The 288,358-nt window shown below is 38.9% G+C and overlaps 10 protein-coding genes across 18 annotated transcripts in view; 7 read left to right on the plus strand and 3 right to left on the minus strand.

Moving 5' to 3' along the window:
* Positions 1–3,188: 3,188 nt before the first annotated feature.
* fig4a (FIG4 phosphoinositide 5-phosphatase a) lies at positions 3,189–78,930 on the minus strand. Of its 3 annotated transcripts, XM_084737407.1 has the most exons (23): positions 78,789–78,924; positions 74,601–74,699; positions 72,647–72,770; positions 65,881–66,037; positions 65,216–65,266; positions 64,390–64,556; positions 62,856–62,984; positions 60,822–60,922; positions 59,224–59,386; positions 52,919–53,016; positions 46,997–47,130; positions 45,938–46,054; positions 41,862–41,907; positions 41,231–41,379; positions 40,869–41,035; positions 34,333–34,471; positions 33,604–33,662; positions 32,131–32,278; positions 31,035–31,118; positions 28,886–29,084; positions 16,858–16,955; positions 12,202–12,276; positions 3,189–3,529 (listed from the first exon to the last, which is right to left on the minus strand). In XM_084737407.1, exons 1-23 carry the CDS (start codon positions 78,849–78,851, stop codon positions 3,352–3,354), a joined length of 2,745 nt encoding a protein of 914 aa, XP_084593533.1. In that variant the 5' UTR covers positions 78,852–78,924; the 3' UTR covers positions 3,189–3,351. The 3 variants fall into 3 exon arrangements, with proteins under 3 accessions (XP_084593533.1, XP_084593534.1, XP_084593535.1); XM_084737408.1 differs by lacking the exons at positions 3,189–3,529; positions 12,202–12,276; positions 16,858–16,955 and adding an exon at positions 19,288–19,699 and having other exon boundaries at positions 78,789–78,930; XM_084737409.1 differs by lacking the exons at positions 3,189–3,529; positions 12,202–12,276; positions 16,858–16,955 and adding an exon at positions 27,939–28,344 and having other exon boundaries at positions 78,789–78,926.
* Positions 78,931–79,855: 925 nt separating this feature from the next.
* Positions 79,856–93,955, plus strand: ak9 (adenylate kinase 9). The gene is made up of 37 exons (XM_084737085.1): positions 79,856–79,871; positions 80,030–80,133; positions 80,794–80,857; positions 80,935–80,987; positions 81,103–81,199; positions 81,314–81,426; positions 81,530–81,679; positions 81,811–81,933; positions 82,128–82,202; positions 82,454–82,555; positions 82,699–82,838; positions 82,929–83,251; positions 83,745–83,765; positions 83,942–84,060; positions 84,225–84,372; positions 84,476–84,572; positions 84,664–84,749; positions 84,856–84,921; positions 85,162–85,356; positions 85,652–85,788; positions 86,517–86,723; positions 86,814–87,086; positions 87,199–87,320; positions 87,845–88,064; positions 88,195–88,251; positions 88,341–88,556; positions 89,254–89,472; positions 89,613–89,829; positions 89,973–90,174; positions 90,272–90,418; positions 90,511–90,728; positions 91,045–91,241; positions 91,501–91,670; positions 92,348–92,446; positions 92,577–92,679; positions 92,782–92,896; positions 93,617–93,955. The coding sequence occupies exons 1-37, from the start codon at positions 79,856–79,858 to the stop codon at positions 93,823–93,825; spliced, it is 5,220 nt and encodes a 1,739-aa protein (XP_084593211.1). The 3' UTR covers positions 93,826–93,955.
* A 738-nt stretch (positions 93,956–94,693) lies between these two features.
* Positions 94,694–110,348, plus strand: LOC146314573 (structural maintenance of chromosomes protein 6). Its single transcript, XM_084737174.1, has 26 exons — positions 94,694–95,209; positions 96,052–96,187; positions 97,943–98,048; positions 98,211–98,347; positions 99,017–99,078; positions 99,167–99,247; positions 99,368–99,469; positions 100,250–100,369; positions 100,755–100,853; positions 101,072–101,218; positions 101,862–101,950; positions 102,044–102,208; positions 102,388–102,566; positions 102,941–103,142; positions 104,001–104,115; positions 104,421–104,581; positions 104,706–104,841; positions 105,638–105,718; positions 105,909–106,079; positions 107,040–107,177; positions 107,272–107,417; positions 107,528–107,653; positions 107,844–107,949; positions 108,212–108,364; positions 108,530–108,627; positions 109,862–110,348. Exons 1-26 carry the CDS (start codon positions 95,072–95,074, stop codon positions 109,932–109,934), a joined length of 3,267 nt encoding a protein of 1,088 aa, XP_084593300.1. The 5' UTR covers positions 94,694–95,071; the 3' UTR covers positions 109,935–110,348.
* A 168-nt stretch (positions 110,349–110,516) lies between these two features.
* Positions 110,517–115,544, plus strand: LOC146314574 (required for drug-induced death protein 1-like). 2 transcript variants are annotated; one of them, XM_084737176.1, is made up of 3 exons: positions 110,517–110,980; positions 113,398–113,408; positions 115,162–115,544. In XM_084737176.1, the coding sequence occupies exons 1-3, from the start codon at positions 110,558–110,560 to the stop codon at positions 115,199–115,201; spliced, it is 474 nt and encodes a 157-aa protein (XP_084593302.1). In that variant the 5' UTR covers positions 110,517–110,557; the 3' UTR covers positions 115,202–115,544. The 2 variants fall into 2 exon arrangements, with proteins under 2 accessions (XP_084593302.1, XP_084593301.1); XM_084737175.1 differs by lacking the exon at positions 113,398–113,408 and having other exon boundaries at positions 110,550–110,980.
* Positions 115,545–116,918: 1,374 nt separating this feature from the next.
* Positions 116,919–119,743, plus strand: tmem18 (transmembrane protein 18). Its single transcript, XM_084737412.1, has 5 exons — positions 116,919–117,081; positions 117,289–117,406; positions 118,959–119,013; positions 119,151–119,244; positions 119,345–119,743. The coding sequence occupies exons 1-5, from the start codon at positions 116,989–116,991 to the stop codon at positions 119,441–119,443; spliced, it is 459 nt and encodes a 152-aa protein (XP_084593538.1). The 5' UTR covers positions 116,919–116,988; the 3' UTR covers positions 119,444–119,743.
* A 78,690-nt stretch (positions 119,744–198,433) lies between these two features.
* alkal2a (ALK and LTK ligand 2a) lies at positions 198,434–210,647 on the plus strand. Of its 2 annotated transcripts, XM_084738135.1 has the most exons (6): positions 198,434–199,235; positions 201,149–201,571; positions 204,994–205,047; positions 205,809–205,889; positions 206,001–206,075; positions 209,742–210,647. In XM_084738135.1, exons 2-5 carry the CDS (start codon positions 201,256–201,258, stop codon positions 206,063–206,065), a joined length of 516 nt encoding a protein of 171 aa, XP_084594261.1. In that variant the 5' UTR covers positions 198,434–199,235; positions 201,149–201,255; the 3' UTR covers positions 206,066–206,075; positions 209,742–210,647. The 2 variants fall into 2 exon arrangements, with proteins under 2 accessions (XP_084594261.1, XP_084594262.1); XM_084738136.1 differs by lacking the exon at positions 198,434–199,235 and having other exon boundaries at positions 200,991–201,571.
* Positions 210,648–215,369: 4,722 nt separating this feature from the next.
* On the minus strand, positions 215,370–235,586 carry acp1 (acid phosphatase 1). 3 transcript variants are annotated; one of them, XM_084737762.1, is made up of 7 exons: positions 235,503–235,585; positions 234,174–234,247; positions 232,513–232,626; positions 232,328–232,441; positions 224,484–224,545; positions 222,560–222,665; positions 215,370–215,697 (listed from the first exon to the last, which is right to left on the minus strand). In XM_084737762.1, exons 1-7 carry the CDS (start codon positions 235,543–235,545, stop codon positions 215,620–215,622), a joined length of 591 nt encoding a protein of 196 aa, XP_084593888.1. In that variant the 5' UTR covers positions 235,546–235,585; the 3' UTR covers positions 215,370–215,619. The 3 variants fall into 3 exon arrangements, with proteins under 3 accessions (XP_084593888.1, XP_084593887.1, XP_084593886.1); XM_084737761.1 differs by lacking the exon at positions 232,513–232,626 and having other exon boundaries at positions 235,503–235,586; XM_084737760.1 differs by lacking the exon at positions 232,328–232,441.
* A 14,725-nt stretch (positions 235,587–250,311) lies between these two features.
* fam110c (family with sequence similarity 110 member C) lies at positions 250,312–251,810 on the plus strand. Its single transcript, XM_084737731.1, has one exon. The coding sequence runs from the start codon at positions 250,791–250,793 to the stop codon at positions 251,808–251,810; it is 1,020 nt and encodes a 339-aa protein (XP_084593857.1). The 5' UTR covers positions 250,312–250,790.
* An 8,917-nt stretch (positions 251,811–260,727) lies between these two features.
* On the plus strand, positions 260,728–282,819 carry fbxo25 (F-box protein 25). Of its 2 annotated transcripts, XM_084737661.1 has the most exons (11): positions 260,728–260,845; positions 262,687–262,867; positions 272,166–272,269; positions 273,784–273,833; positions 273,946–274,038; positions 274,142–274,235; positions 275,710–275,894; positions 276,234–276,416; positions 277,791–277,934; positions 280,216–280,242; positions 281,906–282,819. In XM_084737661.1, exons 2-11 carry the CDS (start codon positions 262,740–262,742, stop codon positions 281,993–281,995), a joined length of 1,098 nt encoding a protein of 365 aa, XP_084593787.1. In that variant the 5' UTR covers positions 260,728–260,845; positions 262,687–262,739; the 3' UTR covers positions 281,996–282,819. The 2 variants fall into 2 exon arrangements, with proteins under 2 accessions (XP_084593787.1, XP_084593788.1); XM_084737662.1 differs by lacking the exon at positions 280,216–280,242.
* Positions 282,820–286,335: 3,516 nt separating this feature from the next.
* Positions 286,336–288,358, minus strand: part of LOC146314580 (testis development-related protein) — a 21,135-nt gene continuing 19,112 nt past the window's right edge. For both annotated transcript variants that reach the window (XM_084738182.1, XM_084738183.1), the window contains one exon: positions 286,336–287,697. In XM_084738182.1, coding sequence (XP_084594308.1) covers positions 287,259–287,697 — 439 coding nt within the window. In that variant the 3' untranslated portion in view covers positions 286,336–287,258. The remainder of the gene's footprint in view (positions 287,698–288,358) is intronic.

Raw genomic sequence — 288,358 nt, forward strand, 5'->3', positions numbered from 1 at the left:
GTGTTTTTCTGCTAAGAGAGACAGAATTTCCTTCTTTCTAAAACCGATTCTGAAGCAAAACTTCACCATTCCATCTACACAAGGCATTTTGTAGAGGCAGTCACGTACACTAACGCAAGTAGTTTTAATATATTGTCAAATGTTCAACTTTAATCTTGAAATTTCAATTTTTTTCTTGACAGTTTGATTTTATTTGCAAAATGCAAAACTTAACAAAAAATCCTACCTCTTCAGTATTAGTTCGACTTTATTCCCAACATTTCGACTTAATTCTCAAAATGCAAAATGAAAATTATCGTCTTGCCATTTTTTTTTCTGATGCCTGACCCCAATACTCTTCTGTAAATTAATCCAGGTAAAGTGCTGAAAAAATATAGTGTGCATTTACACTGATAGATTTTTTTAGATGGAGAAAAGATCTGAACCATCCCTTTAATGTATTAGTTGGAAAAACATGTGAAGACAAAGACAGCGTCCTGGGTAACAATAAAAGCAGCCTCCCTCCGCAGTGGTCTTATCAAGCAAACAACCAACAATCCAGAAATGTAGAAGAAGCCTTCTGAGTCAGGTAAGAGCCTCCAGAGGGAGGAAAAAGGGCGACTGCAGCACAACGATCAAGAGCTGAGAGGCTCTCTTCACTTTAGGTGAGATGTGTTATTACTGGATTGTGTTGCAGATATCTGTAGTGCTACTCTGGACATCATCCAGCACTTATAAATTACAATGACAGTCCTGCAAGCTCTGAAAATGATCAGAGCCGGACAAAACACATGCTGTCTCCCCTGTTCTGCTCTGCCTTGGCTTAATTTGGTCTTAAATACAGTTGGAAGAGTTATTTGTCTTTAATTCCCCTGTCGTTCTCTCCAACACATCACATGCTGATGCCCCTCCCACCCTCGTCCTCAGGCTCACGAGGCACTGATGCAGAGACCGGTGGTCAATCAGTATGCCGACCGAACGTGTATGTGTATTATAGGAAAGGCAGTCTTCACATTTCACATTTTTCTGACACCTGTGTCTGAAAGCGGACTACTAAAAGAGTGAGTGCGAGGAGCGAGAGAAGAGAAAGTGTGATAGACAGAACATAAAGTGAACAGGGTGCACGGAGGGTGAAAAGGGAACGAGGGAGCGACAGTGGAGGAGAGCGGAGATGAGAGATGAAATAAACTACAGAGGCAGCATGAGAGGAACAATATTCAAATTTTTGGTGTGAGAGCAAAAGAGCACAGACATCAAAGCAGAGGAGAAAAACTGCAGCGTAGAAAACAGCAATCATATCTGTCACATCATGCTAATAAATAAATGTTTAATTTAGAACTACAATAATCAGCTGACAGATCAGTAATGCATTTATACAAAACACAATCAGTGTGCAGTTTTGTAAACTAAGAGTGGGGTTTGATCAAACCCACAACATCAAGGTAACAACAATGTGTTTTGTCTTGCAGGTTTAAAGGTACAGTTTTGGATTATCTGAAGTGAGGTTGTATGAGGTACTTCAGCCGCAAAAAATATTTAGCCACCTAAAAAAAAAAAAAATCAACATCCATTTAGATGTATGCTATATTCAGAATGTTTTCACAGCTTTGCCTTGACAAATAGCATTTTCTCTAAACCAACCAAACTCCATTAGCAAAATCAGTCATTTTGCTGGTCCACCACTTCCTCAGTCGGTTGGTTTGTCTGTGTTATTGTGTGACGTTGATGTATTTAAGGGTTAATTTGGATTCACCAAAGTACAAAAAATAACACAAACAAACTAACTAATAAAGGCAACGGAAGACCGGCAGCTCCTGTGTTCTGTGAGGTAAAATTACTGATTTCGCCAATGGAGTTTGGTTGATTTGGAGAGAGTGATATTTGGCTTGTATAAGAACAGGTTTGCAACAAAAAGTATTTTAGCCACTTAAACATGGGCCTTCAACAGGGGCTCCAGGACCCCTTGGGGGTCCTCAGAGTTACTGCAGGGGGTCCCCCAAATTATTGATAATAATTAATAATTTCTTTTAAAGTTTAAAAAAATATATGTCTGAAAGTAAACATTAACATGAAAAACAAGAATTTACAAAAAGCATTCAATCCAAAAATCAGTTCAAGAATCATAAAATACATTGACAAAACACTGATAAAAGGCTACCCACGAATCCTCGTGCAGTCAGGTGAGCTGGCTAACCCACTTAATAACTGTGTAGTGGTAGCTACATATTATTTCAAACATATTGGCCAGTTAGCTGTATTATTATCCCTAGTTTACAGACACTCTCGTGAGCCAAAACAAATCGTTTTCTAACTTCATGAGCAAAAGACTGACATACTGTGCGATACGTCACAAGTTAAAAGGTAACCCGTCAGGTAAAATTATGTTTTACCTTGCAAGCTAAAAGTCAGCTGTTTTTAACAGTTGAGTCTTTTTGCTTTGGAGAGAACGATATTCAGCTTACATGATGGCAATTTACCATCAGAAAACGGTGAAAGTATCTTAAAAAATAGCGCACACTTAAACTGATACTGTGGCTAAAATACTGGTACCTCTGATGCCAAATGCAATCTACTGTAGCTAATACACTTACTGTTGACAAGTACAACTTCACTGCAAAACATCCAAACTATCCCTTTAACCTAATCAAATAATGCAATGTGCAACATATGAGAAGTTTAAAAAAATAAGAAAAAAGAAGGGGAAAAAAGAAAAAGCAAAATACCTGGACATACGTTTACAGTACATGTATGACATTGTGTAAGACAGTTGTTTGAAACTGAAACCACAGCGTATATCCCAGTCATGCTTTTTAAAGAGATTTTAAAGCCTGAAATGTGCTGAAACCTGTTTAACAAAATGACAAAAAATGAAAATCAAAACTCAAAACACTTCTGAGATGGAATTCAAAGAATCAATCATCATAATCTTTGGGCCTGCCTTCATATTAGTGGTTCCAACATGTGAGATTCAAAACAATTTACATCAGTATACGTGGTCAAAATGCAAGTACATACTGTATAGTTAAATAAACTTTCTTAAAAGAGTTGCAATTAAAATAACACAAGGACTAAATAAAAAGCACCATATGGGTATCCTTTTAAGGCGAATGACAAACATAACTGGATAACATTTGAAGCTATTAAAACACAGAAATGACTTTGATTAAAAAGAAAAGAAAATCAACCCGCATCGTTAAGCCCAAATACAGGACGCTCATTCTTCATTATAGACTCCCAGCAGAAGAAGAAAATTGGATTTACAAATGCATAAAAAAGTCTCTTGTGCTGTGGTGTAGCTACAAACAAAAATGCCAAATCTTCAAGATGGGAACTTGCGCTGGATTGGTGACACTGATCCAGTTTGTCCGTGTCTCACATGTATCTGTTCTTGACGTACTCCCTGTACATCAGCATGTCGTCCCTGGACAGCCCCCTCACCTGGCCCTGACCCGTCATCACATGGCTCTCGAACTCATCGCGGCTGTCTCTGTCGACCTGCGGAGGAGAAACGGCGTAGACGCTGTCCTCCGGGAAGCAGGACACCGGCTCTCTGAGAGGGAGGGACGAACAAAAGGAGAGGGGGGGGAGAAGACAGATGGACTCAAGCATGTTCAAATAATGGATGTACCGAGGAACTAACCTCAGACAACAAACAAACCATGATGTTTAATTTTAGCATCGGGGATTAATGGTTTCTATCAATAGCTGTCACGAGATTTTTGCAAAAATGCACCAAGGACCTGAAAAATGTCTGAACACAAACGACGAGATCTCGTGCAGCTCTGCTGGAGAGAGCAGGTCATTAAGAGGACTGTTAATGGAAACAACACGTGGATGGCAGAGATGGGCGCTTTTTACAGAAGAATTACTCATACTTCCAGGGAAACTAGCATGTCTCATCATCTTAAGAGTGGATTATCAGCAGCCTGCTTGCCAGGTCATCCACTCAGGCGGCTAGTTCAACAGCAGCTGAGGCCCCGGTGAGAGGCTGCTCAGACACATGGCTGCGTTGCTAATGCACATCCTTGATTATGGCTGTGTCAAAGCCACAATAGAATTAAATTATGAACTCAGTGAGTGTCATCAAGGAGTTGTCAGCTAAGGGTTTAATGTATATTAAAGCTATGACTAGGCCTGCACACACCCGATGCAGTGACACAGGGTGAAGAGACAATCAAAGAAGAGGGCTTAAAAATATGGTTTATCACGTTTCTTTGAGTTTTTGATCATGTTTCCATCAAAATCCAGTTCAATTTTCATTTAAGAATTGTTTTTTCAATATCTTTTTGCTCTGCAACTTACATATGCTCTGTACCAGGTTCGTCTATGTTGAACAGAAAAACAAATTTGGGGTTGCTAGAAGACATGACTCAGTTTATATACAAGTTTTATTCATATTACGTTTAGTTACATTCCCTTCACATCGCAAGTTTATGAAGTCATATTCTCACTTATTCAGTGCTCTGTCTCTGTGCTGGAAACTTCCCCTCGACCTCCTCCTCCCACTGCAGTTATCGATCACCCTGCTGTGGTTTTTTTCTTTGAAGCCGTTTTCATATCGAGACATTTCTTTTTTATTTCAGTGACAGTCCGACCCTCTGGTAACGCGGCATTAACAACACTCGGTTTTCCCATTTCTTCCCTGGCAGATTTTCCTTTATGGATCTCTGAAAGCAGGATATCAAACTCTGAACTCATACAGTTCTTTTTACACTTTGATGCCATTTTCATGAATAATTCCTGACATATGGGGCAGGAAGTGCAGCCTTATATGGTATTAGTGGGGTCTCAATTTAGGAAGGGTCAATTTGGTAGTCGAGTGTCATTAAAGCTGTTCATATTTTTAGCATCATTGGGCAAAAAGTCCATAATCACCTTTAAGCACAACGTAATTCAAGTAGTCTCAGAGATAACTAGACTTCTGCACCTCCTCTTGCCTCTGTTTTCAGCCTGTGACAGGAGATTTTGGCCAATCACAGCTCATGTCAGAGAATCCAAGCACATCCCCTCAGATGGTGAAAGCCGGATTCTAAAATTTCCGCTATCTCCTTTGCCTACGACGACGTAAAGAACAAGACACGTGTGCGAACATGTCCCGGCTTCACACGGAGCTTGGGGCTCATCATGCTCGATGTCATGGCAATCGTATTGAGGAGCGGCAAAGAGGCGTGAGGAGAAACAATGGGGGATAACTTTTGAGGGGAGACAGCGGCGTGTGTTTGTGTGTGTGTGTGTGTGTTTTGTACTAGTCTCTCATCCTGCAGCTGCCTCTGAAGTCTCGGGCCCTCTGCCCTGAGGCTGTTAAGCGCCGGAGGGGCATCGCAGTGAGTGTGACCGGGGTCTTTTTGTGTGTGTTCGACTGTTGCCAACTTCAACTTCAACCCAGTGCAGAAGAAGAGAGCCGAACAAGATTATGTAATTAAAAGAGCACTAGTCACACATCAGAGAAAAAACATGTAGAAATTTGCCATTTATGGACTTTTTTTTAAATCAATACCCGACATTTTTCACCTCAGTCAAGCAGTAAAACTTTTACTTCCCTCCGGCCATGAGATTCATCCTCAGCTCTCCTCCACGTAAAAAATAGTTTGTTTTATTTTTATTTATTCAACCAATCTACTGTATATACATTTTACATTGGGGTTTTTTTGCAAGTGAGGAAAAAGGGTACAACATCTTAATCTCGCTGTGTTGTATAATGATAAATAAATCTACCTTGCACCTTGTTTCCTTTTTTTTATGTGGAAATTAGGAAAGCAGATAAATACTGGCGCTGTAGTTTTCAAAACATTTGTACCAAAACTTTCTCCTTTCACACCAAAAGGATTCTCAACACTTTTCAACATTTTTCTCCATCTGAATCAAAACTTTTCTCAGTTTGCACTAATATGCAATGCGCCCTGGCAAAACCATTTGAAGAAAACATAAAACCTACAAAGTTAAAGGTCTGCCATTAATTAGTGCATGTCTGTGCACATTTGTGGGAGAGAAACATGCACTAGAATAAATAAATTACAGTACAAAGGGAACTAGGGTGTAGTTTTAGCTAATTTCACCATTTTTTTTATATGCTAAAATGTGCATTCAACATGCATTCAGACGTGTTAATCCGGATCTTAAATTATAATTTAAGGAAGAAACAAATCTCCTCACCTCATTGATGCTTCTCAACATTCAGTATTTATTTTCTGCTTTTATCTCCACCAACTGAGTCAGCTTTGCCTGATGGGTCAACAGAGGAACTACACAGAGGGAGGTGACAGACTAAACGGCCCCTAACAGTGGTCAGAAACACGTTTTGGGTGTTGTAACAGTGTCTTAGAATAGCACTGTTGCACAACGGCCGACACACCTGCCAGACCCTGTGGACCCGACGTGAGGACAACAGAGCGACGGATGGATGGACTGATGAAAGGCCAGAGCAATGAGAGGTGAAGATATAGGCGGACGACGGGAGATTCAGACCGAACAGGGAAGAAAAGGTGGTACGTTTCCCCGCTGGCTGAGGTCTTTCCTGCACGCAAAAGCCAGTACCTGTACGTCTGCCACCTTTGTGTGACGAGTAATAACTTTCACCTCAAAAAAGGAATGTCATTTCCCCTTCAGTCAACATAAATACCAGAAAAGAGAATTACATGGTCGAAGAGTGTTCATTCTGCAGAGGCTAGAAGATACATTTGAGGCATTTAATCCAACATTTTCTCATTCAAGTCACCAGTTTTTATCTGATCATGATTGCAAGAAGACGTCCAGAGAGTTGAGTAATCAATAATGTACCTGCTGTGTCACTTTACTACTACAGGACAGCAGCACAGTCCTGACACAGACTGAAGGAACCGATATGAACATATCTGTGTAATCTCACACTCTGAGGGCCGTTTTCCACCAAAATATCTCTGGTTCCTTCAACCCGTTCACTTCAAGATCCTTGGAGCCTTGGTGCTTTTCTAATGAACCAGCCGCCTTTTCCACCGGTTTTGAGTGGAACCTTTGTAATCAGGAACATCATCAACAGATGAAGCTGCACAATGACCTGCAGAATAAGACATGCCCACTTTGGACTGTTTTTTGGTTCCAGCTGGAAACCATTTTTTTCAAGGTTCTGGATCAGTTCATTTTTGGTGGAAATCCTAAGAACGGTTCGAAATCATGTTCCAGAACAGGGATGGTTCCAAGTTGGTGGAAAAAAATGCTTAGAAATTAAAGTGCTAACTAGAACCTTAAAGGGTTCTCAAGCTTGTACTCATAGGAGAACCCTTTTTGGTTCCTGGTAGAACCTTTTCTTAAAGTTCTACCAGAAGCCCTACAAGATATAGCTAGAACCATTTGTGAAAGGTTTCAGAACCCCCCTTAAGAGAGGTTCTACAGAAAACACTTCTATGGTGTAATGGTTCTACCCAGAACCCTGTCCGTTGGTACTATCCAGAACCTTTCCACCTTCTAGAGGTGCTAACAAGAACCCACCAAAGGGGTTCTAGCAAAGAATCCTTTTTATATAAAAAAGGTTTAATCTAGAGCATGCCCAGGGGGTTCTACCAAGAACGCTTTAATATTCCAAGGGTTTTATCTAGAACTCTTCCAGGGGGTTCTGGTACTGAGATCACTTTTATATTTTGGAACAAAGAACCCTTGATGACGAGGTGCGGACTGAGAATGACAGAGTCAGTATTCTTCCATATTATAAGTCCGTGTTGCATCAAAATGATCCTGCAGCTGTAGTTTTAAGGTACAATAGTTACATAATGTGGCTTTAACTGCCCTGAATGTCCGTCTCTCTCTCTCTCCATGTTTATGTGACCTTTTCAGTGACTTTAACCTTTTCCTGCCTTTATCGTCGTCTTCAGTTTCACATGACCTTCAACCTGTCTTCCTCTCAATACTGACCTTAAGCTCCATCTGGCTGTTTGGGAAAACGTTCGGCCATGACAAAAACTCTAACTCACGGTTTTCATTAGGGCTGGGTAACATATTGATATCACATAGATATCATGACAGATTGTTGATACGGTTATATCCTGATATGGTCTGATATAGCTGTTGTCTTTTCCTGGCTTTTAAGGATGCGTTGCATTAAAGTGATCTGATTTTCTGAACTTACCAGACTGTTCTAGCTGTTCTATTATTTGCTTTTACCCACTTAAAAATAAAAATCTCAATTTTGTGTTAATATTTTGCAAAAACACCACATCATATTCTTAGTCAACATTGAGGTAAAAAATGATGATGATATCTGATTTTGCAAATTTTTATTAAAGTAGTCACTGTGCAATGAAACCGTCCCTGTCAGTATTCTACTATTATTTATCTGATGTTTGTGGATTAATATTACTGCTGCATTAATGTGTGTGTTGCATTTTGCTGCTGTTGATGTTTAAAGTTAAGCAAATGTAACTATTTTATATAATGTTTTATACGGAAATGCATCATAGTCTATGTAGATCATTATATGTTTGCACTATTTATCACCCAGGCATACTTTTCAGACACCTTGAGGTAAGATAACCATGAGTTGCAAGACTCGTGAAGGCTGGTGAAGAAATCGCTCGGACACGTGGATATGTTTTTGACCTCTCTTTACAATTTTCTTACTCTGAACAGGTATTTTTTCACCACTTTCTATTTATGCAGCCATGATGCACATAGCTAAACCTCAGTGTCTAGCTGTTTGTATTCTTAGAGCTATAGAAACAACCACTTCTGCCTCCTCACGTGCCTCTGCTGCCTCTGAGCTCTGTCTCCTTCAAAGGACTTTGCTTCAACATCTCTTCAGTGAAAAGGTTTATTTCCATGTTATATGTTCAGGCAGACCACTGCGCTTACACACACACACACACACACACAGACAACCTCCATAAAAGTACAAATACTATTTTTTCTTTCTTTCTAATAATAAAATAATGCTTTCCCTTTAATGTGTGCCAAAGTGGTGGGTAGACCAGTTTTCTGCAATGCACTAGATCAATTTGATCAATTAAAGTCTGTACAAACTGTCTGTATTGTAGTATGTTTAAAGGAGTAGTTTAAGATTTTGGGAAGTATTTATTTGCTTTCTGACAGTGGCACGAGTAGATTATTACCATTCTCATATTTGAAGTTATAACAGCAGCTGATTAACTTAGCACAAAGACTAGAAACAGCTAACCTGGCTCTGTCCAAAAGTAATAATACATGTATCAGCACCTCTAAAGCTCATTAAGTAACACATAATATCTTGACTATTCGTAACGTACAAAAACTAAAATGTAAAAGCTAAAAGACATTTTGTTTTATAGCCAAATATGGCTGCTGAAGCACCATATCTACTGTACAGACATGAGAGTGTTATCAATCTTCTCTTATAATTCTCAGCACCATAAGCCGTTTGTCTTTTACTTTAGGGCTGCAGAAAATGTCATTTTTTACATTTGAAACTTCTACTGCAGGTTTTGAATGAAGCTGCAAAAGTCACCCAGTAAACAAAACACAAAATGCAAAATCCTTGAACAAAAAATCCTCAGTTTGAAAAACGTGATTCGTCAGACTAAATGAGGAAAGAGCTTGTGTACATAGAGCATTTTTCTTGCTGGCAGAGCGCTAGGATGAAGAGAGAAGGGGACAAAATGCTGTTGTTTCTATGACTACAATATCTTAACAATTTACAAACACTTTGCTATAAACTCAGAAGTCTGTGGTTGTGTAAAACAACAACAACAACAACTGTGGACTAGGACATGATGGACACAACAGAGGAGCTAGCATGATCATAAATGACAGCAACTCAGAGAACTCTCAGCACAGGTTTTATCTTTCATTCACTTCTTTTTCTGTCTGTTATGACAGTTTCTGTCTGACACATCATTAAGCAGTCTAACATTTATCTTGAGTCCAAGTGAATGTTGCTAAATGCGCTAAATTTGAAGAAATTACATCAAGTCATTTTTGAGATGACCATTAACTTTGATCACCAAGATCTACAGGATTCATCCTTGAATCGAAGTGGACATTTGTGCCAAGTTTAAAGAAATTCCGTCGAGGCGTTCTGGAGATGTCGCATTCACAAAAATGGGATGGATGGACAACCCGAACACATGCTGTCACCAGCACAGAGGCATAAAAACCTGCACAGGATTTGTTTATTTATAACTCGAATGCCAACTCATAGCACAAACCACTGTTGTACAATGATGTGCTTTAACTTTGTAAAGCTCAAAGCTTGTAAAATCAAGTTAAAACTGAGGGTTATCTTCCATTTTACACACAGTATAAAAACTTCAGTAAGGGTTTGAGCTGTCACTTGAGAAAGCATCATGACAATAACAAAAGAAATCAGTTTAGACTTGAAATAAAATAATTGTTGATGCTCACAAAGCAGGAGAAGGATATGCAAAGTTATCACAGCATTTCTAAGTGTCAAAAATTGAAGTGAGAAGTATCATCAAGAAATTCAAAGAGAGCCACACGGTACAGAACAAGCCTGGCAGAGGTAGGAAGTGAAAGATTTCAAAGAAACTGGAAAGAAAACTAGTGAGAGATGTGTCTAAAGACCCCAGAACAACTGCCAAGACACTAGTGAATGACTTAGCCAAGTCGGGAATTGTAGTCTCAAAGAAGACAATCACCAGAGCCCTGCGCAGGAATGGACTGTGAGGTTGCAGACCAAGAAAAACTCCACTTCTGCAGAAGAGATAACCTGGAGAAAGACTGTGCATACTGGAAGCATCTCCTTTGGTCAGATGAGATGAAACTAGAGCTCTCTGGCCATAGAGATGTTGCTTATATTTGGAGAAAGAAGGGAGAGGCGTACAACCCAAATAACACCGTCCCCACAGTGAAACACGGTGAGTGTTATGCTGTGGGGATGCTTCAGTGCGTCTAGAACTGGGAATCTGGTCAAGGTGGAAGGAATCATGAAGAAAGAAGGACATATGAAGATTCTGAAAGAAAACCTCAAGCAGTCAGCAGCAAAACTGGGTCTGGGTCGTCGCTTTGTCTTCCAACACGACCCAAAACATACATCGCTCCCGGTGAAGAACTACCTTCAGAAGACCAAAGTGAACGTTGTTGACTGGCCTGCACAAAGCCAACTGAAAATCTGTGGGGTGAACTGAAGACCGAGGTCCGTGCCAGAAGACCATCAAGTCTGGAGGAGCCTGAGAGATTCGCCAAAGAAGAACGGGCTGGGATTCCTCAGGAGACGTGTCTGAGACGTGTTGAAAACTACAACAAATGGCTGCAGGCTGTTATCCAGCAAAAAGGATACACAACTGACTATTAGCATCGGGGGGGCTAATAATTTTGTTTCTGTGTGCAAAGCAAAATAATATAAGCATCCAAAATAAATCTAGGATGTTTGGAAAAGCTGTGCTGCTCTGTTTAACAGCACTTGGGAAATACTTTAAATTTCCATAGGGGGCGGGGCTAATCATTTCGTCCTCATCTGTATAAGCATATTCATGTAAATATTTAATAAATACGAAGCAAGAAGCATGAGAAGAATTAAAAGAGGCTGATATAAAGTAAACATGAGCTGCCAGTGCTCCTCTCCATCTCTTCTCTCTGATGTGATTTAATTACAACACTGGAGCCCGTTTTGATTTTGAGTCCCGGTGGTGTTGTTGCGTTTGTTGCAACATTAGTAAAACAGACATGTACAATATGTGTGACGGGGGGGCGAGAATAATGGCAAAGAGCAAGAGAGAAGGACAGATTACAAAAGAATACATATTCAGAGGGATCTTGATGACAGTTATTGTGATTGTTGTCTGTGTGCGAGAGGGAAAAAAAAAAAAAAAGCAAGACTAGGAACAAATTTTCTTCTGCGTCTATATACGGCTGCACATTGCAATCGCACGTGAAGCAGAATTTTGAGGAAAAAATATTTTCGTCTATGACCCACTGGGTCACGGCCGCAGCGAGCAGGAAGGCGTAGGGACGGACTGACGGGAAAATAGCAGGGATGAGGAGAGGTAAAGAAAGAGTGTTTGGTTATAAGAGATGAAGATTTACCAGCACACAGCTAGAAGCCTCCCTGGAGACCACTTAGTGCAAGCAACTGCGTTCACTTGTCCCAAGGCTACTGGAAACACTGAGTGGTATTTAAAAGGGTTGGATTATAACTACAAACCAACAGTACAATATAATGCTTAACATTACATGTGACTGAGGATTACTGAGTTTGGGCACATGTTTTTTTTTGTCTTTTTCTGCGTGTGTTTGGGTTAATGTGTCACATGTTTTACTTACAAGCAGATGATGTTGGCCAAGTTTATGTGTTCAGTTCTTTCCACCCTGTGCTGGCTCTCGCCCAGATGTGCAAACCTGCAGACGAAAAAAAACCACACAAAATGAAAAACGACTGCGAAATATGCACAAACTCTACAGTATATGCACATACTGAACACATATGTCTGTCTCCTTCCAGCTTCATCATGTGAAGAGCCACTAACAAAAGGTAATTGGGTAACCATGTAATTAATCTCTAATGGCTCCTTAATTTTAGTTTCACATTGTCTTTTTTTTCCCACATAAATACTCAGAGATGAGCTAAACACGTCTGTTGAAATCTCTAATGCTCAGAGCACATCATCGCCAAATCTCAAATTTCCCCACAGGTTATTTTTCTCTTGCAAAGACACAATAATATGCAATAGTTGAGAGTTCCCCTCTGGCTCTTGCTTATGATTTTTAATATTAATGCATTGATTAGCGGAGCTCTGGCTGCAGCTAACATCTTTGGAGCCATTCCAACATCCAGCCTCAATAATGAATGCCGTTTCACTCTCATTATGTGCCACTACAGTAGGAGGATATGAACAACATTCTTCATTACAATTTGGATTCCTTTTTTTTAAAGTTTGGTCCCGTCACCTGCCATCAAAGTCAGAAATACAAAAATACAAATATGACAAATTAATCTTTTTTTTTTTTTTTTTACATCTCAGCATGCATTCCTTCACAGGACTTCATTACAATCAAAGTTAAAGGGATAGTCCAGGATTTTTGAGGTGGGGTTGTACAGTATGAGGTACTTATTTATAGTCAGTGTATTACCTACAGGCAGTCAGCCAAATCATGCAGCCCTATTCTCTGGTTCTGAAACCCCCCTACAAGAGTTTGTGAAACCTTTCGGAGATGGTTCTAGCTGTAACTCATAATGTCTGGTTCCAAGCAGAACTCTCTGAGGACCCCTTTTCACCAAATTAGCTCAGGTTCTTGAAACCTTGGTGCTATCTGGTGAATCTGCCTGCATTTCCACCAGTGTTTAGTGGAACCACTGTAACCAAGGATGTCATCAACAGAGGACGCTGCAGGAAGCACAGCAACCTGCAGAAGATGACACGCCCACCTTTTCTGGTTCCAGCTGGAAACCAACCATTTAGGTTCTGAACCAGGTTATTTTATAGTGGAAATGCTCAGAACGGTTCATATTATGGTGTTTGAACCAGAACAGGAGCAGTTCTTTGTTGGTGAAAAAGGCCTATGACAGCATTCCATGTCGAACCCTTATAAAAGGTTCTACCACGAACCAAAAAGGGTTCTCCTTTGGTGACAAGCCAAAGAAACCTTTATGGTTCTAGTTAGCACCTTTAGAGTGTAGATAACTATGCGATCTTGGGTTGTTAGCTGTATAGTGAATATAAATGTTGCTTAATATCAAACATGTTACTCTTTTTGCTTCATGTAGTCCAATTTCAAATGAATGGTCCACAGTAGGGATGAACAATTCTGAAAAAAATATCTAATTGTGATTCATTTTTAACGATAGTGCAATTGTAATACGATTTTCAGTATTAGAGTAAATGATAATTTTTACATCATTATTCTCACTTTCTTTTAAAAACATAATAAAAGTCTGATTTTTGCAGCCGTCTGTAGCAAACGATGTAGAACAGCAATGAGTTGTTGATTAATTGATTAGTTGTCAACTATCAAATTACTCTGCAACTATTTTGATAATCAATTAATCAGTTTGGATCTTTTTTTTCGAAGAAAACTGTCTAAATTCTCTGATTTCAGCTCCTCAGATGTGAATATTTTCTGGTTTCTCCACTCCTCTCTGACAGTAAACTGAATATCTTTGAGTTGTGGACAAAACGAGCCATTCGAGGACGTCATCTTGGACTTTGGGGAACACCGATCAACATTTTCTGACATTTTAAGGACCAAACAGTTACAGAGTAATTGATAATGAAAATTGTCATTAGTTGCAGCCCTATGAAGACATCTTAAGTCTGTAGGCCAGCACATCTCTGCAGCATGACAGTCATTTTACAAACAAAAATTTGTTTTTTAACAATCATTGCACCTCCTGCAATGTGAAAACTGCAGTAGATCATATTGCGATTTTGTTAAAATCTTGATTAATTGCTCAGCCCTAGACCAGAGAATTATGCTTTTGTGATACACCACACTTAATGAAATTATGAACATCTGCTGAGATATAAACTGCACTTGTTAATTTACGAATGGTTAGTTATTGCTTCAAAGACAGTGTGACAGAGTGTACGCTGACTACTGAAATAAGACGCTGGGCCAGTTTTTCTCAGTCGGTTTAGGACAGCCGAGTGTGAGGAGAAAAAAAAAAGCTATTAAAGCTCCATCAAAAGCATCACACTGTATCAAACGTGCAGTTCGCAGCCAAAGAACAGATAGTTGTGTTCAGTTTCAGAGCCTGACGAAGGCTATTCACCGCAGCTCATCAACAGGGCTGAGAGGAAACGGGGAGAGAGGACACAATGAAACAGAAAGGACAGACAAAATAAAAAAAAAACCAAACTCAGCGGTGAAGGAAGTGAGAGGTGGACAAAGAGCAGTGAGGTCAGGAGTGTGATGCACACAGCGGGGCAGAGTTGACAATGCCCCTTTTATAAATGACCCTGATCACCCTGAGGGGGCTGCTGACACTCACTGCTTGTTACTCCCCCCTCTGTCTTGGGCGCCGGATGCATTGTCCATACCAATCAAAAAAAAAAAAAAAGACTTCCTCAGGACTAGTTGAAGGGGCGGAGGCAGAAAATAAGACCGGAGATCTTCAATTTGCTGGCATTTGCTTCAATGTGGCACCAAAAAAAAAACACGTTAGACATACAGAACACTGAGAGCTGAAGGCCAAACAAACAAACAGAGGCCAGCTCAAGTTGGTCGGTACGAGACACAACAAAATGCACCCAGAATTTTCTCTGTCTTATGGCATCCATCCATCATTTATTCTGTTATGTATTATGCAGCCCATATAAAACACTTTAATGCATTGAACTGTGGTGTGGATCTCAGCAACAACTACTGGATGGATTACCATGATATTCGGTGCAGATGTCCCTGTCCCCATCAGGAGGAATTGTAATCACTTTGACAATAATTTGACTTTTTAGTGCCATCATCAGTTCCAAGTTCCCATTTGCCCAATACTTTCTGAGGCCCGGGAACCGGACGAATCTGCGAGCTCATGCTTCATTTGCTCCGGCAGGTTCGTGTGGCCACTGCCCACGTTCGGACAGATTTCCATCAACTCTGGCAACGATTTATTTGATACAGGGTGGGTTTGATATGATGATTGATAGAGGAGCGTCACTGTTCCAGATTAGAAAACTCACAAGTTTCCAAAGCAACTCCCCAGGCTGATGAACCGCAGATCAAACTGTCAAACTAGGCAGCGCTGATCAAAGATGAATGGAGATTCTTTTACTGCATTTTCTATTTCCAGCTTCAAATGTTTTCAGAAACACACTTTAGTGTACTTTTGAGCTGTAATTTGAGAAAGGTTAAGACCACCAGTTTCTTTTTGTTGAACTTTTATTGCTCTAATTGGTTGTAGGCCTATTGAATTGTGCCCGTTGATAACGCCCCGTGTAAATCAAAAATAAACTGGGAGATACCAGAATAAGCCTTTGCCAAGCCCCTATGTGACTTCACATATTTAATACACTTTCACAGGGTTCTCCTTTTAAAATGTGTCAGATGGTAACTTTAAAAAGTCAGCTGGAGACAGATTTCTCAGCTGACTCAAGGAGTCAGTTGAAGTATTAGCATTAGCTTACATTAGCCAACTACACATCAATCTGTTAGCGAGGGTCCTCATTTTAGACGACAAAATCCACAGTCATCAGCTAGAAATGAGAAGCTGCTTCTGTTTACCTCTCTGTGGAAATAAAGACCTCGTGTTTCAACAATTACAGTCAATTCTGATGTCAAATCTGCCACCGTTATTACTGTAAACTGCATCTGTGCTGCAAGCTGCAAGAATGGAAAGCTTGACAGGCAGCAACAGTAACCAAGGAGGGCAGGGCTTCATTTGTCAATCAGTCTAGTGATGCCAGGTTACAACTGAAGACTACAAAACTGAAGTCATTCCCATCATCATCAGTTATACAGCTGTGTATCAGCTTGTCAGCATCGTCACTGTGAGCATGTTAGCTCACAGAGCTGGTAGCATGGCTGTAGTATCCTGTTTCTTATGACTACTGACCACAACGTTTTGATGCCATCTTTATGGGAACTAAGAAAATAAATTTATTGTCATTATTAGAACACAATATTACTCCATCTCATCATCCCTGCAAACTCTGACCTCAATAATAAAAGTATATTTTAATGTATCCTCTCTGACAGTGTCAATCTAAACCGAACATTATTATCATAGTTAAGGTCAAATTTATGGTTAATGTTGTTGTCTTGGATTACATTATATTTCACAAGTGTACGTAGTAAAGTGGCCAATGAGCATATGCTATTACAGATGTTATTATCTTTCTCAACATGTAACCTGCCCTGCTTGACAAGTCAATGTCTTAACTTGTTAAGATTGTAAAAGCCCTACACTTTGTCTCCAAACATTTTAAAATATGCGCATTAACTGTGATATCAAACAATGCATGTATGCATGCATGGTGGGTGCATCACCTTTCGTAAATGAGCATGTCGTCCTCTGCAGGAAATTCAGCCAGATTGAGTCCGTAGGGCTCCTTAACTGACTGCTGCTGCTGCTGCTGCTGGATCTCCTGAAGAGGTGAGAAGGAAAAGGTAAGAAGCTACAGGTGTCTGAGACAGAAAAACACACAATAAGGTCTTAACAAAAGCCTCACTGTGACTTTGAAATTATTGTTAAGAATAAGACAAAGAGATGAAAGTGAGTGCTGCGTGCTAACAGCCAGCTCTTTCAAACAGAAAATCAGGTCGCTGCACCTCAAAATATAAAACCATTTAGACAGGGGTCATCAGGATCGTCTGCTTCTCTACAACTGATTCCTTAATTAGGATGGCCAAAGGAGGGTAATCTAAGCATCTATGAATGTAATTTGATTGTTGGTGTCTGATGAGGTGGCTTCATGTTCGGGGACACTGCCCTCCTGGGGTTCTCGCACACGGTGTCCAAAGTTGGTAGAGACATAATCACCACCATAAACAAGAGATGATCGGTTTAAAAGAGGTCAGACGGGTTCAAGCAGGTTCTAAAAAGAGATGAGGAAGTCTGAAAAAGAGAAATCATCAGTCGAAAATAAGTGGTAGCAAACAAGCAACAAGCTGGAGGATAATGAAAATATAACCAAGAGTCTGAGGAGGAGGAGGGGCGGAGGGAAACAACTTGCTTGATCCAAAGACTGTATATTAAATAGGATTTCAACTATTTCATATACAGTCTAGCTATTTGGACTGCTGTACTCATTTTAAAATAGGCTGAAATCCTATTAAATCTCCCTCCTACCCAGACTTGAGGAGGCTCAGGCAGGCTGCAGGAACACTGCAGAAACGCCAGACGTGTGCGACACTGTCAACTGACAATACTGAACATCTACTCATTTTAAAAGATTGTTAATGATTTCTTACGACACATAAACAGGCACTTAGTCATTCAGTGATCATTCAGCATTAAATTGAACTCATTAACGTGAAACAGGCAAACAAAAACAGTTATTCCGGTCCAGAATAGAGACTTCAAAGGACACCGTGGCTGCAGCATTGGCAGAAAAGCAAATATTTCAACATGTTTCTTTAATCTTTGATGATAAGTAAAAAGGTATTTCAGAATTTCTTTTAATAAAGGTTTACCGAGAGTCACTATTAAACCAGCGATGACATTAAGTCCTGCTGTCACCTAATAAGCCTTCCTATTAAACACAAGGCTGCTGATCAAATGAAAGCTCAAAGACTCGCACGACTTGTTGAACCTTGAAACAAACTGCCGCTCTACAGCAGCAGAGTGAGGCCAATTACATTCCTGTTCGCTGAGGACAAGACGATGAGGCTCCGGTGGACACGTGCTCATCAAAACCAGTGGAGAGAGGAGTGAGAAAACCTTGTCTGCTCTGATTAAGCACAGTTTCTGTGCTCACATGCTGGTGGTAGCAGGCCAGGAATTTCGTGTCAGCAGCATGAATCCATGTTGCCTTGCGTTGTGGTGCGAGATTGCGGGGATGGTGTTAAACTGTGATTGTGACTGTTTTCTTGGCAGACATCCGATCACTTCATAGCAACTGAGCATGATGTGAACACAGCAGTGTAACACATGTACAATGAGGACAAAACACCAGAAAATTTAAATGCATACAATACAGGATTAATAAAGGATATAATAAATCCCTCTCAATCATGACCTATGGCCCACAAGAAGTGTGTGGTGGTGTAAGTTGATCTCCTCGTCTCCTCCACTTGCTTCCTCTCCTTGCGTCTTAGCCTCACCCAGAGAGGACATGAAAGAGGGATGCGAGGAAGAGACGCGAGGACAGAGGAGCCGAAACTCAGAAATGAAAAATCCTCGGTTCCTTTTAGCGTCAGTCTGAAGCGATGACAGTTATTGACGACGAGCTGATAACAGCTGTATCAACTGTCAGACTGACTGGGACAAATGTCCACAGAAATGTTTATTTAAGAACACTTGACAGCATTTTATTAGACGTGTTAAGTGTTTAAAATTGGTGATTATTAGTAGCACTCTTCCTGACGTTGATTTTAATCATTATTTAATAATTTATCATTTATATCGGCTACAGATCAGTGTTATTCGTTTACTTAGACTATTATTTACTTACATTATTGTTATCTGCACAATAAGACACACACAGCTGTGTAAAAATATGTGTTGATTTTATTGTGAAAAAAAAAAAAAAAAAAGACAAACTGCTGCTTTGTGTGACGCAACAATTGTCTGCAATGACATTAACTTATAGCATTAGATGCCGGCACATGAAAGTGCTTTACATCACATCTTATCATGTAACTGTGTTTTATTTTATTAAGTGTAGATCCTGTACATGACACTACAAAGTCAGCACCTTGCCACGGGTGTTTCCTCTGATTAGTCCATTAAAAAGTGTGCGACAGTGATTCCACAGTAATAATCTCTGAATTATCACTGTATCAGATGCCTTTTCACGCTGTGTCTACCCGTTTGCGTCACGTTTCAGAACATGTGGTGATTTCTAATACTAATAATGCTTATAATCAGTTATTTCTTCATGAGCTCTTTGTGACACCAAAGGACATAAACATCCAACAAGAATCATGAAAATGCTGCATAAACTTCTGTCAGTCAGAATTTGATTTCCCTGGGTAGGTGCTGATGATGCAGGATGACAGTCGCTGAAACCATCCGATCAACATCAGATAGATAGATTTGGCATAGGATACACCGGTGTTTCCTCGCTCTGAGCTGCTCCTGAAGCCCCCTCTCTCCTCGCTTCCCGTCTCCTCCGGGTGCATTTAAGCAGCTGGAAGATCCTTCATCATGGCGGAGGGGAAACGACTTCTGGGTTGATGGAGGAGAGACAAGACGAGGAGGCAGAAAAAGCACCCTGTATCTGTAGAGACTCTTCCTGGAGGTTCTTATTTTCTTATTACGTCACTGTCTGGGGGACATTTCTGTGAATCCACGTTGTTATTTCACGACTTTGGGAGACACGACAATTAGCAACTAGAGAAACCATTTATAGATGTATTTTTGACGAATCCGGTGAATTAGTAATTTTCTCAACAAAGATACTACTAATGTTGTTTCGTATACTTGGTATCCATGGTGATTTATCAGTCACGTGACACACTGTAACAGCCACAGGTATCATGATAAATAGTCTCTAAAAGCAAGTAAAAATTGCAATAAACAACACATGTAGAATCACAAATACTTAAGAATCAAGAGATAAGTGTATCATTCCAGCCCTACTGGCGAGCAGCACAGACTGACGGTCAGGACGCAGCTCTCAGCGACATCAGCCCCTTTATCACATTTAACATAAAGTTCAAGCATCAAAAAGATGCTAAATGCAGCTGACCTCAAGAAATGTAATGTGTGCTGATGAAGAAAGTCAACAGATCAGACACAGACTGTATAGGGAGAGAGAAACAGAGGCAGGGCGGGGCGAGCCACAGTGTGTGTGTGTGTGTGTGTGTGCAGTAACAGGGGAGTGTGTGTGTGGGGAGAAAGAAGAGGGAGGTGAGCTGATTTAAGTAGTTTGTGACTAAACAGCAATAATGTTTCAAATTAAGCAGAAATAAAATGATGAAATAAGAAATGCCCAACTATAAAGAGGGTGATATAAATGTTTTCTTCGAAATATTTTCAGTAAACAATCTAATCAGCAGTCAGTCATCTTAATTTTCTTTATTGTTAGTTAGCACATGCCTTAAACAACCTCCAGCTAAATTTAAAAGCTGACTGGTGGTAATAATAATCATTACTTTATGTATAGAGCACCTTTTAAAAGCAGACAGAATCTGAAATTGAAGTGGGCACTAAAAGACTGTGAAAATGAGACACAAGACACAGAAGTGAGAAAAATAAGAAATATGTCAAAAAGAAATAAAGGGATAGGAATGCAGAGGCATCACATGATGTTGTATTTTCATTATAAATAAAGATGGAACAAATAATAAGATGACATTACATAATGTCAATATAAATAAACACAAATAAAAGGAATAAAAGCATAAAGAAAGATTAAAATGGTTTAAACGACAACATCACATAAAAGCAGGTCTATAAAAATTAAAGATTTTAAAGATGTTACTGATTCTGCAAACCTTATCTTTCAAAGTCGAGGGGCTCTGATGGAGAGAGTACGGCCACCTTTTGATTCGAGCCTCGACTTTGGAACAACTGCAGGAGGGCCCCTCCAGGAGGGTCCGTCCAGGAGGGCCCCTCCAGGGGACCCCGCTGGAGGATCTAAGGCTGCGTACTGGCTCATATGGGGGCAACATTTCGGCTGTGTAGCCTGGGGCCAGACCAAGACGGGCTTTAAAAGTGATCAGTAAAATCTCAAAATCAATTCTAAAACGCACAGGAAGCCAATGAAGGTAAATAAGAGCCACTGAGTAATTGGTTCAATAATCACTGACTAATTGATTATCAAAACAGTCATTAGCTGCAGCTCTATAGGTCACAGCTTAAATGTTAAACTTTTACTGTCCAGCTTTTTGAATATTCTGCAAATAATCATCAGAAAATCTATTTCGTATTAATCTTTCTTTAAACCTACAAAGGAACAAGGTAAGCGTGTTATGTAACATGACTGGCCGTACAGCAGTCAGCGCCGCCATTGTTCTCTTTGACTGTTTTCTGACACCGCAGCAATACGCTCAACATAATGCATTAAATTTTCACTGTATTTGTATTGATCTGCAGGGAGGGGAGAACGAATGAGGGTGTTCCAGGACCATGTCCAAGAAACAGCAGCTGTGAACACACACACACAAACAGGCATTATGGACAATCACAAAAACACACACAGCCTCGCACAAACACGGCATAAATGGGAACACACACACACACCGACTGCAGCATATACACATTCATATGGTGTGTGAGAGCACAGACGGGTGTGTAAACACATACTTGCTTATACATACACCCACACACATTGCAAATCTACCCCTGTTCATGCAGGCGCACGTACGCTCACATTGAGGCGAATATGAAATGAGCATGTGTAATTACATGGCAAACGGCGTAATGATCTGATGTTTAAATATTTCAGCAGTTTTGTGTTGTACTGGCACCCTGGCAATCCATTCTCAGGGATAGGCTCGGAGGCAGCAACACGAGACGCACGAGAGCGAGTGTGTGCTCCAAACACGTGAGCGAGCTGTCCAGCCCGAAATATTCATGACCAGCTCATTGCTCAAGGCCCCGAGAAGACAGACCAGAGAAAACCCACGGAAAATACATCATAAATCAGGAGGGGAAAGAGACGGATGGAGCAGGACGGAGAGCCTTCGCCTCGAACTCTGAAGATCAAAACAAAGAATTACTTTATTATTTATTAATCCTCAAGGGGGAAATTAAATGTTTTCATTCCATTGTGCAGTTTACACACACGCGCGCACACACACACACAGTGCCAAAATACAGACATGCACACACCGGACCCATAAACAACTGAGGGGACAGATGCAGTTTGGAGTTTTGGTGCCTTACTCAAGAGCCCAGGAGGTGAACTGTCACCTCTAAAGTTACCTGTCCACACTCCACGTCAGGTCCGGGCTGAACTTGAACCAGCTCTCAAGCCAAGCACCCGCATACTGAGGCTGCATTCAGACCTACCCTGCTTGGTTCATTTAAAATGAACCCTGATGTGTTCGCAAGGTCAGAGCGCACACTTGCCAACTGGATTTTCTCCGGTGTCTCCTGTTTTTCATTAACTTCTCCCCGCATCCTCCCGTGAGCACAATTCTCCTGCATTTCTCTCAGTTTATGACAAATTTTCACACATTTTTCTTTTCCTTTTTTATTATCACTGCCTGTTTCTGTGCAGTGTGATTTCACTTTGAGAAATACAGTGCGAGAACCATAACGGGTTCTCCAGGTTGTCCCCATAGGACAATCCTTTTTGGTTCCTTTTAGAAACCCTTCTAAAGGTTTCACCATCTGTGAAAGGTATCACCCATAACCCCCTTCAAGAGGTTCTGTCTGAGGGTTTTATCCAGGACCTTTCAACCTTCTAACGGTTGAGCTAGAGGTTTAGCTAGAACCCATCGAGGGGATTCTACTGAGAACCCTTTTATATCACAAGAGTCACAGAGAGTATGTAGGGATGCACAATCAATCACAATATTATTGACCTCTCAATATGTATAATATCCAAGCTGCAGATACCAATTTTTTGAAAGAGGAAAATTGTGAAAAACAGTAGTATAATATTAATAATAATATTGTAGTTCTGCAGATGCTTTGGGCTAAAAATCTCATGTTTGGAACATATTCCAATGAATATCACATCATAGTTTCTTTGTCAGTAAAAATGACAATTGTGATGCAAAACCTAATTTCACAATATCACAATTTGAGTCAAAATAATCACCATATGATTTATTTTTTACCATATCGTGCAGCCATAATAATAAGGATTAAATCTTGCCATTTGACAACGTTCTTCGAGGCACCATCATGCAAACAAACTGTTTTAGATATACTACTTCTTAAATGTAAGACTGAAGCCAGGAGATGACTAGCATAGCTCAGGATAAAGACTGGGTGCAGAAACTAGGAAACTAATTTCTTATGTCACAAGAAATAGTTACTGCAATACGCTGTAAAATCTGTTGGGTTTAAATTTCTGTTTGTGCGCATATTAAACAAATGAGATATAAGGTGCAACTGTAAGAGGTGCTGCTGGGCCACTTTTTAGAGAGGTTGACAGAGCCATGCTAGCTGTTTCGTTATGCTAAGCTAAACACAAGTAAACACAAGCATCATCACAAGATAATCAAATCAAACACTTTCAAAGAATAAGCAGACAGGAACATTGTGGATGTTGCCATGAAAAATGAAGGTCTCTTCCAAAATTTCACTACAATCCATCCAAGTGTTGTTGAGACGCTGCAGAACGGCAAATGTCAACCTAAATAAAAAGTCAGGGGATCACCAAATTTGACAGTGGAAGGAATAAAACTCCTCTCACAGGGCTGCTTGGTTGTAGAATCACCAGCCAACAGAGCTCTCAAGACTGTGGCCACAAACACAGTCATCGATTGGAAATGACAATTGCGTCTCCGAACTGTGAGACTGAATTAGTCATTACGTGTGCGTATCAGGACAGGAGGGCAAAGCAAGAGCAGGAGGAGTCACCTCACTCCTGCTGTTGTCACAATGTCTGTGAAAAATGCCTGTAACCATAGTTACGTTGTGGCCTCTGCAGTAATACTTTACATACCGTTGTGGGCTCCTTGTGTACCATTAAAACATAATAAACTGAAATTCCAAGAGGATGTTGTCTTCTGGTGCATTTGAGTCATGCTGTTGACACACTAACCTACTACCTGCGCTGATTAATGTGCTCCTTTCTCGGTGCCGTGGCGTGGAATGTGGGTCAACGGATGTGAACGTGCGACCAGTCCACCTGGGGCGTGAAATAGATACACATATAGTGACGACGAATTCTGGGATTTTGTCGAACCCACTCTCTCCTCTAGATATATACGTAGCAGCATTATTGAACTATGTAGTGAGAGGCACAGTTAAGAAAGAAAAGATCCTACATTTTTCTTTTCTGTCATGAGCGAGAACATGATGATGCCAGGAGGGATATTTTGAGTCAGTTATAAGAATACTGTGATGATGAATGAGGCCGCTAGTTTGATGGCAGAGAACTTGAAACATATACGACTCTATATTTTTTTATTGATGGTGTTACGATTCTCCAAATCCAAGATTGGACATGACCATTGATTTCAAAATCACGACTCAATCGACACTTTTTTTTCCCCCTGCAATTTTAGTTTAGTTTAAGTCTGGGGACTTCCTGTGATTTCTGGTGCTTCTCTAAGGGGGCCCAGACCCTCGGCTGGAAACCAACGCTCTACATGGTAACAAGTGTGATATAACCGCTAGTAAGCAATGCTGTGTTGTCTTTGTAGTGTTTTTTTTCTTTGGATATGCGCCTGATGTAGACAGGAGTGAAGAGAAAAAAATACTTTTATACTAGATTTTGCCCTTGATTTTGATTACTGAAATTGAAAGCTAATTCAATTCAATGTGACTATGTGTTATGTAAAACACCTTGTTTTAGCTAAAACAGGCAGCTGTTTATGACTAGCTGGTAAACTTAGCGGAGCTTTTAGCTAGCCTGGGAACCAGACGAATCTGCGAGCTCATGCGTCTGGCCTCCGACGCTTTCCAGCCAACTTTAATCTGGTTGGGACATTCGCACCTGGGGAAGTTTTCATGCGAAACAACCAACATGGCTGCAAGAGGGAGGTCAGGCATCAGAGAGGCAGCGGGGGACAACATTTTAGATGGCGCTGCACTGCTAGCAAGATGGGGGAGAGCTCCTGCTGTCTGGCATGATGCAGCATTTTTACCTTTGTATGAGACAAATTTCTGAATGAAGTAACCTTAACCTTAAGTCAGAATATTTTCACACCTAACTCGGTGAATTGAGTTCTTTTTTCTTTTGAGTTGGTGGTTGTTGGAACACACAAGACTAACCGAGATGGTTTTGGTGAGTTTATTTAGTTTCTGTTGAGTTTGAATGAAGTGCGTTTTGCGATTATCTGTGGGGAAAAGTTACTGCCTCTGTCAATGGAGTCTGGTCGCTTTGAGGAGAATTATATAACAGCTGTTTTAGTTTAAACAAAATGTATCTTACTCTAACAAAATAAGATCTACCTCTGTAGGGATCCTTTCCATAAAGTTGTCAGACACTTAGAATAACAATCTGAGCCTGTCACTGGCAAAAAAAACACTTTTAATAGATGTACTGTGGCAGGAACAATTGCCCTCAATCATAACATTACGTTATAGCCCGTTTCACGGCCCATTTCACGACATTACCCAATTTGTAGTTGGTTGTTATTTTATTTAACCATTTCACTTCTTCTTCTTCCTCCACACTCTGAAACAGCTGCATGTCTGTTACCTCACACACATACGTCTCACTGTTTCTCTCTACCTGAACAGATTGTGTCTCATCTGTTAACTTTCTTCATCAGCAGTTTAATAAAATCTCTCAAAAATCAAATCACATACTGTTTTTTTCCACCCATGAGTCAGTTTTCATAGCAGCAGGAGAGCTACGTGTTGAGAGGAGTTATTGTTAATGAAATGAGCCTATTAAAACGATCAAAACCAGCATGGTGCCGAATAGGGTTGGGCGATATGTTAAAATTTTCCAACCAGCCATCGTCAGGCCATCAATTACGTCAATCAATAAGTAGACATATACATTAAACAGGAGAGTCTTTTAGTGTTTCTCTGCAGAGAACGTGGGACGATATTCGAAAACAAACTGGGTTCCAGACTAATTTGCTTTTGAGAATTGGTGATACCAGGCTAGAATTTAGCTGCTAAAGAGCCACATATTTCCCTGAGGAGTTGGTGGAGACCTAAACAGAGCTTACAGGAGAGTGAGCACTGGATTTAAGGCTTTGTCACAGCTTGCCTTACGGTTAGTCCAGGTTCGGGATGTTTTCAGTTTGCTGTAGCAACTCTCATTTACCTGAACACAGCAGTGGTGGACAGTACCTGAAGGGAAGCACTGTGACAGTCTCACTTAAATTAGCTGACTTGACTGAACAAAATCACAGATGACACCAAGAATCTTTTACAGACTATTGACAAAAGAACATTGTGACATAGATGCAAGAAGACAGACAAGAAAACATTTGTTACACAACTGATCTCTTTTCAGAACTAGAAATTAAATGAAGCACCAAAGTGTTAAGACAGGCAAGACACCTGCAGGTGACCACAAATCACCTGATGTACTAAAAGCAGACAAAATCCCACCGCACACGTCCTACATACACTCCTTAATGATACCTGGGCCTTCGGAGGAGGAGGCCATCTAAGAAGGGACCATCCTGCTACATTTCCCATGACAGCAACAAAAGTGAACACAGGAACAGGTAAGGAGTGATGTTTCTAATTAATCCAAGCAAAATCCTGGGCAGAATAATGACTGTGCGGCATATAAAGGTGCAGACACGGCCGATGGTTTCAGCAAGAGAGGTTCTTGTACAGAAGATGTTAGTTAAAAACTTTCTGAATCAAGGCATTGTCACAATTAGGGAATTACGGACGTGAGTGATTCAGCACAGGCATGTGAACGTTAACCTGCAGGGAGAGCATGTTACAAGTGCTAAAACTGCTGATGTTAGCCACACTGTGTGGCAGCTAACACTGTGATCCTGCTCTGAAAAAGAAAAAAGCAACTGTTTTCTGACCATTGCCTGCCATGGCGAACGCACACAGTCAACCACACTCCCTTCTTTGCTGTTGGTCGAGGCTGCGGCTTCTCCTGTCAAAGTTTACCAAAGTTGAACTCCACACGAAGGGAAGGTGGAAAATAGCGTCACTGTGCCTTAACTGGTCGCCTGTTCAACCATGTGCTCTCACCAAATGGCGTATGAATGACACACTAATGTTGTCTTTTTTTGCTTCATGCAGAGGCGACTGTCATTTAACGCAAAAAAAAAAGAGAAAAAGAAGTCAGATGACAAAATCTAAAGACAGATAAAGTCTGCATACAGGGGAGGTTGAAGGACAAAGAAATCTTGCAAGTTTTGCAAATCTAGGGTTCCCATCTAGACACGATCAACAAGGATGGTGAAGGTCACCTGACTACTGTTAACACGTTCATAAAATGCACCAGAATAGACAGTTTTAAAAAGCATTAAGTGACACAAAATATCTTTACGAGTGTTGTGTTATAAAGACACCATCCCATGATATCATGTTGATTCACCAATTTGGCACAAAAGTATTCAATAGTTAAGACATAAAGACCCTGTGGAGGTCAAAAATGATTTCATACATACAACTAAATATGGGTTTTGATCCACTTTAAGAAAAGCCATCTTTAGTGAGGAAAAATCATAAACATTTTATCTAAAAATTCAAAACTTGCACAAATCTCAGAAGTATAATGAAGCAAAGCATAAAGATGTATACGACGATATATTTCAGAAAAAAATATATAGATTTCAGTTTTAATATTTTACTCAAGAACACAAACAGCTCTATCACTGAAGGGAAAAAAGGGATGGTTAAAAAAAAAAACTAATTGAAAGGTTTCAGAACAAAAAGCCGGATTCTCATCTCACGTCTGAGTCATGCCATACCATTTGCTATCAAGAAGCTTATTCAGACTTCCATTTCTCGCCAGCTTTCCAAGGGCCACTTTTATAGAGAGATCAACATAATACACATACTTGTTGCCATGGCAACATGGATCAAGAACTAATGTCATACAGGGATGCATACGAAGTTGCTTTGTGCACATCATGTGTTCAGCACTGTATGTGTACAAAATTGGGTTCCTTATGGAACACTGGTCTAGTTTTCAACACAAGAGGAGTCAGTTCAACTTGGTAGAGCAACCGCAAATCCTTTACCAAGCAACATGTGGGAGCGTAGATGACAGGAGAGTGCAGAGGGGTTTGTTCTCAAGAGCACAATCGCTGAGTTAGAAATTAGAAAGGGAGAGAAAACAAAACAAAACAGAGGAATTATCACACAATTAACACAAACCCACACTGTTTAGCCCCTCGAAACCCCTGTCACTGAGGCTGATTAAGTTGACGTCTACTCTTCCGTCTGACGCAAACAGAAAAAGAATAAAATTTCTTCTAGAGGACTCCGGGGAGGTGGGGATGAGAAAACGCAATTAGGAGACATACCCAAATTGGAATGCAAAATGTTTTTGTGGTCCAAAATACAAGCAGGTGGCATCAATGCTGCCTGAACTGCCATGTCATTTCCCTGAGGTCCTTAGAGGAGATTACATATCCTCGAATCGTTAGAGGATATAATTTGATAGGCTGTTTTATTTCCTCCATATCAAACAATAAGACTCTAAAGTGACACAAATTTAGATTTTGCTTTACTTGCAGTGTTGTCAATTCCTCCTTGACATGTTTCTTATTGTATATCTCACTGTTTGCACTGTAAATGTATTTCCTTGAACATTAAATCTGGCTTTGTGGCTTTGTGTTTTCATACCTCCTGGGTGCGAGTGCTCTCTCCAGACTCTGTTAACAGTTTGATCGGGGTAGAGCGCTGAGACACGGATCCATCGTCATCGCGGTCCTCCTCTGAGTCGTCCTCTGATGTGCTGCTGATGGCCTCCTCACTCGGGGGAGGAGGCGCGCTGGCTGCAGTCTTCCTCTGGAGCAGGGTCTCCTCTTTATTGCTCTTGTTGCTGCAAACATCCACACAGATTAACATGTGCATAAACACACACACACAATGACAGGTAAGTTGGCATGCAATTAGCAGGCATATATGAAGATGGGTATTGAGTATCAGCACTAAACAGATAGTGGTATCTGACTGATCAGTTCCTGGATAAAGGATACTGCTGCCTGTCTAAGGGGAGTCACAATTTCCATATTAAATTGAAATTTGATTGAAATAAGCTTTCAGTTTCAAGAATTTAACTGAAAGGCAGAATCAGCGATTCTGCCAGTATTTGTTTTATTCCCACCCCTGCCTACTCGCAGCATTTTGCATACTGTCCGAAGAAAAAAAACAACACTTCAAAGACGACACAGTTTAGCGTAGTTTTTAAAGAAGAATTTAAAAATGAGGGACCGTCACAGATGTGACAGTGAGTCATGATGCCGTGGCCACTAAGTTAGCGCCGATAGCAATCTGGGTGGTCCTTCTCCTCTTTAGCCTGGAGGACATTAGGTCTACGATGTCCGAAAAGTCTGCGGCGTTTCTGGATGTTGCTGATATGTGACTTTCACTTTGCAGGTAGAGTCTTAACTTTCAGTTGTAAATGCGGCAACAAACTGTGTTTACTGACAATGATTTTCCAAAGTCTTCCTGAGCCCATGTAATATCCTAAATGCAATTATGTGGGTTCTCGATACAGTTTAGTGCTGCCTGAGGGGTCAAAGGTCACGGGCGTTCAACGTTGGCTTTCAGCCTCTCCCCTTAGGTGCAGAAATTTCTCTGGATTCTCTGAATCTTTTAATGACATTATGGATTGTAGATGGTGAAATCTCACCTCATCAGTGCTTGTGAACAACTGAGCCTTGTGAGGCTTCCTCTTTAATTCCCAATCCCAGTACTATCATCTGTTATCAATCAACCTGATTACCTGTGAAATATTCCAACCAGGTGTTTCATGAGCTTTCCACAACTTTCCAAGTCGTTTGCTGCCCTGTCACAACTTTTTTGGTTTTTTGCAAATCATTGCATTCTGTTTTTATTTACTTTTTTTTACACAACAATTTTTTTTTAAATTGGGGTTGTATTTTTGAGGGACAGGGAGCCCATATTTCTTCTTGTTGTATTTAATGTTGCTGGAAATATGAACAATGTGGTCTGACTGTCACTGAAGTTAAACCTTTTAAACAAGAGCATTTCCACGAATTCCTGGGATCGTATGCTTCTGTACCCTGGATGGGCAATGTCTAATTTTCAGGAAAACTACTAATCCCTAGTAGTCATATTGTAATAATTTCACCTATGCTCATGAGTTTTGGTGGAAGAATAACATCAATGGTATAAACTGGAAAATATGGTTTAGTCTGGATAGTCTAAGCTCACCCACTGCTCCTGAAAAAAAGTTACTAGAGACTTTTTAAGCTCCTGATAATGACGACTCCTGGGTGTTTCTGCTTAAAGATTCACAGGCAAGGCCAGAAAATAAGTGAAGTGACCATTTTCTTGTTTAATACAGCAGACACTGAGTGATTTTAAATTCTTATTTAGTTTTTATTGTTATTTTCATGATACTTTGTGGAAGCTAATGGGAATCCATAAAGAGAACAAGGACTAAGCATCAAAGGTAAATGGTGAAGCAGTGGAGAACATTAGAGCGGTCAGGTGGAGTGTAGTAGTGGTCACGCTGTGCTGCATTAATGTGAAAACAATTATGAGTCACACAAGGCTTCTAACCAGAGAGAAGCTCTGCATTAAGCTATTTTCTAACAGTGTGAGTGTGCAGGAGTGATTATTGCAAAAAATATATGCACACACACAGAGCTGTGCTCCAAACAAAGACATGAAAAAGGACAGAGTTGTTTTTGGTTACCTGAGAACACAGCGTCAGATAAAGCTGCGCACGAGGGCAAAGTGACATGGGAATTAAAACACCCCCCCCACCAAAAAAAACAAAACAAAAACAAAATGCACTCACCCCAGCACTGATTTTCCTGTTTCCTCTGGCTTGCGAACTGTGAACGGGCTTGGATCCACTCCTACTGTTTTGGGCATAAATTCCCTTTATGAACACAAATCAGAATGAAACCCATTAGCTGACACCCTGCAGTACCATCACAATAATAACTGATGAGTGTTTGATACTCCATTTACCAGAGGTGTTTCTCATCTCATCAACTGAATGTGGGGCGACTTGGCAGCGTCGACACAAGGATTTTCAAATTAATCTCATCAGTGTTAAAGCAATAACTTCAACACTGTAGTAAGCTTGCATCTTGCACTAGTGATGTGATTTGGAGTGGGGCTGCAACTACCGATTATTTTCATTATCGATTAATCTGTGGACCTTTTTCTCAATTAATCAATTAGTTGTTTGGTCCATAAAATGTCAGAAAATGGTGAAAAATGCCAAGGTGACGTCCTCAAATGCCTTGGTTTGTTCAGACATTCAAGACATTCAGTTTACGGTCACAGAGTAAAGAAAGCAGAAAATGTTCACGTTTGAGAAGCTGCAATCAGACAATATTAGACATTTTTTTCTTGTTGACAACAATCGATTCATCGATTAATTGTTGCAGCTCTAACTTGGAACTTGGAACCGATGACGATTTGAGCCGCACAGTTGAGGTCCCGCCCAAACACGCCGCCAACTCAATCGCGAGCAGAGCTCATCTGTCAATCATGACGTGGAAAAATGCTTTTTATAGCATCAAATAGCAAATTAAAATAAACGAAAAAGAAAAATGAAAACAGAAATGAGAACTTTGGAACTTTTGGATATTGTAGTCTGTTTTTGTTGTTTTATCTCCTTTTGCCTTGGATTTTTAAAACTGTTTAACATTATGATGTAATGTTTACTTGTGTGGCCCCAGGGGTAAGAGTAGTCACTACCTTGGTAGAGACTAATGGGGATCCAAATAAATAAATAACTACATAAAATGAGGGAAATCAGCTTTGGAAAAAAAATTATCTGACTTGTATTTTTGATGTTTTGATGTTTTAAATGTTCCATATATATATATATATATATATATATATATATATATATGTATATATGTCAATGGTGTTTTCACCTTGCAGAGTTGGTCATGGCGATGCAGAATGTGTCATCAAACGAGGTCAGTTCATATGGTTTGAAGAACTCTGTGTAGATGTCAGTACTCTCATCGAAGCGGTTCACTCTCTTCACTTTGACCTTCTTCATGGTCTCCTCACAGGGGACTGCATTCAAACAGGAGCACACAAATGGTGCAACAAGCACACACACAGAAAAAAAAAAAAAAACAAGATATTAATACACACACTTAAAGGACCAGTAAGAACGGACAATTTGGTGGCATCTGGTGGTGAGATTGCAGATCGCAACCAGCTGAATGCTGCTCGCCTCACCCTGCCCCTTCGAAGCATGTAGGAGAAAGTATGATGGCAGTAAACCTCGCAAAATGTGCTACAGGCCGTCTCTAGAGCCAGTGCTTGGTTGTCCCTTCTTGGCTACCATAGAAAGATTGCGGTTCAACATGGCGGCCTCTGTGGAAGAAGACCCATGCCCTCTGTGGATAAAAATGGCTCATTCTTACGAAAAATAATGGAAATGCAACAATTCTTATTTTCAGGTGTTTATACACTAATGAAAACATATTTCTGAATATTATATTTAATTTCTGCCCTATTCTGCCAAAAGATGCCCCTAAATCTTACACACTGACCTTTAAACTGCCATTCAGTTCCACTGTTGTTCAAATACTATTAAATACACACTGAGTTTTCATACATGTACCATACACTGTTCTGCTGCCATAAATACTCGCTAACAAGCAACATTTTCAGCTGTAAACACTCCAACAAACACACCATTTGCTCCTCTTTGAGTGATGATTGCAAAAAACTACAGTGCCCGATGGATAAAAGTATTTTTTGTGTCTTTTTTGGGGATTTGTTTGTAAAAAATAAAGAAAGTCTGCCGCCTTTGTCCTTCTTCCAATGTCATTAGAGAGATTAACCCTTGAAAATAAAAACCATGGATATATTTTCCATACCTTACGTTCCTGTGATTTTCTTTCTTAAACACTTTCCTCAAGGTGATCAATAACAGACTTGGACAATTTCTGGCTCTGAGCCTTTATGGAAATAGGTACACCATAAATTAACTGCTGTCACTTGCAACCCTGCAACTATTTTTGTTTTGTTTTTAGTGATAACTAAGGTATATAAAGTGCAGTTGCAGAAAATATATTAAAGTTTAGATATTTTTCTCTTTTTTGTTATTTTCTCGATTTATTTTGTTTAATTAGGCATATGAGAGTGGAGGGAAGAGATGGGGAATATGAGGATTTTCAGCATACTCTGTTATGCTTGCATGTTCACCTTCTGGTTCTGGTTATTGTACACTTTGGAAATAAAAAAGATGTTGGAAAAAATGCTAGCAATTGCAAGATGGGCTACTGACTCCCCTCTACTTCTCATAAAGTCACCAAGGCATTAATCTGTAGCAGATAAATCTCTGCTAGATATTATGGATATATTATTACATCACATTGAAGAGATACCTTCATCATAGGCCACAGGGAGGTAGGACAGGATCCCCTCTGACCACCACAGAGTGTAACTGGGAACAGACAAGATACAGACATGTGTTAAAACCTCCCACAAAACTCTCCACTGACTGATGTGTCTTCAGCAGCACTACACGGTCTCTCCTGGGACGTAACATAACCTAGATATGAAAATTGACTTGGCTGGACCACCTACTGTAAAACTCCTGAATACATCAGGCTTTTATTTAATATGCCCAATTTGAGTGAATGCACTCATTATGATTTAGTGTGTGATGTTCTATTTAGTTGAGTTTGAGAGAAAAAGCGCAGTGTGTGGCTGCCGAACTGAATTCAGCTCCAGCCATTCAAATTTCTCTGAATAATGGCTGACCTACCTTGGCCCATTGTGGCTGCACAAACCAGTTGCATGTAGCTGAACAACTGGGTTTACGGTTTATGTAAGCATGAAGACAATGGTAAGCAAACAACTTGCATACTAGTATCCTTCCACAAACATGCACACTCAAATGACAAGGACAGAACGACTGTGAAAACTAATGAAATACAAAAAGCAGCACTGAATCATGAGTAAGGACAGAAGAAGTGACCAGCCAAACAAAAGAGCACCTTGGACTGAAGGCAGCCACACAAATAGTATTCAAATATATATCAGTATGAATTTGGCAACTGTATTTCTATAGTTAGATGTGATTATGTTTGTGTACAAGTGTGTGTGTTTACCTGCGTCTCTCTTGGGGCAGGGCCATGGTGTTCTTCTGGTGAAGGTAAAAGTCTGTGGGCAGCTCCCACAGGTGTGGCTTGGACTCTGATGGCTGGTAGACTTGGAGAAACAGGTTGATGGCATCCTGTCGGTCAGCGTCTGGAGGAGCGAGGTGGACACAAAATAATAATACATAATACAGGTGAAAAGTAGACACAAAGGGGTGGTATTTAGTCTCTTAATTAATCATACTGTGGGTGTGTTTTGGGCGTAACATGAATGAAACCAATCAGAGCGTCATCTCCAACTCCCTTTAAGAACCAGGTGCGCCTGCCTCTGGTGGATTTGGAAAGCTGGAAAAAACGGGTATGCTGAAATGACCCACTGGTCGTGACTGCGGCACTGCAGTTAATCAGTGGGTCAAATGGGCCATTTCATAAAAATTACCACTGATTAACAGTGGATGGGCTGTGGGTGGGTGACAGTCTGAAGCAAGAGACGCTGTGTGTGTATTTATATGCAATTTGAGGTACATTAGCATGACTGTTGTGACATTACTGGATGGAAACATTACATTAATTACTGAGAGCAGCCAAATACACCAATACTGCACACATTAAAGAAATGAGGTGAAAAGCTTGCACTGCACGATGGTTTATTGATTCGGGACAAAAGAAGCTCTCCACAGAAAACAGAGGAAATCCTTTTTTAAACATCTCTGAATGAAGTTAGAACTTATCAGGAGGACGGCTGCTTTGCTCATAACAGTTTCACCATATGAACTTGTGTGTGAGACCTTTTGGATGTGTAGAAGAACACTGAAGATTAATTAACATTGGATCCTGACCAATCCTGGCGGATTTAAACAATCAGTAAAGTTACAGATGCTGTGCGTAAATGCACTCCTTCAACCCATTCAATTTCAATGTGAATATTTATTTTTATGACCTGTGGATTAACTGCAGTGCCCTCACAGCAGAGTGTATGTCCGTTGTGAATCCGCCTATGCAAACATGTCTTACTGTCTGCATAGTGCTGCCTTTAAATGTTGGGCAGTTGGTCAATGGTGCAATCATTTTCTGCTGCCTCAAGATAGCAATGCACCAGAGCACACCTTAAGACTAACACATCAATGGGCGCAAGTGCATATGCTACCTACACAATGTGGGCACTGGACAAAAAATGACAACTGCCACAGACATCTTACGGTGCAAGATAAAGCCCCAAATGTTTTTCAGCTAAATGAGCTTCATCAGGTTCATCAGCTTGGATTCTGCCACTTAAAACAACTGAACTAAATTACATATCAAACCACAGTTCTTCATAGTAAGAACTCAAGACACCCTTCACCAGCGAGTAATGAGGAGAAAAGAGCAAAGGTGCCAATTAATGAATTAGAGGCGAAGCTCAGCTTGCTCAACCATGTGCTCTCTTCACATGAACAGGAATTTTACCAGTAAAAACTCTCTGAACCACCACAAAACAGCATGTTTGGCTATGGGAGCGTGGTAAGATAATCCGTGTGAGTGTTTGTATGCTCAATGTGTGACACGTGTTTCGCATGTTGCAGTTTGGTGCCATTTAATCCATCCCCCAACTGTGAAGCCCCGTGCATGCAGCTCCGACAGTCACATTAGATAATTAGAAACTAAATTGGCTCCTATTAAAGCCTGCTACCAAGCGTTTTCTCTAAGTAATTTTTTAGCCTGAGATTCATTTGATACATCATCAGATAAGAGTTATGGATGATGTGTGAAAGTAATATACACGTGCAATGGAAGTCACTGACAGGAAGGACTGTCTCATGAGATGTCTTAGTCCGTGATTGAAATGAAATGTTAAAACTCAGGTCTGCCCAGGTTCAGCTCCCACTACCCTACGCCCAGCTTCACAGGTCTCATCAAAACAAACACAAGAGGCTGCAAAGCATATGGCAGTGTGTACTGTATGTTCATGAGTACAATATGTGTTTATGAGTCAGAGAGAAGCTGTCAGAGTTCTTGGCAGAGATGGAAAAAGCATACGTCATTCAGTGTGAACTGAAGGATGGCTGGTGTGTGTGTGTTCTCGTAAGTGTCAGAAAAATGCATCTCCAAATATATGATCAAGTGTCAAAACAAAACAAGAAACAAAGTAAGTTTCAGATTAAGAACGATACATTTGTTTCAGTCTTGTGAAAAAGCCTTGAAGGGACGGTCGTAGAGATGTCTGCCGTATTTTGAATATAATGAAACTAGATGGCACTCTGCCGTTTTCTTGTTATAAAAATTGGTTTCCAATCATCTACTTTGTATTGATAATTAGCCAACAGATAAGAGGTGTGTGTTATGCTGGTGATGTCACTGCCACCAGTGTCACCCTCGCCAATGACATAGATTTTGCTATACCGTCATTACCGTGGAAAATGTTTTAGAATATTAAAATTAACATGCTTTACTGTGACATGCAGGTAAAGGGATGTGCAGTAGGGACTGATATTCTTCACGAAAATGAGACGTTTTCTAGCTCTGAACAGAAGCGCACCTTAAGGTAACACCTCAACTACAGGAGAAATGTGGGTTCCCAACCTGACCTTTGGTGTGTTATTTCGTGGTTTTAATAACTGTTGAGGCAGAAGTACTACATCTATGTTGATCAACTTCAGAACAAACATAACCTGCGCAGCAGCTCGAACTTTGCTGCAGCTGCCAAGTTTATTGGCTGTGATCTGTCGCTGTCTGACTGAACAAACTCATGGAAGTGATATTTTACAATTCTTCATATTATAAACTAACGAAATTCAGACAGATTCCGTATTCTGCTTGCCCCCAGGGCCGACAGGTGTCAGAGTCCAGCAGAAAAACTGCACACCGCCCACATGCGATCAGATACAATTGGCCTAGTAAGTGATCACAAAGTTAAAAACCAAAGCTATAAAAGAGTTCTCCCTCATTTAAAGTGAGTTTTTGAGTTTTTCTTGGTAAGATTTTTACAGTCTTTCTTCACTGCTCTGAGAGACGTGCATTTCGCTACAGCCTACTGTTGAAGGTGAATCCATCATGTGCAGCTACTTCTACAACAGAAGTGTCCTGGATAAAGTATAAATCCAGTGTTTATAAATCCTGCTTCTGGTTTTCACTTGGAATTTTATCTGTAATTTTAAATGTGGCATTAAAAAAACGTGGCGCATTTAATGCCTCGTGTGTAGGGAGCTGGGACGATATGGACATACGTTGTTATGATATTGAGGGACAGTCAAGAGTAATCGTGTGAAAGTTATGCCTAACTTCAAGCCTGATAAATAACTAGTAGTGACTAGTAGGCTGACGTGGGACACCACATTACTTTTTGTGGAACTTCATTCTTCAGCAAGTCAGCTGGTTTTGTTGTTAAATTAAAGCCCCTCTGCTGTGCAGGTCATGTGTCTGCTGCTCTTATAGATGAATGTACTGACAGGTACACTGACTACTGTACTTATATTTATGTACTTTGGATTGTCTGCCAAATAAATGTAGTCGGGATGCCTGATCCAGCATGTACTAAGCACATTATATGTAGTAATTAACCTACATTATGAGGCAGATCTTGCGAATCCAGCTGCTTTGCGAGATAATGTCCATTTTCCCTTGTCAATAGATGTGAGTAGTCTGCTTCCTCTTAATGGGCAAGGAAGTCTTTGTTTTTTTTTTGCTCTGTAACGATGTCCAGCAAAGTGGACTCTTCTTTGTGCCACAACAGCTGAGATGGGAAGGATGCCACCATAAATCTGAGCTTTTGTGAGATGATTCATCCACGAGAGGCTCTGGACATGCGTGAGAAGTCTTATGTATGTTCTGTCAGGATGTTCCTGAAGCTCTTTATTTATTGTTTATGTTTCAGCACGGTAAAGACAGATATTTTCCATACAGGCTTTCAAAAGGATGGGACTGCCATACTGGATGTAACTTATTACAAGCACTCGAAGCCTGTCCTTTCCTTGTCAGAAAGTCTTTTTTGCTGCTGACTACATATGACCCTAGTTATCTGAAGTCCTAGATGTCAGTGCCGTTTAGGGAGCGGACGGTTGGATGATCTGGCTCTTTGCTCAGAATCAGGCATTCTGTCTTCTTGGCATCTATCATTAGACCCACTTCTTTGGCTGCTGACTCTTCTAGGGATATTAAAAGCTCTTGAGCTGAGGATATGAGTTCAGATGTCTTCTGCATAATCATAATGTCAGTCAGCCATTTTTGGCTTTGACTACAATCTTGGTTTTAATTGGACAATTAAAGGTCAATTTAATGCTTAAAATACAATTTAGGAGAGGACCTGAAATTACAGACTTTAATAGAACAACACAAGACCAGATTTAGAGTGTTTCAATTTAGTAACATCAATTTGACAGAGGGGAAGCGGCTGAAGAGTTGTGAATAACTAGCTTGTTTCACAGGACATGAAAATGCAATCATGGGTAAGTGCATGAAAATGGTTTCGGCCTGGTTAAAGGGCAGGTTGACAGCAGACACTGCCTGTCAGACTACTTGTTTGTTTCTCTTTGCCCTTAGATGTTCTCCTCTGTTGCACTGCAGAGGCAAAAGTCATCGGAGCAACAGGGCGACAGTCGTCTTGGTCAACCACTTAAAATCAAAAGACCTGATATAGGTCACGGCATTAGTGAGTGTGTAGTTCGAGGAATACTGAGTGCTTGTGCGTATGACAGACCCTTTTCATGTGTGCAGCATTATATGAGCCTCTCTCACTTGACATTTCAGTCTGAATAAACAATCTGCTACTTTCCTGGTTCTGCTCCGCAACCAACCAATGATCCCATTTTTCAAAAGGAAGTAAATGACAAGAGTCGAAAGCAAAGCAGGTCGACTTAGTAGGTCAAGGAGTGCAGCTCTATTACTCTTGGCTAAATACGCCGCACACAAACTTACTCTTCATTTCTGGGGCTACAAATGCCACTCTGATGTGGAAGTGTCACTAGTGTGTTATGAAAACAATTATGTGCACGCATGCACATTTTCATTGGCACGCTGTATCTAACTACAAACTCGGGTATCATTTGTAATTATTAAAAATCTGAATTGCTGGCATAGCAAGGCCACTTTATCAAGCACTGGCTGGCAATTAGATCCTGGTTGCAAATTGGATGAGAGAGGAAAACATAAATTCAGCCAACTTAAAAATTTCTCCAGATAATAATATCTAAAAACAGGTGTTTTCATAATATCCCCGTTGACAATAAATGTAAGAGTTTCTGTTATAAATGTTGCTCATGTCATAGAAATTGCTTTGAATGTGCTGTTTTTACTGGTATCGACTGTCCTCAGGGAGCTATGCTGGAGGTGACAGTGTGTGCTTTGCTGTGGATGTTACATCACAGGCTGGATAAAGAAAAGGTTTACACTGGTTGTACAGTATGGTTTTGTATGACCTACTGTTCAAGGTGTGCAAAGAAAATCCATGTAATGTGCTGGGTTACATAATCTACTTGCAAAATTAGAAATAATTTTAAAGATGGAGCAAGTGACCTTAAGTGGCAATATAGCACCGATCAGAGCCGAGTTTACACAACAACAACATGTTCTGTAGAATTAAAACAATAAGGTATATTAGCTCAAGGATCATGTGCTGACCACAGAGGAGGGTCATGTGTTGAGTCAGCTGTGGCTGAGCGCACCGGACACACAGTTACGCATCATGATAAAGGAGGGAAAGACACTCAGCTCATCGTTTCATTCATGTTAATGAGCCAAAAAAGATTGTACATGAGTCCCAAATCTCAAGTCCAAGTTGAGTCTCAGGTCCATCTGTGTGGTGACTTAATCCCAGCTGAGACCAAAGACTCTAAACAAGTCGGAACCTGTCGTTCCACAAAGTTCTAAAACCTGCCAGTTTATGCCAATGTGACTGGACAATCTTCCTTAAGATGATGTTCAGGATTTTTTTGTAGCTTGATATAATTTGTAGCATCAGAAAATTTAAATGAATGTAGTGAAAGTGTGTTACTACTGCATCTGCATTTTTAGCATTGATTAAACAGTGAAAACATAAAAGGTATGTGCAGAGTGAGTCTGGCTGAGTGGTGAGGGAGACAGAAAGAGACACCGTTGTGTCTAGAAGGGAATCCCAAACCCGCAAAAAATCTCGTGAGAATTATCATTTTTACCCAAACCGTGATCTTTCCCTCACCCTAACCAAATGTTTTCTGTCCTTAAACCTGCTCATATTTTAATCATAGTATTGCACATTATAAAACATTATTAGTTTGTACAAGATGCATAATGAAGAATCAATGCATACAGAGTTTTTCTCTTCTAGACACAAACAAGAGACAGCATGCAGCTGTGGGCGATTAGGCAAGTAAACACTGGTAGAAAGGAAGACAATTAATCTGAAAAATAAACGTGTAAAATGGGCTTATGTTTCTATGATGGCCTTGAACATGAGGGTTCAAGTTTCACAGTGGTGTACTGGCAAATTGGGGATGTAATATGGACATCTTTAGGGATAAAATGGATGGAAAAATTAATGAGGCACAGTGCAGGCAAAAGGAGAATGTTATGCACTTGTATGTGTCCGTGTAACACACCTGAGAAAGCATTGCTGTAGTAACGCGACAGTGTCTGCATGATGTCTTTAGAGTGCTGTGTCCAAGGAGCGATCTTGCGGTAGGTCTTGACCCTGTGGACTAGCTGGGAGCCGCCGTACTGCAGTGATAAAGTGTCTCCATGGTCCTCGTACAGCTCCTCAAACAACCTGGGCCACACACACACACACACACACACACACGCCTTTTTAAAAAAAAAAATATTACACCCAAAAGAGCAACTACTTGTCTGTAGCACAACCACTTTGGATACGATGTGACCTTTCTCTAATGGAAAATACAGTATTTTAAAAAGAAAATAAAACAAACCCTAATGCTTTACTTCATAAAGTAAGGAGATTTACCTCACACAGTCAGTATCAAACTGGAGTTTGGGCTTATCAATCATTCCCAGGGCATAAAGCTGATAGGCCAGCGCACACTTCCCCACCATGAACTGGGCGGTGTTGGTCCGATCCAGACAGTCCACGCAGTTGGTCCGCAACACGCCCGTCTACAACACCAAACACTCATGAAATTTACTAATTCAACATCATTAATCCACAGGATGCTTATGTATTTCAGAGCGTCAGACACAAACAATATTGAAAGGCAAATACTGGAATTACAGCATCAACAGCAAGCTTCTCTTCATGTATTCACCTTATGTAAGTGGCTGCAATTATATTACAGTAAACCGCTCGGATCATGTCAGGAAGATCGCTGTTGTTTGTGCGATCAAGGTCTCCATGAAATCTCATAACATCTCTCAATGAGCAGCTAAATGCACTGGCCTAGTTTGGTAGCTACAGCAATGAAAGCTGATCCTCTTTTGAATAAACATCAAAAAAGAAAAGCTGTTTCCTTGGCCGAGAAATCTCAGTACCGTGAATCGATATGTGGGTTTATTACATCCAATAACTCAAGTGATAAATTGTCAGATAAACAGAACCGTGACAGGAAAGTTACACCAAACCCGTTTGCTATGTGTCGTACCTGCGCCCGTCCGCTCGCCGTGATGTGTCCACCCACATCTCCCCACCTGAAAAAACAAGACATTTAATTCAATTTAAAGGAATAATATGCAACTTTTTCCTGAATTGCAAGTGTGTGGTGGCGTCTGTATCTGCAGAGGCCATGCTCTCTGCCTGTATTTCCTTATTTTCTCATTATTGTTGCTGTGCTCGGGACGAAAAATTTGGTATTTGACATCCTCAACAGTTAATTACCTTTTTGGTGAACAGCTCAGACAAATCCTACTGATTCTACCTTTAAAGAACAGACTACTGCAAAAATATAAAAGTATAAATCGCACATTTTAATTAGTGTTAAAGGAATAGTTTGACATTTACCGATTCAGACTGACACAAGTATAAAACGTCTGTTAGCATTGTTACAAACCACCACAAGTTCATCACTTTATTAGACTGGCAGACATAAATGTTGCACACAGGGAAACAATTTTGACAAATATTGTCTTTATTTGCGCATAATGGTAAAGTGTGAGACTGTAACACCTTCTTGTATAAAAAATGTCCATATATTACACTTCTGATTCTGAGCACTACAAAAAATCTCAGTCAATTTACAGCACCATACAAAAAATATGATCCACCCTGATCATATAGTATAACTTTGTGAAGGGTTTTTGTTCTCTGATTAGTGGTTTATAAACAAACAAATAAGACGAACAAAGGAAGTAGTGTAACAACTAAAAACTAGATTTCTTTCAGGTTAGGCCTAGGTTTTATTTCACCATTTTAAATCTACTTAATTCTCCACCTTATTTTACTGTTTACTCACAAACTACTCAAACTCGTCTCTTCCTCTCTGTCTGCAGAGGCTGTCTCTGACCTGCTGACTGTCTTTCTCAGCAGGATGCTCTATAAAGTCGCCGAAAAACACACAACTCGTGTTTTAGATTTTTTTTTCACCCGCTATCCATTTTCACAACAGCAGGTGAGCCCGGTGTTAAGGAACTTGTTAGTCTCTTCTTGAATAGCGGAGCTAACAGGTACGGGAGGTTAATTGAGGGCAGATTGTCTACTGGTTAATTGATTGTGGATGACGCTGTTCCCTCAGAGGGATTAGAAAAAAAAAAAAATCTAAATACAAATGTTAAAATGAGTCATCATATGTATTTGGTTCACCTCACACACAAACAAACAGCTCTGTCTGTCACACACAAACACACACACACACACACACACACACACACACACACACACACACACACACACTGCAAAGCTGTATCGCACCTGTGCTACAGCCATAATTTCATTAACTGCACAGACTGTCCTGCGTCAGAGCAATAAAAACAGAAGGGTTTTCTGTTTAAACAAACGCTATATTAAGCAACCCCAATTAAAAAAGAGTTGGGACGTGGTGTAAAACGTAAATAAAAACAGAATGCAATGATTTTCAAAAACGTTTCGACCTCTGTTCAGTTGAATACAGTACAGGGCATGAAATTTAACGGCCTGTTAAACCTGTATGTAACTTTCAGCATTAATGGGGTCACAGATATAACAGTTACCCATGATGCCATGGGCACTAACACAACCCATACCATCACAGATGCTGACTTTTTAAAAACATGTTGCAATTCAGAATGAGTGTTTAAACATTTAAACATTAAAATATTTTGTCTTTACACTTTATTCAATTGAATACAAGTTAAAAATAAATTACAAATCATTGCATTTTGTTTTTATTTACATTTTACACAACATCCCAACTTTTGTGGAACTGGAGTTGTATTTTCACAAATATTTATGTCCTGACAGCATCAAACTTGATATTAACTTGAAATATTTTTCATTAACACTAAAATGGTAGAATTCAATACCGTAGATAAGCAAATGTTCATGGTATAACCATCAATTTTCATATCAGAGTATACCGTGACACCAGCATACTGCAGCAACCTTAACAGGCTGATTTCTCAAAATGCTTAAAACTTATCCCCTGATCACATTCTTTAAAATACAAGCATGATGAATTTAAGGTTTTAGCACAGTCCACTTCTGGCTCGAGGTTCTGTCTTTATTTGTTCTTTTTCCTCCAATTCAACACACCACTCTCATTCATCACTTTCTTCTTAAAGTGCTTTACAAAAAAACAGCAACCGGCAAAGGTAGAATAACTCTGTGAGGAAAAACTGCTTCTTAATTGTTCGGATGGGGAGCCTTGGAGACAAATACAATAGCTGTTGAGGGGTTTAAAGCAAAGTGTATCTCATTGCGGGATGAACTCAACGACCTGACTGAGACCAGTGAGCAATCACAGTTAAAAGTATGCTTGTGATTGGACGAACACACAAAGAACCATTTGATATGGAAAAGACAAACAAATCTCTCTAATCAACTTCATTATTCACAAATGAATTCATGCATGAGGTGAAGGTTACAGGTGCTAAAATGAAAGTGCATCTACATCAACGCCTCTGAGGGATTTGGTTGTGTGTGTGTGTATATGAAAGCACATGTGTATGAGTGTGAGGTGAGAGTGTATTACAAAGAATAGTAGCTAGCAGTCGGTAATGCAAAGAGAGGGCAATAAATACTGGCCACGGTGTGGTCGTTGGGTTATGTAACAGAATGGTAATGTTGGGTGAAAAGGATTAAGACATGCAGACAATGGAGGAGCCATGCGTTAAGTACATGGACGGCAATCTACTCAGCTTGTTAGCAGAGAACTCGCAGCGACACAACTGCCATCAGGAATAATTTCCATTAAGAATTCATATCTGGGAGAGTTTCAAAATTAAGAAGTGTCGATAAATGTATGATTCTGAATATGTATGAGTAGAAAAATGGGTAATACATCCTCCCTTTGAAAAAAATAAGTCTGATATGCAAATGCAGGGAAAGACGGTGGTGCGGTCTCGCACATGGTTCCTGTCTCTCAAACTTTTTCTCACATCTCTGGTGCATAATCTGCTACTCTCTCTCACTTCGAGCCACTGCGACATCTGATTATTTAAACAGTTTTCTGGGAAAAAATTAGGGTGCTACCAAGAACCCAAAGATGTCTGTCAAAAGCAGTTCCTGAAAAAGTTTAATTTGACTCTCTGTTTTTAAGAGAAACAGCAGGTGTGGGGAAAATTTCACATCCATAAAATTGACTTTAAGAAGAACTTTGTGTCTATTCAAATTATTAACAATAGGAAATTCACTCATATAGCTATTATAATACAATCATTTAGCAATTTAATTTTGTTGTCTACCACTTCTGTTTACTTACTTCATATTCTATTTATTTTATATTTTTTTGTTTTCACTTTAATCTTCATTTTTTTCATGCCTGTTATGTTGCTTCATTGTGGTTTGCTTGTTTTGGTTAATATCTGCAAAACTGTCTGAAAACAAGTAATGAATTAACTCAGAACAGGATTCCTACTTTTCAAAAGTCAAATTCAAGTACTTTTTAAAAATTTTCAAGTTGCATTTTCAAGCTTTCCCAGCACCTTATAGCTGTGATAAATAACATATTTATATACATATATTCAAAATGATTATTTCACCAGATGTTATTGTGCTATAAACAACAAAAATTATGTTTCATGATAGCATTCTACAGGAGGGTGACAAATTAAAGGAAAACACAACACAAAGTTTCATGTTTCAAAATGTGTCACCTGTCTGTAAATAGACATGATATCTTATGCAACCCAGCCGAGACGATATCCACTTTATTTATTTTTTTTTTTTATGTAAAAAGCAAACTAAGCCAGGTAGTGATTCATTCTAAAATGAAAGTAATTGTAATTTCAGGCACTTTAAACCTTGAAAAAACTATATTAAAATCAAAGTGTCTTCAAGGGTTTCCATGAGGCCTGTCAGAAACATCCTTTCAACCATCAGTCATGACCCTCTAGAAGTGTGAGGTGGTGGCTGTATCTGCAGAGACCCTGCCCTCTGCCTGTATTTTTCATAATTTTGCTGAGATCGGGACGTTTTATTAACCTAAAAACATCGGTATTTGACACTCTGGGAATGAGACACAACAACTATCTTTCTTGTCCGCTCTGACAAATCCTACTGTGTCTGTTTAATGTTACAAAGGCTCACCTGTCATCTGGTCTGAGTGTGTGACAGTAGAAGTCGGACCGATTGATGAAGAAACCCGTTCGCTTCACCACGTTCTCTGCTATCATACTCAGACGGTCCAGAACGTTGCACAACTTACTAAGAGAAAGAGAAATGAGAAAATCATCTTAATATTTGCTCAAGAGATCAATTTTTGTGCTCCTGTAGCTGAGTTACAGTGACGATGCACAAAAAATTTTGTTTTTCATTATGTGCATATTTACTATTTTCAATGCAGCAACACAAACCAAGCAAGGTCAAAATCTGGGGATAGTTTTTTAACAGGGCTTTTACACAACAAGACAAGTGTGACATTTTATAGAGCCAGGTCATTATTCCCTATGGAGAGAGCAGCAGAGTTCTTCTGGGTGGCTGCTAACACTGCTCTAAATTTTCCACCAGGTTATTCAGCTTTTCAGTTTGAGTAAGTGTAACTCTGATCTTAAATACGCTGACCTGCAGAACACATGTACGACGGGATGCTGTAAAAAGATGTAACGATACTGAAAACTCATGAATACGATATTTATCACAACGTTAAAAAACAAAGAAAAATTACAACTTGAAAAATGTCCCTTATTAAATAATATATCTGATGTGTGCAGCAATTTTTGTTCAGATAAAATGTTTTTCCTTTTAACTTTACGTGCTTCGGCTTTTTCTGCTTTCTGATAAATGATTATGAGGCTGATATCATCTCATAGTGTGCAAATAATGTTTATGAACGATTTATACCCATGTACAATTAATTCACATTTAAATTTAAAATGCTAAAGACAAATCACTACAACTACTGTAATATCGAGCACTCATTAAATGTTTATATAGTTATGAATGCTAAGAAACTGTCAAAAGAAAATGCAAACCTCTCATCTGCTGCAAAAGTTGCATCATGTCTAATTCAAGCAAAAATAAATCCTATGTTTCATTTACTAAAATTTCAGCCCTTGTTTTTCTCACTAATGGCATTTTTGAATCTTTAAAAGTGCATGTAAAATGAAGCTAGTTTAGCTCACTACAGGGGCACATTTAACGTCACACCTCTTGGTGTAGCGGGCCATGTCCCAGGCGATGTAGTCGATGCAGTTTTCTGGCGGGAGGAACTGATTCAGGTTGATCACAGCCGGGTAGAGTTCTTCACTCAAAATCTTCTCATGTTTCCTTTTTTCTCGTTTCTGTAGCACAAACAGAGAGAAACACGTCAGTCACAGGTGCTGTGTGACTGAATCTATCACCAAGGAGCTGAGAAAATCTTTTTTAAAGGTGTTACATTTATAATAAGATTCCAGTTGCTTTAAAGGTCCCGTGGGGATCCCAGCACATACAGTCAGAGACATGTGACACACGTCCTCACACACGTCCTCTTTCATGTATTCACAAAGACCCATTCAGGTCTCGTCCTTCTCTTCTGAGTGACCTTAGATAGAGCTGCAAGAATCAATTTATAGGATCCACGCAGAGCTGAACATATGTAGTAGAAAGCACAGAGAAGAGGACAAATGCTGCACATAGATGGGGAATATAGAGGTGCAGCTCTGCAGGACATTTGTGCAAATGGGATCTTACATTGTGTGGGATTAAGGGCTGAATCCTAATAGAGTAAAAGTGCAAATTAGTGCACATTTGATGTATGTCTATGAAGACCATAATTCTTTACTGTGATCAAAATGCAGTACAGCAAATTTTAGAGTTTAAAGCATGTGGCATATGTCTGTCTTACCAGTGCTTTGTCTAAATATCACCTTTTTGTTCATTATATTTGAATAAAGTGCTTTTTTTAAAAAAAAATAAGAACACACCAAATCTATCCCAAACCACTCTACCAGTGGGGTTACTTTCCACCTGGGCTGGAAGATCTTTCAAAAATATCTAATTGTGAATATTTTCACTTATAGTGCAATAGCGATATGATTTGCAATATCACAGAGAATTATAATTTTTACATTATTATTCTCGTTTTCTTTGAAAAACAAATCAAAATGATTATGAAGTGATTTTTTTTTTTTGCTTATTTAAGACAAATGTTTACACCAAGTTTAAAGAAATTCCCTCAAGGTGTTCTTGAGATATTGCATTCCTGAGAATGGGACAGTCACTAGGTCACAGTGACCTTGAACTCTGACCCTTGACCACCAAAATCTAATCAGTTTATACTTGAGCCCAAGTAGACATTTGTACCAAATTTGAAGAACTTTCCTAAAGGCATTCTTGAGATATCATATTTAAAAAAAGGGAAGGACATAGTGACCTTTGACTACTAAAATCTGATAAGATCTATGCATGTGAAATGAAATTAGCTCCAGGCCTTTCCAGGATATTGTGTTCATGAGAATAGGACGGACAGGTCACTATTACCTTGACGTTTGATCACGAAAAGCTACTCAGGTCATACTTGAGTCCAACTGAACATTTGTGCTAAGTTTGAAGAAATTCCCTCAGGGTGTTCTTGAGATATCGTGTTCACCGGAATGGAACGGACGACAAGGTGGCCTAAAAATGTTCTTTGTGGAAAATGGGTGTGGCTTATGTCAGGACATCTCCTGCCAAAGATATTAGACACATCTGAAAAGCTGAACTGCTGCTGGCTTTATCGCTTCTGAAGTCAAGATATTTAAAGGAGCTTTCTGGTGCTTTCTCAGGTCATCAAATACTGGCTGTTTGAGAATGAGACTCAATATTCAACTCCCTCACCAACCTGTGACTGGCCAAAGTCTCCCGCCACTGACTAGACTTTCTAAACCCTGAAAACACAGACAAGAGGACAAGCAGCAGTCTGGATTTCTCTCAGACCACTTAAAGTTTATTGCAGAGCTTTTGCCAAACGACACTAAAGATAAACTGCCTACCCAAGTTTTAATTAATTGAGGGGAAAAAAACAATGCCTAACACACACAAAAAAAATCTGTTTTGTTGATAGAATGCATGCACACATTCCCAGTCTGCCACTGTGACCCGTAGTCAAACTGCCCATTAAATTATTTCTGCATGAAGTTATGCCTCCATTCACTGTGCCTCTTTGACTGATCACCCTGGGTGATAATGGGCTTGGATGCGTCATTTAGCAGCTCACATCTCCATCCACCGCATCCAGCAGGGGCAAAGCAACACAGAAACCAAACAAATAACTGATGCATCTCCTCGCTCATTCAGGCAGAGCGTGTCATACTGTCTGGCACACGCACACTCACACCTTCTAGGCACAGATGAGACACTAGAAATATACACCTCATATTCCTACAAAAGCGCACATGCGCTGTATGATCCAGCATGCAACAGTAATAAAGATTGTTGCAGATGTACAAAGATGCAGCCACAGATCTGAAATGAGAACATGAGTCCAAACAGTCACACATGCACGTGTACGTACAGGTGGGGGCTGGCAATGGACATTTTAATGGAGGGGACGAGCTCTGTAATTATTTTAATGTATAGTTTAGCGCAGTAATAGTGTTTAATGGCTTGCTTTTATGCTCAGCTAATCTTTATTCATCTTCCCTTTGCATGTTTTGGTTTTTGCTGCCATTCTGGACAGAGATTTTGATCTTAAGAGATCATCCTGATTAAATTAACATTAATAAAGTCAATATTTTACAAAAATAGCAACGTGGGGAGAGCAAAAGTTATCTCCAGCAGTCAAAACAAATGGACTCTAATTAAGTTAGCTGGCTGGAAAAGTCATTCACATGCTCAGCCATGTGCAGCCTTACTCTTCCTCATACACGCTCAGAAACACGCACCCACCCATGACAAAACCACGCAGCCATCCTGGAGTTGACACCCTGCGCGCAGACCCCAGTCACCACCATGGAGAGATGGACTGTCATGATTTCATGGTTAATTGCCAATTCCTTCCTCTTTCTGTCTTCCCTGGGATACGAGGGGAGGGGTGCGGTGTGTAAGCGGGGCGTCCCCTCCCTTACTCCCCACAGTCTCCACACATCACATGGCTGCAGCTTGTGCGGACCTCCGAGGTCTGCGATTGGTCCCTCGTCTCACGGCTCCCCTTGGGAGCGACAACGTGAGCTTGAAACCCAAGCTACAGAGTGTACGGCTGAGTGCCCGAGTCTGTGTCTGCCAAAAAGGCAATGCAAAACTGACTACAGGAGCGCTGGCTCGAATGAGAAAATGTTTACCAGCGATGCACACAGGCATAAAAAAACAAAGAGCCAGTAATTCCTGCAGCCTTTTGTTTACTTTATTCTGCAATCTTAGAAATAAGGATTCCAAGAGTTCCTCCTGAAGGGCTGAGGTTCTACCCTGCACCATATGCTTTTGCTTTTCTGAAAATAGAGTTTGTCACAGGTTCTTTGTGAGATTAAAGGTTCCACGAACCCTTTACATCCAAGAGAACCCTTTTTTTTTTTTAAGAGGAAAGCATCCCTCAAGGGTGGTTGAAATCCTTGCAGAACTTTTACCAAGAACCCCTGGGTGGGTTCTAGGTAAAACCCTTGGAATATAAGAAGGTTCTCTGTTAAACCCTTGCAATATAAAAGGTTCGTGGTAGAACCCACTTAGTGTGTTCTAGATAAAACCCTTGAAATATAAAAGAGTTCTGGGTAGAACCCCCTCAGTGTTGTCTAAATAAAGCCCTTGGAATATAAAAAGGTTCTTGGTGAAACCCCATGAGTGTGGTCTAGATGAAACACTTGAAATATAAAAGGGCTCTTGTTAGAACTTTGGAACTGTTCTCAGTAGAACCTCCTGGATGGATTCTTGTTGGCACCCTTGGAAGGCTTGACAGTTCTGGATAGAGCCTCCACAGACAGTTCTAGGTGGAACCATTATGCCACATATGCGTTCTCTGTAGCACAACTCGTAGATGGTTCTGGGTGGAACCTTTATAAAAGGTTCTATCAGGAACAACAAATGGTTCTCCTATAAGGACAAGCCGTAGAACCCTTTATGGTTCTAGTTAACACTTTTATTCCTAAGAGTGTTTTCTTTTAAGATGGCTTGAAGAATTTTATTAGTGTCAAACCTTTCAAAGCTTCATCATTGCTGTTTCTTTGGATTCATATTATAATTGCTTTTGATGACAAATGCAGACATAACAAGGGACTTGGTGCTAAAAGCCACGTGTGTGTGTCTGTGTGTGTGTGTGTGTGTGTGTGTGTGTGTGTGTGTGTGTGTGTGTGTGTGTGTGTGTGTGTGTGCAGTGATGTCTTCCCTTTCATCGGCTGCTGCGTGGCTTTTCAGAGAAATACAGAGGAGATCAATATTCAAGTTAGAATTTCAACTGCTAGTAATCACCCACCAGCAGGAAAATCTCTTGTAATTATTAAAGTCTCCACGGCAACAATTAACCCCCAATATCAATCCAGCATTTGGCCAATTACACAATCACAGCCACGTGCTATTAGATAACAACTTGTTGAGTGATTTCACTGACAGACACACAAAGAAATCTGAACAATCCACAGAAATCCACATCTTATATAATCCTCACACAAAGATGACTGTCCTCTGAGAAAAGTCCAGCATCTTACAACCCAGACCTCGTGACACCTCCATGACCTCTGTATATCTATAAGTTAGCAGCCATCTGCAGCAGAGTGCTCTCACTTGCTGTCACTCCAGTGACAATGATGAGAACAGTGTTCATGTTTTTAGACACTGATGTTTCCTTTAATACAACACAGTTTCACAGAAAACAATTCCTTTTCTTCATCTTGTATATTTTCCTCTCATCTTGTCATCTTTTCTTATTGACACCTAAAAGGACTCGTGTGTAGGATTTAGAGGTATCTGGCAGTGAGGCTGCAGATTGCAAACACCTCATCTCTCTCTACTACACCTTTTCCAAAGTCAAATTCAAACACTTTTTATGCATTTCCAAGGTGCATTTTGAAGCTTTCCCAAAACGTTACAGCTGCAGGAAATTACATATGCTCAAAATGATTAGGCCCCTATTTCATTTCTTCATTACGTTAAATCAGGTGTTATTGTGGAAGCAAGGCTCAAGCAGAGTCATCTTCATTTCATCTAAAACACTTTTTTAGGCTGCCTAAAAAGCAATTATTCAGTGAGAGTGATTTATTTTGAAAGCAATGCAATTACATTTTAAGCAGTTTCAAGTACTTTATTCGAAATCTAAGCACTTTTCAAACCTTGAAAATATTACATTAAAATTCAAACGTTGTCAAAGATTTCTTTGATAGAAGAAGCAACAATGTGAAAAAGGCAAAAGGCCCTCTCTAGTGGCAGTGTTTGGTTTATCCGCTCTGGGCTGCTGTTGAAATGTGGCAGTGCAACATGGCGTCCTCCTTGGAAGAGGACCCTTGAGCTCGGGGTCGTGATTAAACACTTTGAATATTAAATAGTTTCTGAATTAGTCTGCTAAAGATCCCTGTAAATCTTACACACAGGACCTTTAAACAAAACAGAATATAGATGGAGTTACAAATTCAATAAGACAAGGAGTGAAGGGAAGAAAAATCCTAAGCCACTGATATTAGTGACTTGTTGAGTGGGACAGCATCTATGACTGCATCAGTCGATTTCCATTAATGTAATTCCACATTTTTATTGCAGAAACTGTCCTTAATGTATTATTTAGAAGCGTCCTTGCTGCATGTCCTCTGCTAAATCGTTGCAATTCACTCTGGCATCAAGTTTTGCATGTGCAAGCTCAAAGCACTAAAATTCAATCCACAATCCACAGCCACAGCGAAATATTTCAACAATGTCAAGGCAATCAGAGACGCTCTGCAAACGTACTAAACTGTTTGTCTTAAGATTCTAATCACCCAAATGTTAATAAAAGGATCATGTATATTTTTTAATGTTTTTCAGTTTCTTGTGTCATTACATTTTGTCCATACTGCATCTATCATTTTCGACAGTCAAAATGCTAAACTCAAAAAGGTGTGTGTGTGTGTGTGTGTGTGTGTGTGTGTGTGTGTGTGTGTGTGTGTGTGTGTGTGTGTGTGTGTGAGTGTGTGTGAGTGTGAGTGTGCGTGTTACCTTGACCAGGTTGAGGATGATGATAGGCGAGCCAAACCGCTGCAGCATCTGGTCAAAATGTAGGGCGGCTACATGGGCGTATGGGTCAGCTTGGTCCACTGAAAGAAAAGTAAAAATGATGCTTAATATTTAAGACATTCAGGGAATCAGATTATTAAATAGTTAAAAATGATACATGATGATTTTTTTCTTTTCAGACTTAAAATTACGGGCTGGGCGATGTGGCATATCACAAAGTATCTTGATGTTTTTGGGCTATTCAATGATATATGATACAGATTTCGATATTGAAATTCCTCCAACTAAACAAACTATAAATTCTTAAATAAGGAAAACAAACTGTATGATGATCTTGTGAACATGATGCATTGCTGTAGATCAAATTACCCAACAGTACTTAAAGTAGCTAGAATTAGATCAATCTCAACCGTGTACAGCAGTAAGATGCAACATACACATTAATACAGCAGTGATATTTATCCAAAAACATCATAAATAATAGTAAAATAATGACAGTAGGGCTGAGAAATGTGGATAAAAAATCAAATATCACAACATGTCTGACCAAAAATCTAGACATGTATGCTGTACATGCATGCATAAATAAATAAAGAGATTTGTTTTAACTTAGAAAGGTTAGTGTCCATGCTGCCTGGGTATTTTTCAAACTGAATTTGAAAAGACAAGTTGTGGTAATTTTGCAATGATTCAAAACAAATACATTTTCTAGTCAAATAAATTTGATTTTACTTGAGAACACGTCCAATAAGCTTAAGATATAAAGTTGAACCAAGAACTCACTGAGTTCACACTGATGAACGTTACAACCAAATTCGTTTCCAACATATGTGTTCTTCAAACTATAAAAAGAGCTGCAACTCTCAAACACTGAAATTCTGAGAAGACTGCTAATATGCTGAATATGTTTCTTTATTAACATAAGTTAATGAGTTGATTGAACGCTGTGCACTACATTCACTCAACACAAACTCAAGTTAAATGACTTTGAGTTAGGAGAACTCATGTTTATATGTTCTGAAAATAAATACTGGAAACTGGTTTAATTTCAACAATGAGAAAAGATTAGTTCCTAGTTACACAAAATTCCTGCATTATTTTTTATAGTGTAAGTTTATCCATATTGTTGCAGTATTTGTAGGGATGACTCTAGGTGGTTTCACAAAATATTAACACTGAGATTTTTGATAAATAATCATAAGTAATGTAGATATAATGCAAAAATGTAAATAATACAACAGCTAGAACAGTCTGGCAAGTTCAGAAAACTACATCATTTTACTATAATCCAGCCTTTAAAACCAGAAAAACACAGGAAATTCTTCTTCTCCACAAAACACAAGCTTCTTCACTAAAATAAAAAAAAAGAGTAAAAGTAAGAAGATGAGACAACTTAGGGCCACTCTGTTTGATAAAGCCGTACACTGAGTTACTTCTGACCCCTGCTTCCGGTCTTGCTCGTTGTTCATCGTTACATACATTCACCTCCTTTTTCATTTTTCTCTTCATTTATTCTTTATTTCTACATCAAGTTTAATGCCTCCATTTGCCACTTCTGTGGAGCCACACACCTGCAGCCTGCCGTCGAATTGGACCAGTGAAGCAGCCAGACGACAGATTAGGGGAAGTAGGTCAGATCGAGCCACAGTTCATCCCACACAATAGCTCACTGGTATCTCAAAAACCACTCCACGACCATTTCATCATCATTTTGCCCTCGGCGCACGTACTCAGGCCTCCGGGTAGATGACGGTTTAAGTCAACATAAAGAGACTGACAACCTATAACATTCTTACTGTACCGTGGGAAGGGAATGTTGACAATGACGATGAGGATGAAGAAGAGTCAGCCATTTAGGTCATCTCTTTCACAACCGAGACATTTGCCCACTTCAGGCCAGTCATAAACACTTTAAATTTATATACACACTTACATAACACTCCTGTGACTTAATAGTCATGGCAGAGATGAGACCATGACCGGTTTATGGTGTGATACGGTCGCTTGTACTCTGCGAGCACAGACAGTGAGCTCAAACTGTCCTTTCTCCACGTCTCTGACCTAGATTTGTCTAATAGATGTCACTCTATTCAGCCCGCATCACAATCGGATAAATGTTACAGCTGTATTGAACGTGGGTTTTGTGTCAGTTTCACAACACTAAAGGTGGCAACAGGCTGAGAAAGCCCAGGTGAAATTTCAATTAGTCATCACCTTATGCAGACAATAGTGATGTCAATCCATTATTAGAAAACAATAAAACTAGAATCACTGCCTTGCTGTTGCATCCCACCACCAACCAATCAAGTTGCGTCATATTTACATCCATGACTGTCCAGACTCATATAGTGTATACAGTGAAGACTCTGAAGGACTTTAATAAAAGGTATTAAGTGTATTTTTGGTGGTATGGAAGTATGGAGAAACATGCTGACATGCTGAGGACTGACAAAGAGCCACACATTATGAGGTCACAGCGGCCTTGGACCTTTGACCACCAGATTCTAATCAGTTCATCCCTGAGTCCAAGTGGACATTTGTGCCTGATTTGATGAAATCCTCCAGGCATTTTTGAGATATCGCATTGATCAGAATGGGATGGATGTGAGGTTAGAGTGACCTCGATGTCTAACCTTTGAGCACCGAAATCTAATCAGTGTATCTTTGATTTTAACTTAGCATTTCTGCCAAGTTTTAAAGAAATGCTCAACTTAATGCCTCTGACCACGGCTGTCGCTGGCACAGAGGCATTAAGTTGTGTTTGATGAGGTCAGAGTGACTTTGACTTTTGACCACGAGATTCTTGAGTCAAAGCAGACATTTGTGCCACATTTCATGAAATTTCCCACCAGGCATTTTTAAGATATCCCATTCACAAGAATGGACGGATGTGAGGTTACAGTGACCTTGACCTTGGATCACCAAAATCTAATCCAAGTGGACATTTGTACTGAGAAGTTTTCTCCAGACAGTCTTGACATATCAAATTCACAGAAAAGGACAGATGGGCGGTTGGTCAACCTGAAAACATGATGCCTCCAGCCATGGCTTATCACCGGTGTGGAGGTAAAAAAAAAAAAAAAAAAATCAGAAATGTTTCCTTGTCTTATCAGCCTCTGATTGATTGCCTCACTGTATGTGTTTGAGAGCAGAGCAGGCCTGGTTCTTCACTGGAACGTCTCTGCTACACTTAATGGAATCAGACCCTTATTAGCATCACTGGTAACACCTGTTTTTACTCTACTATTAATATCAATGTGGCTTCTGTGAAAAAGGTTTATCAATGTGACAGACGTGTGTTTTGCAAAACTATACTAACTGGCTGCAACTTCATATTTACAGACAGGGGAGTGGTGTCAACCAGGACAAGTCGTGTGTCCTTTTTGTAAGTTACATAAGAGTGACACATTGGCAGAAAGGCTAATGTTGGTTGTTCAAAGTCTGTGACTCTTCTGCTGCACGCTGTCAAACTGTCTGTGTGACTGACTGCCTGTGACAGGATGGTGACTTAACTGACTTATGTAAACACTTTTTGAAATAAAACGATCCAACTAGCTGTATGAAAACAAGCTCTCCATCTACATAGATGGGAAGTAAAGACATTTTGATTGGTTAATGTACAGAGAGGAGCAACATCATAAAACCAACAAATTTAAAACATCTAGCAGTAAAGTTAAAGATTGCAACCACCTGAATACTGCTCTCCTCACCTTCCCCTTCCAAGCATGTGGGAGAAACTCTCATGCAGAGCTTGCAAAAAATGTGAAAGGCTGCACCTGAAGCCAGTGTCCGGCCTCCATGGTTGAGGACCCACACCCTAAATATAAAGGGCTCATTCCAGGGTAACAAACACACAAAGACAAAGATCCTGCTTGCTCAATCAGTGCAAGAGAGTGCAAGAGTTAAAACGACACGTTGCAGTTTTACACTGGGGGTGATATGCCAGATAATTTCTTGGCCAGATGCGTAGCTGGCAGGTGGCAGTAGAGAATTTGTTTTTAAATATATTTTGGGGGCTTTTAATTTGATAGGACAGCTGAATGAGGACAGGGAAAGGGGAGAGAGAGCTGGAGAGGTGACATGCAGCAAAGAGCTGCAGCCGGGAGTTGAACCCACGGCTGCTGCCTCACAGTCTCGGGGCACATTCCCTACCAAGTGAACCAGCAAAGGGTCCCCGAAATATTCTTTCAACAGAGACAGTGACATGTTGACACTTGAAGCTGAATTTCATTAAAACCCAATGTGAATAATTTGTTGTTCCTTTTCTTCTTCTGCTCAAATATGCATCAGTGAATAGCAAATAAGAGATCTGCAGTGAAGGCAAAGATATAATTTAAGAGAAAGTGAACCAAGTACACCAACACCAAGTGTCAAACTACATGTACACACATGGTGCAAGAACCGGACAACATTTGGAAAATGTCAGATAAGGACTGTCTTGAAGGATCAAAGTGGGAGCAGGATGATGAGGTAAGTTGATACACGGAGGGATCTTAGGGACACGCTCAGTGTCTCCATCTCACACAAGTAAATGTCATCTGAGGATGAATTAAAGGGCGAACTGGGGGGGAAAGATTATGATTTGATACAGGCATTGTACAAACGCAAGCACCAATGTGCTCCTGTGTGTACACATGCCAGAAACACACACACAGAAGTCTCTCCAATGTCATCAGTCTCAGGGACCCGATCACCTCCCTCTGGCCCTGGTTTTGTGTTTTTATCCTCCTCATAATGAGACGAGAAAATGCATACAAAGATGAGAACCAAGAGGGGGGCGTCCTGGCTTCACCTATTTCGTTTTTATTTATTTTTTATCTGCGTCCCAGTGGTTGAGAAGAATGACCTTGGAATAAAGCCACTCTTTTATTTTGATGCATTTTTTCCAATTACGTTCTTCCTCCGTCCCTATAAGGTTATTTCTGGTCCTGGACAGCTGCTAGAATGAATACATCAAGCTTCATAAACATAAATAGTTAAACACCTACTGTGGTACTGAATACCTCACCACTCAAAGAGGATATATCCGTATCTTTCATTTGTATTCTGTCTTTATGTGTAAAGGTAAAGTGGATATGAGAAAGCTGTTCCATCAAAGCCTGGACAGCTTTGCCAACTCGCTACATTTTCCATTATAAAGCAGATGTTATGCACCTTAAAGGGGTAGTTTGGATTATTTGAAGTGGGGTTGTACGAGGTACTTATTGACAGTCAGTGTATTAACTACAGTAGGTAGCAAAAGCCACACTCCCAGTTTGGAAAAACAGAAAGAATTACCAGCGCAGAAGCTGAGCAATGTACTGCTGTGGACAGGGTCAGCAAAAAAAACCCAAAAGCCACTTAAAAAAACATCTAAGATTAGACAGCAATGTCAAATCTGTTCTACTGTATGGCCCAGAAAGCAAGTGGTATCTGCCGTATCTTCAGGCCCAACAAAGTTTCAAATGAGGAGCTGTACTGCAGAGCTGGTTACAAGACATTATGATCCATGAAATAAAATGTTGCACGCTCAGAGTGGACCAGGACATGGTACCAAAGGTAGCATAAAGATGGACACCACCTGGAAAACTACAGCCTGGATGGCTGCAGGACAGTTGAGGGTGAGCTGAGGGAAATGAAACTTACATGGGGTGAGGCTAAGAAAATGGCAAAAGAGCGAGGCGAATGGTGTCAGAACACCAAAGCCTTATTTATCAATTGGGAAGACAAGGACTAAGTAAGTAAGTAAGTTAAAAAAAAAAAAAAAATCTCTATCAGTTTCTAACTTTTCAAAATGCCAAAGTCACAAAATACCACAAAAAAAACTAACAGATCATGGCAGCAGTAGATCATTAACTCCCTTGTTATGCAGCGTAATTTTATTGATTTTTCTAATGGAGTTTGGTTGGTTTGGAGAAAGCTTTATAAGCCTTTATAATGGCAGCTTCTCATCGGAAAAGGCTGTCTGACAGTAAAGAGATGAAAATATTCTAGATATAGCATACACTGTAAGGTGTTTACAGAGTTGTAAATGCACCATTAAGATAGCTGATTGTTGAGTCTTATTCCCAAGATGTCAAATACCAACATTTCAGGTTGATAAAACGTCCCATTGATGATGATTGAGATTGTTAATTTTTACATGAGTCTGTGCAGTGTTTTGGGGAAAATCCTGCATAGTTTTGACATTTCTCCTAACTCGGTGTGTGCAAATTTTTGCGAAGATAATATACAATATAACAAGAGATCGATACCTCGAACAAATTCTTCTGATAACTGACAACAAAGAACAAAGAAGGGAGTCTTACATCGTATTGGAGGTTTTGGCATCATGGTGGAAATGTCCTGGGACCAGTAGAGCGGGACTGAACCTCGCACCTGGACGTACGAGGAGTAACTTCCTGCAGCGAAAGACATGACTGAGGCGTCGTGGACGATCTGCTCGGTCTCAACCTCGTTAGCCACATCGCCCTGGAAACAACAGAAAAACACAAAGACATGACAAAAAAGCTTGAGAAGACAATCGCATATTAATCCATTATTAAATTAATTGCCATCTATTTTGATAATCGATTAATCGGTTTGAGCAATTTCAGCTTCTTAAATGTGAATATTTTCTGGTATCTTTCTTACAGTAAACTAAATACTTTTGAGTTGTGGACAAAACAAGACATTTGAGGACATTATTTGATGCTTTGGGAAAAAGTGGTTGATATTTTTCACAATTTTCTACGATTTTATGAACTAAAAAAAATAAATCAATTAATCGAGAAAACAATCAACAGATTAATTGATGATGAAAATAAGTAAGTTAAGTTAGTTGCAGCCCTAGATGGAAGCTCATGAAGTGCTCGGAAAAAATAGGAAAAGAAAATAAGTGAAATACATTATTTCATACAATAATACATACATAATACATTATTTCCTTATTAAAACGTCTAAAAATGCTAGACAAATGTTACGTATTTTGTTGAGTTGTGTGCTTTAATTATTCCAAAGGATTTTTAAAAACAAAGATATAGGTGACTGTGACTTCTCAGAAAATACAGAATACATCAGATACATCAGAGAACGAGGAAGAAAGGTGGTGAACATGATTTCTGCCTGAGACATCTGATAGATGTTCATCAGCTATGGTGGTTGTTTAACAGTGAAGACATGATCCCACGTCACTTCCCATCATCAGACTGCACCTTTTGATATTGTTTTAATGTTGGAGACACCCAGTGTGTGAAAATTGAGCATTTACTAGTCCATGACAACTGGGAAAACTCCATCTGCTGCTTAAGATCATGTCTGAAGCTTCAAAGCAGCTACTAAATGAACCTTGAGGTGAGAAAATGTTTGTACCTCAGCATGAACAAAGTGTTTTTATCAAGTAAATCCACACTTTTGGCCTACAGGCTATTTTCACAGCAGACATTTTAACATCACACAGCAGGATAACCACAAGTGTAATTAATAATAATAATAATAATTAAGAGCTGCATTCACTTTAGGTTCGCCAGCCACCATGCAGGCTGGCTCGCTTAATGATACACCCAAATGGTACAGAACCATCATTAACAATATTAATTACACCTGTGCCTTTCCTGTTATGACAAGTCAAACTGTCTGTTGTGACTGATGTGACAAATTATTAGTATTTGGCTTTGAACGCAGTGGAGGGAAGCTGCGTTGAGCTTGATCTCAGGATAGCAGTCCAAATAACAAAAAAGGAAATCTATGTTTGTTCCTCCTCTCTCCGCCCACCACACACCCACACAGACACTTGTGCATACTCAAGGAAGCGGCAGCGGGTCAAATTAACCCCCTGTGATCAACCTGAGTCATCTCAATCATCCCAGTGGCCCTCAGCCCTGCCTCCACTATCTATTCTTCCCTGTTGCCTCGGCAACCGCTGTACCTCGCAGTTGGCTCCTCTTTTGAGGAAGCGGGTCCCGGCGAATTTGCTGGAGCGCCTGGCAATGAGGGTGATGTGGACCGGTCGGCCATAGATCAGAAGCTCTGTAGTTTGTGAGTAAAGGAGGAATAACAACAACAACAATAATAATAACAATAATCATATCAACAATAATGATGACAATATACCACTGACAACATTCACACACAATCACCTGGTCGTAAAATCATTTTTGTTGTTGTTTTGTTTGGGTCGTTTGTATTTTTGTACTTGATTATACTGCTACTGAAATTCTAATATTATTTAAATCATTATTATTAATATGCTTAGTCAACTCAAAAGTACATTTAAGTAAAACAAATAAGTTTCAGTTTCATACACATAATACCAATAACAACAATAATAATAATACTAATAATTAAGAGCACTGGTATTGAGATCCAAATAAAGATATTCAAATTCAGGTATCAGAATTGAGTCAGGACAAAAAAAAAAAGTGGATCGGTGCATCTCAAAGTTAAGCGGAAAATTTTACAATGGCTGCAGGATGCCATTCAATTAGTATTATTAATATTACACAAACTAAACAAGCTTTCCAGATGTGAAAGCTCTGATTGGATTTGCATCAAAATCGACTGACAGTACTTTTCACCACTAAAGTGAAGCTCAGTTTCAGTATTAAAAAATTAACTGCAAGTACTGTACTAAACAATCCACTAAGTTATTATCTATTTCAGTAGACTAACCATTCAGTCAAAAGCTTACTTCTTTAACCTTCAGGCCACCACTGCCCACAATAGTATGAACATTTTGCAGAAAAAAATGAAGAATAATGTAAAACTTCATCTGTTTCTGCCAACATTATCTTTTTTCCTTGCCTGCTTCAGTGTGTCTTCATCTGCTACAAATTTCTGAATTTAGTCTATCGGCTGAGCCTCCACTTGTTGCACCCATCCGCCCTCTCATTCTCTCAGAAAAAAACAGCACTGAAGGCCAAATATTTTCCAGGAATTGTCTAAACTCAAAGCGCCCACACAATGTCACTGTAGCAACACACTGCCTGACAAGAGACGCAGCAGTGTTGACAGTAGCACTGACTTTAAAGTGCACCTCAGCTTATCTGCCTGCTGGAACAACAAAAGCTGGCGTAAAAATACCAAATACTTCAAAATAAATTACCGGAAAGAAAAAAAGAGTAACTTTTTGTGACCGAACGGCAAACAAGTAACATATTTTAGACTGCTTGATGTGATTTATGCAAAAGAAACTTGATGGTAAATGACTGAAACCGGAACCTAAGGCAGACTTCTACCATAATAAATCAGACCGTTCACTCAGCTTGATTCAAGCCTCTGCAGCAGTAACCCATGCATCAAAATACTGCAAAAGCTTCTAAAAAAAAACCCAGAGGAAATGATTCATGTGGAGCTTGTGTCTAGTCAAAATTTCAAAGCAAAAGCTACAGTAGCACTGAAAGGAAAGACAAACAAAAAAAAATTGCGTATCCATGTACAACATGGGATTTATCTTCAATCCAAAAAGAAAAACCATGTAGCTTATCTGATTAAATATTCACAGTGTTGCTGCTTTTCCCCCTGCAGATAACAGATGGAGAGATTATGCAAGAGCCAGTGTTTACATACCTGATAACCACTGCTTAATTGCTTTAATACTTGTTTTGCTAAAGCCCTGAAAACAAACACAAATTGCTTCGGCAGTTTTGCGGTGAATCACACACTCCGGCTCACAGTGTAATCCACGTGCTGTGATGGAGGCCACGCACAGTTCAGCAAGTGATGCTGAGGCAGAGAGATGAGGGGGAGTGCACATAGAGGATGACATTGTGAGTGATACAGCTGTGTGTGATCAATCAAATCCATCAGACCTGAAGGATGTTGTTTCCTAACAAAGTATTATACAGTTTGTTAAGCAACAAGTGGGTCACGCTCATTAAAAAAAACACATGCACAGACACAACTCTCAAACATCTCTGTAACACACAAAAAAAAAACTAACTTGACAATGCTCAAAGGATACTGGACTGGCCGCAGAAGCCGTGGATTATATACATGAGCCAGTCATGATGCACTATGTCCTTGACTCGTTCCAGCAGCTTCCCGTTCCACACGTACTTGTAGTACGGCTCGTTCTGGAGGCCGTAAACCACTGCAGCGGAAGAGTGGGAACACATAAAACCTCTGGATCATTTTACTGGGTCAGACCAAATTATCACTCAGAAAGCAACAAACTGAAAAGAGGTGACACAGGCTGTGGGGGGAAATGAAGCACATTGGTGCTGTAACTGGAATTAAGCTGTTATTGTGTTACAATACACGTCATAAATCAAAGAACACAATGGATTTTCAATCTAATTCATCAAAACATGCAAAACTCCAGCAGAACAGATAATTGATACCTCTGACTGGTCTTGTCACATTCTGGGCACCATTAGCAACAGGAAAACAACGTTTAAGTTATTATGTGAATATATGGCTTATTCTCTTAGGATGTTACTTATTAATCCATTAATTGCTGTTAAGAATTTAACCAATTCAAAATTTATTAAATGATAACATATGTTTGGTTACCATTTCCCCAGAGCTCACAGGTTGTCTCAGTTTGGTTTGGTCTGCCTTGTTAAGTCTGAAAAGTATTTGCTCTCCTTTTGACATTATATTGAGCCATTTGTTTAATGAGGTCAGGCGGACAAGAGCAGTCGTTTCGAGTGAAAGCCATTTATCTTGGCCCTCGTGGACAAAAGTGGTAGTGTTTAAACCGCTTTTACCGCAAAGTATAAGATCAAAAATAAATTTATCTGAATAAAATTCTCCTTCTGCTTCTTTTAAACTGGCTGACATACAACTCATTGTAGCTTTTGCCCATGAAAAATGTGAACACAGGGTCATTTCATTTGATTCACAGAGAATCTGAGAACTAACTAACTAATAACTAAATAAGTAATCTTCTCACCAATGCTAACCTATGTAGGTCATGTTTCATAGAACATGTGCCGTAAGATTGTTTAAATAAAACTTTAATTGAGAAAAAAGTATCTTACTCATTATTAACGATTAATGAATTATTGACTGTTAACATATTCAACTACTGGTTAAGGATAACGCACAAAAACACCACATATTCAGTCAAAATTAAACATAATTGGACCTTTTAAAGTCTGTTTTACTACATAAAGAATTATTATGCTATAAAAACGTGATTAACAGGAGAATAAAGGAGAGTATAGAAGAAGAAGTTGTAACCTGCTTACTCCCACAGCCAGATGAACTGGGAAACGCTAACAACAAAGAAAAGAGGGTTACGGTAACTGCGTTTTTTTTTTTCTCTCTCTTCATTTTCAGATTAATTAGCTGAGATTCAACGAGCTGGTGAGATTTACTGGACAGCAGCTGCACTCTACAAGTGTTTGTTTCAGTTTTATTTGGACACTGAAACTATTTTATGGACAGTTGCCGGAGTCGCTACGGTCATTAGTGGATGGTCTTACAAGGTTTCCTCCAGCCAACAGGACCAACAGCAGGAATACAGGAGCTATTGATTAACTTCCGCTCACCTTGTGTAGGCAGACCCTCATCTTCAAAGATGTCGAAGCTGTCCTGCTTGCTCTGTGTTTGCACCTCTTCCTCCTCAGAGGAAGACTCTGGTGTTGACCACAGTTCATAAGGCCTCTGCAGCAAAGTCAGGTTGTACTGCAGCGAATGACTCAGGTCATAACTGTAGCTGTAAGGTACAACAGAAATATAATTTGAAGTAAGGACAGCCTGTGCAGTCCCATAATCAATTTAAGATGTGACCAAAATACAGAAGGAAGCATAAACTATCTACACTCACGTTGCACAACTGAAAACATAGAGTGTGTTTCATGTCAGAAAAGATTGACCAAAAAATGGCAGCTTCTGTGAAACTGCATATGCATGTACAATAGGATACATAAAAAATAAAACTTGAAAGATATTTTTACTTTTTCTTTTACTTGTTGTTATGATCACACAAAAATATTTACACCTTTCCACATTTTTTACTCATGAAATCACCTCACAAAAAACTCAACAAACTGACGTGGACGATATGAAAATGTTTGCATGAACTACACTGTAAAAAATGTAAACGTACTCAAAATTTCAAGGCAGCTTCAATTCAATAGTTTTTTCCAGCTTTGAACCCAACTTAGACTCTTAAAGGGGCAGTTCACCCCATAATAAAAAAAAAAGTATTTTCCCCTGGCATGTAGTGCTATTTGTCCTAATGCTAGGACTAAACGACAGTCTGCTTGTGATCCTCAAAGCCAAGTAAAAAAGTTTTACAAACTAAGTAAAATCAGTAATTAAGTCAACTAATTTAGGTCAAACCTGTACCCATGTTTTTGAGATATGTCTCACCTGAAGTAGAAGTTACTGGAGAGGTCCACATTCTGAAAGATGCGCACATATCTAAAATAAGCAAAAACTCAGTCAAACACAAGTGGCATAAGTATCAGAAAAAAGTAATACATGTCGCAAATTTATTAGCAAGTTTTTAAGGTTTTTAAAATTATTAATCAAGTACAGTAAGTGCCAACATGATTCTGTACATCTGTGATCCATTTTTAGAATTATTAATTCTATTATTAATAATATATTCTTTAGGCATAAAAAATAATTGATATAATAAATTTATCACAGATGTTAGAAGTCAGTGACATTACAAGACATGCATTAAATCTCTCTTCCTTCATGTCGTACCCTTTTCTGCTGCTGTCGCCTTTGCGCTGATCTGATGGCATTCAATTCAGACATGTCGAAAGTATTATAGAAATGTTACTGGGTCAGACCAAGTGTCTGCCATCATGACATTTATGTAAAAGTGGTGCTTATTCAAACATATACCAACATGTTAAACACCCATCAGATTAATGCAAAAGGGTGCATGTCTGAAAGGGGCTACAGCTTATCTACAGTATTAATTTCCTTCTACGTGAAGACTATGATGTCTGTTTGAGAACAAATGTGAGAATGTGAGACAAATGGGAACTTTGCATGATTCTGTAAAGAAAACAAGACAATACCTTGCTTCATCAGGGTGTGTAACCCTGACCGAGTCATTGGGGATGTAGATCATGCTGGTGTCTTCAATTTTGTAGATGGAGTGGCCACCGATGTCGGCCATCTTTCTACGCTTGGTGATCAACACAATGTAGTAACCCTCAAGGAATCGTACAAACCCTGTCAAGAAAAAAAGAACTAATTTAAAATCTTTTAGAATAAATGAATGACATTTCTTTCAAGGACCTTTTTTCTTTCAAACCTTGCCTCTGACATAACATGGCCTATTTACATGACACTACTGAAGGTCAAAAAAAAACTTCTGTGCATGTAGATTTGTAGGTCAACCTTTCTGCTGACTGCAAATCAGCAACAGCCGTGACAATACGAACAAGTGAAAGACTTCATTTGCAGATGTGGATCATGAGCGTTAGTGTGTCATACTTCACAATATCACCTATACAGTCCGATCCATTCACTCTTACATAATTACAATCTGACCCAGAAAGCGACACGCAACATAGTCAATGATTCTGCTTTCAGCTTTAGATGGGCTATTTTCTCACCAGTGACATTGAATACATAACAGAAGGTTGTGGATGATGTTTTTTCTTAACAGCGTCAGTATTAATAGTAATATTTGCCTCAATATATTACTGCTAAAACTAACATGCTGAATTGTATCTAACAGATGCAGCTTTGTTACTGAATAAGAAGTCCTTGTACATTCGGACTATTTAGAATCAAAGATGCCCCAGAACTATTTGTGCTGGGTTGTTCCATTTTTGGGGCTTTGAAGCTTCACTGATCTGCAATAAGCATGAGTTGTATAAAGGTATTATGGTATACCAGTGTATGAACGAGTCCTGTGTAAGTTTAGCGAGCGTGGGAGAAGGCGTGTAGTGGATGAAATACTATGTACAGTGACAGAAAGTGACGGCGAATGAGCAGTCAGCGGAGAAAAAGGTGAGCGGTGAAGCTGTCAGTCTGGCAGTAAATGTACAGTTTAGTTTGGTCATTGAATAAAAGCTGCAGCTTCACAAGACCAAGCAGAGCTCCTGAGCGTGTGTCGTTTCCCACTGTGACGATCAGCTCCGCCTACGTTAAGCGAGTATCATAGTAGAGAAGGCAGGATTTGCTTATGTTTGCTTATAAACCTATCATTTTAAAGCTGCCCAATTAACCGACATTCATTATTACATGGCGTTTTAACCTCTACCAGACAAGATCTCAGGACTGGTTAGTCCTTGATGTGCCACATGTCAAAACTGAACTGGAAAAAACTGCTCTTAGCTGTCGTGTGCCTCGAGACTGGAGAAAGCTTCAGGAAACCACTAAGTTAAACGCCCATGTCTCATTGGGCACATTCAAAGATTTGTTACACGAGTTCGATGAGGGCTGTGAATGTTTTATATAGGCTTCAAGATGTCTTTTAACTGGAATTATTGCTGGTGCTTCTATTGATGGTGGGTGTTTACTTATTGATGTTTTATTGTTTTGATTTTTTTTTGTTTTTATTGTTTTATTCCTTTGTATTGTTTTATAATTCTAAATGTACTGTATGTAACCGGGGTGCCATCGAAAATGACAACTCGGTCTCAATGGGTTTCCCTGACTAAGTTCGAATAAATAAAAATAAAATAAACAGTACAGTGGAGTACAATCAAGTTGAGCTGTTTTATACATACCGTATATTCCAGTAAAATGTCAGGAAGGTATGAAAAAATAGTTACCGCCCAACCATAACACAAGAATATTCAAAGCTCCAACAGGGACAATACAAAATATCTTACTGTCCTCAATCTTAGTCATTTTTTACTTTTCATTTTTTTATTATGAGTAGTAATGAGAGATGAAGAGGGGGTGGAGACATCCAATACAGTCACTACAGCCTCTCTAATCCATTCATGTCTCCAGGACAGGAGCCCAAAAGTCAACTTCCGACCATGCAGGGAGGGTCGAGCTCAGGCCTGTCACAGCCTCGTGCTCACAGACCACATTTGTGCAGAAGAAATGCTCCCTGGCAAGGATGCTTTTTGCTGGTGGGTACTGTTCTGTGCAATCATACCCCACATGTAGACAACTGGTTATTATGTGCAGAGGTTTTTAAATGGATTAAATGCCACAGAGGGGCTCAGTTTGTTGCTCTTAATCAGTCCTTTGCCTCTTTTTCACTGCAGCTGACTCCCTCCTCCCTTCCAAAAAAAAAACAAAAAAAAAACACAAAAACCAAAGTATTCAAATAATGATTTGGACACCAATTACCATGGCAACGTATCTGGATACATAAACAAACAATTACATAAACTAGCAAACTGGCTCAAATACACGGGTCAAGATCAAAGGGAAAAATTCTGCACTGTGGTTGTCCAGTCAGTGTTGATGGTAAATATAGTCAACTGAGGCACTAAATTCCTCAGTGTGTGCTATATTAAATAAAAACAAATCTCCTCCTGCTCCTTTTTAACTGGCTAATGTCCGGGGAAATGTAAAAACAGGCTTGTTTAATTTGATTTTAAGGAGAATCCAACCCAGTGGCAGGCATTAAGAATAACTATATAGAAATAGCTGTTTCCTCGCTGATGGTCTCATTTGCTTATAAAGGTCATAGAGGCTTCAGTACAGGGAATTTATAGGGAAATTCATTCTCTCTCATCCTTGGCGTTGGGAGCAGTGGGCAGCCACTGTGCAGCGCCTGGAGACCAACTCCAGTTCTGAGACAGTGCGTTGGTCAAAGTCAGTGACAGAAGAATTAACCTAACATACGTTACATACATTTATGACGGCAGGGGAAACCAGAACACCCGGAGAAAACCCACAGAGAAAAGCCCAACACCACCTGGGATTTGAATCGAGAACCTTCTTGCTGTAAGGCAACAGTGCTAACCACCGAGCCACCGTGCTTAAAAGCAGCACTCCACCAATTTTACATGTTAAAGGTAATTCACTAGTGACAGGGAGCACTACTCCACCTGTGAAAACAGTTGTATAATGTGTTATGTAGCTCATAAGGCAGAAAACTGAAGTCCTACAAGCTGGACATCTCTCTCCAGTTCATGGGATACTACAAATGTTTAGCAGACAGCCTGCATTACAGACAGGGGGCATGGAGTTTGAAAGATGTGGGTGTTTGCCAGGGAGTGGGGGTCTAATGCCACACTCACATTATATCTAATGGATGGTAGAGACAGGGTGTATCAGCCTCTGCAGCATCGATTTTAATCTCTTCTGTCCGACTACTCAATCAGCAAAAATATAAATGCAGCACTTTTGTTTCATCTCTTATTTTTCATGAGTTGCAGGAAAATATCTGAGACATTTTCTAGAAACAAAAAAGGTTTATTTCTGTCAAATTTTTTTTAGTTAGTGAGCACTTGTCTTTTGTCACAATAATCCATCCATCTGACAGGTGTAGCATATAGACATGCTGATTATTAGGCACTAAACTATTGCTGTTTCACAAAGGTCTACAGATATCAAGATTTTTTTTCAAAACAGGGCAAAGTCACGACCCGCCCTATTATCCCCCTGATTGGCGAGACCATGCTGCCTTCTCACACCCTTAAATAACTCAAGGTTTAATCTAAATGTGTTAAGGACTATGGCTGCAAGATATTCATATTAAGAGATTATTTGGACAGATATTGCAGTTGTGGTGTGATTCACATTTAGTGGGAATGATCCTTTTTGCATCACAATTATTTTCACTGGAAAAAAAAAACTATTATCAAACAAACATGCTGCACAATATGGTAAAAAATGTTACTCAATAAAAAACTATTGTGATAATTTTGACAGAATTTTAATATGATTCATGATTAGGAGGAATGATGATATGTACAACACTATTTTTTATTTTATCTCACAAAAGCTGTTAAAATCACGATGATGTGACATTTGTTGGGGTCTGTACCAAACTAAAATATCTTCTTACATCTGGAGAAGAAGATTTGTAGTCCAGTACATCTCTGCAGCACTACAGTGTTTTATTATAATGCTGTTTTATCACACATTTTTCTGAATATTGCACTTGGCTTTATTGCAACTTCATAATATTCCGATTTGCGGTGCAGCCCTCTAAAGGAAATCTCTTTGCAGGCTCCTCTTGACTAAACCTGACTTTAGTTGAGATGAAGAGTGGTTAGTGGGCAAACATCTGAAGGATTTACACTAAGTATCAGCTGGTGTATCCACATTTGCAGATATGAGGTTTGATTGAATGCACAATGCAATCAACTAAGCATAAGAGAGCACCTTACAGTTCCACGGCCTACAATATTTTTTCACTTGTGTGGCTTTGCAGACTTCATTGTGTTTCTTCCTGTCAGAGATGGGTCAGACTGACAAAGACTGATGAAAGCGAATAAAAATATACTTAGAAGAATGGTACTCATTATATACAGTAATAAGTAATGTGCCAGGCAAAGGGTGCTCTCGGGATACACTGTATCCGACATGGCAGCATCACTCTTTTGTTCCATATAACACAGTGACTTTGGGAAATAGCAGCTTATGAACAGAGGTGGCATTAGGGCACGGTGGGGGAAAAAAGCACCTTATTTATTCAAGCAGACATCAAAGTCACAATCTGTCTGTGTCAATGTGACCGATCTATCTACAGCCCCAACGATGATGCTGAATTATCTTAGATGTGTTTCTATTATGCCCTAGAAGGGCCTTGCCGATATTACTTAACAATCGCCAGCATCTTTCTTTGCCGGATATATAAAAAAGTATACAGCTCCACACACAAACACACACGTAACCACACTAGGTCAGCCAGTCAGCCGGTCAGTCCCCCACTTTGGGATGGATGGATTACCATGTAATTCTTTACCAAGATAGTTGATACTGGGATATTGTGGTTTTAATGTAATATTGGGGAAAGGGAAAAAAAAAGATTTCACCATGTTTTGCAAAAATTACTAGGAAAACTGCATTCATACAGCACCTACTGTAGGTATAAAAATGTTAATTACTTAAATGAGGTGAGTGCTGTTAATTCATTGATAAAATATACTTGATCAGATAGTGTTTAGTGATCACAGTGACACATACAGTAAATTGTATGAGCGTCCACAAATGTTTTCGCAAATGTATGTTTCAGTAACACGCAAATTACCTACGATCAATAACCTGCCCTGCGCACAGAGAAACAGACATTATCAAGAATAAATAATGACATCGGGTCCTGATCAAATCACCGAGACAGGTTATCATGTTCTTCTGCTGTGTGTGTTAGAATGTGCGTAACAGGAAATGTAGGTCAGGACTTGAGGGCTGATCATGCAGCGCATACGTGAAACTCACAGCTCCATATAACACCAATTACTGTCCACACACAGCAACTGGGGTGCAAACGCAGGCAAAGGTTGTGTAGTACAGAGTCGACTACACATGATGTGATGAGTTACACAAACTTTGGCTTTCATATGTGGAGCAAACAGACATAACAAGTGGACCTGAGCAAAAGGAGAGTGACGTGTGTTCCATGTCTTGGGTTAACAAAAAAAAATAAACCAGCCAGACACTGATCAACAGAAAAAGATCTCAGCTAAATTATATAAGTGCATTGCAATGCATTAGGGCCTGACCAATACTGGATTTTTGGGGGCTGATGCCGATATAAATATTAGGGAGCAAAAAAAAACAGAATCGATGTGTCAGCTGATATTCTTTACACAGAATATAATATAAAGAATACATACATGAACACACATTTTTTGCAACGATCTCTCAAAAGTGGTTAAAACCTGTGACAAAGATGTGTAATAGAGGCAAAAACTTTATTGTCCAAAATGATATCAGGACAATGAAACTGTGTTTTCACCCATATTTTTAATCATTATAAATTACTATGAATTGATAAAAACATAAATAGAGCAAAACATATGTATATAAAAGATCAAATATACATGAAATGTTGCATATGAAGCTGCATTATGTACTCATATAGGTGCATATCAGACAACATATACACCGATACCGATGCAGAACAACGCTGCTGATATTTGGCCAATAGTATCAGTTGACCAATATATCGGTTGAGCTTGACACTTTCAAACAAAATTTTAAAATGGATTTTTTTACCTTTAGTTTTTTTAACTGACGGTTGTTTTATTTCTGGCTTATCCTGCAGTTGTTATGTCATTTTACTTTATTTAATCTATCTTTATTTTCCTTGGTTTCATTTATCGTTAATGTTATGATTATCTTTTTCTGAATCTTTGTTTTTTTCTTAAGCAGTTTGTGTTGCATTTTACAGTACGACAAGCAAAGACCTAGTCAGGAGAGAAGAACACATGAAAGTGTAATGAAGCAAAGTTCAAGATAAAGTTATCATCATTATTATTATTATTATCTAGTTTTAACAGGCACTGTATGTCACTATAACAGTTATTACCAACTCTGCCAAACAAAATTGTTCCAGTTTCTTTTTGCCTGACTTTTGACAAAAGGAAAGAAATAGTAATAAAAATGTGAAAAAGCTTCTTGCTGCTTCTGAATACACCACTCATAGTCATTATTTGAAACCTGAAAATTGAACATTACAAGCTTGACAAAGGTAGTAGTAGTGGTAGGGGGCTACTTTGCAGTGAATTACATTATAACGCCAGGTGTTCCTATTATTTTATGCTTTTCCATCTCCAGCACTTAATATGTAAAACCAGGTCAGTGCACACAGCTGTAGAATCGATGCCCTGGAGATGAGGTACATGTTGCTCTCAATGTGCTCCACAGTGGTTGCTGCTACACCAGTGAGGAAGAGAGTGAAGGGACTGTACTCACCCACAATCCCAAAGGCTGAGACGGCTCTGGACAGGCCAGAGGAACCCTTTTGGCCAATTTTGGTGCGGTTGCCCAGGTCCAGACGGCCAAGCAACTCCCGAACCTCTTGCTGGCTGTATACATGCTACAAACAAATTCACACAAACAGACATGTATATATATATTTACATGAATCAAGCTGTAAGCAGTTTCTGTTTCTTAATTTATGTGTAAAGTTTCCATTTTGGTTATTTTACATTGCAACAACAGGAGAAAACACGGTGTATTTCTTTCTCTGCAGAAAAGCTGCTGCTTATGAAGGACAGTTTTGGACTAATAGCTTGATTCAGAGCCAGAGAGGCTTGTACAATAGCATTCTTTTCTCTGCAATAATAAGTAAATGACTTGCAGGCCTTGTTGAATCAATTTCCACACAAGGGTTTAGATTGATCCTGAGTGAGGCAATTAATACAAAATAGATTTGCGGCTATCCAAATTCTTTCTGCAATATTGTCATGAATAAACAGTGAATTTCATTTTTAAATTATTCAGTTTTAAAGAGAAAACTCAAACAGAACAACAACCTTTGCATTTGGGTTATCTGCAAAGGAACGTTCTTCATCCACATTATAGATTTCATTCCAAAAATTCTGCACTACAGGTGCAACAAAAACATACAGCAAAGCACAGTATATGCTGCAGTATTCATGTGTCAACATTTAAGAACTGTACTTTTCCCTGTTTATACTACCTTTTCAACAACTTCAATTGCTCAACAGTCCGGAGTCTCTGTTGTTGCATTTTGTGCTTCATAATGCACCACTAATTTTCAATAGGAGACAGGTCTGGGCTGCAGGCAGGTCAGTCTAGTACCTGAACACTTTTACTATGAAACCACACTGTTGTAACACATGCAGAATGTGTAGCTGAAATGAGCAGGGACGTCTCTGACAACGGTATCATCTGGATGGCAGCTTATGTCGCTCCAAAACTTGTATGTGCTTTTCAACATTAATGGGGCCTTCACAGACGTGACAGTTACCCATGATGCCATGTGCACTAACACACCCCTACATGCCACATAACCCACTGGTAAAAATAAAATAAAGATGAGAATAGAATATGTCAAGGATGAAAATAGAATGCATGCATAAGATGGAAAATAAATACCACTTAATAATACTGATAAAAATAAAGTTAATAAGAGAGTATCTTGAATGCATAAAATCCAGTAAAATACAACTTTTCAAAAGAAGTGCAGCAGTGCAAAAGTGCGAAGCAAAATGTAAAACAGAGTCCCAGGCCTGTATCAGGAAAATGAGAACTAATTAAAGCCTAAAGTGAAAAGATTCATTTTTAGCTTCCTTTAAACGTGTCTGGCGAGCTGGCTGAAAAGCCAATTATTTAGGCTCACTGTATAATCTCCATTCATCTCAGATATATATAAAGATGTTCTGTGCAGCTTTTATTTCATTATGTGTACTGTGACAGCTCTCTTTACACATGAACTGAGAGAAAGTGAAAGCCGAGGCTGCGTCTCCAGGTTTAAACTTGCTCACCTCGACTCCTTACACACATTCTCATGCATCCACACTGTGTGTGTGAAATACTCTACTATGCCAATGAAATGAAAAACAAACCTGGTTTCATGAGGTCAGTGTAATATCAGCAGGAATGAGAGCGTGGGGTGATGGATATTTAGTCATGGATGCTTCGTAATAACAAACACATCATAATCATAATCACCCACAACCCGAGCAAACAAATCAACCCCCAACTCATAGATCCTGGTAATGAACAGTGGAGAAGAAAAGGAGGGCCGCTCAGCACTCATCAGCTAAGCTGTCATCCACAATACACTAGGGACAGGCTGAGTGATTGTACAATTTCACCCCAAGCGTGCTGTACTGTATTACATAAGCATATACATTAGCACTGTACTGACTCGGGTGGAGACTCCGGACTTTCTACTTACCTTATCGTCAATTATGACCAGGTCCCTGGGTTCTGTGCGGTCAATCTTCAGGACTCTGTGTTTGGTCTGCGCCTGATTGTTCCCAACCAAAAAATACCTCTGGAAAAAAAACATACAAGTAAAAGCATGAATGCACTTCTACTTGTGTGATTACATAATGTTTTGTGGATATTTCTTTTCAGCAGAAAGAAGCTCTCATGGATGACATTCGATCAGACTCTTTTGACAAGATTGCGAGAACGCAGTTGGACAATGTGTCTTTGCGAGGACATGTTTTCAAAAAGGACCAATGTGAAACATTTATGGGGGCAGAATATGGCAAAAATGGAACATAATATTCCTAAATACAATTACGTGAAAATAAGAATGAGCCATTTTATCTACAGAGGGTGCAGGTCCTCTTCCACAAAGACCGCCATATGCATCGCCATATTTCTACAACAGCCCGGAACAGACAAACCAAACATTGCTCTAGATGGGTCCTGTTGAATTTTGCATTTTCATGTCATGTCTCCTCCAACACCAGAGGAGTTTTAGAATTATAAAGATTATAAAGAGAATTATGTAAAAATACAAGCAAACATGGTTGAGACAACTTAAAATTTCAAGTCAACTTACTCCAATAGATTTTTGAGTTCTGAGCTCCACTCAAACTCTTACGTTTTGGAATAAAATAAAAAAAAGTTTTGCCAACCCGTAATCTTTAACTGAGATCATTTACTTTTCCTCTTCAAACAAATTTGAATCTTTGACTTTTTTTGTTTTAATATCCGCTTCTTAGCTGTACCAGAGTTACCTATGAGCTTACTTTTTTTTATCCTTGTTGTCAACCTAAAGCGATTCTTACATTCTCTGATTGTAAAAATGGGGTAGTAGCGATTAAAATATAATTAGTAACATACATTATACATTTGTCGACTAAAATATACATCATAGCCTGCGTCTATGGCTGGGCACCTTTTCCTGTAAATTTTGACGGTGGCTGGTCTTGAGTCTATGCTCGCTTTGAAAGCCAAATCCAAACAAGACAGGTCTCAGAAGAGAATACTTTTTTGGCCAAAAAGTGCCCCTTTAAGAGTAAAGGTTGCAGACCTCCGTCCTACTTAGAAGGGGAGAGTGTCACAAGGCGTTTGCAATCTTCGAGCTCACCCCTACATGGCACTAAATCCTTTACACTGGTCCTTTAAATAGACATGAAGTTATAATCAGTCAGCTTCCTACAGTATAGTCCCATTGTTGTTCTCGCTTTTTTTCCCAATAATGTGCAACATTTTCTCTGCACAATGAAACCAACAGAAACAAATGCATCAGAAGCCTGTGAAATTACACAGAAAAATAATCCAATTTCATGTAATCACATATACATAGAATATACACTGGGATTAGAGGAGCAATAGTGCATGTGTAAATGTTGGCACAGCATGTATTTGATCACAAGGCTGCATTCTAATATGTTCTTTGTTGAGATTTGTGTCTTCAAGTGACCTGGTGGCTCAGTTGGTAGAGTGCACAATCCATATACAGAGGCCAAGTGTCCTCAGCAGTGGCCATGGGTTCAATTCTGGCCTGCGGCCTTTTCTGTATGTCCTCCCCCCTCTCACTCCCCTATTTCCTTTCTGTCTAAAGGTGTCCTAACAAAAAAGACCAAAGAGTAATATTTGAAAAAAAGAAAAAAAAAGAAAAAAGATTTGCTTCTTCCTTTATAACTTTTTCTTTCCAGTCATTATTTTTCTCACACTGGGTTGTGTGATGGCTTAAGATTTTCAGTCTACTAAAGAGTGTTAAATTGGAACACCATGTATCAGTACAGTCTGAAACCATTAGAGCTAGTTTGTCCTGTTCTACACGTCCAAGTATCTGGAGCCCACTTTGTCCACAGTAGTTAGACAGTCAGTTTATCTACTGTTCAGAAAAATTGGCTGTCAGAGAATCAATAAGAAATTATGAAAACTCAACTGTGACAAATGTTTTCCTGCCTTATCACACATGCACATTTATGCAAATGTATACAAACATAATCAAACATAAACTGATTACATGCAATTAGTTTTAGCAGGAAAATGTCATTATTCTGGCTGTCTAGACAATTATGATGCAGATTCCTATGAGTAAGAAGTCTGTAGACTGGGGTCTACCTGATGTAGCAAATCATCATACAGCATTCTTTTGCTGCCATCTAGTGTTTGCTGTCAGGTAATCACAATTTTACAGCAGCTCTCCACCCTTGTGTTTACGCTCGTAAACCTTTTTAATCTTTAAATTCTAGATTAAGCACGGCTGTCTCACACCAGTACTAGGAAGGAAATTCATCACTGGAGTCCACATTTCAGCAAGAGTGATAAATCTTCAAAGCAAGTCATGGATTTTGACCGTTCGATATGGACCTCTGAATGTTGTGTCAGCAATTTACACACCAAATTTGAACGGAAAATTGAGTTCTGAAATATTAGTGGTCAACCAAGATGGGTTTTTCAATAGCCGATGCCGATATTTAAAGAGCAGAGTGGCCAACAGCTGATGTATCATTCTGACTTCAGAACAAACAAATTTAAGGCTAGTCAGTAACAGTTTTAGATTAGATTTGCTATCATTTAGGATGGGAGAAACATGTTAACATTTTGAAGAGATGGTGGTGAGCGACTGAGGAATATTAACAAACGTGTACAGGAGGATACATGAGAGTTATAGTACAGGGCTCCAAACTATTTTTTTCACCACCAAGTCTGGCTGCAGATGTATCTGCAGACATTTTTTGTTTATCAGCCATGCAGTGCAGTGCAGGCACCGACCAGTGTCAATTATCTCAAAATGCCAGATAATCGGCCTGATTAATCAGCCGACCGATTAATTGGTCTGCCCCTACAGAATAATGTCTGTCCTCCTGACTTAATAGCTGCAAGACACTTCAATCAGAGCTGGAAATGACTGTAGTATTGCTGAATAGTTCCTAACCCCAGTTTCTGCGACTCATGTGTTATTATTACATTAGAGTGTGTGGCTATAAAGCAGCTTGTTGCAGATATAGAACAGCCATGTTCAGTTACCTTTCCTTCGATCATAAAAGTATAAAAATAATCTTTTTTTCTCATCCTGTTCTTTCAATCAATACTTTGTCTCTGTACTATGTACTAATATTTAGCACCAGGCAGTGGTGGAAGAAATATTCACACCATTTACTTAAATAAAAGTACCAATGCAGCAAGATAAAGATACTCTATTCCACGTAAAATTCCTGCATGAAAAATCCTGCTTACATAAACTGTGGCTCCAACTCATTATTTGTACTGCAGTACTCATTTCTGGACACACAATTGTTACAAATTGCTCATTTAAGTAAAAGTATATAAATATTAGCAGCAAAAAGTAATAAAGTTAAAGTACTGGTTTGCCACCTTTGACTGATACATTATAATATACTGTATGTAATCATTAGATGATCAATATTGAAGCATCGGTGTGAAAGCAGCATGTTAGTGTTGTTGAGTTAGAGATTGAGCTAGTTTGAATTACTTAATATAGCTTTATATACAGGGTCACCAGATAAATCTGAGTGATCGTCAGATATTAATGGGAGAGGAAAGAAGAAAAACAAAATTTGTATTAGTCCTTGGACTTTCTTTCTAATGGTTGATTTTCGGTGATATGTTGGGTCATTTGAAAATTTACTGAAATGAAAAGTTTAGAGAGTAAAATCACTACTTGAAGCTGTTAACAACTCACAGACATCTTCAATGTGACCCCAACTACACACTTTTTTTGTACTTGTTCCTATGTCAGAAACCAAAAAGGTTGGAAACTCCTGGTTTAATCCTTAACAATGTATTTAAATTTAAAAGCTTATATTACAAATTGTGTAAACCTGCCAAATGAGTGTTGGTGGAGTACAGAGTATAATATTACCCTCTGAAATGTAGTGGAGTGGAGGTATAAAGTAGCATAAAACTGACATACTCTAGTAAAGTACATGCACCTCCAAATTCTACTTAGGTGCAGTACTTCATTAAATATAGTTCGTTACTTTCCATCAGTGGCTTCAGGGGGGTCAAAAGCAACTTTAACATGAAGGAGGTGTGATGCAATTTCAAGAGGTTTTATTTGCTACTTGCAGTTGCAACCTGTGAACGGGCTGATCAGACGTTTTCAGAAGTCATGATGACACAGTAACAGTAAATATCAAGAGCGACTTACAGCTCTGGTTTCATACAGAACCATCTTCTGGATCCCACTGATGACAGCCGCTGACTGAGGCATTTTTACTCCTGTATTCTCCCTTCACAGTCCAGATGAGATAGCAAAAGAGAGAGCTGCAAAGCGTACGAAACACAATATGTGTATCAATTACTTCAACTGAAATGAGAACCGTAGTTAATCTTGATTCTTAGAGCATCTTATTGGCACTCAGCATTTCCTCACTGTTCGAGAGACGTTACTCACCATCAATTTAGCTAGCTAGCCTGGTTAGCCACAAATCATTCCCAAGGATAATATGCATCTCCTCTAGCAGTCAAAACGACTTCTTTGAACGTTTTTTAATACATCAAACATGTCTGTAATTTGCCTAAGTATTTACGTCTACCACACAGAAGACTACAACATGAATTTGTTTTAGTCAGGTGACTGTCATGACAGACTTGAGCGGAGCAATTGCATGTCAACTGATACGGTGGCTCGCAAAGTCAAAAAGCTCGAAGGACTGAAAATGCGATTCATAATGGACGTCTTCGGTGCTTGCATTCGCCTTTATACTGACGGAAACTTGTTATAAGTGTTTATAACAACTGAGTGAACACACCTCTGACCGCAGCAAACATTCGAGCCAGAAAGTAGCAAGCGGTACTCGTTGAATGGGCTATCTATCTACAAAGTAGAAGTCGTGTCTAGAAGGGAACCCCAGACCCGTGAAAGATCTCGCGAGGTTTTTAATTTTAACCCAAACAACCAGCTGTCTCTAAATATAACCAGGTGGTTTCTGTCCCTAAACCTACCCATATCTTAAGATCGTTGTCACGCACAAAAAAACAGAACGTGGTAGAACGTGCACACAATAAATAATTAATCTCGCGAGATCGCCACTAAACTAGGGGTACCTTCCACACTCAACCGCCACTGCCAAAACCTGTTTAGTTTGTTAGCTGCTATGGTAACCATGGGCTTCTATCGTTAGGTTACGTAGAGATAGGTAACGTAGCTACGTTAGTTAATACTAGTTAACAAACGATAATAAAAGTTTAAAGAGATAAAAAATGGACAAAACAATGTCCCAGAGCAACGGTAAGTAAACTTATGTTGAAATATGACATCTCTTACCTGTGGTTAATTAACTTTTATATCGGCATTTTGATAGACGTTAACGTTAAAGGCCGAATAATTATGCTAGGTCGTCAGATATGTCTTCTGCGACGTTTAATTCTATCTGTGCTGCGATATTCAATACGTTCAAACAGAACCTTTAGCGGACAACATTATAGAAGACGGAGCTGAGAGAGAAAGTCTTCTAACCAAACCCACCTGCTTCATCATATTTGGAAGACCGGTATTTATCTCTTTTACACACACACACACACACACACACACACACACACACACACAGAGAGAGAGAGAGAGAGAGAGAGATAGAGAGAGAGAGAAAACACAATCAGAAATTGTTTCTAAAAGGCAGTGATAGAAGAAGTACTCATAGCTGTAATTAAATGTACTTACAAATGTACTTAGAGTATGACAAAAGTAGTCACTGTGTGTGTAATGTGGATATAATTGCTAACATTTCAACAACAGATCTTCCTCAGTTAAAGGTGAAGTTTGATCACACCTGTGTAATGAAATGTCCCGTCATCGTTTCCTCTTCCTCATTCACCTCTTCCAGTTATTGCCCATCAGTTGGCAAGAAAATTCAAATGAAGTGTGTTTTGTCTGTTGAGGATTATTTTTTAAAAAAGTAAACACAAGGCATCAAGCAGGTAGTAGTGTAATTTATGAAATATTATACAGGGAATTTAGTTATAAATGCTCTAAATGTTTAGACCTTAAAAATGGAGGTTTTGGCCCTCCATTCAGACTTTCTGGAAGTAAGTGGCAAAAGTCATGTAAAAAATCCGAGGTTTTAGTATCAATAAAACAGTCACATCCCTCTAACACCTTTCATGTCATATGACCCGATGACTCCATATCAACTTTGCATCAATCTTTGTCACAGGGTGTTGGAAAATCCACCTTGGCCAAAAAAATTGCAGAGTCCTGGAAGTGTATCTTAATTGATGGTAAGTACAAGTGCTGTATTTTCGTCTTTATCCTAACAGAATTCAGATCTTTCTCATCAGCTTTCGTAATATTTCAGATACAGACCTGCTTGACACACATATTAAAAATAAAACAAAGCAAGGCATAGAGGTGAGTGTCATTTTATATGTCACAGGACATAAAGCTTGACCATTTATTTGTCACGCATTTTTCATATATATGTGTTCTTTATAGCTTTTGGCTCTTTTTTTTTTGTTCTTTTTAGCTTTTGGATATCTTATCTGAGGGGAGAAGTATACCAGAAGACACAGTGCTCCAGCTGATTCTTGACAGGCTTAACTCACCAGATGTGGAGCACTATGGTAAACCATGTAGCTCCAGGTTTATTTTAACAGCTTTAGCATGGTGATCATGCATGCAAATTGTGAGCGCTGCCTCTGCTTGTACTTGACAACACCACATGTGTTGTAATTCAGGGTATGTGCTGAGCAGCCTGCCATTCATGTCAGAAGAATGTCTGAAGATTCAGGAGCAGATTGAGCTGATCAAAAACCTCAAACTAACACCTGATTTCATCATCAACATCAAGGTTTGCCCACAATATCTGAAAAAATATACGAAAAGTCCAAACATTTGTACGTCAAAGATCAGTTTGATGATGAAGTTAATGTAACACTCCATTCTTCTACCAGTGTGCAGACAAGGACCTGGTTCACAGGCTGTCAGGTCTGAAGCAGCACCCAGAGACGGGGCAGCTGTACAACAGGGAACAGTGGTGGCGTGAGGAGGTGTTTAACAAGAAGAAGTACAAGGATGAGGAAGTGGAGGATGAGGAGGAGCAGGTATGGCTTAAGAGGAAACACCTCTTGCCACCAGTTTTGCTTCTTATATTTCCTTCAGTCCCCCATTTTATTATGTTATGTTATGTTCTTTGATTTTCTGTCATACTGATCTTTTTTTTTTTTGCTTGTAGGCTGGGGAGGAGGAACTCAAAAAAGATATTATTGACCAGATGGTGTGGACACCTGAGAATTTAGTCAGAAATGCTTTAGCTAGAATCAACATGTACAAGGATACCATGCTCAGACCACTGGAGGTGAGTTACCCAGAGTTCCAAAAATACTGATATATATATAGATCTATATATAGAGAGAGAGAGGGGCATCAGTGATAAATTAAGACAGTTAAAACTGTAGTAGTAGCTTTAAATGCCCAACAAAATTAAAAACACTCTTGTTACTAAATTTAAGCTTTTCTAGAGGCAGTAATTGTGAGTTAATGTTTTGTCAGGACTACATGACAGAGCACAACATCCTCTACCTGTTGGAGCTGGACGGAAACAACACACCTGAAGAGCTGCATTCGGTAAAGACACAAGTGATCACCGGTTACATCATAACAAACAATACAATCAATAATAATTTGCATTGTCATTATACTATATCATATACTGTAGATTTTTTGTCACCACAGTAGATTTTTGACTAGCAGCCAGTGTTAGCCTAGTGTTTGCTTAAATGTGAGACAGCAGCAGGTTTTGTTAGCCAACATGTGGATGTTAAGCTATCAATGTATTCTGTGGGCTGACTTTAGTTTATTGATCATTTTGTCTTTAGTCTGTAATGTCCCGTCTTGGATCCATGGCAATAAAGCAACCCTCCATTCCAGTCCTCCTCCATCAGACTGATGATGAAGAAATTCCAGCAGACGTTGACATGGTCTGCCATTAATAATGACCATATTCGTATTTTATTTCACATTGCTATATGTGAATGCATATAAAATACTGGTATTTCGAATAACTGAATCCACCCCTACTTTAACTAGACATGTTGTGATCCTGAGTCCATCTCTTTTCTAGGAGAACCTACTGAGAGTTATGTCCTCCTGCAGGACGGTAGCCCCTAGCTTCAGGTGGAGAAGGAGCCGCTGGGGCCAAACTTGTCCTGTTGCTCTGAAGGAGGGTCAGGTAATTCCTGGCACACCTGAATTATGTGTTGGGTGAGTGATCCTTTGTGAGGAATATATCCAGTAGCTTCAAGTGAGACTGGATGAAATTGAAAACCAACTCTCATCTCAACCCCCATGTAGCTTCCAGGACAAACTGTACATCCTCTCATCTCAGGAGGCGTACCAGAAGTTCATCACAAACCCCAGATGGTACTTACTTCCACCAATGCCCAGGCCTCCTTGCAGAGTTTCCATCATTGGACCTCCACAGGGAGGAAAGAGTACTCTGTGTAAGCTTCTAGCTCAGCACTACAATGCAGTGGTGCTTGATATGGAGGCGCTGGTGAAGCCGATTCTGGCCATGGGTGAGCAGAAGAGGCTTCACGAAGTCAAAGAGGAGACAACACTGGTCGCTATAGAGAAAATCAAGATGAAGATGGAGCAGGATGGAGGACAGAATGCAGGCAAGTTGAGCTTTGTTGATGATGATGTCTTTCGGTCCTAAACTGTCATTTCATCTCCTGTTAGTGTTATTTAACTTAATCTGATTGAGACTGTGTCTGCCGTCTCAGCACTCAGTTGTAAATTTGGATTTCTCTACAGCCGTTACCAAAATCTCTAACTCAACTTGAAGTGCCCGTTGTTTTTTTTCTCCATTTTTTTGTATGTTTCAGTTTGTTTAAATGAGAAAAAACAACAGTTATGCAGTTGTTTTGATCCATGAGATCAGAAAAGTAGTGTCGGTTGCCAGGTAACAGACATAAATGTTGATAAGCCATGGATTGAGGATTTAGGGTGTCCTAACCTGAGATAAGATAGAATGAAGAAAGATGAGATAGACTCTCTCTACCATAACTTAAGCCATCAAAACACCATATACAACGATTATTTATATATTTTCGTTATTTGACTTATTGTCATAGACATTATTAATGTTATCATATTTTATTTCGTCAGATGAAACCAATGCTGTAGAAGGTAAGACATTACTCTTTTGGTCTCTCTCAACCACAAAATCATATGCACACAAACAATTTTTTTATGTCCTATACATATCATCTATGTTGTGTACCTGAGTTTTGTACATTATTGTGAGAAATTGTGTAGCGTACTGGGCAGCATATTTGGTTGCAAATATTTTCTGCTGCTCTCAGTGACAGAGGATCATCCAGAGGTACAAGCCATGGTGCTCACTGCACTAGAAGAAGCCAAACAAATGAGCATATCTCCCTTGAGTCTGTATGCTAAGGTACTGGAGACACGTATAAAAGAGGTTCGTCAAAAATCTGGAACATGGCATCTGCATTTATGCAAGTTTGTTCGTCTTAAAAATTATACTGACTGTGTTGTCTGTATGCCATTGTTCATTATCATATACAGTAAATATGATGTCAAGATTAAATCTAATAAAGAACTATTTCTATTCTGGTGTTCCAGATTGAGGAGGCTGACACTGATGCAGATGTCAGGACTGGCTGGGTGCTTGACAACTTCCCCAAAAACTTCTCCCAAATGGACACCTTACAGCAAGCTGGGATTCTGCCAGACACCCTCTTCTGTCTCACTGACAGGGATGGAAATCAGGGTACGAGACACAGAGACAATGCATCACAAACAAGTTGTTTTCTTTGAATATATAAACTTGAGTCTATACTTCAGTCCGTGTGTCACTGCAATGTGTTGAACAGTTTTAAAGAGACTTTATGAGATGAACAAGGAGAGCGTGGATGCAGCAGTCAGCAGAAGGTTGCAGGACGAACAGTCTGAGAAGGAGAAACGAGCCGTGTGAGTGCAGGTGCAATCGTACTTTGCACTTTAGTGAGTCTTAAATTTAATTTTTTATGTAGCTTTTGTGCTTAATTTCTCTCCATTTTAGAAACGAGAAGCAGCAAGAATCAGAGGTAGAGGCCCAACCTGCTGAACTGCAAACAAATCTCGAGACAGTTGATGAAGCGTCTGAAGGTACTGACTGTTTGTTTATGTAAAGCAGCTTAAATTTACAAAGTCCCCAGATCAAGTAGAATCTGACCAGCATTGTTTTTAAAGTGTGTATTAATTTTGTTTATAGAAAATCCTCAACAATCTAACACCACCAGCACTGCACCTCCTGAAATTATCAGCAAGGAAAAGGAAGGTGAGACATTTTTATTACATGCTGTTTTTCTCCAATCGAAAATTCTATTTCTATGACAAGATAAATAAAGGTTAATGCTGAAACTTTTATATCACACTGTATAGGGATTTTCACACTCTGACAACAGTTTCATTCAAATCCTGCACTCGTTTTTGTATTCACAAACTATCCTGTATGTAAGCGCCTTAAAAGCAGCATTGTGCTGACAAAGGTTTTATTCTTCTACCCGTTGTGTTCAAGCTGTAGCACAACCTGATCATTGGGAGTTTGGTTACCCAGACGGCCCGGAGATGAATGACTATAAAATGCAACTGCAACAGTCTGAGTTTGAATGGGAGCAAATGCAGTCGGCTTTAGCTGTCCCTCATTCAGTACTGGAGATTGGCGGCAAAAGCCCCGAGGACCTGCTTCAAGAGATGGTCCTTCAGATGGAGAGTGAGTATAACCCTGTCAATCATAGTCTAGAATTTTTGTGACACCACAGACCATCTTAGGCACTGAGACAAATATCTGTAATAGATGGCATGTTAACAGCAGCATTAGTTATTTTCTTTGGCATCGCTTGTATAAAGGAATTACTGTGCAATAATGAAATTAATCAGACACTCATTTTTGACAAAGGTTTTTAAACTAAAAATAGAATTGTTATGATTTCTCTAATGGGAAATTCTAGTAGATTTCATGATTGGTAAGGAAAACTCTGGATCTGGTTTGCTTGCATGATCTTAAGAGCCCTTTCAGTATGTGTCCTGGGAGCTGTCAGAGGTGGACCTGGACGAGGAGGCCGAAGATATCGAGGCCTTAGCTGAGCTGGAGAGAGTCGAGGAAGGCAGCAGTGGCAATGATGCAGCAGAGGAGGAAGAGGAAGTCAGTAAACAAACAAGTCTGTTAACTTTAACAGCTCAATCAGTGACTTTTTGTGCTTTATTTATAATCCTACACTCTGAAAAATACAAGAGCTAACTAGATAAAGGGTTCTTTGGCTTGCGACACAGGGGAATCCTTTTTGGTTCCTGGTAGAACCTTTTTCAAAGGTTCCATTTAAAACCCTAGTTCTACTTAGAACCTAACATAAAGGGTTATAGCTAGATCTGTGAGTGGTTCTACATAGAACCTTTTTATGGTGTAATGGTTCCACCCAGAACATTATCCAGAATCATTTCACCTTGTAAGGGTGCTAACAAGAGCACACCTAGAGGGTCCTACTGAGAACCTTCTCAGATTTCAAGGCTTTTTCTGTCTTGAACACACTCAGGGGGTTCTACCAAGAGCCCTTTTATAACATGGTACAAAGAATCCTTGACAAAAGAAGGATAAATGACAGTCACAAAAAAACTCTTACTTGAAAAGGGTTCCTAATGAAACTCTTAGTCATACAAATAGCCCTTGACAAACCTTTCTTCAGAAAAGGGTTCTTCAGAAGCAACTGCCTCTGGGTAGAACCTCAGCCCTTCAGACAGGACCCATTTGGAAACCTCATTTCTAGGAATACATTTATAATTAAAGAGAGTGAGGATACAGACATTTTTCCTGCTCTGTTGTCTACTAATAGTAAAAACAAAACTTTAACAGCACGTTTTTTCTCTCAATGAAAGCAGGGGGACACAGCAGCCAAGAGATCTTTGGGAGATACCCATCATTTCTGCCCCGTGGCGTTAAAAAACCATAATGTCCTGTGGCCCTGTACAGAAGAAATTGCGGCTAAGTACCGTGAGAAGATATTCTTCTTCTCAAGCGTAGAATCAAGGGACTCCTTCCTTCAAAACCCTGCACAGTTTGTCACACAGACTGAGCTTCTCAAGGTACAAGCTGATGTGAGAAGAGAAAACAGAAGTCCCAGAAAGAAAAAAACTTAAAACCCCTGACACGTTTCTTTTCTTCCTCTGTACAAGCCTCCTGCCCTGCGGATCTTTTTGCTGGGCGCCCGCGGGTCAGGCAAGACCACTCATGGCGAGTGGCTCGCCCAGCAACTTGGCATCTTCCATATTCAGTTCAGGGAACAACTCCAAATGCTCATCATGGCCAAGACAAATGAGCGGGTGCAGTGTGCTGATGAGGCAGTGTCTTCAGAGGAGTCTTCTGAAGACTTGGAGGCCTTGATAAAGACAGCCAGAGGAGAGGACGAGGAGATGGAGGATCCCTCTGCCAATATGAATGTCATGGAGGTCGGCTTCCATATACTTTCTCTGCGGCAGGATTTGCAGTTTTTGTTGCCTCAAATTATGGTGAATTATGATATTTTGAATTATTTTGCATTTGCTTTGCGTGTGTCTACAGCAGGAGGAAGTCCTGACTGATGAGGAAAAGTCCATCAAAGCCTACCTGTCTGATGGAGAGCCACTGAGTCCACAGATCCTAAATATGGTTATCAGACCATACTGGAAACAGGAACCATACATGTAGTTAAACACACTCACAAAAACCCACACCTCCTGTTCCTCATTTTACCGAACTTAAACAACAAGACATTTTGGGAAATGCACTTATTTGCTGTCTTTCTGAGAGTTAGATGAGAGGATTGATACCATTCTCATATCTGTATGTTAAATATGAAACTACTTGCTTTATGGAAAAATAGCTTAGCTTTAACTTCCTCATACAACCCCACTTCAAATAATCCAAACAATCCCTTTAAGGTAGAAAAACCCATCTACTAGCATCTCAAAGCTTAGCACTTGTCATCCTGCTTGTTTAATCCTCACAAAAACACAAAGTGTAAAAACATCAAATCTCCATTTCCAGTCTTTGTGCTAAGCTAAGTTAGCTGGCTGCTGACAGCTTTAGATTTAAGGTATTTATTTTCCATAATGTCAAAATTTTCTTTACCTACATTCATTATATATGTATTATTCTCATGTATTTATGTATATATACTTGTGCAAATATAAAGTGTTTGTTGACCCTAACATACTCTGTCTTGTAGGTCTACAGGTTTTATTTTGGAGGGCTTCCCTCACAATCCTGATGAGGTGCAGTACATGTTGCAGCAACAGCTTTTCCCAGACCTTGTGGTAATCATGGCGGTGGAAGTCTCAGATGTTCAGAAGCGTCTGTTGCCGACGTACCTGGAGAAATGGCGTGAGCGGCGCAACATGCATGAAACACAGCTGACTCTCCTTCATGATCTACGTAAGAAGAAACGGGTGAGCAAGTGACAACTAGAATAACTTTCCTGCCAACTTTACTATCAAGTATTATTCCCGCTGTCTGTCCTGACAATGACTGTAGATTGTGTGATTATCTGGCAAGATTCTAACTTTATTTTTGGTACAGGAGGAGAACATTACCAAGAGAAGAGCTGAACTGATGGCAGAGCACGGCAAAACAAAGGTAGGCAAACTGATTATGACCACTGACATCCTGTCTCCATACCTACCTAACCTACCCTTCCTCTTATCTCCGTCCCCCTAACTGATCAGTTAAGGTCTGGTGAGGATGAGGAAGATGATGAAGAGGATGAAGCTGCAGGCAACAGTGACGATACGATAGAGGCCACACTGGAGGAGGAGTTTCCTGTAGAAGAGGATAACGAAGACATGGAGAATGAGGAGACTGAAGAGGCAGCGTCTGAGAGGCTGGAGACGGAGATAGAAGAGCGTTTCCTGTCAGATGAGAACACCCTTGTTTCTGTGACGGTACAAAGACACATAAGCTAATGACAGCCATTGAAGGGATAGTTTGGATTATTTGAAGTGGGGTCATATAAGGTACTTATCAATAGTCTGTGTTTTAGCTGCAGGAGATGGCAGTTGATATGACCCCAGTTTTGGGAAGGAGCAGGAGCCTGGAGTAGGAAGCAAAGCAATATACTGCTGTGGACAGCGGTAGCACCAAAAGGGATTTTTGCCAACTAAAAAAAGGCTCACCAAATAGATTAATGTCACTTTAAGTGTATACTATATTAAGAGTATTTTCAATGTTTTATCTTGATGTCAGACAGCCTTTTCCAAAGGGAAACCACTGTTATGTTAGACAAATCACTCTCTCTAAACCATCCACTAGTGAAAACAGTAATTTTACCTCACAGAACAAAGGATTGCTGCCTCAATGGGTTACTTGTCTTATTGTGTGTCATCTGTGTTTTAAAAGGTTGGTTTGGATTCACCAAAGTCACACAATGACACAAACAAACTTACAGACAGACAAACCTACAGAAGAGCAGTAGACCGCTAACTCACTCATACTGATTTCTGAGAAAACATCATTTGACTTTATAGAGACACAGTTTGGACCTCAGAGTAAACCTAACATGACTTGATGTAATCTGTATAATGTACATTCATGTTTTGTCCTTTACTTGTGCTCAAATAGTGTGCTTTGTTTTATCATCAGGAGCTCCTGAGTGAAAAAAACATAACGAAAGTGTCAGTCAATGTATCTCGCAAGCTCCGGATTGTGCAGCATCAGCTGCTCAAGAAAATCCAGCCCCTGCTGACCAACAGGGAGTCACTCTTCCAGAAATGCCAACCCATCTCATACAGCTTGGCACAGAAGCTGCTGCTCTCCTCTTACAAACGACACAGTGCCTTTGGCTGCTGGGACCCCATAAAGGTAGGCATGGATGGCCATTACATCTTTTTGTAGCATCTGTGGGAGGAGACCATCTTTTTTGTAAGTAAAAATACTAGTAAACCTTGTCTCCTTTTTGCTGTCATGTTGATCAGCACAACATTGTTTTATGCCTTCTACAGCAATACAAAGAGAGAGATTTGATCCAGCCTCTGCAGTGGCCTCTCAACACCACATACCCCCTGATCTTCCATCACTATATCTACTTCTTTGCATCTAAGGAGAACCGCAACACATTTATGCAGCACCCCTTGAAGTACCTTAGACAGCCTAAGCCCGCCCCACACCTTCCTCTTAAAATTGCAGTTGTTGGACCACCCAAATCTGGAAAAACTACTGGTAAGACTCAAGACAGTTGAAAAATGATATAGTCAGTGTTGTTTTACCCTAACCCTAACCCTAACCCTTTTGTTTTACACTTTCTGAAACGCTTATCTCTCTCCTCTTTCATTTATTTCTCTCACTTTGCTTCATCTCTCCAGTGGCGCAGATGTTTGCTCAGAAGTACGGTTTGGCGCGGCTGTCCATTGGCGATGTTATGCGTATGGTGCTTAGTGTTCAGCAGCACACCGATCTGGCCGTCCAGATGAAAAAGCATCTCTCCCAGGGACTCGTTGTGCCCGATGAACTGGCCATTCAGTGCCTGGAGGTGGCGCTCATGAGTTCAATCTGCAGCACTCGAGGGTAAGCCGGGGGCATGTGATCCATTTATCTGTCACAAAATCGGCACATGCTGCTGAAGGGTGTTTATGAAGACAATTTTACTTGTCTGCCATTCCAGGTATGTGTTGGATGACTTTCCAAAGACACTTAAGCAGGCAGAGCTGATGGGGTCTTGCAGCATCATCCCCATGATAGTAGTTGAGCTGGAGCTGGACACAGTGGAGGTGCTGAGGAGAGGCCTTGTGGACAAGATAAAGCCCAACAAGTCAGAGAACACACATTAGTAGCAACCACAAATGCATTTTTTTCCCCCAGAAATCTTTCTTCAAAGTTGATGTTACTATCCTCCGACTGCAGGCCTCACCTGATGCATGACAGCTCCGAGATCCTCCACATCCGTAACTCCTGTTACAAGCAGGAGGTGGCGCATGTGAGGCAGTACTTCCAGCAACAACATCAGAACTGGATCCTGCTTGATGGCTTAAAGAGCAAGTGGTGGATCTGGAACAGCATCATAAAGGAGATCAGCATCAGCATGAAGTATATCCACAGCTACCTGCAAAGGACGACCAGTAGTAAGTACTAGACATGATGAGCTATGATTATGATTTATTTCAGTAAATATATTACAGATTTCTCATTACTTGCTTATTATTTGTCTCTTTTTAATTGCTTTTAGCAGTTTGCAAAAAATAACTTACAAATTCAGCTGCTGGAATAAAACACAAACAAGCAGAAACCAAAAAAAAAAAAAAAAAAGAAAGTTTTGTAAAAAGAGAAATGTTTTAAAGTATGACTAAAAATTGAGTAAATAATAAAAGTAAATCAATGTCACTCTTAAGATAACAAGTATAACTTCATCCCCTTTATGCATTTTATTTCATTTTGCAGGGCAAGCAGCCTGCATCAACAAACTGTGCATCACACCCAAGGAGCTGCAGTGTCGTCTCGGAGAGTTTGGCCACTACTGCCCTGTCTGCCTGGCTCTACATCACCACCTGGTGGACTGCTCTGAAACTACAGCCTTAACTTATTGTGCTGAGTACAGGGGATGCTACTACAAGACGTGTGGCACAGACCATTTAGAGGTCAGTGTAATGGACCTGTTCTCTGAATAGACACCTGTACGCATGCAAATGCACAAATGAATGCAGAAAGGCATTCAAGCTAAATTAAGCCGAGTACCTTTTTTAGACATTTCAAATTCTGTGCATGATATCTGTCATTATCCAATGGATTTCCTACTGTGGAATCAAAGTTATATTTATAATAGCTGATTTAACATGTAAATATATAATGTTAACTGCACATGACAGAAAAATAACATTTTTATGTTGCTCTCTACAGCGGTTTCTGTTAACTCCAGCTGAGTTTGTGACTCCTGGCTGCCCGCACACTCTCCCTCAACCTCACCTGCTGCCCAGAAAACTAACTGAGAGTCAGGTGAAAAACAGGTTCCCGCAGCAAGCTGAGATGAAGGGCTTCTGCCCGGTCACTTACCTGGATGGAAAGCAAAGGTACGCTATTATTCACCCTTATAAAGTTCAAATCAAACCTTGCCTTTACTGTGTCACACTTTACTTTTTAATGTAGAAAAAAACATCTAATCAATCTTCACTTTGATGAATAAAAGAATAACTCTGTGAGCTTCCCTTGTCCGTACTTGAATACATAAGTTTATTACAACACAAATCTGACATGTTGGTACAGCTTGTATACATGGAGACAGTTCATACCAAAAACTTAGTAGTACACATACCCCCTGAAAGTACAGCAGCAGCAGTAGCATAACATTCGCTCAGCTTTATACTGTATGTCCCACGTCATACAGAATCACATATAATCACGCCACCAGGGAGGAGACTGAACACTGTTTAGACCTTGTTTAATGGCATAACAATGCCAAAAACTAAAGGTACGATAATAACACGGTTAAAAGTCCACAATACAATTACAGTTGTCACGACACCAAAACTTTAAACTTTGATACAATACTACTACAAAAAAAGATACTCTGATGGCCTGGTAGCTTAAATAGTGGAGCTTCAACTTATCTTCACATCTGGACAAAGCCTCTTAACTTGAAGTATGCCAAGCGTGAAGGACTCCAAGCCCTCACAGGTTAGCTGTCATATCAATGCTAAAACTTAACATTCCTTGATGTCCAAAAAATTTTCACTACATTTGTCTACAGGTATGAAGTTCTGGTTCGGGGAAAGATGGAATATGCTGTGGAATACAGAGAACGGATCTATATTTTTGAGACAGAGCAGAAACAGGACAAGTTTTTAAGGTACAAATCAATCTATATATTTCAGTTTTCCACCTAGTCGTCTTTTCCTATGTTTCTGTATGATTTTGCTATGATGCAGTAAGTATTAGTCTATTGAGTGAAAGTTGGTGTTGATACATTATCTTTCCAGGACTCCTGAAACCTACTGGGACCAGAAACTGCCCAGTAAAGTTCCTCCTCTTTGTGAGCCTGTACCCCTCACCTCCCTTCCAACATTGGGCTACTTGGAACAGGTCAGACTCGCACTCAGACACATCTGAAAAACATCACAGTGTTCTGTCATGATGTTTTTTTTTTCTCTTTGCCCTGCTTTGAGTTAAGTCTGTACTTTTTAGGGTGTGGCAGTAGCAGTCATCAAGGCCATGACAGCTGTTGGGTGTCTAAAACCAAAGTATCCCTTCCTCAGTATACAAAAATCAGCACTGCTCTATGTGGCCTTCTATCTGAAAGGTAAGCCAGATGTTGAGGTTCCTTAAGTCAAAGTAGAATACCATGTGTGAATTGCTTAAATTTAAAAATGATGGTAAGGATGTTATATAGTTTTTTATTTGTCTATCTATAGTGATCTATCTCTTATCTATCTTTAGTGATATAAACCAGAATTAGAGTTTAATTAATATGGAGATGATTGCTTACCTAAATTAAAATAAATAAATAAAATTTTGATTGCAATCAACATATTGTAAGTAGAAAAGAAGGGGGAAAACATTAACTTTCAGCTGCTTTGTATTCCTTAACAAAACAGTACATTGTTAGCTCACTAGCTAAAAAAGTCCACAAAAGTAGTATTTTTTGCTAGCAAGCTATAAAAGAAAAAAAATAGCTAGTTAAAGTTTTTAAAAAGTTATATTGTTTGCTACCTAGCTGAAAAAGTTAGTATAGTAAGCATACTCATGAAAGCTTGGCAGAGAAGCTCTAATTTCTCCTCTCTTGTTACCTAAATTATCAAGAGGAATGAAAAAAATAGAAGAGGTGTCATTAAAACTCCACTGAGTTTACTGTTTTGGTGCAACAGAATTCAATTTAATCTAGTTTTAGAGTAAAACTAATCTCTGGTTTAAAGATAGGTGTAATCTTTATTTGTTTTAAGCTAGTATTGATTGTATCGACTGATTATGAATTAATCAGGTTTAAAAATTAAGCCTTGAATTGAATCTCATATTTTTACAGCTTTCAACCACAAGAGCTCCAACTTCACCAGCCAGAAGTACAAAAAGAAGCTGGCCTTGTTTGAAGAGAACTGTGCACTCATTCCCTACCTGAGCTCAACAATGAGAGGAGACTACAGGCCTCCCAGTGAACGTCCCATCGACTTTGAGTTCAAACTGAATCGGTTCCTGGCCTTGGGAGACTTGCCAGGAGCCAGCAGTGTGCCTTAGCCGTCCCTGGTCTGACTGCTGCTTTATGCTGTGTGAGGAACTGTGTGACAACAAAGTGATTTGAAAGTAACCTCCTGTAAGTTTATTTTATCAAGTGCTGCACGTAATAAAGCTTCCTTCACTGTTCTGACATACTTTTATTTTACCTATCCATTGCTACTTTATACTGTGAGTGCACCACATTTCAGAGGTAAACGTTGGACTTTATACTCATTTATTTTACACTGATATTTGCAAAAAATATGATCAAAGGAAGTGTATATGGAGGTTAGAATTGTCTTTTTTTCTTCTTCTTCTTCTGCTTATAATCTATTCCTGATTTTTATTATGTGGTTTAAATTCTGTTTCAAGGCATTGGCATAACAGTGTTCTTATTCGAAAATATGACTATATGTATTATTTATTTGTAGTTATTTATTCACGGTTATTTCACTTTATTTCTCAACAATATGTGAAGGGAAAGAAGTGCACGGAATGTTTATGCAGTTACTCTATTGAATAGATGAGCTATGTAAATTCAAATTCTGCATGGCACTTTCATATTAAATGCTACCCTCAGAATGAATGAAAATAAAAACAACAAAAAGCTTTATTTATTTTATAATTTCTATGTATGTGCATTAGGATCAGTTGTAGCCTACAACTTGTGGAGCAAAGAGCTACAGCTGCAGGGCACAGAAAAAAAAACACAACAAAAAAAAAAAAAAAAACCCGCATGACCTCGTGTATCCTCGCGAGATTTCCAGGAGAACAGTGAGCGCGAATTCGATAAGTGCTCTGGTCTGGTGGTCCTCCTCATCAGCTGTGTGTGTTGTGCGCGGCTGCTACCGCCAACTAGGTACGTACTGACTCCATAACACGTCTCACATGTCCTTACAATTACTTATAACGACTTACAGCTAAAAACAACACACACTGGTCCTGTCTGGGAAGATAGTTGTAACGATCTGTTTAGCTTTTAGCGTTAGTTAGCCGGCTAAGCTAGTTTTGTAACGTGGCTAATGTCAGTTGCTAACGTTATTGTTTTTACTGTTGTTGTTTAACCTGCGGCCACTAGTCTGTAAACAGATAATAACCTTACCCGAACTAAGAAATCCAACAAATAGCTAATAGTTTTAGCCGGAGAACTAACGTTAGCGTCACTGTTTAAAGTTAAAGTTGGAGCTTTACTCTGTGCTCGGAACAGTGGTGTGTTCTGCTGTCTTTCAGTTTCAGTTTCCCCAAAAAAGTAGGTCCGGTGCCCAAGATGTCTAAAAGGAAAAGCAATTCCGTCAGTGACAAGCCCCACAAAAAGGTCAGACCTGCGGTGGAGTCAGAAGAAGATGAAGAGGAAGATGCAGATGTAAATGATGGTGACCAGGAAAATGATCTACTCAGGAGACAGGTTTGTACTGTCACTGCCATGCTGCAAACTACAACTCTGTAGTTTTTGTTCCTGCAGAGAAACTGTATCTGTTATTCATAGCTGATTCTCTGGGATTTTTGGAAAAAGCTAAGAAACTCCCTAGATCAGTGTCTCCCAAATTTTCTGTCTGGTGTCCCACTTTTTAAAAATGACAGACCATAATTTCCCAATTCACAATAAGCCTTATTATTATTATTATTATTATTATTATTATTATTATTATATCTTGGGGATGGTTAATTTGTGCATAAATGATCATTCCTGATCATTCTTACAAGGGCTGCAAAATTAATTGAAAAATTACCGAAATTGCTATGTGGCCAACTGCAATGTCCAAATCACAGAACCTGAACCAAATCGCAATTATTAGAGAAAGGAAATGTATATATATATTGAAGTATTGCCTAAAAAGCTTGTTCTCCAGATGTGAGAAAACAATTGTAATTGCTTGGTTGGCACAGACTCCAGTACTTGTCACATCATCATGAACTTACTAGTTTTATTTTTTGTCAGTGAAAATCATAGCACACATCACAATCACAAATTCTGTGAAAATATTTGCACTACAGCTTTCTTTTACCGTATAGCGCAGCCCTAATTTTTACTGCCATTTCTGCATCACCACATATCATCTTGATGCATATTATTAAAAACATGCAACATGTGTTAAATATTTTATGTTATGTTTTTATTTCCTCTCACTGTAAGTTTTGAATTTAAACCTTTATCATAACAACATCCCATGATGTGCTACATTTGTATCATACAGTGTATACTGTTGCATGTAGTGGTGAGAAATGACATAAATAATTTGTGTTTAGTTTCAGTCTGTCAGTGAGGTGGTGAGTGATGCAGGAATAGTGGAGAGCATCACACTGAAGAACTTCATGTGCCACTCTCTCCTCGGACCCTTCACTTTTGGCTCCAACGTCAACTTCGTTGTTGGCAACAATGGAAGTGAGTGTCGCTTCCTAACCACACACACAGACACATAGACATAAGAATAAAAATCACTGCAGTATAGCGTCTAGAGTCAGTATAGAGTCTACACTATTCTACAGGGAGCTGTCAGAGTAGTAAAGTACTTGTACTGTATGTGCCATTGGGGGTGCAAATGTATGTGGTTGAAAGGTAAAAACTGCAAGAATAAGATTATCTGATGAACGTACAAGCACTGCAAGAATAATGAATACCGGAGTGTCATGATTCTCCAAATACACAATTCAATAAAGTACTCAGATCTTTGGAAACCAGGCTTACTGAGGGACTCTGCCTGTTAATATGACAATTGGTGCTCTAAATTTGCCTTAAACTAGTTGTTCTCAAACTTCTTGGGGCATGCCCCACTGCAGAACAACAAAAAAAAAAACATTTACACCACTTATTTTTCTTAATCATTAGCAATAATAGGTGAAGAAGTTAACCAAAAGAATCCAAGCTGAATTTTAGTGAGATAAAAGTGATCACAAAGGTAAGAATTTAAAAGGGGCAAACAGCTATGACTAAATGGAACGTGGATGTAAGATACAGTGTGGACTGATCAAACTGATAAAGTGCTTGCATAGAAAAATGTTTCTCTAGTTACTTTCTTCCCTCACAATATTATGGTAGTACTTTTGTAATTGTTTAATGTCATTAAATCTCAGATTAATAAGCATTGATTTGATATGGCATGATTTTACATTCATCCTAGACTCATGTTAGCGAGGCTATAAGAGATACACTGAACCAATTAGTTTGAATCGATACATATTTCAATATATTTTCAACGATACAATATATCTTATAAATTTTTAAATAGTGATCGATTCAGCTCTGTCACAATACGATACAATATGATGCAATACAAGGCAATGCAATGTGTGGATCTTTACATTTTGATTCTATGAGTGTCACATTTTGTAGAGTGCTATTAGTGGCAAAAAAAATCCTGATAGTTTAACTAAATGTAGTAACAGTAGAGACAGAGAGAAGGAGACATTACAGTGGTGTTAACATCTTATGAGTCTCATGTGTAAATGAGATACTGTAGCCTAAATGAGAATCTGGGAACAAACTTTAAAATTGTTTCAAATAGTATTTTTGCAGTAAGATGATATTCTGCTTTGTTTCATATGGAGAGTGCTGTGGTTTTGATCAGTGTGGAGGAACAGTGAAGTGTTACCTGATCTCACAGTGACATGACGTCTCTGTGGGTCAGACTCGTGGCTCTGTTCTCTGCTGTCAGACACGTTTTGCATTAATGATTTGCAGCAGCGTTTCTCATCTTTCTTATAAAACCCAAACTTATTCTACACTTGCACTTTATGAAAGTCTGGTGGTGCGACGCGGTACAATGTCACTTCTGTCGCTGTTTTCAGTGCCGTCTGAATTGTGACACCCCTACTAATTAGTCAGTGCGACTTTGGTTTCATCGAGTCCACACTGATCAACTATAAATACTCAGACACTGGTTTTGTGGTAGTGGATTTTGCTTTTCTTTTTGTGCAATATTATTTTCTTCATACTGTGTGTTTAAGACATGCTTCTCTGTGGCCATCATCATCATCACTGCTTGACTTATCAAGTCTGTAGTTTTAAGTTGTGAAAGTGCATTTATGATGAATGATGATGTTGGAGCTGTGTAATGGCTTAAACCAAAACTATGTATGCATGTAAACATAAGTCAGGCTTTAATTTGTTTTCTCTGTGTACATCCTGCTTGTGCGACAGGTGGAAAGAGCGCCGTCCTGACCGCTCTCATAGTTGCCTTGGGTGGGAACGCACAAGCCACAAACAGAGGATCATCCCTCAGGGGTTTTGTGAAAGAGGGTGAAAGGTAAACCTCGCACCACATCATGTGAGATGTACATTGTTTTTTTTTGTCATGTTCTTTGAAGACAATTTGTAGTTCCCTTAAAGGACCTCTCACCAAGGTAACTTCTGTTAAAAGTTGTATCACTTGACTCACAGTAAATGTAACGTGTTACTGTCTCCACAGTTCAGCGGATGTGTCGATCACCCTGCGTAACAAAGGAAGGGATGCTTACAAACCTGAAGTGTACGGTTCGGCCATCATTGTAGACCTGAGAATAACACGCGAGGGGTTGAGAACTTATAAACTGAAGAGCAAATCAGGTAAAGACTGTGAGGAGTTATAGATTAGAGACCACTGCTACATTGTGCTACTAAAACAATAGAACATATTTAAAAGTTTTATAAGCAGTTGACCTTATGCATAAATCGTTCATCTTAAATGGTGCGTGCAAACAGTTTCAGAACCTTTGTGGCGTTCATCAATACTTTGGTGCTTCCAGAATTTAAGAGTGCTAATTTGCAACACCCATCCCAAAAATGACTTTTATGAAAATAAGAGATGGGAATATTGAGGTAAATATATGGTAAACTGAATACAACAACATATCATAAAACTAAATAAAAACTTGAGTTCATCGAAAAATGCTAGAATTTGCTGCTTATCCATGTCGTAATGTTATAGTAAAGTGATAATCTTTGAATTGTGAACTGTCAAACTAAAAGTAAAGTAATTTGACTCCTGTCATCTTCATTTCTAAAAAAAAAAAAATCACCTGTTTCTGTTGATTGATCTGTTTATAGATCAAAGGATTAGTTGATTGATCCAAAACGAATTTGCAGATTCATCAGTTATTGTATGATTATACAATGATAATCACAGTCGCAGCAAGTCACAGGGGGAAAATAGGAAGGTATTAATTTTGCAGCATCAGTTTGGAAATGCTTGAATAATACTGAGCATTATTGATTAATGTATTTGTTCTCTTATAGGTCACATTGTCTCAAGCAAAAAGGAAGAGCTTGTGTCTATTTTGGACAATTTTAATATACAGGTATGTGCAAATCTTATGCAGTAAAATATAATATAAAGTAATAATAATATAATATATAATATAAGGGAATGAACCTTTTCACCCAAAGGTCAACAATCCTGTATCGGTTCTTACTCAAGAAATGAGCAAATACTTCCTACACTCCAAAGGAGAGGGGGACAAATACAAGGTAATTTGTTTTTTAAATGAGAAGCCTTTATCTTGTTTTTTGACTGAAAAAGGTTTTGTTGGTGACACATTGATTTTTCTTAATTTATTTATTATTGTTTTGTTTTCATTCCTCCTGCAGTTTTTTATGAAAGCTACCCAACTGGAGCAGATGAGAGAGGACTTTGTCTACATCCAAACCACCAAAAATGTCACGGAGGATAAAGTTGAACAACATAGTGAAGTAAGAATTAGTCTGTCTAACATGTTTGTATTTAAAGTGGCTTTAACTGATATTTTACATTAATCAGTCCTCTGGGATTTTGCAGGCTTTCTGCAAAAACATCAAGCATGCAGCAATGTTTTAGGTGGTTTTTGCATTGCAGGAGCAAGTAAAAAAATAGTTGCAAGGGAGAATAAAACCACACACATTAACAATATGTACAATTGGCTTTACTGAGCTTTATCTCAAGTTTCAGCTCTTTGTTTTTGTTCACTCTCACCGCTCTGATAGTGTTGTTTTCAGCTAAAGCAGATGGTGTTTTCATTTGAAAAATAATACACTATAAAAACTCACTGTGCAATACTTGTTCGGCACCAAACATTAAATGACGAGCACTGTCAACATTTAGCAGCTTAAGAACCAGAGATTTCCCTCAGGAGCTGATGGAGACCACAGTCGAGACCAGAAACTTGACTCCAAATGAAAGACAGTGTTCATTTGTAACAGTTTGAGGTGCTAAAAAGCAGCTGTCTGTTAACAAGATCACCATGTCGTGTTGCTTTGGATAAAGGCATCTGCTGAATGAAATTGCTGTGTTCACAACTTGTTTCTGCTGCCCCAAAGTGGCTTAAAAAGTTATTGCAGGTTTAACCATATTGATGCAGGATCATAATATACTGTAAAACAATTTTAAGGCTTCACTGTAGATAAAGTGTTTCACATTGTTGCTAACAGGGTTAACCAGTAAAGAGTTCCTCCTATATCCTAACCATGCTTATTATTATTATTATTATGTTGCAGTGCTTGAAAGACTTGAAGCGGAAGTACCTGGAGAAAGAGGACCGTTACAAGAGCCTGGCGTCACTTGATGAAATGCACACCAAACTGGAGGAGCTGCAGAAACAAATGGCGTGGGCTTTGGTGAGATCATTTACATCAAGCTGGGGAAAAAAAATCAGATGCACCCTCCACACCTACATTAAGAGATTTTACGGAACCAGGAACTGTTTGAATAGATCACCTGGTCTGGAACGATGATGAACTCGTATCTCTGCAGGTGGTCTGTCCTGTGTATGCTTAAATACACTATGATGCATAGGTTTTATTTTTGTTTGTTTGATTGTTTTGTTTTTGTAATCTGTTTGTGGATGTTGTTGGTTTTTGCTTTTTTGCTTCTTTACGTACTTTATTATATTTCTGTAAAAATGTATAACCTAACATGATGAATCTGATAAATGAAAGTGTTTGTGAAGTGTGTAAAAAGATAATTTATCTAAATATTATTGACTCTGACTTTATGTTTCAGGTGGCTGAGGTGGAGAAGGAGATGGAGCCGATGAAGGAGAAGCTGCAGTCAGACAAACGTGCGACACAGAAATATGATGAGAAGGTGGAGGAATGGAAGGTGAGACAGTATTCACCATAAAATCAAGAGTATAAAACACGTTATAACTTGATGTATTCTCAGCATCAGGAGTTATAACCAGTGAACTTTAGCTTTTCTTTTTTTAAGGTTTATACATGTGTTCTGTAATATAACCAATAATTATTAGTAACTGAAAGACACCCTCTTCAGTTGTCTAACCTTTAATTCCTTTGATCTGTTTACATGTAATCGTGCAGAATAAGGTGGACGAGGCTGAGAGGAAGCAAAAGCAGACCCAGGAACAGTTGGATGGGATCACGCACCAACTCCTGGAGCTCCAGACGACGTGTGCCAAGCACAAGGCCGAGGTCCAGAAACGAAATGCCGTTTTAAAGTCCAGCGAGGTCAGTGTGTTCAGACAACACGTTAGCCAGGCTGTGAGGAAGAGTGTTAGAAGTGATTTTAGGTTGTAACTGTCGGCAGAGGGAATGCAAACATGTGATGTGACCTTCTCTTAAGTTACCTCAGATATGATGTTGTATGAGGGTTTGTTTATGGTGCTGAATGGTTTCCATAGCAATAAGGTTTTCGGGTCTGCCAGCAAATTAGGTAGTTATGAATATGGAAGTAGTATATAATGTAATATGTAAGGTGTGGCTGCACGATTATGGCCAAAATAATGATCAAGATTATGTTGATCAACGTTGAGATCAGGATTATGTGTTGATTTCAGAGACAAAATATTTTTATTGCACATTTAAAGCTTCTACAAAGAACTTTCGTATTGTGTTTATTTTGACGCCACCTGTGGACAAAACCCACAACCACAAAGTGGAACATCAAAAATAAAATTATCTAAATAAAAATCTCCCTCTTCAGTGGCGGCCATTAAGAACAACTATGAAGAAACAGCTGTTCTTCTCGTGGATGGTCATTTTTTCTAACATAGGTTTTGTAGAAGCATCCATATTGAATTGCTGTTATCATTGTGATGCTTGTTTTGTAACTAACCAGTGTGTCTATCCTTCAATGATATGTGTGAGCTAGGTCACAGTCCACAGATGCAAGGCTAACCTGAGGGACCTGGAAAAGGACAAGGCCCAGCTGTCCTCCAGGATAGATGATCTCAAGCTGAGGTATGACATGTTGTTGTCGTGTCTTCTGTGCTGCATTCAACTTGAAACACATTTTTCATTCTGTGCTTCTTGTCCTTCGCTCATCCCCCCTAGCATCAGTCAGACAACGGGAGTGGAGAGTCAGGCGAGGATGAAGCGTATAGAGCAGATACAGTCTGACCTGGAAAACCTGAGGCACCGGATCTCCACCCTGGGCCAGCAGATTGACCAGTTTCAGCACGCCTGCAACGGCGCCAAAGAGGAGAAAGGAAAGATGAGGTAGGAACAAATATTGGACACCAAAGATAAATTAATCACGCATGGGGGAGCTAAAGAGCCCCCTTACACTGTGCCTGACGGTGAGTTGTGAAACTGATACAGGATAGAGCGCATTGGAATAACAGAAACAGTAACAGCTGCTACCATAATAAAAAACCGCTGTGTCCCTCTGTCCTCAGGAGAGAGCAGGAGGTGCTCCAGAGGTCCATTGACGCCAACAGAAGGAACCTGCAGACGATGGAGAGCAGTCGGTCCAATCGTCTGCGGCGCTTTGGAGAGCACATGCCTGCACTCCTCAACGCCATCCAGGAAGCTGACAAAAAAGGCCGCTTCAAACACAGACCTCGAGGACCTCTGGGTAAGACTTGGTGCCAAGTTGTGCATAAGTGAAAATACTCCTGGCTTTGACTCCTTTCTCAGCCCTTTGAATCACAAATTGTGTATAATGTATACAAAAACAGAATGCACTGATTTGCAAATCATTTTCAAATTGTATTCAGTGGAATACAGTACAAAGAAGAGATACTAAATGTTCAAACTGATTAACTTTATTGTTCTTTGAAAATATTCACTCATTCTGCATTTGATGTCTGCAACATGTTCCAAAAAAGTTATAACAGGGTCGTGTTTACCGCTGTGATAATCACATTTTCTATTATGGGAGGTGCCAAAAGGTGACATCTGTGACAAAAAAATGCACTTGCCTTCTCTTCTCATGTTTCCGTTTCACAGGTTACCTTATTAGCCTGAAGGACCCAGAGCTGGCCCTGGCTGTAGAAGTATGCCTTAAAGGCCAGCTGCAGGCCTTCACTTGCGATAATCACGAGGATGAGAGGGTGCTGCAGTCCCTCATGGCCAGAGTGTTCCCAGGCGGCCGTAGACCTGCCATCATCACCAGCAGTTTTCTCCCACATGTACATGACACAAGAAAGAAGTGAGGACAAAACCATTTGTTAAAAGTTTGTCTTAACAAGTGCTTTGCCTGAAAGGAAAGGGTATTAGGCTTTAAGCACACATATAAGCACTTTTTTTTTTGCATGCTTTTATTTTGCTAGATTAACTTGTTAGTACACATTACTTAAAAAAAACATTTTTAAACCAGATGAAGTCATGGCTTATCTTTAACTTAAGTTGCACCAAACTTCAAAAATAACTTAAAATAAGAAGGATTGAATTTACATGTCAGGTTAGTTTTTACTTTAAACCCAGATTAAGTTTAATTTTGTTGCACTGAAACTTTAAACTACAGTTTAAAATGTGATCCCACTTGAGGAGGTTTAACCTTTAAAATTGTTGCCTTTTTGAGTTGGATTGAGCAAAATAAGTTAAAGGGTGGACCAGTTTAGTTTTATGAAGTGTTCTTTAGTTGATCCATTTAAAACAGTCTGTCAGTCACCAGGCAGTCTCTGTGTTTTTCCTTACTGTGCTGTTGTCTGTTTGTTAATCTTGTTTCCCCCGTTGATTAGCACTAATCCCAGAGAGGCACTCTGATAGCATAGCTTGTGCACGTCAGTCCTCTGCAGCTGCTCCAGTTCAATTCCAGCCTGTAGTCCTTTGCTGTGTAACACCCCCCACCCCACTTTCTTCCTGCTTTCCTGTCATGTCTTCAGCTGTCTTATCTAATAAAGGCAAAAATACCCCCAAACGTATAACACATATTTTAGATTGCATTAATCTTTTTTTGTTGCAACCCAGTCTAAGGATACATTTTGTATGCAGTATCACTTTTAACCATGCATATCTGGAGACTTTTCATCAGTAGCGGTCTTGGTTCGTTTTGTCTTTGCGTCAGGGCGGTGAATCATCCTGAATACCACTCCGTGCTTCAAGAACTGGAAATTGAGGACCCAGTTGTGGCGAACTGCCTGATTGATCAGAGGGGTATAGAGAGCATTCTACTCATCAAGGTAAAGTGTCTCACATGAACATAAAAGTATAAAGAACATGAGATATATAGTTATTTATTTGAAGCTGATGTAAACTATCTACACAGACTGATGTACCTGTATATGATGCAGTATAATATAGATATATAAATACATATGGTGTAATACAATAAAACATGAATAAAACAAATGAACAATACAGCTCATATAACCTGGGTTCACATTTAGATTCTAATGGAAGTGCTTCCTTTAAAGGGAGAAACACCTTGTCAACCTCATTGTAGTGTTCAGAAGTGTTGACATGATTTTTTATTTTGCGTTTGAAGAATCGCACAGAGGCTCGGAGAGTGATGCAGGGCAGAAACCCTCCAAAGAACTGCACCCAGGCCTTCTCTAAGGAGGGAGATCAGATCTTCACTAACCGTAGTTACACTGCTGAACAAACCAGAGCCAACTACCTCTCAGGAGACGTTGAGGAGGAGATCAGGTGTGTGTGCATGTGCACTAAGACTAATTTCACCTGACAAACCAGTGTCAGTAAAGTCACTCCTGGATACTTCCTGGTGTCTCTTGGTGTTTGAAAATGACTTGTTTTCTCCCTTTTCTATCAGGCACCTGCAGAGGGAGATAGAGAACCAGACAGCTCAGGCAGGTCGCTACCAGCAACAGATGAGAAAGTTGGAAGACGACATCAGACAGAACGAAACACTGCTGAGAAAAGCCCACGTAGAGCAGAAGACGACTAAAGTAACGCTTTTTCCTTTCACAAATCAGTCTTCATCTCTTTCTGATTGCATATATATCATGAAATTATTTTATATCTAGTGATAATTCTTTATTCCTTCTGAGTATCAAACTGGGACACAAATAACTCACACTGAATGTTTTGCACAATATTTCACCCATTCTTGAGAACTGGGACAAATCATGTCCAACCAACAACAAAAAAAACAACCTTTTTTATGTCTAAACTTGCCCTGTGTCAGAAAACACCTGAGTCCCTGACAAGAATTCACAACTTCAAACAATTAATATGTGTTAAAAGCCTTCAAACTGGAAAACTAACAATACCTGCTGATAAAAAATATGTAGAAATATGTTTCATATTTTTTTTATTTAATTAATTTTATTTCTTTATTTATTTTGGGATGAAAATGTCAGCCTTTTTAAGTTGTGTCCCTGATGTCCATCAGCTCCATCAGATTTTTACAAAAACAAGATTTGTCAGGCATGTAAAGGATAAACTAAGCTAAACTTTCTGTTTTTTGACAAATTCATGAAATAATATTAAATAATAAATGGCTACTCACGACAGCTATGCTGTGAAATAAAAAAAAAAATGTTTGAACGGGTTTTCCATCTCTATTTTCCATACTTTCCATCAGAGTTAATTTCTACATTTAAATGTAAAATAAATAGATGAGTTTTCAGGTGGGGAAAAATAGATGAAATTGCTGCGCCAAAAATGGAGTTTCTGCTTTGTTATGATCTTGAAATTATTTTTTTTTTTATTTTTTTTTTTTTTTTTAATTTTTAATTCCAGGACAAGGCCACAAAGCTACAGCTGGAGCTGACAGACCTGAAAAATGTGGAAGAGCCTCAGTCAGAGGACCTCATGCCCCTGGTTTGTACAGAGTACATCAGTGCAGTACAGTATTCAGATTTAAATTAAATTGTCGTACTTTTCATTAGCGCCACATAGCAAAGAAAAAGAAATGTTTACTGAATTAAAGGCCCCAAAATTCACTTTCAAGTCTGTAATATTTTTGCAGTCAGTGAGCACAGTGACAACAGCTGTTATTGCTCTGTCGCAGGAGGAAGAGCTTCAGGAGATTGTTGCTAAGATCTCGTCCAAGCATGCCGAGCTCAACAAGGCTCGTGCTGAGATGGCTGAGCTGAAGGCCTCCTACGACGAGGCAGAGCAGGAGTACAAGCAGCACAAAGACCAGATCAACACAATCGCTGAGGAGGCTGACACAAAAAAGGTAAAAACTGTAGATTGTGTTGTATATGCTAGTGGATTCAGAGCACAGAGTGACACATTTTAGCCTCACCTTGCTGTTTAAAGTTCAGAGAGGTTGTCGGTGCAGACGTTTCCGACAGCTGCTCCTGTAAAAGCCTGTCATTAGCACCTCCTTGCTTTGTTCCCATAAATGTAAATTAATTACATTTCTATCTCCAGTGACAATTTGATACATTCCTCCAAGAAGCATTTAAGTTTGTTTTATTGTTTTATATAATATTGGCCTTTCATTATTATCTAATTATGTTTAGGTCTAAATCTAGGGTTAAATTTGAATCATAGAACGTACGACTAGGCTGGGTATAAGATTTGGGGATTATATGTTTTTTCTGTGCCAATTTTCTGACATCAGTTTTGACACAAATAAAAATACATTACACATTATGGTACAGTTACTCACTTAAAAGGAGGAAGCTGTTCAAAGACCTGGGAGCAGCTGGAGAAACTATTTTTACTCTGCACACTTCACTTAACCAGCCTAACTGAACCAACATGAAGATGGAATATCTGTATGGCACTGAAGACGGGATAAAAATAGAGGAATACTGGGAGAAAAGAGAGGCAATAGTGGATTACTTGTAGAAAGGAGGGGAAGAGAGTGGAATACTTGGAGGAACGAGGGGGAAAATAGTGGAATACTGGTGTGAGTAAAAGGGGAAAATATTTGAATACAGTGAATAAATTGGGGTGTTGGAGAGTACTGGGAAAAAGATGGTAAAATAGAGGAATATTTGGGGAGAGAAGAGGGGAAAATGACAGATTACTGGAAAAAAAAGAGGGGAAATTTGCCTAAGACACAGAAAAGAGAGAGGGAAATAGTGGAATACTGGGAGGAAAGAGGGGGAAATAGACACAGAGTGAGACCTCTTACTTTTTCTAGCCTGGGTCTGACAACCATCCACTGTGCTTTGTCCTGCTACAGGAGGAGCTGAGTAAGACTGATCAGGAGGTGATGAAGTGCAAACATCACAAGAAACACTACGACGAGAAACGCAGCGCCCACCTCCACAACATAAACAGCCTTGAGGTCAACCTGCAAAACAAGAAGGAGGAACTTGAGGTCTGCTATACAGAGAAACAGTATTGTCGTCTTCATTATTACCGTACTGAACTGAGTTTCAGACATTGACGATTTGTTTCACCCCGCCGTTCAGACATCTGTGGCCAAAGCCGCCAAAATCTGTCCCGAGCGTGTGGAGGTACGGCGGACGCCAAAGAGCCTGGACAGTGAGATCAGCCGTCTCAAGGTCAAGATCACGACCCAGCAGGAACAACAGGGAGACCGCGAGGAGGTCGTGAGGTATGTTAGTCGGACCGTAATGTAACGTGTCATCATCTCACACTTAAACATCTAAAACCTTCCTCTCTCCTGACCTTTTCCCTCTTGTCCATACCTTTTTTCACATCCAGGCAGTATCACGAGGCTCTGGAGAGCTACAAGAACATGGCACAGCAAATGAAGAACCTCAACAGCTTCATCAAAAGTCTGGACAGCGTCATGAACCAAAGACTCCAGGCTTACGCCGACCTCAGGAGGTGTGTTGTAAAATGTAAAATGACCATTTCATTTTATTAATTAAAGTTCCCTTCAAGCTAATGGGTTAACAAAATCAAAAAGAAACCTGTTGATTGTGGTTTTTGTCCTCCTGTTTTCCTTAATTTGTCATTGCTTCCCTGCCCTTTTGATTTTTGATTTTTCTGTTCTCTGCATCTCTTGGTGTCTTAGGTTCCTCTCGGCTCGATGTAAATACTACTTTGACAGCATGCTGGCGCAGAGACGCTACACTGGAAGCATGACCTTTGACCACAAGAATGAAACCCTCTCCATCTCTGTAAGAAGAACTTTTCTGTCATCAGTCAGACTAAACTTGAGCCTCATTTTCCCTTTAAAATTTTACACTGAGGTTTCACTTTGTGTAACACCTGTGGACTGTCGTTTCACCTGCTGTGTCTCGCGTGCTCCAGAGTTCAGTTTGTAAGATATTACAAGAAAGACTAAACAGTTTAGCAGCATCCGCATTGAATTCTGAATGCTCAGCAAAGCTAAGCAAAGATTTCTTGCACCGAACTGATTTATCGTCCACTCCTCTGTAGGTGCAGCCAGGTCAGGGGAACAAGGAAGACTTGAGTGACATGCGCTCCCTGTCCGGAGGCGAGCGCTCCTTCTCAACTGTCTGCTTTGTCCTCTCTCTTTGGGCCATCACAGAGGCGCCTTTCCGCTGTCTTGACGAGTTCGATGTTTACATGGTAATAAGATACGTTTTTTTATTGATGCTGCAAGTTTGTCTGGTTGTGAACGCACACTGCTTGAGTTGCAAACTAAGTTTCATAGCTTTTGACAGACATTAGAGGGAGAGGTTTGGAGTTTATACTCAATAACATGCATCTTGTTTTTTTGTTTCATCCCATCAGGACATGGTGAACAGGAGGATATCGATGGACATGATGCTGAAGGTGGCTGCTAGTCAGCGCTACAGGCAGTTCATTTTCCTCACCCCGCAGAGCATGAGGTATTCACTGATCCAACATCTTTGTTTGTATACTTGTAAATCAAAGCAGTCAGACCACCCAGATGTGATTCATTGACTTAGTTTTCTGTATATTCACATAGTAAATGAGCTGTGATGAAGTAATCTGTTCAGGAGCAAAGGCCTTGTGGTTTTAGTGTGCTGCTTAGTTTCTCTGGGAAAGAGCACAAGCCACTTAAAACCACCAGAAATCCAAATCCACAAATTGCCTTGCAACTAATTTAAGGTGTAATGTACATAATAGTACGATGTAAAAAGTATTACCCATTGATTCCACTGAGCATGTCACAGTTGTGATCTGTCCCACCCACAGCTGCTTGCAATTTTGAAAACTGGATTCCCCTTACTGTCTCTGTGTCTGAATTTCTGCCTGCTCCGTCCACGTTGTGCAGCTTGATGCATCATCTGTCAAAAAGAGATTTGGTGTGTGTGTTTGAAGTGAGAACTGTTTCTGGGATGCGCTGTTGGTGGAATTCTGTAATTCTAGGGGTTTTTTGGTTTGAATTGGGCGTGCTTATGCGCAGACATTTATTGCAGAAATTACAGTTATTTCTGTGAAGCAATCGTAAGAAAAAATTCACATCAGTTGTCCCACTCATACAAGTGCAACAAAACCGCTCTGCTCCAGCTCAGTCAAGGAACTGAAGCTTTTATATTGTTCAGACTCCTTTCACAAAATCAGCACAAGACTAGCTAGTCTACCGCTGCCTCGCTCTGCAGCAAGTAACATTAGTTCAGTTCCAAAACTAACGCATTAAACGCCAAAGTCACACAATAACATGAAGAAACGAACCGATCAAGGCAGCGGTAGAGCAGGAACTCCCATTTCTGCGAGGTAAAATGACAGGTCTATCTTTTCTGTGCAAGGAAAACACACTGAATGGCTGCATTTATCATCCTTTCTCTGGACAAGGTGAATAAACAAGGCTGCACACACACTGTGAAAATTAAATTATTTAAATTTGTTTTATGTATTTTCCATTCTCATTTATAATAGAGACTAAAATATATGTGGGGAACAATAATTTAACATTTATTCAGTGTCTTGAGGGAAAATTATACAAGAAAAGGATTATTTTGTAGTGTAGGTAATTATTTTAAATATGCTTTTTAAAAAAGGGTCTGGAAAAGTCTGGAAAACTGAAATGGAAAATATGTATTGAAGTTTGATGTCACTTATGCATTCTTCTTTTCTTTTTTTTTTTCTTTCTTCCAGTTCTCTTCCAGAGACCGAACTCATCCGCATCCTCCGTCTCAAAGATCCAGACCGTGGAGAAAACAACTCTTAGAGAAGTCAAGACAACAACCAGTAGTGTTTCCAGCTGGTAATCTAACATCCGTTGAGGTATGAGACCACTAGACGGTGTCAAGACCCTCCATCAGTCAGACACGAGGATGTGGCGTTCGCTGGGAACATGTTGTAAGAAGTTCAGCCACATTTTGCTCTTTACCTTCACTTTTGAGAAGGATTACTTCTGTCTGTTCAAAAGTAATAATAAATGTTCAATGTTTCATTTAAATTTGTTAAATGTTTTGTACAATAACACTGAATTCAAGTACCAATAAAAATGACATAAGAACTGTTAATATTGATCGGCGCTGTACAGGGAGGGAAAATATTTTTATATCCATTACCAAAATAACTGTTAAATGGCTTGAAAACCTCAATATTCATTAAACAAAAAAAATTAAGTTAAGACGTGTTGGTGTTTTCTTTTTTTTTTACCACAATGTGATTTGGCACAACACATAATCTTGATGTTTTCCTCATTATTGACTGGATAAAAGTCATTTTGATTTGGATCTGCACTGAAACAACTCTGAGACTTATTAAGGTCGGTCTTGTGAGGAGGAAGGATTTGCACCTTTAAGGGCTCCGTGCCAAATCCTGCACACAAGGCGGCCCACTGGAATGCACTTCCACTCATGCACAATAACATCTGTTGACAACATACCTGACCTCCTGAGGGAAAGTGGTACTCTTTTTTTACTACATCCCCGAGAGCTGCGGCGAGCTGACAACATGAAGCCCAAATCTCTTCCACTGAGGCTGTCCGACAGAAATCCATCAGCAGCAGAGACTCTGAACACGGGAACGGCAAAGTATCAGCGTCATGTGGACTGCACGGATCACCAGGAGGGTCCGCATCACTCCGGACGCACCGACAGCCGGACGGCCGTGGACAACAGCGGACAGAAAAATGAGAAGTGCCACAGAGAAATTCATTTCGCGTTTCTCCCAGAGAGGTACGAGCCGCTGATGGACGAGGCACAAGCCAAGGCAAAAGAAGAGAAGAAGAAAAGGAAGAAAGAACAGTACAAAAAAGTCAGGAAGGTTGGTCTCTTTCTTTGTTTTCAACATGGCTTTAATCAGCCTCAAATTTTACCAATAGATTCTTATCTACACCCTCCTCCCTGAAGAATGTCATGTGCTCAGTATGAGGACTGTTTTTGTACTCTGAGTTCTTTGTGAATGACATAATTATCCCCATTTAGTTTGTGCTTATTCTGGTTAAGAAGTAGTTTGATTTTAGGCTGATGACATTTCAGTGATTTGTGAACAGCTGTACACAAATATGCTGTTTAAATGTTTTATTTAAATTAGATCACCTTCTGGCCCAGTTAAGATAAAAAATTTGAAACTATGATCACAGAAATATTACTCTATTTGGTTATTTAATAGGAACAGCACATGAATATGTTAATGAATATCAGTATAAAAATACAGGATGTAAACATGCTGGATTTAACACATGAAGTGCTAATTTTAATCCATAGGTAAAAAAAAAACAATGTGCAAATAAAAATATACAAAACAGGTTTTAAAAAAAAGACAAAATACAATGTGCAACATGTCAAATTAGAGGTGACTTTGGTTTGCTTTAAGCCGGTGTTTGAGAAGGGTCGTAAAGGGAGGATATGTAGGGTGCAACCTTATTGCAAGAGTCATTCCAATATTTACTTTTCTTTTCTGAGAGCACAGTTTGTCCGACTGTGGTGCACCCATGTGGTCCTTCACAGTCCTGCTGAGTGGTGACCCTGCTGCCAGCGCCACTGTCAACCTATGCACAGCCTTTATACATAAAACAAGTGTATTTGAAGTATTTAACATTCACAAAACAAACACTTTTATGGCTCTCTTGAAAAGTGACGCCATGGGTTTAACTGTTGTTACATTCGCGAGTGACCAGTTGGTTAAACGATATTTGATATTTGAAAAAAATATTCACCATCAAGGCAGCATTAACTGTCAGAAACTGTCTAATTTGTTCACATTTTTGTAAATTAAACTTAACAGTGCAGCTGTATTCTCTTCCGTAACCAGCAGCAGCTCATCTTGGATCACTGCTCTGATTTCTTGGCTCACGGTGGGCCGTTCAGATTAAAGTCAGAGATTAATCTCACTGAAGAGCTTTAAAGCATCATATGTGTAAATGACATGCACAGCAGAGGAGACGGAAGAACGTCCTGACAAACACTGAAGGGGTCACAGTGTGCTGTCCACTTCCTCTCAGTCAGGGCTGGCCATGTTGATCCACCATGAGACGTTTGTAGTGAAGAAAAAATCCAATAAAGTGAAAAACATTTACAATATAAATCATTGTTTATAATCTGAGGATGATGGAAAGAGTAACACTTGTGGAGGAAGTCAGTCTGTTCAGGGAACTTGGGATCCTGGTGCCGTTTTACATCTTAACAACACACTACAATACAACAGGAATTTGCTTTTGGCCTGTGACCCAGAATTAAGTTTCAGTTTTGGCCCTCTGAAGGAAAAAAAAAAAGTTTGAGCACCCCTCTTTCAAGGGATCCAAAATGCTGCTGCCAAACCTCTGACCGAGTCCTCCAACAGGCCTCATGTTGCAAATGTTGGAGACGGTGAGGTTGTAGCTCCTAAACCTTGGAACTGTCTCCCATTGGCTCTCTGTGGTACAGTGTGGCCTCTCACTAACCCATTTTTGGCCTTTTGCATTGGCACATTTCATCCTCAACTATGGTGCAATACTTTGATTTAATTTCTCACATGACTCTCTGGAGGTCACGTTGGATCCCTGTTTTGCAGCCTTCCTCACATTGTTCAGCTCCATCATCTCTCCACAACAATGAAAACATATTTTCTGTCATTTTACAATCTGAAAAATTGGATTCACAATAACAGATGAGTAAATTTTAATATTTAATTGCTTAACATGCTTTATTTGATAATAATGATAATGTAAATGTTGCCTTGAAGTAACATAGTCCCTTCTTTTGTTTTGCATTATGCTTTTAGCTGGATGTCTGCATTTAACGTCTCTTCCTCTGCCTCTTATTTGTTTTTTGTTGTTTATTGTGAAGCATTTCACAGCTGATCCTTTCGGTTCTCAAGGTTCTGTAAAGATAAGACAAGTTCCTTTGAAAACAGTGCTCTGTTTACTGGGCAGATTTCTTTACTCACGTGTGATTGATAAGGAAATAGCTCACAAACTGTGACCTCAAACAACATCATTCCAATAAGCTTATCAGTAACCTGACATACTTACTAATATTATACATTAACAGACTTTTATTGGTCGGTCGTGTTTGGGAAATGTCACGTGTGGCAGGCAGTTTAATAACAACAGTGATCAAGCAGGATATAGTCTTTAAACAGTGTAGATACTGGTAAATATTTAGTGTGAAGTGTTTCATGCTAAGTGAATATGAACCTGTAAATACAGCGTATGTGTATGAAAACACTTGAATTAATCTGACTTTTGTCTTTTCTTGTAGTTTGATTTGGGGTAAGTTGAAATGTGAAAGCTGGCATCAATCAATCAGCCTCATTCAAATTATTCTTAAACATTTTTGATTCATGAAAAAAAAAAAACAGCAAGTTAATACCAAATCAGCTGAGTAAAAATAATGAAATTTGCCTTTATTCTACAAATCATCCTTTATAATATAATCTGCACAACATCCAATCTTCTTTTCATTAAGAACAAATGTCCAGTCTGCAGAGAATCATCATCTTTTTACTGTTTGATTTGCTTTATCAATGATTTACAAGGACATGTCGTATGGAATCTGATCCCAACCATACATATATATGTACGTGTGTCTTATGTGTGTTTATAATAAAGGTTAATCAGTTACCTGGTACTCTTGTTTACAGACAGTCATGGCCTACATTAATCTGTGAAAATATCCTGACAGGCCAATATTAATACTTGAAGTCTCAAAGTTCATTCATTTCAAGTTCAAACATTTTATGGATTTAAAAAATATTTTATTACATTGTTGATGCTGGAGGACAACTGTGTTATTAGCAACAGCCTGTTATACAAAAATAACAGACCTTTTGACCAATCAGACGTGAGTATTTAACAAATGCATGTAATAATAATTTCTAATAACTATTCATTCAGAAACTGTTAAGTTTATAAACATGAGTTGCAGCAATGTAGCGACCATCTAGATAATGTTAGACAGGTGTTAATCATTATTAAACACTTACGTATAGTATAGGAAATGTCATCATGGGTGCAACAATGAGCTGTTAGTTTGCATACTTATGATGATACAATATATAATTGATAAAATAATTATTTTAAGTCATACTTAATTTTATCATTCACTAATATTATGTAACAAGCCATATTATGCTCTTATTAGACTTTATTAGAGGGTAATTAGGGACACATTACCACAGAACTGTAAACTAAAGTAAAATCATTTGTCTGCTATTTCCCCGTTTAAAAACCCTATGTGAACCAGATCTAGACCAAAAGATCAAGTGATTTAGGATTTGTGTCCCTAATTACCCTCTATTACTGTCTAATAAAGAAGAGATTATTTCGAGTTTTTGTCTGACTTGAGAGAGTCAAGCTTCTTATGTCTTATTAGTGTACTGTAAGATTAAGTGTGACCTTATTTCATATGACACAAGCTAATGATAAAATAACAATTATAGCACAACTAACAGTAAATAATCATTTAATTGTTAGTTAATGGGAAAATAAATAAAATTACTAATAACTAAAATGTAATTAACTTTTAATTTATCATTTATTAATGATTATAAAGTGTTACCGTTACGATTAATAAATCAAACTACATTTTTACACACTGCACTGAGGAAGCAGGAATGTTTTTTCTCCATTTTTTCTCAAACATCTGACTTCCTGTATCCGCCTCAGCCGGTCAGGCCTTTCCTGTTCAGAGAGGACAGCAGACAATAGTGTTCAGGGGGCGTTTTGTTTATATTTTAGGGACACATGCAGACTGTACCTCTCCTCCTGTGGTGCTATTGTTCTAAAACACCACATCTTTTTCTTCTTCTTCTTCTTCAAATAGCTTCTGACTGATTTCATCAGTTCTTAATTCCCACATTGTTTTAACCTAATTCTGTCGAATCAGTTGTTTGTATTGGATTTTGTGTGAGAGGAAAGAATTAGGTTTGACTCAGTCCTGATCCATACTGATTTATCTTTATTACATTGGTGTTAAAGTCTACAGATTTAATGATTAATCTGCGTCTGTGTGTTTGTTTTTCAGAATGTTGGTAAAGCACTTCGCGCCACCTGGAAGTGTCTGATGCTCGGTCTGTACAATTTTGCCCTCGGCTACTCGACTCCGATCACAGTGGCGGCAACTTTTGTCCCCGACTTTCACCCCGGAAGAAACACGAGCTGAGCTGAGCTGAGCCTCGTGTTCCTCCTGCAGTTTGTTTCAAAACTGAACTGTACATACCAGTAAACCTCTGGACCAAAGACTTTTAATATGTTCATAACGTCTGTGTATTTGAAATTACATTTTTATATTTGTTTTCACAATTTGTAAACAAAATATATTATTAAGCTGTAGGTAACCACGTATTAAAGCTGTCTTTGCCAACATTATGGGCCAGTTTCACTGACAATGTTTAAGCCTAGTCCCAGACTTTATGTTGCACTTATCTTAAAATAGTCGTAGATTCAGTCTGTTCTGTATTAAACTAAAATGATTGCAAGAGGGAGGATTAGAGCAACTCCAGGACTAAATAGAAGTTTAAATTAATCCTTCAAAGAGGCTGATTTAATGTCTGTTTACTGCTGTTTGTGAAGGAACATGGACTATTTTGAATATCTAAATCAGAGGTGCCCAAACCTTTTCTCTTGGAGATCTAAAACTGAAACTCGGTTTTGGCACAAACAATGTGTAATGTGTTGTATTGTTAAGATAGACAATTGTAGATGATCATCAAGTTCCTTTAACCAACTCTCCCTGCACAAAGTTATTCTGCCCAACTACTTATTAATTAGGGATCCCACATATTCAAAGAGGGTTTTTTTTTTTAATCCAGTTAAGACCATAAGATTAGAGACAGCACCTGTGAAATTGCTTTCTGTATATATGTAATCCTTAATCCTAAATCGCATATTTTTAACCCCTAGTTTAGACACTGAAAAACTTGTGCCTTTTTCACTTGGAGAATTTTTTAATTTTTTTGCTAGTTTGTTTGTTTTTTTTTTTAATTGAGCATTAAGATGGTGTTTGCATGTGTGCAGAGGGATAATGTGGGAATGTGGCACCTGCAGCAGGACAGGAATATTTACTGTGGCTGCAGATAAAGTGAATCAGGGTGGATACCTCTTACAGGTAAGAAAGACTGAACAGTGACGTGATCATCCGTGAAGTCCCTCAGAAAATGAGGAGGCTGAAAGGACGTGAACACACACAACAAGAAACAAGCTGGACCACTGATCTGATCTGAGTATTTCTAACTGGTTTAAGAGGATTCTAGTCTAACATTTAGAGGTAGCCCAAAAGATTTTAGTGATTTTGTACATGTGTTTGATCAGTTTGAAAGGTTTTGCAAGTCATGACATTTGTGAGTTGGCATGTGATAAATGTTAATAAACTGTGCACCAAAACTTTGTCCTTTTTATTCTGATTATTTATTTAGTTATTTATTTAACGTCTTTAATGTTTCCTGTATAAACGACTATTTGCCATTAGGTCCATACTGACCATAATCTGCCTTAACTCAGTCACGCAAAGTCAAGAACACATACCTTTTCTCTCAAAAATTAAAAAAAAAAGACTTGTAAAAACAAATTTCCATTTTATCATACGAGAGTGTAAACAGTGTAAATGGAAGGTACAATTATACAAATGAGGGAAGAACAATAAAGGCGAAAATAAATATATTATTATAGAATAAAGGCAGATTAAATTCAAGACAAGCGCGTACAAAATCTCGCGAGAGTTTCGCAATTCAATGGCTCGTTTGACGCTCAGTCGCTTTTGTGACGTCATTCTAGTGCGACAGAAGTTTTTTTTTCCTTCCGTAGTCGTCTTGACTTATTTACATTAGACAGCATAGAGCAAGATTTTGTGAGGATGACGGTCCAGAAAGCTGACAATATTAGCTCTATCCCCATCGATGGATTCAGTAATTTAAGAATTACATCGATATGGACGTTTCTCATGTCTGTAAGTTACATTTTATTTCCTGACTCGAGGGGTTAGCTGGCTACGAGTTAGCTACCACGGCTAATAGATCGATTGGCTTTAATCAATCCCAGCTACGCACTTTATCCACTCATATTCCGGTTCAATTATCAGTTTAAATGACAGCTGCCCCGTGTGTGTGTGTGTGTGTGTGTGTGTGTGTGTGTGTGTGTGTTTTATTGTTCATAGGTCCAGTGGTCGGAGCCTTGGCTCATCGGGCTGTTGGTGTTTCATGTTGTGTGTTTATGTCTGACTGTGGTGACCTGCAGGTATTACAGAGCTCAGATATGTCACTTCCTGCTCATGGGTAAGTGATTAAAGCAATAAAACTACAATAACTTGCCTTAATTAAAACTGCTGTTGGATAATTATATACTTGCATACATGTGCAAGTAAAAGTTTTGATGTGTCACAAGACTGACTTACGACAAAACAGTCAACTACTAAGTTTCTACTTCTTGATACAGGTTCCTGTGACATGCCTGTATTTTAACATCTCAGGAGTATTTTAAAATTATTTACAGCATAAAAGTATATACATGAGAAAAAAGTAGGGATGCACGAGTTAAAAGTTATTTTGTTGTTGTAATAATGATGTTGGTTAAATTTGTTTCGGTCAGAGTTATGGGATATTAAAACATCCATCCTTGCATACTTCTTCTTAGTCTTTCTTACCCTCAGGTTTGTATAAATTACAGGTTATACGAACTTAGTTTTAAAATACAAAAATTAGAAATGATCAGCTGTCTTATTGGTATCAGCCATGAGAAGCAGGTAATTTTTGGTAATTGTTTTGGCTGAAACAAAAAGAAATCTTGCATTTCTAAAATGACATAAAAAGCTGTGTACAGGTTATTAAAAGGCAGCACCTTAAAAAGCATACATGTTTGTATATTTTGATTTTGATAATCGAGTAATAGGTTTGAGTCATTTTTCAAGAAGAAAAAGTCAAAAGTCTCTTTCCAGCGTGGATATTTTCTGTTTATTTACTCTTCTATGACTGAATATATTTCAGTTGCGGGCAGAACAAGACATTTGAGGACGTCATCTTTAAACATAATTCACCATTTTCTGCCCCGTTTTACAAGATATAAGATAGATCAGAGATAAACTTTGATGATCCCACAATGGGGAAATTCACACTCCATAACAGCTCAAAAGGTACAGGAAGAAAAAATCAAGTAAAAAACAGATTAAAAATATAAAAGAATAAAATTTATATACATACAGCTATTACTTAAAGACATGGAATAAATGTATTTCTGTAATGACAGATATATGGATACATATGGATAAGTGCTTGCACACATGTATAGACCAAACAACTAATTGATTGATGTAGAAAATAATTGACAGATTATCTGACAGATTTCAGAAATAAGTACTTGGAGCCCTAGTTTGTACAATCTGTGTAATGTGTCGCTTTGATCTGGAATAACAAAAAACTGCTATGTTGGTTTTGCACGTAAATCACTTTTATGCACAGTAGTATGTGTTAACTCTCTTACTTTGGTTATATATTTAATTTCTTGAAATTCTTTTAATTGTATCGCCCTGCATTACAAGCTGTTGGAAAATACAAAGTTTTGGCAGTGCCTTAGCAATAGGTTTCCACTAAAACCAGGGTTCTGTCAAGCTAATGGCTTTTTCCTCCTTAAAACTATCTTTATTATACCAGGCAATGTCTAAAATCAAGTAATTACATCTACTTATTGGTGTGTCTGTGTGTGTTACCAGTAAAGAATAAAGAAAACAGATGAACCTCAAAACCATTTAACAGTATCAGATAATCTTGTATTATTTGGATTTGTTCAATAAGATCTGTTTTCTGACATGACTGACGTTACGTCTCTCTACAGTTGGCCTGGTGTACAGTGCTGAATATCTCAATGAGCTCGCAGCCATGAACTGGAGGTAAGGCCGTTGTTCAGCAGTGTTTTATTTTGGTACTTTTGTGTGATAAATGTTGTGTGTAGCCGCTTTAAGTTGTTCCAAAACAGGACTCCTACTGTAATTAAGAAAATCTAATAAAGCTTTATTATTTTTTGCAGGTCATTTTCTAATTTCCAGTACTTTGATTCCAAGGGCATGTTCATATCTTTAGTCTATTCTATTCCTCTTCTGCTGAATACAGTCATCATTGTGGTAAGCTGTTTATCCTCATCCCTGGCACATCATATAAAATGTTTTAGGCACCTCTCAACACTGGTTCGTTCATGTGAATGTTTGTTTTGTACATCTGCAGGTGGTGTGGGTGTACAGGACCTTTTCCACTATGACTGAGCTGAAGACCCTTCAGCTCAAGCGAAAGGCCCGCAGAGAGAAGCGAGAGAAGAATGACTGATCCCTCTGCTAATGTCCAAAAATGGGCTTCATTTGGAGGAATTAAGAATCGATGTCTGCTACGCTAATCCTGAATTTTGGAGGAGGAAGGCACATTCCTTCTTGTGACTGTAAAAGGATTGTTCGTTGATGTCGGTGAGGACTGGGGGTCTGTTTCTGGTAACGGCTGGTGAAAGATGCTGCTGAACATCCTGTACACTCTGAGATTTAAAAGGACCAAAGCTACTGTTTTGTATTTAATGATGTTTTAACGTGTGTTAAAATGCAAAAAGAAAGAAAGATAAAGTGTTTTTGAATGTGATTTGACTCTTGACTTTAAGACCTGGGAATCTTGAAATACTTTAGTTAGGTAAGGCCAGAATATGAACCATGGAGAAGGAAGAAAGAACTTTGTTTTCAAGAATTTTTGTAGCAGAAGGTGTTATCCTTATTTGTGTAAGGAAGATTTCAGTGGTTTAGACATAAAGCTGTGACTGATCATTATTAATCCCTTGATTTAAGACTAGGGGAGGGTATAGTGACATGAATTGCACTAAATTACATTTTATTTCACAAGAAATCAAGCATTTTATATGTAAAATTTATTGTAATCAGTATAATCAAATTCAGCTTGTTCCAGGGAGAATAAAACCACACTCTGTTCTGAGTGATCAAAGCAGCTTTACTGAAAAGGCTCAGGAAACACAAAAACAAAAATTGTAACAAAATTTGCTTTGTTTGTAAATGAAGAAGTGTACCTGGGGGGTATTTGTCACAAGAAGAAAAATCGTTTTGGAGCTCAAACTCAGTGAAAACAGCTACACAAATTTATATAACCTAAAAGTGTACACAGCATTGATAAATGTCAATAACAATGACAAGACTTGTGTCTTTTGCAGCACCCAAAGTAGTGAAAAAATTAACAAAAATACCAAAAAATAATAAATAATAAAACACTGAGTCCATCTCAGGGTTCAGTATTGTTTTTTCTCACTTCCCTGGTCAGCAAGTAGGTCAGAAATCTATTTGCCCAAAGTTCCCTGTGCAGATTGTTTGGTGTATTAGCAGTCATTAAATAACAAAGACTACAGTTAATTGTCTGTAAGGTGTCAGAAAATAGTGAAAAATGTCCATCCCAGTTTTTTAAAGTCAAAGGTGATGCCTTTCAAAGTTTTGTTTTATCAGACTAAAATCCAAAGATATTCTGTTTAATGTGATATAAATGAAGAAAAGCAGGTTATTGTCATATTTTTTGGAGACTGAAAAACAGAATCATCCATCCTACCAATTAAAGGCATGAAAAGAGAAAGAAAACATTAAAAATGGGGAGGGGAGTTACAAGAAAATAAAGGGAAGGTGGTGTGTGAGTGAGAGCTGGACATGCTCGCCTAACTGGCTTTGTGTCGAAGACTGGCTCGAACTTGTCTGACAGCTCCCACACAGAGTGTGTGTGGGGTTTGAGGGGGAAGTGAGGTCTTATGACCTGTCATTAGGTTCAACAGGGGTGGGGTGGGGGGGGTTATAGATCTTATAACCCCATGAGGGGGGGCAGTTGTTTCAGCAGGAGCCTGAAACTGAAGCAACTAAATGGATGCTTATTATTCAGACCTCACACATCAGAATGTCTCCATAAGACCCTGAACAGAACACTGGTCCTCCTTATTGGGGTCCTGCATCATCCTGTCAGGATTTATTTCACATTAATGTGGCATTATACATGAACACTGTATATTATCCTGATTATTACATTGTTAGTTACCCTTCAAAAAAAAGGCACACATTTAAGTGACACAAAATTTTAATTTTAAAATGGTTTTATTGCTTTATTTTGAAGCAGTGACCTGCTCACTGGACATATAATGTAGCATAAAACAGGGCAAAAAATATTAATTTTGAAATGATTGTAGTGATTTAACAATGATTTTTATTGTTTGTTGAGATTATACGCTGAAACTGCTGCACAGTATGTCTGAAAAAGTCCCCTTCAGTCACTCAAATTTTAAAGAAATGTGTAATTTCAAACGAAGAGGTCAATGCTGATAATTGTAGCCTCTCTTTATAGGGATGCACCACTAGAGGGCAGTATGGATTAAAATACATGAGACATGTCCTGCTGTCCATAAGATCTATCCTTTGGGAGACTTTTTCCTCAACTCACACTTCATTTTTTTTATTCTTTAACTTTTTATCTCTGCAGAGAGCTGACGGGGCGTCTTACCTCAGCCTCACCATTGGTTTTATTATTTCTATATCACTCTTATGTTTTCCCAGATACATCTGATATATGTTGGTATGCTTTTCCTGCATTCATCTGTCAGGATCCGTCAAGTGTGGACGTGAGTGATTGGATTGCACTTATCATATGAAGTTATGTATGAGGACGGGGAGGAAAAGAAGAAAAATGATGGTGGTGAAGAGATGAAGCATTAAACGTTGCACCCTGACCTCTCTGTGGTGAACACAAGCAGGTGTCTCTCTCTAACGCACACACACTCTTGAGTCACGTCCAAATGAAAGATGAAGTATAGAAGCTCTGAGACAAGTTTGATAAGTCCAGTTTTTTCCCCTTGTCATAGGTTTAAATCTTCCCCTCTGGTTGGCGTTAAAGTTGAAGCCAAATTCACCAGTTCATATATTTCAGATATGGCCGCTTTCCTCTGGTTTGTCGTCCAGATCGGCGCGTTGCACAACATCCAGTCAGCTGCAGTCCTGTGGGTTAAAACACTCTGGATAAGAGAAAAACAACCTGTTCGAAAGATGGGTTGACCATATTGTTCAGGCCGGTGGGGAACAGTTGAGATGATAAAAACCATGAGACAACACTGGGAAGTGCATCTTAGAAGGAACTGGTTGAACCTCGTGGCAGATGAGCTTCACATTTCATATTGATACAGAACAAGTAGATGAAGTCTGAGTTGGCTCTTAGATTCAAACGCCAATTCCAAAAAAGTTGGGACGTTGTGTAAAATGTGAATGAAAACAAAATGCAGTGATTTGCAAATACTTTTCAACTTGTATTCAGTTAAAAGACACTACAAAGACAAGATATTTAATGTTCAAACTGATTAAAAACTGATTAACTTTTTTGTAAGTATGCACTCATTCTGAATTTGATGCCTGCAGCACGTTTCAAAAAAGTTGGGACAGGGGCAACAAATGACCGGGGAAGTTGTGTAATGCTCAAAAAACTTCTGGTAACAGGTCACAGTATCATGATTGGGTATTCAAGGGGCATCCTCAAAGTCTCTTTTTTTTGTCACAAGCATGGCCGTGGAGAGGTTCCCCACTTTTTGAAAAACTAAAACTAATAAAAAAATAGTTCAATAGTTGAAGAACATTGTTTCTCTACAGAAAACTGCAGGAATTTAGGAATTTCACCATCTGCAATCCATGGCATCATTTAAAGATTTAGAGAGTCCAGAGAAATCTCTGCACATAAGAGGCAAAGCTGAAAACCAACACTGAATCCCTGTGACCTTAACTGCATTAATTGTGTAAAGGACAGGACATGGACTCAGGGACACTTTGGAAAACCGTTGTCAGTAAAGACACTTTGCTGCTGCATCTACAAATGCAAGTTAAGACCACGCAAAGTGAAAGCCATATATGAACAACATCCAGACATGCTGCAGATTTCTCTGCGGCCTAAACTAATCTGAGATGGACTGACGCAAAGTGCAAAAGTGTGCTGTGATCTGACAAGTCCACTTTTCACATTGTTTTTCATCCAGATTGTTACCAGCACTAACTTCTAAAGATGCTGGAGCTGCGATGGTATGGAGGTGTTTTAATGTCCATGGCATCAACTGTCACATCTGTAAAGGCCCAATCAATGCTGGAAAGTACATACAGGTTTTGGAGGCTTTGGTAAACATGCATGCTGCAGGCATCACATTCAGAATGAGTGTATATTCACAAAAAACAGAGTTAATCAGTTTGTACATTAAATATCTTGTCTTTGCACTGTATTCAATTGAATATAAGTTGACAAGTATTTGCAAATCATTACATGCTGTCTTAATTTACGTTTTACACAACGCACCACCTTTTTTGGAATTGGTATTCGTACCAAAATGGAAAACCGACGAGTGGAAAACATGCAGCGTGTCACAGGTACTAACGAAAACGACCCCTGACCCTTGTTAAGCATATCCAGAACCTTAAAGAAGGTCAGTTGATTTAAGGTCGATCTGACATATCAGTAAATCCTAGTTGATGAAATTGCCGATATCAAACCTATTTTTATAACAGCAGCGCTTTGAGAAACATTTGGAGATTCTTGCCCAGAAACTGACAAACTTATCAAGGATGAATCATGTCAGTACATTATGGCATGTGAGATGAAATTTACACGGATTTTGTGCAGTTAAATCTTTACAGATGGAAGCATGCAGAGTTATATATTATAATATACTGTGTATTAGGAACATCTGATCTGTACAAAATATGCCAATACCTCAATAACATGGCACAAAGTCAATGGAAATGGAATATAATGTTCATTCATAATATTCAAGCATGTTTTCATTGGTATATAATCACCTGAAAATAAGAATCATTGTGTTTTTGTTACCTTGGAATGAGCCATTTATACCTGCAGATGCACAGGTCCTCTTCCACTGCCGTGTTTGTACAGCAGCTCAGAACAGACAAGCCAGACACTGACTCTAGATTCAACGTTTTGGGCAAGTTTCATGGACGCCTACAATCTTGGAAAGGGAGAGTGAGACAAACTGTTTGCAATCTGCAAGCTCACTGCTGCTAAATCCTACGCACTGGTCCTTTAAAGTTCCTTTAGTATCACCCTAGTATTATACAGTATATTGTGCATAATCTTGTTGCAGCTCTTCATTGAAGTGATAATAGTAAAATATTTTAACCCAACTATCATTGTTTTAGGTTGTGAAGACTTAATAAATCATTAGGAAGCTGCAACAACATACGTGGATGTAAACGGTGAGGTGATTTATAAACAGTTTAGAAATCATTCATCAGGGTAAAGTGGTAGCAGTGTTTTTTATGCATGTAACGTGTGCATGCATGCATGCATACATGAGTGAGTGTGTGCGTGCGTAGCTTGTCCACAGTTAATCTTGCATACTACTGGACAGATCAGCCTATTTTTGTTTTTTGTGCACATTCATGACATGATGTGGGCTGAAGAACCTCTGTGATTCACAGTTTTGGTTTTCAGGTCATGCCATTCTTATCACGATATCTCAAGAATGCCTCGAGGGAATTTCTTCAAACTTGGTACAAACCTCCACCTGGAGTCAAGGATGAACTGATTAGGTTTTGCTCGTCAAAGGTCAAAGATCACTGTGCCCTCACTAAACACATTTTTGACCTTAACTCAATAATTCATGCATTGCTTATAACAAGATCGCACACAAATATCTAACAGATAAAGTGATGAGCTGATGATATTTTATAGTTCAGCTCTCTATCAGTACTCTGTCCTCTTCTGTAAAAGTAGCCTCTAAGTGAGGACAGTGTGTTTCTCACTGGAAACTATTTACTGGAATCACACAGGTATAGTGAGAACTTCGATTTTGCCAAAAAACACACTTTCCCTGCCGCAAGTCATCACCTGCTTTCATTTGAAATCGTATTTCGGTTCGGGAAAATGTATAGTCAAGTCTGTGCAACTTTCATCTGGCATTTGTGGTAACATTGCAGTAGGTGCTTCACACTCTGTTGCCCAGCAGGGATCTGCAATCTTCTAGTTTCATGTATATCAAGCCTGACATATTTGGTGCAGCATCCTCAGGATCTCAGCGAGAAACTCTGTAGGTTTGTGCACCATGAGTTTGTTGCTGAATAAGTGAGCCGCTGCATCGAAATCTGTTTTCGGATCTCCGGGGGTGACACTGCACATGTGAAATAAGAGTTGTTTAAAGCTTTTTGTGGCTCTAGAGGGAGCTTTCTGATAAATTGCCTCAAGTGATGACAGGTTTTAACAAGGAAGAAGACAATATCTCGATATCTCTGGTGCTGCTACGTCCGTTGAGGTCATTGTTTAGAAACAGATTATTTTAAGAGATGATAAATAACGTTATTGAATTACTGCCCAGCTCTAATGTATATACAAGTCATTTTTATTCAATAGAATGTAAACTAATTTATGTAGATTTATGTGAAATGATTTATGAAAAATATTCCAACCCTTATATATGTATATATATGTTAAGTTTTTTCAACTGTATTGCAGGCGAACACCTGCACGCCACCCAAACAACTCATTCTGGCCCTGATCCACCGATCTGCCCTGAAATGAACAGAGAGTGAAGCTCCTAAATCCCAGACATCAAGACAAGAGGATTGTTTTTGACTTCTCGTGGATGTTTTCGATTTTGTTGCATGTCAGGCCAACTGCCAGACAATCCTGAAGTGCATTCTTTACTGAATATGAAAGAATATAAATAAGCAGATGTTGTATAGACCCTATGCTGCCGTGGAGTTTACATCTTGAGCACAGAAAGGAAATGAGCCTCAGTAATGGCAGTGTTTTTGCCGTCTGTCACAATGTTCTCTTTCACTGTTTCTATACAGTTTATGTTGGCTCCCGCTGAGGTTCTCAACATCTGCGGTTGTATAATCTAATGGTGAAGATGTTTGGCCAGGACTCTGTTTATTACAATGTTATGATAATTAAGAGCAGTTTTAACCACTTTTCCACAAATCTTGTACCAGTTGTGAATACGTACATCCCTGCAAAGCATTTTTCTCAACGTGACAATGGGAACGAGGTCACTCGATGATGAACCTACAAAGATTAATGACCCAAATCTGCAGCTCCTTTTCAGCTTTATGGTTGTTTTGCTTTTTTTTTTTAGCTCATTGTTTTGTTCTGTCTGGCCACAGATTTTCAGCTCCAGTTCAAGTTTCTCTGTTACCACATAGCCTGGCTGGTCAAACCCATCTCAGTACAGATGGAATGGCTGTGACAACACACCACATACAACATCGGTGCAAACATAAAGGACATAAGCGCAAAACGAAAATCAGACACAGCTCTATACACAGAAAGCTAAAGGTGCTCAGTGCAACCACGAATGGTTCTTTGGAGTGACGTGCATCAAAGAACAATCCCTAGATTGTACTCTGAAGAACTTTATCACATTTTGCACAGTATTTCTGTCAGACTTTTACATTTATGCTACATTTCCTACAAAAGCTGCTACTTTGCATAGTCTCTGATAAATGTTACTCATATTGGACATTATATATAACGTGTATTTTTGATGCTTTATATTGCATTTGTTCCTCGGTTACTTACTCATGTTCTTTCTCTTCTTTTATCTTCTCCTGATATCTTTTTTATGTCTCTTGTATTTCTATATTTTATATTGTTACTTTAAATTTTTTTTTCTATACTTCACATTTTTCTTCATGTTTACATTTCTCTCATTGTTGTGAAACTTGCTTTTAATTGTGGATATGACAATAAACGGAACCATTTTAAGAGTTCGTTACAGGCCTTAAGTGGTTCAGTGAAGAACCATCAATGGTTCTTTGAACATTTTCACCTAATACCTAATATCAGGAGCAGAGGGCAGCCACCATTGGGCTTTTTCCACTGACGCTTTTGGCCGCAACAAGCCAAACCGTACCGCGCTGAATGGCATTTCCTTTATCACTTTCAGCGCCGAGCTGAGCCCAAGATGGACCTACTCTGGAGTGGGGACAAAGCGAGACCGACCCGACTCCAAGCGTGCTGCAGTGACGTCTCGCCGACCCTCCTTTCTCCCTCTCAAACAAGTGAGTGTTGTGATACTCAGCTCGTGTGTGCAGGAGAGCAGAGAGAAAGACGTTTCTAAAAGTCTCTTTAAGTTCAGCTCTCAGTACTTTTGTAGCTTCTATGAAGTTTTGAAATGTAGTTTCTCTCCTCTGTCACTGTTTGTACTGTCCGTTTCATATTTGCATTCAGCTGCGTCAGAGTTGTGTTAGTCATGTTTCATAACAAAAGCAACTTGAGCTTCATCAAACTCGTCTTCGAGTAAAAGACACGTCTTACAGCGGGCAGCCCTGTTGTAATGGAGATGCAAACCCCTGTCATGCTGGGCTGACGTGCCGAGTCAAACTGTGTCAAACCAGGCCAGGACGGCCAGGCCATATGTAGCGCCCGCAGAGCAACACCATGTTCTATTTGACCTTTTTGATGGTGGGGGAATCAGAGCACCCAGAGGAGACCCATGAAGGCACAGGAACATGCAAATTCCACACAGAAAGGTCGAGAGAACCAGGATTCAAAAGTGTTAACCACTGTGCCTCAGTGCACTAACCTTAAAATAACTCGTGAAAAATCAAGAAACACTGAAGGCATTTATGAGCTACAGACACACTGTCATGTATACGTTGTCATACATTCGCAGCAAACAGGTTTCTGCAGGGTTAAGACTTTAAGACCTTTTAAATACCACATAACTGCCACTAAAGAACTCCAGTAAAATGGAATAAAAGCTTTACAGGTCGCAAGTCGTTCCTGATTTTAAGAGGCGCAAGACTTTTTTTCTAAAAGGAGGTCTGTATCTCATTCATTTCTATGAAGAAATTAAATGAAAAACTGTTATTTTTCAAGTTTAGATTATTATTATTATTATTATGCTAAAAATTCATCAACATCACTCAATTTACAGGAGAAAGCCATCACACACTGATAACCTGTATGTGCTATAAGTGATACAGTAGTAAATGGACTGTTTATATGACAAGTTGTTGACGCATAATTTACTAAACACATAAAATGTCCTAGCAGGCGCTTAGAACTAGATTTATTGTTTTTATACTACCTACATGGGAACAAAATTCAATAAAATGTTAGCCTGTAGCTTTGATGATTGAAAGCGGCGTCCTGCAGCAGTGTGTTTCTGCTGGTTGAGTCACGCTGTGACTGGGCATGCTCTGTAATGCAATAAAGAGAAAAGAGAGGTGGAGAGACGGGGGGAAACTGGAGTAACTGATACAGAGTGATGACTCACTCAGTGTGTGCTTATGAATGAGTCACTGTGATATACGTGATTATATAGCTAAGCCTATACGTTATTAGACATATTCTCCATACTAGTGATGTATAAAGACTGGTGCTGTATTGTACTGTTTACTGGATTAAAGTAAAATCACCAGTCATTACAATAGTTTATACTTTTATTTACATCTGTATGACATTTAAAAAAAAATCAAAATCACATACAGTGAAAATAAATTATATTAATTCAACTTTTATTAATGCGGTTTATTCTTTATCAAATATCATATACCTCCAGGACACAGACTAAAAGCCACAGAGGGCCTGAACTCGGTGACTCATGCCGAGTCTCACACTCAGTGAGTCATCGATCAACCTGGATCAATTACTACAGGACATGGTCCAGATCCAGAGAGATGATGATCACCGTCTTTCATCATCGTCCGCTTTCAGAGCAGCCACTGAAAAGTTACAAGCATTTTTATTCCAACATCACAGTAAGGATTACGAGGATTACCTCTTCTGTCTAACTCTCCTGTTAATTGGTGATTTTGTTATACACTGAATATAATAATAAACCCCTAATAATTTGTTTCATATACAAGAACTCTCTGTGCTTTATGATGCATATGAAAACAAGTCAAAATGTAATATACAAAAAAATGTAAGTATAGCTTGCTAACTGGATTTCCCTGTACCTTCTCTCAGCGGTTGGTTTCTCTAACTAACATAAGCAGTTGTTCTTATCTGTAAATGCTTATTTAAATTAGATGTCGAGTTCTTGGATGATATTGAAAAAAAAATCTCTGCACACCTGAATGTGTGACAGGTGCATCAGAGGACAATGCAACTCAAGGACAATTAGAGAAACTCATGCATGCTGTCTCACTTTCTGCTGTGTTGTAATGTGTGCACACTGTGCACTGTAGTATGTTTGTTTATTTTATAAATAATTTTGAATCATATTCAGTCTTTTTTTTCTGTAACTGTAATGGTATCCTACTTATGTCCTATTTCATGTAATCTGTTACTCCCCGAGCCTGAACACAAGACAAAGCACATTTAAAAATGTTTTTGTCTCAGTGGCAATTTAATGTAAATATTGAGGTCTTTACCAGAAAAGCTCCAGATGAAAAAAGTCTGATTTTAGGTACTCAAATAAAAGAATTGCTGGCTGGTCTCAGGGTGTGTGCTCAGGCCTGTCAGGGGTTTCTGGTTTCAAGATTAGACACCAGATTCAAGAGGTGCTATCACTTTGTGCAATAAATATTTCTCAAACCAGATGTTCAAAAACTTTTTTTTTTTTTTTAGAAGAAAATACATTTTACTGGAGCTTCCAGGCCTCCAGATGCAGAAAAGTAAAACCACGATCAATTGATACTGTGAGATTCATGTTTCAGGTGAGGTCATTACCAACGTCATACTCCTCAGGGTTCCTCCTCCTCTTACTCACCATTCCCCGTTTGTGCACATGCCGGCATTCCCACAGTGACCGGGCCCTCTCTGTTACACATATCCAATGGCATTGTGGGAAGCTGCAGATCACACTGGGAACTCTATGCCAAACCTTCCATGATGGTCCCTGACACAATTCTTACATCACCGAGACAATCGGCTTGTCCTTGACGCAGGGATCTACTGTTTAACTACAGACGGTAACAATGACTCTGCTGTCCCAGCCTTCAGCACGTCCAGCTGAGTACCATTTCCAAATGCTGATTCGAGTTACTTTAGCCAGATGTGTTAGCTTTATCTTGGAAGTTATGTAATGTACACAGAATCTTTTTACAGTCCAGAGAAAACATGTGAAAGTCAATTTAACAGCCCACAGGGTCGCCCTACTTTTTGGGCCCATCCTTTTTCAATTATCTAGAGAAAGAGGCTTCCAGGTTTCATGGAAAGACCACTGTGATTTGGTACCAAGTAAAGGGAAAACAGGAATTTGCTTGAGTGAAAAGCCCCATCTGCACCCAAATAAACAACAATTCATTATTCATTCTGTATGGGAAACTTATGCTGGATTGTACTCTTGCCTGCAGATCATTTTTCAAGTTTTGTATGTGCAGCCGACCTGCTGTGCACTAACAGACCACAACACTCTCTACATTAAGCAAGCAATAAATGTGGAGACATCACAATTAAACCCAGTTTTTATTTTTTTCTTGAATTGTAATGATAGAAAATTTATTACATAGTTAGAAACAGGTGGCCTTTTACACTCACGCCACAGATTGCATAAAGCCCCACAAATTACGCAAGGCCCCTACCTCCCTGTCCCTGACTAAAGACTTTCCTAGTCGCCCAGTTGTTGAATGTGAATTCAAGCCATTAGTCGACTGGTTGTCGTACGTTTATGATATTACTTAATTATTTAAATATATTTTTTGGGGACACAAAATCAAGTGAGGAAGTTCATGTATCTTGGGGTCTTATTCTCGAGTGAGGGGACAATGGAGCGTGAGATGGGCCGGTGAATCGGAGCAGCGTGAGCGGTATCGCATTCGCTTTACCTCACTGCGGTGACGAAAAGAGAGCTTAGCCGAAGGTGAAGCACTCAATCTACTGGTCAGCCTTTGTCCCTACTCTCACCTATAGTCCTGAAAGGTGGGTCATGACGGAAAGAACGAGATTGTGGACAAGCCGTCGCAATGTGTTTTCTCAGTATTGTGACTGGCAGCTCCCTTAGGGATAGGGTGAGAAGCTCAGTCATCCATGAAGGACTCGGAGTAGAGTCGCCACTCCTTTGTGTAGAACGGAGCCAGCCGTTTAGACATGCATTATGGATTTATTTCAACAAAACCACAGTTGGTGATTGTTTGTAACAGTGGAAAGACCGGACCAAGACAATTTTGATCTGTTTGACTTTGCGTCTGTCTGTTGAGTTTCAATGAAGTGTGTCTTATGGAGTTAATGAGGAAATAAAATTTTAGTTAATTCAAAGAGAGAAACATCAGTTTTAAGCCGCTACTATATTGATTCTGGCATCAACAACACAGTAAGATGACATAATAGTTTGGATATATGGTCTGCTTCTCTGTGTTTGGCTATAGTTCTTCCTTCATTTTGCCTTCAGCTAACACTGTGACGTAATCATGACGTTGGCCCAAATATGGTCCATAAAGTCACGGGCAAGGAAACACTAAACTACAAAGGGCAGCAGATGAGTCCAGGAACAATAATGTTATACAAAGAAATATCCAAACCAGTAAAGCCAAATAGTAAAACCAATAAATTAAAAAAAACAAAAAAACACTTAACACGAGTAGCACTTGGATCAGACACTGACGTCCTAACAGCTGAAACAGAGAACAAAGTGTCTATATACACAAAAGGGCTAATAAGGAGCAGCTGAAACTAATTAGACACACGGAAACTACAAAATAAAACAGGTAATGACTAACACAAAAACCACAAACCATGACGCAAAGTTTTGTAACAACTCTGGAATAATGCAAGATAGGAAGTAATTGGGCTGACATTGACTATTGATTAAATATTGAATTTATTTGTTCATTAAAATGAAATTATTGACTGGAATAATTATAGGCAACAGAGCTTAAATTAAGTGTTGTATTTTATTATATTCTACCACTACCAGAGAGTGGGACAAAGATGATCTTGTAAAACAAGCGTGGTTTGACAGAATTTTCACACAGAAAATGTAAATGAGGTTATAATTAGCCTATGTCAGAATCAACTGTCATATCACCACTCGTATGGCTGCTAGTGCTAGCACTGCTAATGTTAGTCACGCTGTGTGGCAGCTAATGTTAGCTGTGGCTAAGCAATGTTGTGATCCTGTTCAGTACAGAAAGATAATGCATTTAGTGAGTTGTTTTGTAGGATATTGTGTGCGTGTGTGTAATGTTCACAATGCATGATGCAAAGTGCACATAGATCAACCTCTACTATTAGCTACACAGACTATCTAATTTAAAAATGTAAAGAAAGATTTACAGGTCAGACCAATTGCTAACGGTTGCTACACACATCAACTTCTAATGTTAGCTACACAGACCAACCTCTAAGGCGGTGATGCTGGTCCCAGATTAGAAGATGTTAATGCTAGTTTACTTGAAGTTTGAGTGTGAAGCGTGAATAACATACTTAAAGTACATCTAAATGTACGTAATTGCCACTTTCAATCTAAATGTGCTTTCACACAAAACAAAGGGGACAGCTGGACAGTTATGAAATGTAACAACAAACATAAAACATTATTTGGGCTAAAATAAAAGATATTCATGATATTTAGTTATGATATTATACTTTAATATTGTGATTAGGTTACTGACTACATTTTCAGCAGGTAATTTAGTAACTGTTTAAAAATACATTTGTAATGTAACCCTCCTAATCCTGTGTGGCAATGGCAAATGGCTCGTGAATCAGATAGGAGGGCCTCTTAGTAGGATTTTGCTGAGGGCCCTAGGGAAGTCAGGACAGGCTCTCCATAGTTTAGTCCAATAACAGCTTGTGAAATTCCTATTTTTTTGCTTGTTTTTTTTCCCTGTAGATAAATGACATTAATCTCTCAGTATTTGTGCTCTGATGCATCTTCATGTCATGGCCTGGTGGTAATCACTTTATAGGCCTGTCTTACACCTAATACATCAACCAGAGTTTCCCCGTCTTTGACATGAAAACTTGATTTAATGTTCTGTTTGTAAAAGGACTCCAAACGCTGGAAATCCTGCGCCCAAAAAACAGCTGCAACAAAAGAAGTGCTGAGAGCCAAAGAAAAATCAGAGGTGATGGAGATGGAGTGACAAAGAGAACTGGAGGAAGAGGGACATATTTCAAGAGTGAAATGTTCAAAAACAGAGCAGATAAAAGAAACACGCAGCCAATGATACAGTAGGTCATTGTTCAAGAATTTAACAAGTCAAAGTTTAGATTTTACGTTCAGAGTAAGACCCTGTATTCAGTTTATCAAACAGGCAGATTGCTGTTTCCAGAGATTCTGCCAAATGTGTTAGACTCCCAACAATCGTAAAATTAATGGGTGGATACATGCAAACACTCTTACACAAACACACACAAATATCAGAGGTTTTCAAAGGAAAACAACTTCACACACAGTCCTGCCCAATCCTAAAGGAGAAGCCGAAGAGCCAAATGCATAAAAATGGAGCCTGGATGGAGGATCTGCTGAATGAAATAAGCTTATTAATGTCCATTCTCACACATATCCGTCTGTCTGGACAACGTGTACACTCCAGGGACAGTGTCTCCACTGTCACTTATGCCAATTTGGTGCTCCAGTCTGAAATGCATGAATCATAGCCCATTATTGTGATGAATTTAAGAACTTTGTCACTCAGAGTGAGATGCCTCATTTCCTCTGTGGGGCTGCCAAGACTCGTGTCAGAGAGGAAGAGGAGACAGCTTGAATCCCGCAGAATAGGAGTAGATTCCGGGGACGTGTCCCTAATAAAAAGCATGAAAGTAGCAAAAGACCTTTATTTTGACAAATCACAGTGCAACTTAGACATAACAATGCCTCGTTAGAGTCCTGCACCCGCAACCCGACGGGTGACCCGCAAAAACATTGTGGAACGGGTAAAAAATATATTTACATAAAATCCCTTCAATTTCATTTTTGTAATTCATGATTTCTTTTGGTTTCCACTAAAGTTTTTTTCTGTGTTTATGTGGCATTAGAAACTATTTAGAATATACTGTGTTCTGATTTTTGGTGCAAAATGCAACCTTTGAAAATGCATGAATGTACTGACTGCAATTTATTTTCATCAGTGTGCAGCACTGATCTTGTGTGTTGTCTTTGGTCAATATATAAATTTAATTTACTCTAATAGAATCAGTGAAAACATCAAATCCAGACTAAATCTTCAGAAAAATGGAGATGTTGAGAGTGTTTTAGATTGTAAACAGATTCGGATGGAATGAACTTTGTGTGTGCTGTATGGTGACCAAGTTGGATCTTTACAAATTATTTGAAGTTATCTAGTGTTACAATTGGTGAACCAAGTAAGAGTGGAACGCACGGAGACTCTGGAGACAGATCGGGTAAAATTACACAGTCTAAACTGGTCAAAAAGTGGGTTTGGTACCAGAAGATCAATCAGAGGAAGCAAACAAATCCAATAGGGATGAAGCAGAGACAGAATCAAACAACAGGCAATTGCTTCAAGGAGCTAAGATGAACTGGCACTGAGAGAAAACAAGACACAAACTAAATACTCAGATAACGAGACACATCTGAAGCTGATCAGGATGGGACAGACAATCAGACACAGGTGAAGCCATCAAAAAGGGAGGGAAAACGCACAGGGGCAGGAAGTGAAGTGATCTGAAACAGGAGGAGATGTGAGTTTCAAAGTAAAACAGGAAACACAACATGAATGAATGAAATAAAAAAAAAAACAACCTAAGAAACTTGAGCTGTGACATCTAGCAGAGTTTCAGGAGCAGGACCACACCTCAACCGGGCCTCTTGTCGCATAAATACCCACCTAACCCTCTCCTCCTCTTTTGCTCTTGTATTCTGCATCCCCCCCCTCATTTGTCGCCACCTGTGTCTTCCTCCCTTCCCTCCTGTCTGTAAGGTCCTGAGGGGGTCCGTCGTGCCCGGGTCCTACGGCAGATTCCCTTTCCTTAAACGCATGTTGTTGATGGCCCTTGCTAGTGACTGTACAGTTTTCAATAAAGTTTTTCATTCATTGAAAGATCTGAGGAGTTCTTTTACTCGTGTGTGAGGCTGTCTGCATTGCTTGTAGTATTTTGACAGCATGAGCCCTGCTTTCACAATCGTGCTTACGCAATCATAAAAAACTGTAACAGTGTGGAGAGGAACAAATGTTTTCATCAGTGTGCAGCACTGGCCTTGTGTGTTGTTTTTGGTTATTATATTAATGTAATTTACTCTAAAAACATAAAACCCAGACTATATCATTCAAAGAATTGAAGTGTTTCATTTTGCCAAGGATCTGAGGTGTTCTGCTACTTGTGTGTGTGGTTTTATAAAATGAGCAGCTGTGTTTGATCAGTTGATTGTAGGTGTGCTATTTTGAAAGGCAGTGATTTGAAAGGGCAAAAAAATGTGACATCATGTTAGATTTCTGTGTCTAATGCAGAGAACTGTGTTAAACGATTTGCAAAACATTGTGCACAGTATTTTGCAAAGATAAATGTGCAGATTTGAGCTCATGTTTTGCTCCTTGAGAGTCAAGTTTCACTACCTGTGTGTTATTTTTAATTTTAGTTGCAAACAGTTATGCCCCCAAGCCCACCTTTCCTCCAAAACATCTTTGACAGATTAATGTTTGAAAAGTGTGACAAAAAAGACAGATTCCTAATACCTTTCACAACATACATACTTCAGATTTTATGTTCATCCTGCTTACTGTTCACGCTATGACTCATCGGTCCTTATGGAGGGAGGGGGTGTGGTGTTGGAGGTTAGCGGTGACGTCCCAGAGTATTGTGACATAGATGCACTGTAATGTAATGCAGAAAATCACCATGAGGCCCGATGCGAGGGTTCAGTAACGCGGTGGGTGGCGAGTCACGTACTGTAGGAAACCCTGAGGTTGTGTGTCGTGTTGACTGTCGAGAAAACAGCCTGCAGTGGCCTCATCCCTTCTCTGCATACATGTTAATTAGCAACGCTGCTGACAGGTTTGCTATTTTTATAATGGATCATTTACATGCTGATCTGTTTCCTTTGCAAGTCCGGTGTGATATAAACAATATGAGATTTTAGATTAATTATATATAAACATTATTGTATTTATCTGTGTTTTGTTTGTCTTTTTGTGGTGGTTATCTGCTTTGAGACTTTTGTCCTATTTTTGAATGTGAGACATGCATGTTTGTAAGTTTGTAGGTGGATTTTATTCTTTCTGTTTGTGTGATAAAAATAAAAAAAAAAACTTTGCAAAACATTATATTGAAGCTGTGACGGTATGGATTTTTTTCTTACTGCGGTGAATAATAATGCTACTTTAATAACTACATTTTATTGGAGTTTATTGAAGCATATTGTCATTGACGTACTGGAGCTCCTTTAAGGAACAGGGCAGTACATAAGCGAGGGAGAGCAAGCAGCAGGCGAGTGACGGTGCTGTTCATAGTGGAGTAGAAACTTAAATTAAATTGGCAGTAAATGTACAGTTCAGGTTACAGTGTGTCAGTTAATAAACACTGCAGCTTCTCAAGACCAAGAAAAGTCTCATCTATTGTTGCCCAACTGCCAAAACAGTGACAGGGTCAGCCCTGAAGTAAGCTTAGCAGGAAAAGCTAAGGTTAAGCTAATGCTAACGCTAGCATTGTACCTTTACAACTTAGGCTCTTGTGCAATCATATTCCCTTCAGAAGCTTTGTAATCCAATAATGATCACAGCTTGAAGATAAATTTGGAGGCTCAGTCCTGGGATTAAGGCAATGATTAGGTTAATAAACAACTTTTCAGGTTATGGTTTTGCAAGAAAAGCTAACGTTAGCTAGTTAGTAGCTACAAGTCAGGCTAAGGACAAGAAAGAAAAGAAAGAAAATTGCCTAAAACTGGAGGTCTTTAGTCTCCCCACAGCGCTCAATCGATCAATCAGACTTCATTTAAATGGCACTTTTCTTTCAAACAAACAAACCAAATGGGACACATCGTTCTTCACACAATAAAACAATAACACCAGCCACCCACACACCCAAAGCAATGGCTTTGTAATTAAATAAAGAACTAAAAGTTCATAAAATATGTTTCTGAAAACAACACAATCTGGATCCATATTTGATCAGAACTGCCTGGTTTGACAGTTTGATCTCAGTTTTTGGCGGCTCAAAATCTGATTCTAAATCTTTTTGGGTGAGAAATGGACAATGTAGTGACATAATCTTGATCCACTGCCTAGTTTGAAGGTTTGATATGTGTTTCAGGAGCCTCTGGCCTAGCGGCCACTTGTCACATCATCTCTCGTGTTTCAGCCAAACAGTACTATAAAATATGTGTCTAAAAACATTATAAGCGAGAAATAGGCAATATAGTAACACAATCTTGATCCATATTTGATCAGTTCGACAGTTTGATCTGAGTTTCAGGATGCTCTGTTTCCAAGCAGGGCACAAAATGGTGAGCACCTAGTCACAATATTCCTCATATTACAGCTAAACAGTTCACTAATATATGTTTCTGAAAACATTTTAGGTGAGAAACAGATAATGTAGTAACATAATCTTGATCTATATTCGAACAACACGACCCACTCTGAGGTTTTTGAACTGAGTTACGGGAAACCAGACCCAAAATGGAAGCCCACTGATCAAAATATTTCTCATATTACAGCTAAACAGTACACTAAAATATGTAAATATGTATGTTAAAACATCTTAAGGCTGAAATAGGCAATGTCATAACATAATTTTGATCCATATTTGATCAGCCTAGTTTGACAGTTTGATCTGAGTTTCAGGAGCCTCCGTTGGAAACCAGACCCAACATGGCCGCCAAAACACTCATTACAATACTTCTAGTGTTACAGCCGAACAGTTCACCTAAATTATGTTTAGTGCCTAGTTTTACAGTAGTACACATAAAAACAAAACCGTTTAAAGGCAATTTACTGGTTTCAAAAAAGTTTTGAAAATAGTTTTGAAGTTTCGAAAAAGTTTTAGCAACTACTCTACATAGATAGATACAAATAATTCGTTTCCCTTCATTAGATAAATTTGAATCTTTGAGTTTTAGAAAAATTATTGAGTAAACTAATTTAAGTGAAAGTGAGTCCTGGTTAAAGTTTTAAAAACGATTTGACTTTCAGGCACCAAAATAATTATAAATTAGGTTCACAGCTCACTGTGACCATTTTTTAAAATCATTCTTTTTAATTTGTTAAATTCAAAGATTCAAATTTATCTACAGAAGAAAAGTAAATGATCTCAAATAAAGATTATAGGTCCGCAAACCTTTTAAAAAATTTATTTCAAAACCTAAGAGTTGAAGTCCGTCTCAAAACTCAAAACCTGATCGCCGACTCTCATTCCCAGGTCGTCACATATCTGCACTCTGGATTGGTGGTTTGGACGGAGCCACTCAAAATAATAAGACTCAACAATCAACCCAATGCAAAGCATCTGAATTTGACAACTTGGGAATGAAACTCAGCAATCAGCAATCTTTCTCCAGAGCTGCTCACCCCATCTTTCACAGACTGGCAAGTTTTCTGATCGCTTATCCTCACATGAAGACATTGTTGATTTAAGATAAATACATTAATATCTACTGGATCATTTTGGATTTGAAACTGCTTTACAAGTCATCTCATGTTTCACACTCTCTGTGTGACAGGAGCCAGGATTTGACAGGAAATGATTTGTTGTGTGTATGTGTTTGTGTGTAAGTATGTGTGACTCTGTCCAAACCGAATTTTTCAATACAGTGCCATTAAATTACAATTATCTGTGACACAAGCCAAAGAACACAGAAACTCTCACTAACATACTGAGAAGATGAAAAGAAATACTTCGAGTGGTTGATTGTGTTGTAAAGAGTAACATCTGGCTGAGGATGATGGAAGATGAAGAAAGAGAGGGTGGTGTGATGGAAGATTATGGCTATAGTGGGTCAGAATGTGTTTGGTTTTCTATTAAAATGTAAATTTTTTATTAACAATACGCCTTTGTTCTTTGCCTTAGTCACTGAAAAATGTCTTCTATATATCTGTCTAGACCGATGAGTCATCATCTTCATCACCAGCGCATGTCCAGGGTCCACATGTGTCACATCAGGAGGCTCCGACCAGAAAATTCTCACGTTGTGAATCAGTCTGCCATATTCGGTCCCACTGAACTTTCTGGCCAATCATGTCATGTCAGGAACTGATAGTTAATCTAATACTTTGTGCTTCTTCCTAAAATCCTGTCTCTCTTCTCTTAGATTGTGCAAAAACCCATTTGAAGATGTGAAGCAGATGCAGGGCTGGTGCAGATAGAGGGTTTGGAGCGGTCACGACCGTCATTGAAGTTGGCAGATAGGCTGCTGTGGTTAATTTTCCACAGATGTCTCTGTGATATTAAAACAGTTCAGCTTAGTTAAATACTCTACTTAAGTATAATTACTGCATTTGTCAATGGGATTAGTCCCCTTCAGCTCAAAGAGACATGACAGAAATCATGATTATTAAACAATTATTCATCGATTTGAGAACATCATAAGCATTTATTTAATTTTATAAACACGATGACTTTGATTTCCAACATAATGGAACTGAAAAACAAGAAATAAATGAAAATAAATGATGAAGTGAAAAAAAAGTCTGCTCAGTACATGCAGCTGTGTGTCCGCGCTGTAAAAAGTGTCTGCTCGTCTTCCTCCCTCTCTCTCTGCTAAAAAGAGCTGAGAAACATGTGGAATAAGTTCGTAATTTACCACAAACAGCAGTGAACAGTTTAGTTTTACCTTCACAACTCCAGGCTGCCCATCTGTTGTCTTCTATAAGTTGTTTTAAATTCAATCAACACAAGCTGAAAGCAAAATTGTCTGGAAAGGAAGAGTGTGCCGCAACAAGACAAAACACAACACACCACCACGGCATGCGGTACAATATTTTTTTTTATGATGATTATCTTGTTTTAATGATCCTGGGAAGCCAAAAGCATAACTTAAATTGAAATGCACTTAATCGCCCAGCCCTAATATGACGTAAAGCAGTGAAAGACTAAGGAAACAAGTGATTCACAATTTGTATAGGTTTAGGCACCAAAACTACTTGGTTAGGTTTAGGAAAAGATCATAGTTTGGGTTAAAATAAGTATTTTGCATTACATAGATCACATGATGTAAACTTTGCTTTAACATGGGACACAAACCCCAGCCTCCTCAGTGAAAAGTCTGTGTTGTCTGACACATCCAACCACCCCATCTCCTTCGTATACAGACATATAAGTTACTGAAAGCCTGGTGCATCTCACACAGAGAGTCGGAGAGGAATGTGACAGCATGTTGGTATTTGATGGCCTGGGAATGAAAACAAATTTTGTGCTTACATTTAAGGACACAGTTACACAGTTAAAACATCACTTCTCCCATTAATACAGAAATATGATTTGTGTATATAGTTTTATACTTAAACTTACTACTAACTTCCTGGAGGCCTTACACATTGGAATAATTTACAAGTGAACTAATTACATATATTATTATTATCTGAACACCAATGAATGCATTGGTTATCATGTCATCATGTCTACGTCATATATTGTTCTCTGTGCGCACATGGTTATAACAAGCAATGAAACAGGATTTTAGATCACTTTGGAGCAGACATGATGTCTGCAAAAGCACAAAATAAAAGTGTTTTTATTAATTTAATAGGACAAAACATCATTGCACTCATCTCACTGTTATAAATAACACTACGTACGTCATAGGAATCTGCTTTGATCCCTGTGGAAAGTGTTTGATGCACTCATTCTACGCACATATAGATGTAAAACACTTGCTTACAACTTTATCTGTCTCGATCTCTTCCATCATGTTGTCACTCCTCTTTTTACGTCCACATTTTACAATGCGTAATCTGTGGCTGTTTGAAGAAAACAAGATCAAGGCAGGAAGCTCATTCTCAACACGCTTTATCTTCTGCACCGCAGGCAGAGACTGTTGGGTGCCTGCTCTTCTTCTGCCCATAAAAGAGTAATGCACAGTGTTTTCTCATCCAGCTCTCTGTCAGCGTTGCCCTGATTCTGCTGAATTAAAGGTGAACGCTCCCCACTGATCACTGGGGATAGCCGACAGGAAACTGTCATGATGTTTGATCTTCACATGCAGATCGGGAGGACCCACTCAGAGCAGTAATGGTACACTGTAAGGAAATATGAACTTTGCATCAGTAAAAAAAACTAAAACTTTTTACTGAGCCTGAGTCTAAAAAATTATGGAGGGAAATCTTATGCAGAATGAAATATGGAAAATGAGGACAATGGAGAAACATGTAAAAACGTACAATAAGGCTTCATAACGATAGTCCACAAGCCAATGGGTGACATCACGTTTGGTCCACACTTGCTCAGTTCTCATGGGTCGAGCTAACATGACACGCTGGACAGTTTGTTACACAGAACCATTTGTGAAGCCTTCCATAAGAACTGTTTGGAAAAGGGCGGGCACTTTTGTAAAAACACTCGGCAGGTGATTGGATGAGCCATCTGTCACGTATAACACCGGCTGACTTAAACTGATCAGATCAACTTACCGAACCAAAGCTGGCAGGAAAAAGAGTGAAAACATCTTTTCCATCTCCAGTTCTGATATAACTTATGCCATCACAGTATCTTCGCTAAGCTCTTCAGGAGCTGCCATTTGGTCGACACAAGTCGTTTCCATGGACGCTTCTCACTGTCGGTGCACCTAAAACCACACCCACAGCTGACAGTAGTCCCTCCAAGGATGCTGATTGGCTCGCACCACCTCTGGTGTGGACACAAACAGAAAGCTTGGAGCCTGGCAGGATGGATTCTCACGTGATCTTGCAAATCCAGTTGCCTCGCAACCTGAAGGTTGGACCACAGCCCTCTTTGAATTCAACCTCAGCTACATACCGGTAAAGTTTCATGACCGCATCTTGCCCCACTGTGACGCTATTGTGTTGACAAACTCTGTCCACAGACATATATACACTTAAAACCGCTGCGTTCCCACTGCACTGGGAGTCTCCAGGACCACATTCTGCCATAATGACTCACACTCACACAACGATACACAAGGTGAAAACAATATGAAGTTAAAACAAGTCCCTGTTTCATGACAAATTATGCATCAGCATGACAGCAGCGTTCGATCAAAGGCATGATCAAGGTCTTAAGACTTTAATGACCACATATGAGGTGGTTAACCTGCTTGGAGCAGTTTGTATGTAGCAGTATAGGGCCTGGTAATCATTAGCTAAGTAGAGAAGCACTTCCCAGTCATTCACCACTGAATTTAAGACTGTTTTCCCAGAATGGTTTTATGGTTTATGGCCTTATTTACCCGTTTCCATGTTTTTATGAAATGCTAATGGGCTTTAGATTACAGCTACATATTTTACAGATTAAACAAACTGGACATAACATGACATTAGAGGGCATTAGAGGTGCTGGTAGGCAGGTTTGTTGATCATAGTCAGGCTTGCTGATCCCTTCTGTTTCCAGTCTTATGATTGGCTCAGCTAACTGGCTTTTGTTCCCAGCTACATACCAACCATACAGTCATGAGAGAGGTATCAATCAGAGATGGTGTCAGTATCAGAATATCTTGCCTTGAAGCTTTGAAATGTTTTTTATTTTTATTTTTGTTTGTTTGTTCTGTTTGTTTTTGTCTGTCCCAGCAAGTTTTGTCACTGTCTTCATCATTGTTGTCATACTCTCATATTGTTGTAACACCACCGCTGTATTTGTTTGTCCACCATTAAAAATGTAGAAAAAAAAGATAAAAACACAAATAGAATGAAAACAAAGTGTATCAAATTTGAATTAAAGCCATAATATGTAATATTTCTGCATCAAATGTCAATGTCAATCATTGATAGATTATCTTCTCAATGAATCAATTAGTTGTTTGGTCGATAAAATGATGTCTTCAAATGTCAAGAAAGCAAAGAAAGCAGAAAATATTTACATTCATGAAGCTGAAGTGAGAGATTGTACTTTTTTTCCTTAAAAAATAACTCAAAACAATTAATTGATTATCAAAATAGATACTGATTAATTTAATAATAAGCATTTTCTTTTCATTGTTACATTTATTAGTTTGTCCAGCTGCTCATTCCTTTGTTGTATGCAATTTATTGATTAAATATATTTATTAAATACAAAAAAAAAGGGGAAATTTCCACCCAGTGATAGAGACCATGATAATGAATTGCCAACTGTATGCACATTGTGCATGGTAGTATATTGTTTTTTATTTTAAAATTGTGATCCTACTAATAATCCCAATTTTTACTAATTGTATCTGTAATCTGATTATTGTAATGGAATACAGTTACCTTTTCTTGTATCCAGATTACTTAATCTCATTGTAATCCATTGCTCCCTAACTCTATCTGATCAGATCTGCCATGTGTCGCCACAGATGACGGTTGCAGCAACAACACATGGAGCTGCTGTACCATTTGTCTTGATCTCTGACTATAATAACGTCACTCAAGGCCCAGACAAATGAATTGCTGAACATAACGTCTGCTTCAGTAAAATATGCTGGATTTACCACATAAAACTTTACCAGGCACCTGACAGCGTACCTGGATGGTGAATCATTTTCTAAATTCATGTTAAAGTTAAAAGTGCCTTTGGACAGTTAGCAAACAGTTCAGCGTCAGCTATCTAATGTTAGCATGCTTGCTTGATTAAATTGGCATTTGCTGTGTTTGTTTGAGTGCTTCTTTGCCATGACTGCAATAAAATTTTATCCTCTCCAGCTTTGAACGAGGAATGATGGCGTCTTCTTGGTGTTTTCCCGCTCTGTCATTAACTTTTATATGTCTCAGTTTACCTATGGTGCTCTCTGTACTGTTTTGTGACTGATATCAGGTGATTTGGTTTTACCTTCTCCCTCCTGTCTGGTGGCTCATGAACAGCTGCATGTTCCTCTACTCTGCTCTTCATTGTACTGTTACAGTGCGTAACCTTCGTCTCCTCTTCCTCGCTGCAGTTTTTTTTTCAAAATGGTGGTTATAGGGAAAAGTGAGCCAAACACTGTCAAGTTTTTGAAGAATAAGATGGTATTTAAATTATTATTATTATTATATGTTTTGCCCCTCAGAATGCTTTCATTGAATGTCTGTTTCATTGTCTTTGCACAGAGGACAACATAAGCAAAAATCGCTGTTCTTACCCCACTCTCCCCTATAATTATGCACTGCTCTAAACAGACCAAATGGATGGCCTGCAGCAGATGACAGAATACTCACTACAACCATAAAAGACTTGAGACTTGACTTAAACTTGCAAAAAATGACATCTTGTGGGCATCTCTGGTATCAGTCTCTTCAAACTGTCCCTTTAAGATTTAGTCCCTTCTGAAAACTATTCCAAGTGGCTGGACTAAAAGCCCAAACACACTAAAATCGTCTGGGCAGACAGAAATTTAATGTGTGCACACACATACCAGTAAAAAGAGACAGCAGAGGCGAAAGAGGCAGACAGGAAGCAGACTGCTAAGATTTGAAATTGAAACAAGTCCATTATTTCAGAGTTTGTCCATAAAAGTTTGGAGAACTTGTTGAGCTGTTCATGTTCATATACAGACTGTGTGGCAGGTGTAAAGATCAAAAACAGAAATACAAAAATCAGGAACATAAGGGCATAAACAGCCTCCCAGATGGACATCTTCACTATTAACCATTAATGCTTTTTTTTTTTTTTAAGAGGACCTATTATACTAATTTCAAGCTCTGTATTTTCATTCTAGGGTTCCACTAGAGTAGCTCTGCCTGATTCACAGTTCAATAACATCCCTATTTATCTTGTATTGGTCCTTTTTGCAGCCCCTCCGTTCACCCATCTGAAACAAGATGACTTAGCTCCTGTCTCATTAAGCCCCTCCTGGTGCTGGCCGAGTGGCAGGATCCACTGCCATATGGGCACTGACGAGATAGACACCACCAAGCAGAGTGTTTGCTGCCAGCCCTCAGTGATTAAAGTTCAAAAACACAACTTAATTCACCGATTTGGGGGAAACTGGGTTATATTTCAGGGAGACAATATTTTCTGGTCTTCCTTTTGATGTCCTCCGGCTGCTCTGCCTCAACTTTCAGCGATGCCACAGAGTTTTCTGATCGCCACATGTTTTACCTGTTGTTTGTGGTTAGCCACTTTAGCCACTAGCTGGCTGGTTAGCTCAGAGATTGGTCTGGGTTATATGAGACTGTAGCACCCTTAGGGCTTCTTTGCACTGTCTTAGCATGGACAATAGTGATATGGGGCAAAGGATGTGATTAATTTTCACAAATGAGACAAGAATGACTGGATTGGATTGGACTGTTTTAGCTGATTACACAAGTGCACAACTTTATATCTTTAGTCACTAATTTTGGTGAAACTGGATTATAATTTATGGAGATAATATTTCTGTTTTTCTCTCTCATGTCCTCCGGCTGGTCTGCCTCAGCTCTCAGTGATTTATGGAGTTTCTTGATGGACAAAGTTTAGCTGTTGTTAATGGTTAGCTACCTCAGCTGCTACACGCTAGTTAGCTCAGTTAGCCCACATGCAGCTCTGCCCAGGCTGGGCGAGCACGGCTAACTAGCAGTAGCAGTTAGCTACTTTAGCAACAGTAAATTCTGTAAATCACAATGTTGGCCAGCTGCAGTCCCTCAGAGAAAAAAACGAAATAATCTGCAACTTCTTCACAACTGAAAAAGCACTTTCTGAGCCAGATACTGAACACAGGCATAATTCTCAGCTGAGCAGTTTAGAGACAGGTGTGCCTGGAGAAATTACCTTTTAAAGGAATCCATGTGTCAACATTAGCCCGTCACGTCAAGTCGGTGAAAGCAGAAAAAACATTGGAAATGTTGCTTTTAAAGCAATCTTTGAGTACTTTGCTCACAAGGATAACTTCTTTTCTTTTTTGGAGGGTAACCGCCCAACCCCCATTTGTCCCTCCTCCCCAGTGTCTGACCGAAGATTTCACCCTTGCCTCAGATCTGAGAAAGTGCTCCCATCCCATAATGCCTCTTGATCAATCTCTCCCAATCAGTCATGCTGTTTATTATCTTTCCTCTCCAGGTTAACCCCAGTTGGAGCCAGCCATATTCAAAAATACACCAGGCTTACACTTTGGCCAGTTTGCCCGTCCATCAGACAGACATCAGACGGACATTACTCACTTATGTAGACAGTCACACCCACGTGTCTCGGGAATGTCTGGGCACAGACGTCTCAGGCCTCTGAGAGGTGACACCGTGTTTCCTTCTATCCTTGTCATTAATTCGTAATTGTTCCAATCTCCTCCGCTCGAATTTTAGATACAAAATGATGAAGCATCAAGAAGTCTGACAAGCAATTCTTGCAAACTTTGGTCTGAAAATAATCTTTAAGTCCTGTCTTTCCCTCCGCTGACGCCCCTTTTGCGTCACCGGCCGTGTTTGCTGAGGTTTCCGAGACTTTCTCTTCCTGATGTTTCCCCTGCAAAGACATTTCTGTCACCGAGGGTAATTTCCCACTACATGACAAAACGTTGTATGCAAACACCCACAACACCTCCTGAAAGCACAAAAGGGTGTTCACCCACTGTAGACGGAGATGAAAGGAGAGATGAAAGAGGGATATTGGGACCTCAAAGGCCACAGAGAAAATACCAGGACCTTTTTTAGGTCTAAGGAAATATCCAATGACGTGTTAGGATGAGATACTGTCTCCCTCCTCGAAAAATGTATTTACCATTTATCAGCCCCCTGCCTGGGACTCATATATTGCATCTGATGTTCTTTGTCATCAAGTCAAAGCAAAACATTGGTTGTGCTTTACCCACCCAGATGCTATAATAGAATTTCCAACATAATAGCATTTGTGGGAAAACGGAGGCCGTAACTTTCTTTCCAAATTCAAACGAATGAACGCAGATGGAATGATGTCATTGCTAATGTGATAAGCCAAAGAGGTTGTCTTAAGTGACGGCATATGATGACTCAGACAAACAAAAACTAGTTAGAAAGAAACACAACAACCCAAAGATTCATTATCATCATCAAATCTATCTGTCTATAAAGACATAACTGTGTTTGAGCAGCTCTGGTTCTTGGTATTACCATGTCACTTTGCCCTCTATTAGTCATGTATTATTGAGGAATCAAACAGGCTTAAGAGCTTGCTGCTCATTTAATTTCATTTAATCATCCTCCATACCACAGCCTCTACAGTATGCATTACAGTGCTGTGTATGTGCATTTTGTTAACCTGTACTTTAACCTATATGAATTATTGATAAGTATTTTCTGTGCTGTGCTGGGTTCAAGCCACAGAGGACTCAACGTTTTATGGTAAGATCGCAGTTCATGCATATGTTCTGTTAAACAATATATAAAGCATACAGTCATTAACCTGACTCAGACACTGTACTTTAGGTTATTCCCAAACTTAGGAATGCCACGGCCTAAACTGATATCTGAAAACCTTCTGGGGCCCACAATCCTTTACACACACAACTCTGATTAACACACAAGACAAACTGTACCAATGACGAGCAACATCTGTTAAACTAGGTCAGTTAAAGGAAGAATAATGCATAACTTAAATCCCATGACTTTAAATTAATTATATCTTTTACAGTAAACTTTGAAATTGAAACTTAGAAAGGATTTATTGAATTTCATGGCTCTGGGACGAAGAAAAGGAGTTTGATTTCTCACGGTTTCAACAACTGGAGGCATGAATTGATTTGTTTAAAATGATGCAGACCGAACTAGACATGTATCTGTTGATTAAAGGGATAGTTCACCTGAAAATGAAAATTCATAAATGACAACTTTCAGGTGTACTTGGCATGTTGGGGTTTTAGGACACACCAGCTGTTCAAAAACTGTTCACCGTTTACTTCACTCCAGTAGCGTTTGTGAGCTAAAAAACTAAATCTGACTTTGAATCGGTGTGAGGTTGAGTAGATAATGGGCTTGTTCGAGATGAAGTGTGCCTCGCCTGAAGAGTAAACAAGATCAGGTGGACGCAGCACGAGGTGGAGACAAAAGGCTGCAGTCAAGTCGGACAGTGTCTAGCAGACTTCAGAAAATACCCAGGCAGAGACATTAACATCCTGTTAGATCACCTGTAGGTTACCTGTAGTTTGCAGACCACATTCATAGCTAAAGGATAACCTGCTCCATGATCGCTGATTGAAGCTGAAATAGAAGAGATCCACCTTCTGTTACATGGGCACTTTGATATCTGATATCTGCTTGTTGACAGACTAAAACTTCATTGCACAAAGGAAGCATTAAATATTACAGTTACACAGAAAAGTAGTGTTTTAAACAACACGTGGTGTTTGTTGTCAAAATTAAGAGCCAATCAGAGCCTGTCAGCTCATCAATCAGGTGACAGCCAGGCGTTTGCAGTCGGTGGAGAGCAACTGCGGCGCCTGGCTGGCTCTAAAACCTGCAGCTGCCTTGATTTTGTCAGAGCAAGTCGGGATCAAGTCAGACACAAATCTAACCGGCACACATTGCGCGGTGATCGCCAGTGATCGTTTCTGTGCAGGCCTGGCTCATCACCTACTGACTGAATTTCCATGTCGGGGTGAACTATCCTTTTAAAGATGCAATATGTAGTATTTGTCCCCTTCAAATAGCTGCATCGGTCTGCAGTCTGGTCTCTTCTCTCCCTCTCCCTGGAAGACCCAGCACCTCAGCAGCATGACACTGACGTGAAGTTTTCTTTTGCTCCTTCCACCACACACACATCGATGCACTGATCCTCACACGTTCTGTTGATTTGTTTGCGTTCTTCTTAAATAAATTAAGTTCTTTTTCCTGCCACCTTGTGTCTGTCTCCCTCATTGTCGCAGCCGTTGAGCCAGGCTCTGACAGAGCATCCAAAAACGAGTCTAGCAGCCCAAACAGCAAATTGGAGCCAAAATAGGTAAAATAGCTTAAATCCCTATTTAATATACAGTCTATGGTTGAAGTGAGTCACTTCTGCCAGACCCTGTGAACATATTACTGAATTTAATCATTATAAACATCTACTCTTGTAAAAGATTATTAATGATTTCTTATGACTCATAAACACTAACTCACTACTAACTTGGGAAACATTTGGCATTATTATGAACTCTAATAAATGTGAAACAGGCAAACTAAAACATTTATTCCCACCCACACGTGCAGGTACAGAGCACTGAGGTGCAGATGGGCTTGATTTGGGAAAAGCCAAATCCCCGAGTGTGCGCTGTTGTCTTTCATTATACGCTGTTACAGTGTGCTGTTTGTTTTCTGATGTGTCCAATGCTGTGGAAGGGCCCCCTGGGAACAATAAAGTCCATAAAATACTGTCTACTTGTGACTCTTCATCACAGACAACAGCGTGCTCACAACATGAGCTGTGCTGGTTTTTCCCTCCCAGCTTGTTTCATTTGAAGAATATTCAGAGGCCCAAAGAGGAGAAATTACCCCTATTTCACCGGGAAAAAGCAGAAATTGAAGAAAAGTAGGAGAACAATTTAAATCATGTTGTATTACGGAGTTATTTTCTGCGTCTTATTTCTTCTTATGATGTCTGACATTTTCTACTGTGGCAGGAAACCGCAGCACGTTGAGTGATTGATTCATACTGTAGTATGAACAGTACGAATTTGGTTTTCTCTGCAGCTGTAAATAATTTTGGATTTCATACTGATAAGCACATTTGAAATGCTGAGGTTCATTCTTGACAGAGGAATGAATGATTGAATGAATATTTTATTTTGTGTCGAGTCATTCTCATGAATCACCCCTCCACGGGATTATTCAGACACATTAACAACAAACAAAACATTCCAGCATGCAAATCCATCGTCACCACAATACATCAACAGCATCCAAGCCTAAACATAAACATCATGCCAACATAAATTATTTATCACAATACGAACACACAAGCATGGTCCCATAAACACAAAACAGCCAAACAATTTACATTTGAATTGGTTCATAAACTAATAATCAATAGTCCATATTAAAATTAATTAAATTCTGAGGCATTTATCTGTTGGATGTTACTTTTCTCAGACTCAACTCAGCTCCACTTTATTTGTATTGCACCTTTCATACAAACACGCAGCCCAACGTGCCTCACATAGCAAAATTAAAACAAAAGACAGGAAATGAATAAAACCAAGCAAGGAATTGTAAAATACAAATAAATAAAAATAAAATTTAAAAAATGGAAGAATAAAATTACAACAATACAACAATAAAATTAAATTTATTAGAATAAAGTAAAAGGCACACGGAGATAAAAAATAATATATAAAAAAGTAATGATTGAGGTTAGAAGACCAAGATTATAACATTACTCCCAAATTAACAGTTAAAAGCCAAAATAAAAACATAGACAGGGCTTGCTGATCTAATGTCCAAGGGCAAAGAGTTCCACAGTTTAGGGGCATAAAAACAGAAGTACGTTTGTGGGACACATGAGGAACATTTAAAAAGAAAAGCAGTGGAGGACCTCAGTGATCCGACTGGAACGTAAAATGAAATAAGATCTCTGACATATGGAGGAGCAAAGTCATTCAAAACTTTATAAACCAGTAAAAGAACTTTAAAATCAATTCTAAAAGTGACGGGTTGCCAGTGAAGGGTTTTAAGAAGTGGAGTAATGTGCCTGATTTTCTTGGTTTTGGTTAAAACTGTGGCTGCAGCATTTTGCACGAGCTGCAGTGTCTTTAATTGAAGTTTTTGGGTAATGCCAGTAAAAAGCGAATGGCAGTAGTATAAACGGCTAGATATAAAAGTATGGGTGAGAATTTCTGAATCCTTCTGAGTTAAAAGTTGTCTTATTTTAGCCACATTTCTAAGATTAAGAAAATGAAGTTTTAATTACGTTGTTGAAATGTTTTTCTCTTTCTGCGTTTGGTCCATCACTGTGATCACTGTGATCATTTGGTGAGACAGAAATGTGCAGTTGTGTGTCGTCAGCATAAAAATGGCAATTAACACATAAGAGTGAAACCAGGCTAGTACACGGTCACCCATTTATCTAGTACTTTGTGATCAATTGTATTGATTGCCGCGCTGAGGTCTAAGAGTAGAAGAACAGCCACACTGTTTGCATCAACAATAATTCTTAAGTCATTTACAACTTTCAGTAGTGCTGTCTCAGTGCTGTGATTTGCTCGATAACAAGACTGGAGCTTTTCTAAAATGCAAGGTCTGATGAGGTGCAGTTACTGTCATGACTATTGATTAAATATCCGTGGATATATTTTTAATTGGTTAAATTCTTAACGGCAATTAATCGATTGATGATTAATCATAAACATCCTTACCCCAAACCTGCCGCCGCAGCGTTTTGTTTTGTTTTTTTGTCCACATGTCGTTGTTCTCATTGGCCTGTTTGTGATCAGATCACCTGATTGGCTACTAAAATACAGATGAAAGCTTTGGATATTAATTAAAATTGCACTCAGTACTCAACTATGATTTTAAAAATAACTAAGTAGAATATATCTTGTAATACATACATCAAGTAAAAGTACAGATTCAAAAAGGTACTTATAAAAGTACAAGTACCCCCCAAAAAACTATTTGTAATTCGTTACTTCCACTCCTGGTCATCGCTGACTTTTGAGAAAATTGTACTTAACATGTTTTTTAAACGTGGCGACTGCAGAAACAGCAGAGCTGATGCAGATGCTGCAGCCAGCAGCTCCTTCAAACCTTGTTTTTTTTCAGCTTTATTGCTACCTTATTGTTAAGCGTTAGCTAACGACCATCATAAAAGGTCTGCATTTTTCATTAACATGTCGTTCAGCTTATTAGACTAGATCATTTGTCGGTCATTAAAATGGACTACCAGCGAAATGGAGGTGATATTATTTGAGAGTTTTTTTTTTAGTTCCCTTCTGGTTGTGATTAAGTGAAGTAAGAGAGTAAGTGGGACGTGACACAGTCCTCTATCAGTGCTGCTTCGGCTCCTGTCCATTACTATCTCCTTTCACTTCATACAACTTCCCTTTATCTCTCCAAGTCTGAAAAATGTGAGCATACATCTCTCAAACAAGCTAAATGTTTATTGTGATGACTGTGAAACATGTGACTGCTGGCCGTGGAGAGCGAGACTATCAGGCAACGAGCTGTCAGACAGACAGTTCGTCTATGTGACAGGACACCGTCTTTGTCCTCCCTGTCCATAGCCTGCTCTCGCCCGGGCCTCTGATGTATGGTCACAGAGTGACTCCGCTTATCTGCAGGACAGGAGGAGGAAACAGACTTGAGGAATGAGCCAAGTGGAAAAGGAAATCTAGGGGAGAAGGGAGGAAAAGCTGAGAGGAAAGTGCATGAAACAAAAGAAAAAAGAAAGGCTCAGTCTGACATTTATTGAACTGAATTTGAAATTCAACAGTGCAGAGACATTCACTTTTCCGCTGCCTTGTAAAAAGGTCCTTCATGTTGTTTCATGGCTCAAAAAGACAAACAAATATTGAATTTAAAGTGAAGTAAATATTGCCCCAAAATTCTGCTTTAGTCGGTTGGGAATTTATAAGTAATTTGAGGAGCTGTTTCATCATTTACAGTAAAATCCTTACTGCAAACTGCATCTGCTCATGAGTTAGATCACCAGACTTTGACCTTTAAAGTGTGACCATGCAGCTTTTGAAAGAAGACATTACGTAATTGCAAGTAAACAGAACCAGAGCTACGCATAATACAGGCTGTGAACTTATAGGCCAAAATTAATGTTTATTAAAGTTTGCCATCATTCAGCACGCACTCTGATAAACAGTAAAAACATTTAAATCAGTGCTCAGTGTCACTATTTTCCAAGCCAGTGTGGCTGTCTTCAGAGCCGTGGACTCTAATCGTATGACGTCAGCGCTTTCATCATGCAGATGTGGGCGTGGCTTCATCTAAACTGGGTTGGAAAAAACGATAGACGTGGCCGGGTGCAGTGACTTCCTGGAGTCTTGTTGTCGCTCTGAGGTTGCCAGGTAACCAGTGGGGGCAGAAAAGTCCCCCAAACACATTTGCTAATGCTAGCTGGCAACTTCTGCTGGCTTGCTTTTTAACAATGGCTGAAGCAAATTAAAGTATTCTGAATATATACTGTCTCTGAAGCCAGGACCACGAGTGTTACGTGAAAATTGATTCAGGAAAACACTCCCGTTGGCTCCCATTGGTTCACATTAACCAAAAAATAAATAAATAAATAAATAAAAATATGGAACTACAAAAAACTACAAAATATAGAATTAAATGGAATTATGTTGTAAGCAAAAAATGTGAAACAAGGCTCAACACACTGTCTTATTGTCTGTTGTTATTAAATCTTTGATTGCAAGTGCAGAGGACAGTCTGCATGAGTCTTTTTGCTTTTTATTGTCGACCCGTAGTTTTCTCCTGCAAAACTACAAAAGAGCAAAAGGTTCTTGGTCTTTGTTTTGCACATATAATCTCAACCATTTTTAATAAAAATGAAAATAAAGAAAAAAAAAAGTCAGAGAAATGAAAAGTGTGTCCAAACTTTTGACTGGTAGTCAGTAATTAATAATAAAGCTGTTATGTCTTAGTAATGATTTATGTTATTTAAATTTATCATTACAAAGTGCCCTCTAAATCAGGTTTATGGATCACACACTCAAGTATCTCCACAACCTGAATCCACGTAATTAAATAATACAAAATAAGTAGAAAGGTGGATGTGTAAAGATTTAAAAGCACCGACGCGTGCTGGAGAAGATCCTGAGGACCACGAAGGCGTGATAGGAGAGGAGAACACAAAGAGCAGACAGTGAGATATCAGTAGGGCTGGGTGTTGGTACAGGTATCAAGTATCAATATCCAGCCCTCCCTGTCTGCTCTTTGTTTTCTCAAAACCTTTAAAGACATTTGTAGTGTTGCAGGTGAATTTGCAACACTGCCATTTTTAATAAATTATCCTACCTGGCATATTGTGTGTGTGTTTTTTTTAAGATGTTCACCTCGATCCTCCCTGACGCCCTCTCCTCCAGTCTTCAGGTCCAGGCAGCAGGAGTCCGGAGCCACTTCACCTCACCGGTCTCTGCTTTGCACCTCTTCACCACCACCACCAGTGTCTAGACCCCGGGGGGTTCTCTTCTCTACAGCTTCATCACCCCCATTTATATATGTGCATATTGTTTCACCTCATTGGGGTCTAACCGCCAAAGACTTTTCATGTTTCATATCTCATGCACATGTCTATAAAACATTTTCTTTTACTCTTAGTCTTTCCTGATTGAAATAACAATGCAGTGGTTTTCCACGCAGAAAAACGTGTGCAAAAAATACATTTAAAATGGTTTTATTATTTAAAAATGAATTAATTGCTCTTCCAGAGTCTATGAACTGAACTGTATCCATAGCAACGGCCTTCATTCGTAAATAACAGACCTTTGGATGCTGTAACTGACCAATAATAATAGAATATTTAAAGCTGTGGTAGGAAACATTTTTTGGCATCACTGAGCAATTATTCTCAACCCCTCTGCAGCAGCAATCCAGCAGAAATCCACAGACAGGCCAATGTTTGTGTTTTAAACTTTTGGGATTAAAAAGTGGATTTACCTTAACGTTTGATTGTAAACCTGTATGCAGCAGCAACAGTTTTGTTGAGTTTTACTTTGTTTCTGCCTAAAGAGTTTAAATTAAATGTGTTTTACGGAGTTAACAAGGCAATTAAAGCTCATCTTGCATTAATAAGCAAATTATTATTTCCGTTCGTGAGTTTATTTTGTTTAGTTGTTGTTTAGTTGATCTCTTTTAACCATAGCTCTCTTCATTTTTTTTTTTTGGACTGGTATTGTCAGCTGGTATGTGATAACACTTCAATTTAGAACAATTACTGCTTCAATTCTAGCACCAACAACACAGGCAGATGACATTTTAGCTTGGTTATGTGACCTACTACTCTGTTTGACTCCTCAAGTTTTTCCGTCATTTTGCATAATGATGTCGGTCCAAAAAGTATTGTATAAGTACTGTATTCTGTCATTCAACACAACAGACACTGTATAAATAACACCAGTGATATATTTGCGTTTCAGGCAATGCATTTTTTATTTCTTCCTTGTTGCATTGCATTATTCATCCTCTCATAACAGTTGCCATTTACCTGACTTCCTGAAGTGAAATGTTTACGTTCTTCCTTTTTTTAAACATGTTCATCGATAAATAATGAGGCGTTTCATCGGGATTGCACCAGCGGGGACTCCATGTCACACTGCAGTATTTTATTTTTATAACTTTTCTGATGTCAACTAGTGAAAAGACATGACAGGCGATGAGGACGAGGATAAACAGAGAAAACCTAGACTCTCAAGAGACTAACACAAGAACAGTTAGGTGGCCTTATATACATATATTTACTCCCCGTGACATTTTGAGCATCCAAATTATCAGTGTGGGATCTGTGCACAAAACAGTACGCTCAAAAAAGAAGTTCTGATAGTGTACCTGCACTTTAACAGTCCCACAGTGCTATGAGCTGCATTGATAAATGTGAAAATTAAAGACAACACCACAGCTGTTGGTAATAATGGGAAATAATAATAATTTAAAAAAAAGTAATGATCATTTGTAAATGTCTAAAATCTCAGTTTACTGCTTCCTATACTGGACAATCACTGGAATATTAAACGAGTGAACCTGATTTTGGATACAGTGTATACTTCACTCAGAATCAAGCAGTATTCAAAGGTCCATTAACAGTATTTTCAGATACACTGTATTTTAAAGGGTGACTTATTTTCTACTATTTTGAAATTGTTTTGGCGTCTGAGGGCCCCATTCAGATAATCTATAGTGCGTTGTGCGTGTGAATTTAGGGCGTGTCCATCTCCACTCTGATATTTAAAAGCTGCATATGCTGGGCGCGAAGAAAGGCAAACAGAAAAAGACAACAGAGGTCTATTTCTGCAGTGATCCTTTCTGTAATGTCGTCACACACTTATAATGATAATCTGAGCCTGTCAGTGACAAAAACAAGGATTTTTAGTGGATTTACTTTGATTGAGCGCAATTGCCCAAAAGGATTATGTTGTAGCTTAGTTTTGCTTTTGCTAGCTGCACAAAAGCTGCATCCAATTAAATGGATGAAAACAGAAATAAGATCCATAAACCAAAGTAAGGCGATTGTATTTTATAGACACAGTACATGTCAAAACAAAGAAAACATTACAGCTCTTAAAATCCCATTATATTTGAGCTCCTATTTGCACATGTTGAAACGAACCCGCTTGTTGATTGTTTTGACTAATACATAAAATAACAGATTGCAGTGATTCTGAAAGAGAGCAGGAGCCCGAGTAACAAAGAATGCTTGATTTGCAGATGCTTTAATACTCCTGCAGCTCAGGCCTGCACAGTCGGAGAGAAAGAAAATGTTAATGCGCGTCTATGCTTTCACTGTGATGCATGTGCATTGATTTATAATGTAAGGAGAGACAAACTGTCCAACCCCATTACCCTTAAATGTCAATCTAAGGCATGGACATGTAAGGCACGACAGTTTCAGTAAAGGCAGCCCGGAAAGCCGTTCATTGAATAAATATGGAAAATAAAGTGCACGCATTAAAATTCATAGCAGAAGAAAATGATCTCAACATGTGGATGGGCCCAGTTTTGGCGAGCGTTTGTTTCCGATTCCGAGGTGTCTGTGTCTCTGTTACGATGTTGGACAAAGCGTGAATGTAGCCATGTGACTACAGCCGTCAGTGCCCCTCTATTTGACCGTGATGCCTTATAAATTTTGACAAGCCTTTAGGCAGATGTGCTGACGTTGTTTTGACCGCGTATGTGCATGTGTCTGTACCAGTATTATTCTTCTTTTACTGGCCAGTGTCACAGTATAATCTATCAGCATCAGAAACAATGAAAATACATCACTTCCACTTTTGTCTTCCAAGGCAGAGTCAGTTAAAGATCACTGTTGCTTTCTTTACTTTGCCATTGTGGTTTGCGTTGCTCAATGTCTGGCTTTAGTTTACTAATGTTGGTGTTGCTGAAGAGGCCGTTAGCTTAAACAAAGAGGCGGTGGTTAGTCAGTGTCAGAGGTCAGGCATTCAGCTCAATGCATCGAGACACTTCACCATGTTTGAGCCACATCTTGACCACGGTACTACACACTTTGACCTCGCCGCCACGCAGCTCTATACAGTATAGCAGGCGGGACATGAGCCAAATCAACATCTCAAATATGATTTCTCTTGTTTTAGGAAGTTCTTATCTGATGTACGACCCCAATTTTTTTTTAAAAAAAGTTGGAATGCTGTGTAAAGAGTTAATAACACAGAATGCAATGATTTGCAAAAAGTTTTCAACCTAAATTCAATTGAATACTGATTAACTTTATTATTTTGTGTAAATATTCACTCATTATGAATTTGATGCCTGTAACGTGTTTTTAAAAAAAGTTGGGAAAGAGTCATGTCACCTTTTCTTTAAGAACACTCAGTAAGTGTTTGGGAACTGAGGACACTAATTGTTGAAGTTTTGAACGTGATTTTTTTTTCCTCCCATTCTTACTGGAAACATGACTTCAGGTGCTAAACAGTCCAGGATCTCTGTTGTTGAATTTTTTGCTTCATAATGCACCGCTTGTTTTCAACAGGAGACGGGTCTGGACTGCAGGCGGGTCAGTCTAGTACCTGAATTCTTTCATTGTGAAGCCACATTGTTGCAACACGTGCAGAATGTGTCTTGGCGTTGTCTTGCTGAAATAAGCAGGGACGTCTCTGAAAAAGATGTTGCTGAGTCTTATCACCTGTTGAATTATCCAAACTGGTGTTTTGTGAGCGTTCCACAAGTTTCCCGGTCTTTTGTCGCTCCTGTCCAAACTCTTTTGAAACATGTTGCAGCTAACAAATTCAACACATTATTAGAGACAATAAAGTATCAATTTGAACACTAAATGTCTTGTCTTTGTACTGTATTCATGTGGATACAAGTTGAAAAAGTATTTGCAAATCATTATATTTTGATTTATGTTTTACACAATGTTCCAACTTGTTAGGAATAGGGATTGTGTGTTCAAGTGTTAATCTTTCTGTTAATTAATCTCTTTTAATTAGTTATTTGATGTCATACAAAGGGCGTTTATGGCATAATTTACAGTTGAGCCCTGCTTCCAACTGAGTCAACCAGCTGTGTGGGCAGGACCTCAACAGCACGACTCCATCTCCAATCACCAGTGCAAGTTGGAAGGACTCGCATCTGAGATATTGTGGCTTAATTTTTGTCCAGCAGGAGGAAGTGGAGGAGTGTCAGCCCTGGTCGTGTCACTAGTTTTCCTGTGTTTAACCTCGTCCTCTGTTTCCCCTCACCCTCTCCCTGTCTGTCTCTCTGTGTGTCTGTGTTGTGGATGTGCCAACTCCCTCACTCTCCTGTGTTCCTGGTTACATTCATTCACCCCACCTGCTGCTCATCTGAGAACCATTCAGTAATTAACCCTGCAGTATAAAAACACTGGCTCTCCTCTCCGGTCTTCGTCAGATTGCTGTGTTAACCATTGTGGATTAAAGCCTGGCTACCTGCTTGTCCTTCTTCCACGCTCCCAGCCAGCTGAACCCCTCAAACCTTGTTTTGCTTACCTGCCATCAACCCACTCACTCTGGACTCCATCCTCTGGCTTTTCCTCCACATATGGATTCATTATCCTGGCAATAAAACCGCTTTTACCACTTTAGCTGTGTTCTGGGTGTAAGTTCACCTTGTTCACTGAATGCCAGAACCTGCCCGTTTTAAGCAAAGTGCAAAAGTGCAAGATATACAAAGCAACAAACCGCAGACCATAAAACATTTTACTGCATAATACATCCATTTGTTCTTGACTGTACAGTCTTCAAAGAAACTCAGGGAGAGAAAGATGGCAGAAATCAAGCCGGGAAAGACATACAAGCGCTCAAAACATACATTGCATATCTCCACTGGCTGCTTTAATGGGCATGTTATAGAATCGGACCAGAACAGGACTGAAACCTGGCCACGGATGAGGTATTTACGCCTCACACCCACATGTCAGCACTCAAGTCCCCCGCCGTGGTCTTCCACTCCTGTTGTTGGTGGTGCTGGATCCTGGCGCTTGCTGTTACCGCCGCCGCTTGCAAACCTCTGGACACTCTCACACATGTCATTATAGTGGTTGAAATACAAAATATCATATCTTGTATCTCCTCTCCAACTCTTAACATTTCCATTCCACACCATGCGAGCGTCCTGCTCCAAGAGTTTTAATGGGCGCCTCAGGATTTGGATTTGGACTTTTACTACTCCAGTTTCAGAATATTTTAGAGGGCTTATAGGATCAGAGTTCCCTGAGCGAAATTTCTCTGGCAAACTTTATATTTTAGTATGAATATTTTGCTTGCTTATCAATGCATTCAGTACTGTGCGGACGTTCCAAAAAGCACAGTGAAATGCAAGGGAGTGTGGGAAATGCAACATGAAGGTATTTAAAGAGGTGGTAAAAGTACACATTCTGTACTTAAGCAGAAGTACAGATACTTGCATAGAAAAAGACTCTGGTAAAAGTAGAAGTACTGATTCAAACTCAAGAAAAAGTGAAAAAATACAGGCTCTGAAATGTACTCGAAGTATACTGTAGTAAAACAGCAGCCCTTTGAAGAACATTTCTACCAGTTGTTTCTGTGCAAAGCAAACTGAACCTCATCTTTTCTCGAGTCTCTCTCTCCCTTTGTTTTGTCTTTTATGCAATTTTTGTCTTGTTACATCTTTCATAACATTGTTGTCTTTCGTCATTTCTGTCTTGTTACATTGTTTTAATCTTGTTACATACTTTTCTTTGTTACACTGTTTTCATCACATTACGTTTCATGTTTTTATCCTGTTACATTTCATCATGTTGCATCATTTTTGTTTCATTACATTGTTTTAATCCTTTTACGTATTGTTTATGGTTTTTGTTTTGTTGTCAGTTTCATCGTATTATGTCTTGTTATGATGTTTTTGTCTTGTTACATCTTGTATTTAGTTTTCATCTTAAGTCAGTTCGTCTTGTTGCGTATTGTTACATTATTGTCATTTTGTTATTACATCTTCTAAGTTCCGTCTTGTTGCGTTGTTTTAGTCTTGTTACATCATTTTTGTCTTTTAACATTACTTTTGTCCTTTATGTAATTTTCATCTCACTATGTCCTTTACAAAGTTGTTGTTGTCTTATGTAATTTTTGTCTTATTGCATAGTTTTTCTTGTTACGTACATTTTCATTTTGTTACAGTGTTTTCATCATATTATATCTTATTATGTTGTCTTTGTCTTGTTATGTCTTGTAGGTAGTTTTCTTGTTATGTCTTTTACATTTCGTCTTGTAGCATCATTTTAATTCTGTTATGTCATTTTTCTCTCGTTACATTTTGTACGTCTACAACTGTAATAACTAAAACAAACTTTGTATGGCAACAAATGTCAATCAATGCAATTAATGCAAGGCATCTGACATTATGGTAGCTAGAGAAGTTTTGCTTATGTACTCTAACTGCAGTGAGAATCTAACTAGCTACTATCTGGCAACATAAAATAGGCCGACCACTGTTGACAAAGTTCACACAACATCAGCCAATTCATTAAAATGACGGAAATTTATCAACTTTATCACAGTTGTGCATGGGAAACACTGTGTCTGGAATTATTGGTTGCGTCAAGATACAGGTTGTCTACGTCTTTTCTGATTACAAAAGAAGTTTAATGAGCATGAATGAAATGCAATTTAAATTGAGCCGAAGCCAGCCCACTCACTGAATCTCACCTCAAAGAAGATCTCAAGACTCAGCAGTGGTGACTCAGTGATTTGCATCATCACAGAGGCCCACTGGATTTCTTCGTGAAAATTTCTTCTCGCACTGAATCTGCGCCACCGTGCACCGAAGAAGAGGGTGACACAGGAACGGATTTTCACTCCTGCCCCTTCCCACTCAATTCCCGTCCCAGTCCCAGAAGAACCATTCTGGTTTCATCCCGTTCCCAGCAATCCACAGTCCACACGTGTTCATTTGGCTGCAACCAGCCACCAGAGCAGACAGAGGAGGGAAAAAAAAGAAAATTATAATTATAAATAAATAAAGAAAATAGCCTTTAGAACCATTGACTTTTTTTCTTCTCCTGTCCCAGTCCTGTGATGAATATTGAAACTGACTGTGCGGGAATCCCACAGGAATCCTGTCTCTCTTGGAATTCCCGAAAAAACACCAGCCTCTACACTGAAGCTACTGTGTGTTTACCTCTCTGTATTGCAACAGTTACTTATACTGTAGTTTTTATGGAGGTATTTTTTCAGAAACTGTTGTAATATTATACTTTCTTGTTTGCAAATTGATCATGCATGTTTTTGTTGAGTGCACTCGTTTTGAGGACAGTCTTGCAAAACAAGCTGTTACTTTCCCAGAGAAAGCCAACACATCCAACACAGGCACTATCATGTGTTTACACTGGCATGTTTTAAAGTGTTATTACTTTAGATTGAAATTCAGACAGCGCAATATATCACTTTATGGTGTCACATTCATAATACGGCGATCTCAGATTACCCTGTGGTGTGCAGTGGACGGTTTACACTCAGTTCAAACAACCGAGGCGGAAACAAATTTTGAGAATAACTCGCAGATCTGATTTCAGCAAAGCAGAAATAGAAGCCTACGCGCTTTTAACAGGCACAACATTTGGCTCAAACCTTTTTAAATCATTGTAGTGGCAGTTGCTCTTGCGTAAGAGCACATAACTTGTGGTAAAATATCGAAACTCTGTTTCAGGGTAAGAAAAATGTGAAGATGCCTTTGTTTCAGAGCACAATTTCACATCACCTCCTCTGCAACTAAAGTAAATATAGACAAATAGTCCCTGTTACTCCCTAAAATTCCTGTATGTAATTGCACGTCTTTGGTCGACTCCCTTGTATAATTATTTTGTCTTAAGTATGTCTCGATTCAGCCTTTCAAGTGCAAAGTGGAACACCTACACCACAGCGATGTCCTTTGATACCGAGGAGGAGACGGGGGCTGGGAGAGGGGCTAAATTTATGAGGTGACTTGTATCTCATGAATCTTCTTGATAGAGAGAGAAGAAACCTCCCACTCTCTACACCATGTGCACCCTTTACATGACTCCCTGTGTGACAACTTTAACCCTTTAAGAGGCAAAAAAAAATGTATTGGTAAAATTGTGGCTTATAGCAATGTTTTTAGTTGTTGTTGTTTTGGTTTTTTTTTTACCAAACTGGTGGATGACTGAAAATGTGATTGTCTTGCTGGAGTAACGTTTTAAGTGTAAATGTCCTGTTGGTGATTTTGGAACTATTTATAGAATAATACAGGGTTATTGTGCAGTGCAAGCCTATAATACATGATATATTAACATTTGACCCAAAAAATCAAACCATAGATTAGTAATTTCCCCTCATATGTATCAAATTAAAGTGAAAGACTTGTAATTGTGAATATTTTGCACGCTCTGTGGTTTTTACTGTTTTGTAACAGCATGCTGTATGTACAGGGTTACTGTCCCTTGTGGATGATCTGTTTTTTCGAGTATCGTGACGCTAATCTTGGAATTGATCTCAAAGTCAAATTGTGGTGTCTTGACCACACTAGTGTGGACACACAACCCTCATCAACCAAGAAGAGGAAAACAAAACCAGCTTTTTATTTAAGTTACAATGTGCAGCTTTTTGGGTCACTTGTGGGTCTCACAATTGTTTGTAAATTTTCTACCCACACATGTCGTTACGGCCGTGGCCAAGCCGCAGATTAATCCCCCAGTGTCCAGCGCTCCCCGTCAGTCCGTCTCTCCATGTCTGTGCGTTAGCGTTGCTTCCCCGTCTCACTCTCCTGGCGTCTGGCACCCCGATCACCCGCACATCTGCCTTCAATGAGCTCATCAACCTGCAGTTTATCAAATCCAGTTCTTCATCCATTCTTTGCCAGAACATTGTTTCAGTTCGTGTGGTAGACTCAACTTAACAGACTACTTAAAGTCCTCAATTTGAAAATGAGTTGTTTCCGTGTTTTTTTTATGCTGATACTCACTGTTTTCCCCGTGCCTTAGGATCACTACCTCACTGATCACTGCTTGCTTGCCTCACAAAAAAAAAAAAGAACTGTCTTTCTTGCGAACACGCCCCATCGTTTCTGCTTCACTCCAGCCACCCTCGCCTTGCTCCAGTCCACCTGCACCGGCGCGTCCTCCACCACCTCTCTTCCCCCCCCCCGCATTATCTGGACATAGTTCCCCCATCTCTATCTTCAAATCCCGCAATAAATCCCAATCCTATTAAGCAACTTCTGTGTCTTGATCCCACTGCTTTGATCATAACGCATGTCTGAGGATGCACGCCAAAAGCACAGCGGTAAAATATACGTTGCGTTCAGTAGACTTGTAAATCAAATTTACTTGCTCAAAGTGGAGATAACTGTAACAACTTATTTCAGTCTATTCCTGGAGAACATTGCAGCTATAAAACTATAAAATAAAGCCTTTTACTGGTATGAGACCAGTGTTCAGCGGTGATGCATTACTCAGTAATATAACTCTCCAAATAACTCTGACTTACCGAGTTACTTTTTGACCTTGGTAGGCCAATCTTATGATGATGTGTCTGTTTTGCAGGTCAGGGAAGGTGACATCTGCTGAAAAGCTGTCAAAAGCAAAGCTAAATGCCGGACGAGTGAGAGGTCAGACTTTGCACAGATGGAAGTATTGTCATTACTTTAAGTTTGTTTGGCTCCTCGAGAGAGAATATGCAGCCATGGAATCTAATGTAAAGGTAGACTTTGTTTCCACCACTGCCAACATCTGGACAGCTAAAAACAACAACAGTTCACTGGATCTGGGTTTCAACAACGGAGAACAACAAGGCCGCCAACCAGGTACAAAAGTAAATGTAACCACTTACTTTTGATACAGAGTGATAAGTAAGTAAAGTACCATTATTAATCTAATTACTCTTTAAATGAGTAAAACGTAAAAAGTAACTTTATACACTTACTGAGAAACTTGCCCAACGTTGCATAAGACCAAAGGTGGTGAATGCAAGCCAATGGAAACAGAACAGAAATTATGAAATTGTGCAGGTTGAATACTTCCTGTAAAAGGCTCAGTGACAGTTGTGCAATAAAGGAAATGCATTCAACATGTTAGATAACAGGTTGCACACAGGCAGACAGGAGTGCTGGCCATTAACCATGAACTCAGATCACTGAAGAAAACTGAAAGCCTGAGCTCTTACACGTTGTAGACTGAACGAACTGGCACTGGATGTGAGGACACCAGGGGACTGTACTACGAAGCAGGTTCAGCACACCCAGGGTATTTTTATGTGGTCTGGCTCGACTAAACCTAACAAAGACCTTCAAAGATAAGCGGTCCACCTACAGTTTCCCAATCTAAACATGAGCTCGTTCACATAAACATGGCGGCGTTTGCAGCATCTGACCAATCGCATGATGGACACGACTACTGATGGCACACCAGCATATTTTCTAAATGAAGAGCAAACTATAACATTAAACAAATAATAAAGAAGACGATCATAATCCAGACTGAAAGAGACACTCCTGCAGCTGCCACATGCAGGAAAGACAGCTGGCAAAAGAAAAAAAATCACAGACTTTGTGAATAATAAGGATAATATATTTATTCTATAGAGCACTTTTCAGGATCCTCAAAGACACTTTATATAAGTTAAAATGATCAAAGAAAACAAACACTAAAATATTTGCAACACACAACCTTAATCACACATTAAAAACAGGTCAAGGCGTAAATTAATAGTCTTCTCAGTAAGTCTCCCAGACATTTTGTGTGCTCGCATCTGGGTGTTTTCAGCAAGTGCCTGATGTTTTCAGCTGGAAAAAAAAACAATCAGAACACAGAGCATCATAATATCACTGCTACATCATTAGAGCACGAGTGGATCTGACTGTAATTAAGTTTGTGTATTCAATTAAATTAATGTGCTGCTTAGACATGTGGTGTGTGAGGAAGTTTTAATCTCATTCTTTCAGCTGCACCTGGCGGTGTCAAACCAATTTGAAAGAGAAATATATAATTTTAATTTTAATTAATTTACACATCTGTCTGTTATTTGATCTGCAGACAGATGATCAAATGTATTACATCAAATACATGAACGTGACTCTCTGCTTTACATGGACAGACTTGGAGCAAATAAAAGGCAAATATGAAAACGTAAGTCAAAATGGTCAGAAGGCTGACTTTCGTATCTTATTAAGTACAACACGTTCAAGGTTTTAGGTCTTTAGTCATTGTTCTAGGATGAAATCGGTGTATAAATGCACAATGAAAAAGAAGAATGAAGAAAAACACTTTTCCTTCCCCCAAGCACTGCGCACCAAGCTCCACAGGATCTTTGTGATGCCCTGTACCGTTTAATTAAGTGATTTGATCGGTAGCAGGTGGAGCTTTATCCATTTTGATCTCTAAATCTGGAAGATAACCTGCTTCAGAGCAGGTTAGGCATTCAGGATAAGTTACTATGGCGATGTACTCCGGTAAGGTGTGAACCTCCATCATAGGACAGGAAACCCAGAGGAACTCCTGAATGTAACTTCAATAACCAGAATTCCTGCTTCGTAGCACAGACCCCAGGGGTAGATGTGCTGATGCACTGATGAGATCCAGGTGAGCAGACTGAGAGCGTTGATGAACCAATCGTTGCCAGGTGTGGAAGGGGCAGGAGACCAGACGGGGAAAACTACCCCCACAACACAAACGCAGACAAAGACACGAGAAACAAGGAGACAGAAGGAGGAAGGAGAGAGAGGAAACACTGAGAGATAAAAGGAAGCGATGCTGTGGCCATGGCAGAGGTGGTGGATGGGAAATATGGCGCATCTTCCCATTAAGAGAGACACTGTGTGCACATTTACAGATGAGGCACAGCAGCGCAACCTCATTTATTATTTAACTCTGTTTTCTCTGTCCTGTCAAATGTACAACTGCAGTTTGTTGTTTTGCTGCTTAAATAAAAAATTTGCTTTAGCGTATAAGATGACTGAAAGCAGCCCCTCTAAACGTTTAAAGTAAATTGTTAAAGAAAACACTTGTATATCAATACAACACACAATAAAGAAATCACCTGGAAAGTTCACACTGTCCAACAGGATTTAGTCCATCTACGCATCACTATCATAGAGCTCTGAGAGGCCATAAAGTTTTGGGTTGTAATTTTCAGATCAGCAAAATGATCATGAATCATGATCATCACAAGAAGCTCCAAAAAAAAAAAAAAAAAAAAACAAATCCTGGCCATCAAAGTAATTTGTGACTTTGAATAGTATTTGTTTCCTGTGCTGTGGTCTGGGGGAAACCTGCAGGATATTAGGAAACTGAGTTCAATAAAAACATTACATGCACATATAAAAGTTTATGAATGTGTAATTATGTTTTTCAGCGGTCGAAATATTTTGTGCGTGTGTGAAAAAGTTTTTGTCCAAAAGATTTGTAGTTGTAGAAATGTTTTGTGTATTTGAAATTGCAATTGTGCAGAAATGCTTTCAAATTAAAGTTTTCACAAAGTGTTTGTGACAGACACTCAAATTTCCCATCTGTTTTTGTGACCCTGAAGTTTAAAAAGCTACGAGGCACGATTAACGAGTACAAATTTTGGCCCTGACTTTACGCCTGTTTGGCTCTATATCCCTAGATGTTAGAAAATTAGTGGCCCTCTAAATGGTTAAATAGTTACCAGCTTCCTTTGTGTTTTTAGTGTTTTCTTTTGTTTTATTAAATCTAAACCACATATTGTAACTGTTTCACCATGAATGCCTCATAACTTTAGACACACTGGTTCCCCACCACACGCTACAACTATTTATTTATTTTTTCGCCACTACTCCTCAAACAGCCTGCGTCCTGCGACTGTAGGCTGAGGCCAATCGGGCCACTGACATGGAGGGAGAAAGCATAAAGAAAGAGAAAGCTTTAAATCTTACCTGACCTCATTAAAACTATGAAAAGTAAATTTACTACTTGAAAATGTGCTGGAGTATGTTATCTAAAGGGAACGGCTGAGGAGTTGCTGCGATGGCGTTGAGCCCTGAGCTGAAAGAGGAGCTGTCAGTTCACTGACAGGAGGTACGCAATAAACAAATATGCACTAAGCCTTCAGAACAAATCACGTGTTTATGTTGGCTTGTGTTTGTGATTCCTGAATTATTTTTTTTTTTTATCTGTTCTTGTTAGTTTCCTAATGTATGTACTTAAAAGTGTCCGAGCTGCACCAGCATACCTATATTTAACACAATAGTTTGAAGCTGTCTGGATTCTTTATGGCTTCCACCTCTGGCCCTTTTTACAGCTGCTTGCATCTTGATATTTAACATCGAGCTGAATAATGCTAGTTGACAACTGTAGGTGTATTTTGTCCCAGATGACGTGTTTAAATTCCTGGAAATTCATGCCCTCACATTTCACATCCTCTGATGATATAGGCCAGTATGATTTTTGAATAATGATCTGCCCGTTTTTCCACATAAAACCACAGAAACTTTCAAAATTTTACTGCTTTGACGTTATTATAGCGCAGGTGATGAAAGCTCACTGTGGGTGTAGGTGCACAGGTATGCAGCGAACTGTGCTTCCAATAAAAATAAGGGTTGGTCTTTGACATTTTAACCTCAACAATTGTGAAACTGCACTGATAGATTTCATAATGATTTAAAATCAGAAAAAAAATGAATTCAAGAGTTACACCAATAGTATTGAAAAAAGAATTAGTACAAGGAAAATCCATATATAAATCCCTATAGAAAGTACAACACAATAATTACTCTAGTAAATATATACATACACTCTTAGAAATAAGGGTTCCAAAAGGGTGCATGAGCCCCCTGCATGAAGGGCTGAGATTCTACCCAGAACCATTTGTTTCTAAGGACCCCTTATCATCCAAAGAACCATTTTTTCTGGGTGGAACCCAGAGAGAGGACTTTAGATGACACCCTAATGTGAAAAGGTTTTTCGGTTTAGTCTCCAGGATGGGTTCTTGTTTGTACCCTTAGAAGGTAGGGTGACAGTAGCTAATGGGGATCTAATAAATAAACAAACAAATAAACAAACCCTAATGTAAAAAGGTTCTCGGTAGAATCTCCTGGGTGGGTTCTTGTTAGTACTCTTAGAAGGTGGATAGGTTCTGGGTAGAACCCAGGGAGGATTCTAGATGAAATCCTTGGAAGAGGAATGTAAAAAGGTTCTTGGTAGACTCACCTGGGTGGGTTCTGGCTAAAACTCTTGAATATAAAAAGGTTCTTAGTGGAGACCCCTGGGTGGTTCTTTTTTGCACCCTTAGAACGCAGGTAGGTTCTCCCTGAGAAAGGGATTTAGATGACACCTTTGGAAAAGGAATATAAAAAAGTTCTCCGTAGACTGTCTAACCTTTAGAACATGAAGGGGTTCCTAATAGAACTTGATAACCATAATTATAAAAAAATGTACTCAATTTGTCAAAAGACCCGAATCACAAGACAAATGAACACTTGAACAATTAAGTTATTTGTTTATCTTCTGTCTTGGACAACAATGGTCTTCTGTCCGCTGATGAGTCCAGACAGATTTTTCTGGCTTCTGTGAAAAAACAATTGTACATCATCATAATAATAATGATGTCCTTTAACCATCTGTCCTCATTCCTCCTTTCCCTTATCTTGTTCTCAATCACGGCTCCTTATTTTGCGCCTTCTCCCTCAATATTTTTCCCTTTTCCCATTTGTTGTTTTATGGTCTCTCCTCAGATTTTTTCTTCACTTCACTTGGCTAATTCTTTATTTCTTTTTCTCTGCAAATATTAAAAGGAGTCAGTTTTGATTTGTCCAGCTCAGCAGCAGATATGCAGATGTCGGTGCAAAGAGGCCTCGAGCGCCTGAAAATCAGAGACAAAGAGATATGCAAACAACGTTTCTTTTTTTTTTTTTTTTTTTGGCAAACTCTTGTATGCATGATTTTGTGACTGTTTTAGGGAGAATGATTCGTGTGTGTTTTTTCAGTTCTTTTGTGTGCACACATTGTGTTTGTGAGTACGCGCCAGGCCACAGACGATATCCTGTTTCATGTGTGAGGTCAGGTTATCTCTGGCATCAGGAGGAGCAGATGTAACGGGAATACAGCAACACACTGGCCATGAGACGAGGGGCGAGATTGGTACCCATGAAATGAAAAGAAAAGAGGATGATCATAACAAGATAATAGACTTACAGTGTAACTGATACACCACAAAACTTCCAAGAATAAACATTCAAATGAAAAAGGATCAATAACTTCTCAGGAATTAGGGCTTACTGTGAAGTCAGTTTTTTTTTCCAGATTAATAAGTGAATGGGACTTCCTGTTTGTGGACCACAATACTGCCATCAATCAATTTGCTGGTCAATCAACCTCTGATTAAATATATAGTGCTAACATATAAACTTTGTGTATGAAACTGTCAATCCTGCAAAGGGACATATTTCTGCAAATGTGCAATTTAAACAGTTTATGCAAACCCCAATTCCAAAAGTGTTTGGTTGTTGTGTAAAATGTGAATAAAAACAGAATGTGGTCATTTGCAATCCTTTTCTACCTCTATTCAGCTGAATACAGCACAAAAAGACAAGATATTTAATGTCCACACTGGTAATCTTTATTGTTTTTGTAAATATACACTCCAAAATAGTGGGAACCCCCATACCATTATACATGCTGCTTTTGATGTTTGCGCTGGTAACAATCTGGATGGTCCTTTTAAACATGGATGATACTGATATATACAGGTATATAAGGCTTGGATTTTGTATTGTAGAGTCTTAACTTTAATTTGCAGATGCAGCAACAGACTATGATCACTGACAACAGTTTTCTGTGTTCTCAAGCACATTTAGTAACATCCTTTATACAATCATGTTGATTTTTAATGCAGTTTTGCAGAGAGGTCAAAGGTCACGGGCATTCAAACATGCAGAGATTTCTCCACAATCTTTTAATGATATTACGGACTGTAAATGGTGAGACGTTGAGTTGTTCTTAAAGCGTATTTGCCCAACCTCACCCAATCCAATGCTTCTGAACAACTGAGCCTCTCAAGGATGTCCCTTTCACATCACCTTTCATGTCCCTTCCACAACTTGTCCAGTCTTTTTTTTTTTGGAACATGCTGCAGGAATCATCTTAAGGATAAGTGTATATTTGAATAAAATGATAAAGTTCCTCAGTTTGAACATTAAATATCTTGTTTTTGTACTGTATTTACTCAGTGTCCCAACTTTTTCAGAATCGGGGTTGTATATTGCATTGTGCATCTTAACTCACCACATTTACAATGTTATATATATTAAACTATATAGAAAAGGTTGACTGATGCACATTTAAGGTGTGTCCAGCCTCTTTTTTCTATTGGCATTTTTGTTTAACGTTGCTAAACTAGCTTTGTAGTAAACCTGTCTGATCCTTCTTGTGGTGGCCCACTGCACTGTGTTGTTTCGAGAAGATTTACTGCAATCCTGTAATCTCTGTAAAATACTGTAACCCCTCACCAACTTCACTTACAGCTTATTTTGGACCCAAACCAGGAGAGCCACCACTGAAATGGTCAGTGAAACGTTACAGAAACAGAAACAGAGAAACAGTGAAACAGAGGCCAGAACTACAAAAATGTGACCCAGGTTATAAAAAAAATATTTCACCATTGAATTTTCCTTTCATAGCCGAGAGCCCACGCAGATCTGGATTATCAATATAAGGCTGAACAAATATCGTGATGGTCAGTTTGTCACGTTTTATATAAAGTAAACGCTCAGACATGAGGTTAATACGTGACCATAGTATCATATTATGTTATAAGCAGCACAATCAGGAAGCATTGGGTTTTCATCAGCGGTAATTTAACTCGACACCAGTGCGGCTCAAATTGAACTTCCACGTTTCATTTAAAGCCACAAATGTCAACTTCATTTTGGTGCAAGAGGAAAAGTCGGGGCATAACCGAAATATATTTAGGATTAATCTCCTGGGGACCTTGGATATCTGCACGAAATTTCAAGGAAATCCATTTGTTCATCCAACAGTTGTTGAGAAATTCCAATAAAAACACAGATATCAACCTCATGGTCAAATGGAAATAGACAACTTTTTGTCATTATGAAGTAAATGTTGATTGCACAGTGTAATGGCCACAAAATAATGATGCCATCCATGTTTAGTCTGGTTTCCCTTAAAGCCTTGTTTTCACTATGTGCAACGGCCTTCCAGCCCGATGCTTCCAAGGAAAATGATGTCTCCATTATAGGCTGACTAAATTAACAAACTCATGCTTTTTCTCTTAATGTTTTCCATTCCTCTCGCCACCGGTTTGTGCGAAACAACAATGTCGGTCAAGCTGTTATTACTATGCAATGCATGTCATTACAAACGCTTAAGCCTGTTACAAAATTAAATATAAAATTGTGGCAATTTCGGTGTATCTCTTCAGTGAACACGCTTCTTTCTGCAGTCTTTTCCAAAGTAAGTGTGTTTCCCCTGTACTGCTTCCTGTCGCAGCGCCCTCTGCAGTTGAAGTGTGGGTTATGGTCAAGCAAAGCAGGGTGAGGAAAGGGGAAACATATCCATAGGTTAACATTTGCCACATCTGCACAATAATACCCCTTGGAAAGCACTGGGGGGCTAAAAAGTTTTCTTCTTCCACTCTAAAGGAGCAATATGTTGCAATTGCTGGGCTTGAGTGTCACAGACACGGCAGGTAAATCAGAAATATATTTGAGAGACAGACTAACGCATTGTTGGTTTTGGGCTTTTCATGGGTTTTATTGCCATATAGAAAATTATAGATTATTGACTCATCCTTCAAAGTGAGATACTTCAAAAGTGAAAGTCTTATCACTGGTAAATATTTTCATTCTTTATATTACTCAGCGCTTATCAACAAAGACCTGTATGGCACCTTTAACTGAGGTCATGAATACAGTCCAGACACAGGCAAATAATCTACAAATAGCTAATAAATCGGCCAAATGTAAGTGGGCCAGCCCTGCGCATTTCAGCAAAAACCCTTTGTGGAAGTGGCTGCTCACAAAGAACTTGCTGCTTTTTCTAATCCCTCCATCAGGGTCACATGCAGGCCTGACTGTATAGAGTGTCAGAGGATTATCACATCAGCCTGATCTGGAAAAATAATGTCTGGACTGTTTTAGTGTTTCTTCAGTCGGCTTAATTAGTCAGGCCTGGTGGTTCAGATAAGGACAATGTCTGGCGTCTCATCATCAGAGCAAAAAAAGTTGAGGAATATCTTTCTTGATCAGATTTTAGTAAAAAACCTTCATGTACACGTGAAGTACAAATAATTTCATCTAGGAATCATGCAGTCATAGATAATGGTATAAGTACTACAGTTCTTCCAAGGAACTGGCTCCCAGTCGATGTCTGCAGCCACAGTAACTGATCCATGTCTGAGTGCATTTTCCGTACAGCGATGGTGAGGCCTTTTCTTGAGAACACACTGCTGTCAAAGCAAGAGTCCTCTAGGAATTACTTATTATCTCTGATCTAAAAACAAATCTAATACTAAATGCATTCCTTTGAGGGTATTCAATTGTGTTTCTATTTAGAAATGATTCCCGTGCTTCTTATCTCTCACATCTTTCACTTTCATTTTCAATGCTCAACCTATGCGGATGCATGCTGACAAGACAAGAAACCACACTTTCCAGTGTAATCCAATACAAAACCATACCATTTATTCTCCTTGGGGAAATTCCATTTACAAGGCTCTCACTCTCTCAAACATTTACAAACACTGAGCTGACACAACCTAATTTCTCTCTTTCATTTTCTCTCTCTCTCTCTCTAAAACTTTTACATCCCATGGCAGCAGCGATGCTGAATGGTCACAGGCCTGCAGGAAAAGTGTGTGAGTATCAGCTGTTCCCAGGGAGAACGACATGTGAGAAGAGCTCCTTTGCCTTCAAACTCAGAGTGTGAGCTCAGCAGCTGAACCCAGTATAGGTTTTCAACCACGCTGCAGGCCCAGCTGTTGTGTTGACTTTCAGGGGATGTTGATCACATGACGAGCTGAGGTAAAACTCCAACAACATTTGTGGTAAACAACTTTATTTTCAGACCAATTCATCTTGGCTTTTGGCCTTCAACAGGGTCATCATGAAAAACATAATGAACTAGAAGAGTGCAATCAGTAGAGTGCAGATCCCCACCAGGCAACAGGTGGTGAAGCACCTACTGCAATGCTGCCACAACAGCCAGATTCAACCAGCAGAGATTTGTAAAGTTCTGCCAACATTATGACGCCTGCATACATGGTCTCTAGCTGAAATAAGATTTCAAACTGAAGCAGATGTTGATCACTTCTATGAAGAGTGAGACCTCAGTTGTCAAAGTTTGTATAAAATAAAGCAGTCAAAAAATAGAATTTACTGCCTCACTGTTATACATCTCCACCAACACCAACAGTTACAGTTTTACATCCATGTCTGTCCAGACTCTTGCAGTGTATGCAGTGAAGGTTTTGAACAAATTTAATGTGGAACTTACCACTGTGTTGACTCATCTATGAGTCCGAGTGGACGCTTGCACCAAGTTTGAAGAATTCTCTCAAGGCGTCCTCGAGATATCACCAGAGTGGGAGGACCTGAAAACAAAATGCCTGTGGCCACAGCTGTTGCTGGCATGGAGCCAATAATAAAGTTTTTTAATTTTTTTTTTTCAAGAACTCTAAATCACAAAGGTCACACCGAGTAGACCGGCCAGAGATCGTAACCGCCCGTTTTTCAGCATGACTGGCCTTGACCTTTGATGCGTCTCCTCAAACACTTCCTCATCCAGACTCGCTTAACTTCTCCAACTGCAAAGTTTTACGACAGAAAACTGTTGCACCGCGTCTGTCTCCAATTTGATTACATCGGCTTCAATATGACATCATATGAAGTCACGTTTCTTATGAGATCTCTGGTACATAATCTTAATATAATAATACAACAAGGCCTGGCTGTAATCTAGAGCACTTTTGGAGTAAATAGCCTCTTTTATTATGAACATCCAATTTAATTTTTCATTAAAGTAAATTACAAAGAAGTTTGTGAATTCTGGCTATTATAGTTCTTGGAAAGACTGGGCCAAAATGGGAACTGACAGGTCGAAAAGAAAATTAATAATAGTAATATATGTCTTTGTGTATAGCCAAAAAGAATAGAGATGAATTGTGATGTTTTCGTTGAAATGTCTTGCAAGAGGAATATATTTTCCCACGTGGACATTGTACCATATAGGTAACCGTTTTTTTTTTATTTGCACTCAATAAAATTGTACATGTTTATGCTTTTTCTATTGGTAGGGTGGCTAACAGGATCAGATGATGATGCATGACTAATCATGTGTGGATACCAAAGAAGAGAGGGCACACTGCATGAGTAAACTGCTGAGATCAGGTTCTGCTGTCAGGATGACCTCAACATCATGGGATTCATTTCACTTCCAAAGCGCTGCGTATTACATCAGCTTTCTGGTCTTTCTGTCATCTCTTCGATTCTCTGAAATAAGTAAACATGGTAAATCTGCAGTCGCGGAAATTGGAGCATTCTGCCTAAACAAACAAATTCCACAGCGTTGTCTCATTTGTTTTTCCAGATTCTGCCACTAAACCAACAATCGGCCGCAACTTTCACTCATCACGCCTTTGCTGTTTTGCATCCTTCCATTTCATACAGATGTGGGAGGCACTTCAAAGCTGGCTGAACGCAGGGCGCAAAAGCAATCAGCCATCTGTATTAATAGCGTGCTTTAAACATTCCATATCATATCTGCAGGCTCGAGGAGAGCTCCAGCACCTGGTGTTCAGCCCAAGGATCGCACACAGGCACTCAGTGGGATAATAATCTGATAATAGGAAACACACATAAAGAGTTATTATGCACAAACAGGCAAAAGAAAATCACTGGATGATCAAAAGAAAAAGGCAGCCAACAGAGAGAAGAGACGGAACATACTGGATCGGGTGGAGATAATTTCCTTGTCCTTAATGTTTTTGTTTTGGAGTTGGCGGAGAGAACATGAGATCAAGGACTTAACTAATAAAAAGTAATTGTTTTGGCAAGAGGCCTGTATGCATCAAGTCTTAACTGCTTGAATCAGTGATTTTATTTGCTAGTTAAGAATTTCTGAAAATGCGTGACTTGCCTGATAAATTAATGTTTATTTCAAAGCTTCTACTATTTTAAAGCTACTACGAAGAAGTTTGAGCTGGTTATGGAAACATCTCAATTTAATACTTTGGATGCTCCTTGAAATCAGGCAGTTTCCCAGGCAAAGGTGCAGTGAGTAGTACATTAAATAAAAATCAACTCCTGCCTCTTTTTAATTAGTTAGATTATTTTATTTTTGACATTAAATTCGATGGTCATGGTGGTCAAAACACGTCCACTTTTGCGCTGAGGGGATCCTAAAAATTAACATATGAACGTTCCTTGAAGTAGCTTTAAACCTATAATCTGTAACTTTCAGCATAATATATGTGAAGATTCTCAGTCGAGGCCACCACCTGTTCATGCTGTGCAACCATGACTGCAACATGGAGAAAACTCTATTATGAAATTTGCAGATGACAGCACCTCCATCATGGGCCGATGAGATGAAACAACCTACTCCTGAATGTCAACAAAACCAAGGAGCTCGAGTGTTGATTTGTGGAGAAAGGGGGCAAAGATGCAGAGAAACTCTCGTGGAAGTCACTCCAAGAAAACTTAAGAAGGCAAATTCTTGTACCAGGTTCTTGTGAAAACCTGCAGAGGAGCAATGGAAAGCATTCAGACTGGAAACCTCGCAAACTGGCATCATGGGATGTGCACGGTCCAGCACAGGAAAACTCTACAGTGGGTCATTAAGACCGCCAAGAACATCATTGGTATTCATCTACTGAGCATGAGCGGCATCGAGGAGGTGAGGCGCCCCTGCAGAATCCAAAGGACGTTTTTTTTTTTTTTTTTTTTTTCCTTTTCAACACAGATGAACCTAACACATGGCATATCAAAGTAGCCCTGCAGGAAACAGGAAAGGAGAAAGTCCACAGAGTGCAGAGATGGGACAAAGGAAGGGTCAGTGAGCTAGCTGGCAAGCTTGGAGAGCTTTTTCCCGTCTTCACTAACTTTTTATTTGATGAAATGATGCGCACAGGAGGACATAAGCAGTTCAGTACAGACGAAATAGAAAGAGGCACGGAGAGCTAATGACACTTACTAACACTAGCATGCTCGCCAGGTATGGTGGTTTACCACTAAGCTCTATGAGTAATCAAGGAAACTAAATAAATTAGTGGTGTTCAGGAAAATAAAAGTTAACTACTTACCTTGCAAGTAGTCACTAACATCAATAAGCTTATAGAAAGAGATTTTGTGAAGACACGTTTTTGGAATGAGGCCTCTGCTAAGTTTATTTTATTTTCTGTCATCAGTGTATTGATTTATCGTTCTAATTCTCTGCCTTATTGTTTCCTCACGGTGATAACCAGCTTCTCAGCACACATTAAACAGAATGAATAATGCGTTGAGTGACCTTCTTCCCGAAAACAGGCTAATCAACAGCTGCCAAAAGAAATATTTTATTCTTTCTGATGACAGGGACGAGTGTGGTCTCAGTTATATCGTCATGTTGCCTCTGTGGGAGGACAGCTCTTTGACCACAGATGATTTCAATATTTCACAAATGGGATTGAGAAACCGGTTGTGCACATTTAAACGGAGTTGATCACAAATAAGAAAATCTGCCACAAGCTTGCACGACATTTTCTCAACCTTACAGATACGAGTAAACACACAGATTTAAATGAAACCGCCCTATACCTCATCTTATCATATATGTTTACACCGTTTTTGTGGTGTTTTATGCTCAAACTGGGCTGATGGGACTTCTCAGAACCATCTCAGCTACCACATGCAACTATGCTGGAAAATGTCCATATTGGCAGCGGGACTGATGAGCGATCACAAACATTTTGCTTGGACAGAAGAAATCGTGACCTGTTGTGCCTGCTTGACCTTTTCAGGCAAGACCATAAAGAGAATTAATCAGTCTAAAAGGCATCTGGAAACTGCCACAAAAAACATAATCAAAATCTTATCTCCACTATTACCAAAAGAATCAGACGTAAGAGGGAACCAGAACATGAAATGCTGTGTTAAATCTTCCATAATTGACACTAAACAGATACTGTTTAGCTGTTTAGCTGCCCAAAAGTACAGAGATTAAGCTCTTTATTCTGCTTTTGTGTGCGATTTCAGCTCCACTGGCCGAAAGGTTGAAGCCACAGACTCAAGTCACATGAAGAAACACAGATTGTACTTTGAGGAACAATGAGTGTTTCAATAAAGACCTGCACTGATTATGGTTATACGATAAAATGCATGTCTTATTCTATCTTTTATTTCAAGTCAGTCCCACCAATCAAAGAGGGGGATATCATGCTCCAATATAAATTGTCACGTCCAGACAAAACCAGATAAATAGATAGCTTTTAATAGGTAGAAATATTTAGTTTTGTCACAATTATACTTAATGCGCCAGATGTGAAGAAATGTCCATTAAACCCCTTCATCCTCCCTTTACGTGGAGGAACACGATCATCACCATCATGTTACTAATGCAGAGGACGGAGCTCTGAATTCTTGTAGGTCATTAAGCTAACACACAAGACGGAACCCAAATGACTCAACATCCCTTAATAATATTAGGGTGGGGAAACTGAAAATGTGTGAGTGTGTGTGAGAAAGAGATTTGTTTTCATGTGTGCATAATTTACTTTTGGCAATACAGCAACCTTGACATTCGTGCAACTATTTGAACTTGAATTGGAGAGAGACAGAGGACTAGAGGAAACTGGATTTATGTCAGATCTTCATCTTGTTGTCTTCAACTGAAGTCAGCTTATGACTTTGAGTTAAAGGGTAATTCCAGTCTGTTTAATCCTGGGCTCTATTTTTTTTTTTTTTTTACACATTTTGGGGTCTTAATGACCAACAGATACTAGTCAAAGATTTGAATAATCAGTTGGAGACCCCTCGGTTGACTGAGAAGGTCTTTTCTTCCCTTTTGTAGTCATTGCACATCACAGTAGCAGATGATGTAAAACAGATAGAAGCTTATACGATGCACAGGGAGAACATTTCAATGAGGAGTTATAAATAGGGGAGATCATAGTTTTATATTAGCCAGGAGATTTATTTTGAATAAATCCTTGTGACATGCACCGGTAGTAAACTGATGAGAGAAGGTGAAACATGTTGGTAAATAAGTTTAACTTCTGCTGCATCGTTGTACACAAAGCAATGCAACAGCATGGGACTGTAAAGGCTGTAAACTTTACAAACTTTCTTAATCGCCACTGACTACAAAATTCACTGTGACTGAAGTGGAGAAGAGTGACAGAAATGAAGCGCAGGTGATGCACTGCAGCAGCTACTTCACCAGAGCGCACCGCAAAGTGCACAAGGCAGATTACGCTCGCTCGTTTGCTTGTTTTGCTTGCTGTTTTTGTCTGACGACATTATGGAAAGTGATAGCCGCAGTGAAAGACCTTTTTTCGAAAGAAGAAGATACATGTTGTTAAACCAGAAGCAGCTGTTTTATTGTTCTTGCCAAACTTACAAAACTAATTTTAACATCACCGTTGTCAGCTTCGTTCAAACTTGACAGTAACAAGTAAAGAAACAAGAAAGTAAAACTCACCAAAACATCTTGGTTCATTTTTCCATTGTTCCAACAATCACCAACTCTGGTCTGGTCCAAATAAACCCTTAATTCATTTCATGAAGGCGCACAGGGTGTGCAAGGCAGGTGTCAGAGTGACTGGAGTGATGTCAGCAGGAGGAAAGAAGCTCTGCGGTGTGCTGATTTTATACCTGAACTATAATTTCAGGTATTCATTTTCTGTAGGCTGAAACATGAATTTCGTGACGTGCACTGGACTGAAAAAAAAGAACGAATCGGCCATTATTCAGAGACCCTAATAGATACAAGAAGTTTTTGTCAATTGGTCCACGAGATGGCGCAGCTCCACACATCGCCCAATTCCAGGAGGAGGATGATGATGTGACGGAGCAGCTCTCTCACTGTGGGCAGTACACACACACAGACACACACACACACACACACGCACACACTCTCACTACATAGTCCCTGCTCCCTTCCCTGTTTTCAATAAGTAATTAAAAAAAACTCGCAGTTATCTCTCTTTCCTTCTCCATTTCCATAGCACTTTCAGTTCCACTTCCATTTAGACATACATTCACACAGTCTTTGTGTCACTTACCATGTGAAAGTGTGTCGCACATTCATCCCACTGTCTGAGTTCGGTTGGCAAAACAGGGGCGTCTGTTCTCGCACATTTTCATGCTAATGTGACCTGCATAGTTACGTTTCCTGTTTGTAAAGTTAATTTTTGTTGCAAATAACTTCTGCAGGAACATTAATGAACATACAGACAATTTTGGCTTTATATATATTTGAAGTTTAAGAGGCTGTAAATGGTGTATCTGATCAAAAAATGTATTTTGTATGTGACTACTAAGCTCGGTGGGAGGCACAACTGGTTCAAAAGGTGCTGCTCTAGGTTACAGAGAAGGTAACATCTACTTGACCTCCAGATTGTGTGCTGGAATCTTTTTTTTTCTTTGAAATGTATTTGAGTTATTGACATTTTGAAATCTTGTAAACAATATTTTTTCGCCTTTTTTTGAAACAGAAGTGAGAGTCCAGCCGATTGCCTCAGTTAGCAATGAAAGTGGGTGAAAGTGGGTGCAATGGCTCCAACAAAATCCCTGGAGGAAAATGTTTCCGTCAAACTATGTCCACTAAGCAGTGATGGCCTGAAGGAAGGTCGCTGGTTCAGTCCCTTGCCCTGCAGAATAAATCTGGCAAATCTGCTAAATCTGGATAACTTTGGTGGGGAAATTGAAAGGCAATGCTTGCCCCTCCCTCATTACCACCACTGAGGTGCCCTTGAGCAAGTCACTTAACCCCAGCTGCTCCAGTGGAGCTGCTCAGTGGCCGGCAGATAAGACTGTGGTCGTACTGGGTGGCTTCCAGCTGTGAATATGTGAATGTGTGACTGTCATCAGAGCATTCCTGCAAAAGAGAGCACTGGCCTCTGTGAACCTACCCTGAATAAATAAAGGTAAAAAAAAAAAACTAACACTGCTTGTTTTTTACCACAGACATTGTGAAAACATGTCTGACAACATTACGGAAATATTCCCCCCAGAGATAGACTTGTTTCTTTTAACTTGAAGATCCTTTTTGTTTAACCAGAAACAGCTGTTGTATAGTTCTGTTCAGAGCCACCGGACTCTACCGGACTACGTGATGAAAACAGTCATTTTACCTCACGGACCACAGGTGTTGCTGCTCTGTTGCTGCCTAGTTTCTTTCTGCTATCGTGTGACTTTTAGGGGTTTTAAAGGGTTATAGCAGCTCTAAACTAAAATATTAAAACACCAAATGCAAACAAACTTCGAGGCAGAGCTGGACAAGCAGCTCCCCTATTCTGCAAGGTTAAATTGTTGTTTTTGTCAGTGGAGTCTGGCCAAGTCACCCTTTTGTTTTGGTCTGAGATCCTGGTGCTCTAGTGCAACATCTAGTGGCAGTGAATGTCATACATAGAACCTTTAAATAGTAATGATGGAACATATTGTTGTCATAAATGTATAAGAAACACTGCTCATATCTTTTGGAAAATGGAGCTCCACTGCATTTTTTTTTTTCAACATCCCCGTAGAGCAGTGTGGTTTTTGGATTACTCGACTCTCATGCCACTGTTTACACGCGTAATTTAAGCCCCAACTCACAGCAGCCAGGGTGCTGGTGATACACCAGAAGCCGTTTTTGGCCAAAAATACCAGAGAAAGAATAACTTGTGTACTTTAACAGCAGTTACAACAGTAAGACAGATCATTCATGTGTTGAAATTTGTGGCTTTACAGAAACAGGGAAATGAAGGCTAATTTCAGTGTTATGTCAGCTACAGTAGCCATTATCCAGGGAGAGAGGCACTGTAGAGGCTTTTTCCACTGACCGCGTCCAGATATAGATGGACTTTGGATGTAAACATTATGTATGAGCTGTGGAGAGTTGGACTGATTAACCATACTTGCCAACCCTCCTATTTTTCCCAGGAGACTCCCATTTACGCTGGATGGAAAAAAAAATTTTGGTTAAATTTTTGAGGGGGCTTTTATGCCTCTAATTGATAGGACAGCTGAAGACACGACAGGAAACGGGAAGGGAGAGCCGGGGAGCGACACGCAGCAAAGGGCCGCGGGCAGGAGCTGAACCCACGGCCGCTGCAGAGGAGCCACAACCCCCCACCAACTGAGCTATCCAGGCGCCCCACACACCGGATGGACAAATTACTGCATATTCTTTCCTGAGAATTAAAAGTGAAATGAACATAACAGTGCCTTTCTTTTCATTTCATTATTTAAAAGTCACCATAATGCAGGAAACAGTGTCTGAAATTGAAATTTTTTGGTATCAAAATCCTCCCAGTTTTGCAGGTCTCAAAGTTGGCAAGTGTGATATTTACACCTTTTCAACACAACATCTGGCAAGAATGCATCTCACCACCCGAGGTGGTTTGAGTAATCCATCTTGAATGCTTCTCAGATGCATCAGACTTTTTTTCTTTTCTTTTTTTCCCTTTTTCTATATTCAATAGCCATTGGTGAAACGATACTCCGTCCGCAGTACTAGGGAGAGCTGCCTGCTAAAATCCACATACAACAACACAACCGCGTTTCCAAGAAGACAAGAAAACACATCTGATAACATTGGGTCAATATAAACAAGTTTTTTGGGGGTTTTTTTGTTTTTTTTTCTTCTAAATTGTTCCAGTGTGTATGTGCCAAGCACAGACTGTGGGGGTTTTTTCCGTGCTGAAAGGAGCCCTGCTGCTTTTCCAAAAACTGTTTATTTACTGCTTGTTAACATCAACTTGAGCTGCATCCGACTGTGTGATATTGAGTGCTGTAGACTTTTGGCAGGCAGTCATGTCTTGCAAAAATCTCAGACAAAATAAGTTGTGTTTCTTGATGTTCAGTTTCATTCAAACAACACAGAAAGAAGGTCGAACACATGCGACCTCCATGTGTTGCTCTGTAACTCTGGCATTAAGGTGCACGTGCACATCTTTACTTCCTACACATGCACAGTGCTTGGAAGGCTGCAGATCTGTTTGTTCCAGTGCTTTTGATTTTTTTCACAACCAAACAAAAATCAAAGTGTTTTTCTTTGATGGAAAAATGTTTAGAAGTTATCTTCTGGTGTGTAAGAGATATTCTGAGACATTTTACTCTCGTCTTCTATTTATATGCCCGATGTTCTGATGTCAGTCTTTATGATCGTGAGTCTGCAGTTTTATTTTGAAAATTAACCGCATCCTTCCTACCTTTTCTTCCTGCCCATTCGATCTGCTCTGGGCTAACTGACATGACATCCATCAAAAATAGACTTGGCACGTATTTGAGGCGGAGCAGAGCAGAAAGCCACTTCTGGGACGCGCCAAGGCTGTGATCAACTCCGGATGACATGGCGCAGCCATAACCACGCCCGGTGGAATGTAGCTGCTAGTATTAAACTTAGTCTCTGTAAAGAAAAAAGGGAATTTTTCTTCTAAACACATCATACATGTTAGAAAATAGTTGCTACACACATGTGGAAACACTAAGTAGTACTGAATTATGAATTATGGAGTTAGACCTGTTGACCTGACTAGACCTGCTGTTCACGATGTCTGTGTTCAGGATTTTCTGGGTGGACCTGACACATGACTCGGTGACGTGACGGATCTATGGTCCCCAAAGACCATAAGCCTCAAGAACAGACACACAAACGACATCTCCTCCCCCTCACCTCACCGTCCCCGATGGTCAGTTACGAACGTTTCTCCTGGACTCTCTCAGTCCAGATCAGCCCAGCAGTTCACATCAGTTCACTTACAGAAAAAAAAAAAATACCATCCCGTCACCGTCCCCTGGCTCTGGTGGCGCAAACATGTGTGGACATGTCCAGATAAAGCTGCTAGACAGAGCGTCCATGTTTCAGGTTGTTTTCAGGTTGTAGTGGTGTCTGACATTGAGCCAGCAGAGCAGACTTGCCCTCAGCGTTTCAGAGCGGAGAAAACCGCTCATTGTTTCATGATTTTGAGACCTAATTTTACATTCTTAGTGATTTGTTTCGGCTAGGTGGTCAAGAACAAATGTGTGATTTGAGTGTGAGTGTGAGTTTGTCACACCGCGGAAACATTTGTTGTTCCTTTAATGAGCTTTAACATCCCTGCTTGTGTCAACATACGATGATAAAATCTGTTTTTTGTTTGTATTTAATTATCTCCTCCATTGATCTAAATGCAGATTTAGATTTGGATTCAGTTACACAAACCAGAGCAGAGTTTGTGCCTGAAGTTACTGCTTGAAATTCCCAAATAATAGGTCTGTAATAGCAGGGAGAGCACATGTGTATTTAATGACATTAACAATGCCTGTACTGCCCTGTTTACCAGTTCACCAGTACAATTTCAAAGGAATGGTTTCACACCTAGGATATTACTGCTCTGACAAATTAAAGTTTACTGCACAATGTATATTTATTGACGTCACAGAGCATAACAGAACATTAAATGCTTTATTGTTCAGTGCAGTATGGAAGCTATCGCATTTGTTCAAGTGTTTGTTTTTTTTTCCTTTTATTTGAGACCTGAATGACAAAGTACAGAGAAAATGAATTCTGTCACAAATATTAGTCAGAGGTTTGCTGGCTGACTCCTGTTCACTCTGGCTCGTAGTTGATTTCGTGTAATCATGCATGGCTGCGACACAGAGTAGCAAAACAAAGAAAAAAAAAATTCTTGTCCTCCCAGCAAGAGTCAGACATACAAATTGACTGAGTAATACTTAATCTCCAACTCCTTGTCAACAGACAATAAAAATGTCAAATTATCCTAAAGGATGCTCTCCAACAGCTCACGGCGACTCTGTGCCAAAGGTCTCCGGTGTTAATTGCACGCCTGCAAATTACAAAATTACAAACTGCGCTGACAACTATAGAATCATTCCTGAGCTGTGAGCTAGTCCTCTCTGATGCAGAGGAAGTAATAGTTCCCACGTTGCAATTAAATAATCATCAATCATGCTGACTCCATGTTACTGTCAACCTTGTGTGTGGATTCGGATATTGTTTTAGTCTTTTTACACGATATGCATGTTTCCGTCCTTGATTATGCGAGACGCACCGAATGGGCTGCTTAAACTGAGGCGCAGTCGTGTTTGCAGGACTTGACCTGAATTGCCCCTCCAATAGCATAACTGAACATGTGTTTTGCTAGTTGCAGTAAGTAAGGAGAGGCAGCCAGATGGAGATTGCACAAGCTGTGCCGACCACAACCCAGTTGCCATTAAACCCTCATAATGACAATACAACAGACCCGCTGAAGACAAAGTGTTAAAGATTAGTTGCCCTCTTAGTTTAACTTCACCCTCTAATAGCAAGCATGTGGGTCAAAATACTAGGTACTGTCTTTGGACTTGTGCATGTGCAATTAACCTGGATTTAATTACTTTTTATGGGAACATCCAGTTTCCCTGTATGACCTACATATCCTCGTAGTGTTAGTCACCGTTCACCATTAATTATTTCACTGTGCATCACAGAAACCCCAAGTTCATGCAGGTTTGTTCACACCAGGTTACATTTTCAAACGCCACAACATTTTTCTTTTTAACAGAAACCCTTACAACCAGTGTACGGTGCAGTATAGTTGTGGGTTTTCAGCTCTCTTTCAGCTCTGCTGGGTTTTAAAAGTTACTTCCACAAGACATTTTATCACAGCATATCCAAATACCCCACTCCTTTTCTGTCAGATGCCACATGTAAAATACTTTTCTTAAAGCAATCAGTCATGAATAGGCTTTTTTAAAAATGGCAATAATGGATCAAAATTAGGTGTAATACAGGTTTGAGAAATGACAGATTACATGTGAAGGGATTACATAATTTGGATACATAAGAGGTAACTGTATTCCATTTCAGACAAAAAAGATGTAATCACATTACAGCTACATTTAGTAAAAAGTAGGATTATTACGATGTTATAATACATTTTAAAATTAAAAAACTAAATACTACCATACACGGTGCGCATATATTGCAACACTTCACAAATCTCACAACACCACTCTGGTCTCAGTGAAAACAGCTGATCTCACAGTCAATTCGTTATCATGGCCTCTCATGATTCACTGGGTGGAAATTTCAACACTATTTTTTGTCTTTAAATCATAAAATAGGAACAATATCACAGTACAGTGACAGTTCAGCTGTGAAAATCCTGTCATCATACAAGAGCTCAACATCTAATTTAATGGAATGTTTACAGGTCAGACCAACCGCTAACGTTAGCCACGCAGACCAACCACAGCTGCTAACGTTAGCCACGCAGACCAACCACAACCGCTAACGTTAGCCACGCAGACCAACCACAGCTGCTAATGTTAGCCACGCAGACCAACCACAACTGCTAACGTTAGCTACAGCTCTCTTTCAGTTCAGCTGGGTTTTATAAATTACCTTAATGAAACACTTTATCCCAGTTTTTGCACAGAAAAACTTTTTTATTGCTTGTCTAAATGCCAGACAGTCAGATGTAAAATGTTTTTGTTAAAGAAAAAAATGTAAAGGCTATTTTTCTGATAATAATAATAATAATGGCTAAAATTAGGTGTCATCCAGGCTTGGGGAGTTTGGAACATTTATCAGGATTACATAGTTTAGATACAAAAAAAGGCTAAAGGTTAGCTAACTAATGTTAACTAACGTTAGGAGCACATATGATATCAAAAAGGAGAGCGAAGACCATTGCCATTGTTGTTCTGGTGGAAATATGACCGCTAACATGTTAGCAAACCACAGTAACAGCTCCCTGCCCTGCCCAAAAAATTCAGTGAGGCTACTGAAAGTTTAAAAATAAACTGTCCCACATTAAAACTTATGCACAAAAAAACATATAATAAAACTCACAAGTAAACATTTACACAATGTTTCTTATAAACTACTTGGTGGAAATACTACTTTTTGTTAGTAATTATGTAATTTAGATACAAAAAAGGGCTAAAGGTTAGCTAACTAATGTTAGCTGCACAGCTGCAAAGACCAACCACTAAAGTTAGCTACACACAAATACAGTTAGTTAAGTAAGTGTCAATGCTACTACTACTACTACGAGTACTGAAAAATATTTTGGGACTGTAGATGGTGATTCTGGTGACTATGGTGTGTGAAAACACAACTCCCAGAATAAGTTAAATGTGAGGAATTACTGCCTTTAAACATCTAAACGTGCATTTGCACATAACAAAGGAAGAAACCGCTTTACAAACAATTAACAAACCTAACAACAAACATAAATAAATACTGACCATGTTTTTTAACAGGTCTTTAAAGTAACCCTCCTAACCCTGGTGTAATCTGAAAGGCGTTGTGTTTTCTGGGAAATCCACAGAGGATTATCATCTGTACAGTTCCCCTCATTTCTGTGGAGCTTATTAGCTACGTTCAGCTCGTTGTTGAGAATTTCCAGGCCACAAACTTTAGTCTACTGTTTTGGGTCACCTTCACCATTCTCATAGTGAAGTTTTTGGCAGGAAGCATGAAGCTGTTTTCAGCAAACAACCTCTAAAAGCCCTTTTAACTGTCCAGAACCAACTTGCAGACGGACACAGTTAACTGGCTAAAAATCCCAACATTAGCAGCTAAAGAGCAAGATATTTTCCTCAGAGGCACACATGGGATATAAAAGGAAAATGAATATTGGATTTACAATTTCAAGGTAGCCAGCAGCGTGATTCCAAATGAGTCCCAGTGTTCTGGTCTGTAAATAAACAAGTGTTTGCTAACATGTTATGTTAGCTAACATGTTAGCAAACCACAGTCATAGCTGCTTTCCCCTGCCAAAAATCAATTATTGGAGGTTTAAATATATATTTGCCCACATTAAAACCCAGGATTTTATTAATTGAATGGGGTGAAACTGGATTATGTTTTATTGAGAAAATGCTTTTTCCTGCGATATCCTCCGGCCACTCAGCTTCAACTCTGGATCCAAGTTTCTGCTAACTTAGCTGCTGTTAGCGGGCGACAGTTCCACTCAGCTCTGTGGAGTTTATTGGCCAGATTCAGTTAATTGTTGAGTATTTCCAGGCCACAAAGCTTTAATCTACTGTTTTGGTTCAATTTCATCACTCCTAAAGTGTTTTGGCAACAGCAGAAAGCTTCTAAAAGCCTGTTCAGAACCAACTGGCAGACAGACAGAGTTAACGACTAACTAAAGATCCCAGTATTTTAGCAGTTTAACAGCATAATATTTTTTTCAGGAACACAGATGAGATCAAAAATGAGAGTGAATACTGTTCCAACTTGATTCTAATGTTGTTCTGTCAGAAATCTGATAGCTAACACGGTAGCAAACCACAGTAACAGCTCCCTGCCGTCCCACAAAGGCTACTGAAAGTCTAAAAGTAAATAAACAAATGCTCTGAAACACCTAATAATATAATAACATTTACAAGTAAATATTTGCATAATTTTTTGGGTCAATAGCTGCAACTGTTTAGCAATGTTGGGTAGTAATTACTCAATATAATACTGTAGTATTATTACTTTTCTAGCAATGAGTAGTGTAAGGGATTACAATTTCCAAAACTGTTTAAATTACAGCCTACCGAGGTCAAAGTAGAATTACTATCTTATGACCTGTATATGTGGCAGGCCATGTCAGGTCATGCCGGCCGCTAGCCAATAAGCTAAACAAAGAATGGAGGATGAGGAAGAGAGTCATACTTTCCACAGGTGGAAGTATTGTCATTATTTGTTTGTTTGGCTCCACCAAAGAGGATATGTGGTGATGAAATCTAATTTTAAGGCTAAACAAACTCCAGCAAAACATCAGCTTTGTTTCCACCATAACCAACATCTGGATGATTAACAACAAAGACTTTCTGGGTGTTCACTGAATGAGCAATTCAACCTGAGTGCTAAAAGGCCGTCAACAAGGCACCACTGTAATTAAGTAGTTATGTAAGGATTAATGCAATTTATTACATTCGATGCCAAGTAATGAGTAATCTTCAATCTTACAATCCAGGTTTGCAAGACATTCAAGTACATAAATCATATTTACATGAACACCTAATAATATAGATATGACTCAAATAATCGCGTTAAGCCTTATTAAAATAAAGCTTGTCTCCCTTCTATTGTTCTCCCTTTCATTTTACTGTAAGTAATTATGAACATTTGATCAAGTAATGTGACAGACACACATTTATCTTTGAAAATCAGCTCCTGATAGTCTTTGCTGTAGTCCACTGGAGATGGCAATTTCCATTAAAGCAGGTCAGGTCACTGTGAAATTAGATTCCTAATCCATTTTGACCACATTCCCCTAATTATTTCCATTTACTTTTTTTTTGAAAAGGTTAGTCTATTATTATTTTTACTAAACTTTTACTAAAAAGTAACTCATGACACTAACTTGCCCAACACTGCTGTTCCAAGGTTAAATGCTTTAGTCATCACCTCGTCCATTCACAGCTGCTGTATTTAAGATCTGAATTACATATTTGAATGATTCCTAAGATCACACACCTTTGTTTAAATTGATTTTCTCTATAAACTCACTCTTGGGTTGCTGCATGCAGGATCAAAAGGGGTTGTCAGTGGTTCATTCACGGCTGAACACCTGGTTGGGTTAAGAGGCTTTTTAAAATGTGCTTTTAATCTAGGGCTGTGCGATTTGGTAAAAAAAAAAAAAAAAAAAAAAAAAGTGCATTTCTTTCATCCGGAGAGAAAGATTTTTAGGGCTGGTCATCTGAGCAGCACTACAGTACCTCATTATAATGTTGTTTTCTCAAAGATTTGAACATTGCACTTGGTCAAATTGTGATTTTAATTAATTTTACGGCCCTAGTTTAATGACATTTTACAAATTTGGGGCAAAACGAGTCACATTTCATGTAGTTTTAAGTTAAAAAAAATATATAAACAAGAAACTCTGTGACTGACTTCCTAAGTGAGGCATGAAGTTACATCATCGGTTGGTCTAGTGATGGAGTTTCACCATTGGTCGCTGCTCTTCTACAATTAATGGAGAGAAGAAGCCCCCCCACTTCTGGCGGGCTACCATGGGAACTTACTATACTGGGTAAAACTGGCAGCAAGGCTGAGCCATAATGCCCTGTCTATTTCTATTATACGTCTATGGTCCGCCTCCTGTGTAAATCATGGACGCCGCCACTTCCTGTATCTGTTTCAAATTAAAAGCCCCCCTAGCGTTTCATACTGTCTAGAGCTACAGCCGAAGACTTGACCTGTCTTATTTGCTCATATTTTTTTGATGCAGACCATGTGCTTAAGTTACCCCACCACAAGCCTGCCCACCACCATGTCTGATGTGTTCCCACATCACAGGGAAGTGATTTATAATGTTCACATTCTTCCTTTCACTCACACATTCAGACATGTACAATATTTGCACAGGCACACCCACACAGATTGCTGAAAAGATGTCTTATTCTAACTTTTACACATCCAGCGAGGGCTGCTGATTCAGGCGGCTTCTCCTCATTTTAGTTTTATTCTCATCCTGGTGCCGAGTGTTTTCATATCGTCTCCATTCTGCAGTGCTGATGGGGATATTTTTATCTAAACTTATGGTCTTTTGGGCCCGTTTTACCTTAAGCACTTGGAGCTGCATTTGATGTATGGCTTAAGTGAATAAAGTCTTGTTTGATTTGATTTGAGGAATGCATTTCTTTTGTGCCAGATTTGCAACCAAAAACCTGCAATTTTGCAATCAGGAAACATTAACTAATGTTTCTTTTTGACAAAATGAGACTTCACAATTTCACAAATATTAAAAACACTTTGTCATAGTCGTAGTCATAAAAAGAAGACTAATTTAAAACGCCTGTGTAGAAGCAGAATGCCTTTAATAATTTGTTCCATACTCCATTAGATGCCTTTCAAATTGGCGAATGAACATTGCATGAGTCTAGACCTTCCAAACCACCCACTCCAACACTGAGTTAACAATTCAGTCTAATATCAGTGTAAGATGACTGCAGAGGTCTCTAGATTCAGATCCTAACAGGTTTTAAGCATTTTAACAGACCATCACAGAGTTTAAGGACTGATGTTTTGTTTGATGGCTGGTCTAGAAGTGAGATCTTACTGCCAATGCAGACAGGAAACGTTCCAGTTTAATTTCTTCTGTTTTATGCACACATCACTATAAAAGTTGAACTAATCCTGAATGTTCCAGTTCCAGCCTCCTCTGACATTAGAGGTGACCTATAATGCTTTTCCTCGTTTTCTGTCATATAAATAATGTTACACTGTTGGATATTTTTATTGAACATGGCCAAACTTTTAAATGATATATAAACATATGTAGAAGTAATTCCTGTAAGCAAAACACTCAGGTTTCAGACTGCTCTGAATGCAACGTTCCCAACGTTATTCTGCTTTCAACAACTTGATGCAACCGGCTGATGTTTGCACATTGTGTATTTCTTTATGGTCATCTGCTCCAGGCAAAGCACAGCGTACACAGCATGCCCACCCACTCAAACTGTCTTAACTCGTCCTCTCTGCTCAGGATTATTTGTGTGTTCAGTACGTCTCATCGCTGTGAATGAAAGTTACATATTTTCTGTAGCTGTCCTGCAGCTGCTCTACTCTCTGTGGTTTACAGAGGTTCTGATGTACAGGTATCTTTACTTGTTTTTAATGTAGCTAACCGCTACTGCTAGTTAGCCGTGCCCTCCGCCAGTGTCTGAGCTCCAAGTCTGGACAGAATCCGCTTCATGAAGGCTACCTAGCAGTTAGCAGCTAAAGTAGCTAACTGCTAACAACAAGTAAACCTTTGTCCATCAGGAGACTCCATAAATCTCTAAAAGTTCAGGCAGAGCAGCCGGAGGACCACAAAATATTCTCTGTGCTTGTGTGCAATAATCAATCCCCAGAAATGCTCTGCCCTATCTGCTTTCATTATATCATTTTTACAATTTTTGTCTTGTCTCATTTGCGGTCTGATAAACAGTAAATTAAAAACGTTCAGTGCTCTATATCGCTGTTGCCATTTTCCATGGTAAGATGGTGCTCTGAGTACTGAGGTTGCTGTAGTCTCACACAGTCAGACTGATCTCTGAGCTAACTAGCCAACGAGTGGTTAAAGTGGCCGCTAACAACACGGAAATCTGTCTGGAAACCAGAAAACTCTGTGGCGTAAATCACTGAAAGTTGAGGCAGAGCAGCCGGAGGACATCACATGCAGAATAAAAGGTTTTTTGTGTGTGGTCAGGGCTTACATGCACTGGGTGCTTCCCATAGGTTCTGCCCCCTCTTCCTTAAAGAGACAGGAGCTAAAAAGGCTTGTTTCAGATAGCGGGTGAATAGAATAGGGTTGTTTAAAGGGCCAGTATAAGCCTCAAGTGATGTCACTTGAGTCAGCATCTGTTGTTCAACTTGATGCTGGGCACACGTCACTCTTCATAGGAACGACTGCTCCCATTCAATGCATGATACTCATTGTACTTTACTCACGAACAGAGCACTCAGTTGGTGAAGTCAGCAGTACATCATCCCACCATCTTAGCAGGTTTATTAAGCTGTCAAGATCACTTCCTTCTCTCTGCAGCGGTTTGCTAACTACACATGTCCCCCCCAACCACAGCTGTATCCAGCCATAAGCTCTGTTTCCTCATGGGTGGCTTACATGTCCATATTCCATACATGTGCTGACAGACTAAACTAATACACAACAAAGCAATGGACAGTCTACACTGAGCTCAAGGTATATTGACGTAAAAGCCAACCATCTGCTGAAAATATGAGAGGAGAGAAAGATGAAGAAGCTGTGAAAGATAAAATGAGACATGCAGGATCTATTTTATCTATTATGCGGATTGCCTCTAATCAGAAACACATGTAGAGAAAGTCTTGCATGGATACCAGTGGTAGGACAGCAATAAGTCATTTTTGGGTGGGGAAATAAGTGTAGGTGCTCCATTTCATGCCTAAAATAAGATGGAAAAGAACCAGCTTGTAAAATTGGCTTTTGTTGAGATTAAAGGGATAGTTCGGATTATTTGAAGGAGGTTGTATGAGGTTTTTTTTATCCAGATTCAGTGTATTACCTACAGTAGATAGCAGTTGGCACACCCCCAGTTTGGAGAAGCCAGGAGGACTACCAGTATGGAATCACAGCAATGCAGTGCTATGGACAGGGAAAGCAGCAAAAAACATATTTTTGCCATGTAAAAAAAGTCAGATTGTAAAAAATCAAGATCAGTTTAAGTGTGTGCTATATTTAGAATATTTTCAACACCTTACCTTGCCATCAGACAGCCTTTTCTGACTGGAAAAACTGCCCTTATACAAGCCAAATATCGCTCCTTCCAAGCCAACCAAACTCCATTGGAAAAAAAATTTTACCTCACAGAACAGGGGAGTTGCTGATCTTCCACTGCCTCATTTTGTAAGTTTATGTGTATTATTGTGGGACTTCTGTGAATCTGAACTAACTTTTCAAAACACCAAAGTCAAACAATAACATGAACAAACTAATTGATCGAGGCAGCGATAAACAAGCAACTCCTGTGTACTGTGAGGTAAAATTACTGATTTTTCCAATGGAGTTTGGTGGGTTTGGATAGAGTGATATTTGGCTAATATAACAGCAGTTTCCCATGTGGAAAGGCTGTCTGACGGCAAATTAAAGTGGTGAAAATATTCTAAAAATAGCATGCACTTAAACCAACAACCAAATGTACCTTTTTTTAAGTGGCTAAAATATGTTTTGCTGCTGGCCCTGTCCACAGCAGTGCATCGCTACACAAGGACTCATGCTGCTTGCAACACATTTCCTATTTTCACACAATTTCAGATGTGTTGTTTTTAAGCCAGGATTTTATCCGTCAGTTTCTAAAAGCTGGAGCCATCAGCAGTGTCAGTTTACATGACCCACACAGAGGAAAATATGTTCAACATCCCTGATTAAAGAGGTGCGTCCATTTGCTATGACTGACATCAGAGAAGACCTCTTGTCAACTCTTTGACAAAGTTGAGAAAGTGTCCTAGAATAACACATTGAGGAAGTGAAATTCTCAACTTGGACCAGAAATTCAGGAAGAAAGAGACACGTTCATGGAAAAATGACCACATCCTCCTCGAAGAGCTTAATTGAAATGTCTTTCAGAGGAAAAATATCACGGAGGGCTCAGGAGGGAAAGGAGAACGAACCGATCAGTGTGTTGAAACCAGTGACCACCACACTGCATCTGTGAGGTTTACCACATGTGGTTTACTAAAAATCATATGAAACTGACTCATTGACTAACACAGTTTCACATGTGACTGTATCAAAGGTTAGAAAGGTCATACTACAGCATGAGAATGAAAACTTCTGACGTCTGTCTGAGCATTGGTTTTTCCACAAATAAAGTCATTATTTCTGCGGTCGTCTTGGCAATGTCAAACATTTCCGAGTGGACACAAGGTGAAGATGATGAGCCGCACAGATTTCTAGAAAATAACAGCAGCAGTCAAAAGTATGAATACACTAAATCTACCACTGGCAGACCATTTAGAACAGTGGTTCTCAACCTGAGGGACAGCACCTCAGTGGTTTACTTACCGGGTTTGGCTGCTGCACCTTCAGTTAAATTAGTTGCGTTAGTTCAATCAAAAATACTTATTTGGTTCCCTTGCTTGTTTTGTTTTGGTGTGAGTTGCTGAGTTTTGGAAATACTGGCTGCAGAGATAATGGAACTAAATGCCACTTGGCTGAAAGCACCAAAAAAAACAAAAAAAAACAAAAAAACAATGCAAAACCGGGTCTGTGGTTTATCTTGTGGACGTCTGGATCATGATTTTTGGAAAAAGACATTGCTGATGGGTTTCTCAAATGTATCTTTTTGGCAAATTCAGCAAAACAGGACTAGTGCAATCTGGTTCCATCATTCTGGAGAGAAGGCAGACATCTTTGCAGCTAATATCTCCAAAACTAGGCATCTCAAAACAATACAGGTCGATTAAAAAGCACTACAGACCAGAGGAAAAATATGTATTTTTGATTCTGCAGTGAAATGTCCCTTTAAGTGGGTAGGTTTAGGGACACAAAACACGTGGTTCGTGAAAGGTGTTGGGCTGAAGGTTAAAATTACTTTGTGTTCATGTGCAGGGATATTTGTAAGTGACACCATCTAGATGAATAAGCATTTTGTTTCCCCAGATTTCCCTCACTCTGGAACAGGTTGATATTTATTTCAATGCCTACATCCAGGAGAGCTGTTATGACTGTAAAACAATGCACTATCACATATAAGTGGTCTCTGTGGTCTTCCAGGTCATTTGCTACTCCCAAGTTTATCAGTGGGTTCTTGCTTTTTCCAAATATACCATACCATGGCCCTTGGGATACTTCAGGTTTTCTGTGGTTATTCTTCAAGTGAAGGGTTCATTGCATAGGTGAAACAGTCTCAGTAAAAAAAAATCAAAAATGCAAATCTTCCAAAACAATCCAAGGCACACTGTACAAAATTAAAATGCCTTTATTTTACATGGCAAAAAGTGTTTAAAATGACCAACACGTTGTGACCAGCACAGTCTTCATTGGGGCTAATCAGGAGTAACTTGAACACTTATGCCGTGTTGCACAAATGAGTTGAGTGGGAGGATAGCCAGTCAGGATTTCACAGGGTTTTTGTAGGGGGGGGGGGGGGTTGTGGCCTTAAATGCCTGATTTCATGGCAGCAGAAAACTGCAAAAAGAAGTTGCGGTTTTTCTGAATAATTCATTAAAAATCAAAGGCAACTAGTTCCAAAGAGAACAAAAACACACTCTTCTCTGAGTGTTCTAAGTAACCTTGCCAAAAAGCCTCATGATCACAAAAATTCTAACAAAACATGTATGCACCTGGGGGTATTTCACAAAGAAGCAAACTCAGTCAAAACCAATGTGAAAGTGCACAGAACTGATAATTGTTAATGACAATGACAAACTTTGTAATCCTTTTAGTACTTGAGACAAAATTAAAAAAAACATATGTAAATACCAAAAAGTAGTAAATAATTAAACACTGAGTCGTTTTGAGACATCTGTGTAAGATGTTTGCGTGGGCGACTGCTGTGATTGGCAGCACTTCTGGGAAGCAATGATGATTGGTCAAATTTGCGGAAAAGTTGTGGAGTTTTGACAAAATTGCAAGGCTGTGCAGAATTCACAGACATTATTTGAATTAGCATAACTGTTGCAACACCAACTTTGCAGCTTCCTGGAGGGACTGGATAGTTCCCTGTCAAGGTGCAAGCCTATTGGTCAAACAACAAGGAAATAAATGCAATGCACTGGTCATCTTTCACGCTTTTTTGCCATGTACAATACAGGTGTTTTCATTCTATACAAACCTGATGAATGGTTTTTGAAGGAGACTTGCATTTTTTATTTTTAATGAGACTGTTTCCACCACGCAACAAGCCTTCCACTAGAAGAATAAATACCATGTAGATTATTTGGACAGACCAAACATTTTGTCCATGTCTATGATCTAATATTTTAATCCTTAATGTAACTGATGCAGCTGTACTTTGCTCATATTCATTCTTCATTTCCTTTAAATTCATGTTGAGAGAAGCAGAGAGGACTTGGTGCATAGAAGTTATGCAGGAAATTAAGATAGGCCTGTCTAACATTCAAAATCTCACGGGGGAGTAGACTGACCCCCAAACCCCACATGTGAGTTGTGTCCTGGCATGAAGCCGTCGGTAAGGTGTCCCTTCTGAGTGTAATTCAGCCAAAACTCTGGCTAAGTGTTTGTTATCATTCACCAAAGACATGGGACAGTACTGTATGAGCAGCACTGGGAGGATTTGAATGTGCAGTGATTGCAGAATGATGCCCCCTGCTGAAACTGCACAGTTTCAATGCAGAATATTTCAGTGAGTTCAATAAATATTTATTTATTAGTGATATTCATTTGCTGAATATTTGCAGAATGGTAGAATATTTAAAGTTTAGACTTAGAAAAAACACATGAAATGTGCCTTTTCAGAGAATCATTCGCATCTTAATAGTCATAGATGGTCACTTGATTTTAATTAGCAACCATCACATCATGATGAGTTTAGTGCAGATTGCAGTCCAGCTCTAATCTCAATGATAGTGATAAACATTATTGTTTTGTATAGGAAAATTCTCTTCAGACATCCACAGGCATCCCAGAGGTCAGCCTCTGCTCCAGATGTATGTTTTCCTTGTGGAGCACTTACTCCATCAGGGTGGATGTCTAACATAAATGGGCTGAGAACCAGGATTGTCTGGAGGATGTTTCCTCTCAAACAACCGCACCTGCCTGCTCCCCAAACTGAGCAGCCATGTCCACTGGGCCAGAGGTTTTCAAAGTGGGAGGTGGGCCTCCTCAGGGAGGACTGCAAACAGTTTCAGGGCAGGCTCGGTGAATGGAGGTGAAAAATATTACATTAGTTCACACAAAATAGTTAAAATGTGTGTGATTTTGTTACAGACATAGTTCAGAGACACAATGTTGGCTAAATTTTACTGTCTTCCCACTTTCCCAAAGTCTGAAACTTATACATGTCTTTGGATACACCTTGTTTTAAGTATCTGTTGTAGCCTGAAGTTACATAAAATTTTGTATCTGTTGTAATCTGGGTAATTTTTCTCCTTTCCTGTTTCCTGTTCTTAGATACGCTATGTGCTAGGCACCAAATGTTGAATATGATGTTTGCTATGGGACCCTTAAAAGCAGCATTTACAAGTCCTAAGTTAGCTAATGTTAGCACAATACTAGCTAACAAGCTAGCCAACAAGTGATGTAAATTAGCTAGCTAGCTTTTCAGACACTTATACACTATAGCTAATCTACATCACTCATTAGCTATCTAGTTACATCTGATAGCTAATGTTAGCAAATGCTGGCTAACTAGCTAGCTAATCTACATCAATCATTAGCGGGCTAGTTAGTGTTTTGCTAACCCTAGGTAGCTTAAGATGGCGCTGTATCGCATTAACTGGTCATCCAACATCATCTTTTAACCTTCGTCAAAGTGTGTTTTTATTTTCCACATAAACGAGCCGAGCACATAGAATATCCAAGTACAGGAAACGGGAAAGGAGAAAGTTGTCCGAGGTTCTGCTGGGTACCAGACTTGTTCAACTGTTACTGGAGCACAGACCGAAAAGGGGGAGGGTCGGGGGGGGGGGACTTAAGGAGGGTCAGATTCACCTGCAATCTCAGATAGATTTCTCATACAAAGCCAGTCTGTGGACTTAACCTTTTTAAACCACAAATCTGCGCAATGTTATTGGAATTCACATTACTCATCACAAAAGTTGGATGCATCCTCTCTGATTTACAAAAACACAAGATAAATCATCCCTGTGTGAATCACCGGGGAAACCAAATATCATCCATACTTTTGTCATTGATTTTGTCATTGTTTCTAATAAAAATTAATCAGCATGGTGTTCAGAGACGGAGACCTGTCTGCAGGGCAGTGACCACACTGGGGTCAAGTCCTCTGTTGTTCTTTCTGGAAATCTGGGTGTTTTAGGAACCTGCAGGGAGTCTGTGTCAACTGTATTTATCTCTCCTATGTCTTTGTCTGAATCATCAAAACCCACTTCATCTTAAAATGCACAAAGCTGAAACTTTTTTTTTTTTTATTTCATTCTCATTTGAACAGTAAAATTAGAAAGTTAAAGGAATAAATACATTGGTTTCTGGTCTTTTATTTTGACTGGGGATGGTGGACTCAGGACTTCAGCCTTTCTAAAATCCTGGCTACAGCCCGGCCTGTCTGCCATCCTGTACCAGAGGACATTTACATTTCTCCTGAGAGGAGCACTGGCTGTTCAGAGCAGAGGTCTGGAGCTGGGCGACAGTGCGCGCTGTCCTTTCAGCACCAGGATTTACGCACGGCAACTGGGGTTACTTCAAAGTGAAAACAGTGAAGTTTCAAATAGCCTGCAGTGATCACATAAAGATGAAACACAAGATACATATACTTGCTGTTACAAAGTTTAAGTTTTTATTTTTGTGACACTATGTTTTAGGGTTTTTTTTTCGACTTGTGGAGCTGCAGTAACTTTATTGTCAAAGCTCTGGAAGGTGCTTGTTTCCCTCTTTCCTTAGTAAACTACCGGAGTCTCAGTGGTTAGCCAGATTGGGGGGGGGGGGGGGGTTGGGGGCGTGGGAGCCCCTTTCACGCCCTGTCTTAAAGAAAGCTGTACCAACCACAGCAGCCGAGTTATAACTAATCTCCTTCTGTAAACCTCAACTACTGCTGCTGCTGCTGCTGTGTAGTCGGCTGCTCTGACCAGAAACTGCAGCGCAATTCGTTTTTTTTTAAAAAAAAACCGTGCGTAATTAATTTTCAAAAAGTCACCCTTAAACGGTGATTGGGTTTTCATTTCCCCTGATGGATGTAAAGTGCGCAATGGCTCTAAATGAAGTTATGAGAATCAGGAGAAGGATATGGGTGTATTTCCACTGAGATGCCGGTATCTATCTGCGCTCTGTTCTGGGCTGATTGGGAATTTCAGTGGAAGTATTAGTGGGACAAACGCTTCCTGTAACTGCGTATCGCACAGATAAATGGAGTAACGCAAAGGAAGGAGGGGGGGGGCTTCACAAGGCTGTTTAAGTGATGGTCAGTCAACTCAAGAAGTGGACTTTTCGCCTCAGGATAGCCAATTATGCGTCCTCTTGTCATCACAGACACGACGGAGTAACCCACGAGGGACAGACAGGTCACCGCGTCTGCGAGACAGAATAAAAAGTGAGGACCGCGAGCGAGGACGCACACGGGAGTCGGAGCAGCGGATCCTTCGGCTGAGTGTCCACTCTTCTCCCTGCAGTCGGCCGGTGTTTAACCAGAGGATGACCGCGGATGCTCAGCGGGGACTCATATGACTGCAGACGCTTTGATGTCTCCTTCATAACAGCAGAAAATAAGGGGACATACTCCGGACCGGACAGAAACAGGAACTTAAAGTTCTTTATTTCCATTTTTATCATTTTTGGACGCGCGGAACGTAATCATTCAGTGTTGGAAAAGACTGCCGAGGCTTGAAGGTATCACATTTTCATCATTTCTTCTCTTAATTTCTGTTTGTGTTCCTCCTGGGCTGCATACTGAGTGCAATTTGTTCTGAACTCTCTTTTGCAAAGGAAATCCTGAAAACTAAAGCCACAACAAGCCATACAGACTCATAATACACTTGTATTCTCCATATATCGATTTATTACCAAAGAAGCATGCAGTGAATGACCCATTAGTCGATTTTCTTAAATAATTAATGGAAAAACTGGTTTAACTATTGGAGAATATTGGTGTTATCATGAAAATGATTCTGGAAGTGTAAGATAATCACTTTTTTTTAACATCCAAAGACAGATTTCTTCTCCGAATTACTTTTTGTGCTGCTCTTGAGTTGTGTTCGCTGTTTTTAATTTGTTCTTCAACTCTCTTTTGTAAAGGAAATCCAAGGCATGCAGACTAATAATACACTTGTAGCCAACTTATATCGGTTTATTACCAAAATAACAACCAGTGAATGACCTATAAACGCAGAATTCACTGAAAAATGGTGCAACTATGGAAGAACTTTGGTATTATCATGAATATGATGCAGGAAATGTAATATATAGATAAATAAAAGAATTAACGACTTCAAAGTGGTTGCAAAAAGTGCGCAAATTGTGATTGATACCTCCGTATCGATAGTTCTTGATGTTCTCACCAAATATTAACACAGTGGGATTTTTGTTAAAGCTACTATAAGGAACTATAATATTTTGTCGGTTTTGGAGGCCCCTGTGGACAAGAGCAGTAGTGTTTCCTCCACTATAACCACAAAATATAACATCAAAAATGAAAAATATATACATTATAACTCATTCTTCTTTTTAACTGGCTGGTGGCCTACTTACTGTAACTGTGTCTGGGAAAAAGACAACTGATTTCAAGGAGACTATGACCTGGTGGCAAACATTAAGAATAACTTTACAAAAAATATTATGTGGCTGCTGGTCTTCTTTGCTTATAGGTCATATAGAGGCATCAGGATTAAATTGAGATTGTTTCATAACCAGTTATAAACTCTTTGTAGTAGCTTTAAATAATCATGGATATAACAAGTGGCTAAAGGCAAACACTAAAATAGTAAACAGTCTGATAAGTTCAGAAAATAACATTATTTTAGAGTAAGGCGGCCTTTACAACCAGGAAAAGTCAGCACTCGTTCACACTGGTTCGTACTCATAATAACATCATTCTGTTCAATAATATTGGAAGGTAGGCGGATCTCTCCAGCACCAAACAGGTATTTACTTTGATAATGGCTTAAAGATAACTCCTCAAATAAGTCACACACGATAAACAGTGAATTAACAGAGTTATGAGTCTGTGTTTGATTCAGTGTGCATCTGATCCACCAACGAGCACCTAGAAATCTTATTTTTTAAACAGTTTGCCTCCGATTCTGACTTTCCTCTGCCACTAAAACACCGCAGCTAAACAATGGAGGCTGGTAATGACTAGAAGCAACGAAATCCAAAAAGTAAAGTTTGTGCGGAGATGCAGTTTATCTTTATGGCTGTAGGCTATAAATCTAAGATGATATCACAATATGGCAGAGCCCCAATGCACAGGCCTATTTACTTGTTAAATGAGTCCAGATCAGTTGTATAATAAACCCTGTAAACTCGTGTTTATTCACCTCTTTAAATTGAGGATGAACGTTTATTCATCTTTTTCATTTTTTCAGATCAGCTGCGTCCGTCAGTGAGGGGAGACCACTACTGGTCCAAGTGCATTTTTTAAAATAAATAAATAAATAAAAGCTTAATAAAAACCTTAAGGATCACATTTGGGAAGCTTTGTGGGCCACAGTCAGAGTCCGCCAGTCAGCAGTTACAACATTTCTTCTTTATGTTCCCAGCGGGAAACAATTTGATCTGACATCCAGTCTCCATCTCTCTCGCAGGTGTCCGGTTAACCTTTTTTTTTTTTTTTTTTTTTCATTCATTTCATTCTGACTCCCGGAGGCGCTGGAGAAAGAGTTCACGTTTTTCTTCTCACTCCAAGGGAGCTATGAGCGGACTGCGCAGGCACTTCAACATGGGACTGGTGCTACTGATGTGCACGGTGACGGGCCGCTGCAGCGAGAGCGCGCCCTCGGCGGCCCTGCCGGCAGCTGGAAGAGCAGCTGCAGCAGCAGCAGCCGGCAGGGACCCGCAGCAGGAGGCGTGGAGGCGGATAGTAGAGATGGTGAAACACGTGGAGGAGAGCCGGGGTCGCCACACCGCGAGAACTGACGCCCCGGCGACATCCCGGGCGATGATGAGCTCTCCGGTGGAGCCAAAGGATTTACGCAGCTTGAAAACAGACAGAGGGGAGAAGACTGTAGGTGAGTGACGGCCTGTCTTCTGGGTGTGACTCTTAATGTTGGATCTCAAGAGAACGCGGTGGCCTTTAAAGGGACAGTTCACCCTAAAATCAAAAATACATATTTTACCTCATACCTGTAGCGACAATTGTCTATCTAGATATTTTTGATGTGCGCTGCAGAGTCACTTTATTTTAAAGTACACTAACAAAGTGTAACAAAATGTATTTTGTATTAAATTAGACAAAAACTAGAAACTTTTTTTGTCATTACACAGACACAGCTATACATTAATTAGACACCATACTTCCAACAGTACACTATTGAGACATAACAAGCCATAATTTGGGTCAAATTACACAAAAAAGTAGAAATAATATCTTTAAAAGACAGTAGTTCTACTCTAATTAGACACTACACACCTTATGGTACATTAACAAGACACAATAAGCAATGCTTTGTATCAGCTTAGAAAAACAGAAGAAATATGATGTTCTTTATCTGACGGTACAAGACCTTTAATGGATTTTATTCGAGGGTAATTAGAGACACATTACAGCAGAGCTGTACTGTAAACTGAAGTGAAATCACATATCTGCTACTTTGGTTGGTCCTGCTGCTTTGATCAAATCACATTATCAGATATTTATTATATAATTGTGACCTTTAGTAGCAGATATGTGATTTCACTCTAGTTTGCAGTACAGCTCTGTTGTGATGTATCCTAAATTACCCCCTAATGAAGTTTAATAAAGGGTCCAATTACATTATAATAAATAAAATATTACTTCTAGTTTTTTATCTATTTTCATACAAACTACAACATGCTAAGTCTTAGTAGTTTACTGTAAAATAAAGTGCAACTGAGATGTCTGCCTTCTCAAATATAATGGGACTAAATACCACTTGGTTTGTAGTTCTCAAAGCAACAAACAATGCATTTGAAACTTGATTTAGTTTTGACTTATCAGCAGTGTCTCTTCCCAGAAATCATGGCCTGGTTACCCAAGATATTCCACAGGCCTTGTTGTGGAAAGTTTCATGTAGGAACTATTTTGCTTTTCTTTCTTTTCTTGTTTTGGCACATTTAGCACCAGAGGCCAAATACAATCTAGTTCCATTACACTGGAAAGAAGACAGACACATCTCTGGCCAATATCTCCAAAACTCAGTGCAGCTTACACCAAAACCATCTAGTTCTGTGTTTCTCAAACTTTTTATACTGCGCAGCTCCTCAGGAAATCTTGAGCTCTCCACCATCTTGCTGTTTAGTGGGATTTGGCGCTAGCAGGTGACGTGGACACTTCACTGGCGCTTCTGAAACAGCTACTAGCAATTGTGCTCAGTTCACTAGTTGATTTTCAACACCGCTGCTCAAAATATTCTCTTCCTGATCTACATTTCTCTTCGTAATGGTTCGAGTTTGCAGCCACAGTTACCGTGTTTTTGAACCATTTGATTTCAGTCTCTTCAGTTTACCTCCACTTACTGTTTCCATCACAGTTTAGCTCGTAACTACCAGTAATCGTGGATGATTTATGCACACGCTCCATGCATGATTGTGACTACGCAGCAAACGGATATTAAACGGATAATCTCATACTTCATGTATTTTCACTTGAAATGTTGTTGTATAAGGTCTAGACATTTTTAAATGAATTTATTTCATTTTAAAATGTATTTCTGACATCGTATCACTAGAGGGAGCTCATGTACCGCTAGTGTCACTTGTACCACAGTTTAAGACTCTCAGATCTAGCTTAATAAATAGCGCTACAGGTAAAATGAGACATATCATTTTTCTGATTTTGGCGACATTTTTGGGAGGATAGCCTACTGATGATATATATTTTGATATGCAAAGTTTCTCTAAAATAACATACAGTAAATTCTCAGTTAGGGCTGGGTGAAATGGACAAAATCAAATATCGTGATATTTTTGTCTAAATGCCTCAGTATTTTATTAGTATTTATTCAGACTGAGACAGTATTATTGGGATGACTGTTGTTGCTCTCACAAAACATTAAAGCTACTAGAAGGAACTTTCATATTGTGTTGGCTTTGGAGCCCCCTGTGGACAAAAGTGGTAGTGTTTCCACCATCACGACCACAAAATATAATGTCAAAAATAAAATTATCTAAATAAAAATCCCCTCCTGCTCTCTTTTAACTCGATAACATACTACTGACGGTAACTTTGCCTGGGAAAATGTAAACACAGGCTCGTTTAATCTGATTTCAAAGAGAGTCCCAGCCAGCGGCAGCTATTAAGAACAACTGTACTGAAATAGCCAATCTTCTCGCGGATGGTCTCATTAACATATGTAGGTCATATAGAGGCATCAGTAATACACTGAGACTGTTTCATAACCAGTTAAAAACTCCTTGTAGTAGCTTTAAATAATCATCAGTAATGTGGATTTAATGACTAAGTGGTTAAAAGCAAATAATAGAACAGCTTGAACAGTCACTTCACTGTAATGAAGCCTTTAAAACCAGGAAAAGAAAATTGATGTATGTCATAATATTGATATAGTGAATGTTTCATTCTTATGTGTCTGATTTCATTTTACCCTTTGTTTTATGTGTTATGTTTTTAGTATTATTATTAATATGATTGTATAGGTTAGATATAATCAGTTTTTATACATTATATTTTGTGCTTGTGCTCTATGAGTGAGTGGTTTCACTTTTTTATTTTTTTGTCCTTTTCTGTCCTTAAACGTGAGATCACCAAGTCAAATTCCAATCAGACATGTTGCTATGGCTTGAATCTTTAAAGGATTGATGCACCCAATTTTACTAAAACATGCTCTAACCTGTCTCAGGTAATATGGAGCCATGCAGATACTTGATTGAAGCAAAACATCTCAGAGGCAGATATTTTCAAAACCTGGAAAAAAATTAAACCATCAGTATCTGCATGGCTAGATATCACCAGGGATATGTGTAAAAGTATGTTTTTTCATTATATGGATGTAATTTTTGAGTATAAAAAGGCAACCCTGTGTTGGTAAAAAATACCTTGTACTACAGCCAGACAGGTATATCCATCAGCCGATATCATCTGCTCAATATTGACGTAGCACAGCTTTATTGGTCTACATTTAATGTATAGTTATTTATAATATTAAAAATCTCAGTGAACGGTTACTGTTTCAGTCTCCTGATATCATTTTGGATGTTGAATATAGAAATAAGGAATATATTGATATTATTATCGGCATTGACCCCCGAAAATCCAGCATCAGTCGGACTCAATATCAGAGTTTATCCTGCAGGTTTTAATTTACAAAAACATCACTGTTCTGGGTGATGTGATGTGATGTCCCCTGAGAAAATTACCGATAATTGACTTTAATAAAAATGCAAATGTATGTGCTATTTAAAGACCACTATTCCTGAGCTAAACTCTTTTCCTATTTTCTCCCTCTCTCCACAGTTGTATACCCAAGAGATCTCAGAAAAAAGGAGAAATTCCTAAAACATATGACAGGTGAGTAGGGATGCACCCAAATCTGAATATGTTTCTCAAGAAAGCACAAATAACGAGACGGAAAGTGATGCATCTGGCTTAATCAATCACTAATTTAACGCACTAAGACTATTTTTGTTCAACTGAAGGGACTGAAAGATATTTTGATGTATTTGTATATCTTTACTAGTTAAAGGGCAGGCAGTACACTTTAGAAATAGCTCAGAAAACTAGATTTTTGAGTTTTGTATAGATAATTTCCTTTTCTCACTTTTTCACAGTGAGCTGTGATGCTGCTTTGACGTTATTTGGGTGCTTGAAATTTAATTAGGTTTATCTAAAGAAGAAAAGGGAATTACCTCAACAAAACACTATTAAAGGAGAAATAGGTAATATAACAATAAACAGCTATAAATAAATAAACAATAAATACATAAAATGACCATGATATGTCTTTAGAGATTAAAGAAACATGTTTAGTTGAAATACTGGTTGGCTGCAGACAGTTCATGACTTCTGTATAAACCACGCCCACTTCCAGTCTTCTATCTGAATACAGTTACAGAAACAGATAATTTGGTTGGTTGAACAAATACAGATACAAATAATGACACCTCCGGAGGTGATGCCTCATTTCTTTGCCTCTAATGTTTGAGTGAAAGTCATGAGAGGCATTTTATGAAGAGACATTAAGATGAAAGGAGGATGGCCGAGCCAGCAGGAAAAGTGAGCGATAGCTGTAAAAACAGATGTTCTTACAGGCTGCTTCTCCTCCCTTTCAGGTCCACTCTACTTCAGTCCCAAGTGCAGGAAGCATGTGTACAGGCTCTACCACCACACCAGAGACTGCACGATACCTGCATGTAAGCTCTGACACCATGAGGAATGACTCTCTCTGTTAAGTCGAATGCCAGCACACTGTGTGAGACGCATCCACTCAAAAATCTCTCGTTTCATCTTGTCCTCCTCCACAGACTTCAAAAGATGTGCGCGGCTTCTCACGCGACTAGCCGGCAGCCCGCAGTGCACGGAGGGGTAGCACACACAAGGTACAGTGATAGATTTGCCTCTAATTCAAGCACACGAGTGTTTAAGTTTGAAGAGAAGATGTGACCACAGGACTTCTGGTCAAAGCGCTGATGTGTTGTATTTGTTAGATATTAAAAAAAAATGTGACGCTGGGCCTGCAGAAACATTCTCTTACACCAACAGTTCCTCAAGAGAACCTATTATATGGTTCCCGATCTTCTGTCATGTATATGTAAAGTTACAGTGTTACATATTCATATTAAACATGGCCAAAGTGTCAGATAATGAGGTAAATGTATGTAGAAGTAATCCCTGTGAAATCCATGGAAAAAACGGCCATAGCCATCTCATTAGACGCGGAGAAAGCTTTTGACCGCGTAGAGTGGCACTTCCTCTTTACGATTTTACGCAGAATGAACTTTGGCCCTAATATTTTAAAGATGATTCACATGTTGTACCGTGACCCTACTGCCAGAATTCAAACAAACAACAATATTTCACCACCTATCCACCTGTCGCGCGGTACCAGGCAGGGCTGTCCTCTATCCCCCCTTCTTTTTGCATTGGTAATTGAACCCCTGGCCATTGCAGTGAGGTCACACACCTCCATCTCTGGGATTGAAGTAGGGGAGGGGAAACCATGTAATTTCCTTGTATGCAGATGACATAATCTTGTTCCTTACCAACCTAAACTCATCCGTACCTGCCCTCACAAGACTCTTATCTACATATAATGATATCTGGGTATAAGGTTAATGTGCAAAAAAGTCTGGCCATGCCCTTCAACTCCCTGGCGGAAAAATTCTCACAGCCTAACTTTCCCTTCTAGTGGAACCCCCAATTCATGGAGTATTTGGGTTTGAAGATCCCTAAAAAATTAGACAAAATTTTCTCACTGAATTATGAAGCACTGCCATTGGACGAGTGCATTAAGATGAGTGTCCTGTTTCAAAGCCTTCCTATAACTATACATAAGAACTTTTTCAAGAAACTGCAAAGTTTGATATCAGCATTTATCTGGAGGAGGAAGGTCCCTAGGATTAAAATTAAAACCCTCTACAACACCCCCCAATATGGAGGACTGAAACTCCCTGATTTCCAGCTATATTACTGGGCTGCTCAGTTAAGGACAGTGTGGCTTTGGCAAACGGAGCGAGTTAGCTCCCCTGCTTGGAAACAGACACATCGGCTGTGCCCTCGGCTGGCATCCCTTTTATCCAGTCATACCATGCTCTGAAGAATGGCACAGATAATCAATTAATTAAACATACATCTAGAATCTGGTGACCTGTATGAGAATAACATACTTATGTCCTTTGAACAGTTGTGTAAAGTCTTCCACCTACCAACTACTCATTTCTTTAAGTATTTGCAGGTAAGACACTTCATAAACAGACTTCAGAGAGGAAACTCTAATCCTCTAAAGCATCTCCCGATTGATGACGTACTAAAAGATGTCAGAGACCCCAGAGGTATTATATCCTTAACATACAATAGAATTTTGGCCCTCAAAGAGACTACACCCCTACCCACAAGGACGAAATGGGAGAAAGACCTCAATTGTACTTTCAAGGACAAAGATTGGGAATCAGTATGTGAGAGAGCACTAACCTTCTCATATAACAGCCGTCATAAACTTTTGCAATTTAACATTATCCGCAGAACCTACTTTACGCCAGAGAGACTCCACAAGATGAACGAATCAATCTCAGACCTTTGCCCTAGGTGCAAAATAGAAACAGGCGACCGTATACACGTTTTGGAAATGCAATATATTAAACCATTACTGGTGCTCGATATATGAGACCCTTAAGAAGATTAGTGGATTTGAGATCCCCTTTTCCCCTAAACTAGCATTACTAGGTGATACATCTGATATTCCTCTTGCCAAAAGAAACAAGGTGAGGTTCATCAAACTGGCCATGATTGCAGGTAATAAATGCATTGCCCACTGTATCCTTGTGGCTTAGAGAACGTTCCTCGTATATGGCATCAGAAAAAACTATGTTCAATCTCAAAAGAAAACCACACCTCTTTCATATATGCTGGTCTGGCTTCAGGCGCTCCATGGGTAATACCCCATAGTCTGTAATGGGTTGACAACAAGACAAGCTTGATGTAAGAAAACACTCTTATATGTAGACATGTAATGATTAATCTATATAACACTGGATGTGCACATCTACTGCCTAACAGCTAACAATAAGTAAACCTCCTGTCTATCAGGAAACTCCATAAAACACCAAAAGTTGAGGCAGAGCAGCCGGAGGACAGTAGAGGGAAAAAACAAACATTTCACTGATCCAGTTTCAACAAAATCAGTGATAAAAGTTGTAAAGTTGTGTGCTTGTGTTCAGTAATCAGTCGCTAGAAACAATCCACTCCAGCATCTCTATTGTTTTTCTAACCAAATTCTTGTTTGAAAATCTGTTTTCTGATAAATAGTAATCGAGTTCACTGCCCTATATCGCTATTTTCTATGCTAAGATGGTGCTCAGAAGCACTGACAGAGCTGCAGCCCTGCATATCCAGTCATACCTACAAGCTAAAAAGTCCAACAAGTGGCTAAAGTAGCAGCTAACAACAAGTAAAACTTGCAATCAGAAAAATCTGAGGTGCAGATCGCTGAAAGCTGAGGCAGAGCAGCATGAAATATAATCCAGTTTCACCAAAATCAGTGGATAAAGTTGTGTTTTTGTATAGTAATCAGTCAGGCCACTGCTAAATGAAATTGTAAATTGTAATTGTTATTCTTGTCATACAAGTCTAAAAGTATTTGAGTATTTGTCAGTGAGACTAACTGTAGTTTAGATATAACACCGCTAAAATGTGATGAAGTTTCATTTGTGACATTGTTTGAACTCCAGCTGAAACATAACAATTAAAATTGTCACTAGGGAAACGTTTCGTCAAAAATATAAAAGAATATTGAGTCATCAGTTCAGATATTGTGATACTGTTTGGTTGAATGTATGTACGTTCAATGTTATTCCCTTTACAAAGAAAAAAAAAATATTCCAAACCTCTCTGAAATGACAATATGAGAATTAACTGTAATTACTAATTGTTAATTACTAGAAATGTTTAGCTTGGATATTATATATTTTATGTACAAAGTTTGGGGGAAAAGACACTTTTATTTCAAGATGTTTCCAAGTTTTGAACCAACTCTGTAGAAGTGCCCAGCAGGTCAGATTCTCACTGAAATCAGATGAAATCATTTACGGCACTCAGACTGGAAGAGCCTGTTTTTACATTTTCACTGGCAGTAAGTTACAGTAAGTTGTAGAGTAGCTAGTTTCAAACAAAGCAGATTTTTATGCAAATGAGTGTATTTTAGGAGCTATATTTTGTGGTTATGGCGGTGGGAGCACTTCAGCTTGGGCCGTGGTCTTCCCTACTTTTCCCACCATTGCATCAGACAAGAATGAAAGATTAAGTGCAAGCAAGGGCTTAGGTTCAAAGCCCCATGTTTCCCTGTCTGGAGACACTTAGACAATTGTTCACAGTGGTGATCGGCACGCTGCAGTGATACATGTAGGCCATAGCAGCGGCACAGTGAGAGCAGCTGATCTGCGGCAAATCATGTTGATTGATTTATTGTTTGTGATTTTGTTTGGAAAGAATTTATCATGTCCTGCCAAGTTGGAGAGACCTCGCTGACTTTCAGTTCCTTTTTGTTGCAGGTTGAAGCCAAACACAAGTTCTCCAGAAGAAAAAACTTGGGAAAAAAAGTGCCTTGGACAGTAAGAGGGAAGCCTAAAATACTCCGACCAGCCCCGACTGATATTAGGCACGGCACTGCCCTTCAGTGAGGTCTGATCTGCTAAGGCGTGGATTACTGCCACTCACCGCTCCGGGCTGGGCCTCGATTGGTTGGCTGTCACCGCGAGGGAGCAACAAAACCAGACCAAGATAAAGATGGTGAAGAGTGGAGAAAAATGAAGAAGCTGGTGGCTGAGAGAAACAAAAACACGGGGCTTTTTTTTTCCTGCGGGCATCCAAAAAGATGTTGCAAAAACAAACAAACAAAAAAAGGGATTGCATATTTTTATTTTGCTCGTTTCTTTAAGAAAAGAGCAAAATCCAAATGTACGGTTTTTAGCATGACTTGGTTTCTGCGATTGGTTTGGGATGAGCCCGTCCTCTCTACTGCACTACCCACGACGCAGACAAAACGCTCTCACAGACCCCTGGCTGGCAGTCACGGCATACCTTCACCCACTTTCCGCTCACACTGAGGAAGAACTGTGATTAAATTATTGATTGCATGAACATTTCTCTGCGTCTTTGCGAGACATGTTAAAAAACAAGTGGCGGTTGTAAGTCACAGCCCTCCTGTGGATCTTGGTAGAGCGTGGTACAGTCTATATTTATATATTTGAGTTGTCACAGGGTTCTACGTACTATTGATCATGACCACATAAAAGAAGAGAAATATGTACATACTGTAAAGCATAAGAGGAATTCACCTACCTACCATAAATTAAAGTGACTGGCATTTATCAAATGGCTGTTAAATACATATATATATATATATATATCTATAAATATATATATAAAATGAAATATATTTAAATAAATTATAAGTTGGTACAAATATGAATGGTGTTTGTTGTCTTGTGCAGTGTTTTCTCTTACATTCCCATCCTGAAATGAGAAAGGGATGAGCACATGATTAAACCAAGTCCCAGGACCACAGATTTAGTAAACTTCCCACTGCGGTTACCACAGTTTAAAAAGGTCAAACTCATAAAGAGTCATGTGTTTTCTGTCTGATTTCAGTGAAACTGAGGTTATGGCACAATCCTTTTTATGTCAACATTAACGAAAATATGCGTCAGCGTTTTGTTTGTGGGAGATTTCTCCTGCCACAACAAAACAATGGAGGTTAATGGAATTTTAATTGTGGTTCCCACATGAAAAAAATTTACAGTAAGGGTCCATTAGTTAACATTAGTTAAGGCAGTAATAAGCACTAATAACTGTTAATTAAGCGTTAACTAATGTTTCTATTAATAATAATGGTCTGACTTGTCTGCTGCTGCACCAAAACAATGGAGGTCAATGGAATTTTATTTGTGGTTCCCACATGATACCACTTTACAATAAGAGTCCATTAAGTAACATTAGTTAATGTATTAATAAGCATTAATAACAGTTAATTAAGAGTTAACTAATGTATCTAGTAATCATTTACTAATGGTCCAAGATTTCTGCTCCCACACCAAAACAATGGAGGTCAATGGAATTTTATTTGTGCTGTCCAAAACAATACTTGATAATGGTCCATTAATTAGCATTAGTTAATGCAGTAATAGGCATTAATAACAGTTAATTAACTTTGTGTCTAATAAAGATGTATTTATTGGGGCTCATGTTATCTATGGTATTAATTCATATACTATTTAACAGTTTATGAAGATGCTATTAATATTAGTTAATACTGTATTAACTAACAGTTAATTAGCACAATAAGAAGCATTATGTCACCTAACTAATATATGGTTATCATTTATTAAAGGCTTTACATGTCAATTAAGGTACTAAGTAATATTAGTATACAGTTGATATGTTTATCATGAAATTTACAGCTAAGCCATTTCCTTAAGAGAAAATGTTTTACAAACGTTTATTAAGGGTAATAATTTTCCAACGTATGTTTTGTTAAGGTTAAGATCGGTGAACAAGTAGTTCAACAGACATTTAGACTGTGTCACTAAAAATATCACTCTGCCCAGAGGGAGTTGTTTTGCAAACACTTTTATTCATGCAAATAAATCACAAACCACCGTAGGCCTATACTGACAATGACCTCCTGTTAGGCTGTTTCTGCTGGAGAGCAAACAGTTTTGTGACCTCAGTGAACACGTTGTTGTTGAAAGGCTAAAAGCCAACAGATGTGGAACGAAGCAGATTATTTCAAAAGAACTGTGGAAATCATCTTTTGTCAATATATCCACCATCAATGCCCCCAATCAGTCTGGTGACAGGCGCTGCAAGCTTGAAAATACATACAGTACATTGTGTTCCAGTTATTAGCCAGTGTTTCCAGGGAAACTGGGGTAATGCTAGCAAAAAGGTTTTGTATTTTGAGAGGAAACTGGCCTACAATATGAATGCACTTTGTATATGTTTTATTTTGTTAGTATCAGCTGTATGATCGTAAGATAACACTCAAAGGTAAGCTTAACATCATTATTATGACAGTGACGCAGTCAGGACAGGTGTAATATTGCTCAATTAAGTAATGCTTATTCAGTATTGATATATGGTTAATTATGATTATGTAAATTTGGTTATTGAGGATCCTCATGTATCTAGTCTTATATGGCCCCCAGTTTCAATACAGAGCCTGGATCCACTTAAAGAAAGTTTTTCCTCACCAGTCGCCTCAGTGCTTGCTCTTCTTGGGAACAATGGGTTTATAAAGAGTACGTTCTAGACCTGATATAACTTTGCATGATTTGACACTAGAAAAACAAAGCTGAATTGAATAAAATATATGTATACATATATGTAATAGTATGCATAATAGCATGGTAAGTCCACTACAGGAAAGACTTGATGATTTCTGCATTTAGGTGGAAAACATGTACATGTGTCATCATCAGTAATCAGTAATCATAAGTGAGTTGGAAAATATCTTCATGTCCCATATCTGCAAAAATCATGTGTCCCTAATCCTGCTGGTTGACTAGTTTAGGATGAATAACGTGTAACTGTGTAACAGTGACATTCCCTGTCCGATTCTTGCAGGGTCACTGAACCCTCCTTGTTTTTCTCCCCACTGTTATTCTGCCAAAGCTGGCCAAAGTGCGATAGAGTTTTATGGTACTGTAATCATTAGTTATTTAATCATTAAAGAAAAAAATCAATGTCTCATTCAGTAAACGATGACCTGATTACAATCGCCAACATTTTTCACTGAAACTACCTTCGTTCCTTTGAACACTGTTGCCAGACAATCATGAGAGCACTCGGGCAAAGTGAGAAGTTGTTCTTCGCAATTTGAGTGAAGTGAAGATGCTATTCATCTCCTTATTTTTCCTTAATGTGACAGCAGATATGACAGGAAATGAGTCATCTAAGTCCACAGGGACGGTGTCCCAAACCACCAGATGTTTATTTAAGTAAGAGACATTCCTGTTGAATGTCCAACATGTCATTTTTTTAAAGCCGAGTGCCACAAATGAATCTCATTCACCTTCACAGAGACGTCAGAGACGGACATCTCTGAGACCGACACCAGATCATGACTGCTGTAGATTCAACTGGTGCATAATGAATATTTCTGGGAACAGGTGTTTGTTAAGGAACATAATTTGCTTGGATTAGGTAACAAGTAAACACTTGCACTGCTGGAGAGGACCTTCAGAGACAACGCTGGGAAAGAAACAACAGCAACGTGACTCTTTCTGTACACTAAATGAAAAGCTCAAGCTAACAGGCTGCTAGCTTAGCACAAAGACTGGAAACGGGGGGGAAACAGCTAACATGGCTCCTCCCACCAGAATCATTAATGCCCCCTTTATATACAAAAATAGATGCCAGTGTCAAACGACGTAACCATCACTGCACATATACTTTAACGTGTCCTTTACATAGGAATGGATGTTAAGCAATACATCCACTAGAGGGCGATTCTCGGATTAAAAAGTTACCCTGAAGAGAAAAAAAAAGAGTCTGTGCCCTCACAGAGAGACCTGCTCTACAGTAACTTAAATCGAGCTGTTGCACCTGAGGGGCGTATCGCACTCCGAGCTGACAGGACGCGACAAGCAAGACAGGACGAGGACTGTTCTTACATCGATGATGCTTCATGCTCAAAACACAGTCGCAGCAGATAGACAATGTTTCCCAGATGTTGAGCTGTTCATGTGAAGATGTCGACCGTATTATCATCATTATCTTGCTACTTTTATCCTGATGCAAATTCAAAAAAATGCACTACAGAATTATTTCCTGGGTGTATACGTGTACGTGCATCTTCTGGATTTAATTATCTCTATATATGTTGTATTTTCTGTGTATTATGAAGGAACTACAAGTCTAATTTCATTGTACAACCTTTTGTTATATAAGGACAGTGATCTTAAATCCTTCAACCACAGAAAATATCTCCTCACAGCTGTACATTTCGTGTGCTCTGAAAAAAAATCTGGTTTCCACACAGTCCTGGCTCTGCAAATGGTAAACAAAAAGCAGCTCAGATCTAGCCTCACAGCAGTATTCCAGCCGATTAGCAACAGGTTGTGCTCGTGCTTGGGCACAGGAACGAGAGGGGGGTAAATCTTCTGAAGGAGCACTGAAGGGAGGGGTGCATTTGTTTGGCTGAGTTCAAATATTGATCTTTCTCCAGAATCGCACACCCAACCCAAACTACTACTACTACTCACAGAAACACCGACAAGGAAACTAAAACAAAAAACAAAACCTTCGTCAGCTGGAAGCCCTCCAGTCACCAGTTGGTTAAACACTTGCTTAATGTTTTACAGCCCCTTACTCAATGTCAACTCGGCCATGTTGAAGTCAATCACACTGGATGGTAATTTGTATTGGCACTGCTGAGTCCCTCATGGGATTACCATCATTTAAGTATTTAGTGGTGATTGGCACACAGCAGAATGACTTTGGTGTCTACAAAGAAGAGGAACGTTCAAGGGAAATGACTGAGAAAGAGCAGATCTTGTTTTCTTATTTTGTTCTTTAAATATCTATCAGACATACTTGGCATGTCATATCTGGGAGAGTAACAAGAAGCCGTATAATAAACACAACCAAAAGCAGAGCCAAGAAAATAACCTAATGACCAAACATCCAACTAACTATCCAGGAAGATTAGCATTTAGGCTAGCATTAACTTTGACCCCAGTGTCGGCCTTTGACCTGTAAACCTCAGCGACGTCTGGTCATGCATTATCGTCTGCTGGACACCTTCATTCATATAAATTCTTCAGTATATTCAAAATGTAAAGACGAATGACCACTTCCTGTAATTAAGAGCATGCATAGTGGTGTATGAATATGTATATGTATGGTTAAAGGTATAGATATATAAATATGAATGTATTTATTGTACATAAGTGTGTTTAGTATCCAACCTGTCTGTTTTCTTACCCCTTTTCTTTTCACATTTGCTGTTGATGTTTACTTGATTAATGTAAAATTTTGATCAAAAAAAGTCCTTAATATGAACCGCAAATTTTGAAGCAGAGAAGCTGCATGTATGGAATTCATTTTGGGGGAAAAATAAGGTATAAAAAAATTGTAAAGATGAATGATTTGTACAGAAAAATAAACCTCCAATAGTCGTACTCGTTTATCCATTTTATTAAATCACCTGAATTTACAGTTGACAAACTTGTCCACGCAGCATCTCTCTAAAATGTACACAATGTGAGGTTTGTATAACATTTACAACACTAAAACAAAGTGTTCTGGTTCCCTCCATGATGTCCCCAAGAGGTTTATATTGAGCGGTTGTGTGATAGAGCCAAAGCATATTTGGATGATTTTTCTTCTTCAGCTTGTAGATTTTAGATCCTTTAAGGTTGGATGTTGTTAGGAGTTGTTCTCCAGAAATGCTGTGCAGCAGCGTACACACTGTTGGTACACCTTCTCAAAGTCTTCATCAGCCCCCTGAGACATAAAACATAAAAAAAAAAACAAAAAAAAAAAAACAAAGAGAAATTAAAGCTGCACCCAAGTGCTGAAAGCTTGATCATTACATTCATCTGTTGGGGTGGCAAACAACTGAAACAAACAACTAATACAGCTGTCGACGTGTGAGGCAAATTCTGTTATGTGGTTTAAAGAAACATGAAAATATGTGAGTTTCTTATTCAAACAATGAATTATTTTCAACTCATCTTTCAGTACATAATTGTTGTGAGGGGAAATAGATCCCAGACTTCCAACTGGCTTTAACTGTACACTCGCTCAAATTTTGCAACACAGCATTTAAAACGGGAGAAATTTACAGCCAAAAGTAGCAACAGTACTTTTCAAATTCTGGTTTTGATTGTGATGAAACTTTAATGAAAATCCCTTTCTAACCATAGCAAACATCAAATTTTCTAATTACTCTGAAGTGAACAGGCACTCTTATCTGTCCAGTCCCTACTGGTTCACAAGTGAAATGAGGCATTTGACACCGAACACTGAAAAACCAGCAGTTATACATCAATAACCACCAAGAGAACAGGCCCTCCAGTAAAACAAATGTTGCCAGACAAAGTCTGAATCAAATGAATTTCTAATTTTTTACATAACCGTGAGAAATAGCTTGAACAACAAAGCTAAGGCTGCAACTACTTTCTTCATTTCTTGTTGTCCCTGTCCCAACTTCTTTGAAACATGTTGCAGGCACCACATTGAGAATTATAATTTACAAAAAAACCTGATCTATTTGACCATTAATTATCTTGTCTCTGCACTATATTCAATTAAATATAGGTTGAAAAAGATCAAATCGTTACAATTACACATTACATTTAGGATTTGGGTTGTATGAAATGTCAGAAAATAGAAAAAAATGCACATATGGGAGAAGTTATCCTTCTGGACTTTCTGCCAGAAAGCAAAAAAGGCTTTAAGAAGTCAGCTGACATAGTCCATATGAGGAGCAGGCTGCAGTAGATGAATGGGTTAAGCACAGGACTTCCATGCAGGAGACCGGGGTTTAACTTGACTTCTTATCCCCGCCAGGCGTAAGCCGGAAGGAGATCATGTACGTGTGTGCGTGCATACTTGCGTGCGTGTGAGAGATGACTGGAACTACAGCTTGAAAAAAAAAAATTTATGACCGTATGCCTTTATTGTTTTTATGGCTGGAGGTTTTCACGTGAACATGACATCTCCAGAACGAATTGAGGGAAGATGACTGACAGGTGACTTCTCTTCCTCTCACTCTTCTTAACCGGAGGCTAGAGGCCACAAGACAACAGCAGCTTCAGTTTGAAATCTTGTTTCAGCTCAGGACACTGTATTGTGGGCGGTCATGTTAATGTTGACAGAACTTTGCAAGTATCCACTGGTTGCATCTGGCAGTTGTGGTGGCATTGCAGTAGGTGCTTCACCATCTGTTACCTAGTGAGGAACTGCACTGTACTGAGTGCTCTCTTCTAGTTTTTAAATACTTGGTTAGGTTTCAGAAAACATCATGGTTTGGGTTAAAATGGGCCATTAATGGCATGTAAGAAAGGCTTTCTGGCAGAGAGATTTCTGACGGAAAGAGCTTTCTGACAGAAAGCCAGAAAGGCTTAAGGAAGTCAGGAAACATAGCATGTAAAGCGACAAAGCCCATACTAGGATCAGGTTGTGGTGCATGAATGGGTTAAGCACAGGACCTCCATCGAGGAGACTGAGGTTTAAGGTTTAACTTATTATCTTCATTAAAAAAATATTTTCTGTTTTCGATCTGTTTGGTTAGCTTTGGCCAACAAAACTACTTGGCTGGGCTTAGTCAACAAAAATAATTGATTAGGTTAAGGAAAACATCATGATTTGTGGTACCCACATGTTCAAAAGGCTTTCTGCCGAAAGATTTGTGACACAAAGGGCTTTCTGGCAGAAATCCCTGAAATCCCTTCTACTATGTGCAAAAAAAAGCCTGTCACAGCCAAGTGTGACACACTCATACGCTTCACTTTGTCCACCAAACTGTCAAAAACAAAAAAGATATTATTATATGAGACAATGAAATGGACCGAATCCCAATTTGAATAAAACTGGATGCAGTGACTCAAGACATTAATGAATTATCAAAAAAAGGTTCCAAAAATAATCTTTGGTTGATCGACTAAATGATTAAACAACTATATCAGCCATGCAATAATAAAATAAGAGATAAAAGTCAGTTACAAATCTTTATAGTCTACAGCCATGTTAGCAGAGCCTCGAGTCTGCACTTTGCACAGCAGTGCTTTGAGCTAAATGCTAACAACATGCTGCCGATGTTTAGCATATATGATGTTCACACACCATGTTCACAAGCTTAGCTTATCGTCTGAACAACACAAAGTACTGCTGAGGCTGATGGGAACTTCTTCGTTATTTTTTTCTCAGTTCATTAAATCGATAGCAAATTTCATAACAGTCCTTTCAGTAGTTGCCAAGATGTTTCAGTCTGGACCAAAGTGGTTCCATCCCTGCAGCCTTACCACCTCCATGAATAATAGAAAAAATCACAGTGGTGCTGTTCATGCAGAAAAACAGTGAGTTAACTCTGACTCAGTTGTTGTTCCCACACAAAAAACAATTGGATTTAACCGTACAAATTGTATATTCAAAGATTCTTTTTTATCCGTTTCAGTGTGGCACATTTGACTCCTATTTCAGCCAACATGACTCTGTTTTACCAGTAAGATTTAGATTTTAATTTAATCTTTCTTCGTCATCAGATTTTCACACAGTCAGAGAAAGTAAAAGTGTGGGTCCTCCCAGCACATCTACATCGCCGCTCTTCAGGACGTTCGGCGTCACCTGCTCTGCTCGCTCAGAGCTCCTTCGTGCCGTGGACTTATTTCAACCAAGCCAGAGCTGGTGATTGTTGGAAGAGCGGATAAAGACGACCCAAGATGCGTGTGTTGAGTTCTATTTTGTTTCAGCTGAGTCTGAATGAAGCTGACAATGATGTTAAAATTACAGTTTTTCAAAGCGAGTCTGGTGACTTTGGTGAGAACAATAAAACAGCTGCTTCTGATTAAACATAACGTATTTTGCTCTTAAAAAAAAAAAAAAAAAAACTCTCACTGTAACGACCCTTTCTGTGTTTTCAGAAAAGTAAACAAGCAAACGTCACCAGCCCTGCACTCCGGTCAAGTGGCCGCTGCAGCGCGTCACCTGCGCTCCATTTCTGTCACTCTTCTCCGCTTCCATCACACTTAGTTTTCTGCTTTGTCGTGATTTATTTGTAAAGTTTACAGCCTGTCATGCTGTTGCACTGCTCTGTGTACAGTGATGCAGCTAAAAAACAACAGCTGAAACTTGTTTACCAACCACTCGTTTCTCCCCCTCTCAGTCAACCACCAGCACATGTTGACAAAGGGATTTTTTTTTTTAAATAAGCGCACCAACTAATATAAAAACATGTGTGATTTCCTCCACTTATAACTCCTCAGTTGCCTCTGTGCCTTCTTGTAAGCATCTGCTTTATCCAGTTACTGTAATGTGCTCTGATTTACAAAGGGAAAAAGAAATGACTGGAAAATTTTCAGTCGATTTGAGCCCTAAATTGAGTGAACTGTTCTGCTAAGAAAGTGGGTTCTCGGGGCCTTTAAAGCTAGAAGTTTTAAACACTAAATTATGAATGTAAACTGTCAATTGTGTCGGGTAAACAACAAAACTGATGTCTCCATTCATTCAGACACATCTACTGCCTGATTTTTCCTGGCCAACTTTGCTGTCATGCCATGTGGTTTCTCACGTGGGACAACGATCCAATATTGTCCGGTGTCCAAACCGCACTGGCTGTAAACAGCACTCATTCACTCCTCCTTTTGGCAAAAAGAGCTAAAGAAAGACACACTCATGTTGGTCACCACACAAAGAAAAAGTGCCGTTCAAAGCCAAAATCTGAGACAAGTTAATATAACTGACTACACATTCACATCAACTGCGGTAAACCACAACCTCCTCTTGCAGGCACATCACTTTTAATTTGAAGACTGTTTTAAACCTTTAAAAGTTTTAGCAGAACATAATCTGTGAAACCAACAGCAAATTGTTTCTTTTCAAGTTACATGAAGATTTATTTGAACGGGTTATTGTAAACAGTTAGTGTAAACTGTTAGATCATCCCATATGAAGATTATTGTAAGGTACACTGACAACTAATCATCACTATAAAACTTTCAGACTTTGTCCAACAACCTTCCACTGTTCCCACTCTTGCCTTTTCTCACTCATATCCCTCAAGAAGATGAAAAACAGGCTGGGACCCATGTCCAATTCTTCTGGCAGGACTTTGAACTACAGAGAATCACGTAAGGAACAAAGGGGATGATGCGAGCCATGGAGCATGAAAAGACAAACCAATCTGAATACCAAAAAGTCCTCTGACAGTCATGTCCAAGTAACCAAACAACTGTATAAAACTGTCGTTTATTATCTTGCATATTGCGCTGGAAGGGTTGACTAGAACATTTTTATGGCTACAATTTAGGTATTTATTCAAAAGAAAAAAAGAGGAAAAGTTACTGTTGCCCTTTTGTTTTGGTGATGTTTACTTCACGAAATGTCCCTGGATACGATATTTCCCAATGCAGAGGGAATTTTTTTCTACAGCACTACCACCTGCACAGAAGACAGACATGTTCTTGTTTTCAAAAGTAAACTTAAAGGGAGTCCACAGTGCAATGTGTCCTGTTCTTTTTGTCTATAAAACTCTTCTCATGCTACACAGTTTTCTGAACAGGTGCACAACTATTGCAAGAGCAAGAATATTACTTTTTTTCTGTTATTTCCAGACAAAATTGACACTTGACATTCATCATGCACCATCTAACTGTTTTTAAGGCCTTCGAAAACATATTTTTGTCAATCTGCTCTTTACTGTGAGCGATGGGACCGTACATAAACACGACATTTCTGCCAAATTTAAAACTATGTTGGATAAGTTACATGAGATATCTGAGTCTGAGTTCTCTTCCCTGGTTTGAAGTGGATGAGAAAACCGTAATGTCACGTACTTCTGTGCACTGATCACAGTTATGATGACAGTCATGTGTTGTCTGCTTATGTTGCCACGCCACTGTCAATCTGATCAAACCAAACCTGCACAGTCCTAATTAAGGTTGGGCGACTGGAAAAATATATCTGTTACCAGCCATCATCAGTTGTTTCTTTCTTGTCTGTTTTTATGATCACGAGTCTGCACGGAGGCTTTTATTTTGAAAACTGACTGTATTCTCTAGAGTGTTTCTGTGTCTGACTTCCTGCCGACTCGATCTGTTCTGTGCAGATTAACACAACATCCATCAATATCGACTCGACGTAAATTTGAAGGAGTATAGGAAACCGGAATTCAGCTGTACGGTTGCATTTTTCTGTTTAATAAGGGAAACAGGTGTAAGAATATTTCCTTTTCTGACTATTTATGATTGGCGGTTGCATAATTTTAACACATCACCCAACCCTTGCCTTGATAAAGCAGAATAATTAACTTTTTGAGTGTTAAACTTTTAACAAAACTTATAACAATGGATGTTTTACTCTTCAAGACTTTAACATTGATTGATGCATGTCTTCAGGGGCTTTAAACATTAAACATTGATAAGAAACTATATTGATCCCACAATGTGGAAATTCACATGAGATGTTTTTAATGTGGTTGTTTTATTCTAACAATTTTATTTGGTTGCTGTATGTTTTGTCCTATGTATTCTTTTTCACTGTAAAGTGTATTAGGACCATGCTGTGTGGTGATTAAGAACTTTAAAGCTACTACAAGGAGTTTATAACTATTATAACTATCAAATAGTCTCACTTTATTAGTGATGCCTCTACATGACCTGCATAAGAAAAAGAGGCCATCCACGAGAAGACTGGCTGTTTCTATGTAGTTATTCTTAATGTCTGCCACCGGGTCAGATTCTCCTTGACATCAGATGAAGCACACCTGTGTTCACATTTTCACAAGCAAAGTTACAGTGAGTAGATCCTTAGCCAGTCAAGAAGAAGCAGGTCAAGATTTTTGTTTAGATAATTTATTTTCTTTATGTTGTTATGGTGGTAACACTACCAGTTTTGTCCCAAATAAACAAAATATTAAAGTTCCTTGTAGTAGCTTTAAATGAAGCGTCTTTTACGGAGTTAACAAGGCCATTAAGCTCGTCTTAGTTCGGTAAAAGAGAGAAACTAAAATTCAGAAGGTGATCAGTTGTATTCTTCTGTTTAATAAGAAAAATAGTTGTAAGAATATTTCATTTCTTGACAATTTTATTTACTTTCTGTATTTTGTGTCCCATGTATTCTTTTTAACTGTAAAGTGTGACCACGCCGCATGATGATTATGCACTTTAAATAAAATTTATTGTATAAAGTTTAGATTTAATCAATCAAAGAAAAAGTAGTGCAGATGCTTAAAAAATGAAGTTTTTAAACAAACTGACCTCAACGGTTGGTTCGCACACATTTATTTTAAGTGGAAACTACTGCAAAGTTATCCTAAAGTCCTTTTTCATGTGAAAAACAGAGTGCAACACTAAAAAATTTACTATCAAAAATATCCCCCTCCCCAGTGTAGCTGTTTTGGAACAGATAGTCTTTTGATTTCCAACATGATCAGACAGTAAGAACTACTTATCCTTTGGCAAATTCAAATTACATTTAATGATGTGTCAAAAACTGCTTCAACTTGCGGCTTCTAAACTCCTTCCATTTATTTTGACTATTACCACTGTTCCTCCAGTAATATTCACTGTGTCGTCCCAAACACTGAGGAATCGTATTAATTATGCCTGAAAATACTCAACCTGAGAATTTTTTTTCGAATACTTACATAATACGGGTCTTTGATGATGCGCTGCTTCTCGGGGTCATATGAACCAAGAAGCTCAATCTTTGCTCGGTAGTTTTGCACCTGCTTTGCTTTCCTGTTCAGATCACTGTGAAGATAAAGAGAAAACATGTAACTCCAAGAGAAAAAAACAAGAAAAAACATGTGACATCTGGACCAGAATAAGAATCTACTCTTTTTTTAAATTGATTATGAGTAATGTTACACAGTATTTTTTGTCTGCCAATTAGATATCAGGGGGAACATCAATCTTCATCTATCTATCAATCTTGCATGCACAGCTGTCATGTTTAAAATACTTCCTATAATGGACAGAATATAACCCCCCTTGATAATGACATCCATGTGTGTAACTTCCTCCCAAAGCACTTAACAACAATGGTATAAGCTTGATTCGGGCAACTTTTTGAGCGTAAACAAAATGAAAATGACCCATTCTTGAGAAACTGTAATTTGAGGGGGGTTATGATGTTTACTTTTAAATTATGCTGGGAAAATATATTTTAAAAGATCAAACTCCTGGCTGTTAAACCTTGTAACAGGGCAATCTCCTAGTGATTAAATATTTTAATTAATGTAGACGACAAATGTGCCTGATGGAAAATCTGACAGTTGCCAAACAACATGGTTGTAGTGAGTAGACATTTTATTTTTCACAGTTCTCTTAACGCTAACCAAAATACACATTTTTAATCCGTAATTCTTGTTTAATTTTGATTTAAAACGGCTACGGAGTTGGCAAGCTATGGTTGAAAGCCATCTGTTAGCAATATTATTTAAGGAATTTCGCAAAAAATGAAAGGTTAACCAGTGCATGAGCAACATTCTCGCCTTTTTGAAACCAAGAAGTGAGACAGGGGTCCTTAGGGTGTAGCTAAATATTTTTTATGCCAGATCAAATCATGTTTCTGTAAAAGTCTGACGGAGCTGACAGAAATCTGGGACACATCTTTAAAGAGACAACAGTTTTAGATTTTGGCTTTTAACACAGTTTTAAATAGTGTGAAGTTGTGAATTCTTGTCTGGGACAAGGATGTTTTCTGACACGGAGCAAATTTAGAAATTAAAAAAATTAAAGCCGGCCAAAACATTTCATAAATTACATGCACTTCAAATATATAAATCCTTAGATATTCACGAAAATGGAATTAAGAGTAATTTTGTACATGTTTTTTGGAGGAATATGATTTGCCGTAATTCTCAAAATGGGTAAAATGAAACGTCAAGCTGTTTAAGTCAACCTCAAAGACAAGTAACTTAATTCAAACTCAAACAGGAGGTAAAACAAACACTTTCAAGTTCACAACAATGAGAGGAGTTATGTTACAAGAAAACTAAACCTAGACTGAGTAGCTTTTGTCTCAGACAGGGTCTCATTTTCTCAGTCTCGTCAGCTTAACATTTGTGGAGAAAAAAAACTAATGTGGGAGAGAAAGGGGAGAAAAACTGCCCAAAGAGCAAAGACGAGGCATCCAAAGAACTCAGTAAGCTGCTTACAGATCAGATCTGCCATAGGCATGTGATCTCAAAATGATCCCTAAACGTTCAAAGTATCAAAAAATATCCCTCCCCCTGACCTTTGGAAAGAGCTTAAGCAAGGATATTGCTCATTAAAGGGAGGCATTCCCCTACATGTTAGTTATAGCTCAATGTTACCACCGTTTTCATGTGCATGTGAAGAAGTAGCACACATCACCATCGAGGCAGTTAACAGGACAACCCAGTTTGACCTTTTTCAAGGCTTTTTTTCTTTTCTTTTCTTTTTTTTTTTTATCCCAGGCAACCGTTAATAAGTAAGACGGGACACTTAACACATGACACTGGGGTTTTCAGCAACTGTATTTCCAACTGCGATCCACACTCACAGAAATAATAAACACTGCTCCTGTGGGCTGAAAATATGTACCTCAAATTACTCTCATCCATGCAGAGAATGTACTCAAAGTTCAGGAAATCTTCCTTGGTCACCTGGAAGTGGGGGAGACATGCAGGACAAAACAAATATTACTCTTGGCTCTGTGTGGAAACACTGTACAGCCTGCAGAGACTCTCTCTGGGACTTAAGAGAGGGCTTAATCATACGCCGTGAAAATTAATCATTTCCAACACAACAATAAAGACAGTGAGGCAAATGAAAGACACATTTAAAGTTATTACTATGGTGAGTATTTTTTCAGGAATAGCCCATGTGTTTACAGTCTGTAACAATCTCGCATGTGGACATTTCATTGGAAGTGGCGGGGTCCGCCATTCCACGGGCCACCTTTAAGTTTCTGCAAATTTTCGGCACCAGAAATACTAGCTGGCTAAAGCATTCATTAATATTTTATTAAAGTACAATGCCAGTGAACTGTTGTGAATCTACGCAGCCGCCTGCCACTAGTCGGGGCTGCAGCTCCAGCAGACCGCAGCTCCCTCTGCTCTCACTAATGCCGGTGTGGCCCGAATGTTGTGATCAGCAAAGTGGGACAGATGACAGCTCATAAAGAGGGCAGTTTGGCAGTATTCTGGTCTAGAAAATAAAAATAAGGTTTTATGTGGGCGGTCCATATAACCACTTGACTGGAGCAATGTGTAACCACATTCGCCGCAGGCATGTGGCTGTTAACCTGCAAGGAGAGCAGGCCGCTAGTGCTACCACTGACACCCAGTGCGGCTAACATTAGCCATCAGCTTTAGTCAGCTGTTGTCATGGTTTGTAGGATAATTTGAAATATTTGGTGCAAAGTGTCACACATTTAGGCATCATTTATAAGACAATTTAGTTACTGAGGTGGGTGATTGGTGGGTGTAGTATTTTAAACATGTTTAGCATTATCAATCAATTGTGCTAAATTTTAACTGCTTTCTGAGTATTTTCTTACTTTAGGACCAGTCGCTTAGTGTAAATTAAAATTTCTGTATAATCAACAGGGAAATGAGTCACCAAGAACATCCCTAATAGCAAAACACAAGGTCACTTTTCTTGTCGCAGGAAGGCTAATGTCTTTGTCATCAAAGTTAACTCTGATAGCACTTGTTCATCAAACTTGCACCTACAAAAACAACAACAGAGCAGTTTCCTTGGGGGTTTTGTCTGTGTATCATTTCCAACATTTGCAGGGGGGTAACGATACAATGTGGAGATGAAGTCAGCTGACAGATGAAGAGTTCCCTGATATTTTTCCTTTTCTTTTCTTTTTTCAGGCCTAGTTGTATGCAGCAAAAAACACTCAGACACAGACAAGTCTCATGGGATGGCGTATTGTCAGCTTTGAGCAGACGGTGCAGAAGGTGGTCTGCAATTTATATTTGCATTCAAATTTTTGTCTGCACAGTTTATATAAAAACTTTTTTTTAGCTTTACAGGCAGTATTCTATGTATATTTGATCCTTTAAAAATTTAGATTTAATATATAAATATAAGCTGTTTATGTATATATTCTGTATGTTTTATTTTGCAATAAGAATAACAGGCATTATATCATTATGTTTTTTTTACTCCTTTATACTTGTAGTGACCCCATTCAGCCTATTCTGAAACGTTTTTCACCTTTCTGCAACAACATTCATTCATTATCCTCCATTGTTCCCATGTTTGTATGCTTATGTCAGTGAAGATATCATGGCAGTTTCACGCAGTGTCTCTATGACGACCAGCTAAGACTCTTACCTAAATTGGGGGGGTTGCAGCCTACAGTAGATTACAAAATCAAGACACGTAACCGTTGCCAAAATTGAGTCGAGTAGAGCCGAACCGTACCATGCAGTGGAAACACGACATAAGCTGCACATCTGTAAGCATGTGGAGGGGTGTTGAGGAAAGTATTCACTGTGCCTAGTGATGATTTAATGAAACAAGAAGCAATAAAAAACGGGCAGCACCCTGAATAGTTCAGGAAGGTTTTGAGAGTAAATTTACAGGAATGCCAAGGAGGAGTAGAAGGCAGCCAGAGACAAATGAAAGAAAAGAGGAACAAGACGCGAACAAAACTCCTTGAATGCTCCAGATGTTGAGCTACAGGCACAGAGACAGCTGTGGCCGTTCACGTGACAGCAGAAGAATAAACAGATGTTTATTATGACTACTTTGAATCGATGTTTATATTCCCAGAGTGTCTGGTTGTAGCCATGACGGCCTGATCACTCCATTTTCCATTTGAACACTCAGACACAAGTTCTGTCCCACAGGGTGATAATCTGTGACCACGACTGTTGATCCCTCTGCTCTTTTCTGCGTTGTGATCTCACACTCTTAACTAAAACTGTGGTAATCCCCTGTCAAAAAAGGCACATGCCAGCCCTCTCGCAGGCCTGACACAGACCCCGGTTTGATTTCTGAAATATCTGGCAGAGATCGAGCTGGGAGGCTGTTACTGTAAATGAGGGATGAGTAGGGAGACACACATAGCATAGTTCAAGTTCAGCAAGTTCAAAAGTTGATAAAACCCCGAGAAGATGTGAGGAGATATCGTGAAATTGTGTGAAAATCAATCAATAACAGGCCCTTTCCAGAGATGATGTTCTGACATATCACAGGTGTAATAATAAAAAATAAAGATGGCTGGATTCCATTTAGCTGACTCGGTTTCAGGTTGCTGGTATGGTGCATGTTGGCTCACTGTCAAGACTAACTGGGACACCTGAATGTAACAAAGCCATCAGAAATTTTATTAGTAACACCTGTGACAAGTCAAAATGTCTGCTGCAAAAAAGGCAAATTTACCTAAAGTAAGTTCAATATTTAGAAACTAACCTATTCTCAAAAATATTTGGCAACACTTAAATTTACCTTTTACTTTAAGTCCCCCTAACTGTAATCTATAAAGATATAATAAATTGTTTATAACACATTATAATGTAGCTGTAAGCAGTCAAATGTGAGGTGAAGGTTCAACTTTAACAGATTAGTACTGTTTTTTGGGGGCATTTTTTTTTTTTTTTGGCTGGTGAGTAAAGCAAATCTACCAGCTATATTTTACCAGCATTTGAGAGGAGGCTGGTTATAATTTTGTGTCCTGGTTATAAGCAGATGCAAGTGTTTACTGATGTCATTTTCAAGTATAACAAGTCCTGTCCTGCTCTGTCATGTATTCAACTGCGTTCTGTTTTTATTTACATGTCACACAATATCCCAACTTTTTGGAATTTGGGTTTGTATAATAAACAAAAATGAAGCCTTAATTTCTTTATATTTTAGATTTTTTTTATCAAAATGGCTGCTGTGAAAAAGATCTATAAAATATTATATATTAACAACCCCTGTCTCTGGATTGCACGGTTTACAACATTGGCAACTACTTTATCTAGGCAAAATGTTGACTCAGTGATAACATATTGATGAGAATGACATCGAAACTGCAGCTCTCTTAAAATATACCGTCTGTTAGTCTATTTCTGATAAGGTATTAAATACTTATTTAATTTGTTATGGATAATTTTGGAGCATGTTTGCTTTATTAAACAAACATGTCTGTTTATGTGGCGATGCCGTGGTCTCCAAAGCATCTCCCACTGCTGGGATACTGGCAGCAGCAGAAGTTCAGCAAAGTTCAATGGGTAAAAAAAAAAAAAAAAATCAGGAGAAATCAGGGGGGAAAGAGAGGAAAAAATAGAGGGCGGGAACAAAAGCAAGTGATAGAAATGAAAAGGGTGATAAAGGGAAAGAGGAAAGAGCAAGAGCTTGTCAAAGCTCATTGTGTGGATTTGGTTGGGTTTAAGCCAAGGATTGAGCCTCCCCATCGCCGCTTTGAGGAGATTAGATGAGGGTCTGACTGAACGGTTTGCAGAGAAACAAACCGACAACACGGCAGATCTCAAGCACAGGGTGAAACCTCCGGAGTTCTCTCAGGGAAACATAAAGCGAGTGTTTTAAGGGCACCGGGGAGTAGGAGTTGCACTGAGGATAAGCCAGCACAGCGCAAGGCCTGAAGGCCCTACATGGACAAACATCTTGGTGTAATTTCAGGCCTGTTTCAGGATTTGAAACACATGCTGCGAAGTGATACAATGATTCCTAGATTGGTTCTATCAATATTTCATCTGCACCACGGGTAGCATCAGTTTGCACAGCAGTAGAGACGCAGGCCTAGCCAATAGGCTCTTTATGACTTTCACAGGCAATCAAACACTCATAATAGATATTTCCAAGATCTTAATAATGCTGTCTTGAAATTATTTTATTACTTGATGTATTTATTGGTGTATTTTATTGATAAAAAAAACAAAAATCTTAACTGGTTAAATATGTAGGACAAAGGAGAAGGCGGCCACTTAAAATAAAAACACATTTTGAGTTGCTTAAGCAGAAGCCGAACCAGCTCCTGTAGAGTTCACTGAACTGTCACAAGAGGTCAGTGTATCTGAGAGTTTAAGTTAAACCTGCTGCACACTGAAGAGTCAAGTTTAAAAGGACACGCCTACTGTTCATATCACTTAAATATAAGTTCATATTTTTCATCATATATTCAATTATAAAGCCACATCTCATATAAATGGCAGTAACATGAATATCTTTGAGTTGAGGACAAAACAAGACAAGTAAATAAAACAGCGGGTTGCATGTTTGGACCCCTGACTCAGACTAACAGTCGACAGTTAAAGCCTCTGGAAATGTGGCTTTAATAGTCAAAAGATCTGAGTGGAAAAATGCTAGAAAACCTTTAAAAAAAAAACAACTCATTTTGCTGTTTTGACCATTTTTCAAGACCGTGTGGGCGTGGCAGATCCCGTTTTGACTGACATCTCCCTCACCAACCTATCTATTGCCATGTGTGTGTGTGTATGGATCGTTGCAGGCCGCTGCCTCCGTCAATTAGTTTAACTTGTGACTTAAGTGTTTTAAAACTCTAGTTCAAGTTAATGTCACCTGCCACAGATCAAGGCAACTCCTGTGTTCTGCGAGGTAAAATTAGTTTCTTTTCAAGGAGTCTTGGAGGTTGTGAGGAGAGAACATACAGCAACTTATGTTCCGAAGAGCTGTCGGGCAGCAAAGTAAAGCAATGAAAATATTCACACACGTGGGAGCTCGCCTCGCCCCACCCTGCTTCTTTCCGCTTCTGTCTCCCTGGACGTGTCTGCTCTGTTGACTTTATTCAACAGCAGGATGTTTTATGAAGTCGCCCAAAAAACACAACTCATGTTTTGGATATTTTCACTCACGATTCTGTTTTCACAACAGCAGTTCTCCACTGAGACTTGCTGTTAATGATGTCCCTTGTATAATAAAGCGCGCTGCGGGTGGTGTCGCGGAAAAAACATAAAAATAAGAAATGCCAAAATGTGTCACCACATACAGGCTGAGCGGCCGTTAATATTCTTGGTGGCCCACCCAAATTAAGTCCATCTGTGGGAAGCGCGCATCAAATTCACCTCACACGTCAACAAACAGCAGCTCTGTCTTTCACATAGCAAAGCTGCATCGTACAGATGCTGCAGAGGTCATACATGTGTCGCACTATACAGCCTGTAAATAGAACGTACACATAAACCGATATTGTTTTCTGCAAGGTACAATTACTGTTTGTGTCAAAGGAGTGTGGAGCGACAGAACAGCTTCAGCTCCCTCTTGTTGTCTTGGCTTTGACTCGGACAGACAGATAAAACAGAAGAAGAGAAGAAGTCTTTGTTGCATCCGTTTGAGTGGGACGACTCCGCAAGTGGCGAGATTTTTTAAATGAGTGGTTCTTGGAATTAATGAAGTAATTTTCGTAGTAAATGTCTGAGCACGACCACGCCTAATTCATACCCAATACAGGCAAGTGTACAAACTTAGATGACAATATTTAGAATCTGATTTCAAACTCATTTCTAATACTTTTTAGATGCTTACCATTATGTGCAGGAGACTGTAAATTGCAACCTCAATTCCAGAAAAGATTAAACGCTGTGTAAAACGTAAATAAATAAATAAAAATAAAATGCAGTAATTTGCAAAAACTTCTCAACTGTTACTCAATTGAATACAGTACAAAGAAAAGCTATATACTGTTGAAACTGACAAACATTATTGTTTTTTGTAAATATAAACTCATTTTGAATTTGATGCCAGTCACATGTTCCAAAAAATTTGGTACAAGAGCACCAAAAGACTGGAAAAGTTGTGTAATGCTCAAAAAACATCTGTTTGGAACTTTCCACAGTTTAACAGGTTAATTGGTAACATGGTTAGAAATGAAAGCAGCATCCTTGAAAGGGTCACGTTCACAAGCATGGATGGGGCAAAGCTCTACACTGTGAAAAACTGCGTGGGGGAAATACTCAAACAGTTTAAGCCCATCGTTTCTCAACACTAAACTGCAATGTAATCAAAAACAAGAGCAAATGGATTTAAGATAAACAAGCAACGAAGCCTTGAAGTCACAAAAGGAAGAAATTGATCTGAGTGAAACTGGCAAATTATTCCAGCCTGATGGTGCTTTAAACTTAAAAGCTCATCTCCAAATTTCATGAAAAAATTTTCAAATTCTTTTTGGAAATCATGGGGGCTGTGTCCCCTGGGCTTAAGAGTAAAAGGAGCATCCAGATTGTTACCAGCACTAACTTCAAAAGCCGGCATTTGTGATGGTGTGGGGGGGCGTTAGTTCCCATGGCATCATGGGTAACTGTCAAAGTTGTGAAGATCCCATTAATGCCAAAGGTACATACATGCAACTGCCATCCAGACATCTTTTTCAAAGATGTCCCTGCTTATTTCTTATTTTCAAGACGATGCCAAGACACATTCTGCATGTGTGGCTTCGTTGTAAAAGGTTAAGGTACTAGACTGACCTGCCCTCAGTCCAAACCTGTCTCCAATCGAAAATGTGTGGTGCATTATGAGGTATGAGGAGACCCCGGACTGTTGAGCAACTGAAGACAAATCTCAAGCCAGAATGAGAACAATTTTTTTCTTTCTAAACTTTTGTTTTTGTTTTGTGTCCTCAGTTCTGTAACACTTACATGTTGCAGGCATCAAATTCAGAATGAGTGTAAATTTACACAAAAAAAAAAACAATTAAGTTTATTAGTTTGTTCATTAAATGTCTTGTCTTTGTATGATTCAGCTGAATAGAGGTCAAAAGGATTTGCAAATCACTGCATTCTGTTTTTATTTAAATTTTACAAAGCTTCCCAGCTCATTTGGAAACGGGGTTGTAGATGGTTACAAGGCTATTGTGGATTTGAGTTTCCTGGGGCTTTAATATATGTGCAAAAGCACAAGTAGCCCATTAAATTACATGTAATGGTTAAGCTTAAAACGAAATGAAAGTACTAAATTACACAAGCAGTCATTTTATTACACTATAAATTGATTCTTCCATCCTACAGTGTTTGTCACGACTGGGTTTTCCCCCCCCTCTTTTCCAGAGCAAGAGTGTTGGTCTGAATTGATGTTTTTAATTTATGACGGGGGTGTGTCCAAGCAGAGTGTTACTGATCTTTATTGAAACGGAGGGCTAAACTGGAAGATGTGACATTGGGAAAAAAAAAAAAGAAAGAATTTTCTATTCTACCATTTTTAAAAGAAGACAAGAAAATTGAGCAGAAATCAATATTACACACACTTGTGGTATTTGGTTTTCTTCTGAATCATAAATGTTGGCTGTACCTTACGTCCAGTTCAGCTGCAGTTCAGACGAACATGTGGTTGTTTTGATAAGAGTGATGAGGCTACAGTAAAGATGGGAGTGACCTGGATGTGTAGCAGGCATCATCTTATCGCCATCACACTCATACACACACAAACACCAATGAGGTGAGAGGAGCCACTGTTTGGAGGTCTGGTTGTACCTGTCGGGCCCTGTGGCTCGTCTCAATGCCGTGCCCCCTGAGGCAGGCCAGACCGCGGGAGTCCGGGGAGCTGCCTACATTCCAGTCAGATGTGGCACCACTGTCTATGACCCACTGCAACAACAGAGAACAAAAAAGGGGGCGCTAACTACTGCTAAGAGAGGTGTAGAGGTGGGTGGTCGTACCTGCCTGGCCACATGCCTCATGGGCACATCATGCCTCTTCATGCAGGCTTGACCGCGGTGGTCTGGAGGGTTTCCTATCTCATAGGTGGAGGTGGCAGCACTGTCTATCCTCCACTAGGTAGAACAGAGTACGGGGAACAATAACACAGCAGAAATGATTCATAGTCTCATGTACAGGCATGTGGTAAGTGGTGCAGAATTTACAGGATGATGTTCTACCCTGGAGGCCAGGATTACAAGTAAGACTCAAGCAGAGCTGCAACAAGTAGTCGAATAATTTATTGGAATATTTTAGTTACCAACTATTTTGATAGGAATATATATATGTATTTTTGGACTGTTGGTTAGACAAAAGAATCAATTTAAAGACATCAATTAGTGCTCTTAGAAAGTGTGGTGAGCATTTTCACAATTTTCTGACATTTCACAGACTAAACACTCAATTAATGGTGAAAAACAATCTACAGATTAAATGATTCTGAAAATAAAGTCTAGTTGCCGCCCCTTGACATTTATATATGACCATTCTCCACTGGCTCAGAAGTGAAATGAGGCATTTGACATCCAATGTTGAAAAACTAGCAGCTGTTTGACAATAAGAGGAGAGGCCTTCCAATAAAACAAATATTGCCAGACAAAATTTAATCAAATTAATTTCAATGTTCTTAGATAATTCTGTGTAGTAGCTGAAAAAACAACCCAGCTAAGGCTGCAGCTGATGATTATTTCCATTAATGATTAATCGCATGATTATTTGTTCAATCCAAATATATTTCATTAAAATTTTTTGACATTTTATCAGGGTTCCTACATCTTTTCCAAAGGCAAATTCAAGCACTTTTAAGCATTTTCAAGTTTTTCCAGCACCTTACAGCTGTGGTTAATTGACATATTTAAACATGGCTTACATTATGCTCAAAATGATACAACTATTTAATTTTCTTCAGATGTTACTGTGCAATAAACAACCAAATGTATGTTTTGTGGCAGATTTCTACGATTTCAGACGAGTGCCAAAGTAAAGAAAACAAAGTTTCGTGTTTCAAAATGGGTCACTCATCTGTAAGTAGACTTGGTTTGGCTGAGCCAGTATAAAACAATGACAATTCCAGCACCTGTAAGAACCCTGTTTTATAGATTAAACTATCAAATGTTTAATCATGAAAATACTCTGCAGATTAATCAGTAAAGAAAATAATTATTAGTTGCAGCCCTAGACTCAATAAACACATCCTGTTTTTATTCATGATCACATCATCCACCTACACTTCATGTATGAATATTTCCATACTGTCAATAACCAGGTGATTATCATCTAACTCAATCAATGTGGGTAGGGTTTGCTTTAATCTGCCACCAATAACTATTAATTTCCCACTAATATTAGTTAACACTAATCAGTGGAAGCATCCCTTGAAAAATGGTCAGTAGTCACGGACAGTACATGCAACAAATGTATTAACACGTGCAAAACTGGTTTGGGTATTCAAGTGTTTCTATGTGCTTCTTTTACTAATTTAACAATTTATGACAAAATCCTTGCACAGATGTAAAAAGCTCTCTTTATTTAAAAAAAAAAAAAACATGCTTATTCAAACATCACCCAAATGATGACCTGTATTATAAATACTACTATGAACAATGTAATAATGATTAATTACCTTGTCAGCAACACCAGCATCTGTTGCCATCTTCCTGAAGACAGCTTCAGCGATGGGGGATCTGCAGATATTCCCTGTTCAAAACCACAAACACCATGACAAACTTTAAAGCAATGACTTAAACATCACAGTAAACTTTAACACTTGAGGCGGTGATTTCCACACTAAGGGGCGGGCCCCCCTCGGAAGGGGTGCAGAGCCACGGCAGGAGAGACATGCATAACCAGAGGAGAGAAAGAGAGCGAAATAAAGTTAAATGGATAAGATTTTTGCAGAGAAAATCAACAAACAGGAGGTGGCTGATGCCATCCTGCTGGCTTTTATTTCGCTAAAATTCAAACTTGAATCCTTTATAACTGGTTGCTTCCCCAGTTGTCACTTACAATTAATACTACTTGTGGGGTGGAGGAGGCTGAACTATTTTCAGCTGCTGAATGGGGGAGCATGCCTAAAAAAAAACAAAAAAATTTACAATTTCTACATATCGCTCCATTCATTAGTTTTTAACTTTTATTTTTCCAACAGAAAAATCTAGGGGGGGCAAACTGAATCTGACAGCCTCACTTTTGGCAGCCCTGCAATATGGATTTACAGGACTGTTGTATTATTCTTTAATATTTAATTAATTTTCACAATTTTCTGACATATTATAAAAGTATTAATTGATTATAGAGAAAATAATCAATGGATTAATCAGCTCTGAAAATAGCTGTTAGTCACAGCCCTACTTACAGTACATATATGGTGTTATTATAATATAAAACCGCATATGCAGCGATAGCTTATTTTAATCCTGGCTAAATTTAGCCGCGACTTTTAAATCAGGCCGCTTGAGTTTCCTAAACTTTATAGCGTTGACAGGATTAGAAACAACTAAAATCACTTTGCTGTTGATTGCCAAGACTCAGGTGTCACGATAGACTTTAACCTGACATTACGGTAAGTGAGTACACTTCCGGGATGCTGTCAGTAAAACTCCTCCTTAGTGTTTGTCACTTAGCCGGTAACGTTACTCAGCGTTTCTGCAAAACTAAGATGTTTTCCATCACACCTTGCAAGACAACAACTGTGCATGCTAGCAAATTAAAGCGGCTTGAATATTAAGTGTGTTTGTTTAACAGTTCATAACACCGCACTCATTCATTCGATACACCAACTTAGCTGTTAGCAGACACATTTTAGCTAGCGCTCTGGCAAATCTAGCAACATCTTAATAAACTACTAAAGTGATATAAATTAATACACTGGTCGTACGTGATATTTGTTTGGTGTTGTCACACTCTATGAGGACTGTGTGCGCTTAATATGAGGTTAAATGATGTGTCTTACCCAGGCAGACGAACAAAACAGACTTCGAACCAGCGGCCGCCATGTTGTTATTAAGGGTCCTGTATGACGCCGCACGTGGTGACCAAGTAAGTGCCTGACAACAGTTTTTTACATTTTTTTAAGACTTTAAAACTCACAGGGATTAGATTGACGTTATGAAATGCCACATATATGCAAAGTGTAAAATCTCACATTTCTTTAAGTTTAGAGGCTTTTGTGAAATCTAAATATTTATCTTTAATATAAATAACAACAATAATAATAACGTTAATAAAGTTGATAACGATCATGTTTGTCATTGTCTTTTAGACTGGGTTGCACCAACTAAGATTAATTTATTCTCAAATCAGAGTTTAGCAAAACTAGGTTTAAAATGAGTAAATCCATATTTAAATTTAGCAGAGCTCTGTTGTACACTTAAAACTAAACTCAGTTGAGTAAATCCAAGTTAAGTGATGTAAACCAATACAACTTTTATTAATATAGATTTGCTTCCTTACCCAAAGTAAGATAAATAAATTGCTGTTTGGACCTAGTGAGTATTAAAGAGGAATGAAAACCAATAACTTCTGTTGTGTATTCCTTAACATTGCATTGTTTGCTAGCTAGCTAGAAAGTTTTTAAAAAACATTACATTTGTTTAACTAAGAAGTTTAAAACAGTACATTGTTTACTAGCTAGTTAGCTAAAAATCAACTGGAGGGAAAGAAAGACGAGACGTTTTGAGTTCAGTCTGTCTTTCTTTAGAAAATGTCCCTTTGAGGGGCATTTCTTTTGCAGTTGATGATACAGATGATACTCAACTGTCAGATTAAGTCTGAACATTTTTTTGCCTCACAGTCAGTTCGCAACATTATACAAAAGACAAAAAAAAAAACAAAGAGACATACATTTAACTCAACATGACACACACACAGACGATACTCACATCTTTTCAACGTACCTACATTTGATCTGTGATTAAGCTCCATATTTAAGTTTATGACTGACTTATGTGCAACAGAATGCTTGAGTCGAATGTTCTCGTGGAACCCCGTAGGCCAATCTCAGGCTTGATGGTAACAATCTGTGTTGACTGTTCAGGAAACTGCTGGAGTCAGAGACAGTGTTCTTGGCCAGCCTTAATATGTTATTGCTGATTCATAGAGGTGTTGGCCCACAATCTTTGAGCACATTTTCATTTGTTGGAACAGTTTTGACTTTAAAGTAGTCGGCAAACACTTAGTATTACAATACTGTAGAACACTCATAACCACATAAGTTAAAAAAAAAAAAAAAAAGAAAAGAAAAAAGAAGAAGAATTCATCTACTTGACCACCAAAAGTCCTGAGGCGTCGGACAAACGCAGTCTTTGTTTTGCCTTTGCAGACAAATTCAATGTGATACTTCCAGTGTAACATATTACACCCAAGTATTTGCATGAAAATACGTAATATTCTGTTTAATTTTGAATATCAATAGGAACTTGATGAGAGTCAGATGGTGAAGCAAATACAATTTCTTCTGTTTTAGAGATGGAAACTAACCAAATACATTTGTCTAAGTATTGTACAGTTTAACTTATATTACTGAATATTTAAAGACATTGTGGATGGACTTTTCAATTTGCCACACTTTTGACAGCTATAGTTAATAATTATCTTGCAAAAACTTTTTGAGCTCTATTCAACTGAAAACATAACAAAGACAATACACATTTAATGTTCAAACTGCTCAAATTTAGTGTTTTTTCTTAAAAATACATTCATTCCGAATCTAATGCCTGCAACAGGTTTCAAAATAGTTGGGACAGAAGTAAGCAGGGGCGTCTCTGAAAAAGACGTCTGGATGGCAGCATATGTCGCTCCAAAGCCTGTGTGTGCCTTTCAGCATTAATGGGGCCTTCACAGTTGTGACAGTTACCCATGATGCCATGGGCACTAACACACCACCATACCATCACAGATGCTGGTCTTTGAAGTTAGCGCTGGTAACAATCTGGATGGTCCTTTGTCTCTTCAGCCCGGAGGACACGACGCCCACAAATTGTGAAAACAATCTGAAATTTGTTCTCCAGTCCATGTGGTGTTCTTTATACAATTATGTGGGTTTTTAATGCCATGCCACTGGAGGGGTCAAAGGTCACAGGCATTCATTCAGTGTTGTTGTTTTTTTTTTTCAGCCTAGCCAATAACATGCAGAGATTTTTCCAAATTCCCCCAATCTTTTAATGATATTATGGATTGCAGATGGTAAAATTCTGAAATTCCTGCAGTTTTTGTGTTGACTCTTTCCAGGAAGTTTATCAGTTTGAGCATTAAAAATCTTGTCTTTGTACAGCATTCAACTGCATAAAGGTCCAAAAGGTTTTGCTTGACCTATGACTACAACATTAAAAATCTGCTTTCAAATGAATGCATGAGTAATAGTAATCCAATAACAGACTATATAATTCTCTGCTATAACACTCTGCCCGATCAAATACTTTTGATAATTAAATACATTTTGCTGATAATGTGTGCAGACTGCAGGTTCTTTCTTGTCATTTGTTCCTAACCAGGCCTTTGGTATCCAAATAAACACATTCATGTTTTCGCTGGTCAGGGAAGTACAGTTTTGTTATGATTTGAAACATGTGTGAATCTGGCTCACTAGCCTGTAACGCTCACCATTATTTTATTGCTAGATTACTCCATCCCAGCTTTGAAGCACCGATTGTTAATGTTAGTTATAGGGTGAAAAATAACCCTTTGTCATTTTAGAAATTAAGTCCTCAGATCCCTTCTTGCTGTAAATTAGAGTCATAATCAGACAACAGTTTTCAATTTGCAAGAGTAAATCACTGTCACGCTCATAATCCATCCTTTTATTATGCTGGAGTGCAACTTCATAAATCTGGGTTTGAACTCACTTCAGACTATAACAGCCTCATATGCTCCATAATAAGACGCGGTGTTCACTATTTATAGACGTCTGGAGCATTCCCATATTCAGAGTAATGTTTTGCTGAGTCATGGTATGAAACACGCAGGTCATGAGAAAATCTGGACCAAGACAGAGAAAGATATTTATAACAGCAGATTACCGGGTGAACTATGACGTGAGCTTTTTCCTCGCATTTATGTAAAGATCTCAACTGAAAAAGAGGCTCAGTGATTCTCCTGTGATGTTGATGTAACATTACCGCCCTCGTGTAGCCGCTGTTAGCCCTGTCTCACTTTGTAAGCCTCTCCACTGGCGTGTGCTGCCAGACTGAAGAGATCAAAACCTCAGCAACACTTCAACTGGACTGAACCGACAAAGATTAATTTAATCTAAGATTAGTTATAGTCAGGGTTTGGAGTTTTTAAAATGAATAAACCCAGATTAAGAATTAGGCAGAGCTCTGTTGCACAATTAAAAGCTAATCTCAGTTTTGTAAATCCAAGTTTATTGATCTAAACCGGCCGGCCGTCCATCCCATTGTCTTTAACGCCATATCTTAAGAATGCTCAGATGGAATTTCTTCAAACTTGGTACACGGGCCAACTTGGACACAAGGATGAACTGATTACATTTTGATGGTTAAAGGTCAAAGTTCAAGGTCACTACAACCTTGTGTCCGTCCCATTCTTGTGAACGTGTTATCTCAGAAATGCCTGAATAGAATTTCTTCAAATTTGGTACAAATGTCCACTTGGACTCAAGGATGAACTGATTAAAACGTGAGCTAAAGTCTGTCTAACCTGTTGTTGTGTATATGATATCTCAAGAACACTTCGATGGAATTTCTTTGAACTTGTCAAAGATGTACACTTGGACTCAAAGATTAACTAATTAGGTTTTGGGGATCAAAGGTCAAAGAGGTCACTGTGACCTCAAAAAAACATGTTTTTGGCCGTAACCTAAGAATACATATGCTAATTATGACAATGTTTGACATAAATATCTAATAGGACAAAACAATGAAGCGATGATATTTAATATCCAGAAGGTCAAAGGTCAACTTCACACTTCAGCTGTCAGTACTCCTCTGCAATAGTCACTGGAGATTATTCACTGGAATCGCATGTCAATTTTGTGATAAAACTGCACTTAATGCCTTTTATTACATTCTTTAAACATATACAGACGTGGATGTAAACTGGGACTTGTCTGGCTGGCAGAGTCACACAACCACTAGTTCTAGTTTTATCCTGAAGTTGTGTGTAAGTTTGTCTTAACTGTCACATGAATTCTTGAGTTACGTCCGAAAACTTGGGAGGTCACAGTGACCTTGACCTTTGACCTCAGAATTCTTATCAGTTCATCCTTGAGCCCAAGTGGACGTTTGTACCACATTTGAAGAAATTCCGTCCAGTTGTTCCTGAGATATGTTCACAAGAACGAGACAGATGTCCAAGGTCAAAGTTGCCTTGACATTTGACCTCCTAATTGTAACCAGTTCATCCTCAAGTCCAAGTGGACGTTGGTGCCAAATCTGAAGAAATTCCGTCAAGGAGTTCTTGAAATATTGCGTTCACAAGAATAGGACCGATGAACAGAGAGACAGCATGAAAACATAATTCCAGTGGCCACAGCTGTCACCAGCTTGGAGGCATAACAGTTTTATGTTTAAGTGCTGAGGATGATTTAAACGGTCTCACAGCCTGAGGGACGAAGCTGCTCTTCTGTCTGGTGGCACAGCAGCAGGTACTCCTGAATCTCCTGCCTGATGGCAGCAGGACAAACAGGCTGCGGATGAGTTGGATGTTGACTTTCAGTGTCCGGTGCAGATACCACGACTCCTCGACAGTCTTATTAGACATGCTTTTGCATCTCTGCTTTTTGATCATAAAACTTTTCTATTTTAAAACATTTGAGCTACTTTGGAACAAAAATAACTCAAATCATTCTAAAATCAAAAATGTTTAATATAGACAGGTAGGTGCGCTCTCTCCAGCACCAAACAGGAATCAGCAAACTAGATAATTTCTTTCTTTCATAACACCTTAAAAAAAAAAACTACTCAAACATGGTAGATTGTGAATTAACAGCGTTATGAGTCGTGTTTAATTTGGCACGTATCTGAGCCACCAACCAGCACCTACTTTAGTGAGAAATCTTCATTTTTTTAAACAGTTTGTCTTTCGTTTCCACTGTCTTCTCCCACTAAAACAGCACAGCTCACCAACAGAGACTGGTAACAAGTTAAGGCGTCAAAATCCAAAAATGAAGAGTTTGTAAAGAAATACAGTTCATCTTTATGGATTATATGAATGCAGAATTGACAAGAAGACTGACATCATAGGATTTTTATATATATATTGTCACTATGGCAGAAAAAAAAAACTACCATACCTTCCCCTGGCCTGGCACTAATCTAGCATCCCCCCACTTTTAACTATAACTAGGCGTCCATGCTCCCTGGTATCACTGATGCTCGGTCGATGGTATCACTGATGTTCTGTGTGGTTTTAATGTCCTGCTGTTGAGTTTTACTATCTTGGGCTGTGCACATACCATCCTAGTTTGTGATGTTCCCAGTCAGGATGCTTTCAGTTGCTCCTTCATAAAACTTAACACAAGCTTGGAACAGGAATTTAGCCTGCTTTAGTTTCCTTATGAAATACAGCTGTTTCTGAGCTCTCATCAGCAGAGTAGAGATGTTTGATGTCCATGACAGATTGCCTGTGATAAGGATTTTCATGAACTTAAAGCCAGAGATGGGGACTGAAGTCTGTGATTTGGACTGGAGTCGCACTTAAATCACACCACACAGACTTAAGACTTGACTTGGACTCGAGATTTGGAACTCGAGAAATATCTTTATTTTATTTTTTGGGCGCATTAACATTAACGAAATGATGATCTGCGTGTCATTCACTCCTTTATTATCATGTGTAACCTCACAGATCTGGCACGTGCAGCCACAGATGACTGTCGCAGCGGCGGCAGATGAAGCACACCTGCAGCTGCTGTGCTGTTTGTCATAAACTCAGGCTTTCAACACGGTCCAAACAAAATAATCTCTAAATGTCTGTGGTGGCCAAGGATGCAGGATCGACCACATCAATAAGTGAATCACTTCGTGAGCTCACGTGAAAGTTAACGTTAGCACCTTTTGATGATTAGCAAATTGACTGAATATTTTGCAAAGATGAGCGAGTGTTCGGCACGTGTGCGCACAGAGCGCTGCTTTGCAGTGACTGCAATAAAATTTTATCTTCCTTGGTTTTGCTCAGTGGAATGACAGCAGTTTCTTGGTCTTCTCCTGTTGTCATTATTTTTCACCAGAGGGATGTCTTCATTTATCTGTGACGCACTCTGTACTGAGCGTTTTGTGATTGATATCAGGTGTTTGTTTGCTCTCCCTCCTGTCTGTCGTGGAGAACATGGAGAGCTGCGTCTGTTCTGCTCCTCACTGCATCGTCACAGTGCGTTGTCCTTGTCTGTGCTTTCTGGGAGCAGTAGGCTTCATTTGTTCCCAGCCTTCATCCACACATGAGGACGTTAGCTAATGTTAACTGATCAGTGTTCATACTGTATGTTAATAGATAAAGGTGTGATGATACACTACACGCTTTGAATTCTTTAGGTGGGGGGGAGTGGGGTAAGATGAGCCAGTGGGTAAGTTGAGTCATCTGTTTCTAAGCAACTGCATACATGTGATATGGCCATAAATTCAGGAAGCAGCCATCATTTCTATCAGGCTGTGATGGATTGATCTTTTTTTTCTCCTCAAAATGCTTTCATTATATTTCTGTCTCATTTTTCTTTGTTGGTTGATAAAAACATGACAAGAATGACTTTATGGTTTACTTGAAGTTTGAGTGTGAAGTGTGAATTACATATTAAATCTGCATAATTGCCACTGATAATCTAAAAACGCATTTGCACATAATAAAGGAAGGAAGCCTCCAAAGCCTTGTAGCACTGACATTTTGATTATTAACTGTATTCAATTGTTTCTCAGTAACTGCAACTTATTATTACATTTATTTTCTGATCTAATTTAATTACATACCTTAAGTTATTCATGCACAGTTATGTAAATCCCTGAACAAAAGGTTACAGTACTGGCAGAGAGACTGAAGACAAACACCAGAGACCAAAGAATAAAAACCCTGAATTTGACAAAACAAAGCATCTAATCCAAGCTGTATTTCACTCTGAACAGTGTCAGAGCTGTGTGAACAGCTGTGACTGTTTCACAGTCTCTTTGGGTGCTTCCTGTAACTAATTATGTCATTATTGCGGGTGTGTTTAGCCACGGTCTTCTTGTTTGCCAGTGATGGGGAGTCTACTGAAGTGGCCTTGAGTGGAAAATCAGATTGTGGAAAGATGCTCATGCTGCAAAAAAACTGAACTATCTATCAGCTAAACCCCCACCCCCCCACCCCAAAAAATGTCTTTCCTTTAACATATTTTTTTAAATTCTTTGGACAGAGGTTTAGATGGTTCTTGTGATTTACCTCTGTTGAACGTCTGAGGATGTCTGTGTCTGTATGATTTCAACTGGCAGGATCAAGCCAAGGAAAAGATTGTAGAATATCAGATATTAACCAATGAAATGCAGATGATGTTGAAGCAGTAATTACATTCAGCACTGTCTCCTTCATAAATCCTCTTCTTCTATGTCAGCCCAGTCCATGCATGTGAATAGAAATGTGTAATTTATCATTCTCTGTTCAAACTGGTAAGATAAGGGTCCTGAACGAATAATAATAACTGGCTCAACTTCAGAAAATAAGCTTGGTAAATGCCAGACGTGACTGTGGACATGGGAGACAACGACTACCTTTTAATTTAGACTTCCTTATACTTCCAGACTAATTACTGGGTAGCTCTGTTTTCATCCTGACTTCTCAAAGCCAGCTGTAGGTTTTCTAGGAACTCTTAGATGAATTTTTCATATATTTATCAACCTTAATCTGACTTATCCCTTGAAACATTGTACATTTTTGCACTTTATCATGGAACTTTAATTGATCCTTGATAATAAAAAATAATAAGAATAACAAAGATTAATAACTGTGGCACCCTGCAGAAGCTTGACATTTTCTTTTTTTTGGCACCATCACATATACTAAATTACATCTAACAAGCTTTAACAGTTTCCATTGACAAATTTTGAAGAGAAAAAAAATAAAAGCGAGCAGAGCAGATTAACAGCTGCTATGCATGCACGCTTGTCCACTTCCCGGTGGGTTTTCCCAGGAAATCAGGCCCCGTCGTGGTTGACAGCAAGTCCAGGGAGGCGTGTTTCAACCGCCAAACAAGTGGATTTTTGCATGAGCTGCCGAAGGGTCTCCTACACACTTGGAAGGGGAGAGTGAGGAGATTTGTTTGCAGTCTACAGGTTCACAACTATATGCCACAAAATCCTACACACTGGTCCTTTAAACCTGCATTAGATGGAAGAAGAGTCTGTTACTGTCCTCAGATCAACAGGACGAGATTAAGTGAAAGGATATTAAAACCCTTGAAAAAACACTGTGACCCTGCAAACACAGTTGTTTTCTGAAATACAGTAAGATGAGCTTGTGATAAATAGACACTGACTAATTGAGTCGGAGGTGTCCTTATATTCCTGGTAATTAGCCCCGCATGCATAATCGGCAATTATCCGTTACTTTACATAACACTCAAACAATAACTAGAAGCAAAAGATGCCTGCAGCAATTATATCTCATAATTTGCAAGCTGTTTTTAATTGAGTCAGTTGGTTTCATTCACGTCTCAAGGATGGATGGTAATTATTGTGAATGACTCAATTAAAACACAATTAGCAGATGATACAGAGTCACATTAAAGTGTAGAGTGTGTTTGTCCAACTAGCAGCATAAGTTAAGGATTAAATAAAAGAGAGAGGGCTCAGGGGAAAAGTGTCAGTGTTCATGTTTACTCTGCTCCCCTCTCTCCACCCCTCCCTGAGTCTGCTCCCTCTATCTTTTTATTCCAATTAAGCACACAGAGGTTTCACCAATCAATCAGACAACACGCTGAATGATTATAAACACTGCCACTGCAGCTAGTTTCAACTCTAGCATCTCAAAGGATGTGAGATATAAGTCTTTGAAATCATGTTTCCTCTTGCACCCCTGAGCCAAAGGGCAGATAGGGAGATGTCTGTGAGTGTATCTGAGTGTTTAATAGCAGAGGTGGGAAGTAAGTAAGTACAAATACTTTGTTACTGTACTTTTTTGACAAAAATATCTGTACTTTCTACTCAGAAAGCTCTACTTCAGCATAACTGTGCTCTGGAGACAACATAAAAGATGTAACAAGAAGACAATGACATAACAAAATGAAAAAGATATAACAAGATAAAAATTACATAAAAGATTTAACAAAAAGTATGTAAAAGACGTAACGAGACAAAAAAAAAATGGCCTAAAAGACACAACAAGACAACAACAACATAAAAGACAAAATGAGCCAAAAAAGACATAACAAAACAAAAAGGATGTTAAAATGTTACAAGACAAAAAAAGAAGTAACAAGACAACAGTGATGTAACAAGACAAAGATGACATAAAAGATGCAACAAAAACTACGTAAAAGACAAAAAAAAAGTGATATTAAAGACGTAACAAGACAACAACATCATAAAAGACATAATGAGGCAAAAAAACAAACAAACAAGAAGTAAAAGATGTAATGAGGAAAAAAACATAAGACAAGAAGTAAAAAGAAACCAGACCAAAAGACGTAACAAGATAAAAAAGATGTAACAAGACTACTTCTTCTACTTCTACCAGTCTATTTTTCTACGTGTCTGTATTTCTACTTCAGTAAAGAATGTGTGAACTTTTGCCACCTTTGTTTAACAGATTTATTAAAAACCTTTGTTGCCTATTAAAACCTTGATATATTTGATTTGCACACGAGCTCACTACCAAAACGAATTGACGATTATTGTTCAACAGAATAATTTTGAGCAATCATTACCAAATTATGCAGAACATCTGAAAATTTGCTGATGCAATTTTATGGAACAGGCTCTGGGATAGTGAAAGAAAGTACCGCTAAAATTAGAACGGAATGGTAAACTGACTTTGGTGTTGAAATTGAGGATTAAGAGCGGGATGATATGTGACTAAACGTGTCCAACTGTTTAAAAACTAGCAGAACAAAAGAACTTCAATTTAAAATAAATCATGGACTACATCTTACCCCAGATCCGCTGAAGTTGTGTAAGAGGTGCAAGAAGAAAGTACATACTTTCACTGTGTATTAAAGTGTGTGTATACATCCACGACTTCTGCAAAGCTGTTCTTAAAGAAATCAGTTGTATACTTGGTCAAACAGTAAACATTTCTCTTTATCATACATTCTTGGTATACATAATCCCCCTTATATTCATTAAAACTCCTAAAACTCATTCTTCTCTGTGCTACGAGATGCATTTTTTTGCATTTCAGTTTTATCAGTATTAGACTGTGGTGAGATTTTACACATGCACGCCTCATGCCAAAACAAGGATGTGAACTGCTATTGGCTTTCTACTGACATGCTTTTCTACACCATAGCCAGAAATATAAACAAATGTTAAGCAGATGATAATGCAGATGTACTCTTGAACAAAACATTACTTACGTGAAAACTGAGTTGTGAGTTAGTGTGGAGGGGGCACTTGTACTCACTTGCTAAATCTTTCCTCTGTCATGAGGTTTTGAGTGAAATGTCTCAACAACGACTGGATGGATTAACATGAAATCTGGTGCAGAAATCCAAGTCCCTCAGGATGACGTCCTTTAGCTTTTTACCTCGTGCCATCGTCAGGTCAAAGTTTATGACTGAATACCTGAAAAACTACTGACAAGTGTGCAGAAGAGCCTACAGTGGCTGCAAAACTCCGGCTACTGTAGAAACATGGCAGGGCAACATGTTGGTACCCTCTGTGGTGATTATATACTAATGAAATCATATGCATGAATTTCATACTCAATTTCTGCCATATTCTGCACATAAATCCTTCTAAATCTTATACACTGAACCTTGTTAGCATGCTGATGTTATCAGTTAACTCAAAACCTCACATGTAGTTCAGTACAGCCCAACAAATCCACTATAATCAGGGGTGTAGGAGTAGATATTCCCCTCAACGATTGATAGAGTTGATCTAAAAATAGGTGGATAAACTCTCTGGTGGATAAACTGAGTAAGCCCCTGACTATAATCACTTCAGACTCTTAGTGTTGTTCAGACAAGAGGAAGAAGTTGTGTAAGAATGACTTGTGCAGTATTTGACAGAGCAGTATTGACAACTTAGCCAAATTCTTCATTATCAGGGATTAAAATGGGCTCACACTTCTATATCAAAAGGGGATGCTAACTGTTACATTAAGCTCAGAGCAGATGGTTGTTTTAACAAATCCCAAAAAAGTTGGCATGCTATATAAAACAAAAATAAAAAATGAATGCAGTCATTTGCAAATAATTTTCAACCTACATTTAATTTTAATGCAGATATTTAATGTTCAAACTGAAAAAACTTTGTTTTTTTGTCACTCTTTCTGAATTTGATGCCTGCAACAAATTTCAGTAAAGTTGATACAGGGACAACAAAGGACTGGGAAAGTTGTATAATGCTTAGAAAACTGGATTATTTCACAGGTAAACAGGTTAATTGGTAACAGGTGACAGTGTCATCATTGTGTATTAAAGGGGAATTGTCAACAGGCTCAGTAATTCACAAATGAAAAACAGTGTTGGCAAATAGTCCAACAGTTTAAGAACGTTTCTCAACAAAAAACTGCAGGAATTTAGGATTTCACCATCTATAATCTATAATATCATGAAAAGATTCAGAGAATCCAGAGAAATCTCTGCATGTCAGTGACGAGGATGAAAACCATCATTGACAGCCTGTGACCTTTGACCCTTCAGGCAGCACCGCATTAAAAACCCACATAATTACATAAATGAGGCTTGAGGACACTTCACCATACAAAGCAAAAGCCATATATCAACATTATCAGGAAACACTGTGGAGTTCTGTGGGGTCTGAGCTCATCTGACACAAAGTGGAAACGTGTGCTGCAGTCGGAGGAGTCCAGATTTCAGATTCCTTTTGGAAATCTTGGACGTTGTGTCCTCCGGGCCAAAGAGGAAAAGGACCATCCAGACTGAAAAACATTCTTCTTCATCTGTGATGTTATGAGGTGTGTTAATGCTCATGATATCATGGGTAACTGTCACATCTGTGAAGGCTCCATTAATGCTGAAAAGCACATACAGGCTTTGGAGCGACATATACTGCCATCCAGATGATGTCTTTTATCAAAGACGTCTGCTTATTCCAGCAAGACAATGCAAGGACACATTCTGCAGGTGTTACAACAGCGCGGCTTCGTAGAAAAAGAGTTCAGACACTAGACTGACCTGCCTGCAGTCCAGTTTTTGCAAAACATTACATATGTTTTACACAACATCCCAACTTTTTTTTGGAATCGGGGTTTGTATTTTACAACACAGCTTGTCGAATGATTGTGATCAATCATATTTTGCAGTCAATGTGCACACATGTGCACTCATGACAACCCTGACACGGCAAAGCCCACCCCCCCCCAAGTAAACACACCAAGATTCGCTGATTCCAGCAGGAGTCAGTAATCATACTGACATTTTGGCATGCCGATGCATATCATCACCAGACGTGAAAATCTGAGGATTCATCTGAAGATCGTAATTCATTTGAAACAAGAGGTCAAAGAAGGACAAAGTACAGGAAAAATCTGCATGAAAATCCAAATGAACTGTTCGCTCTCATTGCAGGGAAACCAATCAACATAGCTAAACACGAAAAACAGATGTGGTTATTATATACAAACAGGCTTAGAGGATTTAAAAGGGATCAATAAAATTGCCCATAGGTCATAATTTCTGTTGTATGTAAACTAATAAGCAGAGAGAGAGTGGTGTCTTTTATTTTGATCCTGGTAGATTGTACTGGAAGGTGAAGAAATGAGGACTTGATTCAGACAGGCTTAGCCATTGTAGGGTCATTTAGCCACAGGAATGCGTGAGTTCATCCTAATGACTTTCATACTCTGCATTTTAGTGCTGCCCTCTACTTTTTGGACAAGTAGATCTGGAGATATGGCAACTTAAATGTTCGGTTTGTACACATGTTTTAGATTACATTTCAGTCAGTGTTTCTAATTAAGCAAAGAAGCAGAGAACAGGGAGTCAGTTGTAGCCTTTTTGATCGAATTTTCTTGTCGTTAAATTGCGGTCGATCCTTGTTCTTGCAGTTGCGACTGATAACTGTTGTGCCAGTGTTGCATTTGAGGTTTTTACTAGTTTTTTTGGGGGGGGGATTATTCAAATATGTATACAAGTCTGCACAATTTCATGCTCATGCTGCTTTCTCTCCTTTAAGCTCTCAAGGCCCAAATCCACCGAAAGCGAGCTGATGTCAATTGATGCTCCTATGTCGTACTGCGGGCATCAGATTTCAAATGCCACATATTTTGAAGAAAGGTTGCTATTTAATGTGTCTGTTTGTTTGTTTATTATTATTATTAATAATAATTCTAAAATACTGTTTTTTTGTGTACTTTTACTCAAGTAAAAGTGAAAAAGTACAGGCTCTGAAATGTACTTTAAGTATAAAAGTAAAGCGTTGCCCTCTGAAGGACATTTTAACTGATGGTTTCTGTGCAAAACTAACTAAACCTCACATTTCCTCCACAGTTGAGTCTCCCTCTCTTATTATTTAATCTTATTATGTCTTTTTTTGCCTTGCTTGTGTCTTGTTACAGTTTTCTTTTACGTTGTTTTCATCCTGTTAGGCCATTTCCGTCTTACTACACCTTTTGCATTGTTTTTGTCTTGTTATTTTTATTATTATTTTATTTGTTTTGTATTATTATTTTTTGCTGAGTTATGTTTTTGTCTTCTGTCATGTTAAGTCTTCATGATTTTCACCTTGTTATGTTGTTTTCATCTTGATATTCCTTTTACATTGTTTTCTTGTTACTTTAATGTAATTTTTGTGCTGTTTCATTGTTTTTGCCTTGTCGCGTTTTTCACATTGCTCTTTTTTTTTTTTACATCATGTTAAGTCTTTTACGTCATTTTTTACTTATGTTATTTCCATCTTCTTATGTCACCTCAAGTCCTGTATGTCATCTTTGCCTTGTTATGTTATTTTCATCTTGTTGCACCTTTTATGTCATTTTCGCCTTCTTGTTAAGTCATTTCCATCATTTTCATCTTGCTACTCATTTTACCTTGTTTTCATCTTATGTCTTGTTAAGTTTTTTACATCATTTTCACCTTGTTACATTATTTTCACATTGTTGCACATTTTATGTTGCTTTTGTCTTGTTACATCTTTTACGCTGTTGTCATCTTGCTATGTCTTATGTCTTGTTAAGTCTTTTACATCATTTTGATGCATTATTTTCATCTTGTTACAACTTTCTGTCATGTTACACCAGTGTGTGTGTGTGTGTGTGTGTGTGTGTGTGTAATTCTTTTTCCCACTCCACTTTTATGGTGGTTGTAGTTGGGCGGTTTATGTCATTCTGTATTATAGCTTGTAACTTTTTGGATGCAATAAAACCTCAGAATAAAATCAGTAACAGTGTTTTTAAGAGGCTAGGCGGACTCATCTGAAACGTCTTCATCTTAGTTGACATGATCATTGTATATTGACCTCGCACGAAGTCTCAAAGGACTGGACAGTGTGGTCATAAATCAAGATACAGCTGCTCAGAAAATGCAAACCCAAATTCTTGACATAACACCCATAAAACATCCTTCCGCTTCGAGCCCTCAGAAATGCACAATGCTGTTTTGATTATGGCTTTAACTGTCTCCCACTGGGAGACATCAAACACTCATGATGCATGATTTAAGGACGGATAGGCTGGAGAAAACATTTATTGCGCAACATTTACATTGTAAACACCAAGCCTATTTGATGAGTCTGTGCCTCTGTTAAATGAGTGGATAAAAGATAACGAGGGCACTCTGCAAAGACGGAGACCAGTTTTCTCAGCAGGGTATAACGTACGGTTTCTGTCCTGTATTGAGCAACAAGGAAAAGGCCCACATTTCCACCAGGACATGAGAAAAAAAAAACTGCAGCAGTGTCAGCTTTCACTGTTCTCACTTGTGATGGTATCAGGTGTACTTTGAACAAGCTTGTGTTTGGTTAAAACTGGCCTTGCTGCGCAGAATGGGTGGGGTAAAGTGTTTGAACAGACAAGGTGAAGTCTCATGTTGTGATACGTGCTCAGGCAAGGAGCAGGCTTGAATGGAATCTTTCTCCTCTAACACTGAGGAGACCTAAAGGATTACTTGTTCTTTGGATATAACTGATCTGAAACCACAATGGAGGCGACCAGCGACACCTCAAAAATCCTGGAGAAGGGTCCTGAGTACCTTCGCAAGCAAATGGAACTAGAGAGTGAGACAAAAGGACGCATGAGTGCCGTAGAAAGGCTCGCTGCAAGCAAACCAAAGTATGTGAAAAGTCAACAGGTGGTCAACTCCATTCAGGAGCCGGCGATCAGTCTCGGATCTGCCTCCGTGAGCAGCACTGGGTCTTCTAACCGGAGCTCGAGCCGCAGTAAGAAGCTTGTCATGGGTTCAACAGAGGCTACATGTGGTGGGCAAAGCTGCTCACCAGGGCAGGTACGTCGCTCCAGCTCCAAAAAAAGACCAGACTCACTCCTGCTTTACAGACAGAAATGTGAGTTACTGAGAGGGTCGGCGAATGACCGGAAGCACCATATAACACGTAAATTGCTGCTCAGCTCCGTGCAGAAAAATGTTCCGTTACCTGAGGCGGCAGATAAAGAGAGTGAGGACAAAATCTCCACACCTGAGGGAGCAGCAAAGGAATGCAGCTCGCATGTGTCTCAATCAGATGGGAGGAGGAACGGAGTAGCAGAACAATACAGCAGCACAGGAGAGAGTGCTTTTGGGACAAAGGTGAATAAATCTGCCGCCGGTCTCCTGGCGGTTCCTGAGTTTGAAAGGAGGGCTGGCAAAGGGGTCAGCCGCTCTCACTCTGACATCAGCTCCAGGTACTCCAAAAACTTTGCAGACTTTGATTCTTTTTTCAAATACTGCGGGCTGGACGGCGAGGTCATCAAGTCTCTGGGGAGGGAGAACTTCTCGGCGCGCTCGGACGAAATTGCAATAAACATCCGGAGCGTCAGCGTGTCCACGTCGGAAGACTGCTTCTCCAGGACCAGCAATGACAGCGACGGACTGCTGGAGGATGAGTTGCATAAAAAGATCCGTGAGGGGACGTCAGTTATAGAACGCAATGCAAGGATTATCAAGTGGCTGTACAGCTGCAAAAATGCCAAAGAGACAGGAAAAAAATTAAGAGACCTCGATTGAGATGAAAAATGACAAAAACTGATGTGCAGATGATAACATTATGTTACAGAACAGACATAAAAACACTTTGTGTGTCTGTGTGCTTATATCAGTGTTTCCTGTGGTTTCTGTGCATAGTTTGTGTGTGTGCCAACTCCTGCAGACATTTCTGTCAGAAAGAGCATGTTTGTCTCTGTTCAAACTTGCATCTTTTCTTCTGTTTCTTTGTCCACATTACACACACACACACACACAAACACAAAACTGTTCTCAACATTTTCATCTTGAAACTTTTTTTTTAATCAAACTGTACATTCTCTATAGTTTACTGATACAGCTGTGTTTAGAATACATTCCTGTGTTAAAGGTCACAGGATTGTATTCAAAATCATGTGCACACCTGATGACACACAAATCCAGAGGGGTACATAGATTTTAATTTTAGCAGCAGGGTAAGTGAGTAAAAATGAGTCACTAGCCAAAAGCACAGAAACTGATGTAATTATTACATTATTTTTAAATCTTAATAATTGCTACAGTTTCTTAAATAACTTTTTCTCACTTTCTAATAAGTCACTCATAAACGTACTACAAGAAAGTTTCAAGTGGTTGTTATGTTTTTTGTTTATTTTGGAGGCCCCTGTGGACAAAAGTGGAAGATTTTTCCACTGTAATAACCACAAAACATAACATTAAATAATCAAAATAAAAAATCTCTTCCTGCTTCTTTTTACCTGGCTAACCCACTATTTACTGTAACTTTGGCTGAATAATGTCTGAAATCAGAAAAGAGGATCACGAAACAGTGACACTTTTGCCTTCAGATGTGAAAATACTGTCATCCAAAACAACCAACATCTACATTTACAGGTCAGACAAACTGTTAAGGTTAGCTACACAGACCGACTGCTAACATTAGCTACACAGACTAATCACTAATATTCGCTACACAGACTAACCGCTAATGTTAGCTACACAAACCTACTGCTAACGTTAGCTACAGAGATCAGCTGCAAATTTAAGTTAAACAAACCAACTGCTTAAGCTACATAGAACAACTGCTAATGTTAGCCACAAAGAGCAACTGCTAGTTTAAGCTACACAGACTAACTGCTAATGTTAGCTACACAGACCAACCGCTAATACTAGCTAAACAGGCCAACTGCTAATTTAAGCTACACAGACTAACTGCAAATGTTAGCTACACAAACCAACCGCTAATGTTAGCTACACAGACTAGCTTCTAACGTTAATGTAGCTACTTACCTGTTAATACAGCTATAGCTAAAAATATGTTGGGACTGTACATTTTTTTAACAGGTAATAATTAATTTTATCAGACTACATTTTTAATGTAACTTTCCTACAGGGTCTTTAGATGCCTGGTATCAGATATTCTGTTTCCATCTTCAGGCAGGTTGGTGGAGCGGGCAGATTCAAAGGTCTGGACCCCGAAGACGACCACATGCCTGAAAGCCCTTAAATCATAATTTATGTAACCTGCCTCTTAAGTTCATGATCCAATGAGCGTACTCCCCCATTTCCCTCCTCGTGACTCTCCATCACAAACTCACAAACACACACTACAGCTACTGTCAAATGTCTGAGTTACCTTTCACACGTTACTGTGGCCAAATGTTTCTTATCAACAGAATTAAAACTGGTACAAATCATTAAATTTAACTACATCCAGACAAAAAAAACATGTAGGATGTGGTTATTTTCCAACCAAAGTATCAGTTGGTCCTTGGGTCCTGTGTGAGAGGAATGTACCTGATAATCTGATAGGCTTAAATCCAGTGAACCGTTGAAACTATATCTCCACTTCCCTCCCAAATCCCCGTCTGCTTTGTCTATTTGCCAGTTGCTCTCTCTTTCTGTCTGTTAGCCAACTCTCTGTGTGGATCAAAGCTCAGAGGCTGTAACATGAGTGGGAAAATGGCCATATTATTAATCTATTGTTGACTCAATGCGTCAAACAAAATGACCACCCACTTTGTTTCCCACCCACTCACGCACAAACAAAACAATATTTATGTGAGTAGAAACATGTCACTCTGCTGCACCCATGTTGGAGACACACCTTTCACTTCTCCAGAGGCCTGACAATAACTGTTCCTCATCAAGGCAAGTCGTGTCTTGTCCTCACCCCATGTTTGTTGCCAGAGTTTAAAAGTTACTTAAAAATATTGAGTTACGATTCAGATAGAAAAAATGGCCCTTATTACTGATTGATGTTTACATTACTGCAGGAATAATGGATTACGTGTAACGGGATTACATGTTTAGGATACAAGAATAGTTCCAGAAAATTATGGACACTCTTCATGGAAAGGGATGTTATTAGCAGGATTACATTTTTTTTTCTCAGTCAAACCAGCTAGTATTATAGTCCATTCATTATTATGGCCACAAGTAAGAACTTGACATCTAATTTAAATATACATATACATTTACAGGTCAGACCAACCGCTAATGTTAGCTACACAGACCAACTGCTTTTGCTTGCTACAAAGACCGATCACTAATATTGACTACAAAGACAACCACGAACATTAGTTACACAGATCAACTGCTAACGTTAGCAACACAGATCAACTCTAACATTAGTTCTAATGTTAGAGTTGGTCTGTGTTGCTAACGTTAGTGATTAGTCTGTGCAACTAACATTAGTTCTAATGTTAGTTGCACAGACTAATCGCTAAGGTTAGTTACACAGACCAAAAGCTAACGTTAGCCACACAGACCATTCACTAAAATCAGCTACGCACACCAAGTGCTATACTAAGGTTTGCTATATAGACCAAGTGCTAACGCAAGCTGTACCACTGTGAACATTAGCTACACAGAAATCAAGTTAGCTAGTTAACTTCTTAACAATACTACTGCTACTACTGAAAAACATATTTACATTTTTAACAGGTAATTAGTTTGTATGAAAATACATTTTTAAAGTAACCCTCCGAAGCCTAATTTAGGCGTCTAAGTGGATTTTTCTCATGTGTTACTGTGCTTTGAGACAGTTTTAGCATATAGGCTGAAAATATCACTGCAGCGCCACTCCTACCCAAACCAGGTTCAGTCTGGATTTGCTGCTACCTGTGTAACATTGTTTTATACTGAAGTACTGTAATTTTGTAAAACTGATAAATAAAGTGAATTATTTTTGTTACAAGTAATTTTTTTTTTTTTTTTTGCTTAAATTTAGCTGAAGCTGTGTTTCAGGCCTTTTTTCAATAAAACAAAGTGTCATGAAAAGTGTGATTCTCTCAGTTTTTACCAACAATGTTGGATAAACTCATTTAGTTGATCAGTTCTAGTTGACAGGATTGTAACTAAGTACATTTGGGCCTGTCTGTAGCTACCATTGAGGACACTGAGATCATGTTCTCAGTATTTTCTGGATCTTTTTACATTTTATATTCGGCCTATTTATTTTTTTATCAATAGCTAAAACTACTTTGTTGTATTATGGTGTGTTTTGAACAAAGGCAGGCACCATCGCCCCTGTATAACTGAACAAGATCAGAAAATGAGATATAGATCTTTACAGTATTTTCTTATTTTAAAGGGCATATGAGGCCTATGTGTTTGAATATATTTGATTTCAACTTCCTTGAATTTTTTAAACTTTTGTCTCCTGCGGTCAGGTGCTGGATTTGGTATTTCACTTTTCTGTGATGACTGATTGTTTTGATGAACTCGAGTAATGAGTGTCAGACCACTTGTCAGATAATTAAGATAAAAACCTGAAAGATACTGCAGTCGTGCTCTTCTGCTGAATTTATTTGACAAAGAACGTGCTTTTAATGCAATAAGAAAAAGAACTGAAAAGGAGTGATTTCAAAATTGGCCATATTTCTGATTTTCTGTTGGTTTTTATGTCTTGGAACTGACATTATTTCCTAATTGTTTATTGTTATTGGCATCTCCCAAACCCTCAGGGTGAGGATTCATGACCACAGTATTTCCCAAATCCTGGCTACAGTCCTGAGTACATTTACTCAAGTACTGTGCTTGCATACAAATTTGATGTACTTGTACATTACTTGCATATTTCCATGTGTGCAATTTTATACTTCTGCTCCACAGAAGCAAATGTTGAACTACATCTGTCAGACAGCTTCAGTCACAAGTTGCTTTTCAGATTATAAATTTTCAAACCCTTCCTGCCTGGTGAAAACCATGTGTCTCCAAATCTGGTGGTTTTGAATGTTTATTTGTAATAAACTGAAAGATTAAGTGTTCATTTGTGGGTGGAGAAAATACTTAAGCTTAATAAACTACTAACATAAAAAACCTCTTTGATTAATTGGAAAATGCCTTGTCACAAAGCTCATGAAAAGTTGACTTTTTACGCATTGTTCTCACAGGACAGTGACGCTACAAACAGCCTACTGAGACCCAGCAATTCATGCATGTCCTCTTTGCGGGACGTGCACTGAGGCCTTTATTTCAAACAGTCTTGATGTCCAATTAAAAAAAAAAAAAAAACACATCCTGGGCTTTCTAGTGATGCAAGACACAACAGAGCACATCCTCCGTTTTTTCAAAAGACATTCTTTTGGCAATACGAATGTTGAGTGATCAAATTTATAAAGATATATTGTTCTGTTTTTCAAGATGATGTTTTTTGTTTACAGGGTTGGGAGGGTTACTTTAAAAATGTATTCCAATAGTTACCTATTAGAAAATGTAGTCTGTGACCTAATCTAAGTATCACAATATTAAAGTAATCCATTACTTTTGGATTATCTCAGCATAAAATATGGTGAAATTGTTTAGCCTAATGTAGTGTTTTTAAGGCTGCAATTGGTTGATTATTTTTTAAATGAATTAATTAGTTGTTTGGTCCATAAAATGGGTGAAAAAAAATGATCAAAGCACAAGAGGATGTCCTCAAATGTCTTATTTTGTCCACAAACCAAAGATATTCAATTTGATGTCAGAGAGGAGTAATGGAACCAGAAAATATTCACATTTAAGAAGCTGACAATCAGAAAATTTTGACTTTTTTTTTTTTAATTAAAAAGTGACTCAAAACAATTAATTATAAAAATAACTGCAGATTAATTTAATGGTCAATTAATAATAGATTAATAATTGCAGCTCTAAGTGTTTTGTGTCTGTTGTTAGGTTTATTAGTTTGTTCAGCTGTTCCTTCCTTTGTTGTGCACAATTTTATTGATTGATTGATTGATTTAAAGACATATTTCCACCCAATGAGGCATTTTTTTCACTGCAGGTCATGACAGTGAATTGGCAGCTGTGTGCACTGCGCATGGCAGCATTTCATTCTGTATTTAAAACTGTAATCCTACTAATAATCCCCATCCTTACTAAATGTATCTGTAATCTGATTACATCTTTTTATCTGCAACTGTAATGGAATTCAGTTACCTTTTGTGTATCCAGATTACATAATCCTGTACATGTAATCTGTTACTCCTCAAGTTTATTCATGAGAGTCTTAACTATATTAAGAGTTTAGAAGTGTATGTTAATTTCAAGCCTTTCAAAATACACATTTTAACCCATGTCCTTTATGGAGGACAGCGGGACTCACTCGAATTGTCAACCATTTTCCACACCTCAAGAAACAGACCACGTGATCAGCCTATATCTAATGTCAGGTTGCATGAAAAAGTGCGCTTACTGCACCATCCTGCATGTCTTTACTCTGGCTGCCACAAACAGCTGGTTCCAGTAGAGGTCAGACCAACTTCATTTGCCAAAACAGGTGCAGGAGAGAAGGATGCAGCTGGAAGATTCCTGTGAGGTGCACAAAGCAAAGCATGTGTTTTAAAGACCAATAACTGCTTCCTAATGTAGCATTCATGACAGGTGAGCATGTTCATGTCAGGTGTTTTGACTCATCTCCATGTACAGTCAAGATTTACCCACTAAGCAGTTTTATACTTATTTCTGATATTCATCAAATATTGAAAGAAAGAATGAAACAGAAATCAAATTATGTGTTTTTTGTGTAAAATAGTGACCTGATTTCCACTAAATATCATTTTGAGAAAGAAATCTTCATGATATGTTTCTTATATCCCAAGAGAAATCTAAATCTTAAAATATTTTTTCTTCTGGGTCTCAGGATGCATTGCAGTAGATCAGTGTTTCCCAGACTTTGGCTCTGGGGTTCCTTTTTGTTTTTTTTTAATGGCAAACCATCGTGAGCCAGGTCACAATGACCTGATCAATAAATCTTTGGAAGAGTTAATTGCATGCATGAACGAATGTTCCTGACCATATTTCCTGCCATCGGCGTCACCTTATAAAAAATGCATTTAGACAGAATAAACAGGTCATTTCATTGTTTTTATTTTCTCTCGTCAGGAACACTTCATAAACGAGACCAAAAAAAAAGTGCATTTAGGGTGAATTAACAGACTAATTTTTTTCCTTTCATCAGTAAAACAGTATCCACATTTAAGTGCTTTACAAAAGGTGTACTGGAGATACAGATCTCAAATTTACATTTCCTCCATAGTCTTTAATTTATTTAATGACCCAAATAAAATGTCCTGTAACCCGCCTGTGGGTCACAAACCAGTCTCTGAGAATGACTGCTGGAGATGAAACTATATAGAAGAATATAAAATAGTTACAATGAGTTCAACCTTTAAACATCTACAGTAGTAAAATGCAACATACACATTAATGCAGCAGTAATATTAATCCAAAAACATCATATACAACACTGCACAATGAGTACATTAACTTTTACTTAAGTAAGGTTTTGAATGTAGGATTTTAACTTGCGGTAAAGTATTTTCACAGTGGTATTAGTACTTCTACTTAAGTATAGGATCTGAATACTCCTATTATTTCTATGAACAGTATATATGTATATCAATAAGGCCTACAGTAGATGTCAGTGTACAGGACAGGATACTGCTTGTAGTTACTGAAAACTTGAATTTACTGTGTGTGGCCTGAAGGGGGCAGTATCTCACAGCAAAGAATGAACCTCATTACTGTCATACTAAACCTCTGACTTCACTGTAATCACATATACTAACAATGCTCAGAGGAACAAGTACCACGCAAAAACCAGTCTGGATGGATGCTTGGTGCTATTTTTAGTTAATTGGAGGACAACAAAGCAACACGTTTTTCCACTGGCGTTTTGCATACAAAGAATAATATCTATTGGAAGCAGCAATTCAGACTTTCTCCTGTCAAATTTCCTTCCTTAGAAGGGCAACTTTGGCACTTTTCATGTGTTTGTCCAGTCAGTATTGATGGTAAATGTAATCAAGTGAAGCAATAAATTTCTTACAGTGTGCAGAGAAAGAGTTCGAATGCTGCAAAATCTGTTGTTCTTCCTGAACCAGCGCTGAAACAGTGATGTAGTTGGTGTTAACGAAGAACTACAAGCTGTTTTAGCTTGAATTTCTAGTCTCCACCTCTGGGTAGCACGAGAAAATACTTTTTTCAAATTGTCTCAAACCATCCAGTTATTGAAAGTAAAAAAAAAACACCTGGCCTCTGCAGTGCCTGATGGTCTTTATTTAGATCAAGACTGCCCGAAGTGGGGCGTTCAGACCAAAGCTGGCCCACCATAATGTTTGATTTCGCCTGCCAAATTTTTCTGGCTTTATTTATTCATTTATTTATTTTAATTGGAAGCTATAAAATGTTATTTATGCTGTTTTTGTTTGTCATCAAAAACATGTAGGTCTATTCTCCTGTCCATATACTTGGATGGGTTAAAGGCAAAGATTGTATCTGACTCAATAACTGTATTTTGTATGGTTATATATGTCACAATAAAGTTGACCTATATGAAGACTTCTGACTTGATTTGAATTTGTTCTAAAGCAGTAGTTCTCAAATAGAGGCTCGTGGCACACTTTATATCATTATCATAATATATAAAAAATATTTATTACAAAAGGCCTCACAATATTGTGCATTTATTCAGATTTTTAGCAGTCATTTTTCATCATTGTTACACAAACTATTTCCTTTCTACAGTCAATTTTGATAGACCTATAATATCCATGTCCCAGGCAAGGCCTGTTATTGTTCTTTTTATGTCTTTATTAGGCTTATGTTATATTAACTTTTTAAAATATTATTTTTTGTCTTTTTGCTTTTATTCAATAGGGACAGCTGAAGACAGACAGGAAAAGGGGTAGATTTAAAATAATCAGAATGCACATTTTATTTTATGTTTGCATAAAAGACACTCTTGTGTGTGTGTATGTGTTGACATGGTTCAAATACTTTTAATACATCTCTAATACCTTTCCATTATAAGCTGTGTCAAATTGTCACAAGGACATACATAAGGGTGGCTCAGGTATATTTATTTATATATTAATATATATTTATATCTTTTAAGGGTCCGTGGCTGAGAAAAACTGAGAACCTCTGTTCTAAGGAACATGAGCCCCTGAATAAAGACTTGCTCGGAAATGTTACTGACTTTCCCAAAAGACAAGTGTTTTGTTTTGTTTTTTAAAAAAAAAGACACTTAAACAGAAAAATATGCTGATAAAAGAATAATAATATGAGCTCATTCTCACAATAAAGGTTTTTAATGATACCATTGTGTATGTAAATCATAACCTGTGACCTAGATAAAATAGCATTATACTACAATTCTGAACTTGAGACTTGTTGATAAATTAATGTATTAATATATAACTTTATACTCTCTGATTACATCTGTTTTATAAATGTTCTTTAATAACCACATCATTAGTCAAACAGCTGCCCTGTGGTCGTGTTCACATCCTCCATCACAAAATCAAAACATAAGTACATGTGCGCAGTCCTCTGTCACGTGTAGAAGAAAGCCCCAACAAAACAGAAGGGATAAAAAAAGAACACGACTGACAGCCGCGGCCAGCCAATCGGCGACGCTACTCTGGGTAGCAACAAGATAAATACTCACGGCTCGTCCAATCAGAGCGCGGCAGGGGGCGGAGACGAATTCTAGTGTCCGCACTGTGTTTACTTCCGTCAATATTTCCAACACGGCAGAGAGACAAGAAACACAAGCAGGGAGAGACTGTACAACAAAGGAGTCGCTTCAGGTTTGTCTTTTAGACGTTTCATAGAAATCCACAACTCTATTACATCATGTTTGAGATTATTTATTGTCTTTCTGTCGTGTTTATATGCGTTGAACCGACTGACAGCTCGTGTATTCTTCATTTTTTACCGTTTAACGTTTGCTAATGCTGCTATTTTTTCAAATGCTCAAGGTAAATGCGTCAGAGTCACTGTCAGGTGTGTTATTAAAGCATTGTAGCTCAAAATGCTATCAACGTTTAACCTAAATATCATTTATATAGGCTCAATATAGATGCTGTATATAAATCTAATGGGCCTCTGGTTTATTTGGCAGCTGTTAGACAATAAGCTGATACGAACATGGAGTTTCAGGCTGCAGAATGAATCTGAGAAAGGCCATAATTATTTTATTTTATTTATTTATTTACTTTTTTTTCCCCGATTTAACCACTGCTTAAAATGTCACTGCATTTAGCATGGAAATATTTTTAAAATCTGAATAGGTTTGGTTTCAGCTCTCCTCTTTGAAATGCCCAGAAGGTCATTTTAGCAAACAATGTCAGAAACTTGACACAAACACTTGTCTGCCAGAGGTCTGATCGATTGATCATCCTCAGTAGCCCTGATGTTCACCTTTGAATCTTTCAATTTAATTTGAATTGTAGGGCTGCCGCTAACAGTTGTTTTGATTGTTGTTTAATCTGTTGATTATTTTCTCGATTAATCGATTAGTTGCTTGTAGAGCTGCACGATTCATCACAATCACAAGAAAATTGCAATATGGCCAAGTGCAATATTCAAATCACAGAACCAGTACCCAGTCACATTTTTCTGAAAAAGGAAAAACGAGCGATAAAACAGCATTATAATGAGGTACTGTAGTGCTGCACAGATGACCTGGCCTAAACATCTTTTTCTCCAGATGAAAGAAAACATGTCTGTTTGGTACAGACCTCAATAAATATGACATCATCACGATTTTACTTTATTTTTCTGTGAACATGAAAAGTGTAATGCAAACTGATCGTTTCCACTACTTTCCACTTATCACCGGTTCAGTCAAAACAATCGCAACATGACTTTTTTTCTTAAACCAGATTGTGCAGCCCTAGTTGCTTGTGCCATAAAATGTCAAAAAATTGTGAAAATTATTGTTTTCCAGAGCCCAAGATGATGTCCTCAACTGTCTTGTTTTGTCCACAACTCAAGCATGTCCAGTTTAATGTCATAGAGAACTGAAATATCCAGAAAATAAGATACTGGAATCAGAACATTTTGACTCTTTAAAAAAAAAAAGCCACTTATAACGATGAATCAGTCATGGAAATAATTGCAGTTTAATTTTATAGTTGTCATCTAATTGATTAATCGTTAGAGCTCTACCAAATTTCACCAATCCAAATTCAACTAGATTTTTGACTTAACTTGAAATTTTAAAGATGGGTACTTAGTCTGAGCAACTTGAAGTTTAGTTATACTACATAATGTCTTATATAGGCCTCTCTTTGCTTCCTATAGAGAACTATTAAACTGTCAAAATGTTGATAATAAAATTTAAATGCTATTTTGACCTTATTCTCAATGATATTTCAACTAAGGGTGGGCGATATGGCACTTAAGTAATATCACAGTATTTTAGGGCATTCTTTTGACATATTACTGTGGTTTATTGTACATCAGATCTCTTGTAACCAAACCACGTCCACACTACTGAAGTTGCTTCCCTTTGTGGAACTAACTCCTCCACCATAATATTGTCATTATCATGATGTGATGTGTCCTAATGTGGCAGCTAAACTTGGTTCTACCTTCCATAGCCCCAGAGCACAAAGATAAATCCTGCACTTTGTTAACCCTCCAGGTGTTTGGAGTGGCAGTGACCGTCTCTGCACACAGTCATCCGCCACAGCTAAAATGCCTTTCTTGGGAAAGGACTGGAGATCGCCAGGATGGATCTGGACCAAGACAGAACACGGCTGGAAGAGGAATGTCTTCTATGGACACGAGTTGGAAGATAACAACAGAGAGATTGACTTGAAAGAGTAAGATTATAAATCGTTACCCTTTGTTATCTACAGCTGCACCAATGTGGGTGCTGGTAAAATATCAGAGTCGCTGGTAGATTTCAGACACAAAATAATGATTTAATATTGAGTGGCTGTTGAATTTCAACACTTATCTGTCAGTGGCTGGTACAAGTTCACGTCTTAAAGGGTTAATTTCCTACCCAGATCTGCACAAAAACGTACTGTTAGATCAGCACTGTCTGTGTCAAAGTTTATATGCCTAACGAGTAATCAGTTTTTATAAGTGAACGTAATAGCTTACTGCAACTGATGCCTTACAGCTTCTACAAAATGCCCCACAGGGTTCAGCGTTAACCATGGCCCGGTCACCTGTGGCCACAAAAAGTTTTACCACAATACTGACAGTCTTCACTAACACAACGTTACAGTTCACAAACATCCAGATTCCTTCACACCTTTTGGTTCAACATACTAATAAAACCGATAATAATAAAATAATACCTAATGTTGAATAAAATTAAGTACAATCAAGTACATTTATTGCAATACAGCGTAAATAAATGCATTTAATATCTTTAAACCATTCTTAATCAAAAGCCAGGCTGAAGACATAGGTTTTAAGTTTGTGTTTAAACGTTTTGACACTTCCAGCTGCCCTCAGATCCTGTGTTGTGTTTGTACTGTAAATCTATTATGAACTTTTTAACTCTTGCATCTGATTAATATGCCCCATATAATTAAAAAGAGAAATACAACTCACACTTGAACTAATAAAAACTAAACAAAACTAAAACATTTTTAAACAATTCAAACTAAATTGAAATGAGCAAACTCAGTCTGGAAAGCACTGAAACTGAACTGATTGGAAAATAAACTAATGAAAAATACAAAACTATTATAACTCTGGCACTCAGTCAGAACATAATAATAACAGATTGTACGGATAAGGCCATAACTGCTCAGCGTCGGGAAGAAAAAAAAATCATTCAGTCGACTCTTATCAGGGCCATGGCAGAGTCTTTGATGAGATGATTTGCATCCCACAATTGCAGCTTTTGGTTGCCAAAGGGACGTCATGGCAACAGACAGAGTTGAGTACAGGGTTGGGTTTAGACACTCAAGAGGGTAATTTTACATGAGGCCAACTTGTCAGTGTATCCTGTTAGAGAAAAGACGAATATTCAAAATAATTGCCGTGGACGTTCTCAATTTCGCAGAGGAGAATGTTTCAGAGTTGACGTGAAGAATCTTAAAATTAATCTTCTATACTTCAGAATCTGAAGTATTGAGGTCAACTGGTTTTGTGTGTGAACTCTTTTGACTTTCTTCTGCTAACTGTCGAAGCAACACACACACACACACACACATTTAAAACAAGTCCCATAGTTACACTGACTTAACCTGCAGAGGCTTGTTGTTATTATTGACAACTGACAACCTGCAGATTCCCTTGTGTTGAGTAATTGTTCATGTTTTGGCTTTATGACAAGTGAGGTTTCAGTCATGGTAAAGCCTCAGGAAACAGGATTATACCTGGTGTCGGACTTCTTCATTTACTTAAAGGGATAGTTCGGGTTATTGAAGAGGGGTTGCATGATGTAGTTATCCATAGTCAGTGTTTTACCTACTGTAGATGATGGTCTGCGCGGCCTCAGTTTGGAGAAGCAGCACGAGTACCGGTGGAGGACGCTAAGCATGGAACTGCTGTGGACAGGGTCAGCAATAAAACAAATTTTAGCCACCTAAAAAATCAATATCAGTTTAAGTGTATGTTATATTTAGAATATTTTTACCACTTTACTTTGCCATCAAACAGCCTTTTCTGATGGAGAACCGCCGTTTGTAAGAGGTGTATGTATGTTTGTAGGACACTAAGTTATCTGCTAGGTGTCACCTTCGTACTTTGGGTCACAAATAGTTTTTTGACCACTACGCCGGCACGCCACACCGGGTGAAGCTTTTGTCGTTGTATTTGTGAATGTTGGATTTATGGATCGGGACATTGATTTTGTACTTTTGCATGTAACACAATGAAGACCAGTACGGTGAGCAATAAATTATCCATAAAAATCAGTGTCGAAGAAGTTAATAGCCTATCTATGCAGCTCCTCTGTGGCTTTAAGTTAAGGCTTAGCCACTGTACCTTTATATCACTTGCTCCCCTTCACCAGACTCCATTGGCAAAAACAATAATTTTACCTCCCAGAACACTTGTTGAAGTTGTTGGTCTTCTGCTGCCTTGAACGGTTAGTGTGTTTGTATTACTGTGTGACTTTGGTGTTTTGAAGGATCAAGTTTAGATTCACCGATCACTGTTTCTCAGAGCACAAGATGACGTCCTCAAATGTCTTTTTTTGTCCGCAAAGGACAAAAGATATTCAGTTTATTGACATAAAGGAGTAAATAAGCCAGAAAATATTCACTTTAAAGAAGCTGGGATCTGAGTTTTTTTTCTTTTGCTTTTTTGCTTAAAAAAAATACTGAAACGGATGAATCTAGCAAAATAGTGGTGATTTGTGTAATTGTTGCAGCTTTATACGTCAGGGCACAATGGAGTAAGCCTCCAGATAAAAATATGATAATAATAATTGTGAAACATAAAGCCTCTTTTCAGGAGCTCTGAAATCCTGCATAGTGTCGAGTCTGAGCAGTAAGTCGATAATGGACTTCCTGGAGTTACTTTTGGCTGCTGCAGCTTGTGAATCCTGTCACAGGGCTTTTTGCTCGAAGTTGTGTGACGAATGTTAACTCACCAGTTCTTCTGATAGCAGCACACGAGAATAACCTGAAGTTCAAACAATGCCTGTCATGTGCTGTTATAACACCGTCCCTCCCAAAGGCGTTTAGTGGGTTGAAAGACTTAAATGGCCACTGTTTGTTGAAAGCTGAACTAAAAACAAGTTCTGCTATTTCAGTCTTTCTGGTCTCTGTTACATGTGCCCCTGTGGGCAGTCTGGGTTGCCTCCCATCAGGAGAGCTCCTCTTGTTATCTGCAGGAAACATGTACTGTTTTGACGCATGCCAACTGGCAATGAGTAGTCAGGTAGAGTACAGGCAGAAGAGACGTTTTGGGTTTTTAGTTTGTTTATGCTGTACATGAATTAGCATTTATTCTCTTGTTAGCTTCAAATATGGATGTTTTGCTTTTTATTCTTCATGAAAATAAAGTACAGCAACAAACATTTGCTCAAAGTGACTTTTACTTCAGTTTTTCTCAAGTCAAAACACACCAACCATCTGTTGGGCTTCACTGTCTGAGTCAAGTGTCAAAACCTATAATGTGAAGCATTTATCAAAGGCTCCTCCCTCTTTAAGGAGGATGGACTGGAGCCAAACTTTGCTGTTCCTCGGGCTCCCATAACAACATGTGTGCAGTGTTTACAACCAAACAAGGCAGCTCATTTTGCTTGTAAAAACAGTAGCTATTGATATACTGACTGCAAAGCACAAAGTTGAATCTGTTCTCATTCTCCTCATGTTTTAATTGTGTATTCGAATCATTAGGATAATATCCCAAAATTAAAGTGGTAGATTTACCAGAAAAAACTTGAATATTCTAAAATAAATAAATAAATAAATAAAATAAAAGTGGTAACTTCATGAGAAAAAACTTTATTATTCTATGGCGCATTTACAAGAGAAAACCTCGAATGCTCTTTGACATTAAAGTGGTAAATTTAAGGGAAAAAAATTTGGTTGTTCTCTGAGATTAATGAGGCAATTTTACAAGAAAAAATATGGTTATTCTCTAAGATTAATGGTACATTTGCAAGAAAAACTCACAAATTTATGGGAAAAAACTTAATCATTCGCCAAGATTAAAGTGTTAATTTTTACGTGAAAAAATATGGTTATTCTCTAAGATTAATAGTACATTTACAAGAAAAACTCGCAAATTTACGAGAAAAATGAGCAAGTTTATGTTTATTGTCTGAGATTAAAGTGGTATGAGATATGTATGAGATAAAACTCACAAATTTAGAGGAAAATAATTTGGTTATTCTCTGAGTTTAAAATGGCAAATTTAGGGGAAAAAAACACTGTTTTTTCCCCTTAAATTTATGACTTAAATCTCAGAGGATTTTTGAGTTTTTTCTCACAAACTTAAGATGTTTCTCTTCCTTGTAAATTTGTTAGTTTTTCTGTAAATTTACCCTTTTCACTGATCTTTTTTAGACCTACTACAAGTGTTTTTTTAACTGGATATGAAAGCGTCTCAGTCTAATACTGATTCTTCTATATGACCTACGTGAGCAAACGAGACCATCTGGAGGAGATTGTGTCTTTCTACTTTGTTAATCTTAATGTCTGCCACCTGGTCAAATTCTTCTTGAAATCAGATGACGAAGAAGAAGTTTGTGCTTACATTTTCCCAGGCAAAGTTACAGTGAGTCATACGTTCAAAGGATGAAGGAGGAGATTGTTATTTAGCAAAGGGCCATGAATGAACAGAGCAGTGGATGCTGGCGTCCTGCTGGTGCTGACGGGGTTAAGGGTGGAATCTCAGCACCAGTTGGTGACATCTCCCTCACGTCACAGTGTCGCCCTCTCTATCGGTCAACAAAACCAACGGGACCTCACAGTGCCACATTAGCTTGTCAGCAGTCTTTTCATGAGAAGGCAAAGGACACAACATCAGACAATAACTGATGACTTCATCTGTTCAGACTGGCCGCTGTCCAAACGCAGCCTCACTCAGAAAGGCCAGTGACTTCATGCGACGGAGGTACACTTGGCAGAGAAAGAAGGGCATTATGATGGCCTTTAGCGTAGTACACAGTGTTACAGAAGTAGGTTAGACCATAATGTAACTTTTAATGTCAACCCAGATAGGTGCTGGAAAGTTGTGTGTCCACTAAATAGCCTCTGTTCAAGGTCTTTCTCTCTGACAGATCATTTATCTGACAGTAGCTATCTTTACATGGAGGCTAATATAGTATAACATTATATTATAATCAGTTTAAAGCCCCAGACAGAATAAAAATGTTCTGTATAAACACCTCAATTTGAATAAAAAGGCTCAAACTGACTCTGAAAATTCAATCGGTTGCAGAAGTTTAGTTTCAATTCTTCCAGAAAAAACAATCATAGGAAAATTATAGTATGTAAATGACTGAACAGGATTACTTTCTGGCAGTATTTTTTCTTTGCATGCCCTCCATCTTAAATACATGAGGACATACGTTTCTTCACTTCCAAAAAATGGCATCTTCCAAGCTGAACTGGACTGAACACATACGCTGTAGGAAAATAAGAAATAACAACCTGTTCAAATAAGTCTTTGAACAACTTAAACATTTCTAGAAAACTATGAAGATCGCCTTTTACAAGACTAAATTCCAAATCAACAAAAGTGGACCTGATTGCAATGTATTCACTACTTTTGTACATGTCAACAGTTATTCCCATCAAATGCGTCAGTGCATGTTAACACCAGACCGTATTAGACACACACCCACAAGAAAAAATACAAACACAATGTCCCTATGCTTTCCACTTGCCGGCGCCAGTTTTTGTGTCCATTGGGCTGGTTTTGTCACACAGACCTGGCAGCCCTGCTTGCACTACACAAACACATTCACTCAGTTGGAGTTGGAGTTTAGCAAAACTGAGTAGTAAATCTGGATTTAAAATGAATCAGAGCTCTTTTGCACAATTAAAAACTATTCTCAGTTTAGTAAATCCAAATGTAGCTATTTGAAAAAGTAAAAAAAAATAAAAAAAATAAAAATTCATAGCTGTCCAGACCTAGTTAGTATAAGAGGAAGAGAAACCGTTAGCTTTTGTCTGTATTTCTTAACATTGCATTGTTTGCGAGCTAGCTAAAAGGTTAACAAAACATATTGATTAATAACAGTGACAATAAATCCCTATATTTGCTAGCAAGGCAAAAAGTTTACAAAAACTTGTGTCAGAGAAGCTTTAATTTTTCCTCCTCAAGCCTTAACTTTATTCAAGGGTCTTAATTATTTTTCTCAGTCCATCTAAAAAAAAAACAGCTATTCTAAATGTTAAACCTACTCAAGTTTAAAGTTTTGGTGTAACAGAATTAATTCATTAATCGGGTTTAAAAATTAATCCCAGCCATAGTAAATGCTACTTGAATGCATGTATCTACAGAGAATAAGAGAAGTGTGACTAAAGCTAAATGTCAGCCAAATTCTCTTTTAGTTTTCTTCCTTATTCATGTTGACTTCCTACGTAACCCTCGCCCCTTTAGCTCATGTATTTCAGGATATAGTTTAAATATCCACAAATCCTTCTGAGCGCTCCTGCTGCTGTGTGATGTCTTTTATTGGCTCTGTGGAGGCCGGCGCTCCGCATGCAACCTGTGTAGAGCAGCCAGGCTATTGCATTCCTGTCTTGTAATTCAGTGTGACAGATCACTGCGCTCGCATGTGTGTTTGTGTGTATGCCTGTGCAATTGGATAAATGGATAGAGGCGAGGGATTACTGTAGAGCTCATTCACCCGAAATCAGTTGACTTCACAGTCAGACAAGCAAAGCCTTCACTTATGCTGGAGGACAAAAGAAATTAGTTTCTTCATCCCAACAAGCATGCGTGTTGAAATCACTGTGATATTTCCTCCAGCTTCTGAAATCTCATGAACAGTTCATAGCCCTTGTATTTTCCATCACAATAAATACCCTGTTGCATGTACTCTGGGACCTGTTGCAGTACCTGGTATTTGTTGCAACCATCTTATCAGTCATTATCTAAAGCACGGCCTTGTAATCAATTTGTTTTAAATGAAAAGAGTGTGATTTCATATGAGCTCCAGAGACAGAGTTCATTGTACCATGGTCCCTCTACTTTCCCCTCAAAAGGGAACCCAAGTGCACAGTTGGTGTAAAAATCACCACCAGCACTGAAAAAGAAAAAGAGGACAGTTTCTTCATGTGCCATTTCCTTGGTTGAATGCAACTCAGTGTATGCAGGTGGGAAGCAGTTTGTGTCCTTGTTGCTGCTCTAGTGATGCCTCGTAGTTGGGCTTGTGGTAAAAACGAATTCAGCTATAAACTATTCTGATAAATAATTAATCATTAAAGTATTTTTTTTCATGCAAAAATAGCAGAAAATGCTGTTTTCAGCCTCTGAGACATGGTCATTTCCTGCTTTTATTCGTTTATGCATATTAAAAGTGAATATCTTTGGATTTTAGACAAAAGGAGACATTTAAAGCCGTCATCCTTAACTTTTTGATTATAAGGCTGTGCTAATAGTTGGTTTTTGGGCACCTGTGCAGACAGAGGAGGGGTAGCTCTAAGACTTGCTTTCATCATCAGTGAATCTGCTGATTCATTTCGTGAGAAGTCTGTTTTTAAATTAAATCTCAGAAAATCATGAAATATGGTCTTCATAATGTGTTTGAGTACAAGAATACAGACTCACATGTTTGTTTCGGTCCCAACCTTCAGATATTGTCTTCCAAATATACAAAGAAAACCAGAACATCGTCACATTTAAGGAGCAGGAACCAGCAGATGTTTGCTATTTTGTGCTTGAAAAACGATTAAAAAGATTAACCCACTACCACAACCAGTTGCCAGTTATGCTGCATTCACATGGACTCGGGCAGACGGCGAACGGCAGATGGACAACAGCTTCTGGACGGTTCAGGAAAACAAACAGTCCAACCGAATGGCAGGACAGCCAAACCAAACACGCATGGCGATATGTTGCTATGGTGATGGTGAAGCACACAAGGTATACAAGTCAGTTTACTTCTCTATTGCAAAATTTAAATAAATATTCAATTCCCTCTAAAACGTAAGGTCATCGTGAAAGGAGAAGTTAAAATATTTAAACTTTGGACGGCAGCCATCTAATGTCGCCGTTGCAGATATTCTCTGCCAGCCTCATCTGATTTTAACATTTTGCTGAAGTCACCTACAAAAGATAAGTAGTTTGCAGTCTGCCATCTGCCTGAACACATGTGAATGCACCATTAACTTTCTGCCTGTCGACTAAGCAATTAATCCTATTTTTACTTCATTTTTAGTACATTTCCCTTTGCGTTGCTACTTTTTGTGCTGCTGTGTCAAATCAGTTTTTTAAAATCATGGGACTAATTGATTCAGCTCTATAGCTCTCTAAGTCCTCTCTGTGAAACTTTTTTGAGGATATGAAAAAAACTGTCTACAGGTTATTTTGAATTTGTCCAGAATAAGGAACAAAAACACTCTTATTTTGAAATTTGCAAGCTGTATTATTAACTATGCAGCATTTCTATTCCATGGACAGTCTTTAGCTTCAGCACCACAACTATTAATAGCTTGTGACACGTAAAAGAAATGAAAACACACATTATTTCACAATCAGCTGACCCAAATATTGTGCTTCCAGTGTTGCCAGTTGGGTGCCCAACTTCAGCCAGAGGATTATAAATGCATGGAGAGTCAATTACCAGTCCGGTTCAGCCCTTTGATCTGTCAGTTAAAGGTCATTAGAGGATACCTTGTTGCAGAGGAACAGATCTTAGTACAGGTGATTTTTAATTTTGTTTGCATTAGATGAAAATGCAAAAAAAGGACAGTAGTACTACTCTGCAAAGAGACCTGATTCAGTCTCATGAAGCATGTTTATTCACGTGCACAGACCCTCATAAACACATCCATATATAATATGTGTCCAGTAAACGAACATGTGCTTCCATGTTTCACATTTTGGTTTCTTTTGGAGTTGAACCAATTCAATCCTCCTGTGTCAACACGTGTCAAGTAGAGGTCAGCTGCCAAAATGTTAAGATCTACATTATCAGTAATAACAAGGCGGCTCATCAATCATGCCAACCCAGAATAGCAGCCAGAAATAACAGGGATCGGATAAAGATCTCATAATGTTTGGCCTGTTTTCTGAGAAAAGACTGAGTCACATCTATGATTCTGTCTCTCAGGCTCTGATAAATGTCTGCCATCTGCTGTGTTTCCTCCACCATACTGTAACAAACACTGTGAATCTGTATAATTTAACATCTTGATCAGTCTGACTCATGTTATGTCTGTTAAAAAGGCTTGAATATACAGACATTTTCCACAATTACTTACCCCACATTTAAGTGGCTCTTATAACTATTACTTTCTGACTTCCTGTGCATTAATAATACTGCAGCCATTAAACTGCCTTAGACCCATCATGCTGTGCAACAGAGCGACTTGCAGGACATCAGTAAATAGTCACAGTCTTCTGCAGAGCAGCAGAACGGACTCTTTAGAGCAGCTTATAATTGCATTGTGTTTCAGGTGCACTAGTGGTCACACTCGCATGCAATGCTATTAACAAATTCCTCCCATGCTTCCTCTGTCCAAACAGGCTCTGCAGCGACAACAAAGAGAATCTGTTCGTCGGGGATGTGTGTGAGCTCGCCACCACAAAGAGGAAAAAGGACATCTACAACAATAACACCAAATCTCAATGTGAGCCTCAGCAACACATGATCACCATTTTGGCTTTGTGAAAGGGTTTGTGGCATGAAAATTAAAAGGTCCTTTGTACAAAAAGACAGCAGAAATGCTGGTAGGCACAGGTTATAATTGCAGTGAAGGGACCTCCACTTATTGACAGCTTTGTTTGAATTGAGATTTATTAGACAGGTGTGCATAAGCCCTGACCTGTGTGTGCCTGGTATGCAGGTCCCTGACTGGACATGTGAGCGGTACATATGGATTCAAATCCTGTTGAAGCCTCTTTGTCAACAGGACCTGAGGCATAGCTCAGCTTGAAAGTAGTTTGACATGTCAAACTAGTTAAAAAACTTTTTGGATTGTTTGTTTTGTCCGCTTCGCTCCCCTCATATTTAGTCCCCTGTCTGCGTTCTTCTCTGAGTCTTCTCATCTCAGCAAATTCCCACGTTTAATTTAGGCTGCGTGTCGATCAGCACAACAAAAAGCAGCATCATTTTGTGATTATCGCTGATGTTGTCTTTGCTGTAGCTGTTTTCAATTAAAGCAATAATAATGCGCTCACAGCTGTTTGACTTTTCCAGATCGTCAGTTTCTCTGCCTTTAATTTCACATGTCATCTTTCTTTTTTATCTTCCTTCTCTCACCCATTAAATCAAAACTGACTGCGAAATCCAACATTTTGAAACAATTTGTTAGGCACAGTAAGACCGATATAATGCGGTCACAGGTTTGTGTTTATAGAGTGTATTTTGCAACAGCTTCGAACTGAACTATCTGTAAATATATAATATATATAAATTGATTTATACAGTAGAGGGTACAGGTAAAATAAAAGAACGACATGTTCGGGCTGCACCATGTCAAACACATATTGTGATTGGCCATTGTCCTAAATATAGTTGCGATGTTTGTTCATTTAAAAAATTTAACCTTGCAGTCACGTCCCATTAACCTCCATCTAAAAGGACAGGAGCAGTTTGAAGATTGAATGTTGGTAACATGTCTCAAGATTATTATTAAAAACTCTGTTTTCTGCTGTTTGAATACCAGAGCACATACAGAGGATTGCCACAAATTTATCAACACATAACGCTTATCATGATAACTACTTCTGTTGTAGGATACAGTATATTGTCCGAGAAATAATTGCAATCAATGTTATTGTTGTCATTTTATGCAGCTGATAATATTATAGCATAATAATGGAATTACACCCAAGAGCAGTGAACTTCTAATTCTTGGAGAGAGACATTGGAGTTGGAATTAAATCTTCCTAAATAAATAAAACATTATCTGGGGTTTGGTGAAACTGTTGCAGAGGGAAAAATAGTGAGCATATGGTAAAACAGATTGTAATCTACAAACTATAGGCTTGAAAAGTTAAACGTAAGATGATGTTCTCTTTACAAAGCAGTTACTGCAGAGCTCTTGCATTACATTTCACAGATGTTCAACCATTCAACAGTATGTACATTTACACCAAAACACTTGTGCTCCAATTTATTGTTTTTGTTTTCCTTGTCTAGTTGTTTTCAGGGATAAATGGATCTACGTGCAGAAAGGGAGCACAAAAGAAGTGAGTGCTGCAGCTATTACGAGATTTTTCTCAGCTGATTTATTTACAGCTGAATTAATTTGATTTTTTTTTTTTGATAAAAATGTGAGTGTGTTTTCATGTTGACCCACAGCGTCATGGATACTGCACGCTCGGTGAAGCCCTCAACCGTCTAGACTTTTCCAGTGCCATTCAGGACTTGAGAAGATTCAACTATGTGGCAAAAGTGAGCGGTGATGGTCACACATGTTGATCAAGAATCGTTCTGAAGCTGTTGTACGACTTGTCCCAATGAATCTTCCTCCAACTGTCTTGTCTCTGTCCCATAGCTTTTCCAGCTAATAGCCAGGTCTCAGCTGACCTCTCTGAGTGGAGCTGCCCAGAAAAACTACTTCAACATACTGGAGAAGATTGTAAGAAAGGGTAAGGAGACCTAATATTAGATGTGATATCTTCACATCTAAATTTATATTTTTCTACTATATGTTTCTAAATGTTTTGTCATTGATTGATTGCAACAGGTGGGGTATGTCACATGGGTTTATCAGGTGGATTATTGGCATTTAAGATGGCATCCCTCTGTATGTATCAGAAGTTTGAGAAAGAGCCTCTTGCTCTAACTGTCACTAGGTAATAAAACCAGGAGCTCCTTGGTGTATTGATCTGTCTCTTTGAACTTTGTCATATTGTACAAGTTGACATTTTTCCTGCAGTCTTTGTGGTGTCAGAGCTCGTTGTCGCACCCTAGACTAATTTTACCTCTTGTTGTGTTGGTAAAAGTAGCCTTTTTACATAAAGAACATGTCTTTAGCAACTTGCAAGACTCTGAGCAAGCAGGAGATGTTGTTTCTCAGGCTACTGTTTAGTCACGGCAGTGTTATTGCACTCAATGCCTAACCACAAAACCAGTAGGACCAGTGTGCTCCGTCATTATGGGGTTGTGTTGCTTGGTGGAGCAAAGTACAGACGCACTCTGCCACATGTCTGTGATTCAGCTTATATGGTAAAAGAATCTGCAGTGTTCATTTGAAACTTTGGTTATAAGTAAACATCAGTCTGTTTTTCTTTTCGGTACTCTCATAAAAATGGCTTTTCCTTGCCCATCTAATTTACTGTTGAGCCACCTTTGTATTAGGATGCCACCTTTTTTTACACCAATAACTTTGTGCTTACTTTCCCTATTTTTTTCAATTGTTTATGATCCAGTGACTCCAAATACCAAGAGGACTAATATTAGGCAGTTAAGATGCACTTGATTTATTGATTTTGGTGCTTCTTCTATTTTATCTTTTTCATATTTTTAGTTAAAATCCAGCATTTTTGACCCATCTGTTGGTACCTGTTCCTTTCCATTTATTTTCTTTTATCAAAAAATAGAGCTAGCAGTGTGAAATGTGCACAGAGAGATTGCACAATCTGCAACTGGGTGTTTTTCTGTTGATTCCTGTGCCACAATAAACAGTTTCGTCTTTCAAAACATGATTTTGTCACTTAAGCACACCGTGTACGCCGTGCATGCCACACATTTTCCAGCCTTTGCCACATTTGTCTCAAAAACATTGAGGGAAAACCCTGACCCTGCATTCCAAATAACATACTTTTTTTTTTCTTTTTTTTTTTTACATACTGCAGCTGCCCTTGCACAGTACAAACTGCAGCATGCAGTATGAATACAACTGGGACATATTACTTCCTCGTAACATTAGGCCTTTAACTTCGACCTTCTTGCTCATACACCCATCACAAAAACTTGTGGATCAAACGCTGGCTGGCATGTTGCAAAATGTGACCAGATGCAGTAGAGCATCCTGGTATTTTTGGCATACTTTGGTTGCGAATGTCTTCTTTTTACCTAAAATATTGTATCGTCTTTTTTGTTTTTTTTTGTTCGTTGTAGTTCTGGAGGACCAGTACAATCCACGCCTGGTCAAAGAGCTGCTGCACGACCTGAGCTCGACGCTGCACAGTCTGACCATCCATGTCGGCAGGTGTGTCCTCGTGGGCAATGTAAACATCTGGTTGTGCCGACTGGAGACCATTCTCAAATGGCAGCAGCAGCTCAACAACCTGCAGATCCCCAAGGTATGTCATGTGCGTTTTCCACTGTAGCCCATCTCAAAACTTGTTTCAGCATGCCTGTATGTAAATGTGACTTTTAAAAAGGGAAGTGGGCTAAAAATGTGAAAGCCTTTGTGGCCACATGTGCCGTAGGTATGTATCTACTGTTCCCACTTGAATTATTTAATGAGTGAGGAACATGAAATATGGAAGAGGAAGTCTTGGCAACTTATCTGTTGGAACTGGTCATTTGATTTCGTTCTCAGTGGGAAACCGCTTACTTGATCGCAAGTTTTTCTTCCTTGAGTGACTCTGTACAGTCCAGCTCTGACTTAAATGTGTTGCTCTTGATTGTCTCCTCAGCAAGTGTACAACGGCGTGTCATTCAACGACTTGCCGCTACACATGCAGAACAAGATCCTCTGCAAGTTATCTGATGCCTATGACATCATTAACCTGGGACAGACCACGCCCACTCTGCACTACCTCAGTGAGAACAGGACGCTGTGGAAGAAACTCTGCCACTTTCACTTCTCAGACAAAAATGTGAGAGAAAGACATTTAATTTAGTCACATGGAAAATGTTTTCAGCTAAATGTATTTGATTATCAGTTTTGAAAGGGACATACAAACCACAATTCTTTTTAACTTTATTATTATTATTTTTTAATAAATATAGACTCATACTCAAGTTGGGACTGAAAAGACAGAACAGACAAGCACAGATGGAGTGAGTTTCACCACTTTGAGAAAAACTGCGTGGACAAATAGTCCAAATAGTGCAGAACGTTTCTCAACATACAATTGAAGGAATTTAGGGATTTCATCATCTACAATCTATCTGCACTCAAGGGGCGAGGCTGAAAACCAGCATTGAATGTCAGTGACCTTTAACCCCTCAGAGAGCACTGCAAATTAAAACCCACATACTACATGGGCTCAGGAACACTTTGCATCCAGCAGCCATCCAACTTTGCCATCTAGACAACGTCTTTTTCACAGACGTCCCTGCTTATTTCAGCAGGACAATGCCAAGACACAGCAGAATCAGAAACAGTTTTATTACCAAGTAGGGTTTCACTTACAAGGAATTTGCTGCAGCTTGTTGGTGCATAACAACAAACATAATACTAAAAATATAAATAAAGATTAAGACAACTATGGCCAGTTAAAAAGAGCATAAATAGAAAAAACAGGGAGTAGTCAATATTCAGGGAAAAAACTGAGATGTAAAAAACAGCAGTTACAACAACGTGGCTAAGTAAAAGAGTTCAGACAGGCCTGTCTGCAGTCCAGACCCCACTGAAAATTACTGTTGAACACCTGAAGCTATATATCGAGCAAAAATGGGAAAGAATTGCAGTTAGTTAGTTAGTTAGTGTCCTCAGATACGAAAACCTTACTGTGTGTTGTTAAAAGAAAAGGTGATGCATCACAGTGGTAAACATGCTCCTGTCCCAACTGTTGTGTGACATGTTGCAGAATGAGTGTATATTTACAAAAAAATAATAAAGTTAATCAGTTTGAACATTAAATATCTTGTCTTTGAACTGCATTCATTTGCAGATCATCACATCCTGTTTTTATTTATGTTTTAAGAACTTTATGGGAGTTGTGGTTTATACTTAAAACTTCCAGTATTGGTTTGCGGTTGAGCGTCCAGAAATGAAGTAGTTTTCGTGTTGACCACTAGAGGGCAGAATTGCCACAGTTTCCTCACAGTGATCTGTCTCTCTATCTCTCTCACACACACACACACACAGTCTCACACATATCGTATTAACACCCACTCAGGCTCGGTGTTAATGACAAATTATCCTTAACTGTGTCTAATTACACTTTGTCCCACTTATAATTACATTCTCCTCCCCTGTGTTTTAGGGCGTTTTAATTCTGTGTTTGCTTTCCATCTGTGTGCAGTTCTGTAGGAATCTGGTCCTGACCAACAGCGATAACGTGGACTGGAAGCTGATGTACTTCACCCTGCAGAAACATTATCCCATGAAGGAACAGTACGGCGACACCTTGCACTTCTGCAAACACTGTAGCATCCTCTTCTGGCAGGTAAACACACACACCTGCAAACACACTGATGTCACGTAGGAAACCCCATATGAATAACCAGTGCTGTTCATCAGAAGTAGGTTATAGGTTGAACATTACATTGGAGGAGAATAAATAGATTTCTACATGGAATAATAGCACTGCAGGTAAGAGGGAAAATTTGATTTTGGGGTGGACTGTCCCTTTAAAAGAAGGTGACAACAGCGTTGTGCACTGTAGCTTAGTAGAAGCAGAAGCAAAGAGAATGTGTATATATTAAATTGAATCTGCTCTGTTCAAAGAGATGTTTCTCACAGGCCTGATATCTCTTAAACCACATGTGTATCAGACACAAAGTCTATCAAATCAGTGTCAACTTTGTACCAGAACGTGTTGTCTTTCTTTGGCCAAAGAGACAAAACATCCATTATCGGGCTAAAGAGACAGTAGGATAATCAGTGGTGTTATCAATGATATTAATCATACACAGTAAGAGAAGAAGTGGACAGCTTCATGCCTTAAACCTGCATTCTTTCTAGTGGCCAGCAGGGAGCGACTCCATTGGCTGCAGAAAGAAAACTGACTGTGTGGAGTGTAATGAGAAAATGAACCCACTTCTCACTTGATGTCTGACCTCAGTAAAAGTCGTCAATACGGCACGATATTCGATTTGTAAATTATGGTTCCAGAGTAGTTCATCCCAAAATAAAAATTCAGTCATCATCTACTCACCCTCATGCAGACTGAAGGTCAGGTTTAGTCTTTAAGTTCACAAAACACTGCTGGAGTTTCACAGGAAAACAGCACTGCAAAGTCTCCCAAACGGCTGAATGTTGACCAGTTCGCAAATGCAAAAAAAACAACAACTGAAAACCTTTTTTTAAATGTCTCCATACTGCTCATCTGGTGTAATCCAAATCTCCTAAAGTCCTAAAGATTTAGACTAAAGACATGGTGGAAATGACGTCTTTCAAGTCAACTGAACATGTCGGGGCTTTAGGACACTTGGATTACAATAGACAAGCCGTATGGAAGCATTTCATGTTTTTTTTTTTCAGTGGTCTTTTTACGTTTCAAAGCTGGTCACCGTCTACTTAAATCATTTGGGAGATTCTGCAACGTGTTCCTGAGAATCTCCAGCAGTTTTACGTGAACTAAAAAACGAAACCCGACCTTCAGTCTGCATGAGGGAGAGTAGATAATGACCGAATCCCTGTCCCTTAATACAGCTGCTCCTCTCGTCACCCAGCCTAAGTCTGCAGTTCTCAGCCTGTGTGCTGTGTCTGCTCTCATTGGCTGTAGCTGGCCCATGGCTCCTCGAGTTGTCCCTGACACAGCCAGATATTAAACCTACTCGATATCTATCTGGGCGCCAGCGAGGCGCTGCTGAACCCTTGCTGAGCTCTGCGTCGCGTCTTTGAACAGGTCACACATCGCCATCCTTGCTCACGGGCGTGCTCTACGGGGGTTGTCAATGATATCCAACATCTGTTGGCGACTGGAAACTAAAATCACAGTGTGGCTTTGGCTTAAGGTGTAATATGAAAGAAGTCGCGACCAGGTGACAGGGTCATCGCACCACCCAAATTTGCAGTACATCACCCACCACCTCTCACTGCACATGTTCAGGTTCCACAAAAAAACAAGATGATAACCCCCACATCCAATATACTGTCAATAATACTAATTAAAGGTCCGCCAGAGTCAGGGTGCTGCTGTTGTGCATGTCGGCTCACTTGAAAGCCTCCGCTACAAAAACTGGACCATAATATCACCTGTGTTTCCCTGCTATTTAATATCAATATGGCCACTGTGGAAAAAGGTCTGTTACAGATGAAATAACTGTTAAAACTTCAGGCCTGTGTGAAAAAAAAAACCCAATGTTCTGATTATACAACAGGAACAACTGAGTCACACATATAGACATACATTATGACTGATGGTAATCCCTGTTGATGGTAACAGTGGATTCTGTTCATGTATACGTGGTGCTCAGAGGTCAAACAGATGACTTGTTTGAGATCTTATCTAAAACCATGTGAAAAAAAAACAATGATCTCATTTTTCAGACTTTGAGTTAATAACTTCAGGGGAAGACTGGGATGAAAAATTCTGCTGTTCCTATAGTTTCTTTCCTCCCTCCTTGTGATTATTTACTACCCGCGAGCTCGTAATCCTCCTTGACTGGGTCCTCCCTATGCTTTTTTATTATACTTCACTTTTTAACCTGCGTCCCTCTCCTTGCTTGTCTCCCTTCCTTCCTGCCTCCTCTCCTGGTCCCCCCTCTCCCTGATTCCCTAAGGATCGCCACCTGGCTTTATTATTCAAGGTACTTTCTGTCCCGCCGTGCCTTTGTGTTTCTTCAGTTGCCAGTCTGTCTCATGTTTCCCAGATGATCTGATTTATAACTTATCTTTGTTTCCATGTGTCAAGCTCTATCTTGTGCTGTTCTGTTTCACTTGATATCATCGCATTTTGCTCGGGGTGTGTTTAGTAAACATTGACACTCTTTCCACTGACTTTTAGTGCCCTATAACCACATTCCTAAAAAAAAAAAAAAAAAAAAACTTGGTGTGTTTGTTGTTTTATATATTTCTCTGAATATTGAGTTCATGTGTCTGGAAGAAAACTGTCTGTTGTCATTTAGTTTAACCAACACAAATGTTTTTCTGTGTCAACTAATGTCCAGGGTCAGGTTGCACCAGCTATTTGTAAATCCAACATTAAATTAATGAACAAAGTCCTTCAAACTAAACTTTACTACTCTACTAAACTTTAAACTTCGTGGTATTTTTAAATCTGTGCCCTATTTTTTACATATTTAGGATACTAAATCACTGATTGTGACAAAAAGTTTACAGTGGATCGCCTCAGTTTGGAGCCACAAAACAGACTGCAGTGGCTTCAATGTAATCCATGTGGGATATTGCGCCTGTCAAATTATGTCCACCAAAAGTTCTTGTTTTTTACACTGACAGGCTCAGATTTTCTTTCTAAGTGTCTGACAACATTATGGAAAGGATGCATGTTATCTACACAGAGGTTGACCTTTTCAAATCACCCTTTTCTGACGAGTAACTGAAACGGTGAGGCCCGAATCGCTCTCTTCAAAACCACCAGACTCTTTTGACAAAATTTAAATTATCATAAAAATTATCATTTTACCTTGCAGAATATAAGAGTTGTTGGTCTGCAGCTGCCTCAATCGGTTAGTTTTCAACATGTTATTTTTGATCCGAAGTAACATGTGAGAGCACCAAAATAAAATAAAAATATAACAACATAGTTTCAAGATTTGTTTCTCATATTGCTATAACAAATGATGTCTTGAATTTAAATCAACCCAAAGTTACAAAGCTATATCACACTGGGTAGATGTTTCTTCAGTGTGTTCGCAAAAAGGACAAGACTTATCAACAGTCACATGCAGTACCAGTCAAAAGTTTGGACACATCTTTTTATTCAGTGTTTTTTTTCCTTTTTTTCTACATTGTAGATTCATACTGGAGACATAAAAACTATAAAATATGAAATTAAATGGAATTATTTAGTGACCAAAAATGTGGAGAAAAAAGCCAAAATATGTTTATATTTTAGATTCTTAAAGATTTTATAACAACATTATTATAAAATCTTTGATTGCGAGTGAAGAAGACAGTTTGTTGACAGTTTTTTGCTTTTTATTGTCGACTCATGATCTTCGTCTACACGCTACGCTGTCGACCTACAACTGTGCAAAAGATTTAATGCCCTCGGATGTTTTAGATTCTTAAAAGGAGCCACATTTTGTTTTGTTGACAGCATAATCAGAACCATTTAAACCAGAATCAATCCACTTAGTAAACAGTTTGAACTTACTAACAGCTGATGCAACCAGCTCCAGTGTCCTGCGTCAGCTTTCTGTGTGTGAACTGTGTGTTTACAGCAGCTCCTCCTCTGGTCTCCTGGTTTCCTCTGCTCTTTGTAACGTTGTGGTTGCTGTTTCGTTCCAGGACTGCGGCCACCCGTGCTCAGCCAACGACCCCGACAGCTGCCTCATGCCCATCTCTCCGCAGCACTTTATCGACCTCTTCAAGTTCTGAAAACCCTCCACGTTGCTCTTGAGGCGAGGCGTCCGTTTACCCTCGCTCCCGACCCGAGAGATGTCGTTTACCCAAATACAAAGGGCTTCAACTGAACGAGACGACTTTTTTGTGTCTTCATTTTCCTTACGCACAAATGTTTCCATAGCGAAGATTAAACATCTATCTTTGATTCTGAGAATGTTGGCGATGGGTGAAATATAAAAGGACCTTTGATGTTTTTGTCCTTGTGCACAAGAAAAGGCTACAGAGAAAAAAATAATATGTAAATGTGGTATGAATATATGAGAGGATTTATATGTAAAAGGAGTTGTAGCATGTTTATGGTAGGTAAGTGATGATAGGTCATGTTTTTTTTAATTAATGAAAAAAGGTAAACATTTACAGTGTGGCAGAAAAGACGACTCGAGTGTTACTTGTTTATTTAATGGAGTTAAACTTTTCTGCTTTTTGCTCTGTTCCATTTTGGTGGTATTTTTCCTGCAATAACTGAACGCATGTCGTGTTTGAGTCTCTGTTTACAAACTGTATGTCGTCCTTTGTGAATTCTTGCTGTGCTTCGTGTACTGTACATTGGAGGCGTCGACACTAAGAGAAAATAATGTAAAAGTCCATTAGCCGTGCAGGTTTTTACAATCTACTTTTGTCAGAACTGTCAGGTGACAGAGGAAATGTAAAACATTATTTATGGGGAAAAGAAGTTTTGTATCCTTCCTTCAACTTTTGTAATATTCCTCCGCTGCTCCCATACTCTTGATGGTACTACCACGACTTTTATGGGACAGGAACTAGCTATATAATAATTAAATATTTCTAAAAACCTGTTTCTGTTCTTCATTTTATACTGCACCGCAGGGAATTATTTGGCCCGTTGTTCTATTTCATCACTTGGGTTTGAATATCATTCCAACTAAAACAGCAACACAAAAATGTGGAAAAGTCCCACCCCTGTTTTGCTCTGTGCTCCAATTCAGGTAGCTTGGCACCTCAGTCGTCTTTCTCCTTTTCCTGTTTCCTGTATTTAAATATGCTATGTACTCGGCTAGTCTATGTTTAAAAGAAAAAATACGATCAGCAACAATACTCAGGTAGGCTGTGGCTTTAAACAATGCTCAGTTGGTACTAAGTGCCTACATGCCTTAATGCACTGAGTTGCTGCCCTGTGATTGGCTGATTACATTCTTGCATTCACAAGCAGTTGAACAGGTGTTCCTAATAAAGTGGCTGTTGAGTGTATAGAAACAATACCATTGCTGTTTGCATTCAAACATTGGCCCACATACTGCGCTTATAGCAATGTATGATCATAGTTATAAGCATTTATAAATATTCAGAATGTTTTTTTAACAGTAATCAACACATTATAAAGTATTTTGTATATATACCTCAAGTATAATTAAATTTAATAATTTCTGGTCATATTAATGTTAATTATTGTATGATTATAAAATCATTGTGTTGTATTAAAGCTGTTTGAATGTCAGTGACCAGCAATTATTAAGTATTAGAATATTTAACCTTATAAGTAAGAGACAATGATAATAATACAGTGAGCAGGTCGTTATTCTCCTTTAATAATGGATCTTGAATCACTCTGCTGGGGTTTATTTTGTAATAATGGTCTGTTCACTGTACATTATCTCACTTATTACGCACCTTCTTACTAAAAATAATTAATAATGTGACACAAAATATCAATTTACAAATGATGTCACTGATATAAACATTATTTAATTGCTCTCCTAAAGTCTATGACATAAAACATTATGAAATGCTTTTGAAAGTGAATGTGTATGAGGCACAGTAGAATGCATTATAGACAAAGACTTCATGGAAAGTGTTATCAACATTTTCAAAACCTACTTTGGAAAATTACAGCAACAATAAATAGTCACATTCTTGTGCAAATTAAAGATGTGGAACAATAATTTCTGTGGTAGCTGTGCAGTGGCTGGTTTTAAATGCCTGCTGAGAAAGAACCCGGGCAGACCGTTTCTGTTTTTGCCACTGTATCAGTGAAAACCATCTGGGTGGTGAAAGCAAAGTCCAGTAAATCAAGGCGTAGATTTACTCCGAGCCGCAAACTGTTGAAAGAAGTAGAGCCAGGCAGTCAAACTAAATCTTTATTCTGCTTGAGAAAAATGTGACCCAGCCTTTCAGTGAATAAATACAGGATACAGGCATCCCTGGAGGTGGACGTGTATCTGTGTACACTTCAGGCTGCAGTGAAGCAGACTTCAGTATCAAACAGATTCAATAAACAGATTAAAACAAACAGAAGGAGAGAAGCAAAGACCAGTGGCACGATGACGACGACTCATTCACTCATTCTAAAAGAAAAATCATCAAAGAAATGAAATTACATCCTCTCAGTCCTGTACAATATACACACATGCATTAAAGAACTGACAAGCGTTTTATAATGTCGCACACAAACACTTGTGCTGCTGGTTTGTAACTGGAAACCAGTGAGAGTCTGAGTAGCTGGTGCAGCACAGGTGCATGCTGGAAGGAGACAGCATGTTTGGATGATTGGGTTCAAATTTACAGCAAACACATGATGCCATTCTACATCATGATACAAGGCACTTCACACAGTTTGGCTTTTATCTTTTCATCATTACAAGTTTTATAAATATTATTCAGCATCAGATTTAAACATTTATCATCTATGATACTCTGGGCTTCGTTTTTTTTTTTCCAGTCAGACTCACATTTATCACGCTGATCCAGTGGCATATTGATGCCACGCTAGAAAAAGAAAAACAGATCAGTGCAGTATAACGTTATAACTAGAAAAGGTCATTGTTATAACAATATTATTAAATGTCATAGTAATATTTCATGTTATAACAAGATATTTCCACATTCTAACTATATTTTCATGTCACAGCAATATATATTCATATTAAAACAAGATGTTTTCATGTTATGACAATATATTTTTATATTATAGCGAGAAATATTCACACTATGTTTGTACAGGGCTGGCCAAAGCCTTTACTGCACCTCAAGCAGAACCCTTCATCACTTACTGTAAATCTAACACACCCATTAACAACTTTATGAGTTGTAGCTGTAGTGTTTACATCATGATAATCTGTAATGTTTTTACCCTTTTATGGTTTTTAATCTTAAAAAGGTAGCAACTTCACAAGACCACACTGTAAAAATGAAAAAAAAAAAAAAAATCAATTTCTAGGCAACTTACTTGAATAGACTTTTGAGCTCTGAGCCCGACTCTTTAGTTTTATGTAAGGGATGATGTACATTATAACAAAATAAACCCTGACAGGGTGATGCAGGATCCCGACGCAAAACGGAGGGGTCCTCAATCATCCTGAAGGTCAAAGTCAATAATGGGTAATAATTTAATATTAAACTATTTGGAGTTTCTGTAACTCAAAGATTCAAGCTGATCTAAAAAAAAGAAAAATTAAGTATCTGAACCAATGATTATAGGTCAGCAAAACTATGTTGTTTGTTTATTTCAAAACTTCTGAGACAAGAGTTTGAGTTTGATTGAAAAATCAAAAACAACTCAGAATTCTTGTGTAGGCAGTCGCCTTGAAATTCTACATTTTCTCAAGTTCTAGTCCTCACTGTGTGCATTGACGTGACACCAAGTCAAATTTATTAAACCAGCATCAGTAGCTCACCAGATTGTTAACATATTTGATTAGCACTGGTAATAATATATCACAAAAATATTACAAATATTTTCCTTTTGGGGGCCCTCTGGTGGTCACTGGGGCCCTAGCTTCTTTATGCCTTAAGTCGGGCCTAAGTGTACATGCCACGATAACATGAAAATATCTTGTTATTACAAGTAAAACATCTTATAATAACATTAAACGCTTCACATTATGACGTGATACTGATCTGTTTTTCTCCCAACACAACAACAGAACTTCACATGTTCTTTACGGTGCCAGCTGTGAGTCCATCCACAAACTCACTGTCTCTTTATCTCTCTTTGACACACAAACACACATGATTACACGCACTTTACGCCCATTACTGATGCATAAGTTAAGGCTGCAGACTCGCATTCTTCACTCAGATGATGTAACTGCAGAGACAGACAGGAAGTGGAAACCAACATAAAGTCTTCAGTAGCACGTTTGCATATTCTTCATTGATTCTCGATCATCGACAGCCACAATAATTACATGAAAATCACTCCTTTTCTTGGCAACATAAAATATCTAAATGCCAGGCCAGTGGATATCACAGTTACAATGGTACAGTAGTTTAAGGCTTTTATTTGTTGTTTATGTCAATATGTTGATTCAAAAGTGTCAGTCCAGCTTAAAAAAAGCCAGTTGATAAAACTGACATATTATCTTCAAGAATTTAGGCTGGGTTGCACCACCAAGGATTAATTTTAAATCCCAATTAAATGTTTGATTTTAAATTCAGTTGCACCAAACTAAGAAAGATTACATTTAGACCTCAGTTTAGTTTTTACTCTAAACAAATATCAAATTTAATTCTGCTGCACAAAACCTTGAAACTCTGATGTATAATGTGATCCAGTATAACGTTTAAACTTACATTTGAGAAGGTTTAATCTTTTAAATGACTGCCTTTTTGAGAGGGATTGAACAAAATAATCAAGTTCTTTGAAGAGAGTTAAGGGACAGACTCAAACCAGTTGAGTTTTATGACGTGTCACTTCTTGATTTCAACAGGTTTTCCTCAAAGGAGAAATCAGAGATTCTCTGTCAAGCTATCATGAACAGGTTAACTACCTTTTAGTTAGCTAGCAAACAATCGAACATTTTGTTAACTTTTTAGTTAGTTAGTAAACAATATAACATTTGTTTAAACCTTTTTAGATAGCTAGAAAACAATGCAATGTTTTAGTAACTTTATAATTAGCTAGCTAACAGTATAACATTTTTTAAAACAACTTCCTCTTTTTTATTTACTAGGTCCTGACAGTGCTCATTCATTCAATTTTAATTGTGCAATAGAGCTCTGCTTGATTTTAAACCTGGATTTACTCATTTTAAACCTAAAATTTTAAGTGAATCCTGGTTGGTGCAACCCAATCTAAAAGGCTAAAATAATAAGGACAAACTTCATGTGTTATGTTCATGGTTTGACTACAGCATCTTACTCAATAACAACTGACATGAACACCGGTTTTGTCCAGAACTGGGCTGCAGAGAGGAGCAGATATTTGGTTCAGGTCCTCATCATTTGATGGGTTGAGGGTCGGAGGGGTCAGGTGGGTGTATCAAAGGTCAAGCTGCTACTATTTAAACCCCTCCCACGCGCTCTCTGACACAATCCCTCTGCTCATCCTGCTGATGCCGGCCAGCTTGACTTTGGCACGGGCTGTCCACCTCACGGCGGCCGTTGAATCCTTGGAGTCCGACAGGTTAGCATAGCGGGAGGAGTCCTCCTCAAGACCCCGGCCCCCCCAGGAGGCCAATTCCAACGGGAGGCCTAGAGAGTCGGGGAAGGACACTGGCAAGTCCCCATTCTGGCTCTTGTCCTCTGGGGCCTCGTCGGTCCCGGTCTCAGTTAAGTTCTCCAGGCGAGGCGGCTCCCAGCCTTCCATCTTCTCCAGTTTTTTGGTGGGTGAGATCTGTCTCATCGTCATGGTAACGCTCTCCCAGAAGCAGAGGCCCTTCTCTGGCTTGTCCTTCTTTTCCTTCTCCTTCTCATCGTCCTTGATTTTCTTGTGAGACCTTTGGAGACAGGACAAAAGATTATAGCATATACAGCAGCCAGTCAACAGTTCACATCTTAAAGGAGACCTATTATGCTCATTTACATCTCTATATTTTCATTCAGGGACTCCACTAGAGTAGCTTTGCATGATTCACAGTTCAAAAACATCCTTGTCTTACACTAGCCCTTTATGCAGGCCCTCTATTCAACCTTTGTCTGAAACAAGCTGCTTTGGCTCCACCTTCCATGAAAGCACACTTTCCTCTGATTGGCCAGCTTCTCGGAAACCTGCTGAGGCACAAGACCCATGCTGCCAGCCAGGCCTCACTGATTACTGTACAAAAACACAACTTTATTCATGGATTTTAGTGAAACTGAGCTTTATTTCATGGAGAAAACATTTTCTGATCCTGACCATGTTGTCCTCCGGCTGCTCTGCCTCAACTCAGGAGTTTTCTGACTGGCAGACAAGTTTTACTTGTTGTTAGCAGCTACTTTAGTGTCTAGTTGGCTAGTTAGTTCAGAGGTCAGTCTGTATCAGTCTACTATAACCCCCTGAGTGCCTCTGAGCACGGTCTCAGCGTGCAAAATAGTGATATGGGGCACTGAGTTTGATTAGTTTTTTAGTTTTTTTTATCAGTCCACAGATGAGACAATAATTGGACAGATGACAGAGGC

The sequence above is a fragment of the Lutjanus erythropterus genome, chromosome 15, assembly GCF_056507025.1.
Source record: "Lutjanus erythropterus isolate fLutEry1 chromosome 15, fLutEry1.hap2, whole genome shotgun sequence".
Taxonomy (NCBI): domain Eukaryota; kingdom Metazoa; phylum Chordata; class Actinopteri; order Lutjaniformes; family Lutjanidae; genus Lutjanus; species Lutjanus erythropterus.

Excerpts from the sequence above, each read along its gene's own strand:
- fig4a (XM_084737407.1), bottom strand. The coding sequence starts at position 78,851 with ATGCCTCAGTCAGCGGCTGTCATCAGTGGGATCCAGAAGATGGTTCTG. Across the intron at positions 72,771-74,600 it reads TGGTCATAATTGACGATAAG|CATGTATACAGCCAGCAAGA; the intron begins GTAAGTAGAAAG and ends ATTTGTTTGTAG. Across the intron at positions 29,085-31,034 it reads ACAGGAAAATCAGTGCTGGG|CAACAAGAGCAATAAAGAGG; the intron begins GTGAGTGCATTT and ends GGATGTTTGCAG.
- LOC146314574 (XM_084737175.1), top strand. The coding sequence starts at position 110,558 with ATGCACTTCCACTCATGCACAATAACATCTGTTGACAACATACCTGAC. Across the intron at positions 110,981-115,161 it reads AGTACAAAAAAGTCAGGAAG|AATGTTGGTAAAGCACTTCG; the intron begins GTTGGTCTCTTT and ends TTTGTTTTTCAG.
- acp1 (XM_084737762.1), bottom strand. The coding sequence starts at position 235,545 with ATGGCGGCCGCTGGTTCGAAGTCTGTTTTGTTCGTCTGCCTGG. Across the intron at positions 224,546-232,327 it reads CGAGCCACAGGGCCCGACAG|GTGACCAAGGAAGATTTCCT; the intron begins GTACAACCAGAC and ends CCCCACTTCCAG. Across the intron at positions 215,698-222,559 it reads TCATCAAAGACCCGTATTAT|GGGGCTGATGAAGACTTTGA; the intron begins GTAAGTATTCGA and ends TTTATGTCTCAG.
- alkal2a (XM_084738135.1), top strand. The coding sequence starts at position 201,256 with ATGAGCGGACTGCGCAGGCACTTCAACATGGGACTGGTGCTACTGATG. Across the intron at positions 201,572-204,993 it reads CAGAGGGGAGAAGACTGTAG|TTGTATACCCAAGAGATCTC; the intron begins GTGAGTGACGGC and ends CTCTCTCCACAG. Across the intron at positions 205,890-206,000 it reads AGACTGCACGATACCTGCAT|ACTTCAAAAGATGTGCGCGG; the intron begins GTAAGCTCTGAC and ends CCTCCTCCACAG.
- ak9 (XM_084737085.1), top strand. Across the intron at positions 89,473-89,612 it reads GCTGCTGGGACCCCATAAAG|CAATACAAAGAGAGAGATTT; the intron begins GTAGGCATGGAT and ends TGCCTTCTACAG. Across the intron at positions 90,175-90,271 it reads TCAATCTGCAGCACTCGAGG|GTATGTGTTGGATGACTTTC; the intron begins GTAAGCCGGGGG and ends CTGCCATTCCAG.
- fam110c (XM_084737731.1), top strand. The coding sequence starts at position 250,791 with ATGGAGGCGACCAGCGACACCTCAAAAATCCTGGAGAAGGGTCCTGAG.
- fbxo25 (XM_084737661.1), top strand. The coding sequence starts at position 262,740 with ATGCCTTTCTTGGGAAAGGACTGGAGATCGCCAGGATGGATCTGGACC. Across the intron at positions 262,868-272,165 it reads AGAGAGATTGACTTGAAAGA|GCTCTGCAGCGACAACAAAG; the intron begins GTAAGATTATAA and ends CTGTCCAAACAG. Across the intron at positions 276,417-277,790 it reads TTCACTTCTCAGACAAAAAT|TTCTGTAGGAATCTGGTCCT; the intron begins GTGAGAGAAAGA and ends ATCTGTGTGCAG.
- tmem18 (XM_084737412.1), top strand. The coding sequence starts at position 116,989 with ATGACGGTCCAGAAAGCTGACAATATTAGCTCTATCCCCATCGATGGA. Across the intron at positions 117,407-118,958 it reads ATGTCACTTCCTGCTCATGG|TTGGCCTGGTGTACAGTGCT; the intron begins GTAAGTGATTAA and ends GTCTCTCTACAG. Across the intron at positions 119,014-119,150 it reads CTCGCAGCCATGAACTGGAG|GTCATTTTCTAATTTCCAGT; the intron begins GTAAGGCCGTTG and ends TATTTTTTGCAG.
- LOC146314573 (XM_084737174.1), top strand. The coding sequence starts at position 95,072 with ATGTCTAAAAGGAAAAGCAATTCCGTCAGTGACAAGCCCCACAAAAAG. Across the intron at positions 98,049-98,210 it reads TTTGTGAAAGAGGGTGAAAG|TTCAGCGGATGTGTCGATCA; the intron begins GTAAACCTCGCA and ends CTGTCTCCACAG. Across the intron at positions 104,842-105,637 it reads TAGAGCAGAAGACGACTAAA|GACAAGGCCACAAAGCTACA; the intron begins GTAACGCTTTTT and ends TTTTAATTCCAG.